The sequence below is a fragment of the Chiloscyllium plagiosum genome, unplaced genomic scaffold (genome assembly GCF_037043375.1).
Source record: "Chiloscyllium plagiosum isolate Xiang-an unplaced genomic scaffold, Cpla_swu_hap1 HiC_scaffold_44, whole genome shotgun sequence".
In the NCBI taxonomy this organism is placed as follows: domain Eukaryota; kingdom Metazoa; phylum Chordata; class Chondrichthyes; order Orectolobiformes; family Hemiscylliidae; genus Chiloscyllium; species Chiloscyllium plagiosum.
The window spans coordinates 32,082,152-32,370,509 of NW_028270182.1; the positions used below are offsets into that span (position 1 = coordinate 32,082,152).

The following is a 288,358-nucleotide window of genomic DNA, read 5'->3' on the forward strand; positions in this document are numbered from 1 at the left end:
AAGGGAAGTCAAGAAAGACAACTGTATCAATGAAGCAGAAAACGCAAAAAGGGATTATACTGTCAGGTTGCGTGAAATAGGAGTTGATGAGAAGAGTGAGGGCAGTAACAAATTAAAAAAAACTTTAAATATGAATGCACGAAGCATGATAAATAAGATGGATGAGATTGAGGCTCTTTTGAAAATTGGCAGATACCATATTCTGGTGATAACTGAGACGTGGCTTCAAGTGGACAGTGCTTGCAAAATGAATATTCAAGAACAGACTGACTGACAGAGGGGGTGGGATGGCCCTGTTGGTAAGAGGTGGTATTCAGTCCCTTGTGCGGGGGGAACCTAGAGTCAGGGGATGTAGAGTCAGTGTGGATAGAGCTGAGAAATTCTAAGCGTATAAAGACCCTCTTGGGGGTTATCTACAGCCCCCCAAACAGTAGTCTGGATGTCGGGTATAAGTGAAATCAGGAGCTGAAATTGGCCTGTCACAAAGATATTACTACAGTTGTTATTGGGGATTTCAACATGCAGGTAGACTGGGAGAATCAGGATTGTATTGGATCCAAGAAAGAGACTTTGTGGAGTGCCTCCGAGGTGGATTCTTAGAACAGCTGGTGCTGGAGCCGACCAGGGAGAAGGCAATGCTGGATCTGGTATTGTGCAACGAACCAGAATTGATCAGGGACCTCGAAGTGAAGGAGCCATTGGGAAGTAGTGACCATAATCCAATAAATTTCAATCTGCAATTTGAGAGGGAGAGGGTACAATCGGAAGTGACAATATTTCTGTTGAATAAGGGGAATAATGGAGCTATGAGGGAGGAGCTCACCAAAGTTCAATGATGCAATACCTTAGCAGGAATGACAGTGGAAGAACAATGGCAGATACGTCAGTGTATAATGCAGAAGATGCAGGATCAGTTCATTCCAAAAAGGAAGAAAGATCCTAGGAGGAGTCATGGGTGGTCGTGGCTGACGAGGGAAGTTAAGAAACATATAAAGTTAAAACAGAAAAAGTATAACACAGCAAAGATAAGTGGGAAAACTGAGGACTGGGAAGCTTTTAAAGAACAACAGAGGATTACTAAGAAGGAAACATGCAGAGAAAAAAAAATGAGGTACGAAGTTAACTGGCCAAAAATATAAAGGAGGATAGTAAAAGCTTTTTTAGGTATGTGAAAGGCAAAAAACGAAATGGTTAAGACTAAAATTGGACCATTGAAGACAGAAACAGGGGAATATATTACGGGGAACAAAGAAATAGCAGAAGATTTGAATTGGTACTTCGGATCTGTGTTCACTGGGCAAGACACAAACAATCCCTAAGGTAACAGTGGCTGAAGGACCTGAAATGAAGGGAATTTATATTTGCCAGGAATTGGTGTTGGAGAGACTGTTAGGTCTGAAGGTTGATAAGTCCCCGGGGCCTGATGGTCTAGAACCCGGGTACTGAAGGAGGTGGCTCGAGAAATCGTGGATGCGTTGGTAATTGTTTCCCAGAGTTCGATAGATTCGGGATCAGTTCCTGTGGATTGAAGGGTGACTAATGTTGGACCACTTTTTAAGAAAGGTGGGAGAGAGAAAGCAGGAAATTATAAACCAGTTAGTCTGGCATCAGTGGTGGGAAAGGTGCTGGAGTCGATTATAAAGGATGAAATTACGACACATCTGGATAGTAGTAACAGGATAGATTAGATTAGATTAGATTAGATTACATTACATTACAGTGTGGAAACAGGCCCTCCGGCCCAACAAGTCCACACCGCCCCGCCGAAGCGCAACCCACCCATACCCCTACCTTTACCCCTTACCTAACACTATGGGCAATTTAGCATGGCCAATTCACCTGGCCTGCACATCTTTGGACTGTGGGAGGAAACCGGAGCACCCGGAGGAAACCCACGCAGACACGGGGAGAATGTGCAGAGGTAGGTCAGAGTCAGCATGGATTTATGAAGGGGAAATCATGCTTGACTAATCTTCTGAACTTTTTTGAGGATGTAACTCTGAAGATGGACATGGGAGATCCAGTAGATGTAGTGTACCTGGACTTTCAGAAAGCTTTTGATGAAGTCCCACATAGGAGGTTAGTGAGCAAAATTAGGGCGCATGGTATTGGGGGCAAAGTAGTAACCTGGACTGAAAGTTGGTTGGATGACAGGAAACAAAGAGTAGTGATAAACAGCTCTATTTTGGAATGGCAGGCAGTGACCAGTGGGTATCGCAGGGATCAGTGCTGGGACCCAGCTTTTTACAATATATATTAATGATATAGAAGATGGTATTACTAAGAACATTAGCAAATTTGCTTAGATACTAAGCTGGGTGGCAGGGTGAAATGTGAGGAGGATGTTAGGAGATTACAGGGTGACCTGAACAGGTTAGTTGAGTGGGCAGATGCATGGCAGATGCAGTTTAATTTGGATAAATGTATGGTTATCCACTTTGGTGGCAAGAACAGGAAGGCAGACTACTACCTCAATGAAATCAATTTAGGTAAAGGGGCAGTACAAAGAGACCTGGGTGTTCATGTACACCAATCAATGAAGGTAAGCATGGAGGTACAGCAGGTAGTGAAGAAGGCTAATACATTGCTGGCCTTCATAACAAGAGGGATTGAGTATAAAAGCAAAGAGGTTCTTCTGCAGCTGTACAGGGCCCTGGTGAGACCACACCTGGAGTATTGTGTGCAGTTCTGGTCTCCAAATTTGAGGAAATACATTCCGGCTATTGAGGGAGTACAGCGTAGGTTCACAAGGTCAATTCCTGGAATGCGGGAATACCTTACGCTGAAAGACTGGAGCGACTGGGCTTGTATACTCTTGAGTTTAGAAGACTGAGAGGGGATCTGATTGAGACATGTAAGATTATTAGAGGATTGGACACTCTGGGGGCAGGACACAGCTTAAAAATATGGGATAGACCATTTAGGACAGAGATGAGGAGAAACGTCTTCACCCAGAGAGTGGTGGCTGTGTGAACTGCTCTGCCCCAGAGGGCAGTTGCGGGCCAGTCTCCAGATTCATTTAATAAAGAGTTGGATAGAGTTCTTACGGATAGTGGAATCAAGGGTTATGGAAATAAGGCAGGAGCAGGATACCGATTAAGGATGATCAACCATGATCATATTGAATGTTGGTGCAGGCTCGAAGGGCAGAATGGCCTACTCCTGCACCTATGGTCTATTGTCTACAGAGATCTTAATCATGGTCAGGGAGAGAAACCGAGGAAACACATTCACTTTCAACACAGAAGATGGCATTTCGCAAGGAAAAAGATTCAGCTGAATTAAACATTTGAATTAAACATTTAAATTAAGATCAGTTAAATGTTTTTGTGGAATGTGTCAGATTGGAAGCAAGACCCGGGGAGACAGACCCTCAGCAGAATGAGAGTTTGAAAATGGAAGTATTTCCACATCAGAAAGCAGGTTAGGTCACTGAGTGCAGGGCTGATGGGTGAATGGGTCTCTGAGAATTGGGGAACAGACAGCAGAATTGCATTGCAGATATTGCAGCTCGAAACTGCATGTTCATGTAGTGCTGTAAACCACAGCAGCAGGAGAAGCAGAACAGCATTCAACCACAACCTGTAACTTTTTGCCAGGGTAACACCTCAGTCTGTCATTACCATCAAATCCATCTATGGTTCGGTGACGAGTGTGGGTGAACATGTCAGAGTCAGAATCACATGAACCTTAACCTGATGCTAACTCATTAAAGCTACGGGACTTGACCAACAGATCTGAACGAAGCCCAGCAGTTCTGCCACAGTCAGTCATAAATGGTGATGGACAATTAAACAAATGACTGGAGGAGAGGGTTCCACAAACATCCCCATCCTAAATAATGGAACAGACCTGCACATCAGTGTAAAAGAGAAGAATGTTTTATCTTCACCATCCTCTGCCAGAAGTGTTAAGTCGATGATACACCTTACTCTCATCATGATGCCAACAAAATCACAGATGGCAGTCTTCAGCCAATTTGATTCGCTGCACGTGACATGAAGAAACAGCTGAACACAGTAGATACGACACAGACAATGGGTCCTGACCCCATTCCTGCAATGGGACTGAAGACTTGTGCTGCACAACAAGCCGTGTCCCTGGGGAAACTGTTTCATTCCAGCTCCAAACCTGACATCTCCCTGGCAATGTGGAAAATTATTCAGCTGTGTCCTGTCCACTAAGACGGGAAATATTACAAACTGACCAATTACTACACCCTCAGTCCCATCATAACAGCCACATTGGTGGGAGTTCTTTTTGACAGAGTGTCAAGCAGCACAGAAGTAACCTGTTCAGTATGGTTTCCGATAGATCCCCATTTGGATATGGTGCTGTGGAAATGTCACTGGATTATTAATCCAGACCAGGCTAATACTCTGGCAGCGGGTGGAAGTTAAAAGCAATTAATAAACTATCGAGATCTAAAATCTGGTGTCAGTAACAGTGACCTTGAAGCCAATATGGATACAGAATTTCCTTCTCCAATGTACTTTTAGGAAGTGAATCTCCCGTGATTTCCTGGGCTGGCCTAAAACTGACTCCAAAGACCCTGACATGTGATAAACATTTCAATGGTCTCTGAAACGGTCAATCAAGGCACTCATTTGTATCTAACTTCTCCGTGGTCTGAAAGGATGAAACCGGACAGAACACCCGGACTCAGCATCAGTGTCGGAAAAGGGAATGGGAACACAGTCCTGTCGACCCTGCAGATTTCCCCTTCCTAACATCTGAGAGCTTGTGACAACATTTACCGAGCTTTCCCACAGACTGCACAGAAACATCGGGAAAGGAGTAGATCATACAACACTTTGAGCCTCCCCATTCTAGTTCATGATAAAAATCTCCGCAATGCCCTTACCCCACACGATGTACATATCCGTTAATGTGAGTAACCTTGGGAAGCTATAATGTAGGAGGTGCAATAGTACGTTTGGTCCATCGAGTTTGCAACCCATTCAATGAAATGATGGTTGGCCCTTCATTTCCACACTGTACTCCTGCTCTCCCACCATCCCTTAACTGTCTCTAAATCCTTATTTATAATCAGTGTCTCGGTTTCCAGGTGCGAGCGATTTCCCCAGGTTCCCCAGTCAGTGAGTACAGGCATTTATTCTCATCTCAATGCAGAGTGACCTGCCTGTACCAGCCAGGGGAATTATCATTCCTGCTTCCAATCTGTCTCACCCTGTCAGAATTTTGTATATTTCACTGATTTCTCCACTCATTTTCCTAAACCCCATGGAATACTGGCTCAGTCACCACAAACTCTGCTCCCACAACAAGCTCGCCATCCCAGATATCAGTCTGGTCATTCTTCACTGCTCTCTGTCAATGTCAGGTTTGTCCTATATTAGATATGGAGATGAGAACTGCCCACAATACTGCACAATGTTTGTGATGATGTCTCCCCAAGTCCCTGTACAGCTACAGTAAGACACCATTTCTCCTGGACTCACATCCCCCTGAAATGAAGGTCAGCACACCATTTATCTTCTTTACTGCTTTCTTTCCTGCAATATTGCTTTCAGTGACTGGTGTACAAGGAGATCCAGATCCTTTTCAATGATATTGCTCCCCACTTGCTGGTTGTATATACACTGGGCAGCGTGCCAATGCCATGCCCAGTATTGACTTCTGGTTGCAGGACTCATTGCGCTGCAGGGACCTCAGAGGTTTATGCAGAAGGAAACAACAAAAAGGAGCATACGTCCCTTTGTAGATCAACATGTTTCAACCAATCCCTTTCAAATGGTAGGCTGCCAATTTATTGTTTCCATCAAAGGGCACACCGTCACCTCTATCCAAATTGTTCTCCATCTGTCACGTATTTACCCATTCACTCCACTTGTCTTAGTCTTCTCGGTGCTTTTTTACATCCTCCTCACCCACTCACAATCCCACATCCGTTAGTGCTGTCAGCAGGCTGGGATATATTGTATCTGATTCCAGTAACCAAATGTTTAATGGGCATTGTGAACAGCTGGGCCCCAAGCACCGATCCCTGCGACACCTCAGCAACCGTCCTCTGTTAATTTCTGTTTATTTATTTCATGAATCTGGGTGTGACTGGCTGGGCCAGCATTTATTGCCTGTCCCTAATTGCCCTTGAGAAGGTGGTGGTGAGCTGCCTTGTTGATCGCTGCAGTCCACCTGCTATTGTTGACCTCCAATGCCATTAGGGAGGGAATCTCAGGATTCTGACCCAGTGACAGTGAAGGAGCTGTGATATATTTCCAAGTCAGGATGCTGAATGGCTTGGAGGGGAACCTAAAGATGATTGTTATTTCCATACATCTGCAGCCCTTGTCCTTCTAGATAGACTTGGTCGTGTGTTGGGAAGATGGTCTCTGAGGATCTTTGGTGAATCATTTCACTGCAGCATGTAGATAGTAAAACACTGCTGCTGCTACTGAGCGTTGATGGTGAAGCATTGTGGGTGTAGGGACAATCAAACTGGCTGCTTTGTCCTGGATGGTAAAAGCTTCTTGAGTGTTGTTGGGGCTGCAGTCATCCAGGCAAATTGGGAGTCTTCTATCACACTTCTCACTTGTGCATTGTAGATGATGGACAGACTTTTGGAAATCAGGATCTGAGTTTCTCGCCACAGTATTCCCAGCTTCGGACCTGCTATTGTAGTTACTGTGTTTATGTGGCGAGACCAGTGAGTTTCTGAGCAATGATTACCCACCAGGACTTTGATTCTGGGGGATTCACTGATACTAACACCATTGAATAAGAAGGGGCAGGTTAGATTGTATTTTATTGGTGATGGTCATGGTTTAGCATTTGTGTGGCCTGAATATTACTTGCCACTTGTTAGCCTGGATACTGTCCAGATCTTGTTGCATTTGAACATGGACTGCTTCAGTATCTGAGAAGCCACAAATGTTGCAGAGCATTGTACAATCATTGGCGAACATGCCCACTTCTGACCTTAAAATGGAGGGAAGGTCATTGATGAAGCAGACCTGAAGACGTTTTTGGCCACTGCTCGAGGGACTCCTGCAGACTTGGAGCTGAGTTGACTGAGCTTCATCAACCATGACCACCTTCCTACGTGTCAGATATGATTCTAACCAGCGGGGAGTTTGCCTCTGATTCACATTGATTCCAGTTTTTTTAAGGCCCCTTGATACCATACTTGGTCGAAGGCAGCCTCGTTTTAAAGGAGTGTCACTCTCACCCCACCTCTGGAATTCAGCTCTTTTGTCCATGTTTGAACAACGGTACTGAGGTCAGGAGCTGAGTGGCCCTGGTGGAGCCCAAACTGGTCTTCATTGAGCAGGTTATTCCTGAGCAGGTTGCTGCTTAAAAGCACTAAGACCTTCCATCACTTTACTGATGATCGAGAGCAGACTGATGGAGTGGTAATTGGCCGGATTGGATTTGTTTTGCTTTTTATATACAGGAGATACTTGGGTAATTTTCTACATAATCTGGGAAAGCCATTGTTGCAACTGTGTTGAAAAAGTTTGGCTCGGGGAGTGGCACGTTCTGGAGCACAAGTATTCAGTACTATTGCCAGAATCTTGTCAGATTATGGACCCTTTGGAGTATCCAGTATCTCCAACCATTTCTGGATATCGCGTAGACTGAATCAAATTGGTTGATGACTGGTAATTGAATTGCTGAGGACCACTAGAGGAGGCTGAAATGGATCATCCACTCAGCACTTCTGACTGAAGATTGTTGCGAATGCATCAGCCTTATCTTATACATTGAAGTGCTGGGCTCTTCCATCATGGAGGAAGGGGTTATTTGTGGAATCTCTTCCTCCAGTGAATTGTTTAATTGTCTCCAACGTTTCTCGACTAGATGTGGAAGGACTGCAGAGCTTAGATCTGAACCGTTGCTTGTGGGATCACTTAGCTCTGTCTATCACTTACTGCTTATGCTGTTTGGCGCACAAGTCCTGTTTGGTGGCTTCACCAGGCTGACACCTCATTGTCAGCTATGCCTGGTGCTGCTCCTGCCATCCTGCACACTCCACTGAACCAATGTTGATTCTCTGGATTGATGCCAATTGTTGTGAGAGGGATATGCCAGGCCATGAGGCTATGTGGGACTACAATTCCACTGCTATTAATGACCCACAACACCTTATGGACATCCAGATTTGAGTTGCTAGATCTGTTCGAAGTCTGCCCTATTAAGCACCGTGATAGTACCACCCAAAATGGTGGAGGATATTCTCAATGTGCAATTGTCACTTTATCTCCACAATGACTATGCGGTGGTCACTCTTACCGATACTGTCATGGACAGATACTTCTGCAACTGGCAGATTAGTAAGGCTGTGGTCAAGTATGTATTTTCCTTTTGTTGGTTCCTTCACCGCCTGCCGCCAGTTATCTCCTTTAGGACCCGGCCAGCTCGATCAGTAATGCTGTAGCTGAGATACTGTTGGTGGTGAACATTGAAATCTCCCACCCAGAGTACATCTTGCGTACGTGCTACCCTCAGTGCTTGGTCAGCATGGAGGAGTACTGATTTATCAGTTGAGAGAGGCTGATACATGGTAATCAGCAGGAGGTTTCCTTTCCCATGTGCAAACTAATGCCATGAGACTTTATGGGATACGGAGTCACTGTTGAGGACTCCAAGAGCAATTCCTTCCAACGGTATCCCACTGTACCGCCACTTTTGCTGTGCCCGTCCTGCTGATGAGACAGGAGATATCTGGGGAAGGTAATGGGGAATCTGGGACATAGTCATACTCACAGAATCATACCTTTCAGAAAATGTCAGGCTATTACTTGACGAGTCTGTTTATTTCTATTCACTGTTTCCTGCCAGCTGTCCCATTCTAGAACCATGTCCATATATTAGCCCCAATCCACTCAGATTTGATTTTGCAAATTCGGCTTGGAGCTTTACCAACATTTTTCTAAAAATCAAAATGTTTTACATCCATTGCTTCTCTTTCATTTGTCTCCCAGTTTGTTTCTCAAACATAATTCCCATTTCATAAATCTATGTTAGTGTTGTCTATGACCATTACTTTCAGCCACAATAATTTCTGCTAAACCATTTACTTACTAAATGTTCCATGTACTCTACCATTTTCCCACACCAGACTCGGTTTTCCTTGTATTGTTAGAAAGTTTTGTGAAGACAGAACTGAAGTAGTGGCTTCATAGTTCTGCCATTTCCCTGTTCCCCATTTTACGTTCTCTGGTTTCAAACTGTAAGGAAACTGCACTTGTTTTCTCATATTTCTCACATTGACATAATTTAACAAGGTAATACAGTTCACTCTTATAACCCTTATGAATATAACTCTTCCGAAATCCATAAATTCCTGTCATAAACTGCTCAATAATTGACCTTCCACACCATACACTCACAGGAGCATAGACTATGTGCCAACAGAAATACAGCACGATCTATAATAGTCCCACTTTCCTACACCAGGCCTAGAGCCTGGAGTGTTCTCACTTCCAATTGCTCGTGCAAGTACTTTTTAACGATTGTGAGGTGATCATTCCCCTCTCAGGAAGTAATCCCAGATCCCCACACCTCGAGTGAAAAAATGTTTAAATCATCTCTGAACCTCAAACCCTTCACTTTAAAAGTGTGCTCCTTTGTTCTTGACCCTCTCACTAAAAGGAACAGCTGATGTCTATCCACCCTGTCCATGTCGCTTATAATCTTATCTTTCTGAATCACTGACTTCTCAGCTTTATCTGCTCCAAACTCAACAAACCGAGCTTATCCAGCCTCTCTCCATAGCTGATATTCTCCATCCCAGGGAGCATCCTGGTGAATCACCTCTGTACTCTCTCCAGTAAAATTACATTCTTCCTGGAATGTGGTTCCCGGAGCTACATGTCAGGAGGCATGGGATAGAGGGAAATTTGGCCAATTGGATAGAAAACTGGCTAACCTGTCGAAGTCAGAGAGTGGTGGTAGATGGCAAATATTCAGCCTGGAGCCCAGTTGCAAGTGGAGTTCTGCAGGGATCAGTTCTGGGTCCTCTGCTGTTTGTAATTTTTATTAACGACTTGTATGAGGGAGTCGAAGGGTGGGTCAGTAAATTTGCAGATGATACGAAGATTGGTGGAGTTGTGGATAGTGAGGAGGGCTGTTGTCGGCTGCAAAGGGACTTAGATATGATGCACAGCTGGGCTGAGTAGTGGCAGATGGAGTTCGACCCTGCCAAGTGTGAGTTGTCCATTTTGGAAAGACAAATAAGAATGCGGAATACAGGGTTAACTGTAGGGTTCTTAGTGAGGTGGAGGAACAGAGGGATCTTGGGGTCTATGTTCATAGATCTTTGAAAGTTGCCACTCAGGTGGATAGTGCTTGTAAGAAGGCCTATGGTGTATTAGCGTTCATTAGCAGAGGGGTTGAATTCAAGAGTCGTGAAGTGATGTTGCAACTGTACAGGACTTTGGTTAGGCCACATTTGGAGTACTGTGGGCAGTTCTGGTCGCCTCACTTTAGGAAAGATATGGAAGTTTTGGAGAGGGTGCAAAGAAGATTTACCAGGATGTTGCCTGGAATAGAGAATAGGTCGTACGAGGATAGGTTGAGAGTGCTAGGCCTTTTCTCGTTGGATCGGCGAAGGATGAGGGGTGACTTGATAGAGGTTGACTAAGATGATCAGAGGAATAGATAGAGTAGACAGTCAGAAACTTTTTCCCCCGGGTACAACAGAGTGTTGCAAGGGGAGATAAATTTAAGGTGAAGGGTGGAAGGTATAGGGGGGATGTCAGGGGTGGGTTCTTTACCCAGAGAGTGGTGGGGTATGGAATGTGCTGCCTGTGGGAGTGGTAGAGTCAGAATCTTTGGTGACCTTTAAGCGGCAATTGGATAGGTACATGGATGGGTGCTTAAGCTAGGACAAATGTTCGGCACAACATCGTGGTCCGAAGGGCCTGTTCTGTGCTGTATTGTTCTATGTTCTATGTTCTACATACAGTACTCCATTTTTAGCGAACCAAAGCCCTGCATTGCTCTTATAATCTACACCCTGATTAGGAAACGCTACACCCAAGGGCCAATTCTTAACTAGTCCTTTAACCTGTCCAGGAGAAAGTGAGAAATGCAGATGCTAGAGATCAGAGCTGAAAAGATGTGTTGCTGGAAACGCGCAGCAGGTCAGGCAGCATCAAAGGAGCAGGAGAATCAACGTTTCGGGCATAAGCCCTTCTTCAGGAATCTGCCCGAAACATCGATTCTCCTGCTCCTTTGATGCTGTCTGACCTGCTGCACTTTTCCAGTAACACATTTTTAAGCATTAACCTGTCCGGTCACATTCAAGGATGTGTGGAGAAGCAGAATCTGAGTTTCCCAGTGTGCTACCATTCACTGAGTCCTCCCCTGCCTGGTTCCATCTCTCAAAGTGCATCACCTCATATTTATCAGGGTTACATTCCATCTGCCATTGATGTGCCCATCTGACCATTCCATCTGCATCTTCCTGTAAACTTAAGGCCTTCCTCCTCACTGCGAACCACCTAGCCAATCTTTATGTCAAACGTACACTTACTTATCACACCTTCCCCACTCTCCACCTAGCTCCCTCCACATTCAGATTTATAATTTGTTATGAATAACACAAACAATAAGGGACACAACACTGATCTCTGTGGTACACCAGGGGACACTACTCTCCAGTCACACAAACAACCTTCTCCCACCACCCTCTGTCTCCTGCTACTCAGACAATTTTCGTTGTAACTTGTCAAGTTAGCCATCATATTGTGAGATCTTACTTTATTTTTCAGTTTCCCAGGTGGAAATTTGTCAAAGGCCTTCCTACAAAACTAAATAATCGATCTCCTCAAACTAATTCAATCAAATCCATTGGATGTGACTTCCTCCTGATAAAGTCGTGATGATTATCTCTGATCAAATCTTGCAACTCTGATTGGAGTTCGATTTTCTCCTTCCCTATTTTCTCCTGTAGTTTCCTTAACAGGGATCTAATACTCGCTCGTCTATAGTTCCCTGGTCGATCTCTCCCACCCTTACTCTGAAGTGGAATCGTATTAGCAGTTCTCCAGTTCTCTGGCACCTCCCCTATGGTCAGATTCTAATTAAAATATTCAGTCAGGGTCTTTCCTCCTTTGACCCCAACAACCGCCTGTGATGTAACTCATTCAGACATGGAGATTGGTCCAAATTTGTACAGAACAAAACCTCAAATCCCTGCTCGTATTTTACATCAATCTCTTCAAGAGCTTCCTAGTCCATCTTCTTGAATTCTGTACCTGCCTCGTCCTTGTCCCAAGTAAAATAGATGTGAAGGTCTCATGAAACAATCCATAAATGTTCTCCAGCTTGACACACAGATTGTCCCTTTGGTTTCTAATGGACACTAACGGTTTGCTGATTATTCTGTTCGACTTGTCCATTTAGAATATCGTGGGATTCTCCCTTATCTCGCCTACTTGTACTTCTTCATGTCCCTCTGTTATTCAGTCCTTTCGATATTTCTAAGATTTACTACAATCAACTCTCATGTTTTGAAACTCGAGATTACAGGCTGAGGTTCCCCAGCAGACAATCTTGCCATTTAACGGATTAATCTGGATAATACCTTTTGCAGTTCCTCTGTAGTCAATATGTTCTTTTTGAGATTGGGACACCGAATGATACACAATACTCTAAGTTTAGTCTCACCAACGCTCGATGCAACTGGTGCACGACATCCTCTATCTTCCAATTACATTCACATGAATGTAAACCTAATTTTTACTTTCCCATTTGCATATGTTCTTCCCATTACCTCTCGGTTTAACTGTTCTTATGAACTTACAGTGTGAGTTCTTTAGAAAAAGCTCATGAATATCCAACTATACGTTATCCAACGGTTCATCATTGCCTATGTCCACAAGAATCATCTTCAAACCATTCCAAAAATATGTTTGCCACTTCTGGTTTTCCTTCCATCGGTACATTCTCACACTCCCCAGTTATGTTATTACCTTCTATATATCTAGCAGCATGTTCTTTGTAATCGAGTCCAACAGATACCTGACTGCGGATGACAAGATAACTGGTCTGTAGTTCACCATTCTCCAAATTCATCCTTTCTTAAACTGTTGGATAATAGTTATAACCTTTGCCTTGTCCAGATTGGCAAAATGACTTTCGGGAATGTTTCTGAAAATAAAGTGAAAATCCTCGATGCAATCAACATGTCTATTGCTGCTTCTTCTGAAATTCTTGTATGATGTGCATCTCGTCTGTCAGATTAATAAATACTCAATCCAGCTTTCTTTTCAAAGATGACCTCAACATTGATAAGAATGATCTTAGGCTTTACTTACACAAGTCCCATTGTCACTTGGTATTTCTGGAAGAATTTCTGGACATTCTTCCATGAAGATAGACAAAAAGAAACTGTTTCTTTTCCCTGCGATTTCTCTGTTCTCTGCAATAAATTATCCTGAACGCGCAGCAACTGTTCCACATTTGACACTGTTTTTATTTTTTTTTCATACATTGATCGACGCTTTTTAGCAGTCTTTATGTTTTTCTTTCGTTTGCACGCTTTTTCTCTTTTTGATTTTCTTCTCAGTTTCTTGATCATCCTTTGCTGGGTCCTACATTTCTCTGAATCCACTGGCTTACTGCAACAGTTGTCATTTTTCTAAGCTGCCTCCTTTCCTCTAATAGGTAGATGAAGGTGGCGTTGAAAGTGATAGTCGGAGAGGAGGGTGGACCAGATTGATAGGGAGGAAGGTGGACACATAGGAACATTCAAAAGGGCTGTGCTGACTTTGAAGGTTGGAGTAGGATAAGGTGGGATTAGGGGAAATGGTGGAACCCACTATCACCCCCTGTGGTTGGAGGGTCCCAAGGCAGAAGAGGAGGCTTTCTTCCTCCAGGCTTCTGGTGGCTCGGGTTTGGTGATGGAGCAGGTCCAGAACCCTCATGTCCTTGGCAGAGTGGGAAGGGGAGGTAAAGTGCTCAGCCACAAGGCGATGGAGTTGTTCAATGTGGCTGTCCCAGAGATGTTCTCTGAAATGATCCACAAGTTGACCTCCTGCCTCGCCAATGTAGAGAAGACCACACTGGGTTTAATAGATGAGGCATTCTGTCTCCCTTCGTCACCTATCACTTTCAACCCCACCTTCATCTACCTACCGCAATCCCAGCTATCCTCCCCTGCCGCACCCCCTTCTCATTTATCTCTCAGCCCCCTTGGCCCAGAAGCTTCAATCCTGATAAAGGGCTTATGCCCGAAACATCGATTTATCTGCTGTTAGTATACTGCCAGACTGTGATTTTCCAGCACCACACTCTTCGACTCTGATCTCCAGCATCTATAGTCCCCACTTTCGCCTCACACTTTCATGGCTTGCATGACTCAGATTTTTCACGGTTACTTCAAATAAAACAAAAACTGCCGTGTACTCAAACAGCATAAAAGAAAACCAATACATTGTGGTCACTGTTCCCAAAAGGTCCTTTCCAGCAAAATTTCCAATTAGCTCTTCTGATCACTCAACACCAATTCCTAAATAACCTGATCTTGAGCTCAGTGCTTGACATAATGTTCATGTAAACCATCTCACACGTGGTCACGAAATCCATTTTTCCCAGCATCAGCATTCAATTGGGTTAACACAGTTTAGATATAATTTAAGCAGTACATTATTACTGAAGTACCCACCAATGTGTATATCTCATTTCCTGTTTAATAACACGCCCAACATTTGTATTGCAGCTTTCACTTTGATATATAACTCCCATCAATGTTTGCTCCTCCTTGCTATTTTTGCGCTCCACCTTACTAGATTCTGTGGAATCTGAACGACGTGGGCTCTGGGGAGATTAATGGCAGAGACCATTTCACCACATCATTTATGATCTTCTCAAACTTTAATTTCTCGAGATCTCCCGTTATACCGATGGAGAAGAGAAGGACAATGATCTTCCAACAATGCTCTGTATTCCCCCAGAGAGCTGAGACAGCTCTAACCTGGGTGGGAACTTGACAGCAGGCTGGTAAAGTGTTGCTGCTGCTGTACAGAGAGATCACATCTGGAGTAGTGTGTACAGAGTTAGCCTCTTCTGTGAAGATAGGATGTTGTTATATTGGAAGCAGCTCAGAGATGGTTCCCTCAACTGATTCCTGCAATGAAGGTGATAGCTTTTAACGAAAGGATGATCAGGTTGACCCAGTAGCCATTGGAGTTTACAAAAATCAAAGATGAACTTATTTGAACATAGATGACAGAAGGAGTTAACAAGTGAAGTGAATTACACAGATAGTGGAGGAATCTATTCCGTTCTCCAGCCTGTTACATAGGAACAACAGGAGGATATTCAGGCCTTCGACCCTGTTACACCAAAACAGGACGAGGCTCGTCAGTCCCTGGAGCCTGACATACATTTACAGAAGGAGGCCAATGAGCCACTCGAGCCTATAATAGTAGGCCATGCTGCACCAGTATCCTGTTAAACAGCAACAGGATCAGTCCATTCAGCCTCCTCAAGTCTGTAACATAGGAACTGGAAGAGGTCACACAGTGACTGGAGATTGTTACACTGGGATAACAGGAGGCCATTCAGACCCGCCGAGCCTATTGCAAGAGGGTTAGATAAGGATAAAAACTATCTGAGACATCTTTCATGAGAAAGGAAGAGGTAATTTAGACACGTGTCTGTTGTAGGGGAACAAGAGAAGACGTTCAGTATATCCACCTATTATGGAGAAGTATGAGAAGACCCATCAGCCCCTCAAAATGTTACCCAGCAACAGGAAGATTCCATAATCTCCCAATCCTCTAAAACAGCAACAGGAGGAGGTCATTCTGGCCTTGGAGATGGCAACATGGGAACACCAGAAAGACGTCAGCCCATCGATATTGTACACCAGCAGGATGATGAGTCCATTCAGCCACACATGGCTCTTACTCAATTGGAGCAGATCTCTTAAAGCCTTGTGCCCATTAAACAGGAATTCAAATAAAACGTGAAGGTTTTCGAAAGGGAATAACTTATAATAATGTTATACATCAGGGACTAAAGTGCAACTATAAATTATTGTAATTTAAGGCAAATTTTTAGAGTCCATTGTTCAGGACATTGGCAAACTCAAACCACAATTCGTCAGAATCAACATGGTTTTACGAAGGCTAAATCGTGTTTGAATTGTTTGCTTGAGTTATTTGAAGATGTCACAAACAAGGTGGTTAGTGGGAATCCTGGAGGTGGAACATACCTGGTCTTCCTGAAAGCATCGGATATGTCGCTTCTTCAAAGAGTAAATGGTAAGATCAGACAACATGGGTTTAGGAGTAATTTATTAGCTTGGATGGAGGATTGGTTATCCAACAAAATATAGTCAGGTGGAATAAATGTGTCATTTTCTTTTGGCAAATGCAGTTTGAGCCATTGATTTCAGTTCTCATGTTTCAAGCATTTGCAATCGATGGTATTACTGTACTCGGTTGACGGGAGAGAAAATACAATGCCACATTTTCAGATGACATTAACATCGGTGGGAAATTACTTCGGAATGATGATGCAAGAGATTTTAAAACATATGGATAGGTTGGATGAATGGTCCAACATTTAGCAAGGAAAATTAAAGTGAATAAATATGGGGCTATTCAAGTTGGCCAGAATAATAGAAAGACAAATTATTATCTAAATGGAGAGAAAGTTCAAAGTGCTTAGGTGCAGAGGGATCTAGGTGTCTGCCTGCATATCACGGAAAACCTGCCTGCAGGTACTGCAAATAATGAGAAATGTAAGCATAATTTAAGTGTTTATTTATAAAAGGATAGAGTAGAAAGATAGGGAGTGTTGGTGTAGCTATGCAAGGCATTAGTGAGGCTGCAACTGGAGTACAGTTTGGGTGTCCTGCAGAATGAGGTAATTCATTGGAGGAAATTCTGAAGAGGTTCATTAGATTGATTCCATATATGAAGTGTTTGTCTTATGAAGAGTAATTGAGCAGCTTAGGCCTATACTCTCGAGTTTATAAGAATGAAAGGAGATCTCATTGAGGTTTGACAAATGCTAAAAATAATTGAAAGTGTAGATGTGGAGTGGATTTTTTTTTCATGTGGCGCAATCTACAACAAGAGACTAGAGTTTTAGGATGGAGAGATGGCAGGAAAGTGGAACAGAGGCCACGGTGACATCAGCCTCATCGAGGGGTTGGGTACCTCACAGATGCTCCTTGTTCTTATTCAACTCTTCGACTGTGTTGCCCAGCAATGGGGGAGGACTGGATATCATACAGGAAGCAGGCACTCAGGATAAATCAGTTAGAGAGAACGTAGCTAGTAGGGTCACACAGTGACCAGCGCTGGGTTCTCAACTATCTCCAGTCTATATTAATGATCAGGAGGACGGAACAGATATGCAGCTGCTGAGTTTGGTGATGTCCATACGACCATAAGGCACAGGAGTGGAAGTAAGGCCATTCGGCCCATCGAGTCCACTCCGCCATTTAATCATGGCTGGTGGGCATTTCAACTCCACTTACCCGCATTCTCCCCGTAGCCCTTAATTCCTTGTGACATCAAGAATTTGTCAATCTCTGCCTTGAAGACATTTAGCGTCCAGGCCTCCACTGCACTGCGCGGCAATGAATTCCACAGGCCCACCACTCATTTGCTGAAGAAATGTCTCCGCATTTCTGTTCTGAATTGACCTCCTCTAATTCTATGGCTGTGCCCACAGGACCTAGTCTCCTCGTCTAATGGAAACAACTTCCTAGCATCCACTCGTTCCAATCCATGTATTATCTTCTAAGTTTCAATTAGATCTCCCCATAACCTTTTAAACTCTAATGAATACAATCCCAGGATCCTCAGCCGTTGCTCATATGTTAGCTCTTCCATTCCAGGGATCATCCGTGTGAATCTCCACTGGACACGCTCCAGTGCCAATATGTCCTTCCTGAGGTGTGGGGCCCAAAACTGGACACAGTACTCCAAATGGGGCCTAACCAGAGCTTTATAAAGTAGCACATCGGTGCTTTTATATTCCAACCCTCTTGAGATAAATGACAACATTGCATTCGCTTTCTTAATCACGGACTTAACCTGCATGTTTACCTTTAGAGAATCCTCGACTAGCACTCCCAGATCCCTCTGTACTTTGGCTTTATGAATTTTCTCACCGTTTAGAAAGTAGTCCATGCTTATATTCTTTTTTCCAAAGTGCAAGACCTCGCATTTGCTCACATTGAATTCCATCAGCCATTTCCTGGACCACTCCTCCAAACTGTCTAGATCCTTCTGCAGCCTCCCCACTTCCTCAGTACTACCTGCCTGTCCTCCTAACTTTGTATCATCGGCAAACGTCGCTAGAATGCCACCGGTCCCTTCATCCAGATCATTAATATATAACGTGAACAGCTGCGGACCCAACACTGAACTCTGCGGGACATCGCTTGTCACCGGCTGCCATTCCGAAAAAGAACCTTTTATCCCAATTCTATGCCTTCTGTCAGACAGCCAATCCTCAATCCATGCTAGTAGCTCACCTCTAACACCATGGGCCCTCACCGTATACAGCAGCCTCCCGTGTGGCACCTTATCAAAGGCCTTTTGGAAGTCTAGATAGACCACATCCGCTGGATTTCCCTGGTCTAACCTACTTGTCACCTCTTCAAATAATTGTTATATCGCTGTGATAAGCAAGAGATTAAATTATTAAGAGAGGGTGGAGAGTCTGCAAATAGATTGAGAGAGGCAAAGACAATAGATAATAGATTAGATTAGATTACTTACAGTGTGGAAACAGGCCCTTCGGCCCAACAAGTCCACACCGACCCGCCGAAGCGCAACCCACCCATACCCCTACATTTACCCCTTTAACCTAACACTACGGGCAATTTAGCATGGCCAATTCACCTGACCCGCACATCTTTGGACTGTGGGAGGAAACCGGAGCACCCGGAGGAAACCCACGCAGACACGCGGAGAATGTGCAAACTCCACACAGTCAGTCGCCTGAGTCGGGAATTGAACCCGGGTCTACAGGCGCTGTGAGACAGCAGTGCTAACCACTGGGCCACCGTGCCGCCCATAATAGTTTGGCAGGTGGAATTTAACATGATATAATCTGTCATTCCATTTATAGGAATAATGGAAGGCAGTATATTACTGAAATGGAGAGAGATTACAGGACTTAATGATACTGTGTACTGGGTGGGGTTCACTCAGATCCGTTCAGACATGGGAGGTTTTGCTCCATCCCTCATCGTCAGCTCCCAGACACTCCAAGTGACCCCATTGCTCTCCGTACACATGGAATACTTTGAATTGGTTGATTGGTGGTGGGGATGGTGTTGTGAAACGTGCATCAAGGGGACGGCCTTTATCCAAGATATATTCATTTCTTTCTACATGGAGACCCGATGATGATGAGAATGGCTGACTGCTTCTGAATGAAGAGGCCGTGACTGCTGCCAGGACAGGGGTATTCACCAACATGATGTACTGTGCATGGACACACTGTAACATTAATAGAGAGAGAGGTCCTTCAGTTCCTCTACCTCTCCCCATTGACATGGATACTCTGCAGATGCCATATACACCATCGGGAATCCCACTTTCCTAGATACACACGGCAGCTCCCTGCTGTGGGAGAAACAATCTATTTACCTCATCCACCACATATATCCTCCATCAGCAAATGGTGACATTGATGTTGAGATACTGGGAAATGATGGATATGTCACATTGTCCTGCCTGGAAAGTTCTGGATCCTGAGGGAAACAACGTCAACAGAGATCTCAAAGAAAAGCAGCTCGGTGTCATGTATTGAAACTTCCAACCCTTTTGGGATCCCCAGCAGCTTCTGAATGCTGCAGCTAAAAACAAAATGAGAAACCCTGGTCTGGGAGAGCTGGCAACTGCCCTTCCATCGTTACCACCGTTTTAATGAAACCTAAAGGCTTTCTCAGTTATTTACTTAAACTGTTTTCAGACAGCAGTTCTGCACCTCTGCCTTTAAACGCCTCTTCAAAAAAAAACCCAAGAGAAAATAACCTTTCTATAGTGATAGTATTCTCACAACTCCACCTTTAATAAAATAATCCATCAATATACAAAGGTGGATTCATTTTAGACCTCCCAATCTTCCTCTATTAGTAGACTGAAATGCATATACATTACATTGACTGTGAACATACTAATGTTCACAACTAGTTTCGATTTCAGTCATTTTACTCCTGCCACAGAATGCCTTTGTCTTTCTTCATCCAAGTCTCCACAACGTGTCAAAACGTAGGTTTACTTGCCTTGTCAATTGTATAATTTCAAACTGAATGGCCGCAATAATAAGCTCAATCGAAACAGACTGGTATTTTTCTTCCTAAACTTCTCCAAAAACTTTAAGGGGTTACGATCAGTGAAAAAAATTTGTCTCATGTATGTTATTCGCAATTTAAATGCTGAAATGTTGTAACGCCAACACCAAGCTCAAGGCCTCGTTCCCCATTGTGGAATAAATCTGTTGATGTTTCCACTGGACACTCCAACCACATGAAACATAATGGAGCACTCCTCATCTCTCCAATACACCCTCTGAATGACATAGCTCCTCATGTCTCAGCATAAAAGAATTATATAATTCTGTACCTCTTAATGCTCTAACCTCTTTACCTGCTACTCCTGCCCCATGCCAGTAAACCTTAAGAAGACGTCGCACATTCTTCTCCATCTCTAACAGAAACCAAACTTTCATTTCTGAACTCAATCATCATCATCAGCCATTTCAGCTTCAAATCTTGCCATTTTAACTCTGCTCTTCCACATGAGTTCTCACGCCTGCAGGAAGTGAATTGTTGAACTTCTCCAAAATAAGAATCTCTCTAAAAGTGTCATAGGTTTGCTCTGATTTAATACCCTTACCCACCTTTCAAAATTACTTTGTTTGATCCTTTCAAACTCAATGTGCGTTTATCCAGGGACCCTTTTTTAGATTCCTGTAACGCTGTCTGTCAGCTTCTGGCACAAGCTCATATGCACTTCAGATGGCTTTTTTCATCTCCTCATACTGGCCAGATACCTCCTCCGATAGGGATGCAAATACCTATCAGCTTTGTTTGGATCAACTAGATCCACATGGTCACTGGTGTCTGCATTTGTTTAGCCACTTTCTCAAATGAAATTCAAAAGGCTTCCCCATCCTTCTCATCAAATTTAGAGAACGGCTGGATGTATTTAAACAGAACCCCATCAGGCCATTGGTTACAATAGGGTTGCTCAACCTCACTAACCTCCTCATCCCACCGACATTCTACCTTCATCTCCGCCTTCTATGTCAACTTTCCTCTCTAATTGCTAACTTTTTAAGTTGAAACTCTCTGCTTTTCTTCTGTCCTTTTCTCTCTTTCTTCTTCATTCCCTTTCTTTTATTTCTACTTTTCATCATAATTCAAACTGTTTCAATTCCTTCTCATATTCATAGTGCCTCATTTGAAATTGAATTCCAGCCATTACCAAAGAGTCTGATGGTGGTTCCACCAAATATAATTGCCGAGCTATAGCTGTAATTATCTCATATTTTCTCACAGACAATCGCAGCCCGAACTCCAGCTTGTCTGTCAATTCCTACAGCTTTGCCTTCATACCTTTCGTAAAACCCCCAACTTCACTTTTCCACATCCAGATAAATCTTAGTGACTGAATCTTTATACACAAAACACTGTTTAAACCAAACGAACTCAACATCAGGAACAAAAGACAATAACAACTACCATACGTGACCTTTGAACCCAATAGCCTCCTGGTGCGTACTCTCCAGTGTCTGCGTGAGCTTATTCTGGATGCTTTGGTTTCCTCCCACAATCCAAAGATGTACATGTCAGGTGTATTGGCCATGATAAATTGTTCATAGTTTTCAGGGATGTGTGGGTTAGTTGACTTCGTCGGGGTAAATGTGTAGTAATAGGGTAGAGGAATGTTTCTGGGTAGGTTACTCCTCGGAGGGTTGGTGTGGACTTGTTGGGTCGAATGGCGTGTTTGCAAATTTTAAACCCAATTTAGTATTATCGATTTAGAACCGGACAAGAGTCCCCAGTTTGCTATAGACAAACCAGACTGCCTCAAACTAGTTTAAGAAGGTAGCTTGAATGCCAACGTTTCCTTATTTTAAAGATAGATGTGAGTTGGGAGTTCCAGATGTGATACTACTATTGAAACCACTCACCATTAAGCAAAACACAATATAATTAAACTCTGTAATGAAAATCCATACAAAATGAAGAGGAATTTAGAATAACTCAACTATTGGAAATCTTAACCGAATAATGGATACAGTACCTTCTACAAATGAACTGTCCCAATATACCAACACCCCATAAACACATTCTTTAGCAAAAAGGAACATTCAGACATGCATTATTGCATGCAGTTCTCCGATCCAGGAGGAAAAAGTATCAAGTGAGGTTCCAGAGAGTATAGCAGCTAGGGATAGTTTACTTAAACTTACAACGCTTCTGGGACCCCAAGCATCTGATGATTGTTATAGCTACAATAAAATAAAACTAGAAAGCCTGGTCTGTGCGAGCTGGCCATTGTTACTACTATTTATTAAAAACCCTAAAAGCCCCGTAAGTTATTTACTTGCGCCGTTTTCAGTAGGAAGTTTGACCTTTAAGACCTCTTACTAAAGCAAAAAGGAGAAAATAACCTTTTATTTAAGAAGTGGCAGCATTATCAGGCAATTTAGATGCATGGTCCTTTATTCAGTGGGCTTCCTCGTGTTACTGATCGCAAGGTCACCTGAGAGGGACAGCCACAGGAACAGACCAAGTTACAAGGATGTTTCTCATAACTTCTGAAACACGCCTGTCCATCACGTGGGACATACCAGGAAGTGAACAACAGCTTGACACACTCCATTTCATTATTTCTGAGCTACACAATGCCAGTAGTCGATATACTAGGGAGCCAAAACCCAAGGCCAGGGAAAGATACAGAGGGACAGAAAGATTCACATTAAAGACAGAAAGAGACAGTTAATTAACTGAAAAGATGTTGTGGAAATATGGGGAAAAAGACAGGGTAGAGGGACTAACTGGAGAAGTGAGATCTTCGAGAGTAAACTTACAAGAATGAGAACATTGAATAAAGGCAATGTCAGATCAGCTGGAATGGTTTGTTACATCAAATTCTCAATCTGCTTCACAGAACACCACAAACAACATAAACTGGCACAAGATGACGGCCCAGCATGGAGAGCTGTGCAGACCAAGCAAGTGTGTTGCTCAGTAAACTACACTATATGCCCAGCATGGAGAGTACTGCAAACTTTACTATCATATGCTAACTATACTCGCATCAGATTACTGCCTACAATGGGAAGGTTTGCTCTCTCTGTGTGTTCATCAGAGACTGAGAGAGAGTGTGTGTGTGTGCGCGATAGGCGTAGTTGAATGCAAAACTCATTGTTTGAGAAGGAACGCACATGGACAAAACAATTTTAAATACGAACAACTGTCAGGGTTTTTGTTAATCAATAGAGAGAACGAGGAAAGTTTCATGGACAGATGAGGTAAAGTGTTTGAGAATGTTAAAATAAAAGCATTGCCAGACAAAACAGCAATATACATCGGTGTGCACATGAATGACAGATGGATGGGAGTTTGGTGTGAGGTCGAATCTGATTTGCTTCGGCAGCTTTGAAGCCGGGAGCGTCAGCAGTAGATTATTGGCTTCATTAAGACTGTACATCATAGCTCAAGATTGAAACAGCAGATGGACTAAACCAGATATATTCTGGAGTGTTGAGAATTTCAAGTTAGAAATGTTCAGGGAATGGTGTCAAGAATCAGCTCATTGCCAAAGGGATCTCCCACAGTTGTGACTTGTTTGCTTCAGCTGCAGATATTGGCCAGGGATGGGATGGAAACAGTGGAAGGAAGTGGAGTTTGTAACCAGAACAGTAGACAGTGAGCTCCATGCTCTTCACAGCAAAGGCAATGATACGATGCATTATGATTCTCCCCTGAAACTGAATAGTTCAATATAGAGATCCGTGAGTAACACTGCCAGAGCAGAGAGCGATACAGTAATTGAACATCTTCATTGATGCAGTTAGCAGTGGTCTGTAGAGTGAATATCTGGATTGAGAGATTGGATTGGATTGGATTGGAACAATAATAGTGGCAGGAAGTGTAGACTATATGAAATACCAATAATACAGTCATAACTGGTTTATAGAAAACAAAATCTGGATAGTGGCACTCACCAGGAACACCAACGATAGCCAGGACGGGATAATAAAAGTATTCAATAATGGGAAGAGCTTAATAGATCTGCGATGATAATGACAACCAATCAAATGCATAAAGATACCAAACATAATCGGATAAGCTCCTGTCTATTGTTGGAATATTCCAGTATAATGTTCTCAGATTCTGATCCATTGTTGAAATATTCCAGTCTAATGTTCTCAAATTCTGATCCATTGTTGGAACATTCCAGTCTCATGTTCTCAGATTCTGATCTCTCCTCCCCTCTCTCTGGATCTGCTGATCCCTGTCAGTGCTGTCACTGCTGCTCCCACTCATGTTATGGGTTGACACATTGAAAGGAGCCCATTTATCATTAAAAGATGGAAACCCTCCACTGGAATAATTAGAATCCATGGAGATTGGCATTAATCGCAGTCACTGAACAAATAGGCTCAGTTAACCAGTTCAATACATCACTTTTCATTTACTGGTTTTGGATAGAATGGATGAGGGTTGCTGAGGGATGGGCCATAAATCTTTCAACATTTTTAATCTTTTTTTCCTTGTATATGAGAGTATTAACAGAACACTGCAGGTATTTATATATGTTCCATTCTTTTTATGAAAGGAGGCAGTTATACAATAACAGATTGGCTGCATAAAAAAATTCGGGTGGGCAAGTTTCTAGATACCTGAATACAAAGTACGGTACTTATTGACCAGTGTGAGTCTACTCCTGGTTTTAACGCCCTGTTGTCAAATCCTTTCATAACCTTGAGACAGAGCATTGAGACTGCTGCTCCGTAACAGGCCGAAGCAATTCTGTCCCTATGGGCCTCTTACAGAGGGATAGGAGAAGGCCATTCAGCCCATATTAGCCTGTTGCTACTTGAAAAGGTGGAAAGTTGGAATATTGGCACATTTTGTCAACAGAATCATTCAAAGGAATGTGTTGCTGCAGCTGTATGAGGTGTCACTGAGAGGGCACCTGGAGTACATTGTGTTGTTTGTGTTTATGTAACTGAGAAGGAATAGGTCTCCATTAGATACAGTTTACCGGCTGCTCGTAATCCACGGGTTGCTGTGTCTCGGATCTGTTACACAGGGACAGGAGGAGGCCATGCAGCCTCTCGAGTGTGTTATAGAAGAACTGGAGGAGGCCATTAAGTCTCTTGGGTCTATCACAGAGGGACAGCATTTCCAGTGTATTACAGAGGGACAGGAGGAGCTTATTCAGTCTCTCGAGCCCGTTATCAAAACGTGGTTTCAAAGTGTCCAGAGCCAACGTATTCCTATTAGTGAGATGGGCAAGGCTGGTCAGTGCAGGGAGTGCTGGATGGCTAGATATATTGATGCTCTGGTCAAGGTAAGGAAGGAGGCGTATGTCAGATAAACAGAGCTGAGATCAAGTGAATCCCGAGAGGTGTATAAGGGCAGCAAGTGTATCGTCTATGGGGAAATCGGGCCAGAAAAATGTGGATAAGAGATGGCTTTAGAAATTGGGTTAATGAGGCATTGAAGAAATTCTACAAATCCTTTCATGGCAAAAGATTAATTAGGGAGAGAATAGGGTCCCTTAAAGATCAGTAAGGCTACCTATGTATGGAACCACAACAGATTTGAGGGATACTAAACAAGTATTTCTCCTCAGTATTTAATGTGGAGGAGGTTACAAGAGCGAGAGAATGAAGAAATATGCAGTGATACCTTGAAAAGTGTCTATATTACAAGGAGGTGTTGGACATTTTAAAACACATAAAGGTGAACTAATCCCTGGGACCTGATCAGTTGTATCCCAGATGTGTGTGGGAAGCTAGGAAATAGATTGCTTATGCAATTTGCTGATATATTTGTAACGTTGATTTCCACAGGTGAAGTGTCAAAAGACTGGAAGACTGCTAACATAGTCTCATTATTTAAGAAAGTAAGGAAAAGCAGGTAACTATAGATTAGTGAGCATGACGTCAGTGGTGTCAAAATTGTTGGAGGGGATTTCGAGGAAAAGGATCGATATGCATTTGGAAAGACAAGGGCTGAAGAGGGATTTGTCCATTGGAGATCACGTCTCACTGACTCGGTGGATTTTTTTGAGGAAGTGATGAAAATGATTAATCAAGGCAGGATAGTGGATGTTGTCTTTATGGAATTCAGTAAGAAAACCAAAATGGTCTACATAGTAGACTGGTTAGCAAGGTTAGACTTCCTGGGATCCAGGGAGATGTCGCCATTAAGATCCAAAATTTTCTTGAATATTGGAGACAGGGCGTGACAGTGGGCATTTGTTCATTAAACTTTGAGACCTGTGACCAGTGGCGTGCTGCGAAGATCAATAGTGGGTCCACTGCCTTTTGTCACTTATACAAATCATTTGCATTTGAGTATATGAAGTATAGTCAGTAAGTTTGTAGATAATTCCAAATTTGTTGGTGTCAGCGACAGTGAAGAGTGATCTCTCAGACCATAATGGGACTTTGCTTAGGTGAACCGAGGAGTGGCAGATGGGGTTTATTTTAGATCAATGTGAGATGTAGCATTTTGGAAAGACAAATCAGGGCAAGACATATAGGTAGGGTCCTGTCGAAAGTTGCCAATCAAGGAGAACTCCATAGAAGTTATCGAATCCATACAGTGAGGAAACGGCCTATTCGGCCCATCGAGGCCACACCGAACCTCCAAACAGTATCCCACTGGACAGACCCCGACCCTATCACTCTGAGCCTGCATTTCCCATGGCTAATCCACCTCGCCTACACATCCCTGGGTACTATACACAATTTAGGATGGCCAATCTACCCCTATCTGTATATCTTTATACTGTCGGAGGAAAACATAACATCCGGAGGAAACTCATGCAGACACGGGGACAATGTGCAAACCCCACACAGGGAGACATTCAAGGATAGAATTATCCCAGATCGCTGCCCTCTGAAGCAGCAATGCTAGTCACTGAGCTACTGTGTCTCCTTGTGGTGCAGGTTCTCCGTTCCTTGAAAGTGCTGTCACAGGTAGACAGTGCAGTGAAGAAGGCACTTGGTGATCTTCCCTTTATTGGTGCGTGCTTTGAGTCTAAACATTTTCTTGACATGTTGCATCTGTACAGGACATTGGTTTGGTCACTTTTGTAATACTGCCTTTCATTCTGGTCTCCCTGCTGTCGGAAAGATGTTGTCATTCTTGAAAGGGTGCAGAAGAGATTTAAAAGAATGTTGCAGGTGTTGGAGGGTCAGAGCTACAGTGAGAGTTTGAATAGGCTGGGGCTATTTTCAAGTGTTGAGGCTGAGGGGGGACCATAAAGAGGTGTATAAAATCATGAGGGGAATAGATAAGATAAACAGTCAATGTCTTTTCCCAGGATAGGCGAGTCCAAAATTAGAAGACAAAGGTTTAAGGTGAGAGGGGAAAGATTTAAATAGGGACACGAGGGACAACATTTTCACACAGAGACTGCTGCGTGTATGGATTGAACAGCTAAAAGAAGTGGTGGAGGCAGGTACAGTTACACCAGTTAAAAGGCATTTGGATGAATACATGCATGGGAGATGTTTAGAGGGAAATGGGCCAGATGCTGGCAAGGGGAACGAGATTTATTTAGGATATTTGGTCGGCATAGACGACCGGACTGAAGGATCTTTTTCTTTACTGTACATCTCTGAGACTCTATTGCCTTTTGAGCGTATAACACAGGAACAGGAGGAGGCTACTCAGCTTCTGAATTCTGTCAGTCAGCTTGTTTGCTCAATTACTGAGAGTAAAATACAAAAATACATTATTCAGATTTTGATGGTGATTTACAGAATCAGGAGAATTGCTTTTAGTCTAGAGAAGCTGTAAGGAATGTGAAGAGGCTATTCAGTCCCTCAATTCCATTCCACAGGAGCAGGAGGTGAGCGCAGAGCTATTGGAGCCTGTTACACAGGAACAGGAGGAGGACATCCATTTTCACAGACTTGGGATCAGGAGGCAGTCATTCAACTGCTCGAGGTTGGGACACAGGAACAGGAGGCAGTCATTCAACTGCTCGAGGCTGGGATATAGGAACAGGAGGCAGTCATTCAACTGCTCGAGACTGGGTCACAGGAACAGGAGGCAGTCATTCAACTGCTTGAGACTGTGACACAGGAACAGAAGGCAGTCACGCAACTGCTCGAGACTGGGACACAGGGACAGGAGGGAGTCACTCAACTGCTTGAGACTGGGACACAGGAACTGGAGGGAGTCATTCAACTGCTTGAGACTGGGACATGGGAACAGGAACAGGAACAGGAGGCCGTCACTCAACTGTTCGAAACTGGGCCACAGGGAAATCTGTAGGCTAGTGAGGCCCCAGGATCCTGTTGCGCAGGAACAGGAGGAGGTGCCTCACTTCCCAGCAGTATGGGACATTGGGAGAGAAGAGGAGTTTGTTTGGAACAAACATAAATACATGCATTCGTGGTCCATTCGATTCTGCCCCACCATTCACGAAGACCACGGCTGATCTGACTGTGATTTCCTCATTCCATTTTACGGAGACTGTCCTCTCTGCAGCCTCTGCTCCATTGTTGGTCATGTTGCACACCCAGATGCTTTATCAAGTCACCATCACTCATCCAGAAGGTCGGGTCTAAGGATGAGTCAGGATTTGAAGGGTCCAATCACAAGAATGAAAACACAAAATCAAGGTATCGCCAGATGTTTAGTTCTCTCACATTCGCAATCAAACTCACATAAACAGCCCTTCCGTAATACATGCAGGGTGGAGCACTGTGTAGATATGGCTAGCGTACTGCTGAATGCAACCCAACAATACCCAGAATGGAACTCTGTGCAGCCCACACGAATACTTAATCTATAATCATGGGCGAAATGTCCAGCGTGGGGAGGTGTGCCGACCGCACTGATTCATTCATATATAAGCACAGGTTGTTCCAGTTTCCGGTAACACTGTGTTAGATCACTGCCCAGTGTGGGGAAACTTGCTGGAAGTGACAGGATGTGCAGCTCCCATCCAGTTACAGCGCCATATCTCCACTGTACCTTGACAAGTTTTGCTGCAGATGTGAAAATCATTGCAAGGGAGAGATGTAAATGGAAACACTTTAAATACCAATAGTTCTGATTAAGGCGAGTATCACACAAGTATTTAAAGATGAAATAACTGAGATAATATCCGATGAGGTTTTGTGAATGGTACAAGGAAGTAAGAGGGGGATGGTGATGTTATAGTGGTTGCACTATAAGCCTCCAAATCATCAATGGGAATCAGATGAACAAATAAGCAGGGAAACTGGTGAGAGTAGCAGGAGCATTAGGATTGTCATAATAGGTGATTTAAATTTTCCTAACATAGACTGGGACTATCCAGATGGTTAAGAACTTGGATGGAACGTAATTTCTTAAGCTTGTTCAGGAAAGTTTCCCCAGGCAGTATATAAAGGGTCCTACACAGGAAGGGACAAACTCGACCTACTGTTGGGAAATAGTGATGGATAGGTGACGGTGGTAAAGTGGGTGAGTATTTTTGGAAAAGTGACCATCTCTGTATTAATTTTAAAATAGTTATGGGAGGGACAAAAGTGGTCTCCAGATTCAAGTTCTAAATTGCAGCAAGGCATATTTTGTGGGAATTAGACAGGGGATTGCAGGGGTTAATTGGAGTTGTTTGTTTTCATGTAAAAGGATCTTGGGCACGAGGGAGACCTGCAAAAGTGAGATAGCTTGAGTTCAAGGTTTACATGTTCCTGTGAGGGGGAAGGGAAAGTGAGGCTGAAAAAGAAAACCCTGGATGACAAGCGAAATTGAGGCTCTGACCAGCAAAAATGAGGCGTGGTTCAGGTTCAGATAGCTGGGACCAAGGGAATCTCTGGAGGTACACAGGGGATACAGGAGTTTACTGAAGAAGGTGAATCCAAATTCAGTATAGTAAAGAAAAAGAACAACTAGAGAGAGTATAGGACGTCTTAAAGACCAAAATAGGCACGTATGTGTAAAACCACAAGAGATGGTTGAGGTCCTCAATTTCCCCTCTGTGTTTACCATGAAGAAAGACATGAAGACCTGTGACCTTTGGGGGTGGGTGGGGGGGGTGTTAATTGTCATATCTTGGTACTGTCCATATCACAGTACAGGTGCTGATGGACATATTAGAATGCACAAAGTCAGATAAATCTCTTGGTCCTGACCAGATATATCCAAGAGCACTGCAAGAGGCGTGAGAAGACAGTTCAGGGGCCAAGGTCCCGGATGACTGGGCGGTAACACATATAGTGCCCTTCTTCAAGAAGGGCTGCAAATAAATGCCTGGCAAATATAGACCAGTAAGCTTCTCATCTGTTTCCGGTATACTACTTGAGAAGGTTCTGAGATACAAGATATGCATGCATTTGGAAAGACGGAGTTTGGCTTGGAGCAGTCAGCATAGCTTTGTGCGTGGCAGATCATGCCTTACAAATTTTATTAGAGTTTTTTGAGGAAGTGACCAGGAAAGTTGTCGACGGCAGGGCGGTCGACATAATCTATATGGATTTCAGTAAGGCCTTTGGTAAGATTCCACATGAAAGGCCGCTCTAGAAGGTTAGATCGCACGGACTCCAAGGTAAGCTGGCAATTTGGCGACGCAATTGGTTTGACATTATAAAGCAAATGGCTATGGTGGAGGTATGCTTGTCGACCTGGAGGCCTGTGACTAGTGGAGTGCCTCAGGAGTCGGTATTGTCCCCATTGCTGTGTGTTATCTAGATCAATGATTTAGACGAGACTGCACAATGCAGATTAGTAAGTTTGCAGATGACTCTAAAATAGGTAGCATTGTTTACAGTGAGGAACGTTATCAGAAATTGAAGCACTACCTTGATCAGCTGGGGAAGTGGGCTGAAAAATAGCAAATGGAGTTTAATATAGATAAGTGTGACATCTTTCATTTTGGAAAGTCAAATTCAGGTGGGAGTTTAATGGTGAATGATAGTGCCTTAAGGAGTGTGGTGGAACAAAAGAATGTTGGAAATCAGGTGCACGGTTGTCTGAATTTGAGTCGCAGATATACAGAACAGTGAAGAAGGCTGCTGGCACACTGGCCTACATCAGGGCATTGAGTATAGACGTTGGGACGTTCTGTTGCCGTTGTACACGATGTTGGTAAGGCTGCAGTTGGAGTATTGTGCTCAGGTTGTTCACCTTGCCCGAGAAAGGATATTATTGAACTAGAAAGAATGTAGAAGAAATTTACAAAGATGCTTCCTGGGCTAAAGGGTCTGCGTTATAGGGAGAAGTTGGACAGGTTAGAACATATTTCATTACAGCGTAGAAAACTGAGGGGGTTCATATAGAAGTGTAGCTCTTATCAAGTCATGAGAACCATGCATAGGGTGAATATTTCAAATGTTTTTGCAAGGTTGGGGAACCAAGGACTAGAGGACATCTGTTAATGTTTGGAGAGGACAAAAATAAAAAGGAACCTGTGGGTCAACGTTTTTACACAGACTGTGTTTTGCATATGGACTGAGCTGCTAGTGGAAGTGTTAGAGGTGGGTACAATAACAACATTAAAAAGGTATTTGGATAAATACATGGATAGGAAAGGAGCAAGGGCAGGGAAATGGGGTGAGTGTGGATGCACATTTTGGTCAGCATGTACAAGCTGGGCCGAAGAGCCTGTTTCCATGCTTTAGAAACGTATGACTGTAAATATGTGTGTTTTGGGATAGAGATAGAGAGGGACAGACTGAGAAAAAATGTCATGGAAGGATATGTTCACAGGTTTCAGAATGCTGATATGAAGACATTTCGATAGTATTATGCAACACGGTTCAGTATTATGAAGAATAATGAGTGAATGGAATATTGCTGTGAGTTCAGGCGATGGAGAGTTTTGAATGAGCATTTGTTCTGCAGCTTTGTAACTGGGAGTGAGGACAGCAGAGTCTTTGGCTCATTGAACTATATAAAACAGCAATTTGTCTCAGTGTCATTTTCATTGAGTGTGACAGAGGGATTGTATGTACGAAGTTGCGCTAGTTTCCCGGTGCTATCTTATCGAACACATCTCATTAAATACCACCAACCTCACCCACCTCTCATTGAATTCCAGCCCGATTCTCCCACCCATTATGATTGGAGGTACTCATAATCGCCCGGATGTCCCTAGATATTCCGTGTTCCCTGGCACTGGTGCCATCTTTAAAAGGCCAAGGGGCACACGGCTGATCTTTCTCAGTTTGGAGCTGCCCTGTAAAGATTGCCCCGAGCATGGCAGATAAGGGGCAATTATACAACAGTTTGTTGACGGTGCATGGTGTGCATAATGGATGGGCTGGTGCAGAGCGGGACCATTGCCTTCCTAGAGGGGGCCATACCACCAGAACCACCGAGCATGGTCTGTGCTCACCACCGAACTTGGTGTAGTATCTGCGGCCTGAAGAAATGTCCAGCAAAACAGGACAAGCATCAATAACCTTCCCCGCTCTGTCAGGGTAATTGGTCACCGTATTCTCTCTGCTCCCTCACACTCACTGTATATCTGTTATAGCACGACAAAGGCTCATGCTCCACCACTCTCACTGCTGCATGCAAAAGTTTCACTCTCTCTCTCTCGCCTTTGCAATACCCCCCACACAGTCAAAGAATGTTCCGGAGAATACCAAATATGGAATGTTCCAGATAGTGTTCCAAATAATGCCCAGTTTCAGGAAAATGGCAGTGCCCCAGTGTGTAACCACATAAGAGGAAGGAGTAGAGATGCACGTTTTCCAAATCACACATATTTCAAACCATGTTGAGGCCATTCAGCCTTTCAAATGTGCTCTAGCATGTAATAAGTTCCCAGCTGATCTGATGCTTTTCTCAGATAAAGGAGCTTTCAGTCATTCAACCCTCTGCATTCCTGTCACTGTCCAGACGGTACTCAGGCACTTTTACCCCAATTTTCTTCAAGCGCCTGTTTGAGGGCATTTCCCATGGAATGCACTCTCCTAACAGTATATTCAATCAACTGTATACTTTCATGCAACAGCCAGCATGCTTTACACAGACCAAACAAAAATATACTCTTATTTTATGGTTATAGATATCCAATCACACTGTGTAGTTCTGGTTATTTCAGTTGACTCACCTTAATTATATTCAAACAAAAAAAGCTTCTAAACACGTCTTGTTATAAAATAAATTTCGAGCAGAAAATGTTTTTACCCTCAGCCGTTATCTTGACCGTTATCTGAATTGTACCACTTCCCTTGTTATGAATGTTTCTCTTGCCCTTTGTCTGTGACTATTTCTGTGTGTAACAGTTACACAGTCTCACACTCAGTTGGTTGGACGGCTGGTTTGTGATGCAGAGGGAGGCCAACAGCGCAGGGTCAGTTCCTCACACTGACAGAGGTTACCAAGAAGGGGACGCTCTCTCAACCTCACCCCATCACCCGAGGTGTGGTGACCCTCAGGATAAACTACCATGAGTGGTCTCTCGAATGAGAGTTCTTTGGGACTCTATTCTATCAATGTTAGCATTTTAATACTTTAAAAAATATCTTTATTGGAAAAGAGAATTTTAATATTATAATAAACCAATAACAACACAACTCAAGTAACTGATCAACATTGCACCCATGTGCATGTCCATGCAAATCAAGTTAAAAACACTAAACGGACAGAAGAAAAACAAAAATAAACAGTAAATAATCAATAAATAATGCAGCTCAGCGTAACAAAATGATAGCTCTCGTTCTTCATGAGCATTAACTGATATCCCTTTTTATGTTCTTCCTCTTTGGATATAAGATTCGTTAGAAAATATCGTCATGGCTGTATAAAAACCCTTCTGAGAGTGGCTGATAAGCCTGTATCACGGTAATTCAAAAAGGTCTGCCATGGTCTTTTATAAATCTCTGTTCTTGGTGCACTATTCTGGTGAGAAAGGCCAAAGGGATATTCTCCATGAAGAGCTTACGACGACCCAACAGACCCGGGCGGGGGGTGGGGCAGGGGGCTTGGGGGAGGGAGGGGTGATTCAGACATCCAACACAACAGAATGCTTTTCCTAGTGCAGTAAGTAAGGATATTTTTTCACTTGTGCATCTGTGTAAAGCACCCTGGGCAAACCCAGGAAAAGAGAAACCAGGTCCAACTCCAATTCAGTCCCCTCGACCCACTCTATCACACTTGACACAGTGCTCTAATCCATATGAAGCCTGCAGCAGGACCACAAGCAATGAGTAAGAGTGCCTGTAGTCATTCTGCATTTCGGACATGCTGAAGATAATCCCACTTTGAATTTTGGGAGATAATCTAGGGTCAGATAGACTCTATGAAGTATTTTCAACTGCATGGAATGCGTCCTATTACAGATCAAATTCTTCCAGCATTTTCACAAATATCCTCCCATGGCTCCGAAGTGTTCTGAACCCCCAACTCTCTCTCGCAGACATCACAAAGCTGCACAGTCTCGTCTGAGGGGACACTCTCCAACTAATGATAAAGGGTACTGACAGAGAGTGTATTCTAAGCAATAAGCACCCTCTTCTCTCTATCGGATCTGTAAGAGTCTGGTAAAAGTGTGTTTTTTTAAATCAAATCTCTGATCTGGAAAAGAAAGAGAAGAGGTCTCTACTAGCCAGTCCATACGTACGAGTTATTTGATCAAATGACATCATTGTTTCTCCCTCAAATAGCACGAGGTGGCTCAGTGGTGAGCATTGCTGCCTCACAGCACCAGGGTCCCGAATTTGGTTCCGGCCTTGGGTGCCTGGCTGTGTGGAGTTAACATATTCTCGCCGTGTCTGTGTGGGTTTCCTCCACAGTCCAAAGATCCTAAATAATGGAACAGTCCTGTACATCAGTGTAAATGTCAAGTATGTGGTGTTTGCACTATCCTCAGCCAGCCGTGTTGAGTGGATGATCCAACTTACCCTATCATGATGCCCACAGAATCACAGATGGCAGTCTTCAACCAATTCGATCCGATGCACGTGACATGAAGAAACAGCTGAACACAGTAGATACAACAAAGGCAATGGGCCCTGACCCCATTCCTGCAATGGGACTGAAGACTTCTGTTGCACAATAAGCCGTGTCACTGGGGAAGCTGTTTCATTCCAGCTCCAACTCTGACATCTCCCTGGCAATGTGGAAAATTACTCAGCTATGTCCAGTTTCCTAAGAGGGGAATAAATACAATCTGACCAATTACCACCCCATCAGTCCCATCATGAAAGTCAAATTGGTGGGAGTTCTATTTGACAGAGCTGTCAAGTAGCACAGAAGTAACCTGCTCAGTGTGGTTGCAGGTAGCTCTCCATGTGGAGATGGTGCTGTTGTGGAATTGTCATTGGATGACTAATACAGACCAGGCTCATGCTTGGGCAGCTGGTGGAAGATAAAAACAATTATTAACATATCAAGATCTAAAATCTGGTGTCAGTAACAGTGATCTTGAGTCCAATTTTGATTGCAAACATTGATCTACTTTCCAATGTACGTTCAGGAAGTGAATCTCCGTGCTCTCCGTGTGTCTGTCCTAAAAGTGACTCCAGACACACAGCCATGTGATAAACTCTTCAATAGTCTCTGAAACTGACAAGCAAGACATTCAATTGTATCAACTGCTCCGAGCTCTTAAAGGATATACACGGAGAGAACACCTGGCTCCAACCTTGGTGTCGGAAAAGGGAACGGGAAACATCGTCCTGTTGACCCTGCAGAGACCTCCTTCCTAACATCTGACGGTATGTGACAACATTTACTGAGCTTTCCCATACACTGTACAGGAACATCGGGAAATGAGGACGCCACACAACACATTGAGCTTTCTCTGTGCTAGTTAATGGTCGAACATCTCCTTAATGCAGTTTTACCCAACAATATTCATATCCCTTAATATGTTTAAACATTGTGAATTATAAAGTGAGAACTGTTGTAGTCCCTTCAGCCCATCAATTTTGCTCCTCCATTCAATATGCAGGCAGTTCTCAGATAACGCGTGTTGATTAAATACAATTTGGCTGCAATGTAATTCATGAACCTTTTCCCATAAAGTGAGTTCCCGTTCACTGTGACGCAGTTCCTTGCCGGGAACCAGCTGAACAGCAAAATCCAGCCTCAGGATCCTCTGTCTGCAAAATGTACAATCAATGTGTTCAAGTAAAACAGGAATGCAATCCGCTCTGGAAGCCTTGAAACTGAGCCTGAAACGGGGAATTGTAGTATCCATTTAGAAAGAACTTCATTTCAAAGTGCGGGGAGAATCCTGAGGAGAACTGGAATTTCCCCATCGGCATCACGTGGTCAGTCAGCCCCACGCGCTTTCTGGTTAAGAATGTGGTGAAAGGTACACTGCTGTAGTCAGTGACCTGTAGTTTGAAAGTTTTACATTTACAGCACTGTTTTATTACAATATGTGACTTAAAGATTTATTTTGACTGTGCTAATATGTGTGTTAGACTAAATTAAATTTTTGGCTTTACTAATATTTTTGGGGGTTCGCCCCTTACCCTCTTTTTCTCATAGACCCCATTATTAATATTGCACGATTTTGAATAACACGGTGTTGCACAGGAACACAGCTACTGAATTATTGGAGAACAACCTGGATTGATAGCTAATCTTCTATCTTCACACAATACTTCGCTCTCTCCCTATCCTTTTAATTTCCAGAAATCCTTATTTATATTCAGTGCCTAGGTTTCTAGAGCCTGAGCTGGGAGAGAGTACTCCTGGTTCGCCAGTCTCTGAGTGAAGACATTTATTCTCATCTCAATGCAAAGTGGCCTGTCTGTACTTAATGCTGTGGTCCCTTGTCTGAGGCATCCAAGCCAGCTTCCAATCTGTCTCGCCCTGTCAGAGTTTTATATATTTCACTGTGATCACCACTCATTTTCCTAAATCCCATGGAATACAGGTCCAGTCGCCCAAAACCATGCGCCCACAACAAGCCTGTCATCCCAGAGATTAGTCTGGTCATCCTTCGCTGCTCTCCCTCAATGTCAGGTTTGTCCTTTACTGGGTAAGGAGACCAAAACTGCACACAATACTGCACAATGTTCGAGATGGGGTCTCACCAAGGCCCTGTACAGCTGCAGTAGGATACTCTGACTCCTGCACTGAATTCACCTGAAATGAAGGTGAATACATCATTTATCTGTCTACCTGCTTTCTGCTCCTACAATATTGCTTTAGTGATTGGTGCACAAGGTGATCCTGATTCTTTTCAATGTTACTGCTCCCCACTTGCTGGGTCTATATACACTCGTCAGCGTGTCAATGCCATTCCCAGTATTGACTTCTGGCTTCAGACTCACTGTCCTGCACGTACTCAGATGGCTGCACAGAAATAAACGAAAATGCAGCTTAAGTTCCTTTATAGAACAACATTTTTCAACCACTCCCTTTTCAAATGAGCGGCTGCCTTTCTATTGTTCCCATCAAAGTACACAACATCTCATCTCTCCCATTGCTCTCCATCTGCCACGTATTTTCCCAGTAATTTCACTTGTCTCAGTCACTTTGGAGCTTTCTTACAACTTCCTCACCAACTCGCATGCTGATATCGTTTCGTGCTGTCATCGGACTTGGGAATATTGCATTTGAGCCCGTCAACCAAATATATGATGTGTATTGGGAGTAGCTGGGGCCCAAGAGACGATCCTTGCTATATCCTCCTAGCCTTCCATTTAAAAAAAAATGTTGTTTTATTCCTGCGCAGTGTTTCCTGCCATCTCTCCCATTCTAAAACCATGACCATATGTTAGACTCAGTTCCACAGGATTCGAATTCGCACAATAGGGTTGGGGCTTTATCAAAAATCTTTCTGAGATTCCACTCGTATTACATTGATACCTTCTCCATAATGTTGCTAAAAGCCACTTTCTCAAATATGATTCCCATTTCATAAATCTCTATTGACTTTGTCTATGTCCATTAATTTCATTCCGATACTTTCTCTAAACTGTTTAGTTGCTAATTTCATTATATTCTCTTTTTCTCACCAGACAAAAGATCCCTAGTATTGCGAGGAAGTTTCCTTTTTTATTTTGTTTTCCTCTGTGAAGCCATAACTGAAACTTTTGTTCCATAGTTTTACCATTTCCCGATCCCCAATTATCTGACATCAAACTGTAAGAAAGCTGCACATTTCTTACTCTTACTTTTGCCATAAACATAATTTCAGAAAATATCACAAGTTCTGTCTTATAAACTTTGTTAAGATATTCTTCAGAAACCTATCAATTCCTATTTTAAGGTACTCACTGATTGGCCTTCTACAGCCATACAATCACAGAAGCAAAGACTCTGTACTATCAGAAATACAGCATGGTCTACATAAGGCCCACTTTCCGACACAATACGCCCAGCCGTGAATCTTAAGGCATTTCAAGTACACAACCGTGTATTTTCTAATGGTTTTGAGTTTACCATGACATCTCCCCTCTCAAGAAGTGCACTGCAGACCCCAATACACACTGGCTGAAAAGCAATCCTCAAATCCTCACTAAACCACAAACCCTTCACTTTAAAAATGTGCCCCTTTGACTAAAAGGAACAGCTGCTGTCCATCCACCCTGTCCATGCTCCTCGTAATCCTATGCTTCTGAATACGTCCCCCTCAGCCTCCTCTCCTCCAAACTAAACAACTCAAGCTTATCCAGCGTCTCTCCATAGCTGAAATGCTCCATCCCAGGGAACATTCTGGTGAATCTCCTCTGCACCCCTCCCGTGCAGTCACATCATTCCTGTAATAAAGTTCCCAGAACTACACGCAGTATTCCATCTTGGCCTCACCAAAGTTCCGCATAGCTCTTATATTCTGAGCCTCAATGAATCAAGGTTATGTTTACAGTCCCTTATGCTTTCCCAAATTGTGTATGAACCTGTCTACTCACATTCAGGGATGTGTGGAGAAGCACCCACTGACCTTCCTAGTGTGGTCCCATTCATTGAGTCCTCTCCTGTCTGGTTCCTTCTTCCAAAGTGCATCACCTCATATTTATCAGGTTTACATTCCATCTGCCATTGATCTTCCGAACTGACGATTCCATCTGTATCTTCACGTAACTTAAGGCCAGCCAACCTCACTGCCAGCCAACGGCCAATCTGCGTATCAAACACAAACTTACTTACCACACTCCCCACCCCTCGTCCATATTCACAGCTACATCATTAATGAGTACCACAAATATTAAAGTTGAAAATCACACAACTTCAGGTTAGAGTCCAACAGGTTTATTCGGAGGCACTAGCTTTCGAAGCGTTACTTCTTCATCAGGTGATCGTGCGCTTTGATGAAGAAGCAGCACTTCGAAAGCAAGTGCCGCCGAATAAACCTGTTGGACTCTAACCTGGTGCTATGAGATTTACGGCATTGTTCAAACTGTCCAACACCAGCACCTCCGAATCACAAACAATAAGAGATACAGCACTGATCCTTGTGGTATACCATTGGGCATTGGCCTCCAGTCACACAAGCAGTCAACCACCACCTTGTGTCTTCCAGCACTAAACTTCATTTGGATGCAATTTGGCAAGTCACTAATGAGACCTACCTGTTCCCTGGTTATTCTGTTCCGCTGGACACACTTGTAGAATAATTGGGAATTCTCCCTAATCTTGCCCCGCCAGAAGGTTTCCATGCCCTTGTGTTAGTTAGTCCCCTACACGTGCAGAATTTCCTCCTTATTGCAGTCTTAAATGGTCTGTCCTTTATCCTGCCATTATTTCCCTTGAATGTGGATCAGGCAGACGGAGAAACATCCTGTTAATTTTCAACTTGTCACATGTTTTGTGAATTTTATACATTTCACAGTGACCCATCCTCGTTCTTTGAAACTCTAGAGAACACAGGTCGAGTTTCCTCATCACGTAATCTCGCCAATTGAGCGATTAATCTGGAGAATGTCCATTGAGCTTCCTCTGTGGTCAGTATATTCTTTCTCAGATTTTGTGACCAAAACTGTACTCAATATTCCAGGTACAGGACTGACCAACACGCTGTTAAACTGCTTCAACATGTCTTTACATCGATATACTGACCCCCTTAAAGCAAGGCAATCCAAACTTTAACTTACCACTTGCATATATTCCTCCAAATACCCTTCACATTCTTTGCATTTATGAACTCATTGTGTGAGTTCTTATAGAAAGCCCTCTGATAATCTAAAATATGCCACTTGTACTGGTTTCCCATTATCTATGTTGTAAGAAACAACTTCAAACAATTCCAAAGCTTGTCAAGTATGATTGCCCTTTCACAAATGCACACTGATTCTCTCCAATGTTGCTGTTAATTTCTAAATAACGAATATCACATCCTATATAATAGACTCCAACAGTTTCCCCACAAATGTCAAGTTAATTGGTCTGCAGTTCTCCACACTATCTCTTCTTCCCTTTGTAGATGCTTGGATCCCTACTATTCATCTATAGTGCTTGGATCACGTTTACTAATGTCCATTTATCTACAATGGCTTCCAGACTATGCAGAATGCACTGGGTAATAGAACACAGTCATCGACAGTGCAACTTATACTTGTATTCGTGGTTTATTTCTGAAGATTTTGGTATGAAGTACATCTGGTTTGTCAAGGTTAGCAATGCTCAATCCAGCTGCATGTTCAAGTAGAGCCTTGTTCCTGATATAAATTGACTTTATGTCTTTCGATCCACAAGTCTTATATAATGACGTTGTATTTCTGGGTGATTTTCTGGATCTTCCTCCATGAAGACAGATGGAAAGTAACTGGTTATTTGTTTGGCCATTTCCTTGTTATCCATAATAAGCTTGTCTCTCCTGATTGCAGATTTCCACATTTGACTATGCTTTTCTCTTTCCTTTGAAATATAGATCATAGATTTATGTAGTCTTTGTGTTCCTGTTTGTTTGCATGCATGTTCGCTTTTTGATTTCCTTACCCGTTATATGGCGCTCCATTTCTGGATCGTAAATTTCTGAGAATTCTCAGGATTCCACAATGTCTGGAATTCTTCTGAAGTTGCTTCCTGTGATTCATGTAATCTTTAATTTATTATGCTAATCATTGTTAACTCACTTTCTCACTCTTGGGTGTTTTACCTGAAATAAATAGACATATTTTTCATACTTTGTAGTATTTCTATAAATCTCCTGGTCCTGACCATATATACTCAGGAACACTGCAGGAAGTCAGGAAAGAAATAGCGGGGGCCCTGGCTTGTACTTTTGTATCATTGGTAGCCAATGGATGAGGTCCTGGAGGACTGGAGGATGGTGAATGCTGTGCTGTTATTCACGAAGGGCTACAAATAAAAACCGGGGATCTATAGACCAGTAAACCTAAAATCTGTAGCAGGTAAGTTATTTGACAAGATTCTGAGAGAGAAGATATACATGCATTTGGAAAGACAGGGCCTTGTGAATGGAGGATTATGGCTCACAAATGTGTTAGACTGCATTGATGAAGTGACCAGTAACTTTGGCAAGGGCATGGTTGTATATATAGTCTATATGGATTTCAGTAAGGCCCTCAATAAGGTTCCACATGGTATGCTGCTCTGGAAGGTTAGATCACATGGAATTGAGGGGCAGTTGGCAAATTAGGTCCAAAATTAGCTTGATGAAAGGAAGAAGAGGGTAATCCTGGAAGGATGCTTGTCAGACTGGAGGCCTGTGATGAGTGGAATGCCTCAGGGGTCGTGCTGGGACCATATATTCATATATTACACATATCTATGATTTAGATGAGAATGTACAGGCATTATTTATAAGTTTCAAGGTGATACTAAAATAGGTGGTATCGTGGACAGTGAGGAAGGTTATCAGAAATTTCAGAAATTACAACAGTGCCTTGATCAGGCGGAGAATTGGGCCGAGAAATGGCAAATTGAGTTTAATTCAGATAAGTGTAAGTTCTTGCATTTTAGAAAGTCAAATCAAGGCCGGAGTTTCATGGTGAATGGCAGGGCTTTAAAGAGTGCAGTGGAACAGAGTGACCTTGGAATTCAGGTGCACGGTTTTCTGTAAGTAGAGTCCCAGGTAGACAAGGCACTGAAAAAGGCTTTTGACTCACTGGCCTTCATCAGTTAGAGCACTGAGTATCGAAATTAGGGAGTTATGTTGCAGTTATACAAGATGTTGGCGAGTCCATACTTGTAGCGCCATGTTCAATTTTGTTCACTTTGCTCGTGGAAGGATGTTATTAAACTGGAAAGAGTGCAGAAGAAATTTACAAGGATGTTGCCAAGACTCAATGGTCTGAGTTATAGTGAGAGGTTGAACAAGCTACGAGTTTTTACTTTAGAATGTATGAGGCTGAGGGGGATCTGATCGTAGTGTATAAGGTCATGGGAGGCATGGATAGGGTCAATGCACTCAGTCTTTTTTTTTCCCCCAGGATTGGGCAATCACGGATTAGAGGGCATCAATTTAAGGTCAGACGGGAAAGAGTAAAAGGGAACCTGAGGGGCAATTTCTTTTACACACTGGGTGGTATGCATATAGGATGAGCTGCCAGCAGAAGTGGTTGAGGCGGGTACATTCACAAAATTTAAAATCCATTTGGACAAATACACAGGTAGGAAAGCATGAGAAAGATACAGGGAAATGGCAGGGAAATGAGGTTAGTGTGTATGGATATTTTGTTCGGAATTGACCAGTTTATGCCGAATGGCCTGTCTCCGTGCTGTAAGACTATATGGGTCTAACAACCATTGTTCCCCGACTGAATGTTATAATGTATTTTCCCAATTCACTGGAGCGAACTTGACCCTCTAGCCTCTGGGCTTCCATGATGTTTGACCAGAATGTTCAAACATTCCATATTGATTGAAGACGCCGTGTAAAATACACCATATTAATGTCACAATTCCTCCAAAGCTGCTTCAGAGCAAGGTTAGTAATTAGTCCTTCCGACCACACAATAGACAATAGACAATATGTGCAGGAGTAGGCCATTCTGCGCTTCGAGCCTGCACCACCATTCAATATGATCATGGCTGATCATCCTTAATCAGTATCACACAACACCAAATCCGAAATAATTTGCTCTCTAGTTTGGTTCATAACATACTCTTCAACCTACCTGATATACACTTATGGAATTTATTTTTCACAACATTAGCAGTAACTTAGTTAACTCAGTTTCAAATGTAACTTGACATCATGCATTATTACTGCAGAACCCACGAGTATTTGTTACTCATTCACAGGATGAGGGCTTAGCTGGATAACCAGCATTTACTGGCCATGCCAGACGGCAGTTAAGAGTCAACAGCGTTGTCTTGGATCTGGAGTGACATGCAGGCCAGACCAGATAAGAACAGCCGTTTCCTTCCCGAAAGGACATGAGTGAACCAGATGAGTTTTTCCAACAATCAGGAATGGATTCCTGATCATCATAAATCCTTGATTCCAGATACTTATTGAATTCAAATTCCACAGTCTTCCATAGCAGGATTTGAATCAATGTCCCCAGAACATTACCTGAGTCCCTGGGTTAAGAGCCCAGCGATAATATCAGTATGTCATAGTTTGTCTTTGCATATAGTTGCATATATAATTTCCAGAGCATATGATGCAAAATATTTGTGCGACAGTTTTGGTTCAGATATATAACACAACAAGTTTGTTTCTCCTTGCTATTTGTAGGACCCACCCAAACCCATTCTGTGGAATCTGAGAGAAAGAGCCTGTGTCGTTATTAGTGATAGACTTGGATAAGACATTCGGGGAGGCTCACCTCGATGCTGAGATGATCTGAAGACATGTCCAGCAATACAGGACAAGCATCAATATTCATTCCACTCTGTCAGGATAAGTGCCACTGTATATTCTCACTGCTCCCTCACACTCTCTGTATGTCTCTTATAGCACCTACCCTCGACCAAGGCTCACGCTCGATCTCCAATAAGGCTCAAGCACGACCACACTCGCTGTTGAATTCAGCACCTTCCCTCCCCCACATTTTCTGTCCTGATGCAATAGCCCCGCACACTAATAGCAATATATGGATACAACACTATGGACAGACTCCCTCTGGCCACCTCACCATGTCACACCTCACTTCGTCCTGCACGAACAGCAGGGCCATCCACTCCCACCCTTACTCATTCCCTCCCTTTCTCCAATTCCAGGAGAAACAGCCTGAAATAGGATAGAAAGGGCCAAGCCGGGTGGTGGAGGGCCGGATATCCGTTCCCTCATCCCTCTACCCTGACATGTGAGGAGGATCCTGGAGAGCTCCAGAAAGGACCAGGAGGCCTTGTATGGAGATTCTGAAACATCCACGTCCCACCAACCGAATAAGGAGCATTGTTCAGTAAAGAGCAATTCTCACTTCAAACCTACTGTCAGTTCCAACCTCATCTCTCTCACTCGCAGAAGAACAGATACCCTATTGCACAGAGATGCAGGCATTGAAATACACAGACGCATTGGTAAATACCCCAATATAATAACATGCACAATGCATGCAAGGAGATAAGCATGCACACAAGTAGAAGCACACAAAGACATAAAACGTCACACACAAATAGACACAAACAGAGATAGAAACACAATGGCTGATACAAAGACAGGACAGACATAGTCACACAAATACAAAAATAACAAGTACATGGACACACACACACACACACACACACACACACACACACACACACACACACACACAAATACACATTAAGACACAGACGCGGGTGCAATTAGGACACAAATAAATAGGTTTTTGATTTATGAGGAGATCAAGGATTCTAGGGAGAAGGTAGGAGAATGATGTTGAGGAACATACTAGAAATGACTGAATGGTATATGAGACTCGATAGGCCAAATGTTCTAATTCTGCTCCTTTTTTAATGCTCGTGTGGTGTTATGCTATCAGGTATTCTCTTCCTAAGACAGCAGCAGGAACATATTTGATTGGAAACAGTCAGTGGTAATGTGGGAAAAGATTGGAGGGCAGAATGGTTAATGGCTATTCCTAGTTATTGTACCATTATATCCGAAAAGGGGCAGTGATTTGATATGAGATTAACACAGTTTATAAAAAATGTGTCCCACAATGAAAGAATGATGTCCTTTTCCTTTACTGTTGTGCTATCTGTAGTGTCCTCATCCTCAGGGAGCAGTGAAGACTCGGTTAATTAAGGTATTTTAGTTTGAGCTTGACTGATCTTTGCCAGACAGGAGAGTCAATGTTTATTGGGAACAGACAGGAGACGGATGGTCAGACACACTCGGATCAGCTATGAGCATTCTGAAGGGTGCCACAAATGGCCAACTGCTGCCCCTTTCCAATGTGTTGTTCTGTCAATCCACCCTCCCGGCCGTTACAGGAATATACTGCTGCCCCTATCCCATGTGTTGTTCCCTCAATTCACGCTCCCGGCCGTTACAGAGATATACTGCTGCCCCTACCCCATGTGTTGGTCCCTCAATCCACACCTAGAGGCTGTTACAGGGATATACTGCTGTCCCTACCAGTTGTGTTGCGCCCTCAACCCACCTCTCGAGGCTGTTACCGAGGTATACTGTTGTCCCTACCCCTTGTGTTGTGCCCTCAATCCACCACTCGATGGCACCAGATGGCCTCCTTCTTAGAGACCGCAATTTCCCTTCCCACGTGGTTAAAGATGCCCTCCAACGCATCTCATCCACATCCCGCACCTCCGCCCTCAGACCCAACCCCTCCAACCGCAACAAGGCCAGAACGCCCCTGGTGCTCACCTTCCACCCTACCAACCTTCGCATAAACCAAATCATCCGCCGACATTTCCGCCACCTCCAAAAAGACCCCACCACCAGGGATATATTTCCCTCCCCACCCCTCTCCGCCTTCCGCAAAGACCGTTCCCTCCGTGACTACCTGGTCAGGTCCACGCCCCCCTACGACCCACCCTCCCATCCTGGCACTTTCCCCCGCCACCGCACGAACTGTAAAACCTGCGCCCACACCTCCTCCCTCACCTCCATCCAAGGCCCCAAAGGAGCTTTCCACATCCATCAAAGTTTTACCTGCACATCCACTAATATCATCTATTGTATCCGTTGCTCCCGATGCGGTCTCCTCTACATTGGGGAGACTGGACGCCTCCTAGCAGAGCGCTTTAGGGAACATCTCCGAGACACCCGCACCAATCAACCACATCGCCCAGTGGCTCAACATTTCAACTCCCCCTCCCACTCTGCCGAGGATATGGAGGTGCTGGGCCTCCTCCACCGCCGCTCCCTCACCACCAGACGCCTGGAGGAAGAACGCCTCATCTAGGTTCTTCATTCAGCGAGTCGTTAGTTCATGGAATGCCCTGCCAGTAACAGTGGTGGACTCTCCCTCTTTATGGGCATTTAAGAGGGCATTGGATAGGTATATGGAGGATAGTGGGTTAGTGTAGTTTAGGTGGGCTTGGATCGGCGCAACATCGAGGGCCCAAGGGCCTGTACTGCGCTGTATTCTTCTATGTTCTATGTTCTATGTTCTATGTTCCGCCTCGGAACACTTCAACCCCAGGGCATCAATGTGGATTTTAACAGTTTCCTCATTTCCCCTTCCCCCACCTCATCCTAGCTTCTAACCTCCAGAAACTCGATCCCCTGACCTGTCCGGACTTGTCCGACCTGCCCAGCTCCTTTTCCACCTATCCACTCCACCCTCTCCTCCCTGACCTATCACCTTCATCTCCTTCCCCACTGACCTATTGTACTCTATGCCACTCTCTCCCACCCCCACCCTCCTCTAGCTTATCTCTCCACGCTTCAGGCTCTCTGCCTTTATTCCTGATGAAGGGCTTTTGCCCGAAACGTCGATTTTGCCTGTCCTCGGATGCTGCCTGAATTGCTGTGCTCTTCCAGCACCACTGATCCAGAAGCTGTTCCAGAGATATACTGCTGCCCCTACCCCATGTGTTGGTCCCTCAATCCACCCCTCGAGGCTGTTACAGGGATATACTGCTGCCCCTACCCGTTGTGTTGCGCCCTCAATCCACCTCTCGAGTCTGTTACAGAGGTATATTGCTGTCCCTACCCGTTGTGTTGTGCCCTCAATCCACCCCTCGAGACTGTTCCAGAGATATACTGCTGTCCCTACCCCTTGTGTTGTGCCCTCAATCCACCTCTCGAGGCTCTTACAGAGATATACTGCTGCTCCTACCCCATGTATTGTTCCCTCAATGCACCCCTCGAGGCTGTTACAGAGATATACTGCTGCCCCTATCCCATGTGTTGTTCCCTTAATCCTCGCTCCCGGCTGTTCCAGAGATATACTGCTGCCCCTACCCCTTGTGTTGTTCCCTCAATCCAAACCTTGAACCTGTTCCAGAGATAATCTGCTGTCCCTACCCCTTGTGTTGTTCCCTCAATCCACCCTTTGAGGCTGTTACTGAGATATACTGCTGTCCCTACCCATTGTGTTGTTACCTCAATCCACCCCTCGAGGCTGTCACAGTGATATACTGCTGTCCCTATCCCATGTGTTGCTCTCTCAATCCACCCCTCGAGGCTGTTACAGAGATATGCTACTGCCCCTATCCCATGTGTTGTTCTCTCAATCCACCCCTCGAGGCTGTTACAGAGATATACTACTGTCCCTACCCCATGTGTTGTTCCCTCAATCCACCCCTCGAGGCTGTTACAGAGATATACTACTGCCCCTATCCCATGTGTTGTTCCCTCAATCCACACTCCCGGCTGTTCCAGAGATATACTGCTGCTCCTACCCCATGTGTTATTTCCTCAATCCGCCTCTCAATGCGATTTCAGGGTAGAGGACGATCCCATTCAGCCAGACTGGATCGTTACAATGAGACGGGAGGAGACCATTCTGCCCCTCCAAAGAATTACACGGGAATATAGAATGAAGTAATTCAGCTCGTTGTGTACATTACACAGCCCAGGACGAGGCCATTCAACCCGCCTGAACTGCTGTGCAGGAACAGGGATGCTGTCACTAACATGAAATAGACAGTAGAGATATATGATCTTTATAAACAAAACCTCAACTAGTTTTGACTCAGAGATCACTGTAGGGTCATCAATGATCGATAAACTATGTAAAATATCGGGATGAAGGGACTCAATGAATCAAAGCTGAATTACCTTGTACACCAAAATGATCATTCAATTGATGTTCAAATGGTGGTAGTGAATATGCATTATGATGTAGACAGGGAAGGTTAGTGAGCATACCCTCAGCAGAAATAATATAATGTGAGTTGTCTATTGCAGTCGGGAACAATTTAAATGGAGAGAGATTGCAGAACTCTGTGATGCAGATGTTTTTCATATTCTTGGTACATGAATCATATGAAGACTGTCTGCAGATGCAGCAAGTGATTCAGAAATTAAGTGGAATGATTCTGTTTGTGGCAACGGGTATTGGGTTTAATTAGGAATATTTCATTGTATCTGTACAGGGCATTGCTGAGACCACATCAGATACACTGGGTGCAGTTCTGATCCTCTAAATTAAAAAAAAAACAGATACAATTCCTTTCAAAGATGTTCAAAGATGTTTCCCTTTACTCATTCCTGAAATGAAGGCCTTCTGTTATCGGGGAATATCTGTTTAGACATTAGATGACAAATCTTATTGAACCATGATTTTCAGAGACGTCTTTCAGCTGGATGCATATTTTCTCTTGTTAAGGAGATTAAAGCTAGATAATAATATTTTGAATGAGATGCATTGGTATTAACACAAATATTATGAAGATATCAAGCCATTTTTAACAATTACGCAGATGCAAATAAGCATCTCTTCAAATCATAAAACGGGCACATTATTTTCTTTTGCTAATGAAATGCACTGTGCACAACAACAGCAATGATGCTGCATACAGCATACAGTCTATTATCATCCATTCCAGAGAATGTACATGGAGAGTGCACATGGTCCAGTTTGGTGTTCAGTTGACATTCTTGTATTTTTCCACACAGAGACGGAGAAAAATATTACTTGCTTCAGAAGCAGCAGCCAATTGGTCTCTCTCTCTCTTACTTTGTTCTGCCTGAAAACAAGGCGTGAGAGCAGAAAAATCCTGAGTCATCTTTACCATTCGTGGAAGATTCCTGACGAGGATTCATAGGAATCTCTGTACAGCTCGAAGCAAAGGGAATTCAGCCAAATCCAACTGTTCCGGGAAGAAATACGCAATCCCAGACATTTGTGTGAGCAGAATAACTTCAAAGTCAGAAAAATATTCGAGACACTCTATCATTTTACCATTTTTTCACAGTTCAACTTTCTGAGTCTCAGATTTTTCTAGAAAATTGCCCAGTCCGATACCGATATCATTGGACACAACACTCAACTTGTTACATTTAAAATTTGCTTTCACCAATAAAGGAGTGGGAAAAGACATGAGTAACCCTCCAACATTGGTTAGAACACAAACAAGAGATTCTCAAAGGGTTGTTTAGGTGTGAATTCCCTTCCACAGAGATTGTGATGACTCGATATTTCCATTTGTTCAAAATTGTCTATGTAAGACATTTGAAAGACAAATGAATGTAGGGAAATGGTACTGCCAGAAAAGTGCTGCTGAGACCTTAATCAGATCATAGTTCATGGTAGAGCAGTGACAAAGTGTCTGATGACCCACTCTTGCTCCACAGTCCCGTGTTACTATGATGCATTCAGCCTCACACAGCTCCTGCAAGGTGCAGATGGGGGCCACTTGCTCCAGATACCTGGTCCACAGTAACACAGGATTTAATTTAATCACTCACAGCTGTCACACTCAGATTGGTACAGATTGGAAAATGTCATTTGGAAATCCAGGCTGGTTTTCTGGTCTGTTTACAGAGTGCCCCCTCTCTGCAACTTGTGCTTCATTTGTTGGTCTTGGTCTAGACCAGGATTCGTTATGAATAAAGCTCCATACCTCACTCACAAAAATGCTTTGCTCTCTCTGATTACAACATACAATAACAGTACATCCAGGAAAATTACAGCCGTTTACTTTGAAATTACAGAAAATGAAAACATAAGGAACAGGGATAGGTAATTCGGACGGTCAAGCCATTGTGTACGATCATGGCTGATCTAGTGTTAGCATTAACTCCTCCTTAATGCCCAGTTCTTCACACTCCTCAGCTCTCTGACAGGTCAAAAATTCATGTTCCACCTCTTTAAATACTTTCAGTGATGTAGCTCCCCTAACTCTCTAGTCCAGATAATTCCTGACATTGATTACCCTCTGTGAGAGGAAAACACTCTCTACACATAAACCGTCACCTATTGATATGAACAAGAGGTGAACACAGGGGCTCAGGAAAGAGTGAATGGCCTTAATATCAAGGCAGTAGTTGACTGAGGATGTCATCGAGACCACCTACTTATTTGAGCTTAATGAGAATCAGGTCTAACCTCCTCACTGGTTGGGGTCTTTCAGAGCACAAAGGAAGATGTTTGTGGTCGGTGGCCTACAATCCTCTCAGTCCCGGCGCATCTCTTCAGGAGATCCTGAGATTAACTTCCTCAGCACAATCATCTTCAGCTTCTTCGTCAACGTCTCTGTGTCCCCATTCCCAGCGCTCCCCATCTATTCCAAGATCAGAAGCGGAGTGATTACTAAAGATCACACAATATTCAGAACATTTTGTCCCCACTCAGCTCCTGAACCGGTCTGTGTTTATATTCAGCAAGACCCAAACAACATTCACGTTTGTGCTGTTAAAGTGTCAGTAACATACATCTAACAGAACGGCCAGGCACTGCACATTTCCACAGTTAAAAGAGGAGTTCATTCAGCACCTCAAGCTTGTTCCACCCGGATATGTGGAAACTATTCAGCGCATCGAAATGACTGAACAAGAAGAGGGACAGCCCATTCAATCCTCCCGCCTGTTCCACAGGAAGAGGAGGCATCTGGTCAGTGCATTGAGCTGTTAAACAGGAACAGGCAGAGTCCAGTAAGACCCCTAAACCTGTTCTATGGAACCAGGAGGAGATCATTCACCCCTCGAGGCACTTACATAGGAATAGGAGGGTGTCATTGATGCTCCAACCTGGAAAACGAATGGAGCAGAGACTGCACTCATAGACTGCTCACAATGTTCCTCGTGGCTCCATTGCCTGTGGAACAAATGATTCTTTAACGTGTTTTGCCGGCAGTGAGGAAGGAAGCCAAATGTTTTTTGCCAAGCCTCAAGGAGGCATCTTCCATCTCCAAGAAGACAGACCCATGTTCTCCGTGGGGGTCAGAAGCTGGTGGGGATAGTTAACTGTTTTACAATGAAGGTATTGTAGCTCCTGTCGCGATGGTGGATAACGTGTAGTTCTATGTATGATCACACACCAAATGCACTGCATTAATGTTGGAACAGTTTAGTTAAAGACTGGCTCTCTCTCTCTCAATCGAAATGAGGAGTGGCGTGGAGTGAGAGGAACGTTCTCAGAGTATTTTAAGCCATCGAGAATCATGTACTCAAGTTAAAAAAAACCGTGGAATTTATCACCGTATTAGTTCTGTTTGGAATATAATGAGTGACTGTCCATCACCTTGAGTTTCAATTCTTCAAAACGCAACAGATTAATCCTCATGCACTCCTGATGGTACAATCATCCCAACAATTAGTCAGGCGAAACTCCTTTATACTCTTTCTGCCAAGAGGATTATTACTTATAAAGGAGAGAAAATCTGTGCATAATACTCCAAATACTGTCTCAACAACACTCTGGGTTGATCACAATAATTCTGTTCCCTCACTTAGCTGTCTCAGCTTCTTTCCGGTGGTATAAAAAGCCATTCCTTCTCTCTGCACTGCGAATGATGTGGAATTTTGAAGTTTCTTACATCTGTGCGTCAGTCATCACCAGAGGTGTCGATGGAGATGTATATCACGTTCAGAGGGAGACTCAATCAGAAAGAATTCATTTGAAACAGGGAATGGTCACCTACCTGAATGGAAATGACTTGCAGGAACATGGAAATCAGGCAGAGAAAGGGAGCTATCTTTCCTTTTGTTCTTCCCTCACGGGATGTGTGCAGCCCTGGTCGGGCCAGCATGTTATGCTGATCTTGAACTGAGTGGCAGATTCAGCTGTTGCACAGGATAATAAAGAGTAAACCACATTGCTGTGGGTTTGAAGTCACACAGAGACCTGAACATGAAAGGATAACCCATTGCCTTCTCCAAAAGGACATGAGGCAAACAGATAGGCTTCTGTGGAAAACTAGTGGTGATGATTTCATTTGCATTCCATCGACTTCCTTCATGAGACGCCAAAAGATTATTATTCTGTGCCGCTTGATTATGACTAAGTGTCTTGACCACCACGCACTGTTTGTCTATCTGACAGATTCTGTGGAGAGGACAAATTAACCATCTAAAGTGCAAATATTTTGTGACGTAAGCATAGTTTGAAGGGACTTGAAACGGTTATATCTGGATTTACCAAAGACACAAACGATGGATTATTCAGCAGCTGCATTGAGGCTGAGAAGGTGACTGAAATATCCTGATAGTGGTCTTGGGCAGGATTGGTGAGTGGGGAGAATATATAGAAATGAAACTATGAATGAAGAAAAAAGATAATGGAGATTAAGAACAGTCTGGTTTCTCCTCGTGTATTGTTGAGTAAGCTGTGAATAGTAATTTGCTAGTTATAATCAGTAAGGAATAAAATTTTTGACTGTATCTGAAAATGATGACTTCCAAATTTTAAAATTTGAATATGAACAGCAATTAAGTTCGACTCAGCTTAATGGTCAGATGGAATGACTTACCAGGAACACCAACTATTACGAGGATGGGATAGTAACCAACTTGTATAATCCAAAAGATATCTTCGATCCGTGATGCTAATTATATTCAAGGCTGAGAAAGGTAGTAAAGAACCCAGGATATACTCCTGTCTGTTATTGTAATATTACAGTTTAAGGTTCTCAGATTCTGATCCACTAATGGAACATTCCAGTCTAATGTTCTCAGATTCTGATCCATTAATGGAACATTCCAGTCTAATGTTCTCAGATTCTTATCTCTCCTCCCCTGTCTCTCGAGCTACTGATCCCTGTTAGTCCAGTCATTGATGCTCCCGCCCACACTGGGATAACACATTGAACCGAGTCCTTAATTAATAGAAGAGGCAAACCCTCCAGTGTCACATCTCGGATCCACGGAGACTGACATCAATCACAGCCACTGAACAATTAGCTCCAGCCAACGCCTTTCAATTCAATATTGTTTTATTCAAATTCAAAACAATGATTCAAACTGTCATTTTCTGGATGGGCTATGTGAGGGTGACTGATGGAACAAATCTTGAGGCCGGTAGATCAATTGAGTGTAACCATTAAATCCGTCTTGGATGCAGGAGTAATGCCATAAGTTTATCAGAACGTAAACGTGCATCTCTGATTATAAATAGAAACATACATCCTGGAACTATTGATCAAGCATCATAATTTCAATTAAACATTGAGACAATTTTTATAATTCATGACCTGAGACGAATGTGTGTCTGAGAAACGTGGGGTTGTAACAGACAAATGGCATGGATATGTTAACGGAGAATTGAACGTGACAAATGCAATTCAGATTGTTATTCCAGATTTAGAGAGAGGCAGATGAGGCCTGTGCTATTGATGTTAGTGAACTGTGATGAAGTGTCATTTACTGGACTTCAATTACAGTGTGATTATGGCATTGTGGAGGAGACAGAAAACAGAGAGAATCGTGGGACATGGCAGTTCAGACTGGAGGGAGGGACAATAATATTCCTCAGTCATCAGTATTGGAATGTTACTCTTTATAACTCATATGAAGAACAGATTCAAGGATACATCTATAGTGAGGAATGAGGAGTAAATTTGTTTATTGAACACAAAATACGGGGACAAAATGATTTTCTGTCCGTACTAAAGTACAAAGAAATAAGATACACTCATGATATTGAGCTACATAAATTGAAATGTGTGTTACAAAACCACAGAAGTTATGTGTAATCTTTATCAATCATTATTTGGCCCACAGCTGAGATGCTAATTCCCCCTCTGTCAATGTTCCACCTCATTGAGATTGTCTGGCGCAGTATCTCAGTATTGAGGGGGTTCTCGGTTCCAGCTGCTGTTCATCCAGTCTATTTAAATTAAATCACCTTCTCACTGTAGAGAAAAAAATCACTTGGCCTTTTGGACTCTGTTTAACTGTCAGCAACTCAGCTCTGTGATATTATTGGCAATAAATGCTCTGGGACCACAGCCAGTACCCGCACAGTGCTCATACGGTATGGCAATAGATAAAGACCTTACCGTCCGTGAGAATTTCTAAATAAAACATCCATTTTCTGTCCGTTCCTGTCTATCACCCCTCATGCTGTCTTGTGATCTATCCAACTCACCCTCGTTTAACATCCCTGTTTCCAAATTGTGCAGTTGTACAGCTTGATGTTGTGGCCATTTTGGAGAAATGGATAGAGCAGGGATAGGACTGATCTTTGTAGGGTCCGGGGTTTAGATTTTTCAATAAGAACAAGGAAGTTACTAAAAGTGTGTCGGGGGTGGGGGTTGGGGTGGGGGAGGGCGGGGTGGCATTGAAAATCAAAGACAGCATTACGTTGGTAGAAAAGATGCTTGATAAGGACTCATCGAGTGAGGTCGTATGGGAAGAGGTTAGAAACAAAAACGGAGAGGCCATTCTGTTGAAAGTTTTCTATTGCCGTCTGAAAAGGTCCAGAGATGTAGAGGAAAGGATTCCAAAGATGATACTGGATAGGAGCGAAAATAACAGAGTAGTTGTTATGGAAGAATTTAACTTTCCAAATATTGACTGGAAATGCTGCAGTTCAATTACTTCATATGGGTCAGTTTTTGCCCAATGTGTGCAGAATGGTTTCCTGACACAGTATGTAGTTAGGCCAACAAGGTACAAGGCCAAATTGGATTTGGTACTGAGTAATGAACCAGACCAGGTGTTAGATTTGGAGGTAGGTGAACACTTTGCTGATAGTGACCACAATTTAGTAATGTTTACATTAGCGATGGAAAGAGACAGGTGTATACCGCAGGACAAGAGTTATAGCTGGGAGAAAGGCAATTATGATGCGATTAGGAAAGGTTTTAGGATGCATAGTATGGGCAAGGAAACTACAGAGGATGGGTAAAGTTTAAGTGTGGAGCTTTTTCAAACAACAGCTACTGTGGTCCTTGACAAGTATATACCTCTCAGGAAAGGAGGAAGTGGTCGAGTGAGACTGCTGTGGTTTACTGAAGCAGTTGAAAGGAGGCTTATTTCAAGATGAAACGTGAAGGCTCAGTTTGGATGCTTGAGAGTTACAAGTTAGCCTGGAAGGACTTTAAAAAAGAGCTAAGAATAGCCAGGAGAGAGCATGAGAAGTCTTTGGCAAGTAGGATCGTGGAAAACCCTCAAGCTTTCTATCAGTTTTGTCACGAATAAAAGAATGACCAAATGAAGATTAATGGCAATTAAGGACAGTAGTGTTAAGTTCTGTGTGGAGTCTGAGGAGATAGTACAGGCTATAAATTAATATTTAAATCAGTATTCACAATGGAAAAAGAAAATGCTGTCAAGGCCAATACTGAGATTCAGGCTATTGGACAAACGGGATTGAAGTTCGTAACGTGGAGATGTTAGCAGTCCTGGAGAGTGTGAAAATAGATATGTCCCCTGGGCCAGATGGGATTTATCCTAGGATTCTGTGAGAAGCTAGGGAGGAGTTTATAAAGCCATCTGTTCGGATTTTTACATCGCCATTGTCTACAGTAATAGTGCCAGAAGACTGGAGGACAGCAAATGTTGTCCCTTTGTTCAAGAAATTGAGAAGAGACAACCCCAGTAATTATATACCTGTCTTACTTTGGTTGTGGATAAAGTGTTGGAAAGGATTATAAGATACAGGATTTGCTATCATCTAGAAAGGAATCATTTGATTAGGAATAGTCAACAAGGTTTTGTGAAGGGTATGTCATGCCTCACAAATCTTACCGAGTTCATTGAGAAGGTGACCAAACAGGTGGATGAGGGTAAAGTGAAGTATATCGATTTCAGTGAAGCGTTTGATAAGGTCCCTCATGGTCGGCTATTGAAGAAAATATGGAGAGTGTGGTGTAGGAAAAGAAGCGTCCAAGATGCATGCTAGTTGATGATTATCTTGTAAGCCCTTCATCAATAATCAGTTTTCTGGTCTGCAGCATCTGCAGTCTTCATTTTCTCCTCGTTCCTCGGATGTTGCCTGACCTGCTGTGCGTTTCCAGCGTCACACTCTCGACTCTGATCTCAAACATCTGCAGTCCTTACTTTCTCCCAGAAAATATGGAGATGTGGAATTGTGGGTGATTTAGCGTTTGGATCACAAATTGGCTAGCTGAAAGCAGAGAGAAGGTGGTAGTTGATGTGGAATGTTCATCCTTGAGTTTAGTTGCTGGTGGTATACTGTAAGGAACTGCTTTGGAGTGACTGTTCTTTGTCCTTTTGAAAATGACCTTAATGAGGGTATAGAAGGATGAGTTGTAAATTTACGGTTGGCCGTAAGGTCAATGGATCTGTCGGCAGTGCTGAAGGATGTTGTAGGTACTGAGCTGTAATGTTCTATGTGCATGGACCTACAATGGGCTAAATAGCTTCCTTCTGTGATGTAACGATTCTGAGGTACTCTGGCCCACAATAAAAGCTTTAGGTGCCTGGAGAGACAAGCTGGTCCAGTAAAGGACACACACTGCACAGTCATCCATCATCTCTTCCTGTTTTCTGATATACAGTTGCCTCAAAATATCAGTCCAAACAAAATAGATTGATTCAAATTCACGCAGTCAGGAGGACGTTCACCCGAGGGGATTGCCGTCAGAGGATTCAATGAATAATAAGAGTTCAGAATAACACACACAAAAAAAACAATATCACAGCAGCATAATAATTGGCAGCAGAGTAAAACTTACAGTTCCAGATATTTCCAGGTTCAGCATTGTGTTCAGTTTCGGTCACCTTCCTGTAGAAAGGATGATTTTAAACTGGAAATTTACAAGGTTGTTGCCAGGACTCAAGGGTCTGAGTCATAGAGAGAGGTTGGATAAGCTGGGACATTTCTCTTTAGAGCGCAAGAGACTGACCGGAGTGAAGTTCTTCGAGAAGCTAGTCATGGCCCACAGCAGTTCCAGTCTCCCAGCCTGCCTCGATCCCCTACAATTTTCATACCAGTGGAATGGGTCCATAGCGGGTGCCATATCCCTGGAACATCTGGACAACAAGGACACCCACGTCAGATTCCTGCTCATTGACTATAGGTTCACCTTTAACGCCATTATTCCCTTCAGAATAATCACAAAACTCCCTGACCTTAGTCTTGGCTCCGCCCTCTGAAATTCGATCCGCAGCTTTCTGACCTACAGTGCACAATCACTTAAAATAGGTAAGTGTGTCTCCTCCACAATATCATTCAACACTGAAATCACAAAAGATGTGTCCTCAGCCCCCAACTATACCCCTGTACATCCACGACTGTATTGCTAAATTTTGAACGAATGCCATCTACATGTTCACTGATGACACCATCATAGTAGGACAGGTATGTAATGATGGCAAGTCAAAATACAGAACGGAAATAGAGGACTTAGTGATGTGCTGCACTGAGACCATCCTCTCTTACAACTTCGGCAGAACTAACCAACTGATCAATGACTTCAGAAAGAAATGAGGAGAACATGCCCCCATCTGCATCAATGGAACTGAAGTTGAAAGAGTGGAAAGCATTAAGTTGCTTGGAGTGACGATAACCGATCTCCCATGTAGATGTGACAGCCGAGATGGCACAACAACGACCCTCCTTTCTCTGGAAGTTCAGGACATTTGACATGTCCACAAGGACCCTCACCAATGTCGACAAATGCACCATTGACAGCAAAGTATCTGCGTGCATAATGACCTGGTGTGGCCACAGCCCTGCCCAGGACAGTAAGAGAAATGACAGAAGTTTGTGTGCACAGCCCATGCCATCCATTGTCCTATCCACTGCCTCCATTTACACAGCTCACTGCCGCAGAAAGGCTGACAACATTATCAAAGACCAATCGCACCCTGGATCTCCTGCAATTTCTTCCATCATGCAGACAATACAGAAGATTGAACACACAAACCAGCGGCTCATGAACAGCATCTTCCCAGCCATTATTAAACTAAGGAATGGACTCTCTAACTTCAAATAATGTTGATCTTGCTCACATTGATGTTGCCTATAGCATGCCCTTTCTGGTGTAGCCTGTATGCCTCAGTCCAAGTTTTTCCTTTACCCTATGATCTGTATGTCCTTGCTTATTGTAGGAGCGAGATTCCCCAGCTAGGGACAAAGACTCCCTAGACTGGAGGCAGACAAGACACAGGCACGGAATGGACTTTAATTCAAGCAAAACCTAGTTAATGCTGGGAGAATACCAAAGGATCTTCCTCGAATCTGGCTTTGACGTGAGAAGACAATCCTTTACTTAATCTTGAGCTCAGAGCAGACGGCAAATCAATGACACACTTCGATTTTACAGTAAAAAGACAGTATTTTTACAGTAAAAAGACAGTATTTTTATAAGTTCTGTGTTGCAATATCGTACACAGCTTTGTCAGTGTGCCCTCCACCCCGCTTCTGCAGAACCAGTCTTGTAAAACAACTGATCAATGATGGACACTCGCATAGACAGCCCGAGCTTCTTATTTGTTTCGGATGTTTAACGATTGTGGTTATCTCGAGTCCTTGGGCTCTTTCTATAATGCATTCCAAAGTTCAGGGCTGTTTTCTTTTTAGTCATATCCCTCTGTGTCTATCTTGAAGGATTGCATAAATTCTATTCTCCATTGGGCAGGCTATCTCATATCAAATTCGGTGATCACATTTTACATTGAAAAGTTGATTCTGTTACAAAATTCGTAATATTTTTATTAAATCTACGGTTAATCTTTTTCTTAGCGAATTAGACAAGACATGCCAGGCATCTCTTTAAGGTTTTATAATTACATTGAAATCTGTGTCCATGATTATTTACCAAATATTTAACTAGAACTTATTACTATTGTAAATAGTTTCAAAGGCACAGCTAGCTCCTGAAAGATAACTTGAGTTGCTGTTTATGTGGATGAAAAGAATCCTTACTGAGATCAGAATAAGTTACATTTTGTAGTGATTCTTCAAATTTTTTGTGCTACAATTTCATTATTTCATCTGTGTTCTGTTACAAATCATCTTTTTTTTTAAAAAAAGAACCTGCTTTATCACTATGTTGGCATGTTTCAGAATCTTGCGAATCAGATTATCCTTTCTTTTGCCTTGGAATAATTCCCTTTTCAAAGGCCGTTTTTCACTAATGCTGAAGCAACCTATTTTAATTTCTGGCTATTTTGTGGCTCTTCAAAAACAGATAGCTGAAGTAGACTTTTAAATTTCGGCCACTCCATGTTCTAAAAAAAGGCAGCTCCAACTCTCACTATGATCTACCAGAACTGTGTATAAACAAAGAGTTTCACTCTACTTAGATACATGCGACAATGACTCCTATCAAATCAAATGAAACCAAATCTAATGATAGAGAGAGCGAAATTATCACAAGGTCAATACACCCAGATCGAACTTTGCAGCCTGCCACATCCGGCCAAAAATCGTGATAGACGATTAAACAACTAACTGATGGAGAGGGCTCCACAAATATTCCCATTCTATCAATGGATCAGCTCTGCACATCTGTGAAAACAACAAAGAAATAGCATCTGTACCATCCTAGCCAGGGGTGTTGAGTCGATGATTCATCATGATGCCCACAGAATCACAGATGCCAGTCTTCAAACAATTCGATTTGCTGCACGTGACATGAAGAAACAACTGAACACAGTAGATATGACAAAGGCAATGGGCCATGACTTTTGATAGAGCTGTCAAGCAGCACAGACGTAACTTGTTCTGTGTGGTTTCTGATAGGTAACCATGTCGATATGGTGCTGTTTTAGAAAAGTCACTGGATTAATAATCCAGACCAGGCTATCCAATTCAATATAATGATGGCTGATCCTTTATTTCTATACCCATACTCCTGCTGTCTCCCCCATCCTTTCGTTGTCTAGACATCCTTATTAGTCTTTAGTGCCTTGTCTTCCACAGCCTTATGTGAGAGAGAATTCCCAGGTTCACCAATCTCTGAGTGCAGACATTTATTCGTATCTAAATGCAACGTGACCTGTCTGTATCTAATAGTGTGGCCTCTTATTTTAGACGTCCCAGCCAGGGGAATTATCATCACTGCTTCTGATCTACCTAACCCTGTCAGTGTTTTATATATCTCACTGAGATATCCACTCATTTTCCTAAACCCCATGGAATACAGGCTGAGTCGCCCCAAACTCTGCTCCCACAAAAAGTCTGTCATCCCAGAGATCAGTCTGGTCATCCTTTGCTGCACTCCCTCAATGTCATGTTTGTCCTTTATTAGGTATGGAGACCAAAACTGCACACAACACTGCACAATGTTCGAGTTGAGGTCTCACCAAGAGCCTGTACAGCTGCACTGAGACACCATTACTCCTGGACTCAAGTCCCCCTGAAATGAGGCTCAACACCCCATTTATCTTCCTGACTGCTTTCTGCTCCTGCAGTCTTGCTTTAAGTGACTGGTGTACAGGGAGATCTCAGATCCTTTTCAATGTTACAGCTCCCCAATTGGTGGATCTGTGTAAAAAGGTCTGTGTGCCAATGTATTCCCAGTATTGGCTTCTGTCTTCAGAACTCACTGCCCTGCATGGGACTCAGATGTCTGTCCAAACAATAACAGAAGAAAAGTGCAGTTCCCTTCATAGATCAACATTTCTCAACCAATCCCTTTTCCAATGGTTGGCTGGTATTTTAGTGTTTCCCAAAAAAGTAGGCAACATCACATTTAGCCACAATGCTCTTCATCTGCCATATATTTAATAATTCACTCCATTTGTTTCAATCACCTTGAAGTTTTTTTCACATCCTCCTCACTTTCCAAAATCCTCGTTCCGTCAGCACTTGGAAACTTTCAATTTGACCCCCTCAACGAGATGTTTGAGATGTGTTGTGAATATCTGGTGCCCCAGCACCAATCGTTGCGATGCCTCATGAGCCTTCCAAACTGAAAACCATCCATTTATTCCGACTCATTGTTTCCTGTCAACACTCCCATTTTAACACCATGTTCATATATTACCCCCTATCCGATGTGCTTTTACTTTGCACCCGAGGCTTGGGACTCTATTAAAATTCTTGCTAAAAATCCAAGTTCAATGCCTCTATTGTTTTTTACTGTAATTAATCTACCAGTCAGTTTCTGAAATATGTTTCCTATTTCTTCAATGTGCGTTGATTTTTTTTCCTATGTCCATTATTTTCTGCTCCAATAATTACTCCAAATTAGTTTATTTACTAGATTAATTCTACATCATTTTCTCGTCAGACTCAGGTTTTCTCCTATTGCTGGGAAGGCTTTGTTTATGTCTTTTTCTGTGAAGACAGAAGTGAAGCAGTTGTGTCATGTTTCTCTGTTCTCCATTCTCCATTCCCTGGTTTCAGACTGAAAGGAAGCGGAAACTTTGACTAAAAAGAACAGCTGTTGTCTATTCACCCTGTCCATGACCCTTGTAATCTTAAATCTGAATTACCTACCCACTCAACTTCCTCTGCTCCAAAATAAATAACTCGAGCTTACCCAGCCTCTCTCCACATCTCATATGTTCCATCCCAGGGAACATCCTGGTGAATATCTTCTGCACCTCATCCAGTACAATCACATCCTTCCTGTAATGTGGTTCTCAGAACTGCACACAATATTTCATTTAGCTGACCAAAGTGCAATATAAAACTCGTATAATCTTTGTGTCAATGAATGAAGGCTTTATCTACAGTCATGCTGAACTCATCAATTATCATATCCAGTCACATTCAGGGATGTGTGGAGAAGCAGGCTCTGAGCTTCCTAGTGTGATGCCATTCATTGAGTACTCCCCTGTTTGGTTCCTTCTTCCAAAATGTATCACCTCATATTTACCAGGGTTACCTTCTATCTGCCATTGATCTGACCATCTGACCATTCCATCTGTATCTTCCTGTAACATAGGACCTTCCTCCTCACTGCCAACCATTCGGCCAATCTTTGTGTCAAACGCAAACTTACTTATCACACTCCCCCTACCCACGTCACTTTCACATCACTTATGAATACCACAAATAATAAGGGACACAGCACTGATCTCTGCAGTACACCAGAGGAAATTGGGCTTCAGTCACAAAAACACCCTTCTACCATGAAGTTGAGTTGGGATGCAACTTGACAGGTCTCTACTAGGTCCTACATGTTCCCTGGTTGTTCTGTTCCACTTGATATACTGAAGAATATCTGGGGATTCTCCTCAATCTTGCCCTACCTCTGTGTTAGTCAGTCCCCTCCAAGAGAAGAATTTCCTCCATATTGCGGTCTTAAATGGCATATCCCTTATCCTGTCATTATTTGCCTTAAATATAGAGTAGACAGCTAGAGAAACATCCTATTTATTTCCACATCATCACATGTATCATAGATTTTTGAAATTTAACTGCGATCACCTCTCATGCTTTGAAACTGGAGAGGTTGCAAGACAAATCTCCCCATCAGAAAATCTTGTCATCTGAGGGATTCATCTGGAGAATGTCCATTGCACGTCCTCTGTGATCAGTGTAATCTTTCTTAGATTAGGTCACCAACACTGCACTCAATACCTCAGGTACACTCTCACCAACACTCGATGCAACTGCTTCATGATGTCTTTACCTCTATATTCCGATTCCCTTAAACAAACTCCAACCTAACTTTAACTTTCCAATTACACGTATTCCTCCAAATACCATTTACACTAATTGCATTTACGAACTCACTGTGTGAGTTATACAGGCATAGAGATGTAAGCATGGAAACAGACCCTTCAGTCAATCCGTCCATGTCTAGCAGATATCCCAACCCAATCTAGTCCCACCTGCCCGCACCCGGCCCATATCCCTCCAAACCCTTCCTATTCATATACCCATCCAAATGCCTTTTAAATGCTGCAATTGTACCAGCCTCCACCACATCCTCTGGCAGCTCATTCCATACACGTACCACCGTCTGTGTGAAAAAGTTGCCCCACAGGTCTCTATTACGTTTATATTTCTTAAAGTATGGAAACAAGTCCATACCGACCCGCCGAAGCGCAACCCACCCAGACCTATTCCCCTACATTTATTCCTTAACCTAACACTACGGGCAATTTAGCATGACCAATTCAACTAACCTGCACAGTTTGGATTGTGGGAGGAAACCCACACAGACATGAGGATAATATGCAAACTCCACATAGACAGTCCACACAGCCTGAGGCAGGAATTAAACCCCAGTCTCTGGCGTTGTGAAGCAATATTGCTAACCACTGTGCCACAGTGCCACCCAATAACTTTTGCGTCTCACACTAAATCTATGCCATTTAGTTCTGGACTCCCCGGCCCCATGAAAAAGACTTTATCCATTTATTCTCTCCATGCCCTTCATAATTTTGTACATCTCTATAAGGTCACCGCTCAGACTACAATGCTCAAGGGAAAACAACCCCAGCCTGTTCAGCCTCTCCCTTTCCCTCAAATCCACCAACCCTGTCAACATCCTTGTAAATATTTCCTGAACCCTTTCAATTTGCACAACATATTTCCGGTAGAAAGGAGACCAGAATTCCACACAATATTCCAACAGTGGCCTAACCAGTGTCCCGTACAGCCGCAACATGACCTCCCAACTCCAATGCTCAATACTCTGACCAATAAATGAAAGCAAACCAAACGCCACTTTAACTGTCCTATCTACCTGCGACTCCATTTCCAAGGAGCTATGAACCTGCACCCCAAGGTCTCTTTGTTCAGCAAAACTCCCCACTGCCATTAAGTGTATAAGTCCTGCTAAAATTTGCTTTCCCGAAATGTAGTACCTCACATTTATCTGAATTAAACTCCATCTGCCACTTCTCAGCACATTGACCCATCTGGTCCAGATCCTGTTGTACTCTGAGGTAACCTTCTTCGCTGTCCACTACACCTCCAATTTTGGTGTCATCTGCAAACTTACTAACTGTACCTCTTACGCTTGCATCCAAATCATTTAAGTCAATGACAAAAAATTGAGAACCCAGCACTGATCCTTGTGGTACTCCACTGGTCACAGGCCTTCAGTCTGAAAAACAACCCTCCACCTCCACCCTCTGATTTCAATCTTTCAGCCAGTTCTGTGTCCAAATTGCTAGTTGTCGCTGTATTCCATGAGATCTAAACTTGCTAACCAATCTCCCATCGAGAATCTTGTCGAACGCGTTACTGAAGTCCATATAGATCACATTTACCGCTCTGCCCTCTTCGTTGCTTCTTCAAAATTCTCAATCAAGTTGTCAGATATGATTTCCCATGCACAAAGCCATGTTGACTATCCCTACTCAGTCCTTGTCTTTCCAAATGCATGTATATCCTGTCCTTCAGGATTCCGTTCAACAACTTGCCCACCACCGACGTCAGGCTCACTGGCCTATAGTTCACTGGCTTGTCCGCACCACCCTTCTTAAACAGTGGCACCACGTTTGCCATACCCCAGTCTTCTGTCACCTCTCCTGTGACTATCAACGGTACAAATGTCTCAGCAATAACTTCTCCGGCTTCTCACAGAGTTCTCGGGTACACCTGTTCAGGTCCTGGGAGTTTATCCACCTTTACCCGTTTGAAGACATCCAGTACCCAATCCTCTGTAATATGGACATTTTTCAACGTGTAACCATCTATTTCCTGACATGCTATATCTTCCATATCCGTTTCCACAGTAAATACTGATGCAGAATACTCGTTGATTATCTCCCCCATTTTCTGCGGCTCCACACAAAAGCTGCCTTGCTGATCTTTGAGGGGCTCTATTCTCTCCCTAGTTATGATTTTGTCATTAACGTATTTGTAAAAACCCTTTGGATTCTCCTTAATTCTACATGCTAAAGCTATCTCATGTCCACTTTTTGCCCTCCTGATTTCCCTCTTCCGTATGCTCCTACTGCCTTTATACTCTTCTCAGGATTCGCTCAATCTATCCTGTCTATACCTGACATATGCTTACTTCTTTTTATTCATCAAACCCTTTAGTTCGCTAGCATTCCCTATGCCTACCAGCTTTTCCTTTCATCCTAACGTGAACATACTTTCTCTGGATTCTTGTTAACTCATTTCTGAAGTCTTCCAATTTTCCAGCCGTCCGTTTACCTGTGAACATCTGCCCGCAATCAGCTTTTGAAAGTTCTTGCGAAATACGGTCAAAATTGGCCTTTCTCCAATTTAGAACTTCAACTTTTAGATCTGGTCTATCATTTTCCGTCATTATTTAAATCTAATAGAATTATTGTAGCTGGCCCCAAAGTGCACCTCCACTGACACCTCAGTCACCTGCCCTGCCTTATTCCCCCAGAGTGGGTCAAGTTTTGCAACTGCTCTAGTAGATTCATCCACATACTGAATCAGAACATTTTCTTGTTCACACTTAACATGAGCAGCAATTCAGTCCAACTGGCTCAATGACCAGATAGAATGACTTACCAGGAACACTAAATATCGCGAGGATGGGATAGTAACCAGCTTGAATAACCATCAATACATCATAGATCCGAAATGCTAATGAGATCCAAGGTTGACAAAGCCAGTAAAGACCCCGGGATAAAGTCCTGTCCATTGTTGGTACATTCCAGTCTAATGTTCTCAGATTCTGATCCATTGTTGGAACATTCCAGCCTAATGTTCTCAGATTCTAATTTTCTCTTTACTCATTCTTAGGGTGAAGGCATTCCGTTATGAAGAATTAACAGTTCAGCCTGAGAATGAGGGTTGTTGTGTTGACCATATAAGTTCTTGAGAAGAGTATAATTGGTGAATACCGGATGGGTATTTCTTCTTGTGTGGGAGAATAAAACTGGGGAAAGGCAAGGTCATTGTACTGAAAAATTGAACTCTGATTTCTCTTCATACATGCTGCAATACAGACTGAGCATTTCCAGTAATTTCTGTATTTGTTTTAGAATAAAACATATTCATCTTAACACAGATATTGTGAAGACATGAAACGCTTATTTTTACATTATGCAGACACATATTAACAGATCTTCAAAACAAGTAGGGCTATTTATTGTTAATGAATTGATTCTGTGTACGACAACAGCAATAAAGCACTGACCTGGAGTGGAGAATGTGATGGTGTCATATAGTTCGGACATCAGTTTGGGGTCTGATAACGTTATTGATTTACCTTAGAGATCGAAGAATGTAGCCTATCTGTGAAGGAACTGTCTATTGCTCCTTTTCTGTTTCCCTGTCGCTCATCACAGCAACATGTGGGAGTGAAAAAAAACAGTCCCCTTTCCAACTCATGGAGGATTCCTGATGACGATTCATTGGAATCTCCCCACTGCCTGAAGCAAAGCAATTCAGCCAAATCCAACTGTTTCAGGAAGAACTCCCATTGTCAGAAGGTTGTGCGAGCAGAATAACTTCAGAAGTAATTATTCAGACTCGATAGTGAGGGTGACAGACAAGAGATGCTGTGTCTGCAAATGGGAATCCGGGATGGTGTTTAGCCTTTCACGTGCCAGGGTCCAGGATGTCGCAGAGCGGCAGTCGAATGTTCTCACCAGGGTGGGGGAGCAGCCAGAAGTCATTGTGCACATTAGTACAAATGACACAGATCGACATAGTGATGAAGTCCAGAGTGATTATAGAGAGCTAAAAATAAGGGTAAAAGACAGGACCGCGACAATGGTAATATCCAGTTTACATCTCGTGCACCGTGCTCGTGAGGATAAGAACAGGAGGATATGGCAGATGAATGGGTTTTCAAAGAATTGGTGCAGGGGGCAGAGATTTAGATTTTTGGATCACTCGGATCTTTTGTGGGGCAGAGGTGATCTGTTCGGGAAGGACGGGTTGTACCTGAAGTGGAAGGGGAACAATATCCTGGCAGGCAGGTTTGCTGGTGTTGCAAAGAGGGTTTCAACGAGTTTGGCTGGGGTTGGGGAGGGGTGGGATCCTCAGCAGCAGGAAGGCAGGTGTGAGGCTGGAAAGAGATACAGTAATCAGAAACAGAAAAGTGAAGAGACAGGTTAGGCTGGAACACGACAGGGAGCAAGGAATGTCTGTTGGATTAAATTGCAACTGCTTCAATGCAGGATGGCTGACAGGTACGGCCGATGAACTCGGGGGTGTGAATAGATATGTGGGACTTGGATAGTATAGCCATTACAGAAACATGGCTAAGGGAGGGACAGGACTGGCAGCTTAATTTACCAGGGTACAGGTGCTTTATGCGGGACAGAGACGGAGGAAGGAGGGGAACGGGGAGTTTCATTTTTGATTCAGGCGAGTATCACAGCAGAAATCAAGATAAAATAATTGATTGATCATCCAATGAGGATTTGTGGGTGGAGCTAAGAAATAAGAAGGGAATAATGATAGTATTTGGATTGTTCTGGAGGCCCCCAAATAGTAAACGGGGAATTAGGAGAAAACAAATATGTAGAGATTGGGGAGACTTGCAGGGTCAATAGGATTGACATCGTAGGAGATTTTAATTTTCCTAACATAGACTGGGAATGATATAGAATTAAGGACGAGATGGGCTGTATCTATTGAGTGTGTTCAGAAAAAAATCCTCAAACAGTAAGTAGAGGTTGCAACTCGGAAAGGGACGAAACCTGACCTACTCTAAGGACTAGGGCAGGACAGGTGACTGTGCTAACAGTGGGGGAGCACCCTGGGACCAGTGACCATAGTTGTATTAATTTTAAAATAGTTATGGAGAAGGACAAAACTGGTCCACATGTTCAAATTCTAAATTGGGGCAAGGCCAATTTTGATGGAATTAGACAGGAGCTTGTAGGGGTTGGTTGGAGGAGTTTGTTTGCAGGCGAACGGACTTCTGGCAAGTGGGAGGACTTTAAAAGTGAAATGTCTACAGTTCAAGGTCTATATGTTCCTGAGAGGGTAAAAGGCAAGTTTGGGAGGAATAGGGAACCCTGGATGTCAGGATATATTGAGGCTTTGACCAGCAAAAAGGAAGCGTGGCTCAGGTCCAGGCAGCTGGGATCAAGGGAATCCGTGGCGGTGTGTAGGGGATATAGGAGTTTTCTGAAGATGGAAATCAGTAGGGCGAAAAGGGGGCACAAGATAGCCTTGGCTGAGAAGATTAGGATGAATCCAAAGACGTTATTTAAGTATATTAAAGTAAAATGAATAAGTAAATGAGAATATGACCCCTCACGGTCCAAAGTGGACATGCATGTCTGGAACCGTAGGAAATTTGCGAGATTCTCAATGAATATTTCTTCTCTGTCTTTACCGTGGATAAATACATGAAGACTTTGGAGGTTAACAAAGGTCGTGCTGTTATCTAGGGGTGAGTTATTATCACAGGACAGGATGTGTTGGCTCTATTAGAATGTATGAAGGTGCATAAATCTCCTCATCCTAAACAGATGCATCTAATAATACTGCAAAAGACTACAGAAGAAACTACGGGGACCTGGTTGATATTTTTGCGTCATCGTTAGCCACAGGTTAGGTTCCAGAAGATTGGAGGGTAGCAAGTATTCAGGAAGTGAAGCAAAGAAAAATCTGGGAACTATAGGCCAGGAAGTCTAACATCTGTGGTACATAGGTTACTTGAGAAGACTCTGATGGCTAAGATATACATGCATTTGAAAAGACAGCGTTTGATCAGAAATTGTTTTTTTTTCAGATTCTCCACAGAATGGAAACAGGCCATTTGGCCCAACAAGGCCATACCGACCCTCCAAACAGTTACCCACCCAGTCCCATTGCCCTACCCTTTATTTATCCCTCACGAATGCACATAACACTATGGGTAACTTAGCATGGTCAATTCACCTAACCTGTACATCTTTGGATTGTGGGAGGAAAATGGAGCACTCGGAGGAAACCAACACAAACACAGGGAGAATGTCCAAGCTCCACACAGAGAGTCACCCGAAGCTGGAATCAAGCCCAGATCCATGGCACCACGAGGCAGCAGTACTAACCACTGAGCCACCATGCCACCCTTGCTTGTTGGCAAAACAGTTCAATGACACAGGTACAAAATCTATCTGCCCTCACCCATGATGCAAGTTTATTCTCCACTGAAAATGTCATATTATTATTATTATTATTTATTGTTTGTTATTATTAAATTTAATAATTATTATTAATTGTTGTTTTTAGACTGAACAGATTGCATGGCTTTGTGAGTGGGAAATTTGCCTCACAAACTTGTTTGAGTTCATTGATGAAGTATTCAGTACTATTGATGAGGGCAGGGCGGTAGAAGAAGTCTGTATGGTTTTCAGTAAGGCCTTTGGAAAGGTTACAATTGATAGGCTGTTCTGAAGGTTGAATCGCATAGAATCCAGAGGGAACTGGCAAATTGGATACACAATTGGCTTGATGGTAGTAAGCAGAGCGTAATAGTGGAAGGATGCTCTTGGACTGGAGGCCTGAGACACATGACGTTCATCTGGGGTCAGTGCTGGGTCCATTGCTGTTTATTATCAATGTCAATGATATTATTGAGAATGTACAAGGCATGATTAGTAAATTTGAAGATGAGACTAAAATAAGTGGTATCGTGGATAGTGAGGAAGTATATCAGACGTTGCAGCAGGACCTTGATCAACTGGAGAAGTGGGCCGAGGAATATTTTTAGGAGAATGTGAAGACTGCAGATGCTGGAATCAGAGCTTAAAACTGTGTTCCTGGAAAAGCGCAGCATCAAAGGAGCAGGAGAATCAACTTTTCTGGCATAAGCCTAGGAACCCCACAACCACAGGGGTTAATGCAGATTTCTCCAGCTTCCTCATTTCCCCTCCCCCCACCTTTACTCAGTCCCAGCCCTCAGACTCAGCACCGCCTTCTTGACCTGCAATCTTCTTCCCGACCTCTCCGCCCCCACCCCCTCTCCGGCCTATCACCCTCACCTTAGCCTCCTTCCACCTATCGCATTGCCAATGCCCCTCCCCCAAGTCCCTCCTCCCCACATTTTATCTTAGCCTGCTTGGCACACCCTCCTCATTCCTGAAGAAGGGCATATGTCCGAAACGTCGATTCTACTGCTCCTTAGATGCTGCGCTTTTCCTGCAACATATTTTTAAGCAAGGAATATATTTGCAAAGTTAGATCAAAGTAGGAGTTTCATGGTGAATGGTAGAGCCTTAAGGAGTGCAATTGAGCAGAGGGACCATGACGTTCAGGTACACCGTTCTCTGAAATTGAAGTCACGGATGGAAATGGCAGTGAAGAAGGCTTTTGGCACACTGGCATTTATCAGTCAGCACATGGAGGAGAAAATTGGGAAGTTGTGTTGCAGTTATACAGGATGTCGGTGAGACTGCACTTGTAGTGTTGTGTTCAGTTTTGGTCACATTGCGATCAGAAGGATGTTTTTAAATTGGAATGTGTGCAGACGGAATTTACAAAGATGTTGCCAGAACTCAACAGTGTGACTTAGAGGGAGAGGTAGGACAAGCGAGAACTTTTTTCTTTAGAGTGTAGGAGACTGAGAGGAATCCAATAGAAGTGCACAAGATTATGACAGGCATGGATAGGGTGAATGGACTCAGCCTATTTTCCCCGAGTTGTGGAATTGAGGAAGTTAGGATATCAGTTTAAGGTGAGAGGGGAAAGAATAAAAGGGAAACTGATGGAAACTGTTTTACACAGTGAGTGGTACGCAAAGGGAATGAGCTGTCAGCTGAAGTGGTTGAAGCATTTATATTAATAATATTTAAACGGCATTTGGACAAGTACATGGGCAGGAAAGGAAGAGAATCTATGGGTCAAGTGCTGGGAAATGGGGTTAGTGTTCATGGACATTTGGGTCAGCATGGACCCGTTTGGGCCAAAGGGTCTTTCTCCATGCTGTCGGACTTGATTACTCTATAAATAGAACAGCATATGGGTGAAACTCTCGTTTTTCCTTTGGTCATGAGTTCGAATAATATTTGGACAAAGATCTTTCAAGTTAACTTTGCCGATATTTTGCCTTTCAGTTTGTAATTAAACGTGTGTGTGTGTGTGTGTGTGTGTGTGTGTGTGTGTGTGTGTGTGTGTGTGTGTGTGTGTGTGTGTGTGTGTGTGTGTGTGTGTGTGTGTGTGTGTGTGTGTGTGTGTGTGTTTATTCCACAGTATTTTTCAAAGAGAAATATTAATGTACATATTTGCAAATCCTCTCGTCATTCTTGTTTCCATCATAGTTAGAGTAATTTTGCTTTTGTCGTAAACGTGTTGTTTTAGCAGACAAAAGAAATCCATCTGACTTGTTCCTAACACTGATCCTGACACACTCTGAGAACTATATCCTTGGCCACATCACCATACTAGTTATATTTTTTTGTGGCCAGTGGAGGAGTGGGACTAGAAAAGGGAACAGCGGTCCAAAAGCACATGTAATTATAGACTCAGTGAGCCTAATGTCAGTGTAGAGGTGTTTGTTGGAGGGGTTTCTGAGGGATAGGACTTCCATCCATTTAGAAAGACAAGGACTGATTAGGGATAGTCAACAAGGCTTTATGTGATGAAAATCATGTCTCATTGATGTGTTTGAGTATTTTGAAGAGGTGACAAAGAAGACTGAAGAAGGCACTGTTGTATATATTGTTTACACAGACTTCAGAAAGGTGTTTAATAAGGTCCCCCATCGTAGACAGGTTCCTAAGGTTAGGTCACAAGGAATCCAGGGAAAGCTAATCAATTGGTATAAAATTTTCCTGCAGGTAACGGATTATTTTCCAGACTGGAGGCCTGTCGCCAGCGGTGTGCTGAAAGAATCAGTGCTGACATCACTGTTTTTCATCGTGGATATAAACGACTTGGATGGGAATATCGGAGGCATGGGAAGTAAGTTTACAGATAACATCAAAATCATGGTGCAGTAGATAGTGAAGAAGATTATCTCAGAGCACAACGGCACCGTTGACCATCAAAGGGCCAAGGACTGGCAGATAAAGTTTAATTTAGATATTTGTAAGGTTTTGCATTTTGGTAAGTTAAAGCAGGGTCGTGCCCTGGGTAATGTTGCTGAACAAAGTGACCTACGGGGGAAGGTTCATAGTCCCTTGCAAGTGTAATTGCAGGTATACAGGGTGGTGAACAATGCAGTTGGCATGCTTGCCTGAATCGGTCACAACATTGTGTATAGAAGTTGGGGTGGCATGTTGTGCTTGCATAGGGACGCTTGTGAGGCCACATTCAGTATACTGCGTACAATTTGTTTGGGCTCTGCTAAAGGATTGATGTTGTTCAGCTTGAGATGGTGCAGAAAAGATTTATAATGGTTTTCTGGAACCTGAAGGTTTCATCGACAGGGAGAGGATGAACAGGTTGAGGCTTTTCCCCCTGGACTGTCTGAGGCTAAGGGGTGACAAGAAAGTGGCTTATAAAATCATAAGCGGTATGGATTGCCTGAATGGCCAAGGTCTTTTCTCCAGGGCGGGGGAGTCCACAAGTAGAGTCATAGGTGGAAGGTGACGGGTTAAAAGTTTAGAAGGGACTTTAACTTTTTTTCATGCAGAAGGTGGTGCGTGTACGGAAAGTGCTGTCAGAGAAAGTGATGGAAGCGGGTACAGTTACATGTTTAAAAGTATCTGGACAGGTACATTAATAGGAATGGTTCAGAGCGATGTGAGATAAATACTGGCAAGTGGCACTAGATCAGATTGTGATATCTCGTCAGCACGGGAAAGCTGGAATGAAGGATCTATTTCCACGCTGTGTGACTCTCTGGTCGAATAAGAGGAATGAGGAAAAATTCTAAAAAGCGCCTTTCAAGTGAAAATTTTCTTCCCCAGATGTTTGAGGTGTCTGTCTGATTACAAGAATTCAAAGCTGAGTTAGTTAAATATTTGACAGAGAAGTGAGTCACGGATAATGTGATACAGACAGTAAAGTTGGGCTTACAACACAACCTGATCAGTGACAATCTTAGTGCCTGGTGGAAAAGCTCGAAGTATCACATGATCCACTCCTGCTCCTCAGTCCCATGTTTCCGTGTTCCATTCAGCCCCTCACACCTGCTAGACAGGAGCAGTTGGAGACCACTTGCTGTTATAAACTGGTGCCAGAAACAGAGGCTACCATTCAGTCCCACAATACTGTCACATACAGTTTAGGGTGATTTGGAAAACGTAATTGGAAATCCCAGGATGATTATGGAAGAGAACCCTCATCTCTCCTTACAGAGCTGCCCCTCTCTGCAACTTGTGTGTCATTTATTGGTCATGTTGTCGACCCAGGTTCATTGCGAATACAGCCCCCATACCTGAACCAGAGATGGCTCACAAAATTCTCTGGTCTCCCAGGCCACAACATTCAAACAGACCTTCCAGGAAAATATCACCCACTAACATTTCAATAACAGAATGTGAGAACATCAGAAACAAGAGCATGTTGTTCACCACCACGCCCCCCCCCACCCCCCCCCCCCGCCCCCAAGCCTGCTTTGCCTTTCACTAAGATCGTGGCTGATCTGCTCTTAGTCTCAAATCCTCTTTGAAGTTCAAATCTTCATAACTCTCAACTCTCTGACAGGTCAAAATCCAACTCCAGCCTCTACAAACACTTCCATCGAACGCAGGACATTGAACATTACAGCACAGTAGAGGCTCTCGACCCTTGATGTTGTGCCATCCGTTTGTCCTACTCTAATATCAGAATCACCTATATTCTTCCGTGCACTTTCTTCCATGTGCCTATCCAAGAGTCTCCCAAGTTTCCTTCACGTATTTGGCTCTACTCCCACCGCTAGTAATGCATTCCACACTGCCACCACATTCTGTGCGAAAAAAAACCAACCGCTGACATCTCGTCTAAACCTTCCTTTAATTATCTTAAAATTATGACCCCTGGTGATAGACATTTCTGCCCTGGTGAAAAGCCTCTGGCTATTCACTCTCTCTTTGCCTCTCTTCACATTTTATCCTCTATCAAGTCACCTCTCATTCTTCTTAACGCAAATGAGAAAAGCCCTAGCTCCCTCAACCTTTCTTCATAAGACCTGCCCTCCAGTCCAGACAGGATTTCTAAATATTCCTCATCCTTCCTATAATGGGTCACCAGAAGTGAACAAATACTCCAGGTGCGGTCTAACCAGGGCTCTACAGAGCTGCAGTATAACCACCCAGCTCTTAAAGTTAATCTCCCTTCTCATGAAGGCTCACACACCATTCGCTTCTTTAACAACCCTATCAATTTAGGTAGCAACTTTGAGGGATCTATGGACATGGACGCCAAAATCCCTCTGTTCTTCCACACTGCCAAGAACCCTGCTTACAACCCTGTATTCTGCAAATATGAGCTTTTAAAGGATATTACTTCACTCTTTTCCAGCTTGAATTCCATCTGCCACTTCTTAGCCCAGCTCTGCATTATGCCAATGTCCTGTTGCAATCTACAAAAGCCCTGCAAACACCCATGTACCACTTCACAAACCTACGTGTCATCAGCAAACTTGCTAACCCACCCTTCTACTTCCTCATCCAAGTCAGTTATAAAAATCATAAAGAGAAGAGTTCCTGGAAATGATCTCTGTGGGACACCACTGGTCACTTTCAATGATCTAGCTCCCCTACCTCTCTGTGTAAGAGAATTCTTGACATTCACTACCCTCTGTTTGAAGAAATCAATCTCTGCTTCTACACAATGACCTACTGATATGAACAAAAGACGGTACACGAGGGATTAGACAGAGAGACTGGCCCTGAATTCAAGGCAGTATTAGACTGAGGTTGACATAAAGGAGTCTGAGGAAAATCGCAATTATTGAGAATTGATAACGACCTCATCTACTGTTTAAGATCATTCACAGCACAAGAGAAGATGTTTATCATCAGTGGACATCAGTCACCTCAGTCGTAGGGCATCACTGCAGGAGATCCTCAGAGTAGCTCCCTCAGCCAAGGCATCCCCAGTTTGTCATCATAGAATCCTTTTCGTGTGGAAGGAGGCCATTCATCCCATTGAGTCCAAAGTGAGCAACATTGGGGATATTCACTGACGTTTACATAGTTTTCAGAACAAGGTGACCCTCCTCAGCTCTTGAAGCAGTCTGTGTCCATGTGTAACAAGAACTGGACACCGTTCAAATCGTGCTGTTAAAATCTGGGTAACATTCATGTAACAGCACTGCGAGACACTCTACATTTCCACAGTAAAAGTTGCAGCTCATTCGGCACCTCAATCTGTGTTCACAAGAATATGTGGACGTCATTCAACCCATCAAAGTATTGGACAAGATGTGTGATAGCTCATTCAGTCCCTCCTGCCAAATACACAGTAAGAGAAGGAATATGCTCATTCACTCACTTACAAGGGATCAGAAAGAGAGTGTTTTGCACCTAGAGTTACTTACTGAGGGACAGAAAGCGGTCATTCAGCTTCTCAAGTCACTAACCCAGGAACAGGAAAGTGTCAGAGATGTTCCAACGTCACAAACAACTGGAGCAGGGACTAAACAGATAGACTGCACCATCTTGTTCCTCGTGGCTTAATTGCTCATAGTACATATTTGTAAATTTAACATGGTTTTCTGGCAGTAGGAATGAAACTAACTTTTTGAACCATTCACCAAGGTGTCTTGCATCTCCATGATAGTAGACCCATGGTCTCCATATAAGTCAGAAGGTGGTGCGGAATTGTCAACACTTTCAGAATGATGGTATTGTGACTGCTGACAGGATTGTGTCCAAAGTGGCATTCAATTTAGTATCACACAGTAACTGTGTATTAAAATGTCAGGGACAATTAAAGTGTCAAGCATACGAGTGTCGCACCTTCATCAGGTGATAGTGGAGGGCTCGATCCTAACACACAGAACTTAGAGCAAAAATTTACAGTGTGATGTAACTGAAATTATAAAATTGAAAAATTGACTGTCTGTTAAGCCTTTCATCTGTTAGACTACCGTGATAGCTTCACTTCTTTCATGTGTAAATCACAAAACCTTTTTTTAAAAAAATGCATTCTCGATTTAGCTGTTAACAAGGGTGATAGCTAGACAATATGTTGAAGCTGTTGGCCCCCTGTGTTCTCTGTCTATGCCATGATGTTTAGGGGGTCACCATATGTTTGGGTCTCCCTGAATGGACCCAGCAGCTGATAACACAAACCCGACAAAAGCGTCAATAGAGCCTCTCTTTACTCTGTAACGACAGGAGCAAGTCAAATCCCCACACACACGGTGCACTCATTTAGTGTTGAAAACGTTTCTCTTCTTAGCGGAAAAAAGCCGTTACATCTCTGCACAGTCCCACACTTACAGATCCTCTCTCCAAAGAAGCAGTTGACAATGTAACTTTCCCTTTCTCTGTATCTCAGCAACTATAATGGCAGCACTTGTATTGCGGATGGAGTAGATCACAACATTTAGAGAAGAAGGACGAAAGGAATATAACTCAATTTAAACAGGGACACATTAAAATTAACATGATATTCAGGAATATGGGTAAACTGGAAATTTTAGAATTAGCTCCTACTTTATTTTCCTTCTGGTTCATCAGCAGCAGTTCCTTTGTTCGCTTTTCATTCTCGTGCTCTCTCTCTCTCTCTCTCTCTCTCTCGGTCTCTGTCTGGACATTCCTCCATCCATTCAACTAACCTCCCGATCACTCATCCGGCCGTCCCTGATAGAAATAATATTATTTCCTAGTTGCTTTCAGTTGTGATATAGGGTCACTAGATTCGACACTTTATCTGTTTTTCTCCTGACAGACGCTGCCATACTTGCTGAGATTCTCCAAAATTTTCAGACACTGGAGAATTTTATTTCATATCTCCATCATCCACGGTTCCTTGATTTTTTTCACCTTTAATAGTGTTGTTTCACAGGATGTCAGCATCACTGGCAACGGCAGCATTTGTTATCCGTCACTAATTGCCGTTGACTGCGAGACCATTTGTGCAGACAATATGGAGTTGATATTTTTTTTTGTCACACTTAGTTTCTTTACCAAATGCAATCAGTGAATTAATAAAAGAAATCCTGATTGTTTATGGTTGCCGGTGTAAAATGAGGTTTCATTTCAATTGTTCCCATTCAAATTTAAGTTCTAACATCGGCTGTAGTAGGATTTGAAACAACGCTTTTAAAGTCATAACTTGTGCCTGTAAATTGCATCTGAATTACACGGCCAGTGACATTATTACTCTGATATGAGATCCCTATTATGAAATAACTGGAGAGACAAGAAAAAGTTTGTGGTCAAAATATTTGTAACTGGAAAAGTTGTCAGAAAAGAACTGGAGCCATAAAATATGAAATTATGAAGGAGGCAGATGATGGCTTATTCAGCAACAGCACTGAGGCAGAGTTGGATACTGGGGATATTATAAAGGTAGGTGTAGGCAGGTTTGATGACAGGGAGAATACAAAGACATAAAACAGTTCAGGGCAAAAGGGAAACTCAAGGGTCTGAACAGTCTTGTTCCTTCTTGGATGTTTATGAATGAGGAGTCTGATATTGATGAAAATGAAGTGGAGTTAGTGACTGAAACTGAAGATAACAGTTTATGCATTTTTAAAATGTAAATAAATGAAATAGCAATAACCTTCACCATTGTTTATAGAATGGGCAGAGATTGGCTTACCAGGAATACCAATAATAGCGAGGATGGGATAATAACCCGCTTGAATAATCATCAGTACAGCTCGTATCTGCAAGTCGAACCATGGCCAATCCCGAGAAAGCAAGTATAGTCCCAAAGATAAACTCCTGTCCATTGTTGGAATATTCCAGTCTAAACCATGCAGATTTTGATCCATTGTTGGAGCATTCCAGTGTAATGTTCTCAGATTCTGATTCATTGTTGGAACATTCCAGTCTGTTGTTCTAAGATTGTCTTCCGCTTCCTTTCTCTGCAGCTGCTGATCAAATAGTCTTGAGGATGAGACTGCCGCTGATGCTATGAGATAACACGTTGAAAAAAGTCCCTTATGAATAGAAAAGGAAAGCCTCCGGGGACACACTCAGGATCCATGAAGACTGGCATCAATCACAGTCGCCGAACAAACAGCTCAATTTAACCCCTTTCACAACAACCATGACAAATGACAATAATACGTGGTCTTCCTGAGATGTTGACATCGCTGACTATCGGGCTAATGGCACATCACGAATGTAAAGTTAGAGGTGAGGCAGAGAGATGATGCTTTCTCTTTACTAGCTCAGTGATTCGCCTCTGTTTTGGCAAGGCAGGAATTGCTGGGCTCCTGAGGCTGTGTCTGATTACTAGGCCTGCTGCATCCTTTGGCTTTATTTATTTCTATTTAACTTTGACATTTATCTTACCAACATTGCATGGCTTAGGTGGGTTTAAGCATTTTTGAGAGACCCACTTCAGTTGTATGGACGGTTAGATACAGTCCACTCCGTGTTGTCCTTGCAGCCGCGGCCTGGTCCTGTAGAGTGATGGTCAAACTCTCAAAGAACCAGGATTCTTAGTTTGACCTTTCACCATTTATTGCTGAGGTCTCAGCAGGGCTGCAAGGCAGTAAATCTCTCCCTGCTGCTACACACTCTAGATTTCTCTCAGAATTGGATTTTGATGTTCATTCCACCTGGATTGGAGAGCTGCACGTCAGACAATATGTTTCCTCAATTGGTTTTTGGACAAGTATGCGTTTCCAGGATGTTAACATATTGGAGCAGTTACTGTTTAGTAATTAAATAACCTATTAATCTGTTAAGTTTTCCAATAAATTAAATTATTCCAAGTTCCTCTTGCTTTTGTTGTATTTTGTCTACAGTGTTGGAGTAAATTGCGTTTTGCTTAATGTCAAATATTTTGACCAAACGAATTGCATCTGAAACACAGCACTTCACAATTACGTTAAAATAAGAAAACGTTGGGGTGGAGACGACCTTCTTCATATATTATGAGAGGAGTCTGTTCGGATCCATAACAAGAAGGACATATATTCATGTTTTAATTGGACGGGGTTTGACAGCGGAATCCGCCGAGCTGGATGAGTGATAACTCTAATCAGGAATTATATTAGATACACAATACACCCCACAGTTCCAGCCCAGATACGTATCAGCCCAGATGAGATATCTGCTCAGCACGGAGCACTGTGCAGACCAGGCTCAGTACAATTCAGCAATCTGTCCAGGAGGGAATTCTGTGCAGCTCTCTGTAATCCACTAGCTATCTGTCCAACATGGGGAGCAGTACAGACCAAACCAGTGCATTGATTAATAAGCCTGGACGAAACGGTCTGTCCAGCATGGGTGATATGTGGAGTCTTGCTCTATAAACGTAGACAAGGTATCATGTTCAGTGTGGGAGCTGTGTTGTGAATAATAGTGAATTCATCTGTTACTCTCCCACCATGCAGAGCTGTGTACACCACCCCCGTGCATTGTTCAGTAACTCTGGGTTAGATCATTGCCCAGCGTGGAGAAACTAGCAGCCTATGCTGGAAGTGACAGGATATGCAGCTCCCATCCATTTACAGCTCCATATCTCCGTTGTGCAATGACAAGGGGTGCTGTGGGTGTGTAAATCACTGCCAGAGAGTGATGACAGGGGAATCAGTTAAAATAACTACAAACAAAAACATTTTGTGAAAAAAGGGAAAGGAAGATTGAGAGACAACTTCATGAAAGATCACAGGTTTCAGAATGCTTAAATGAAGATATTTCGAGAGCAGCCTACAAGATGGGCCATTATTATCAGGAATGATGGATGAATGTGCTATTGGTGTCAGTTCAGATGATGGAGAATTCCGGATAAGCATTTGTTCTGCAGCTTTGTAACTGTGAGTAGGGTCAGCAGAGTGTATGACACATTGGGCTGAATCTAACAATAGTTTGTCTCAGTGCCATTTTCATTGAGTGTGATAGAGGGATTGTCTGTACGAGGTTGAGCTAGTTTCCTGGTACTATCTTTTCGAGCTCACCTCATTAAGTACCCACCCCACCCCACCCGATGGTGTCCCTCTCATTCAATACCAGCCTGATTCTCCCAGCCATCATGGCTGGAAGTACTCACCATCGCCCGGATATCCCTGGATATTCCGTGATCACTGGCACTGGTGCCATCTTTAAAAGGCCAATGGGCACATGGTTGAGCTTTCTCAGTTTGGAGCTGCCCTGCACAATTTACCACGAGCATGGCAGATAAGGGGCAATTATACCACGGTTTGTCGACAGGGGAACGGAGGTCCTGGTGAATAGGCTAGTACAGAGAGGGGCCAATCTCTTCCCAGAGGAGGCCACAGCATCAGACCCACCGAGCATAATCTGAGCTTACCACCCGGCTCAGCGCAATATCTGCGATCTGATGAAATGTCCACCAATACAGGAAAAAACATCAATAACATTCCCTGCTCTGTCAGGATAAGGGTCACCGTATTCTCTCTGCTCCCTCACACTTACGGTATATCTGTTATAGCACCTATCCCCGAACAAGGCTCATGCTCCACCACTCCCTCTATTGCATGCAGCACATTCCCTCTCTCTCTCTCTGTCTCTCTCTCTGTCTCTCTTCCCAACCCCCCTCCCCTCACCTTTGCAATACCCCCACACGGCAATGGAATGTCCTGGAGAATGACAATTATGGAATGTTCCAGACAACGTTCCAAGTAATTCCAATTTACAGAAAAATGTCAGTGCCCCAGTATGTAATACGTCAGGGGAAGGAGTAGCGATGTATGTTTTAAAATCAAATAGCATTCAAATCCACCATGAGGCATTTCAACGATTTTAAACGTGCTCTAGTATTAATAAGATCGGGGGTGATCTGATTGTGCACTGAGCTCCACGTTCGAGGAACTTTCAAACATTCAGCCCCCTGGGTTTATGTCACTGACAAGACGACATTCAAGCACTTTTACCCCGGTTTTCATCAAGCACCTGTTTGAGGTCATTTCCCATGGGGGACGGACTCTCCTAACAATATATTACACCAGCTTTATACGTCTATGTATTGGTAAGCACATTTTACACAGATATTTCATGGTTATCAATATCAAATTACAATTAATAATTCTGGTTAATTCACTTGTCTCCTCTTATTGTATTCAGCTAAAGACAGCTTCAAAATACTTTTCTCATTATAAAATACAAATTATAGCAAAGAACATTTTTATCCTCAGCCATTATCTTGACCGTTCTCTGAATTTTACCTTTTTCCTTGTTATGAAAATTTCTATTGCCCTCTTTCTGTGACTTTTTCTGAATGTAGCAGTTACACAGTCTCCTACGCAGTTGGCTGGACGGCTGGTTTGTGGTGCACAGGGAAGCCAACAGCCCAGGTTCAATTCCCCACCCTAACTAGAGGTTACCATGAAGGGGACGCTCTCTCATCCTCACCCCAGCACCGAGGTGTGGTAACCCTCAGCGTAACCCACCACAAGTGGTCTCTCACTCTATTGACAGAGCAGCCCCATGATCCTTTGGAACTGTATTCTATCCCTGTTAACTTTTTAAAATGTTATCCATGTCATCATTTCGTTTTGCCTAATATTCCTGGATGTTGTGGAGCAGTGTTATTTTGAACCACTGTCAGCATTACCCACATATTGTACATTCCTGCCCATTCCCCCAAAATACATAACTCTGTCGTTATTTATGAACCTTGCGGTCTGTGTCTCAAAACAATTCAATATCTCTGCCTCCAATTATCTGCAAAAAAATTAACAAATTATCAAAAACAAAATTAACGTCATATCTGTGTGTCAGAATTATTTTTGTGTCCTTACCTTAGAAAGGATATAATTACATTGGAAGCAGTTCAGAGATGTTTCACTTCACTGCGATGAAGAGCTTACATTATGGAGACTTTACCAGGTTTCTCTTGGAATGAGACGTGATGTGATTTAAACACACAAAACCTTGAGGACAGTGGATCAGGTAAATACACACTGGGAGTTTTTATAGTCCAAACTTGTGTCATTTTCGTGGAACTTCGACAATGTTGAAGCACGACCTTCTGCCCATCGAGTCCACACTAACCCACTGAAAAGCATCCCAGACAGCCCTTCCCCCACCACGTAACCCAGCTTTTCCCATGAATAACCCACCTAACCTACACGTCTCTGGGCACTATGGGCAATCTGGCATGTTGCACATCTGTAGATTGTGGGGGGAAACTGGAGCACTGGGAAGAAACCCACACAGACTCGGAGTGAATGTTTAAACTCCACATAGAGGGTTGCCTAAAGTTGGAATTAAGGTCAGCTGCTTGGTGATGTGAGGCAGCAGTGCTGAACACAGATCCACCATGCTCCTTGTGGACCAAAAAAAAACAAACTGTCTGACTGTTCCTGTCACTGAACCTGACGCAGTCTGAGACCTTTATCATCGGCCATATCACCAACCTGGTTACATTTAAAGTTTGTTGTGAGTAATGGAGGAGCGGGACTAGAAAGGGAAACTGTTGACACCCTCCAACCTCAGTCAGAACCAGAGTGAGGAGAAATTCAGAAAGTGCGAATTCACTCAAGTGGGAATTCTCTTTCCCAGAAGTTTGGAATGGCTGAATCTTTATATTATATCGATGCTGGATTCGTCGGCTTTTCCATTGACAAGTGAATCAGGGATAATTTTGCATGGAGAGGAAAGAGCAGCTGGGGACACAATGAGATAAGCCATGTCCTTATTTAATGGTGGAGTAGTGTCAAAGGGCCGAAAGGCCCAATCGTGTCTGTCAGCCCTATGTTCAGATGTTCCATTCAGCCCTTCGAACCTGCTATAGAGGCAGATTGAGGCCATTTCGGTGGTTAGGTGTAGTTTCAGAAATGTACTTGGAAAATCCAGTCTGAGTCAGAAAGTGACCCCCACCCACCAATCCCTCTTTCCAGGCCTCCCCTCTCTGTATCTTCTGCTCCCCACTTGGGTTATGTTTCAGACCCAGATTCGTTGTAGATACAGCCCCCACACCCTATCCAGAGTTTACTCAAACAAATCCTCTACTCTCCCTGAATGCAACATTGTGCAACACGACCTCCAGCAAAATAACCAGTTACTTTCCAAAAGCATAACATAAGAACGAAAGAAATAGGAACAGGAGCGGTCTGTTCGGCCCCTCAAGCCTACACTGTCATTCAATAAGTACATGGCTTATCTACTCCAGGGTTCAACTCCACTTTCCTGCTAACCCCTTGTATCCTTCAACTCGCTGATATGTCAAAAACCATTCCACTCCGTCTGTAAATACATTCAGTGTCCCAGCCCCCACAACTCTCTGCGTTAGGGTATTCCAGATATTCACGACCTTCAGAAATAATGCATTTTTTGCATCTCAGTTTGAATTCGGTATCCCTTATTCTGAACCGATAATCCCCGAATTCAAGACTCTGGCCAAGAGTGGACCCATATTCTCTACATTTACCTTTCAGCCTTCTCTGTATTTTGTAAGGTTCATTAATATCACCCTCATTAATTTCAGGCACAATAAACAATCGCCTCACCAATTTAGATGTACTCAATAATTCAACCTTTTCATCCCAGGAACCTACCTAATGAACCAATCTAGTTACTTGCTTCATCAGCATGCTGACGTTATGTTTTATACACAGAAACACTCCAATCCCTTTGAACTGCTGTTTTTTTGGGAGTCATTTTCATTAAATAACAGCCTGTCCTTTGGTTCTCAGTGTCATCCACAAACTCGGATGTATACTGCACTCAGCTTCCACCGTCAGGCTATCAGTATTGATGGTCAATACCTCATGCCATTTGTGGTACTCCACTTGATACATTTTATCATAAAGTTCTATTAATCCTTACTCTCCAATTTCTATGTGTTAACCAATCGTCACTCCATGCAAATATATTATCCGTCATATTATGAGCTCCTGTATTATCTAAGAATTTTTATTTTGTGATACCTTATGGAAAATCTCTGGAAAGCCTCATTTCTACCAGTTCCCTTTCATCAAGTCCGCTTGTTACATTCTCAGGGGTATCCAGATAAACTTTGCATGATTTTTTTTTTAGAATCCCTTTCATAAAACAATACTGACTCGGCTTGAAGCATTTCTAAATACCCTGCAACTCCCTCCTTAACAACAGACTCTCGCAGATTCCTAGCAATAATGGTGAAGCTAGATGGTTCCTGCTTTCAGTCTCGCTCCTTTCTTGAAGACAGGCGCCACATTGGAGGGTCTCCAGTTGGCTGGAACACTCTTGTAATCCAGAGAGTTATGGAATATATTACACAGTGCCACCAGTCACTCTGTAACCACTTCCTATAAAAGCAGCTGTGAACTTCTGCTGACCTGTCCACCCCTTACACTTCTCTATTTGTTTAAAATCAAACCTTGTTGCTTTTGTTCGAACTTCCCTACTAATACCATTTTGTTTACAGCATTGAAATATTTACAGTGCTTCACCTTGTGACGACCAATGTAAAATATTGGTGTAAATTACCTGAAAATTCCCTCTGGGCAATTCCCCCGTCACACCCTCCAAATGTCTTCCATATACTTTCCTGACTTCATTTCCACAAAAAGTCACGCACTCATCCTGAAGATTTTTTTGTTATAAACACAGAAAAGCTCATGCTGCTTGTTGTTATATTTCTTGCCAATTTACTTACCTCATATCTTTTATTTCTTTTCCCTCACTTTCTAGATTCATCCAGCCATATCACCCACACACAGACCCTTTTGACAAATTGTCCATTCTGACCAGGTTTTCCAAACTAAACTAGTCCCACCTGCTTGTACCTGGCCCAAATGCGTCTGTACGTTTCCCATTAATATGTTTGTCCAACTGTCTTTTCAATACTGTAGCTGTATCTACCACTTCTCTTCTGGCAGCTCATTCCATGCACACGTCACCCTCTTCATGAAAAAGTTGCTTCTTCATCCCTTTTAAATCTTCCCCTTTCACCTTAAAGCTATGTCCTCCATTTATGAAATTCGCCATCCTGTTGAAAAGACGTTGGCTATGCAACCTATCCATGTCTCTCATGGTTTTATACACTTCTTTCATTTCACACCTCAACCCCCTACACTCCATCTGATATTAACTTCAAGACCAAGCATTTTAAAAAATCACTGCGAAGTTGAACAATATTAAAGGCGAATGGTAAACAACACTCAGCCCAAAACTTCATACCGTGATTTGTTTTTCTCCATATTACATTACAAAGACAGCATGAAACTCTTACTAGTGCCAATAAGAAGTCAAGCACCTGAATTTCTTTGTCTGAAGAGGGCGAACATCTCTACAGTGATAACGTATCTCTGCCCAAATCTATGTAATACCACAGAGTCAACATTCTTCGTCCTGGTCTCCCTATGTGGTTGTGCCCTCCTTTAGCTTGCACCAAATATAGAGAACTCCTTTCCCCAACTCACATCTGAATTTATACACATTTTACATCATCTTCTCGCTCACCACTGAAAAAACCCGATTTATCTTTTGCCACACCCTCTTTACACGGTCATCCATCCGCCACCTCTGACAAGGGATTAAAAAGCCAATTTTCCAATCATTTGCAAGTCTGAACAAGCGTCACACTGGACTTGAAACGCTAACTCTGTGTCTATGTCTCTCCAAATGCTGCCAGACCTGCTGAGTTTCTCCAGAATAGGCACAGCACAAATTTTCAATTAAACAAATAACGATGGATATTGGAAATAAAAATACAAAAATTTCTGGAGGATCTGGGAGCTTTGTAGAAGGGACACTTAGCCGAAAGATTAACTCTGCAGTCACTCCTGAATATTCTGCCAAACCTGCATATTCTGTGGTCCCTTGTTTTAGACATCCCAGTCAGGGGAATTACTATCCCTGCTTCCAATCTGTCTCGCCCTGTCAGAGTTTTATATACTTCTCTGAGATCTCCACTCATTTTCCTAAAGCCCATTGAATACAGTCCCAGTCGCTCCAAACTCTGCTCCCACAACAAGACTGTCATCCCAGAGATCAGTCAGGTCATCCTTCGCTGCTCTCCTTCAATGTCAGGTTCGTCTTTTATTAAGTAAGGAGACCAAAACTGCACAAAAATACTGCACAATATTCAAGATAGGGTCTCACCAAGAGCCTGTACAGCTGCAGTAAGACACCCTTACTCCTGGACTCAAATCCCCCTGGAATGAAGGTCAACACACCATTTATCTTCCTAACTGCTTTCTGTTCCTGCAATAATGCTTTCAGTGAATGGTGTGGAGGGAGATCCAAACCCTTTTCAATGTTACAGGTCCCCACTTGGTGGCTCTATTTATCACTGGTCAGCGTAGCGAAGCCATATCCAGTATTGACTGCTTGCTTCAGAATGCACTGCCTCGGAGGTCTACCCAGAACGAAACAAAAATGCAGCATAAGTTCCTTTATAAATCAATATGTTTTCAACCAATCCCTTTTCAAATTGTAGGTTGCCGTGCTGTTTTCCCACCAAAGGGCACGACGTGACATCTACCCCCATTGCTCTCCATTTGCCACGTATTAACCCCAGTTCCATAAGATTTGAATTTGTATGGTTGGCTTGGAGCTTTAATATCTATTTTCCTAAAAATCCAGTCATATTGTATTGATTGCCTCCCCATAAGTTTGCTCAGTCAGTTTCTCAAATATGATTCCCTTTTCATAAATCTCTATTGACTTTGTCTCTGCCTATTACTTTTGGTTCCAATACTTCCTCTAAAACTGTTTAGTTGCCAATTCCATTCTATTTCCTTTCTTTCTCAGCAGATTAAAGTTTCCTCGTATTGCTAGGAAGATTGCTTTTTGATTTGATTTCTTCTGTGAAGACATAACTGAAATATTTGCTTCATAGTTCTGCCATTACCCTGTCTTCAATTCTCTGGTTTCAGCCTGTCAGGAAACTGCACCGTTTTTCCCTTACTTTTGCCACGTACATGTTTTTAGAACCAATTATAAATTCACTTTTATAGCCCTTGTTAATATACTTTGCAGAAACTCATCAATTCCTTTCTTAAGGTGCTGAATGACTGACATTCCACAGCCATACAATCAGAGGAGCATAGACTCTGTCACCGTCACAAATACAGCACGGTCGGCATTAGTCCCACTTTTTGACCCACGACCCGTAACCGGGAATGTTATGGCATTTCGACTGCGCAACCTTGAATCATTTTTTAACGGTTGTGAGGTTACCCGTGACAACTCCCCTCTCAGGAAGTGCATCATAGGACCCACCACCGGCTGGGTTAAAACAAATCCTCAAATTCTCACTAAACCTCAAACCCTCCACTTAAAAGTGCGCTCTCCTGTTCTTGACCCTTTGACTAAAAGGAACAACTGCTGTCTATCCACTCTCTCCATGCCCCTAGTAATCTTATCCTCCTGAATCACCTCCCCCTCAGCCTTCTCTGATCCAAAGTAAGCAACCCGAGCTAATCCAGCCTCTCCCCATAGCTGCTATGGTCCATCCCAAGGAACATCCTGGTGAATCTCCTCTGTACTCCCTCCTGATCAATCACAAGCTTCCTGTAATGTGGATCCCAGAACTACGCAAATTATTCCATCTTGGATTAACTAACGTTCTGCATAGCTCTTATAATCTATGCCTCGATGAAAAAAGACCATGTTTACAGTCGATATGATTTATCAACTTGTGTGTTACCCTGTCCATACCCATTCAGGGATGTGTGGAGAAGCACCCGCTGAGCTTCCTAGTGTGCTGCCACTCATTTAGTACTACCCTTAATCATCGCCTTTATTAGGGTTACAATCCGTCTGTCATTGATTTGCCCATCTGACCGTTCCATTTACATTTTCCTGTAAACTTAGAACTTCCTCCTTATTTCCAACCAACTGGTTAATCGTTTTTAAGGTTACAAAATCACACCACGTTATAGTCCAACAGTTGTATTCAGAGACACTAGCTTTAGAAGCGCTGCTTCTTCATCAGGTGATGATGCGCTTCGAATGCTGCTGCCTCCAAATAAACCTGCTGGACTATGATCTAGTGTTCTCTGACTTCTAACTTTGTCCACCCCAGTCCAACATTGGCACATCCGAATTACAAGTAACAAGGGCACAGCACCGATCCCTGTGGTGGACTTTTGGACATCAATCTCCAGTTACACAAACAGCCTTCTAACACCATACTAACACTAAGTTGATTTGGATACGATTTGGCAAGTCGTTGATGAGTGCGAATTGTTCCCTTTTTTTATAAGACTAGATTCCCTACAGTGTGGAAACAGGCCCTTCGGCCCAACCAGTCCACAAAGAGTAATCCATCCAGACGCCTTTCACTCTGACGAATGCACCTAACGCTATAGGCAATTTAGCACGGCCAATTCACCTGACCTGCACATCTTTGGACTGTGGGAGGAAACAGGAGCACCCGGAGGAAACCCACGCAGACACAGGGAGAACTGGCAAACTCCATACAAACAGTGCGAATTGAATCTGGGACCGTGGTGCTGTTAGGCAGTAGTACTAGCCACTGAGCCACTCTGCCGCTTGATGTGCCAGCAGAATACCTGGGGATTCTCCCTAATCTCACCCTGCCAGCAAGTTTCCATGCCCCTGTTTTAGTTAGTCCCCTTCAAGTGATGGATTTGCTTCTTCTTTCTTTTTTAAATGGCCTATCCCTTATCCTGCCATTATTTGACTTAAAAGTAGATTAGACATCCAGAGAAACAGTTTGTTTATTTCCAACTTGTCATATGTTCAGTGAATTTTCTAAATTTCATTGCAGTCACCTCTCAATCTCGCCATCTGAGGGATTAATCTGGAGAATGCCCATTGCACTTCCTCTGCGGTCAGTATATTATTTCTCAGATTGAGTCACCAAAACTGTACACAATACTCCGAATACAGTCTCACCAACACGCTGTGAAACTGCTTTAACGTGTCCTTCCATCTATATTCTGATTCCCTTAAATGAAGGCGAACATAACTTTAACTTTCCACTTACATATATTCCTCAAAATGCCTTTCACATTTTTTTACGAACTCACTGCGTGAGTTCTTATTGAAAGACTTCTGAAAATCCAACTATGCCAATTCTACTGGTTCCCCATTATCAATGCTATAAGAAACAATTTCAAATAATTCTGAAGTTTGTCAAATATGATTTCTCTGTCAGAAACACATGCTGATACTCTCAAATGTTGCTGTTAATTTCTAAATATCGAACATCACGTGGTATGTAGTAGATTCCAACGGTTTTCTTACAGATGTCAAGTTAATTGGTCTGCAGTTCTCCACCCTGTCTCCTCTTCCGTTTCAGATGCTCGGATCCATTCCATTTACCGACAATTCTTGGAACACGTTTACTTCCTTCCATTTATCTACAATGGCTTCCGGCCTCTGCACAAGGTGCAGGAAAATAAAACACAGTCATTGACAGCACAGTTAATACTTCTTTTGCTGATTTATTGCTAATATTTTGATGTGATGTACATCTGGTTTGTCAGACTTAGAAATGCGCAATCCAGCTACAGGTTCACGTACTACCTTGTTACTGACATAAATTGGCTTTATGTATTTAGTGTCAAACGTTCCATATGATCATTTGGCATTTCTGGGTGATTTTCTGGCTCTTTCTCCATGAAGACAGATGCAAAGTAACTGCTTGATATCTCGGCCATTTCCGTTTCCAACAATATATTCTCCTCTCCCGATTACACAATTTCCTATTTGACCTTACTTTATTTTGTTTTCTTTGAAATACAGATTGTAGATTTATGCAGATTTTGTGCTCTGAGCATGCTAACATTGTGAAAAAGGCCTTTGGGCCCAGCAGTTTCACACTGCCACTTCGAAGAAGAATCCACGCAGACCCATTTCCATACGATTCTACGTTTACCCGCCAGACTAATGCACCTAATGTACACATCCCTGAACACTATGAAGCAATTTAGCAAGACCAATTCACCTAACCTGCGGATCTTTGGATTGTGGGAGGAATCTAGAGCACCCAGAGGAAACCAACTGAGACAGTGGGAGCATTGGAAACTCCACACAGGCAATTTTCTGAGTATTCTCACGTTTTCACAATGTCTGAAATTCTCCTGCAGTCACTTCCTATGATTAATATAATTTTAAATTTGCTAGGTTACCCATAATTAAGTCACCTCCCCTTTCTTTGGGAATTGTACCTTAAAAATAGACGTATTTATCAGATTGTGCAATATTTCTAAAGATCTCTTGGTCCTGACCAGATATATCCAATAACACAGCAATCAGGGAGAGAAGAAATTGCGGGAGCTCTGGCTGATAATCTTGCATCATCGTTAGCCACGGGTGAAGTCGCCGAAGGCTGGTGGGGAGCGAATGTTGTGCCTTTATTCATGAAGAGCTGCAACGAAGAACATGGGAACTATAAACCTGTTAGCTTCACAACTGTGATAGGGATGTTACTTGAGAAGACTCTGTGATAAGATACACAAACATTTGGGAAGACACGGTGCAGTCAGCACGGCTTTGTGCATGGGAGATCACAACTTACTAACTTTTAGAGTTCATTGATGAACTGACCAGGAATGTTGACGAGAGTAGGGTGACAAGTGGAGTCTACATAAATTTCAGAAAGGCCTTTAGATTAGATTAGATTAGATTAGATTAGATTAGATTAGATTAGATTAGATTAGATTAGATTCCCTACAATGTGGGAACGGGTCCTCCGGCTCAGGTCTACACCACACCTCCGAAGAGCAACCCAACCTGACTAAAGCACCTAACACTACGGGCAATTTAGCATGACCAATTCACCTAACCTGCACATCTTTGGACTGTGGGAGGAAACCGGAACACCCGGAGGAAACCTACACAGACACGGGGGGATATGCAAACCCCAACCAGTCAGTTACCTGAGGCGGGAATTGAATCCAGCTCCCTGGCGCTGTGAGGTAGCAGTGCTAACTACGCAGTCACCGTGGTTCCACATGATAGGCTGCTCTGAAATGTTAGATCACATGGAATCCAGAGGGAGCTGGAAAATGCAACACAATTGGCTTGATGCTATGTAGCAAAGGGTACTATTGGAAGGATGCTTGTAGGACTGGAGACCAGTGGCAAGTAGAGTGCCTCAGGGGTTGGTGCTGGGATCATTGCTGTTATCTCTATCAATGATTTTGTTGAGAATGTACAAGGCATGCTTAGTAAGTTTGCTGATAACATTAAAATAGGCGGTTTCGTGGACAGTGAGGAAGGTAATCAGAAATTGCAGCAGGACCTTGATCAGTTGGGGTAGTTGGTTGAGAAACGGCAAATGGAGTTTAATATAGATTAATGTGACGTCTTGCATTTTGGAAAATCAAATCAAGGTAGGTGTTTCATGGTGAATGGTTAGGCCCTAAGGAGTGCAATGGGACAAAGGGTCCTTGGAATTCAGGTGCACGGTTCTTTCATAGTAGAGTCATCGGTAGAAGACAGTGAAGAATGCTTTTGGAACACTGGCCTTCATTAGTCAGGGAATTGATAAACAAATTTGCGGAGTTACGTTGCAGTTACACAGGATGATGGTGAGGCTGCGCTTGGAGTACTGTGTTCGGTTTTGTTCAAGTTGCTCCATGAAGTATGTGATGAAATTGGAAAGAGTGCAGAAGAAATTCACACGGATATCGCCAGTACTCAATAGCTGAGATATAGGGAGAGTTTGGACAGGCTAGATCATTTTTCTTTCAAGTGTACAAGACTGAGATGATATATTACAGAAATATATAAGATCATGAGAGATATGGATAGGGCGAATGCACTCAATCTTTTTTCCAGTGTTGTGAATCATAGACTAAAGGGCATCAGTTTAAGGTCAGAGGGGAAAAAATTAAAGGGAACCTGAGGGGCAACTTTTTTTACACAGAAGCTGGGACACACATGGAATGAACTGTTGAGGGGAGAGGTTCATTAACACATTTAAAAGGAATTTGGATAAATACATGGATAGGACATGATTAGATGGAAATGGGGCAATGGCAGAGAGATGGGGTTAGTGTGAATGAACATTTTGGTCGCAATGGACCGGTTTGGAACAATGGGTCTGTCTCTATGCTTTAGGACTCTATGACTCTAACAACCATTGCTTGTCTCCCACTGAATGTCATGTTGTACTTTCCCAATTCACTGGAGCGAACTTGACCCTCCAGCCTCCAGGCTTCCATGATGTTTGACCATCATGTTCAACATTCGATACTATAAGCAGATGCCGTGTAAAATGCAACATATTTCCCTCAGAACTAGGTCATCAATTAGTCCTTCTGAGCACACATCACCAAATACAAACTAACCTTGTCTCTAGTTTGGATCACAACATACTCTTCAAGCTACCTGATACACACTTCTGGAATTTACTTTTCACAGCATTGGCATTCACTTAGTTTACGCAGTTTAGATGTAACTTGAGATAGTTCAGTATTACTGCAACACCAACAATACCAATTTCACACAGCATAAGATATTAAAAATTTGCACGACAATTTTGCACGGCAGAACACACCAATGTTTGTTTCTCATTACTAAGATCCTCCCAAACTGATTCTTTGGGATCTGAGGGACAGGGTCGGTGGCATTACTGGTGACAGACTTAGAGAAGACGTTCATTGAGGCTCATCTCGACGCTGAGATGATCTGAAGAAAAGTCCAGCAATACAGGACATTCTGTATCCTCGTTCCACCAGGATAAGTGTCACCGTATTCTCTCTGCTCGCGCACACTCACTGTATATCTGTTGTAGCACCTGCCAACGAACAAGGCTCACGCTCTATCTCCAAATAAAGTTCATGTACTGCCACTCTCACTGTTGAATTCAACACCTTCCTTTCATCATTTTGTCTGTCGCCTATGCAATACCCCCACACCAATAACACCTTATGGATTCTGCACTCTAGACTGACTCCTTCTCGACACTCACCAGTCAGCAACCCTCTCCCCCACCACCACCTGCGACAGTACGTACAGCTCATTCCCTGCTTCCCTTTCTCCCATTCCAGGATAAACACCCTGGAACAAGACAGAAAGGGCCAAGCCGGGTGGTGGCATGTCCGATATCCGTTCCCTTTCCCCCCTCTCCCCGCCATGTTGGCAGCACTCTAGCATGAGCCGCAGGGGACCGTGTGAATCATATGGAGATTCTGTGATATCCATGTCCTACCAACTGAGTAAGGAGCAATGTTCTGTGGAGGGCAATACTCACTTTAACCGCTCTGTCTGTTCTGCTACTTCTTTCCTTCCCAAAACAACAAATGTCTCATTGCAGAAAGATGCAGACACAGAAATACGTGGAGAGATATTTAAACACCACAATTTACTAACACTCACAGCACATGCATTGAGATGGACCCGCACACATGTCGAAGCATACAGAGACATACACAGTCACACACTAACCGACTTAACAGATAAAACGCAGAGGCGAATAGACGGAAGAACAAATGTATACACACAAATATACAAACACACAAACACATGAACAAACGAACGCATGCAGACACACAGAAACACAAGAACTTGTATCTGTAAGCCAGCGAAAGATAGGTTTTTGATGAATAAAGGTACCAAGGATTACAGAGAGAAGTCAGGAGAATGATGTTGAGAAACCTCGAAGACATTATTAAATGGCATTCAGACTCGATGGGCCGAATGGCCTAATTCTGCTCCTTTTTAAAATGCTCGTGTGGTGTTATGCTATCTGGTACTCTCTTCCTGGGACAGGAGCGGGGAATGAGTTAAATACATATTTGATTGGAAAGAGTAAGTTGTAATTTTGGACAGGTTTAGAGGGCTATGTAGTCTATGTCTAATACTAATTAATCTGTCCTTATGTTTCAAAAAAGGTAGCAATATGATATTAGGTGAACACAGTTTTAAAATAATGGGTCCTGAAATGAAATAAGGACGTTCCTTTCCCTTTATTGTTGTGCTATCTGTGGTGCCCTTTTCCTCAAAGAGCAGTAAAGACGCGGTTATTGAAGATATTCAAGGCTGAGCTCCAGTGATCTTGCTGGGCAGGAGTGTCAATGTTTATTGGGAACAGACCGGAGATCGGTGGTCAGACACACTCGGATCAACCATGAGCATTCTGAATGGTGCAGCCAATGGACAACTGCTGCTCCTGTCCATGAAGTTAGCCTTCAGATGTAGCAAGTGGTTTGAAATGATGTTGTATCTGGGTAAGGATATCGGGTTTAATCGTAGCAATGTTTTTCTGCATCTGGACAGCGAGACTGCGGATGCTGGAGGTCAGAGTCGAAAAGTGTCGCACTGGAAACGCACAGCAGGTCAGGCAGCATCAGAGGAGCAGGAAAGTCAATGTTTCGGGCATAAGCCTTCCTCAGGAATGTGCCCGAAACATGACTCTCCAGCTCCCTGTGCACACGTTCCTGTGAGGTCTTTTGAATGAAGCATTATCAGTTTAGGTATTGGATGCAAAATCTTTTTAAACCATACACGATTTTGAGAAAAATTAGCTGGATACATATTTTCTCATGTTAGGGTGTTTAAAACTACAGAAAAGATTTTAAGAATAAAATGTATTGATTGTTATGAATGCATTGCCGGGTACTGTACCTTTTAAAGAGAGTGAAAGTTGGCAAGGGCTTAACAAGCACAGAGTGTGCAGCAAAGTGTTTAAAATGTAACATTTGGCTGAAACAAACAACTGAGTTGATTGCTAATGAAGTTGAATTTTAATGATATAAAACAATGAGACAATTTGATGTTTTGTGGTATAAAATCGGGCATTTTGAACAGTTGGCCAGAGCAGCAAAGAGCACGAACAAATGCAGACTACCTGCAGAATCGCTCTCTGAAAAGTACCTGTTTCTATGAAATCTGTGCAGCAGAAAACCAAAGAAAAGACCCAGGAAAACCTACAGAGGAAGATGCACAGGAAAATCGACGTAACTCGCTGGGGGTTTTGAAATTCATTTTTTTTTGTAAGTCTTAATTGGGTGGTTTTATCGAATCAGTATATTGCTGTAGAGAGGGAAGGAAATAAATTGATCAGACCAGGATAATTACACTGTAAAAGTTGTTGTTTAATGTTCTTTTTTTTCTTGGAGTTAAAGAATAAAATGGTATTGCTTTCTATAAATAGTGGGATTTGGTCGTTCTTTGTCACTCACACTTTTACAGACTATGTTTGCGAGGTGATTGTTTTCTTTGTGTCTGGTTTAAATTAGCAGAAGGGCTTCACACTCTATCGTAACATTGATTTTAACGCAGATGTAATGAAGACATCAACCGATTTCTTAAAATTATGCAGATACATGTAAACTTGCCATCAAATTATACAGCTGAGATTTTGTTTTTTTTTGTTGCTAAGGAAAGGCACTATGTACAATAGCAGTAATGATGCATTTGTATAGAACACCATATCATCAATTCCAGAGAATGTTCAAGAAAATCATACATGGTCCTTTTTGGTGTTCAATTGGCATTATTGCATACTTTAGCACAGGGAGGGAGAAAAAATGTTACCTGTCTCAGAAGCAGCAGCGTAGTGCCCCCCCTCTCTCTCTCATTTTGTTCCGCCTGACAAGAGAAAAAAATCCTGTGTCTTCTTTACCAATCGTGGAGGTTTTCCTGATGAAAGATTCTTTGGCATCTTTCCACTATCTGACGCAAAGCGAATTGAACCAAATCCAACTGTTCCGGGGAGATATCCCATTACAAGCAGACTGTGTGAGCGGAAGAACTTCAGAGGACAGAATAACATTTGGGACATTCTGTTATCTTTCCATTCGTTAAGAGTTCAGGCATTATGAAACTCTGGAAAGCTTTCATTTTCCTGTTTTGTCTTAAAATGTGTGTATGTGTTCATGTGTGCATGCAGCTGCACGTTTGAGTGTTTATGGCATGTTTCTAGAAGATGAGCCAGGTTGACACTTATATTATTGGCCTTATCACTAAACTTTGACATTTGTTGTAACCAGTGGAGGAGTGTGACGGCAAAAGGAATCAGTGACCCTGTAACATTGGTTGGAAAACGAATGAGAAATTCTGAAAGAGCTGTACAAGTGGGAATTCCCTTTCCCAGAAGTGTGTGATGTCTTGGTGTTTGCATTGAACAGAGAAATGAATAAAGAAAAAAAGGTGCATACAGAAAAGTGCTTCTAAGACAGCAACCAGATCAGCCACGAAGTTAGTGCCTGGTACAGCAGTGGCAAAGTGACTAATGACCCACTCCTGCTCCTCACTAAAATGTTCCCATGTTCTATTCAGCCCCGCAAAGGAGCAGATGGAGGCCACTTGCTCCAAATACCTGGTCCACAGGAACATAGGATATCATTCAATCCCTCCAGCCTGATATACACAGTTTGGTGTGGGTTGGAAAATGTTATTGGGAAACACAATCTGGGTTCGAAAGACGTCTTTGGTCTCTTTACAGAGTGTTTCCGCACTGCAACTTGTGGTTCATTTGTTTGTCATGTAGTGGACCCCGATTCACTGTGAATACAGCCCACAGAAATCGCTCAGAGATGATACACAAAATACACTATCCTCTGTGAGAAGAAAACACGTCCCACACAGACACAATAACCTATGGATATGTTCAAAAGAGGTGAACACAGGAGTCCAGCTAAGAGTGACACACCCTGACATCCAGGCAGGACTTGGCTCAGGATTGTGTCAAGAAACGCTGACAAAATTAAATTTAGTGGGCATCAGCCACACTATCTCCTCTGGTTGGGGTCATCCATAGCACAACGGAAGATATGCGTGATTTGTGGACATCAATTCTTTCAGTCCCAGGACATCACTTCCTGATATCCTCGGGAGTTTCCTTAGCACAAACATCTCCAGCTGCTGCCTCAATCTTTTCCTCCATCATAAGATCAGAAGTTGTGATGGTCACTGAAGATCAGACAATTTTCAAAGCATTTTGTCCACTGTCAGCCCCTGAGCCAGTCGATGTCCATATGCAGCAAGACCCGGAAAACATTCAGGCTTGTGCTGTTAAAGTGTCGGTAACATTCACGTAACAGCACGGCCAGATACTGCACATTTCCACAGTTAAAAGAGGATCTCATTCAGCATCTCAAGATGGTTGCACATTGGTATGGGGGAGTCATTCAGTCCATCAAAACGAATGAACAAGAAGAGGGACAAAGCATTTAAATCTTCTGCCTGTTCCACAGGAAAAGAAACAGTCTGGTCAGTGCATCTAACTGCTAAACAGGAACGTGCTAAGTCTAATCAGACCCTTGAACGTGTTCCATGCGACCAGGGCGAGATGGTGTATGCAGGAATAGGAGGATGTAATTGATGCTCCAACGTGACAAACCAATGAAGCAGAGACTGCACTCAGAGACGGCTCCATGATGTTCCTCGTGTCCCTATTGCATGTGGAACGTGTGCTATTTTAACATGGGGTCCTTGTAGTGAGAAGAGAAGCCAAATATTTTGTGCAAAGTCTCAAGGAGGTACCTTCTACCTCCAAGAAGACAGACCCGTGTTCTCCATCGAGGACTGAAGCTGTTGGGAATAGTTAACTGTTCTAGAGAGAAGGTATTGTGGCTGCTGTCGGGGTTGTGGATAGCATGCCTTTCAGTGCAGAATCACACACCGAATGCACTGTATTAATGTGGGGAGACTGTATGCAAAGCCTGAACCAGTCTCTGTCAATCGACATGGAGAGTGGGGCTGAAGTAGGGGAAACGTTCTCAGAGGCACTTAAACTATCGAGAATTATAATCCGAGTCAAAAACCAAACAATGGAATTTATCACTTTCTTAGTGTCTGTTTTGAACATAATGAGTGATCGTCCATTTCCCTCAAGTTTCAATCCAATCACCTCTTATTCTCTCACAGCGCTACAGATTAATCTTCACTCACTCCTCATGGTACCATGATCCTAGTGATTGGTCTGTTGACACTCTTTCACACTCTCTGTGACGAGGGGATCATTCCTTATAAAGGAGAGAAAATCTGCCAACAATACCCTAAAGACTGCCTCAACAACACTCTCAGAGATTATCACAATAATTCGATTCCCTCAGTTTGCCGTCTCTGTTTCTTTCCTGTGGTGTGAAAAAGCCATTCCTTGTCTATGCCCTGAGACCGACGTGAAATGTACAAGTTCCTTACGTCTCTACATTAACATCAACACCAAACATGGAGATGAACATCACTCTTGTGAAGAACCTCAAGGATATAGAATACACCTAAAACAAGGAATGGTCACCTAACTGAATGGAAATGAGCTGTCGGAATATGGTAAACAGGCAGAGGAACGAGCTATCTTTCCTTTGTTCTTCCCGAACGGGATGTGTGCAGCCCTGGGCAAGCCGGCATGTTATAGCGATCTAAAACTGAGTGGCTGATTCAGCTGTTCCACAGGACAGTAAAAAGTAAACTACATTGCTGTGGGATTGCAGTCACACGGAGACCTGACCAGGCATGGATGACTCATTGCCTTCTAAAAAGGACATGAGGCAAGCAGATGGGCTTTTTCTCACAAATGATAATGGTTTCATTTTAATTATATCAACTTCCTTCATGAAATATCAATGGAGTATTATTTGATGGCAGTAGGTTAAGAGTCAATGACTTGAGGACTATACACTGTCTTACATCTGACAGATTCTGTGCAGAAAGCAAGTTAACCATCTCAAGTGCAATTATTTTGTAATGGACACGTGGCTTGAAGAGACTTGAATAAACAGCTGTATGGGATTTAACAAGAGCACAAACGGTGGTTCATTCAGGAATGCACTGAGGCGAAGGAGGTGACTGGGATATCATAATGGTGATATTAGACAGGATTGGTGGGTGGGAAGGATATGGAAATGCAAAATTGTGCAGGACAGAAAGGATTATGGAGTTTGAGAACAGTCTGGATCCTTCTCGCATATCAGTGAGCAATTTATAAATAGTAATTTGTTTTATATATTTTATAAGGAAAGGACTATTTGATTGGAACCGAAGACATTGATTTCCATTTTCTAAAATTTACATATCATGAGCAGAAATTCAATTCAACCCAGTTTAACAGTCAAAGAGAATGACTTGCTAAAATGGGATAGTAACCACCTTGAATAATCCAAAGGATTTCCTGGATCCGCCATGCTAATGATATCCAAGGCTGAGAAATAAAGTAAAGACCCAAGGATAAACTCCTGTCCATTATTAGAACATCCATGTCTAATGTTCTCAGATTCTGATCCATTGTTGGAACATTCGAGTGTCATGTTCTCAGATTCTGATCTCTCCTCCCTTCCCTTTGGAGCTGTTGATCCCTGTTAGTGCTATCAGAGATGCTCCCTCTCACACTATGGGATAATTCATTGACAGAACCCATTTATCGTTTAACAATGGAAACCCTCCACTGGGATAATTAGAATCCACAGAGATTGACAATAATCACAGTCAGAGAATAAATAGCTCCAGTTAACCCCTTTCAATTCAATATTAATTTTATTAAAATTCAAAATAACGTTTAAAATTTACACATTCAGCATGGGATATGTGGGAGTGACTGAGGGAAGGGATGTTGGAGATGCCAGATTGTTTGTCATCATTCAATCTGCCTTGGATATGAGAGTAATGACAGAGGATTGTTGGAACATAAACCAGAATCTCCATTTATAAATGGAAACATATAGCCTGAAATTATTGATCAGTAAATATATTGATGAGTAAACTTTTATAGTCCATAATCTGATGGAAAAATGTGCTGAAGAAAACATGGATTATAACAGGCAAACTGCATGGATATGTTAACAGAGAATTGTACGTGACAAATACAATTCAGATTGTTATTCAAGGATCAGAAGGTGCAAGTGAGTGTCATGCTGTTAATGTTATTGATGTCAATGAACTATGATGAAGTATCATTTATTGGACTTCAATTACTGTGTGATTATGACATGGTGTGGAGACAGAAATCAGAGAGAATTGGAGGAAATAGCTGCTGCGACTGAGGGAGAGATAATGATATTGCCAGTCATCGGTATTAGAACGTGTCAGAAAGGTCAGAAAGCATAAGGTCAGATTCAGGACGCATCTCTAGTGAGGGATGAGGACAGCCAGAATTAACCATAAGACCAGAAGACATAGGAGCAGAAATTTGGCCTTTCAGCCCATTGAGTCTGCTCCGCCATTTGATCATAGCTGTTAAGCTTCTCAACATCACTCTCCCGCTTTCTCCCCATAACACTTGATCCCCTTGACAATCAAGAACCTATCTCAGTCTTTTTCTTTTTTTATAGATATTTTTATTAGAAATGTAATATTTTTACAAGTTTACAAAAATAAACAAAACTCTCAGATTTAAACATTGATATACAATTAGCTCAAATATACAATAGCCAAAATTAAACAAAAAAAACTGAAAAAGAAGAAAAACAAACAAACAAAACTGAACTATCTACTAATCTAACCTATAACTAACCAGAGTGTATATTTAAGTCTTTTACATGCCCGGAATGAGTTAACATCAGATGTAATAAAACCCGTATTCATGCGGGATTCCTCCCCCGAGGGGCCCCGGACCAGCCAGGTTTGTAATCTCAATTAAATAAAAGCCCTTATTAGGATAGCCGAAATATCTGTATTTATGTAATTCAAGAAGGGCTGCCATATATTATAAAATAATTCGCTCTTTCGGTGCACCATATTTGTAAGCAAGTCAAGGGGAATACATTCCATAATTAATCTGTGCCAATTTGAAAGTCCAAAGGGGCCCTCAGCCACCCAGTTCACCAAAATATTTTTCCTTGCACAGAAAGAAAGAATAGAAAATAGTCTCTTCCCGTACGTGTCCAGGGAGGGAAAGTTCGAAAAGCCCAAGGGGGTCCACTTTAATTTACGTTCCTAAAATTTCTGTCAGGGTACTTGCTACTTTCGTCCAATATCTACGGATCTTATGACAGGTCCATAGGCAATTTACAAGAGTGCCCACCTCTATTTTGCATTTAGGACACATTGGAGATGCTCCTGCCTTAAATTTTGCCAATCGAACCGGTGCTATATGTGCCCTACGAAGTATCTTCAGCTGGATAGCCTGGGTTCTGTTACAGATAGTAATTCTTCTAGCATTTTCCCAAATATTATTCCACGTTTCTATAGAGATTTCTAGTCCCAAATCCTGATCCCATGTTTTAAGCAGACTATCCATATCTCCCGATACTTCATCATGTAGTAAATGATAAATAGTACTGACGGAAGATACCCCCACTGGTCGTAGGACACTACATTCTCTATCTGATATATAAAGACTATCTAATAACGTAGTCTTCTTCTGTACATAATCTCGAATTTGGAAGTATCGAAAGAGGTCTCCATTAGGTAATCCGAATTTCTGACGCAGCTGTTCAAAAGACATCAGGACCCCATCTTTAAATAGATCCCCTAAACATGAGATACCCCTGGATCTCCAGAATTTAAAAGTGGCATCTATTAACCCCGGTTGGAATCCCCATGCTCCCACTATTGGTGCATAGGGGGATGTTTTATGTGAATTGCCCTCATTTTGCCGCATTATATTCCAAGCCTTGATTGTATTTAGTATTGTAGGGTTTTTACAGTGATCTGTAATGATTTTCCTCTTGTCTGAGAATAAAAGGTTAATAAGTGGGTATTTTACTTGAAGGCCTCGATGTCCAACCAGATTGATTGTGGATCAGACAAGACCCAATCAGCTATGTAACTTAATAGGGAACTTAACTGATATTTCCCAAAGTCTGGGAAGTCCAATCCACCCCTTGCCTGTGGAAGCTGTAGCTTATTCAGCTTAATGAAGGGCCGCCTATGATCCAGATAAAGGAACCCAGCCAGCCATATAATTTACATAAAGCCGTCCTCGGCAGCATCACCGGAAGCATTCTCATAGGATATAGGAGACGGGGCAGGACATTCATTTTGATTAGTGCTATTCTACCCAACCAGGAAATTGGTAGGTCTCCCCATCGCTGGAGGTCCTGTCTTATCCTTTCCAGTAAATACACAAAATTAGCCTTATACAACTGACCAAATACTGGAGTAATAAAAATGCCTAAAAATAAGAAGCCCTCCAGGGACCAACGAAAGGGAAAAAAGTGATCCGTCCGCTAAGGGGGGTATCATAGCAAGACCACCCATTGGCATAGCCTCCGATTTTGATAAATTAATTTTATAGCCTGAGAATGCACTAAATGTATTGATAACTTGGATTAGGTGAGCTATGGACATCAGAGGGTTACTGAGGAATAGAAGAACATCATCTGCATAAAGGGTAATTTTATGTTTACCTGTACCAATCCTTGGGGCCACTTTTTTAGATCAGCTCGTATAGCTTCTGCTAGTGGTTCAATTATTAGCATAAATAACAATGGCGAGATGGGACATCCCTGACGGCAGCCCCTACCTATACTGAAGCTATCCGAACCTAATCCATTGGTAACCACAACTACTTTGGGATCACTATACAATATTGAGACCCATTTGGTAAACACCCGTCCAACGCCAAAGCTTTCCAATGTGTAAAACAAATATGACCATTAGACCATATCAAATGCCTTTTTCCACGTCTAATGAAACCACTACTCCTGGTATCTTTCCCTGATGACAGGCTTGAATCATATTCAGAGCCCTTCTAATATTATTGGATGATCTACGGCCCTTAATAAACCCCGTCTGATCCTCCTTTATAATATGTGGCAGTATCGTTTCTAGTCTCAGTGCTAACGTTTTAGAAAGGATTTTAAAATCTACATTTAGCAAGGATATTGGTCTGTATGATGTACAATCTTCTGGATCCTTTCCTTTTTTAAGGATAAGAGAGATATTTGCCTCTTTCAGCGAAGGCGGGACACAGCCCTTACTATATGCATAGTTATACATGTCCATGAGTGGACCAGCCAATATTTCTGTAAATTCTTCATAGAATTCAGCTTGAAAACCATCTGGGCCCGGCGCCTTACCATTCTGAAGTTGCCTAATTGCATCAAGTATTTCTTGGAGTGTAAGAGGAGCATTTAGGACCGATATTTGTCCCGGAATTAGGCCTGGAAAAGTCAAATTTTCAAAAAATGACTGCATCCTCCTCGTCCTATCTTCACAATCCTGCGATTTATATAACTCAGAATAAAATTCTCTAAAGATCGCATTTATCTTTTTATAATCATGAGTCAAAATACCCGTACATTCCTTGATAGATGTAATAGTCTGAGGGGCTTTTTTTTCTTTGCAAGAAATGCTAAGTATCTACCCGGTTTTTTCGCCATATTCATATAACCTTTGTTTTGCAAATAATATTTCCCTCTTAGCCGTTTGAGTAAGACTAGTGTTTAGAGCTGTCCTAAGAGCTGTAATCCTTTGCAATTTAATAATAGAAGGTCTATCAGTGTACGCTGTTTCAGCCGCTTTTAAGCGGGCTTCAAGCAGACGCTGTTGTTCTCCCTTCAATTTCTTCTGGGTCGCTGAGTAGGAGATGATCAAACCTCGCGTGTAAGCTTTGATGGTCTCCCACATCATTGACGGGTTGCTAACTGTACCTGAATTAATTTCTAAAAAAGTTTAAAATTCTTGAGAGAAGTACTTTACAAATTTACTATCTTTCATTAGGAAGGGGTCCAGACGCCAATGCCGAGGGGATGTCCCATTGTTCCTCGCCTTAGTTTCCATATATACAGCAGCGTGGTCGGAAATTGCTATACTACCTATTTTACAGGATGATATGGAATTTAACAACGTCGAGGGGGCAAAAAACATATCAATTCTGGTATGACATTTATGTGGATTGGAGTAGAAAGAAAAATCTCTGCCCTGTGGATGAAGACATCTCCATACATCTACAAATCCTAATTCTTTGTTCAGATCCATCAATTGTCTAGATCTGGAAGATACTCCTGCAGTACTCTTGGGAATCCATCTATTTCCGGATCCATAATACAATTAAAGTCTGCCCCTATAATTATATGACAGGCATCAAAAGCCATCAATTTTGAAAAGGCTTCCGTTATAAATGTAAAGGGGTGTGCCGGGGGCAGTACAAATTTAAAATCCCATATTCCTCTCCATTTATGAGGGCATTAATCAAGATATATCGTCCAGATTCGTCTTTTATCTGCTTTAGGATTTTGAAAGGGAAATTCTTCCGAACAAGAATAACAACTCCCCTGCTTTTTGAGCTAAAAGAAGAAAAAAAGGCCTGATCAAATCCCCCCTGTCGTAATTTCAAGTGTTCTTTATCCGACAGGTGTGTCTTCTGTAGGAGAGCTATATCAACTCTTTCCTTCTTAAGATTTGATAATATTTTCTTCCTTTTAACTGGCGAATTACTCCCCTTGACATTCCAGGTGCACCACTTAACCAACTGATCAACCATAATCCTCTGGGCCAATCCGAGACCCATCGGGAGGGGGAACCCTATCCAGAACATCCAGAGCGTAGAACATATAAAATTTACAAAAATAAAACCTCTTTAATACACCCACAACAATACAATAAAAAACTATTTCTAAATAAAAAAAATATAAAACGTATCTAAGTGGAGATTTTCCCCCTTGTTCCCAGGGGGTGTCACTTCCTCTCCAAACGTCCATCATATCCTCTCCCAACCAATGCCCCACCCTTGACCCAGGCACTGCTCAATAAAATGAGGAGAATTCAAATATAATACAAAGCTAGAGTTAACAATGAGCACCCTACCCCCACCCATACCAACACCTGGATATATTTGGTAATGTTAATACCATATATAAACATATAACTATAAAATTACCACGTCAACAAATAATAATTAAAGATAATAATACAAAATAACAAGGGAAAACAACCCCGCTCCTAAAGACAGAGGTAAAATTGAATAAGGTAACCACCTCCCCCCACCAACATTAACCAACCCCCCCAGCTTTTATATATATATATATATATATATATATATATATAAAGCACACACATATACATACATCCCTCATATATACATAAAATAATAACAGAAAACAACCCCGGGGGGGGGGGGGGGGGGGGGGAGAAAGTCAAATCCCTCTCCCCACCCCCCATGATAATATTAAACAGTAAGGTAAGAGAAAAAAAGGTGGGGATATAAACCAAAGCGGGGGGAAAGGCAAACCAACATCCATTATGTCTTACAGTTTATCTAAGAGAGTCCAAGAATTCCTTAGCCTTTTCTGGTGATCCAAAGTTATATACGGATCTTCATGGTTAAAGCGTAACGTCGCTGGGTCACGTAAGGAATACTGAATATTTAAGTCCCTTAAACGCTTCTTTGCCTCGTGAATGCCTTCCTCTTTCAAACCAGAGCCGGGGAAAAGTCCTGAAATAGCATGATCTTGGATTCTTTATAGATCATAGCTTGGGGGTCTTTTCCGAGATTTCTAGAGGCTTCTAGGAGTATCTTCCTCTCCTTGTAGCTCTGCCGCCGGAACAGGACCGGGCGTGGGCGCTGGTTCGAGCCGGGTCAGCGTATTGCGACCCGGTAGGCCCATTCCACCCTTACCTGGCCTGATCCAGCTTGCAGATTTAAAAGCTGTGGCAGCCACTGCTCCAGGAATGCTGTAAGCTGGCCTTCCTCTTCCCGTTCGGGAAGGCCCAGCAAACGAATATTTTTTCGTCGACCTCGATTATCGAGGTCGTCAATATGATTTTCCAAGGTCCGAACTCGCTGCTCGAAAGTCCGGACCTGATCCACAGCCGATTGCGCTGTAGTTTCAGAGGTCGCGGCCTTTAACTCCGCCCCTCCGACTCGGCGCTCGATTTCTTGGATTTCTCGGTGGTGCTTCTGCAGTGCGCCCGACAGCGAGTCCCAAAGATCTCTGGATTCTGCAATAAAGGCATCGATCTTCGAATCCAGCTTGGTAATCATTTCTGCAAGGCTTGTCATTGTCGGTAAGTCTCCCGGGGCGGCTGTGGACGCCTCTGGTGCAGCTGGAGAGGGTGGGGGAGGGGTTCCTGCTTGCTGAGAGCTGCGGGCTCCCTTCCCTTTAGTCATTTTTACTTAGGATTAAATTGTTTAAATATAATATTACACAACTATTATAAATGATTTGGTGAGCGTGGTAGTGGGTGGGTGACCCACTGTACCCAAGTCTTGGGAGGAGCACTAGAGGCTCAGTCTTGCTGGGTAGCCGCCATCTTGGATCCCCCATCTCAGTCTTAAATATACTTAGTGACCTGGTCTCTACAGCTTCCATAAATCCCGACTATCTGGCTGAAGAAGTTTCTCCTTATCTCTGTTCTAAAAGGTCTTCCCTTTATGCTGGGCCCTCAAGTCCTAGTCTCTCCTATCAATAGAAACATCTTTCAAACATCCTCTCTGTCCACGTCATTCAGTATTTGGTAAGTTTCAATTAGATGCCCCAGATCATTCCAAACTCCATCAAATATTGACACAGCGTCCTCAAATGTTCCACATATGTTAAGCTTTTCATTCCTGGAACCGTTTCTATGAATCTTCTCTGAACACCCTCCAGTGCCAGTGCATCCGTTAATGAGATACCGAGCACAAAACTGCACAAAATACTCCAAATGTAGTCTGACCAGAGCCTTATACAGCCTCAGAAGCATATCCATGTTTTTATATTCTAACCCTTTTGAAATGAATGGCATCATTGTATTGGCCTTCCTTACTACTGACAAACTGAAAGTCTACCTTGAGAGACTCCTGTACTAGAACTCCAAAGTCTCTTTGCACTTCAGACTTCTGATTTTACTCTTAATGTTGAAAATAGTCCATGCCTCTTGTCATTCTGTCAAAGAGGACGACCACTCACTTTCGCACACTGTACCCTATCGACCAGTTCTTTACCCAATCTCCCAAACTGCCCACATTCTTCTGCAGATAAGGGTGAGAACTGCAGTTGCAAGAGATCACAGTCCAAACGTGTGGTGCTAGAAAAACACAGCCGGTAAGGCAGCATCCGAGGAGCAGGAGGTGCAACATTTCAGGCATAAGCTCTTCGTCAGGATAGAGGAGGGTGGGCTGAAGGGGGATGAAAGATAAATAGGAGAGGGTAAGGCTGGGGTGGGGGTGTGGTAGCGTGGAAGGCGATAGTTAGACGAAGGTGAATTGTGATCGTGAATGTCAGAGAGGATGGACGGATTGGACAGTTCACAGGGGCAGTGCGAAGTTGGAGTTTTAGATCTCAGATAAGGTGGGGGAAGGTGAGATGAGGAAACTGGTGAAATTGACATTGACACCGTGTGGTTGCACGGTCCCTCGGTGGAAGATTAGATGTTGTTCCTCCAGGTGTTGGGTGACTTGGGTTTGGCAGTGGAGCAGCCCCAGACCTGGCATGTCCTTGACTGATTGGGAGGGAGAGTTGAAGTATTTGGCCATAGGGTGGTGGGGTCGTTGTGTGTGTGTGTGAGTGTGTATGTGTGTGTGCGTGAGTGTGTGTGCGTGTGTGTGTGTGTGTGCCCCAGAGATGTTCCCTGAAACATTCCAAAAGTTGACATCCTGTCTCCTCAATGTATAGGAGCAATGGACACCGTACAATGTCTACGGGGTGCGGAAGGATCCTTTGGGCCTGAGATGGAGGTGAGGGGGGAGGTGTAGGCGTGTTTTGCACAACTTGGGATGGCAAGTGGAGGTGCCAGGAGTGGATGATGGCTTGGTGGAGTTGGGGGCGTGGACCTAATGAGGGAGTGGGGGAGGGAATGGTCCCCGCAGAATGCTGATAGGGGTGGGGAGGGAAATATATCTCTGGTGGTGGGGTCTGACTGGAGGTGACAGAAATAGTGGAGGATGATGACTTGTATTTGGAGGTTGGTGGGATGGAAGTTGAAGACCACGGCGGTCGATCCTTGTTGTGGTAGGAAGGGTGGGGTTCAAGCACAGAGGCTTGGGAAGTTGAGGAGAATCGGTGGAGCACCTTTCTGCAAGCTCTCCACCTCTTCGATGCTACCTGACCCTCTTCATATCTTAGTTTTGTCTGTACATCAGTCTGCCGGTGGCACGGTGGTTTAGTGGTTAGTACAGTACCAGGGACCCAGGTACGTTTCCCACTTCGGCTGACTGCCAGTTTGGAATTTGCACATTCTCTCCATATCTGCATGTATTCCCTGTGGGTGTTCTGGTTTCCGCCTGCAGTCCAACCATTTGCAGATTAGATGAAATAAGCATGCTAAATTTCCCAGATAATACGTTATTTTTCAGCAGAAAATGGGTCTGCTTGGATTACTCTTCGGAGGGTTGGTGTAGGACTTATTTTGCCAAAAGATCTGTTTCCACACTCTGGTGATTCTAATACTAAAATTAGCCAAAGTGCCCTCAGTTCCTTCATCTCGATCGTTAGCTGTATAATGTGAAATTTGGTTCTCCCAACACTGAGTCTTGTGGAACAATGCTTGTCACTGACTGCCATCGTGAGAAGGCACATTTTACCTTTACTCTCTGCTAGCTTAAATCGATGCTAGCACGTTGCCACTGACACCATGAGTCCCCTTTCTAAATAACCTCCAGTGTAGCAATTTGTCAAAGGACGTCTTGAGGTGCAATAAAATAATATCCATTGGCTCTCCTAATTTGCTCAGTACATCCTCAAAACATTTCAGTATGTTTATCAGGCATGACCGCCCCTTGATGAAACCATGCTAACTCTGTCCTATTTTACCACCTACATCCAAATATTCAGAAATCGCATTCTTCATGATGGATTTCAGAATCTTACCCACAACTGAGGTTAGGTTAATCAGTCTGTAATTTTCTGCCATCTGCCTTAATCCCTTGTTAAACGGGGTGTCAAGTTAGCGATTTTCCAGTCCACTTTGCCCTTCCTGATTCTAGTTGAAACTTTATTGCTGGAACAGCGCAGCAGGTCAGGCAGCATCCAGGGAACAGGAGATTCGACGTTTCGGGCACAGGCCCTTCTTCAGGATTCCTGAAGAAGGGCCTGTGCCCGAAACGTCGAATCTCCTGTTCCCTGGATGCTGCCTGACCTGCTGCGCTGTTCCAGCAATAAAGTTTCAACTTTGATCTCCAGCATCTGCAGACCTCACTTTCTCCTTCCTGATTCTAGTCAATCCTGAAAGATCACAACTAACGCTTGCACTACACCTTCAGCTATCTCACTTACAAGGCTTGGGTGTAGTGCCTCTGGTCCAGATGATTTATCTGCATTCTGGCCATTCAGTTTTCTAAACCGTTCTCTTTGGTGATGACCACCATACTCCATTCTTCCCCGCACTCTGTTGATTTTTCCGGAAATTAATCGTGTCTTACACTGTGAAGACTGATGCAAAGTTCCTCAGCCATTCCTTTGTTCCCCACCACGACCTCTCTGGCATAATTTCCATTATCTACTTTTGCCTCTCTTTTGTACTTTATATATCCAAGTGGCTAGCTTACCCCCTTATTTAATTTTCTCCCTCCTGAAACACTTGTGTTGGTCTTTATAAGCTTCCCAATACTCTGGTTTCACCCTGTCCTTCACCATATTATATACTTCTCTTCTTTGTTTTGATGCTATCCCTGACCTCCCTTGGCAGCCATGGTTGCCTCATCCTCCCTGTACCATGCCTCTTTATCCTTGCAATGTATCTCTGCTGTGTCTCCTAAATTACTCTTAGAGCCTCCTGCCATTGCTGTTCTACTATCTTTTCTGCTAGGCTACTGTCCCCGTCAATTCTACCCAGCTTCTCCCTTATGCCTCTGCAGTTGCCTTTATTCAGCTGAAGTACTGTTGCATCTTATTCCATCTTCTGCCTCTCGAATTGCAGTATAAATTCAACCATGTTATGATCGCTGCTTACGACCGCTTCCTTCAATTTAAGATCCCTTATCTAGTCTGCCTCTTCGCACACCACTAAATCCAGTATTGCCTGTTCCCTCGTGGATTGCACCACAAGCTACTCAAAAAAAATCTTGTAGACATTTCATGAATTTCTTTTCTTACAATCCACTACCAATCTGATTTTCCCAGTCCCCCTGAATATTGACATCGCCAATGATCACTGTAACCTTGCTTTTCCTACACATCTTTTCTATATCCTGATATATCTGATGGCCCAGCTCCTCACTACTGTTTGGAGGCTTGTATAAGACTCCAATTATGGTTGCTTTAACACTGTGCTTCCTCAATTTTACCCATGCAAATGCTACACCATCTGACCCTATGTTATTTCTTGCTATTGATTTAATTTCATTTCTTACTGATAAGGCAACTCCACCTCGTCAGCCCACCATCGTATCTTTTGGATAGGGTGCATATCCTTGAATGTTTAGCTCCCAATCCTGATCCACTTGCAGCCATGTATCCATGATGCCCATCACGTCATATCTGCCAATTTCGATCTGGGTCACGAATTCAATTACCCTATTCTTCATACTGCATGCATTCAGGTATAACTCTGTCAGTCCTGTATTAACTTTATATATCCAAGTGGCTAGCTTACCCCCTTATTTAATTTTCTCCCTCCTGAAACACTTGTGTTGGTCTTTATAAGCTTCCAAATACTCTGGTTTCACCCTGTCCTTCACCACATTATATACTTCTCTCCTTTGTTTTGATGCTATCCCCGACCTCCCTTGGCAGCCATCCCTACTCTCAATGTCATTCGTTCTCCAGTGTGATTGAAGTTTGTTTGTTAATCACTTCTAAATACTCTATCCTATTTATGTCTGTGATGGAAATTTTAATAATCCATCCTGAATTCTGCACTCTTACCTCCTCTTTTAATTCAGGTTTCTAATTACCCCTATAACTGATTCACGTTCCCCAATACCCACCACAACTCCTATTCCATTTACATCCCTGGCTACCGCCCTAGTTATGCATTTCATTCGGACTCTGGTCCCAGCATGGATCCGATAAAGGCTGTCCCATCAGAACAGGTCCTTTCTTCCCCAGAAATGAAATGCATTTATTCAACAAAAAATACGGGGTCAAATTGATTTTCTCGCAAACCAAAATATGAAATGTACAAAGAGATAAGATTGGTAAAACACACTCATGATATCGAGCTATATGAAGTGAAATGTGGATTACTAAACCATGGAAGTGGTGTGCAAACTTTTTCAGTCATTACTTGACCCACAGATGAGATGCTGATTTCCCCTCTGACAGTGATCCCCCTCATTGAGATTCTCTGGCCCAGTCTCTCGCACAGCGTCTCAGGGGGCTATCAGTTCCTGCTATTATTGACACAGTGTATTTAAATTAATCCACCTTCTCTCTGGAGTCGGTCAATTGGTCTATTGTATTCTGTTTAGCTGTCATCCACTCAACTCTGTAATATTATTGGAGATAAATGATCTAGGATCACAACCAGTGTCAGCATGGCGCTCAGAGGGCATGGCTCCCAAACAAAGGGCTTGCAGTTCAGGGGAAATGTTTATATAAAATTTACATCTTCTGTCTGTTTCTCCTCATGCTGTCTCCTGATCTATCTCATTTCATCCCCGATTCACATCTCTTCATTTCTCACTCACTCTGTCATTTCGTTTTCTCTCCTCTCTGTTTATCTCCTTTCACATTCTTTCTCTCTATTTCATTCTCTCTCTCTCTCTCTCTCTCTCTCTCTCTCTCTCTCTCTCTCTCTCTCTCTCTCTCTCTCTCACTCACTCTCTCACTCTCTCTCTCTCTCTCTGTCTATCTCCAATAACTCTCTCTGCTTTCAGACAGCATAGTTGGAGAGCTCGTGGGTGTACAAAAGACTGAATGGCTTCCATCTGTGCTCTATTAATTCTGAGGTTCTCTGACCCACAATAAAAATGTTATGTGCCTGTAGAGACAAGCTGATTCAGCGAAGGACACAATAAACAGTTGCCACACACAAAATGTGGATTTGCCTGGTAGCTACTCCTCGCAATTAACACTCCCTAGCTCCTGCCTGATACTGACATAACTTGCCTCACTCCAATTCCATAGCTTCTCAAAAGATCCTGACTTATCCATGTTCTTCGCTATCTTCAAACTGAAGGAGTTTCCAAAATGATTCCACAATGCTGTCCCCATGCAATGTCAGTCACCTGTCCAGGCTCATTAGCCAACACGAGGTCCAGCATGACCCTTCTGTAGTGGACAATGCACATACCGTTTCAAGTAACCCGCTTGGATGCACCAAACAAATTCTGCCCCATCTCAGCCATTGCTCTAAGGGAGTCCTAGTCAATATTGGGGATGTTGAAGTCACTCACTGTGACATCTCTGTTTTTATTACACCTTTCCATAACTGGCCCACACATTTGTTCTCAAAGTCTCGGTGGCTGTTGAAAGGACTATAGTATAATCCGAACACAGTAATTGCATCAATCTTATTTTTGTGCTCTACTCATATTGCCTCAGTGGATGAGCCCTCCAGTACGACCTCTCTGAGTGCAAATGCAACATGATCCCTGATTATTAATACAGCTCCTCCACCTCTTTTACCTTCCTTTCTATCTCATCTTTCACAACAAAACCCTGGAAAGTTGAACGCCCAGTCCTGTCCCTCTCCAAATTAAGTGCCTGTAATGGCTGCAACATAATGTTCCCATGTATTGAATCAGGATATAAGCTCATCTGCCTTACCCATACTAATCATTGCGTTCACATAAACACACTTCGGCCCAATGCCATCAGATCCTGAGTCGATAGGATATACACAACATGGACGGGATGGACCTTAATTGACAGCAATCTCCGATATGTGGATCATTGGGATTTGCAGGTCGGTAGGATGTTCGCAAGAAGAACGGGATGGACCTGAACTGGAGGCAATCTCCTGGCAGGCAGGTTTGCTGTTGTCAAACAGAAGGCTTTAAACTCGTGTGGTCGTTGGGGGGAGGGGTGAACAGTGGGAACCAGAGCAGTCGGTCCACAAGTACACGACTGAGGCGGGGTTGGTGACGAATCCCAGTACAGCTAAGACCAACAACAAACAGACAGAGGTTACTGAACACAATGGGCCTGGCAGTCTGAAGTGCGCTGATTATAATGTGAGGAGTATGACAGGCAAGAGGGATGAACTTGGAGCTTGGGTGAGTATATATAACTGTGATGTTAATATTATAGAGATTTGATTGAGAGAGGGACTCGGGAATTCCAATGATACACATATCGGAAGTGTTGCCTCCTCTACCAGTTCTTTGCCCATGTATTTAACTCTACTACCATCCTCTTCCTAACCTCTTTGGAACATTGAAGAGTCTTGTTGCATGAAATTTTAAATGTCATTTCAGCACAACTCCGGCAATTACTTTTTTCTTAAAAATGGACAGACTCAACAATAAATACTTAAGAGTGAGTTCATTAACTGGGAAAGAGGAGTCCTCTGAATCAGTCCAGTGATGACAGGATCTGTTATCTATCACCTCCACCAAACCTACTTGACAACGAACTCTATTTTTCCAGAGCGGCGAGGAGAGAATGAGGAGTGAAGTTAGGGCTGCCGGGAAGTTTAGGGCTTAATTTATATTTGGACAGTGGCTATACCAAGATACTACATGTATATCTCCCTAACGACCGCCCCCCCCCCCCCTCCCCCCCCCCCGCCAACTAACTGGAAGAAAAAGATCCTGTAAGGTAAGGCTTTTATTTCTTATCCATCTTTTTCATTTATTTAAGCGTATTGTTTGGTTTTAGTTAGTTTGTATAAAGTTAAGCTTACAATGGCAGGGGCCTCAAACCGGTGGCATGTGACTACTGCTTGATGTGAGACCTTAGGAACGTGTCTGACGTTCCTGACTCTTACACTTGTAAGAAATGTATCCAGCTGCAGCTGTTGTTTGACCGCATGACGGCTCTGGAGCTAAGGATTGACTCACTGTGGAGCATCTGCGATGCTGAGGAGGTAGTGGATAGCACGTTCAGTGAACTCGTCACAACGCAGGTTAGGATTGCTGAGCGAGACAAGTGAATGCCTCCAGCTACCACATGATGCAGAAACAACACATGCCCACACCCGCCATCGTTATTGTATTTAGCTAGTGCTGAATTTGTTTTTTTTATTAATTTAACTGTTTTTATATCTCTGCTTATGCAACTTATAAACAATAGATGAACAAAATTCAGAAGTCATGCTGACTCAGCCCTAATTTACGATGCACCTCCAAGTACTGCATTACAAGGGCCCAGTTCTTCAGCGAAATATCCCAGGCCAAGCCATCTCCAGCTGCTTCATCAATACTCTTCCCTCCATCATAAGTTCAAAAGTGGGAATATTCAATGACAATTGTGCAATTAACACCACCCACAATTCCTCAGTTGAAATTTAACATAGCACAATCAATTAGAGATTGGGCTACTTTAGATTTAGTCCTATACAATGAGAAAGTCTAATTAATAACGTTACTACAATGGACCCTGTGAGATCTGACAGTACCGTAGTTCATTCTGAAACTAGAAATTGGAATCTGAACAAAGGAAACTAAGAGGGTATGAATGGCAAGTTGGCTGAGTTGGCAAGTTGGTGTCTTTGGCTAATCACTAAAAGCATTGCCAGGAGACAGGCAATAGCTATAATTTGAAAAGATGCATCATTAATAACATTATATATTCATCAACTGCCTAAAAACCTAATTGAAGAGATAAATCAACCATGGCTAATGAGGCTGGAACAATTGCAACATTTAAAATGCATCAGGATGGGTATATGATTAAAAAGGGTTTAAAGGGATATGGGCTGGATGCTGGCAAATGGGACGATATGAGATTGGGATATCTGGTTCAGCATGGACGAGATGGACCAAAGAGTCTGTTTCCGTGCTGTACATCTCTATGACTCTACTCTGCGGCCTCATTGTTAATAGTGGGCTCGAAAACCCGATTAGTGACCGATGTCAGGCTAACTGCCTTATGATTTCTTGTCTTTTGCCTCCCTTCTTTCCTTGCACAGAGATTTTACATTCCGATTTTCCAGTTCTCTGCGACGCTCCCTGAGGACATTTATTTCTGAAAATCCACCACCACTGCCTCCACAATTTTCTCCCCTATTTCCTTCAGAATATTGGGTTGTTAGCCTTCCAGTCTGTGTGATTTATCCATCTTCAAAGATTGCAGCTTCCACTGCACACTTCATCAGCACCGACCACTACACTAATCTCTCGCCCTTGACTGTCTGGAATGCTGTTAGTTGTCAACAATTGTGAGGACTGATGCAAAGCACCTATTCATTTCATCCTGCAATTCTTTGTCCTCCATTTCTCTGTAGCTGGCCTCGTTTTCAAGTTGTCCAATGTTCAGTTTTGCATCTCTTCCTGTTATAGATCTTAACTAAACTCTTGCAGTCTCTTTTCATATGGGGAGCTGGCTTATACGTTCCATATTTTCCACGGTATTGTTTATTTTAAATTATCCTCTGCTACTATAGAAAGGCTTCCCAGTCTTATCGGGACTGAGGGAGAGTATTCCAGGGAATTGACTGCAGAAGGCAATATGCAACTACACTAATCCTGTTAGCCATCGTTGGGTAGCTTGGTGACATAGCTCTGCTGCCTCACGGTGCCAGGGACTCGGGTTCAATTCCAATCTCTGGAGCATATCTGTGTGGCCTTTGTACAATCTCCCCATGTTTGCATTAGGAGCATTAACTCCTTTCATCTCTCCACTGTCTATCTCCGTGTTTATGCCATCGGCAGTATTTCTGTTTCAGGTCGATGAAGAAATGCGGCAAATTCAACCGATTTTCGTAAAAGCGACCCTGGTGTTCAGGATGCCCTGGGTGTTCAGGATACTTGCCTGGACACTTGTGTGAGTGCAATGTCACTGGTTCCCAAGCTATTCCTCTCAGTCCCTCGGTCCATCCATTACTGCGTGCAGCCTTTCGTCGAGCCACTCCTGAGACTCCTTAGAACTCATCGCTTGGCACTGGATGCTCCCTAAGCAGGGCTGTGGACACAAAGACACTGGGCACTTTGTGACCCACTAGGGTTGCTGTGTAAAGACCCTGCTATTGAAAGGAACAGAATAACTACAATCCAATTGATTCGCAAAGCAGAGTAAACGGACTGATTGGCATCCAATGGCGTGGTCTTCATCCAAACCATGCTGGACCAGAGTACTAGGGGATCGCACATCCAGGCCTGGAGACAGGGCTTTAAACTAAATAGGGCGAGTGTGGGCACGGTCAGATATTGGCGGAATTAGAAAACCCGAGTTATAGAGGATGTAAGAGTGCTGAACTCAGGAGAAGTTATTAAAATCTCCAACACAGACATAAATATGACAGAGTGTATGGAGAGTGTTAGCAATCAAACTTCAAGCACACTGGACAAACGAATGACAACGTGAAGAAGAACGATTAATACAGGACTGAAGGTGTTATACCTGAATGTATGCAGTGGAAGGAATAGAGTAAATGAGCTAGTGACGCAGATCAGAATTGGCAGGTATGACGTGGCGGGCATCACGGAGACATGGCTGCAAGGGTATCAGGAATTTGAGCTGGATATTCAAGGATATACATCTTAATGAAAAGATAGGCAGATGGGCGGAGATGTATGGTTGCCGTCAGATGATGGGGAATCTGTGTGGGTAGAATTGAGGTATCGAAATGGTGGAAAAAAAACATAATTGGAGACTTGTACAGGCCTCCAAACAGTAGTCAGGAGCTGGGGCACAAGATTCACCAGAAGACAGCAAAGATGTGTAGGAAAGGCAAAGTTAGAGTGATCATGGGGATGTTAAAAAGAAAGTTTGTTGAGAGTGAGGACGGGCTCAGCCCGTTGGAGGATGGTGGTGGTGTTTGGGTGCAGTTAAGGCCTTCGTTCCAGGAAGAGCAGAGAGTCCTGAGACCATCATAATGAGGGTAGGGGTTGGGGAGGGATGTTGGTGGATGTGTAATGGGATGGTACGACCATGGGAAAGAGGAGGTCGATGGAACCTGCAAAATGGAAATTCTGAAAGTGGTATAAAGTGTTAGATGAATCACGGATGTAGATGGGCAAAGACTGGACCAGGAGGGATTATCGAGTCAAAGTAGGAAGAAATGAGTTGTTTGTAGCAGGTGCAGACTGAAGCAATGTGGCTGCCTGGGCCACCCTGTTTGTGGATATATGGAGGAGATGGAAACGAACTGTGCTATCAGAGGTCCATCAGCTTGGGGCCATTGGCTGGGGTTGGGAGGGCAGTGTGGGGGTGGGGGAGGGCATCACCAGGAGAAATTAGATCAGTTATCGCAGTTGATACAATGTGCCATGGTGGGGAGCATGGTCTAAGAAAAGACTTGTTGTACGTTTTTTCTATCACTTGATTCTTGTTAAGATTGTGCAGCTATCCTGAATTTCTGTATTTCCATCAAGTGCAGACGACATCTTTTTTCTCGCCTAGTGCAGTGCCTCAACACTTCTTTTTTTTTGCAATATGTGCAACAATCGACGTTTGTTCCAATAATTTGCTTCCAATTCAAGGAAAACGTGAGAATATGATTTGAACTCGGAAAGTCTGTCCATTAGGTGCAATTTAATTGAATCTTTACCCTCATCACATTCACTCTTTCAAACAAAAAATGAATGAATCCGTAAATTCCGCAGATATATTTTCAGCTCTGACGATCGTTGGGAATGTTACAAAGGACATACTTCAGTGTCACGGAAAATACAAATGTTCCAGTGCAAAGTGCCAAATCCTGGTCCATCCTAAATTATTCACAAGCTTTATAAATAAAATATGCAGAGGTGGCAAAGCGTACGTAAAAGGAGAGTTCAGCGCTGTGTTCAAAATGCTATTTCTCGCTCCCTCATATAAGACCTGAACTATATCACTGTAAATTCCCCAAAATAAGAACAGCAAGAGACTGTCCCACTATTTCCATCGCTGTGAGCATCGTGTGGTTAGGAATACAAGTTCCAAGGTCACATAGCATCCTGGCTTGAATCAATATCATTGTCCATTTACTGTGACTTGTTCATAATCCTGTGGCTCTCTTGGAAACATAACAGTTAATTTCCCTGCACCACGAGGATCACTGGGGCTCACTATTCGGAATGGAAATTAGACATAGGCAATAAATGCTGGTCTTGCTAACGTAATTCACCTTACAAGAGCAACTGACAGGAATCTGCTCTATTAAAGGCATCCATTCTAACCTATCTGATTTCTAACGCAGTTTTAATGAGGCTTTAACTTTGACCTAAGCATCTGATCTTTCTGTAACTCCATGATACTTCCACAAGTGTTTTCACAGTGCTGATTAAAAATCACAAGTTGTGCTCATCATCGTGAAAAGGAGAGCCTTTGTCCGCTCGAGAATGCGTTCATTATTTGTCAGTATCTAAAGGCAATAGCAACGTAGAAACTAAGATCAGGAGTAGGTGATTGGACAAACCGAACTAAGTCTGCCATGTGATAAGATCATGGATGCTCTGACTGTGGCCAGAAACACACATTCTTTCTATGCCCTATAACTTTAATTCATAATTTATAGCCGATAAACTGTCTGACTGTGTCTTAAGAATATTCAATGTCTTGCCTTGCATCCCTCTCTGGGAGGGAAGTTTCCACAGATGCAGATCACTCTGAGATGGTTAACACAATCACCAACTCCTTCACTGTGATATTCTCCAGTTTCCAGGAGTCCATCCATTTCTGGAAATCACTCGCACAAATTGAAATATTGTTTCAGCATTCACCTTGAATAGACTACTCAGAATATTATGGGTTCAAATGGGATCATGCGTCATTTGCCTAAACCCCAACTGATCCAAGGCCAATCTGACAATGTTTCCTCCAAAGATAAATGCTCCTCACAGGAATCAGTTGAGTGAATCTTCTCTGGACTGCTTTTCATGTCATTGGGCCCTCAGCTCTCCTGACGTAGTCTCACCGTACCCTGCAAAACTGTAGGAAATCTTCCCTACTCCTGAATGTATTGTCTTAAAAAGGTTTGAAGATTTATATTGCCTCCCTATGATGTGCACGCAATGTGTTGTTTTTTGTGATCCAGTTGCCTGATTCCTCTGTGCCTCAGCTTTGCAATCTCTCCATTGGATTAATACACTGTTTTTCCATTCAAACCTCCAATCTATTCAAACACAGACACATATTTCCTGCTATGCCCCATATACCAATATATCATTCACTTTACCCACTTTGAACTCTATATAATATTATGAAGTGGAGGCCAACGTCCACCTGATAATTAAAAGCAATGCACCCAGCGAAGATCTCTCGCTTTATAATATGGTAAGAGAGTGTGACAAGTGATGTAACCCACCTCCGTTTTGACACCCAGTTTGTTATAAAGAAGTGGTTCAATGAAATTGAATCCTTTCACGCTTTCTTTTAATAACAATTACTATTTTCCTGTCTAGGGGTGAAACCGTGGCTCAGGGTCTAGCACTGCTGCCTAACAACGCTAAAGACCCAGGGTCGATTCCAGCCTCTATGTGGAGTTATCACATTCTACTCGTGTCTGGGTGGGCTTCTAACACGTGCTCCTGTTTCCTCTCACAATCCAAAGATGTGCAGGTTACTTGAATTGGGCATGCTAAGTTGCCAATAGTGTTCACGGATATGTAAGTTAGGTGCATTAGTCAGGGGTAAATATAGCTAACCTATAGTTAATAGGGTAGAGGAGTGCATCTGAGTGGTTTACTCTTTGGGAGGTCAGTGTGGTCCTTGTTCGTCTGAAAGGCCTGTTTCTCTACTCTAGGGATTCTATGATTCTAACTTTAACAGTGAACAAACCACCAACCAACTGAACAGTCTCTCTGTAACTAATTACTTATTCTGGAATAAAAAAAGATTTTCCTGATATGCGATTTCACTAATGCGGATTCCACTCATAAATCCATTATTAGTAAGAACAAAATTAAACTTAGTTTCTCAACGTTTATCCAGAATGGACTCTCTTGATATTTCTGTATCTTATTCCCTCGTCTTTCTCTGTCTGAAATGCCTTCTCAGTTGTTTTCTAGTTTCAAGAATATTTGCTCAGCGTGTTGTGCATCTTTATTGATGGATAGAGCTTTATAGGCAGAGCATGGAGATTTTTTCTGAAACCCCAATATTTCTTTCACAGATGTCACGTCCCTGATATCATTTTTCAGAGAGCAGTGGACTCTCCCCCTCTGTCCAATTGCCTCTTTGTTATATATATATATATATCTCCTTGACACAATAACTTCTTATTATATGATTGATTTCATATTGTTAATACTAAAACGGATCCTTAATCTCCAAGTGCCGTTTTAAGTTAATTGGCAGCATTTGAACTGTTGCCTGGGTAAAAATGCTGTTTGGGCCTGCTAACTGAACGGGTTTGATCCATTCTGTCAATTTGGGCACCTGCAAACTGCTGACCCACAGACATTCGTTCTTCTGTTTAATCACCGAAAAATACTTCCCTTTTCAAAGGTCATCATGATATTGCCCAAAATTTTGCAAGTTCGCCGTTTTTATGCACCAATTGACTAATATGCACACTGATACCTCCACCTCTATAATAATAGTCCGATCAAAAAATCCTAATTACGATTTTAAAATAAATCTTATTTCAAAACCAGCCAGCTGTCGATTCTTCTCCATATTCCTGTCTTCTTTTCTTATTCTTGGGGATTCTGCTTCCCAGGTCTTTGGCTGATAAAGGTACCTATAAGAGAGCAGATCTTTCTGCTGCCAGGCTGGACTTGTTGGCGGCTTGCTGCACTTTGCCGCTCTGGCAAACTGTTAAAAATGTTTGATATTTATACCCCAAAAGATTGGATTGTTTCATTGGTGTTAATATTGTCAAAACACTACAAACTTGATTAGCATTTGGCATTTTGACACATTATTTAAACTGATTGGCTGAATTTGAATTTGAATTTTTCTCATAGCAATCCAGATACAGCTAGCTGTTTAATCAAACATTACATTTTTAATTTTTCCAGTACTCTGGGCAGCCTTTCAACTCTCTTGAAGGTACGGTACACTTTAAAAATCATAACACTGTCCACCCTATCTAACCCTCTGATTATCTTATATAGATCAATTCAAACAGCTCTCAACCTTCTTCGCTCAAATGAAAACAGCGGCAACTACCTCAGACTTTCCTTCTAAGACCTTCCCTCCAAATCAGGCAACATCCTCGTAAATCTCTTTTGAACCCTTTCCAAACGCTCCACTTATCTGCAGCAAGCAGAAACATACGCAGTACTCCAAGTGTGGTCACACCGGAGTTTTGTGCACCTGCAGTATGATCGTGTGTCTCCAAAATTCTACCCCTCCTCCAATAAAAGCTAGCAGACTGTACGCCTTCTTAACAAGCCTATTAACCAGATTGGCATATTTCAGTGCTCTACGTACCTTGACACAGATATCTCTCTGCTCATCGATACTGCCAAGAATTTTACCATTGTCCCAGTACTCTTTATTCCTTTTGCTCCTTCCAAAGTGAATCACCTCACACTCTTGTACGTTAAACTCAATTTGCCACCTGTTAGCCCAGCTCTGCAGCTTATCTATGTCCCTCTGTAACCTGCAACATCCTTCAGCACTATCCACACTTCATCAACCTTAGTATCACCATTGAATCTACTAACACATCATCTTATTCCCTCATCTAGGTAATTTATAAAACTGACAAACAGCAGTAATCCCAACAAGTTCCTCTGTAGGAACTACAGTTTGTGGTGTAGTCGGTGAAAACAGAAAGCATTACTTTTGTGCCTCTGCCATTTCTGAGTTTTTCATCGTTACCTTGTCGGTTTCATCCTGCACTTAGTTTCACTCTGCGCTTCTTTTTTATGTACCAGTGAAAGATACTGGTATCGGTATTTATGTTTCCGTTCATTTCCTGTCATAGCTTCTTCTAATGTTGTGTGTTAGCCATTTGCTGCTTGTTTTTATTCATTTTCATTAATTCACAGGAAGACGGCATCGCTGCGTAGGCCAGAATTTATTGCCCATCCTTGATTTCCCAGAGGGCAGTTAGGGGTTATCTACATTGCGGTGGGTCTGGAGTCACATATCGGTCAGACAAGGTAAGGATGGCAGTTTCCTTCCCCATTTACCTTAGTGAAACAGGTGAGCTTCTCCTGACAATCTACTCATGTTCACCATCAGTTTGTTAATCCCAAATTTGAATTCAAATTCCACCACCTGCCATGGCAGGATTCGAATGCAGCTGCCCAGAACATTATCTGGGTCTCTCGATGAACAGTTCAGCTATAATGCACTAGGCCACTGCCTTACCCAATCCCGCGGAGTCTGACTAACGTGTGCACTATGATTTGCCCTAGTTTTTTTTTCCCTTATGCTGTCATTGAATTCCTTATCTAGACATGGAATTGTTTTCTCTGTCATGCAATTCAACTTATCTCACGAATATACTTTAAATGAGAGATATTTAGTATCCCCTTGCGTCTTTGCCAAATTTATTCATCTGTCCTGCCTTTGACTGTTCCCCCACCCCCCACCAACACCTTCCTTAGGCCACTGTAGGTATTATTAACCAATACTAAGGCTCTCGTATGCGACTCTGTATTCACTCTTTGAATCTAAATTTGAAACTAAAGTATGTTGTGGTCATTCTTTCCAAGAGGATCCTTTCCTGCAAGATCGTTTTTCATTCATTCCTTACATCAAATCTAAAGTACCCTGCTCTCTGGGTGGCTCCCTGACATGTGTTCTCAGAAACAATCTTTCATATACTCTACAATTTGTACTTGGAGCCTACCCTTTGCCAAGTTGATTAATTGATTCAATATGCATGTTTAGAACATAGAACATAGAACATAGAACAATACAGCACAGAACAGGCCCTTCGGCCCACGATGTTGTGCAGAACTTCTAACCGAGATTAAGTACCCATCCATGTACCTATCCAAATGCCGCTTAAAGGTCGCCAATGATTCCGACTCCACCACTCCCACGGGCAGCGCATTCCATGCCCCCACCACTCTCTGGGTAAAGAACCCACCCCTGACATCTCCCCTATACCTTCCACCCTTCACCTTAAATTTATGTCCCCTTGTAACACTCGGTTGTACCTGGGGAAAAAGTTTCTGACTGTCTACTCTATCTATTCCTCTGATCATCTTATAAACCTCTATCAAGTCACCCCTCATCCTTCGCCGTTCCAACGAGAAAAGGCCGAGAACTCTCAACCTATCCTCGTACGACTTCCTCTCCATTCCAGGCAACATCCTGGTAAATCTTCTCTGCACCCTCTCCAAAGCTTCCACATCTTTCCTATAGTGAGGCGACCAGAACTGCACACAGTACTCCAACTGTGGCCTAACCAAAGTCCTGTACAGCTGCAACATCACTTCACGACTCTTGAATTCAATCCCTCTGCTAATAAACGATAATACTCCATAGGCCTTCTTACAAACTCTATCCACCTGAGTGGCAACCTTCAAAGATCTATGTACATAGACCCCAAGATCCCTCTGTTCCTCCACCTGACTAAGAACCCTACCATTAACCCTGTATTCCGCATTCTTATTTGTTCTTCCAAAATGGACAACCTCACACTTGGCAGGGTTGAACTCCATCTGCCACTCCTCAGCCCAGCTCTGCATCATATCTAAGTCCCTCTGCAGCCGACAACAGCCCTCCTCACTGTCCACAACTCCACCTATCTTCGTATCATCTGCAAATTTACTGACCCACCCTTCGACTCCCTCATCTAAGTCATTAATAAAAATTACAAACAGCAGAGGACCCAGAACTGATCCCTGCGGAACTCCACTTGTAACTGGGCTCCAGGCTGAGTATTTACCATCTACCACCACTCTCTGCCTTCGACCGGTTAGCCAGTTTTCTATTTAATTGGCCAAATTTCCCTCTATCCCATGCCTCCTGACTTTCCGCATAAGCCTACCATGGGGAACCTTATCAAATGCCTTACTGAAATCCATGTACACTACATCCACTGCTCTTCCCTCATCCACATGCTTGGTCACCTCCTCGAAGAATTCAATAAGACTTGTAAGGCAAGACCTACCCTTCACAAATCCGTGCTGGCTGTCCCTAATCAAGCAGTGTCTTTCCAGATACTCATAAATCCTATCCCTCAGTACCCTTTCCATTACTTTGCCTACCACAGAAGTAAGACTAACAGGCCTGTAATTCCCGGGGTTATCCCTATTCCCTTTTTTGAACAGGGGCACAACATTCGCTACTCTCCAGTCCCCTGGTACCACCCCGTTTGCCAGTGAAGACGAGAAGATCATTGCCAACGGTACTGCAATTTCCTCTCTTGCTTCCCACATAATCCTAGGATATATCCCGTCAGGCCCGGGGGACTTGTCTATCGTCAAGTTGTTCAAAATGTCCAACACATCTTCCTTTCTAACAGGTATCTCTTCTAGCTTACCAGTCCATTTCACACTCTCCTCTTCTACAATACGGTCCCTCTCGTTCGTAAATACTGAAGAGAAGTACTTGTTCAAGACCTCTCCTATCTCTTCCGACTCAATACACAGTCTCCCACTACTGTCCTTGATCGGACCTACCCTCGTTCTCGTCATTCTCTGGTTTCTCACATACGCATAAAATGCCTTGGGGTTATCCTTGATCCTATCCGCCAACGATTTTTCATGCCCTCTCTTAGCTCTCCTAATCCCTTTCTTCAGGTCCCTTCTGGCTATCCTGTATCCCTCCACTGCTCTGTCTGAATCCTGTTTCCTCAACCTTATGTAAGCCTCCTTCTTCCTCTTTACCAGACATTCAACCTCTCTCGTCAACCAAGGCTCCCTCACACGACCATTTCTTTCCTGCCTGATAGGTACATACATATCATGGACACGTCGTATCTGCTCTTTGAAAAAGTTCCACATTTCCACCACATCCTTCCCTGACAGCCTATGCTCCCAACGTATGCTCCTCAAATCCTGCCTTACAGCATCGTAATTTCCCTTCCCCCAATTATAAAATCTACCTTGTTGTGCGCACCTATCTCTCTCCATAACCAAGGTGAAAGTCACAGAATTGTGGTCACCATCACCAAAATGTTCACCCACTAACAAGCCCACCACTTGTCCCGGTTCATTACCGAGTACCAAATCCAATATGGCCTCCCCTCTGGTTGGACAATCTACATACTGCGTTAGAAAAGCTTCCTGGACACACTGCACAAACACCGCCCCATCCAATCTACTTGATCTAAAGAGCTTCCAATCAATATTTGGGAAGTTGAAGTCGCCCATGACTACGACCCTGTGGCTTCTGCACCATTCCAATATCTGTTTCCCAATCTGTTTCTCCACATCTCTGCTGCTATTGGGGGGCCTATAGTAAACACCCAACAAGGTGACTGCACCTTTCCTATTTCTGACTTCAGCCCATACTACCTCCAGAGGCAGATCCCCCTCAAACTTCCTTTCTGCAGCCGTTATACCATTTCTAATTAGCAATGCCACCCCCCCTCCTTTTTTCCCACCCTCCCTAATCTTACTGAAACACCTGTAACCAGGAACCTCCAACAACCATTCCTGTCCCTCTTCTCTCCACGTTTCCGTGATGGCCACAACATGTTTATCCCACCGTTGTTAGCTTGTCATGAACCCTCATTATTTCCGACCTCAGAAGTACTTTGGGGAGACGGTGGCTGATAATTACTCTTCCAAAGAGGTTTCTTCAGTTGCTTTTTATTTGCACCTGGACTGATTTTCATTTTGTTCCCTCGTGCCAATTTCATTTCTTAATATAGCCTTGATATCATCATTAACCAATACACCAATTCCACCTCCTTTACCTTCATGTCTATCCTTTCGGAATATCGAGTAACCATGGACAGTTCACTGTCCAGTCCTAATCTGCCTGTAACCATGTTTCAATCATCCTTACCAGGTCATACCCATTTATCTCTGTATCTATTGCCAGCTCATCAATTTTATTCCAAATGCTTTGTGGTTTTAGGTGTCAGGTTTTTAAATAAGTTTTTTTATTTGTTTTTCCCCTGTGATATTTTCTTGAGTACGAGCTTCCTGATCTCACACACGTCACTCCTTCACGAACCCCACACATTCCATCTTCATTTGTTAATCTCTGACACACATCTCTATCATTTATTTCAACCTCCAACTCACATTTTGGACTGAGTTGATGCCTTCTCGCAGCATGGTCATGAGTCTGATTTCCTACTCACCTCTACCTTCTGCTCAGTTCTTGACCTGCTGTTTTGTTTCCCTGCCTCGTGGTTTATTACATTAAATCCACCAAATCTGCACGAGAAAACGTCTCCACTAGGATATTGGTGCTCGTCCAGTTAAGATGCAAACTCTCCATTTCTTAAAGCCACCACCTGTCCTGGAAGAGGGCCCACTGATCCAGAAATCTGAAACTGTCGCCCCTGAACTAGCGAAATTAAAGGGCAACAGTGACAGATGTGGCAAATGGGAGGAGTGGGAGACATTTCACAAGCTGATGCATACATAGTGGGCAAATAGCCTCCTTGTGTACATTAAAGTTCGTACACTATCATGTACAGATGCAAGTCAAAGCCAGTATCAGAATATTTCCAGTTGTAAATGTTAGCAAAGATCTGATCAATTTGCTGCAGCATAACAAATTAAAATGCAAGCATTGCAAGGTCAGCTTGATGATGAAGTCTAATTAGTACTCAGCACACGAATATTTTAAATCATGTACCCCTACAAATAAAACATTTTTTTTTTCCTTTGCTTTGCCACAAAACTCTTTGAAAATGCCTCATTGTTCAATCACACGGATGTGTGTTCATCGTTCTTTTTCGTATTTCACATTAAATACCATTCATTCTAAAAATTGCAAGGTTTCAAATTATTGTTCACTTCAATTTAAGAACACAAATCATTTATTCAAACTAATATTCTCTGTTCATGTTGAATTATTGTCATTTTTCAATTGTTTGTAATTAGCTGAAGTTTGCACATTTAGTGAGAAATTAAGCTGATTGATGATATATAAATTTGTAAGAACGCTATTTCTATGTGATGGTTCAATCGTTTTCTCACTTTAAAAATGCAATCATTCAGAAGCCAACGACTTTCCAAATGTTGGAGCGACGATGTATTATTTTGAATAGTGACTATGAGTATGTAATTGTAGCGAGTTTTAAGAATATTTGTAGCTCAGGTTGAGGTTTTCGATGTAGGCTTGCTCGTTGAGCTTGGTGGTTCATTTTCAGACTTTTTACCATCTTCGTCTCAGTGAGCCTCAGGCGAACCAACTCTGAAAATTCCTGCTTTCTATTTATATGTTTGGGTTCCTTTGGATTGGTGATGTCATTTCCTGTGGTTATGTTACTTCCTGTTGAGAAGTCACGTCCTGTTCCTTATCTCAGGGGTGGTATTTGAGGTCTAATTCGATGAGTTTGTTGATAGAGTTCTTGTTGGAATGCCATGCTACTATGGATTCTCGTGCATAACTGTATTTGGTTTGTTCTCGGATGGATGTGTTGTCCCAGTCGAAGTGGTGTCCTTCCTCATCCATATGTGAGGATACCAGTGAGAGAGGATGATGTCCTTTTGTGGTTAGTTGGTGTTCATGTATCCAAAAATATGTAATTGCGATCAGCATTACAGTCAGATAACATGTTCTTTGTTCGATATTAAATAAAATATACATTTTTTTATTTTTGTTAAATAAAATGTTGCCAGGAAAGTATATTTTAGTTCCATAAATATAATATCAACCTAACTGTTTTCAGAGATGATGCAATTATTGTTTGCTTGAATTATGATAATTCACATTTTTGTGAATCACAATTCACAAACATAGCAAATATCTGATTTTTTTAGATCAGCTTGCAATCATAACCTACATTGAAAAAAATATTTTGAAATATTTGAATTCAGTCACAGCTGTCAGTGATACTGGATAATACATTGTTCTGCTCTTAAATCAATCCAGAGAGCTTCCACCTGGGTCAGGACAGTCATTCAATCATTATTTCACAACAAATTATTTCGACTCCATCTTCGATCTGAGCCTTGCTCGGGGGCAGATGAATGGACCTGGAGTGTCAGAATCACATCGCACAATTTACTTATGGTGATAGCATCTGGCCTGCTTCCCAGACTCCAAACATCTGATACCTCGACCAGGCACTGGGCGAAGACGTTAACAAGTTGACAGTATTCTGCAGCACTTTGTGTCTCGCAAAGAAACCTCTAAATCCGTGCTCAATAAATGTCACCTTCACATTCACCAGTATCAAAATAAAATTGTACATCTCTATAGATGGACAAAAGTTAATACATGGGTCACCCAACAGAATCTATCTGAAGAAAACAGCAGCAAATGGCAAGTCCAGCATCAGGTTAATAACTGAACTTGACGTATTCTGTCTGGTGTAGGTCGTCACACACATGTTGTACTGGTACTCAGGTGACTGTAAGAATGCACACCATAAGTGGACGTCTTGGCCTAACGCACCTACAAAGCTTCCTGATCTCACACATATCACTCCCTCCCACATTCAACAATTGGTAAGAATCCTCAAGCTATTTGAAGCATGAAACACAGAAAAGTACAGCACAGTGCAGACATTTCGGCCCTTGACGTCCAGCCAACCTTTTAGCCTACTCTAAGGTCAGACTAGCCTACACGCCCTTCATTATGCTATCTTTCATTTGCCTATCCAATAGTCGCTTAATATATCCTCAATGCAGCTGACTCTACTGCAGTTGCCAGCCGAACATTCCACCCATCCACCATTCTCTGTCTAAGGAACCTAACTCTGATATCTCCACTAAACCTTTCTCCAATTACATTAAAGTTTTTCGCCCTCGTGATAGATATTTCCACCATGGGAAATAGTCTCTTGCTATCCACTCTATCTTTGACTCTCATCATTTTGTACACATCTGTCAAGTCATCTCTCATCCTTCTTTGCTCCAATGAGAAAAGCTCGGAAAACTTCTTTGTTACCATCCTGATAAATCTCCTCAGCACCCTCATTAAAGGTTTCACATCCTTCCTACAATGGCGCGAAGAGAACAGATCACAATATTCTAAGTGTGATCTCACCAGGGTTCCATAGAGCTGCAGCATAACCTCGTAGCTCTTAAACTCTATCCCCCTGCAAATGAAAACATCATACGCCTTCTGAACAACCTTATCAAACTGGGTGGCAACTCTGAGGGAGCTATGACATGGACGACAAGATCGCCCTGTTCCTCCACAATGCGAGGGTCCTGCATTTTTTCTGCATTAAAATTCGACCTTCCAAAATGAATTGCTTCACACATTTCCGTTTGAACTCCATCTGCCACTTATCAGGCCCGTTCTGCATCCTGTCAATGTCCCATTGCAAACTACAACTGCCCTCCACACAATCCACAACTTCAACAATCTTTGTTACATCGACAGACTTACTAACCTAACCTTCCACTTCCGCATCCAAGTCAGTCATAAAAATAATAAACATCAAAGGTCTCAGAACTGATCCTAATGGAACACCACTGATCATTGAGCTCCAGACTGTATACTTCCCATTTACCACCAATTTCTGTCTTCTATGTGCCAGCCAGTTCTGTATCAAAACAGACCAGTTTCCTTGTATCCCATCTCTCCTTCCTTTCTGAATGAACCTGTCTTGAGGAATATCATCAAATGCTTTGTTAAAATCCATGCACTCTACATCCATTGCTCCACCTTCTTCAATGTGTTTGATCCCATCCTAAAAGATTTTAATAAGTTTTGTGAGGCATGATCTGCCCCTCTCAAAGCCATGCTGACTATTTCTAATCAAACTATGATTTTTCAAGTAATCATAAATTAAGTCTCTCAGAAACCTCTCCAATACTTTGCCCAATACGGGTTTAAGTCTGACTGGTCTGTATATCCTAGGATAATCCCTAGTACTTTCCTTGAACATGGAGTAACATTTACCGCCCTCCAATCATATAGCACTACTCCAGTTGACAGTGAGGATGTAAAGATCATCGCTAAAGGCGCAGGAATCTCTTCCCTGTCTTCCTGTAGTAAACTCGGGTTTTGTCCGTCGGGCCCAAGGGCTTTATCAATTCTTGTTTTTGTACTTGAATCAATCAGTACTTCACCTCAAAATGTCTACGCCCTCTCCAAACAAATGATTGACCGCTTTCCATATCCGGACTATATACAGTGCTGCCTTCTGGAACACGTATGATTCCCAATATCCTGTCAGTCATGAAATGAAAAACATGGGAAGGCATCAATGCCTTCCTGATGATGGGCTGATGCCCAAATCTTTGACTCTCCTGTTCCCCAGATGCTGCCCAACTGGTTGTGCTTTACCAGAGCCACACGTTTCGATTCTGATCCCTCGTACCTGCAGATCTCACTTTCTCCATTAATTAGAGCTGTCCCATCTGCACACTGGACAGGGAATTAATCAGCAGACACTCATTGCATGTGGAGCTGACTGGTTAGTTCTGGAATGTTGCATTTGATGAATATATTTATTAAAAGAGAAATTACAATTCAACAAATATTCATTCATTCCCAGATTAACAGTTTTGTTCGTGAATGGTGCACCTTGAGAACAAACAATGAATGACTGAAGAACTCCGTATTATAGAGTATTCCAGGTTTTATATTACAGGCTGGATGTCCTTTACCTCAATGCTGGGAATATTGTCCGACAGACAGATATGATAAGGGAACAAGGTGAAATGGGGAAGTGTGACATTTTTGCCATCACAGGGATGTGTTTGAGGGAGCTCAGGGCTGACACCTCAATATCCAGTGGCACAAGATCTATAGGCACGACAGGAGAGGTGGTAAAATCGGAAGTGTTTTAGCATTATTATTTATGGAGTCAGTTACTGCAGTAAGAAGGATCTTATATTGAGGCTTGGTGGTTAGACTCAGGATCAGAACCATGACAGAAACACCGCTGGAGATATATTGTAGACTCCCAGATAAAATAAAGTACAGGAACTGATATAAAACCAATTTCCTGAGGTTTGTCAATAGGATCATTAACAATAGGATCATTATATTCAGGCATTTTGATTTCAAACATTCATTCGGGCAGTGATAAATTTTTAGAGGGGACGGATGCCATGAAAATTATTCCACAGAGCTTCTTATATCAATTGGGAGAGCATGAAAGGACCACTGGCCATGACTCGTATGTATTGAGTTTGCTAAGGAAAAGACACAAAAATGTTTGAAAAATAAGAGCTTTTTAGATTTGGGAGACCGATTTTATGAAAAAATATGACAGGATCTGACCAAAGTGCAGTTGCTTCTGTGTGAAACTGTAGCAGAACAGCGTGGGGCGGGGGGTTGGGGGATCACTTGGTCAAAATGGAATTGACGACAGTGTCGGACCAGCATGTTACACCCCAGATAAAATTTAGGAAAACAAGCCAAGAGAACCTGGAGATGTCGACGCAAATTTCGAACGGAATGAAAATGGATAGAGAAGCCGAAAGCTGTTACAAAGTGAGCAGGTCAATGCAGGTCCGAAAAGAACATAAAAGGGGAGGGTAAATTAAAAAGTCAGTAGAAGAGCAGAAGTGGAGGCGGGGAATTAAAACATTGGAGGGTAAGATTAGCAAGAATTTAAAGACATTCTTTCGGTTTATTAAGGGGAAGAGTAACGTGGGAGAGACAGGGGAGTGTTAGGAACCAAGGGGCCCTAATACACGGAGCCAGAGAATATGTTAAACACGGACTTTCTTTCGGTCTTTAGATTGAAGAAAGAGTTCCTGAATTCAGAGACGGTGTGATCCTTGAGTGAATTGATACAGAAGCTGACGAAGAATTGTAAGTTTAAGCGGGATAGAGAGTGGGCACATTCACAGATCTGGATGAGCTGTACCTTAGGCTGACGCGAATGATGAGTGAGGAGATTACAGTCTCTTAACCTTTCATTTTTGTTTTGCCTCTGGCCAGAGAGAAGGTGTGATAGGACAGGATAATACCTAATATTGGTACAACCTTCAGAGGGCTAAGAATACCGTATGGAGTTAAATACCACCATGTCTAACATCAGTGAGAGGGGAAAAATGCAGAAAATTCTGTGGGCTGTTGAGGCTGGCTCATTAAATATATTCAGGGTAGAGGCAGACTGATTTTTATACAAGGTTTATGGGGAAAATGCAGATAAGTGGAATGGGGGAATTCCAAAATAGATCTCACCTAATTGAGTGGAAAAAACAGATTCAGTGAGTGCACCGACATACTATTGTTTCTATGTAGAATTGTATCATTTTTACAATAGCCTTGTATTCACTGGAACATCAACCTCTCTCGCTATGTAGTGAGACAGAGTTTGGAATGCAGTCGACAGATTCATGGAATTCAAAAATGCAGTACTATTAGACAAAAAGTACCAAGGAACTGTGACAATGCGAATGGCTGTCGGGATGAAGATTAGCATCAGCGCAGTCAGCACTACCAAAAGGAAGACCTCAGTAAGACACAGTCCAGGGCCAAGCAGTGACCTTGGCTGAAGAGCAGGTAGTCAGTGGCCAGGTGTTAAGGAGTGCCTAATGACGAAGTGCTACATCACTGCAGTGTCTCCCTCCTTCTCTAACCAAAACTAAATGTGAAGGGGTAGAGAGAGACACATGCTATTGGTAGCAGAGTAAGTAGTAATGTTTGGCTCAAGAGGCTTTGGAAATCGGAAGCTCAGCAAAAACTACAGGTAAGCTCAAATAAAGTCCTTTCAACTTTAGTTTTGCAGCAGTGGTGATAGCAATTAGGACAGTTGCACGTTCCTCCTACGGAATGTGGGACCTCAGGTAAATTTCCACTGTCCCTGAAGACTACACGTGTGGAAAGTGAACCCAGCTGCAACTCCTGGGAGACCGTGTTCGGGAGCTGGAGCTGAATGCATTCAGGATCATCCGAGATGCTGAGAACTTCATAATTAAGAGCTTTCTTGTTGTGGTCACACCCGAGAACCGCAAAAATCATGACTGAAATATCCCAGTCCCACGTTAAGATCCATGCCATGAGTTCATCAGGTTTTCCTGTCAGTCCTGTTGCATTTCAATTAAGAAACATTAATCCAACAGGAAGTCCTTGCTTCCTGCTGTTTTCAAGACAGAAATGAGGTGGGCGACGACCTGGAATGGCGAATGGAGTAGGCAGAGAGTGCAGGAATCCCCTGTGGCCATTCCCGTCAAAAACAAATACACCGTTTTGAATACTGTTCAGTGGAATGACGGTTCAGGGAAAAGCAGCAGTAGTCAGGCGAGAATTCTTTCAATGTCTCAGATCAGTTCCTATCCCGAGAACATCAGCGTCAATGTCCCGTCCTCTACTCGGTCCGACAGTTCACACTTCTTCATTCTCCTCTGATTCCATTTGCCAAACAGTTTCTCAAGATTTACAAAGCTGGAGCTTAAATTATATGGTTTGCTTCCCAAACATTTTTCCAACTGTCAACTGACAATATTTTCACAGTATCTCTTCACAATCCATTGGCTTGCACCATGTCCAGGGATGAGAAGTCCCGTTTGGTGGAGAGATTCCCGAGGCTGGTGAGTTTCATTTTGGAACAAAGATGGTTAAGTGGCAATTTCCTGCGGTTGTTTGTAATGATGGGAGAGGGAGCGGTGGGGAATGAGCACTTTGACGAGCAGGAGGAAGTGTTGCCACTCACCAGAGTCAGAGACAGGGATGAAAGGAATCTAATGAAAAGCAGCACTTCTGCTCAGGACGTCCAATAACAACTGCAGAAACCCGATGTGTCGAGCAGTGTAGCTGGAAAGAGAAACAGAGATAATGTTTTAAATATGGAACATTTCTGATGAAGAACTCGAGTTTCCCAAGTCTAATCAAATTACAGGCCTGGTTTGCAAAATAGGTTTTCTGAACTTTGAGCACAAAATTGCACCAGCAGGAAAGCATTCATAACGACGGTAGCAGGATTCGAATCGACGTGGGGAAACCCCAATGGATGCCTGCGACATCGCCTTAACCACCCGGCCATGAGTACAGACCGCCGTTCGTGCTTGAGCATTGACCAAATCAGCCGTGATCTCATTGAAAGCTGCCGTTGACTTGATGAGCTAAATGCTTCCATCTCCTTTCATACCTTTGCTGTCATTTGTAAGATGTGAGACACCAATGTAAAAGAAGAAAAGCACAAAGGTAGGAAAAGATATTTGCAGCCAAATTGAGTCAAAATTATTTATTGAAAGGAAAATCACATTGGCAATTTGCCATATCTCTTTGCGAACATGACCAGCAGAGGTAAGCAAGGGAGCTATTGGTCTGAGTATTCTTGGACCTGAAACAAACAAAGGTTAGTGACATATCATTTCTTTTTCTGGCGAACGAAATGGTCTTTCCTGATGGTTACAATGAAAGAGATGGTTCCCAATAAAAGACAGAGATTAATTCGCATCTAGATATATTTCAATGTGACACAATTCATTTTCAGTCCCTAATTACCCCAGAGATGGAGGGGGTGAGTTACTTTTCTTCACTCTTCAACTCCTCCGCACGGAGGTACAAACATGAAACCGCTAGAGATGGAGTTCTTGAATTGGGAACCAGAGACACTGAAGAAACTAGGCAAAAGTGAGGGCTGTAGATGCTGGAAACCTGACTTTAGATCAGAGTGATGCTGGAAAAGCACAGTAGGTCAGGCAGCATCCGAGGAGCAGGAAAGTCGACGTTTCTGTTGCCAGTCATGCTCCGTGGCACAAACAATTTTCGTTTTTGGCTCAGATTTCCAGCACCTGCAGCTATTTATTTTATGTTAACCTTCATAATGTTTTGGACAAAACCAATGACCTGCCAGCATCGGAAAATCGGCAGAAGTACTGGTACACCGATATGTTTGCTGAACAATACAGCCATTCCATGAGCGGGAATACGATCCGGGCCACGGTGCTGAGAATCCTCACAAGTAAATAACAAGACAATGCGATAGATACTATCGTATTTGGTGTAAATAAAACACCCTTTCTGAATATTTTCGTTGAAGATTTTTTTCAACTTGTCTTCAAAGATTTCCAAAGTGGGAAAAGGCCATTCCGCCCGTGTGCATTGCGACTAATTGGAGAGCCATCTATTCTAGTCGCAGTTTCGAACTTTGGCCCAAAGTCTCGTGTGTTCTAATGTTTCGAGGTCAAATGTCAATGAGGTCATCCTATGTTCTTACATGGCACAACAATGGGGCAGAAGTATGACACTTCCAGAACGAAATGTAACTCTTTTGAGGAAGTCATGCACATTTTCACCCACAGAGGGAGACACACCAGAAGATACCCCCAAAATGTCGAAGGTGTCCATTGTGGAGAGCTGGAATTTGAAATGGGCAACAGGACAAATGCAAGCTTTACATGCGGAAGCACAGAGGCGACGTCCCGAGAGCGTCAACGAAGACCACGGTTAAAGCAAAACATTCCCCTCGAGCCAGGTAGGACTCGAACCTACAATCTTCTGATCCGAAGTCAGACGCGTTATCCATTACGCCACTGGCCCAAGAGACCAGCCAAGCGTTGGCAGAATGTCGATATGTAATTCCATGGACTTTCACGGAATCAGAATTAAAAAGGTGAACAAGCACCGAAGATAATCACCAACAGTGCTTCACTTCGAAGTTTCCAATTTGTGAAGCAGTGCCTTTCACTGGCAAAGGAGAAACATTTGTCCTCAGCTGCCTGCTTCAAAATCGCCTCCTTCTCTGCTGGAAGTTTCCATCGTTTTATTCACAGTCACGACGCGATTTCATGATCCACTCCAGTGAAAAAGTGTCATGTTGTCGTCCAAGCAAGACCTTGCAGATACTCAGCGAGAAACCTCTGGTCATTTCGAGCTCAGGATGTGGAATTAGACGAGATGCGTGACACCTTTTATTGGCGCCGCCACTTCACTGCAAATTAGCGGCTCATAACGAGCCGTTGTTAGCATCAGCTTGATTTGTACCTTCCTGCAGTGCATTTGCTAAACAGCATCAGATAGCTCCCATCCGGCCCAGCTGACTTATCCATTTTCACACTCTGCAGTATTTCTAATATCTCTTCCTTGTGAACCTCAATCTCTTCTCGTCTAGACGCAAGAAGCTCTGCATCTTCCCCGCCAACATTTTCATTTTCTATAGCGAACACTGTCGAAAAATATTTATTTAGTGCTTCCCCTATCTCCTCTGACTCCACACACAACTTCCCACTATTATCCTTGATTGTCCCAAATTTAACTCTCGTCATTCTTTTATTCCTGACATACCTATGGAAAGCCTTAGGGTTAACCATGAACCTATGTGCCAACAACTTCTCATGTCTCCTCCTGGCACTTCTCGGCTCTCTTTTTAGGTCTTTCCTGATATCGTTGGAACCCTCCAGCGCTCTAACTGAGTTTTCACATTTTGTCCTAACATAAGACTTCTTATTCTTCTTGACCAGGGATTCCAATTCCTTAGTAAACCACGGCCCACGCGTTCTCTATCTTCCTCCCTGCCTGACAGGTGCATACTTATCTAGGACAGACAGGAGCTTTTCCTTGAATAAGCACCACATTTTAATGTGCTCACACCCTGCAGTTTCCTACCCCATTCTACGCTTTCTAAATCTTACCTCATTGCATCGTAATTTCTCTTCCACCAGCTGTAACTCTTGCTCCGTGGAGTACTCCTATCCCTTTCAATCACGAAAATAAACCTGAGAGAATTGTGATCGCTGTCTCCAAAATGCTCACCTACTTCCGAATCTAAAACCTGGCCATGCTCGTTACCCAGTACAAAATCGAAAGTGGCTTCGTCCCTTGAAGGCATGTCTCCGTACTGTGTCAGGAAGCCCTCCTGCATACACTGGGCAAAAACTGACCCATCCATAGTACTCGTACTGTAGTGATCCCAGTCAATATTTGGATATTGTCTTGAGTGTTCCAGAGCTTTTCATTGTCACAGAGTCCAGATGAAGTTTGCATTCCTCACGTACGTGAGCGAGAATTCTTTCAATGTCTCAGATCAGTTCCTGTCCCGAGAACATCAGAGTCAATGTCCAGTCCTCTACTCGGTTCTACAGTTCACACTTCTTCATCCTCCTCTGATTCAATTTCCCAAAGAGTTTATCAAGATTTCCAAGGCTGGAGCCTATATTATATGGTTTGCTTCCTAAACATTTTTTCAAACTGCCAACTGACAATATTTTCACAGTATCTCTTCACAATCCTCTGGCTTGCACCATGTCCAGGGATGAGAAGTCCCGTTTGGTGGAGAGATTCCCGAGGCTGGTGAGTTTCATTTTGGAACAAAGATGGTTAAGTGGCAATTTCCTGCGGTTGTTTGTAATGATGGGAGAGGGAGCGGTGGGGAATGAGCACTTTGACGAGCAGGAGGAAGTGTTGCCACTCACCAGAGTCAGAGAACAGTGGACAGGGAGGAAAGGAATCTAATGAAAAGCAGCACTTCTGCTCAGGACGTCCAATAACAACTGCAGAAACCCGATGTGTCGAGCAGTGTATCTGAAAAGAAAAACAGAGATAATGTTTTAAATATGGAACATTTCTGATGAAGAACTCGAGTTTCCCAAGTCTAATCAAATTACAGGCCTGGTTTGCAAAATAGGTTTTCTGAACTTTGAGCGCAAAATTGTACCAGCACGAAAGCATTCATAACGTAGTCAGCAGGATTCAAAACTACGTGGGGAAACCGCAATGGATTTCTAATCCATCGCCTTAACCACTCGGGCATGACTACAGACAGCTCAGGCGCGTTGAGCATTGACCAAATCAGCCGTGATCTCATTGAAAGCTGCCGTTGACTTGATGAGCTAAATGCTTCCATCTCCTTTCATACCTTTGCTGTCATTTGTAAGGTACGAGGCACCAATGTAAAAGAAGAAAAGGACTAAGGTAGGAAAAGATATTTGCACCCAAATTGAGTCAAAATTATTTATTGAAAGAAAAATCACACTTGGCAATTTGTTAGATCTCTTTGCGAACATGATCAGCAGAGGTAAGTAAGGGAGCTATTGATCTGAGTATTCTTGGACCTGAAGCAAACAAAGGTTAGTGACATATTCATTTCTTTTTCTGGCGAACGAAATGGTCTTTCCTGATAGTTACAATGAAAGAGACGGTTCCCAATAAAAGACAGAGATTAATTCGCATCTGGATATCTTTCAATGTGACACGATTCATTTTCAGTCCCTAATTACTCCAGAGATGTAGGGGGTGAGTTACTTTTCTTCACTCTTCAACTCCTCAGCACGGAGGTACAAACATGAAACCGCTAGAGATGGAGTTCTTGAATTGGGAACCAGAGACACTGAAGAAACTAGGCAAAAGTGAGGACTGTCGATGCTGGAAACCTGACTTTAGATCAGAGTGATGCTGGAAAAGCACAGCAGGTCAGGCAGCATCCGAGGAGCAGGAAAGTCGACGTGTCTCTTGCCTGTCTTGCTCCGTTGCACAAACAATTTTCGTTTTAACAGAGATAATGTTTTAAGTATGGAACTTTTCTGATGAAGAACTCGAGTTCCAAAGTGTAATTAAATTACCGTCCTCGTTTGCAAAATAGGTTTTATGACATTTGAGCGAAAATTCGCTCAGCAGCAAATCATTCATAACGTAGTCAGCAGGATTCGGACGTACGCGGGGAAACCCCAATGGATTTTTAACCTATCACCTTAACCACTCGGCCATGAGTACTGACTAAAAGGCAGAGTTGAGCATTAACCAAATCAGCCGTGATCTCATTGAAAGCTGTTGCTGACTTGATGGGCTAAATGCTTCCATCTCCTCTCCCACATCTGCTGTCAATTGTAAGGTGCGAGACACCAATGTAAAAGAAAAAAAGCACAAAGTTAGGAAAAGATATTTGCAGCCAAACTGAGTCAAAATTATTGATTGAAAGGAAAATAACACTTGGCAATTTGCTCGATCTCTTTGCAAACATGACTAGCAGAGGCAATCAAGGGAGCTATTGATCTGAGTGTTCTTGGACATGAAACAATCAAAGGTTAGTGACATATTCATTTCTTTTTCTGGCGAAGGAACTGGTCTTTCCAGATGCTCACAATGAAAGAGATTTTTCCCAATAAAAGACGGCAAATAAATCCCATCTAACGCTGACACCATCGTGAGCGCTGCTGTTTCACAATGCCACAGAGTCAGGATCAATTCCCGCCTCAAGCAACTGAATGTGTGGAGTTTGCACATTCTCCCCGTGGCTACATGCACCTGCTCTGGTTTTCTCCCACAGTCCAAAAATGTACCTGTTAGGTGAAATGGCCATGCTAAATTGACGGGGTGAATGGAGAGGAATGCATTTGGGCTGGGTCGGGTCGGCATTGCTGGGCCAAAGGCCCTGTTTCCACATTGTGAGTATTCTAATCTACAGTAATCAATGGCCAAGGTACGGCGCATGTTGTTCGATGGGGCATATATGACTTTTCGATTGTTTTTCTTCAAAGTTTCTTTACAATTCAAACGGGAGTGGAAGAAGGGGAATTAATCTCTCCCATAATTTTTGCCTTCTTTTATCATTCACAGGCGGTATTTTTCCTGTTCGTTTTTTTTTACAATGTGGTTAATGTTAGTGTTCTTGTAAGCTACACCGGCTGGTTTCCTCTTTCCTCAATGTTCCTCATCTCTACCCAAACACATTTTCCATCCTTATCTCCTGAATCAAAGTAATCTCTAACCATTGCATAATTGCCACGGAAACTGGGCTTTTTACACGCCTGTGTATGTCATGTTCCAATATTAATTGATCGTTTACTGTGTTGCAATTGCGCATGAGAAGAAGAAAACAGAAGAGAGGCAGGTGGTCCTGAGTTTCAAACGCACGTAATTGCAGCTAAAACGCAGATTAATGAACACGATGCGATCACGAAACCATGCACCGAACCGTCAGGAAGCACACAATAAGTACAATGCTGGATATCATGTCAGGAACAGGACTAGAAACACAACAGAAATACGTCTCTTGGATACTATTTTGGACGTATTTCTCAATGAGCTATCGTGTTTTACATATGTTCCATCGAGAGTTACCTCGCACAAGGAAGTAACCAGTGCTGCAGTCATATAATCCGAGTCCCAAGTCCCGGAGTCAGAGACACTCAGTGCCCTGTGTGTACCTACAAGGAACAGCTGTACATGGGGTTTACAGGGTAACTGAACTGCATGAATGCAGCTCGATGGTCGTCTGTCTGCTTCTCCTCTATGGTTTTCTGTGCAGTCCCTGTGTGCAATCTTGTCAACTACGTTTGTCTGGCACAAGATGGGCATTGGTCACTTGTCTCTGAGAGAGGCTGTTGGTTTATGTGTTGTCATAATTCCGTGTGTAAGGAGGAATCTGGTTGTCAGTTCCCAGAAACTTACTTTAATAAATAGAAGCGTGCTTTGTAACTTGCCGCGTGGCATATCCTCGTTGCGAAGTTCGTATACTGCGATTCACGTTGCGGGACTATCCAATTTTGGCAAAGAATTTGTGTGGCAGTCACGAGTTGCCTCGACCAGCTATCCCTAGTTGCAACACGGACAAATGACAAGAACTAGAAATTCGATTAGAGCAGCAAAGGTTTAATGTGACAGGGCAAACAGATGGCAGCCAGATGATTTCTAGGTGTAGGGCAATCACCCAAGAAACTTTTTCATGTGAATATCTGTGCATCAGTCGTATCTGGGACCCAAGTAGTCTATGTTGGTTATTCATATTCCAGACAAGTTGTGTTGTTCCCCGTTTACTCTGAAAGTGAATAGACATAGTTATTTCACCGTTATTTCTAAAGAAGATCCTGCATTGAATCTGTTCGCTGTATTTTTGATGCTGTGGCGAAAAGGTGGGCAATCGCGATGTGAAACGTTGCTATACTTTCATTTCCATCATTACTGTCCTGGTGAGGGAGATAGGTGATTGGCTCTCTCGATCAGATGGGGGCACCAGGGCATTGATAGCCTAATTTAATCACGGATATAATTGGAAATGTTCACTTTTAATGGTTCGTTGTTGTTCTGTTTTGTTTTATGATACTTGAGTACTTTCTGGGACTTGGCAATAAACTAAATCTCCAGTAGGTTTGGAATTGCCTCGCGCGTTATTTGTGTGAGCAGTTTATATCAGAGACGATTCACAGTGCATCACAGATAGCACTTAAGCTTCGGTGTGTCTGATCATGGTACTGCCTTTTCAGTTCTGACTCTGTTCCACATTAAGAGCTGTCAGTTTTTGGATTCGCTGGAGAGCAAAGTGGGTAATGCGATATGGGAGGTATTTTTCTTTCGCCAAAATCTTTGATGGCAAACTTGGGAAAGTGTCAAGAAGAATGGTCATTGGAAGCAAATATCCGGAAAACCTTCATCTCTGGATCGGTTGGGCCCATCCACCCTCCAAACAAAATAGCCAAACTCGCTGACTGAGTAACAAACATCATACGTTTTTTGCAAATGGTGTATTCAAACCGTTGCCGGTGACTGGAGCATCTCAAAGTTGTCGAGCATGGAAACAAATCCCGCGATCCAACTTGCCATTGCTGAATAGATAACCGAAATTAATCCATACATATCTGCCAAATTTGTGCCGTATCTCTCCGAGGTCTTCCTGTCTTTTCACCCATTCAGATGCCTTTGAAATATTGTGTGTGCACCAGACTTTGCCACTAAATGTGGCAATTCATTCCACCCACACAAATGTTCTGTGTGAAAAACATGTGTCCTTCACATCCCTTTTAAATTTTTTCATCTCTCACATTAAACGTTTGTTATGTAGATTTGAACTCACGTGTCTTCTGAAAAAGTGCTCCCTGACTATTTCCTCTGTCTGTCTTCCTCATTATTTTATCTGCTTCTGTGAGGCCATATCTAAGCCCTGAAGCTCCTGGGAATCGGACGAAGCTTATTCAGTTTCGTCCTCATGTCCAAGCAGTGCAAACCTTGCAAATCCTTGGAACGATTTTCTAAACTTACACTTGCAAGAAGTGTGTACAGCTGCAGCACTTGTTTGACCGCGTGGTCACTCTGGAGCTGCGGGTGGATTCACTGTGGAGCATCAGCAATTCTGGAGAGTTATGTTGCCTCCCAGGTGCTCAAGTCAGGGATGTCGCCCATCGGCTGAAGAGCATTCGAAAAGGGGATCGTGAACAGCCAGTTGTCTTGGTGCATACAGGCACCAACGAAAAAAAAACGAGACGAGAACCTTCAGGGAAAATTCAGGGAGCTCGGAGAGAAATTAAAGAGGAGGACCTCAAGAGCAGTAATCTCATGATTACTTCCGGTGCCATGTGACGACCAGCGTAGAAATGAATAATAAAAGGCACGATGAACACGTGACTTTAGGAATTGTGCTGCAGGGCGGGTTTCAGATTTGTTGGATTTTGCGAACAGGTCTGGGGAATGTGGGACTATAAGAAAATTGACGATCTACATCTGAACCAGACGGGAACAAATGTATTTTCGGGAGGTTTTGCTACTGCTGTTGGGGACGTTTAATACTAATGTGGCAGGGGGCTGGGAACCACAACATTAAACAAGTCGGCAGTGTGGTGGAAACTGGAAACGCTCAGAATCTGGAAGATAACATTAAAAAAGGGAAGGGTAAGCAGAGAGCAGATGAATGCAAAAGAACTGGTGGCCTGAAATGCATCTACTTTAATGCATGGAGTATAGACAGATGAACTTCGGGCATAGGTTGGTGCCTGGGAATATGACGTTATTGCGATCACAGAGATTTAGTTGAAGGAAGGGCATGGTTGGCAACCAATTGTTCTAGGATATAGACGCTTCAGACGGGACAGGGAGGGAAGTAAAAGGGGAAGGAGTTGCATTGCTGGTCAGGGATGATATCATGGCTGTGCGAAAGGAGGACACCATGTAGGGCTTGGGTCGTGAGACACTATGGATGGAGCAGTGAAATAAGAAGTGTGAGGTTAGATTTTTGGGGCTGTAATACAGTTAATAGTTAAACAGACCATGGAAAGACGTAGAGGCAATAATTTAGTGTTGATTGGAGTTTTCCCAACATTGACCGGGATACTCTTATCGTTAGAGGTCTGGATGGGGATACCATTTGTAAGAAGCCTCTAGGTGAGTTTTCTGGAGCGGCATATCAATAGTCCGATGAGGGAATAGGCCATATTGGAACTGATATTGGGCAATAAGCCAGGGCTGGTGATAGCAGTTGCCGTGGGTGATTTCTTTGGGAAGTGTCCAATATTCTGTAAGTTTTAGAATACTCATTGACAAAGATGAGAGTGGTCCTGAGGAAAGAGTACTAAACTGGGCCAAAGCTAAATATATCAAAATTATGCAGGAGGTCGGAAATGTGGATTGGGCACAGCTATTTGTAGGAAAGTCCACAGTTCATATGTGGCAGGCTTTCAAAGATAGGTTAAATATAGTGCAGGATAGGCTTATCCCGTTGAAGGCAAAGGAGTTGGAAGGCAATATTCGTGGACAGTTGATGACAGGACAATTGTACGACTCGCCAAGAGGAACAGGGAAGCATACATAACGCCTCGGCAGCCAAGAACATAATGGTATCTGGAGGAACATGGGAAGAGTAGGACAAGTCTTAAACGAGGAATCAAGGGGGTTAAAAGGGGTCATGAAACAACTTCGCGTGGGCACAATTAAGGAGAATCCTAAAGCCTATTATTCATATATAAGAAGCAAGCGGGTAACCAGAGAAAGGATTGGCCCACTAAAGGAAAATGAAGGAAGGCTGTATGTCGAATCTGAGAGAGTGGGTATGATTCTGAATGATTATTTTGCATCAGTGTTCACCGAGGAGAGGAACATGATGAATGTTGAGTCTAGAGTAAAACATTTGATTAGTCTGGATCATGTTGCCATAAGTAGGGAAGCTGTGTTGGGCAGGCTAGGGGTAATTAATGTGGACAAGTCCCCAGGAACGGATGGGATCTATCCCTGGTTCCTGAGTGAGGTGAGAGAGGAAATAGCTGGGGCCCTGACAAATATCTTCGAGGCATCCTTCATCACAGGTGAGGTTCTGGCCGACTGGAACGTTACTCATATTGTCCCCTGTACAAGAAGGATAGTAGGGATATTCCGGATAACTACAGAACAATGGGCCTAACATCAGTTTTGGGAAAGTTGCTGGAGAAGGTACTGAGGGATAGGATCTATTCATATTTAGAAAATAACGTGCATATCAGTGAGAGGCACAGAGATTTTCGGGGAAGTGCCCAAGTTGATAGATGAAGGAAAGGCTGTTGATGTCATATACATGCACTACAGTATGGAGTTAGATAAGGTTCCCCATGATAACCAAATACAGAACGTAAAGTAACATGGTGTGCAGGGTGTTCTAGACAGGTGGATAAAGAATTAGTTGAGCAATAGGAGACAGAGAATGGCAGTTGAATGGAGTTTCTGGAAATGGAGAAAGATGACCAGTAGTGCTCCACAGGGGTCAGTGTTGTGGCCACTGTTGTTTGTGATATACACAAATGATCTGGAAGAGACCACTGTTGGAATGATCAGAAAGTTTGTAGATGACACGGAGATTTCTGGACGAGCAGAAAGTATAAGTGACTGTTAAAGAATACAGGAGCATATAGATATACTGGAAAGTTGGGCGGAAAAGTGGCAGCTGGAGTTCAAAACAGACAAATATGAGGTGACGCATTTCGGTCAGTCTAATTATAGATGAGGTTAAACAATGAACGGAAGAGCTTTGGGAAAAAAAGTTGATGGACAGAGAGATCTGTGAGTGCACGTCCATTATACACTGAAGGTTGCTGCACAGGTGGATAGAGTGGTCAAGCAGGCATATAGTATGCTTGGCTTCATTGGATGGGGTATTGAATATATTAGCTGGCAAGTCATGATAATATTGAACAATACATTGGTCTGGCCACACTTAGAATACTGTGTAAATTTCTGGTCGCCACATTACCAAAAGGATGTGGACGCTTTGGAGAGGGCGTGTAAAAGGTTTAAGTGGATGTAGCCTCGTATGGAAGGTGCAATCTAGGAAGAGAGGTTGAGTAGGTTAGGTTTGTTTTCATTAGAAAAAAAGAGTTTGAGGAGGACCTTTTTGAGGTTTACAAAATCATGAAGGGTACAGACAGGGTAGAGAGAGAAAAGTTTTATTTCCCAGGTTGAATGATTAAATAACGAGAGGTCACGCTTTCAAGGTGAGAGGTGAAAAGTTTAAGGGGGATACACGTGGCAACTATTTGACACAGCTGGTGATGGGTGACTGGAACGCGTTCCCAGCAGAGACGGGAGAGGTAATCACGGTAGATACATTTAAGATGCGTCTGGACAGATGCATGAGTAGATGGGGAGCAGAGGGATACAGATGCTTAGGAATTGGGTGACAGGTTTAAACAGTAGATTTGGATCGGCTCAGGCTTGAATGGATGAAGGGCCTGTTCCTTGTCTGTACATTTTCTTTGGTCTTTCTTCTTAAATTACGCCAATTTCATTACAAAATTTGCGAGGTAAGTGCCTGAAGTGAATCGATGCGGAAAGACTAGTCATAACAAATCTGAGTTTGTGGTAGCGTGGTCGAGCGGTCTAATATGCTGGATTTTAAGCTTCAGTTTCTATCGAATCGTGGCTTCAAATACCAGCATCGTAAGTGTGCTCCTATGTGGCGATGTATGTGAGAGAACTGCGCATGTGTGGATGCCTTTTAATTTGAGTGTTTGCAGCTCCTCAGTGAGCTTACCCTCTCGGTGATAAAATCAGCGACTATCTCTGAAAACAATGCAAGTTCCGGCTGTCCGACGTATCCTCATATCCCGTCGATAACTTTGCTTTTGGATATCTGCGTTGCCAGTTTCTGTATCTCAAATGGTCGGCACAATTGGCTGAAATGTTGGTGGTTCGAGCCCACCCAGGGAATAAGCCTCAAATATTTCAGCACAAGCATTTACCCCAACCATGTATTGACATTGGAACCGGGAAAACTTATCCATGATTCACCCCATGTCCGCATGGAGTGAGACGTTTACACACAGCAGAACACGACATCACTTTCTCCAAGCTCCCGATGCCAACAGAAAGCGGCGACTGCAGCTTCAATCAGCGACTTTCTGCCAAGCCATGGGAAACAACTCGTGGAAACTCCTTCCTTAGTAACAGCTCTTTCCGTGTGAAAGGAGCAAAACTTTCACTTTAAATTGGAAAGGGCTTCAGGACATTGGAATGTTGCTCCAGTTCTTGGAACATGTTATAAACAAAACCCCTGACTTGAAAATAAGAAGTGGTAAAGGTTTTAGGAAGAAAGAACAAATAAAGTGTTGATTGAGACGACTCTGTCTCGTCAGCAGATGGGAAATGCCCAATACTGTAAACGGAAATGATTGGGTTTCCTTAGGTAATTTCCCGACTGATTTACTGTCTGTCAGAGTGATTGGAAATTACATCAGTAACATAAAGCTGAGGGTAAAAATATGAAGATATTAAGGTTGTACCTTAAATCCCGGGACAAGTGCTGAATAGATTGTAATGCTTTGAAGGAATAACTGAAGTGAAAGGTGTGAATGATATTTTTGTGATTAGGAGGAATGAACTGGATCCTAACAAATTGCTGATGAATTATGCTCGCAATGTAATAGCAAAACTAATCCACAGTGCACCGTGCTTGGTTAGCTCAGTCGGTGCAGTGTGAGATGCTTAATCTGAGGGTGGTGGGTGCAAGCCTCACAATGGGCGCTTTCACTGCTTAATACAATTCCGGCTCTTCATTCCAAGTGCAGTATTGCAACCCATCGCAGGGGAATGTGCTTGCTGCTTTCATTGTCCACCTGCTTTTGATCACACGTCGGTTTCTGAGTGAACACTGTTTCCACTTTACTGGAGGCGCCAGAGACAACTTTATCAGTGCAGCCGAAAATACAATGAATGATGTCCGTTTCAAAACGTGAGGTTCCAAACCAACCGTGCACCACCCAAAGTTTTCAAAGGCATGGAAAGCGAATGGCCACTTGCTAGGGGTCTGACAGAGACGGATCAATATCGCATGGGTCCTGAACGAATTTTCAGTGATTCAGATTGTTCTGATGGAAACCGAAGGGAACTCTCCCTCAACGTTTTGCAATTGTTCTTCTTGTGTTTAACGTAATGAACAGTATATTGTCAGTAACGAGGGTCGAAGTGCGGCAGGATCGTGAGGTTTCAGTGTGGGACATAGACACAGTAAGTCAAATATCCCCAGAGCACGGGAGAGCTGTTTGGTGCAGGATCACTGCCATCTTCTGTTTCTAAACCAACAAATTAAATTACTGGAAAATCTCAGCAGGTCTGGTAGCATCTTGGAAATATAAATCGATTTAAGATTTCGGGACTAGTGACACTTCTTTTCCATGTCTATCTCCACCTGCTTTTGCACACTCTTCCTTTTTATTGAATGTATCCTGACTTCCAACTTTATATTCAGCTTCTCTTTTATTACTTCCTCTCCAACCATTTTCCCAGTCTCCAATTTTGTATCAGAACTGTTCCATCTTTCACATTGCCCAGGACTTCGAACTGAACAAATAACTCTGTTTCTATTTCCTTAGATTGTAGATGGCCAGAGACTGGAAGGCAGTGTTGTTCCGAAAACGCATCCATGATTCACCCCGAGTCCACAGGGAGCAAGACGTGTACACGCAGCAGAATACGACACCATGTTCTCCAATCCCCCGATGCCAACTGAAAGCTGCCACTGCAGCTTCAATCAGGGCTTCCTGCCAAACCCTGGGACACAGCTCGTGGAAACTCCTTTCTCATTAACTGCTCTTCCCGTGGGAAAGGAACAAAGCTTCCATTTTAAATTGGAAACGGATTCAGGAGATTGGAAGGTTGTTACCGTTCTTGGAACGTGTTATAAACAAAACTCCTGTCTTGAAAATAAGAAGTGGTAACGTTTTAGGCAGGAAGAACAAAGAAAATGTTGGTTTTGAGTACTCTGTCTCGTCAGCGGAAATTCCCAATACTGTAAACAGAAATGATTGGGTTTCCTAAGGTAATTTTCCGACTGATTTACTGTCTGCCAGAGTGACTGGAAATCACTTCATATGAAAATATTCGGGTTGAATCTTAAATGCCGGGACCAGTGTTAAATAGATTGTAATGTTTTGAAGAAATAACAAAAGTGAAAGATGTGAATTATGTTATTTGTGATTGGGAGGAATGAGCTGGATCTTTGCAAATTGCTGTGCCAGGTGAATTATGCTCAGAATGAAATAGCAATCTAATTCATCGTGTCCCAACCCTGGATATCTCAGTTCGGTGCAATGTGAGTTGTTTAATCAGAGAGTCGTGCGTCCAAGCCCCATAATAGTCGTTTTCACTGTTTAATAGAGTTCCAGCTCTTCGTTCCACATGCGGAATTGCAAGCTAACGCTGGTGGAGCATTCTTGTTGCTTTCGCTGATACATATGTCCTCCTGCTTTGATCACATGTCAGTTACTGAGTGAAAACTGCCTGCACTTTACTGGAAGCGCCAGATACAACTTTATCAGTGCAGCTGAAAATACAATGAATGATGCCCATTTCAAAACATGAGATTCCACTACATCCGTGCACCAACCAAAGTGTTCAAAGACACAGAACGCGAATGGCCATTTGTTCGTGGTCTGACAGAGATGGCTTAATGTCTCATGGGTCCTGAACAAAAATTAACTGATTCAGAATGTGCTGATGGAACAGAACGGAGCTCCCGCTGTACATTTTGCAATTGTTCTTGTTGTGTGCTCATGTAAGTTTATGTAATGAACAGTTTAGTGCCAATAACGAGGATGGGGGTGGGGAAGGATTCTGAGGTTTCAGTGTGGGACAGACGTGATCTGTTCGAACGGGTAAGTCAAATATTCCAAGAACATGGGAGAGCTGATTGGTCCAGGATCACTCCCATCTTCTGTTTCAGAATCAACAAATGAAATTGCTGGAAAATCTCAGCAGGTCCGGTTGCATCTTGAAAATAAAAACCGAATGAGATTTCGGGACTGGTGACACTTCTTTTTCCATCTTCATGTCCCTCTGCCTTTCTACAAACTTCCTTTTTATTGAATATGTCCTGACTTCAAACTTTATATTCAGCTTCACTTCTATTGCTTCCTCTCCAAACATTTTCCCAGTCTCTAAAATTGTATCATGCTTGTTCTATCTCTCACTTTGCCCAGGACTTCCAACTGAACAAATAACTCTGTTTCTATTTCCTTAGATACCAGATGGCCAGAGATTGGAAGACATAGGAGCGGTTAGCACTTTCAGAATATCTTGTCTGCTTCGCCATTCGATCTTGGCTAATATCGTTCTTAACCCCATTCTCCAGTCCTCTACCTGAACACTTACTCCCCAGTCTTAGGATCCAGTCTTTTTCCCAGAGTGGGTCCTAATCCGTCCCAAAACCCTCCACATGTGTTGGCAGCTGTTACACCGTGTCTACGTGTCATCAATCTCAGTTTCCGTGATTCTCAGCAAACACGAACTGTTCTGAGCAGCTCGATCGGGTCTCTGGCCCCACTGTGATCCTGCGGGGGAGCAGTTGTCATCTTCATCTCCTACGGAAAGGATCGGCGCTTCAAAAAAAAGGACAGAAAGAAAGATAGGCTTATTGTGTCAAGATATGTGGAGGTAATTGCTTTCTGACCTGGTCAGTAAACCTTACTCTGTATATCCCCGCAAATTCTCGCTGACGTGGTGAAAGGGAATACAAGTCCAATTAATTGCCATCTACGCTTTTATTCGATATGTATTCTTCCTTGTTCTGAATATGCAGGGATGTTTCCAGCACTGATGGTCACCACTTCTAAGAGTGCATGCCGCAGGCCCTGATCTTTTCTGGAGAGTAGCTGTATCAGTTTGTGCGAAAGTGGCCCAGTACAAAGCTTAGAAGAAATATTGTTGTTCCCTCTTTCCGGACGACAGTCTTTCATATCATGATCGATGGGGTTTTATTGCATTCTCATCAGCAAACCTTGTTTTGAATTTACTCGCCCAATACTACTGTAGCGGTGAAAATAATATAATTCCGAATACCTGCTGCGTGAAATTCATTTTCAAATTTCTATTCGCAGTGGTCCTTCATATGTGGTGATATCTATATCACTGCTGGCCATCCTGTTTAAGAGTGCCGTTACATATGTTCCTCTGTCTTGGCGCTGCAGGGAAAATTGTCTGCGCCTTTTCAACCAATATTTCCTGGATATTTCAACATGGTATTCTTTATTTTTCCAATCATGTCCTCTTTAAGGACACAGTTACCGGGCACTGATCCTTTCTGTAACAACAGCACCACATTTGCTTGACATGCGAATGTGGCCTGCATCAGTAACAAGGAGAGCATTCATTTCCTTCTGTCACAGCGAACACTGGATTCATGATGTTAGTCTCTGTCAAATGCATCCGAAAATGTCCTCTGAAAGCTTCATTTGAACGCTGTCTGGCGTTTCTCAACGTGTGTCAACCAAAACCAGAAATCCTCAATCATAGTTTGGAGCAGTTCACATATCCGAGTTTCGAAGCAGCAGACACGGATACAGTTCATTCAGTCAACAACAGGAATGAAAAGATTTACAGGCACAGATGAACGATCGACTCTTGTTCTCATACTGTTACTAATATTACCGTGTGGCCTGAAGTCTAAGCCATGTTGTAACTGAAAACGAGGAAATCACATTCAGGCTGCCGAATGACACAATATGTATTGTGTTTTCTTGTTCTCACAGAGTTCCAGGAAAGTATGACAGCGAGGGAAAGGAATGCAAGTCAAGTGCAGCTCTGGTGAAACACCTTCTGTCTGATTCAGTCATCAACAAGAAACGTGAATGCGACTAAAGCGGGAAACTTTTTCACAACTCGAACAAAGAGCAATCACGAACAGTGACCACCTCTTTGACATTTCAGATCGCCTTTGACCTTCCCTGAATATGTATAGAAACTAATTTTTGTACAACTCAAAGTGAGAAGTGTTTGATTTACCGACAATAAGTGAGTCGCATGTCCTTGATTGCCACATAGGTTTCCAACTCAGCTTGCAGCCAGGTGGCAGTTTCTCATGGCTCTGCTGGATAATGCACTATTATGGAGAAAGAAAAGTAAAGTTGGAATTCTTATTGGCTCTGGGTTTCGAATAATCTTGCTACGTGTTCTGCCATTCTCGGATTCCAGTGCTAAACCAGTTTTTCAGTTCATCCGAGATGCAGGAGAGTCGGCATTTCTGGCAGGAGCAGAATTCATAATCTCCAGTGATCACTTTATCTGAGGAGAGAAAATGAACAAAGTTTCACACAGCGGTAATCGGAATTGCATTCCGTTTCAGCATGTTAGCAGGTATGGGCTAGCAAATTCAAAGCCAGATTTGCTGATGAGAACAACAAGCACGACCGCTCAGAGAGAGCAATTCCTTCCCACCGCTTATTCTGCAGAACTGGTGCAGTTGCTGTGAGTATGCTGCAGGGTATCATCACGTACATGCTCTTGGGTTTCCGGATTTGGCCTGTATGCTCGCGTGGCTGAGCAACCTGAGACTCTGATTTCAGATTCCACTTCTTAAGAAGGCTTGTGTTTGCATCCCTGCGCGGCCACGTGTGCTAATGGATTAAGCTGGCAACGTTTTGCAGGGATGAGTTTTGTTAAAGTTGAACAGAAAAAAAAAAACAGTCATTTCTTCTAACCCGGCTGTGATGTGGCACAGCAGAAAACAACCAACATGTTAGTGCCCGTGTTTTACCCTTCTGCTGCAGTTGTCACGTTCCCCTCCAGCTCGAAAGGCCACCAGCATAATATGCGACTCAAAAACAGGCTGCGCCAATCTTTCATATTCCAGACAATTTGCATTTTTCACCGTTTCTCTGAAAGTGAATGGAGATATTATTTCCCTGTTTATGTGAATTTAGGTTCTACATTGACTATGCTCGCAGTTTTTTGTTGTTGTTGCGAAAAGGACGGAAATTGCGATATAAAACTTGGTTACATTTCCCTAATTTCCTTAATTTCTGTCCTGATGAGAGAGGCTAGTGATTGGTCCTCTCGATCCGGTGGAGACATCAGCCCAATTGTTAACCTCATCTAATCGAGACTGTAACTGGTAAGCTTCACTTTTCATGGTTCATTGTTAGTCAGTTCTGAATCATGTTACTTGAGCACTTTCCTGGAGGTATTGGTGCACTAAGGCGCCAGTACGTTGAAAGCACCATTTGAAATTGCCTCGCTGCAATTTGTGTGAGCAGCTCATGACCCAGACGACTCGCTCTGCCTCACAGACAGCATTCATGAGTCGGTGTGTCTGAAAATAGGTTCTCTTTGTCAGTTCTGCTTATGTTCATGAGATGTCAGGTTTTGGTTTCGCTGGAGAGCTGCCCGGGCAACATGATTTGTGAGGTATTTTCCGCAGCCAAAACCTCCCACTGAGAAGTTGGGAATGTGTCAAGAAGAATTGTCATTGGCAGCCTAAGACCAGAAAAAATGATTCGTTGCTGGTTTTAACCGAAGCAGCCTGTGGGAGTTATCTCAAATGGGAGAGTACTCGCTTTGCATGCGAGAGATTGCGGAGTTGCGAGCTGCGTTCTCCATCCCCTTTTAGGGCGGCACCGCGGCTCAGTGGTTAGCACTGCTGCCTCACAGCACAAGTGTTCCACGTTTGATTCCTGTGCATAGTTTGCACATTCTCCCTGCGTCTGTTTGGGTTTCTTCCCACACTCCAACGACGTGCAGGGCAGGTGAATTTGACATGCTAATTTGCCCATAATGATCAGTGCTTTAGTTCGAGGGAAATTGGTCTGGGTGGGTTACTCTTTGGAGGGTCGGTGTGGACTAGTTGCGCTGAAGGGCCTGTTCCATACTGTAGGGAACCTAATCTAACCATCCTCAAGAAAACTAGCCGAACGCACTGACCAAGTGATGAGTGCCTAGTCAAACTGGTGATCGCCACTGCAGCATCTCAGAGGGGCTGAGCCCGTAAACAAACGCTCTATTTGCCAAATTTTCACGTTTATTCTTTTACAACTTTCCTGTCTGTATACAGATCCATATGCCTTTGAAATGTTGAGAGTATACCAGACTCCACCACTAAATCTGACAATTCATTCCAAACACGCAAACCTTTCTGTGTGAAAAAAAAACAATGTCCTTCAGATCCCTTTTAAATTTTACCACTCTCCCCTTAAAACATTCTTCCCTTGTTTTGAACTTGCCTGCCTTGGGAAGAAATATTCATTGACCATTTACTCTACCGTCTCCTTCATATTGATATAAACCTCTGTAAGCCCATCCCTCAGCCCTCAAGCTCCAGGGAAAATTTTCACATCCTATTCAGCTTTACGCTATAGTCCAAACATTGCATGCCTTGCAACATCCTCATAAATATTATCAAACTTACGCCAAGTTCGCCATTGAAAGTGCGTGTGGGTAAGTGCCTGAAGTGAGGCGATCCTGAAACACTAATCATGAAAAACGTGGTTGCGGGGGTTTGTGTGGCAGCGTGGCAGAGGTGTCGAAGGAGCTGTCTTTAAACTATAACCTCGATCCAGTCATTGATTTGAATTCCCACCACGACCAGAACCACAGGTCAACTCTCTTTTTTATGAAAGACCTATAAACAGTGAGATGTCAGGATTTGATCCCATATTCGGCTGTTTTTTCACAGGAACTTTCACTAACTAAGGCTGAGGGACTGCCCAAGCTCAACGATTCAAAACTATGCGTGCATTTACTTGACTATTCGAACACAGGAACTCGGACTCATTTTTTGTGTGTTTCACAGGTACTCGGTGTAAATTTAAAACAGCCTCTGGTTATGCAGAAGAGTTCAAAGCTGGATATTCTCCACTGAAAATGCACCGGAAGAGGCAATCTCTTATTGCTTTTGTTGTAAACTGATAACTTAGACTGATTAAACTGACAGGATAACGCGGATCCATCCATCCTCTTGGGCACCTTTAACCGCGTTAATATCCGCAAAGGTAAACTCACACTAAGAGGAATGGGCACATTGTGGTGAATTGTTAAGGAGTGGTGTGTGAATCAGAGTGAATAGTGGTCAGTAAATACTGACACTGACATTGAATGTTGCAACACCAGCTCCTCACTCACTTTATGTCTCATGCCTCCCTGTCATCATTGCCTTTCACATTTTCCTCTCGTCCGTTCCACTTCTCAATTTATTCCCGACCGTTTGCAAGTGTTCCCTTAGAAACTGCAGCTTTAGGAAACGTATTACTGGGATAAAGTCATTACTCAATGTGATGGGATGCACCGTCAATTCCTAATTACTCGAGAGTTTGCGATTTTGAGTTACTCCGCATAACCCTGGATGGCCTCAGTAGCGGGGTACAGGCATGATGCCATGAGGCAAGGATTTAGATCTAGTGACATTGAAGGAACAGCGAAATATTTTCAACTGGGAAGCGCGAGAACCTTGGAGAGGTAATTGCAGTGATAGCTTTCGCTTGTATTTGCTGCCATTGTCCTTCCAGACAGATGCTGATCGATCACTGAATTGTTCTGGCAGGATCTGTGTGTGTGTGTTCTGTGTGCAGCCAGGACTTAGTTTTCATTCGGATAATTCACAAGAAGAGAATTAACTGGGAATTAAAGCCTGTTCTGGGAAATGCAAACTCAGACTCGAATGCAGGGATGTCCATTGATACTGCAGTAGCCTTTGGTGTACAAACTCTAGTGCCTGCTCTTCACGTCATTATCGTCTTCGCCAGCAGTGTTTCTCTCTCCAAGTTTCCAAGTCGGTTCATATTATCACCCTTGGTTTCAATGTGAAGAAGGCAACGCTGTGATAATCTGATGTTGTTCAGCAGATATACTGCAGCAAGTTAAGTAAAGACTGATGCTAACACGAGCTCGTTTTGCGCTGCGCTGATGTGTTGGCAGTAAGAAAGGCATCGTTCAACTCGCCTCATTCCGGATGACGGGATCGAAATGACCAGTGGTTTCTCGCTGAATTAGTTCAGGCTCTGGAATGTAATAAACTTCAAATATGAAAGTACAATGAAAGGAAATGGTTCACAGAGTGCGGAATTCCAAGTGAAACAGTGACGATGATTATGTTTGCTGATTTTTCACCTTGCGAATGCTATTTCCCTGATGTGGACGTTTATATTACCGAGAGATAAACTGTCACAGCCAAACCTGGTCTTTGGGTCAGTGACGGAATTGGTAACACGCCTGACGTCGAGTTAGGGGATTGTCGGTTCGCATTTAAAATCACGAGGATGCAGCGTGCTAGTCCATTCCTGTTGTCTGTCAGGAACGGAAGGAAATGGGTTTTCGAATTTACAGTTTCTTTCGTCCACTTCAAATCTAGCTCAGAGCAACGTCTCTCATTGTCTGTAGAACTGGCTTTGGTTTAACCAAAAGCTGCCTTTTGGCAGTTGAACTTGCATGTTGGAGCGGACAGCTGAACTGAAGCACAAGGAGCTGATCAAATCCTGAGAACTCTGCCACTCTCGGGGAATGTGTCTCTTTCTGTGGGAGACACGACGTGGGTAATAACACAGTGTGACTATGTCAAACTTCAATCCCATTGTGGTGTCATCTAAGATCAAAGCGAGAACCTCACTGCCATTTGCACTGGAAACATCATTACACATAAGGTTATGGACCAAAGGTGAAAACTGAGAATAGAATAGATGAATGTCTTTAAACCAGACTGCACCATGGGCCAAATGGGCTTTTCCATTCTGCAAAACTTGAAGACGAGTAGAAAACAATCTGCAGTGAAACTGATCAGAAATGAAAGGGAAAAGCCATTTCATTGAGAATAAGTGCAAGAGCTTCTGTCTTCATTTCGTGTAATCTCGTAGTTAGGATTTGGAACTCGAACTGCCATGGCATTAGTTCTATTTTCGGACAGGGAATGAATGTTTTATTGTGCAAGTATATCGTAGTAGCAGTATTTCTGACCACTGGTCCGAACCTGGTAATGCTTGGTTTTGTGCCAGGTTATCAAAAATCAAAAAGATGCAGGTTTTGGAAATCTGAACTAAAAACGAGAATTGATAGAGAAACCCGCTACACCTGGCAACATCTGTGGAGAGAAACAGATTTATTTTTAGACGGACAGGAAACAGGTTAGTTATAGATTTGTAGATTATACTGTTTGGGAAATGATAATTTTACCTGTCGAATCAGGATATTTATGAAAATCACTCTTGAGCTAACAAACGTCGAATTTACAATCTTAAAAGGGTTTAATCAGCTGTCATGCTACTTTCATTTTCCTGTGCTGGTAGAAGGCTATGTTTTAATGGTTACATTTCCTTTTGCTTTCTGTTATTTCGCAGTCACGCCGAATGGGGAATTGTTTCTTTTAGTGTCTGCCTCAATATGTGTCTTTGTTTTTTCTACATTTGTCTCTGTACCCTCCTGGGCCTTTTTCAAATTCTCCGAATCTCTGGATGTCCATATCCCTCATCTCCCATTTCTGCTCTTGAAAATGCCTGACATTCAGAGACAGCTTGAGATTCGAACTGCTGAGAGGCTTTCTGACGCCTGGCTGGAGTCGGTCGAAGTAGTCTCACATTCTTTGGATAATGGGTCTGTCACTTCGACCTGAGGCAAGGAGATATTTCTTCCTCAAAATCTAAAGACCCTTTCGAAGTTAAAGTTGAATTCCTTATCCAACAGAAAAAGAAAGTAATTACATGATAGCTGAAGAAGAACAAGGATGCATTTACTGTTGGTGTACAACAAATGAATGGTGACAGCAGAGAATGAGGGTGATCATGTCGTGGTGTCAGTGCCATCACCACAACATTCCCCGGGAATGCTGCTGTGTCTCCTGCCTCACCACTTAATTTCCACAAAACTGGGAATGAAGGAATGAGAATAAGAGGATGAGAAGCAGAAGTGCTTGTGGAACTGCGGGAAGAATCTCCAGGTTAAAATAGTAGTTAAAAAGAGCAACATACACTACTGGATTTAAACCTGGAAAATGAAGCCGGAACGAGAAATCAGGATATACAGCAATTCAAACAGGACACTGAGTTCCTCGATCAGCAACACAATACTTGCGAGAAATAACGAGATTTCAATACAATGAGCAGGCACCAGTGTGATGGGAGCTGCTTTCACCAGCTCATCCACGGCGCCAAGTTAAAAGCCAGATTTGTCGTCCATATGTGCAATGTCTGAACCACTTGATCACAAGAATTCAAAAACGCGTTTTCTGTATTAGAGTTTCTCAGTATGAATGGCAATCAAACTCTGCTTGTGCAAAAACAGACATTTCAATGCTGAGCATGCCCCACTGAAAAGGCACAGAAAAAGACAGTATCCTCTTGCATTGGCACCCAACAGATATTTTCACCTGTTGAAACTGACAGAATAAACAGGATGTGCTCATCTCCTCTCGCGTCCCATTAACCACGTTAATACACACGCAGGGATTTTCAAACCAAGATGAACAGGCTCATTGTTGTGAATTGACAGCAGTGGTGTGTGAGCCATTGCGAACAGTGAGAAATAAATGCTGAACCAATAGCAGTGACACTGAGCTTTGCACCATCTGCTCCACACTCACATCTTGTGTCATGTCTTCTCGGCATCAGTGCATTTGACTTTAATTATTCTACCCTGCACCTCTCCTCAAATTATTCCCGACCGCTTGCAGTGTCGAATTAGTACATGCAATTATTAGAAATGCATTTCTGGGACACAGTTGTCTTTCAATGACATAAGATTCACCTCCCATCGCGAAATGTCCCAAAGATGTAGGGGACGAGTTACTTCTGTTAATTCCTCAAATCCTTAGTATGGAGGTACTGACAAGAATGTAACTCAACGAGGAAATTATGGCCTGACCGCACTCTGTTAATGTAACTCACCCAGGGAAGAGTAGACTGACGCCACTCTGTCAATGTTAGTCATCCAGGGAAGAGCAGACTGACCCAACACTTAATATGTAACTCACCCAGCAAATGGCAGACTGACACCACTCAGTCAGTATAATTTCCCCAAGAAAGAGCAGACTGATGCCACTCTGTCAACGTAACTCACTCAGAGAAGAGCAGGCTGTACCCAATTTCTCTCTGTCACTCATCCAGGAAAGAGCAGGCTAATCTGATTCTGTCAATGAAACACAAGCAGTGAGACGAGCCTGACCCCACTCTGTCAAAGTAACTCACTCAGAGAAGAGAAGACTTATTCCATTCTGTCTATGTGAATCATCCAGCGAAGACAGTAATGAAACCATACTTGCTGTTAAACTCAGACAGAGAAGAGCAGACTGTCACGACTCTGAGAAAGTAACACGCCCGTGGAGGAGCAGACTGACACCAATCTCTTAACGTAGCTCACCCAGGGAAGAACGGACTGAGTGCACTCTGTGATATTACTCACTCAGAAAGGAGCAGACTGACCCCATTCTGTTAATATGACTCTCCCAGGGAAGAGCAGATAAGCCCAATCTGTCAATGTGACTCAATCAGGGAAGAGCACTCTGACCTCACGCCATCACTTTAACACATCTTGGAAATTGCAGACTGACCGCATTCTGTCATTGCAACTCACCCAGGAAAGAGCAGACTGACGCCAATCTGTCAATACAACTCACCCAGGGAAGAGCAGACTGATCCCACACTGTCCAAATAACTCACTCCGTGAAAAGCAGACTGACGCCACTCTGCCAATGTAACTCGCACAGGAAAGAGTAGACTGACGTCACTCTGTCAATGTAACTCACTGAGGGAAGAGCAAACTGACGCCACTCAGTCAGTGTTACTCACCCAGGGAAAGGCAGAATGACCCCACACTCTCAGCGTAACTCAGCAGACTGATACCACACGGTCAAAAGAAGTCATTCACTGAAGAGCAGTCTGACCCCACTCTATAAATGTAATTCACTCAGGGAAGAGCAGACTGATCCCATTCTGTCTATGGCACTCATCCAATGAATAACCACTAACCCCACTCTACCAATGTAACTCGCCAGGGAAGAGCAGACGGAAGCCAGACTGTCAACATAAATTATCTAGGGAAGAGAATACTGAACCCGCTCTTTCTGTTTCACTCAGGCAGGGAAGAGCAGACTGTCAAAACTCTGTGAAAGAAATTCGCCCAGGGAAGGGCAGATTGACCCTACTGTATCTGCGTGACTGACACAGGTAGGAGCAACTAACCAAACTCTGTCAATGTATCTCCCTCAGGGAAGAATACCCTGACCCCTCTCTGTCCATGTAGCACACCCAGGAAACAGCAGACTAACCCCACTCTGTCTATTTAAGTTCAGAAAAATCCTCTGAAGTACGTCCTATCCAGACACTCTCCACATCATTGTCTCTGTAGCCGTATGCGTTCAATGGCGATTCCAAATAACATGCAAATGTTTAGAATGTGGCAGCAAACCAGAGCGACCACACAGAAATTGGGCGAATGTGCAAACTTCCATCAGGCAGTCATCTAAGCCTGTAATGGAAACCAAACCCGACAGCAGTCGTGATTATAAAATGGCAGAACAGAAACTTAGCAAAACAAATTGCGTCCCTGTGTGTTGCAACGATGCTGAGTATTAATTAAGCCCCCTCCATGTCGTTAAGTTCCATTTTCATCACTGCCAACCTTCTTCAAAGCAAAGCACGCACTTGCTTTTTTCAGACTTCCTATATCCCGCTTTCATCCCGCTTTTTACCTAATCATATTTCTGACTTTACAAACTACGTCATAACAGGTTGACAACTGCAGGATGAGCTTTGTTCCGTTCTCCACTGATGCTGATGGTAGTAATCCGGCATATTCGAGTAGGACTTGAGGCACTTGCGGGTGGTGTATTCGCGGCATTTTGGCTTCTTTTTTTTCATTTTCGGTCTACTATTTCGAGTTCATTGCGCAGATTTCTGAAGAAGACTTTTTGGAGTCGAAATGGTAACTGTGTTTTCTCTCGAAAGACAGACGTAGCTTTATTTCTGTTCTCTTATAAATTGATCTTCTTTTGATCTTTGCAAGAGAAATGGGGTGCATTACTATTAGTCGGTTTTAGTTTCAAAATCAAGAGGAACGTGAAGGAGAGAATATCAAAGAACACAAAGTTCTGAGTCGTTAACATAATTTTTGCAGCAATGGTGGACATGAAGGTCATATTAAGATAACGGTTCTAGAACATTTGGTCTGTGGAATTGGTCTGTGACTTTAGTTCGAAATATATGTTTCCTTTTTTGGATGACATCTTTTTGACTCCCAGAAAGCATTGATTGTTTTATGTATTCACTTTGTTTCGCGACATCTGTCTTCTGGTTGACCAGGGACAACGTGAATTTGCGTCTGCATTGAATAAGATTTCGCTCTTTCTTTCGAGAAGGAAACCTGTGCATTATGTACCACTGACCATGCTGATGGCTAAGAAGTTCAAAATGAATTATGGTTTATAGATCGTGAGCAAGAATGAAGTGATCCACTTGCAAAAAGATGTCACCACGCCCTATTCCTACATCCGATGAACGGTCCATTGGCAGAGTCTGCAGACAGGAAATGTCGAAGTGACTAGTCCTTTGTTCAGTTTGATTTGATACCAATGGTAGTGCTGTTTTGGTGCAGAAATGTGTCAACAACTCTGACGTTAGAGTCAATATTTAAGTCACATCTACTCCATGGTGTGTCTTCTCATATCGGAACGTGCTGACATGAAATCATCTAACTCTGATAGCAAAGGTTTTTTCATTAAACTGGGAGTATGTTTAACTAAGCAATTCAGACAGCCAGGATGAATAACCGGCATTTGGTTCTTCAAGCTGAGCTCTCCACACCAACTGCTCCAACGAAGGCCGTGGATAAGATCCCCATCGATTATTTTGGTCATTTTAGCCTCAACAACAACCAATTGTTCTGAACAACGCTAAACCACAAGCAGAGGGCTAAGTCTGATTTTCATCGTTAATTTTCAATTTCAGTTCTTCATGCACAGTTTCTGACGAATGTGGACAGCAGAAGACCGTTAACATTCCATTTCTAATATTTCCAGAAAATTCTACTCTGTTGATATCGCCTTGCCTTTTCACATCGCAAGCCAGGAACCTGGATCAGTCGAGTTCCTTTCCACACATGCAGTTGTTTTTTTCTAATTCATTGACTGCTGATATCATAGATTATTGACCTTGAGAGTCAGCTGTAAATTAGGTTGAACTTTCTCAGCTTGACTTTCAACGGATCCTAAAAAAAAATTCATCACCTGCAGGGAAATGTATTGCATTGCTTCTTGTTTTGCTGAATTCCACCCCCCGAACATCCAAATTTCACGATAGTTCGACAAATGTGTTGAAACTGATTCGTGTTGGACGTGGGTGGCTTTTTGTGTCTCGACATATAATTTATTCAATTAGATGACTGGGTCAGTCTTGAAATTACTTCGGATTCTTCACAGTTGAAAATTTACTTTCGATTGAATGCAAAGCTCAAGCTCCACGAAATCCAAACCCTGCAAAAGAATTAATGACTTTTAAAAGATTCTGCGCTGTGAACAGGATTCGAAGCTGCGCAGGGAGACCCCATTGGATTTCAAATCCAACACTTCAATCTCTCGGCCATTACAGGTGCGGCAACCTTGTCAATTTTCATAGTAAAAAAGCTGAATTCATTTGTTGGAAGAACAAATTGTCAAGACCCAAAGATTACGCCAAATACTTTGCAGAGACCCAGACGAACGTTCCCTTAGCAGATTGACAGGCTTTCACCGCAACCTTGATTCTGACACAGCTGAAGTTGTGGGAATGATTCTTCGTCGAATTATAGAGTCACTGGTGTACACCACACGAAGAGATGATCATTGTCCCACTGCGTCCGATCGATTTTGACTCAATTGCTCATCATCTGGTGCCAAAGTAGATATGCTGTTGTTTTTTAATATTCATCGAAATGTGGTATTAGAAATATTGATTCTAAGTCCATAAACACTAGCTACATTCGTAAAATAAATGTCGGAATTAGAAAGAATGCAGAACCAATTTACAGGAATGGATCCAGCAACTAATCCGTAAGATCTGACATCAAGTAATGAACTTGTGAGCACAAGAGAGGAAGTTTGACCGAAGATTTGGAACTTGAAATCGTCTTGACGGAATTATTTGCAAAGTTTTTGCGGTTGTTCTAGAGTCATCAAGTCCTTGAACAATACAACACGGAAATTTGCTCTTCTTTCCAACTTGACCATGGTGGACAGTTATCTTATATTAATAGGTCCCATTGGCCAACATTTGGCCCACATCCCTCTAAACCTTGTTACTCTATATCCATCCAGATGCCATTCAATGTTACAGTTGTACCAGTCTCCAACAACTTCTCTGGCAGCTCATTCTGGACACGACTGAAAAAGTTGGCCCTGACGTCCTTTTTAAATCCTTACCCATTAATTTTAAACCGATGTTTTCTAAATTTTGACTTCCTCACCAGCCGGAAAACAACTTGACGAGTCAACCTATCCATGTCCCTTATGATTTAATAAATAGCAACGATTTGACGTTATCATACTTGTCAGGAGGGAAATGTGTGGAGATTATTTGTAGAAGGTTTGAAGTAGAAAGTTTGATGTACAGATTCTTAGAAATGCATCTTGGAGAAGTTTTTAATAAGTCATTGCAGTCTAGTAGCAGTTGTAGAAATCTGTCTTGAAAGCTGCAGAAGGATTTCAGAGCACGAGAACGAAGCATTATTTCCAATGTATGGTGGCTCAGTTCGACCGTACTTGGACTACTGTATGAAGAATTATAATCCTCAATTGAGGAAAGATACTAATGTCATATGAGGAATACCACGAATGGTGATTAGCCTTGATATCATGATTGAACGTTGGTCCTGTGAATTGAAATTGGGCAAATCCGGCCTTAAGAGTTTCAAAACAAGCGAGGTAATCTCATTGAGAGTTGCAAAATATTTGAAGAGATAAACAGGGTGGTGCAATTAAATTTTGTTCCCTCATTGGTGAATCTAGATGCAGGAGAGAACAATATTACAATGAAGCATTGTGATTTATGACCAGGATGAGAACTATTGATTTTTGTCTTAACCTTGAGAAGTATCACTATTCAGCACTACAGTGAGCCTCGGATATTTGGTCTTTGAATGCATCACTATCAACCTGACCCGCCGACACTTACTGCATCACTATAGACCTGACCCCTTACACTTACCGCCTTAATATCAGCGTGAACCCCTCAAATTTACTGCATCACTATCCATCTGGCGCCCTCACATTTTCAGCGCTACTTTCACTTCGAGACCCTCATTTTGACTGCGTCACTATCAGCCTGACTGCCAAGCACTTACTTTGTCACTATCAGTCACGCCCTTACACTTCCTATGTTACTATCACCCTGACTCCTTACACTTACTGTGTCACTATCAGCCTGACTCCATCACACTTATTATGTAAGTATCGGACTGACGCCTCACACATACTGTGTCACGACAACACTGCCTCCTCAAACTTCCTCTGTCACTATCACCTTGACCCTCTCACATTTACTGCGTCACAATCACACTGACCACCTCACAACTACTGCTTCACTATGAGCTTGAACACTCACACTTATAGCGCCACTATCAGCCTGACTCACTCACACTTATCACCTGACAATCAGCATTACTCTCTCATATTTATTTCAGCATTACTAGGCTGAGGCACTCACACTGAGAGCGTCACTAACGGCCTGACCCCTTCATGCTTTCTGCGTTGGTATCTCTCTGATCCCCTCAGAATTACTGCGTCACAATCACTCTGACCCCCTCATACTTAATGTGTCACTATCTCTCTGGCACCCTCATACTTCCTGCATCACTCACATCCTGACACATGCGCAGCTACTGCATCCCTATCAGCAAAACCCCACTCACTAACGGCGTCACACTCTCTCTAACCTGCTCACACTTAATGCGTCACCATCACCTTGACATTCTCTCACTTAGTGCATCAATATCAGCCTGACCCCTTCACGCTTAATGCATCACTACCAAACTGATCCCTTCAAATGTACTGTGTCACGATCAGACTGACCCACTCATACTTACAGCATCACTATCACCTTGACCCCCCAAACTTAGTGCGTCCAGATCACCCTGAACCTTTCACTCTTCTTGCGTCACCTTCAGCCAGACCCTGCACACTATCACTCTGACCTCCTCATACTTGCTGCATCACTATAACTCTATCCCACTCACACCGTGAGTGCCACTATCACCCTGACAACTCATACTCACTGCACCACTATTATCCTGACCCCATCACAATTAGTATATCATTATCAGCCTGACCCCTTACACTTACTGTGTCACAATCAAACTGTCCCCTCACATTTCCTGTGTCACTCTCAATCTGACACCTTCAAAGTGTCTGCGTCACACGTCACACTTATCGCATTGGTGTCTACCTGAAACCTCACACTTATTGCGTCACTATCATCCTGAGCGGCTCACACTTACTGCGTCACTAGCACACCAACACTCTCACCTTTACTGCGTCACTATTGGCCTGACACCTCACACGTACTGCATCACTATTAGCCTGACCCGCTCACACGTTTTGCGACACTACTACCCTGACCTCCTCACATTTTCTGTGTCGCTATCAGCCTGAGCCCCTCACTATCACGATGACCAAGCTCACAATTACAGCATTACTGTCAACCTGACCCCCTCACACTTTTCTCTGTCATTATCACCCTGACCTTCTCACACGTAATGCGTCACTGTCACACTGAGACACTCACATTTTCTGCATCGTTATCAGCCAGACCCGCCGGCACACAGCATCACTATCAACCTGCCCCCTCACACTTGCATGCCTCAATATCAGCGTGAACCCCTCACACTTACTGCATCACTGTCCATCTGCCATCCTCACACTTACTGCACCAGTTTCACCTTGACATCCTCATTTTTACTGCGTCACTATCAGCCTGACAGCCACACAAATATTGTGTTACTATCAGTGACGCCCTTGCACTTCCTATGTTAATATCACCCTCACTCCTAAAACCTACTGCATCACTATCAGCCTGCCTCTATCACACTTTTTGTGTCAGTATCAGACTGACGCCTCACGCTTACCATGTTACTAAAACTCTGCCCCATCACACTGACTGCGCCACTATCAGCCTGACCCCTCAGACGTACTGTGTCACTATCACCCTGACCCACTCACACTTTTTGTATCAGTTTCAGTGTGACGCCTCGCACTTACTGTGTAACTAAAACTCTCCCCCTCACACTGACTGGGTCACTATCAGCCTGACCCCTTCATACTTACTGCGTCAATATCAGCCTGACCCCTCAGACTTACTGCGTCACTCTCACTCTGATCCTCTCTCATTTAATGCGTCACTCTCACCCTGACCTCCTCACATTTACTCTGTCACTATCACCCTGACCAACTCACACAGTCTTTGACATTTTCACCTTGCCGGCCTTTGTTTTACTGCGTCACCATGAGCCTAACCGCCACACATTAATGCGTCACTTTCAGTCACGCCCTCAGACTTACCATGTTACTATCACCCTGAATCCTTACACTTATTGTGTCACTATCAGTCTGACCCCTCACACTTACTGTGTCAATATCAGCCTGACTCCATCACATTTATTGTGTCATTATCAGACTGACGCCGAACTCTTATCTTGTCACTAGAACACTGCCCAGTCACATTGACTGTGTCACTATCAGCCTGACCCCCTCACACTTACTGCTTCACTATCGCAATGCCCCTCTCTCACTTACGACGTCATTTACACCCTGACACCCCACACTTGCTGCGGCACTATCACACTGAGGGCCATACACTTAGTGCCACTGTCATCCCGACCCTTATACTTACTGCGTCACTATCACACTGGTATTTCACACCCACTGTGTCACTATTATCCTGAGCCACTTACACCTATTGCGTCACTATCACTTTGACCCCAACACACTAACTGCACCAATATCAGCCTGACCATCTCACACATACTGCGTCACTACCAGGCTGACTCCCTCACATATACTGCGTCACTATGAGACTGACCCACTCATGCTTACTGCGTCACTATCACCCTGACACCCCACTCTTACTGCATCAAGATCATTGTGCTCCCATACACTTACAGCGTAACTATCATCCTGACAACATCACACTTACTGCGTCAAGAGCAGCATGATCCCCTCAAACTTAATGCGTCACTATCAGCTTCAACACTCACATTTACTGCGTCACTTCGAGCACTACCCCTGCACACTTACTACATCCCTATCCGCCTTAGCATCTCGCATTTACTTCATCACTATCAGCCTGAGACACTCACACTTACAGCTTTACTACAACCTGGCCGTGTGAGTGCATCTACATCACTGTCACCCAGACCCTTGCCCATACGGCGTCACTATAAGCCTGGCCCCTCAAATGTTCTGCGTCACTATCACACTGACATCTCACACTCACTGCGTCACTGTCACCCTGACCCCATCACACCTGCCATGTCACCATCACAATGACACATTCACACAGTCTGCTTCTCTGTCATCCTGACACCTCACACTCACTGGATCACTACCATCCTCCCCCTCATACTGACATGTCACTATCATCCAGAGCCGCTCACACTTATTGCGTTCCTATCATCTGCTCCCAACACACTTACTGCGTCACTATCAGCCTGACACTCGCACACTTCCCGCATCACTATCAGCCTGACCCCTCACAATTTCACCGTGTCTATCAGTCTGACTCCTCACATTTCCTGCATCACTATCACCCTGTCACTTAACACTTACTGGCCAGTATTAGCCTGACGCCCTCAACTTACTGCATCAATAACAGCCTGAACACTCACACTTACTCCGTCACCATCACGCTGACCCCCTCACACTCACTGCGTCACGATCACCCTGTCCCCTCTCACTTCCTGCATTAGGATCACTCTGACTCACGGACACATAATGCATCACTATCAGCCTGACCCCTCACACAAACTGTGACACTATCAGCCTGACCCCACCACACTTGCTGCGTCTCTATCCGCCTGACCCCCTCACACCTACTGCTTCACTATCAGGCTGACCCCTCACACTTACCGCATCCCTAACAGCCTGACACCTCACACTTACTGCGTCACTATTCCCCTAAAGCTCACTTTTATTGGCCACTATCAGCCTGACGCTCTCAACTTACTGTGTCACTTCCAGCCTGAACGCACAAACTTACTCACTCACTATCACCCTGACTGTCTCACACTCACTGCGTCAGTCTCTGCCTGACGCCATCACACTTACTGCGTCACTATCATCCTGTCCCGTCCCACTTTATGCGTCGAAATCAGCCTGACACAGTAACACTTACTGCATCAGTATCAGCCTGATCTCCTTCCAATTACTGCGTCACTATCAGCCTGATAACTCACTCTTACTGCGTCACTGTCACACTGACCCCTCACACGAAGTGCTTCACTATCACCCTGACCACCTCACACTTACTGCGTCACTATTGGTCTGATCCCACAGACTTACTGCATCACTATCACTCTGACCCCCCTCACTGCGCAACTATCGGCCTGATCCACTCACACAGTCTGCGTCACTACCACGCTGACACCTCACCCTCATTGTGTCACTATCATCCTCACTCCATCACACTTATTGAGTCACTGTCAGCCTGATCCCCTGTAATGGAAAATTATCATTTATTGTGAAATCTGTGAAAGCATGGTTGAAACAAAGAAGTATGGACCTAATTTGCAAAAAGACAGAAAAAATGTAAAGTTCAACATATTTTACAGCTGGCTCTCAAGGCCAATAATCTACTATATCAGCAGTCAATTAATTAGAAAAAGCAACTCCATGTGTGGAAAGGAACTCGACTGATCCAGGTTTCTGGCTTGAGGTGTGATAAGGCAAGGCGATATATAGTATAAAGGGAAGATGTAAAAACCGTCAGGCGTCCATTTTATGAGGCGTCTTGCAAATGTGTCGGGTACACTCTGCAAATTTCAAAAATAAACTTTTTCTTTGCTCTTGGTAGCATTTGCGTTGAGTCGATTGAAATTCCACGGCAGTAAACTAGGGGGCTCGCCTGGGACCCTGCGACTGGGTAAGATTTTGAAGATTCCCAGGAGGTGTACGCGCCACTGCCTTGAATGTCTTTCACTTGATCTCCAGCGCTGAATTGGCCCCTTTGCATGAGAGGACTGGGGATACGTGGATCGCCCCAGAGTCGCGTTCCGACTCGAATAGGGTCGGGTTAAGAGTTGTGGCTAAAGTAATCCGACATAGAGACTTGTTCGAAGAGAATAAATGAACCAGGAAGAGGGACCAGTGAACTCTCGCGCGGTATTCGAGTAAAGCTCAAGGGAAAGGATTGCCGTCTCTCGAGAGTTTAAGAGATAGCAAGATTAACGGTGGTTTGACACTTGGAGCCACCATGGGCAGCGTTGGAGTCGCCAAAGCTGTACCGGTTACGTGGGTTCTTGGTTTGTGAAAACTAAGGCAATGAGGCGGTCGCGCCCAATGAGAGGGGACCTCCGGAGGTAAAAGCAAGTTATATTTGCGAAGAGAAGATTATGGCATCGTGTGAGAGAGAGGGAGAGAGAGAGAGAGAGATAGACAGATATACAGGCAGAGAGACAGACAGAGAGAGATGAACACTTTTCCAATATCCATGAAAATCGGCTCCAGCAAGAGCGAACAAAAAGAGGGTCGACAGACAACTCGGAACGGTCAAGAAAAATACAATATATGCTAAATAATTATGGCCCAGTTTCTGTAAAGCAGTTGAAAATGTAAATCAAGGAATGTGTTTTTCTGGAGGAAGAAAGTTTTAGGAACATGCAGTTGCAAATGTTGAGGTCACCGTTGGAGGAGAGAGAGAGAAGGAGAAACGGAAGGGTAAAATAGAACCTGTGAATTGGAGTGCTTATAACATGTTGAAGGCTGAGCCTGATTTCAGGGAAAGGACATCTCGAATAAAAGATAGATCAAGTACACGTACAAACACCAGCGCACATGCACACACACACGGAAAACAACCTAATGAAGCTGTACAGTGTCTTAAGACTGGATCAGATCCTGACCTTAATGGGTGCCCTCGAAGAGCTACAGCCCCCCTACGAGATCCACTTCGCGAAGATTCCAAGTCAACAGTCGCCGCCTCAGGGTCTGCTGAATCATCAATAGCATATCGTACCCACAATCAATTGAAAAGAATCCCGAAAGAAGTCGAGACAATGTCCCAGTACCTTAAGCACCTCACGAAAGTCGATAACGTCTATTGTGGACTGATACCACCCAAGGACATAGCGACGGCAGAGATCACACCGTATCAGGCACACCTGAGGAGCAGCTTCATCAATGGAATGAAGTACGAAACAACAAAATAGGTAACAATATACGTGTATTACTTGGGACACGGGAAAGCAGAATTAGATAGAACAATACGTGATACATCCTGAAAAATTGCTGGCTCAAGAGAACAATAACCGGAAATTAAAGATGGAACAGCAATCACATAAACCTCAGCTTATTATGATGCAAATGGTCGTTCAGTCGTTGGAGGGAGGAACTGCGGGAAAAGAGAGAGGCACAGGTGGAGTTCGCAAAAGAGGAAGAGATCATGGAAGTGCGCTTGCAGAGATAGATCTGGCTGGTGCTTTGTTTGCGGAGCAATGGACCACTGGTCGAGACAGTGCCCGCACAGACAGCCTCAATCTGTCCTGGAGGCTGGACAGCATGGTGACTGACAAGGGACGACTGAGGTTGAGGTGGGCAGGCCACAAGGTACAGGTAAACCTCTTTCCTTTATACTTGGCAAAGAAGAATCTCTTAGGCTAATCACTTCTACTAACCTAACGGGCACTGAGATGTGTCCCACCTCTATATTGAACATTGAGATTGCGAAGTGTGGACAATATGATCAATATAACAATGATGCGTATATGTCGATGCCTACCTCTATGTTATATGTGGAAGGTACACCAGTTACCTTTTTGGTAGATACATGGCCAGCACATTCACTCCTCAAATCAAGACGGTTCAGAGAGTAGACGCCAATAAAGATGAGTGGAATGTTCCTGAAATCAATGGAGGCATCAGGCGTCGTGATATGAGAGAGTTTTCCCGCACACATATTGTGTGAAATCAGTAATGTGTAAAAATTCGAATTCTCAATTTTGTTAGCGGAATTCTGTCCTTTACATTTGATGGCTTGGGATCTCATAGTGAGACTGGGGTTGTATTTGCTCAGTTCTCCGACGGGTTTGCAGGTAATTCAAAGGGAAGATTCGCAAGTGTAAACTGCAAAATACAACCCACGACCCCTGGTGTATGTCTATGATTGGCAATTAAGCCAGAGAGCAATGAGTTCATTGAGCAATTCACTCACCCTGGAAGCAGGTAACCATATTAATCCTATTAACACCGATTTTTTTTTTGCGGGAATATGCTGCACTGCACAGCACACTTACACCACGATGGCCGTGAGGAACCGTAAGAGAAGTATTAGTTCAGGAGATTGGTTAAACCAGGTCAGTTGTTATTGTGCGAATTTTATTGAAGGGATGGCAGATGTGCAGTCAGTGTGAACTGATGTCAAGTAACTGTGACGGCAAGTAAACTCTATATTTTTGATGTGGAAGGCTACGCTTCTCGCGTGTTACTGGCGAAGGTGTCCAGTGACTGGTGGTAGGATTTGGGGCCATGGGTACTAAAGGCATAAAGAACAAATGTTGGGTGTTCTGGGACGATGTGGGGATGTGGTTTAATGCAGATGTGCGGATATATAGGAATAAATTAATTTGTCCAACTCAGGCAATAGAACAGTCGAGGTAACCCCCGCGAGCCCTGAAGAGCCGAGAAGGCTGGCCTGGCGTTTCCCTAAGATAAACTTCTCAGACCCAAGGTTAATAACGGTCCCTACTGAATTATGCGTAAAAGGAAAACATGATTTGGGGATTATACGAGGTTGTGAACCAATACGAGTAACCACAAAGTCGGAGTATCGCCCTTGCAGGGCACAATACCAGTTAAAACCCGAGGCCTTAAAGGTAGTTACTAGAGTCTTTCAATCCTTCCCAAAGGCTGGAGAGGTACTCCCCTATGTAAACTCACCGGTGAGAACTCCCATTTTTCTGATCAAAAAGGCAAAAATTCCAAGTGAACCGGAGGAATGCAGGTTTGTTCAAGACCAACAGGCAGTCAATAACAGTGTTGTCCCGCGCGCATCAAATGTTCCCAAACCCTATACTGTATTAGTTCAATTTAGACCGGACAGTAAATGGTTCCCTGCTGTGGATTTAGCAAATACATTCTTTAGTTTAATGCATCCAGATAGTCAATTCTGGTTCGCTTTTTCATTCAAAGGGAATTCTTATGAGTTCACACCACTTTGTCAATGTTACTGTGAGTCACCCACCACATATAATGAGGCTCTAGCAGGAGTCTGGAGACTCTTGTTTTGACCCCTGGGTCTGCGCTTCTGCAATCGGCAGACGATTGCTTAATAGTAGCACCGACAGAGGAACAATGTGAGAAGGATTCATTTGCATTGCACGAGGGAAGGGCACAAAGCCAGTCTCGCAAAGCTTCGATTTATGCAATAACAGGTGACGTTCTTCAGTCAATTAATATCTGAACAAGGGAAGGCCATTGGTCAAGACAGAGTGCAAGTAATTCAGCAAATTCCAAGGCCTCACATGAAGAAACAATTGCTATCCTTTTTGGGCATACACTCCTACTGAAGAACGTTTATCCCACATTACACAAATCTTGAGGCGCCCTGAAGTGACATGGCCCATGGAAAAGGATAGCAGAACCAAGGTCCGTTGCAATGGATCCCAGCGGCCGAGTTGAATTGAAAAAGACGTTTCAAAGTATACCTACACTGGGGATTCCGAATCCAAACAAGCCTTCTGTCAGACGGTAGATGAGAAACATGGCTGCATGACATCTGTGTTGTTGCAGGATCATGGGGGAAAATTCAGGCTGGCAGCTTATTTTTCGGCGAAGCTAGACCTCGTAGCGGCAGGATTGCGTAAATACCTGCGAGCTGTGGTTGCAGCTGAAAAGGCTGTTGCAGTGTCCAGGGATATAATCTGCTATGGCGACTTAACCAAACTGATCGCACATGCAGTATCCTTACTGCTTTCCGAGCAAAAGACAGCACATACGTCGGCAGCGCATTGACTCAGATACAATACTGTGTTTATGGAAAAGCCTAACATTGCAATAAAACGATGTAACGTCCTTAATGCTGCAAATCCTCTCACGAGAGAAGAAGACGGAGACCCACATGATTGTATCGCTGTAATTAATGAAATGTGCTGCCTAGACAAGACTTTCAGAATTCACCACTTCAGAATCTAAATATAGCGTTCTTTGTGTGGATGGGTCAGCATTCAGGAGCAAGGAGATAGGCCAGAATTTTATTGGGCATGCTGTAGTAACTACCCATGAGGTATTCAAAGCGGAATCACTCGCTTCTCAACTGTCAGCGCAAGCAGCGGAGCTGATTGCCTTGACTGAGGCATGTAAATTGGCTAAGGGAAATACAGCGAATATTTAACTGATAGCAGATACGCATTCGGAGTTGCACATGATGTTGGAACCCTGTGGAAATACAGGAACTTCTTGACCTTCACCGGAAAGCCCATCACACACCGTGATCAGATTTCTGATCTCTTGGAAGTGGTCGTATTGCCTAAGTCAATCGCTGTGTGTAAATATGATGCCCAAGCGAAAAATAACGATTCCGTTTCTCAAGGAAATGCAAGGGCAGACTCAACAGCAAGGACGGCAGCCAAGCAGCCGGTAAATTATCAGTTTGACATGGGAATGACAAAAATCTTTACCCAAACAGCAGACATATGGGGGTCACAGTCGAAGTCCAGGCTTGAAGACACGTTTGAGTGGGAAAAAGCAGAGTGCAGTTTGAGGTAAGGGGTATGGTGTGGCCCCAATGTTAAACCTTTTCTACCATGATCATTATTTCCATTCTATGCCAAACTAACACACGGTAAGGAACATGTGTCAAAAGAGGGGAGATATGACAGCATTTCAGCACAGTGGTACACTGAGGAATTTACTCATTAGTTCCAGAAATATTGTGAACGATGTGTTATCTGTACCACAATAATGTGGGGAGGGGAATACAGATGAGTCATATAGCACTTCCGAAACCCCAAAACCAATTTGAACATTTACAACTGCATTTTACCGAACTAACACCCTGCGAAGGAAAAAAGGTATTGTCTGGTAATAGTTGATATGTTTTCCAAATGTGTGCAAGCGTTCCCCACGGCAAAACAGAATGCCAGTGCCGTAACCAAAGTTTTCCTAACTCAAATATTTCCGAGATGGAGCATCCCTGAGAGGCTTAGTAGTCCCAAGGTTTGTGAAGGTTTATAGCTCCGGTTGATGCTTAGGGTGTAGGTTTGCTCGCTGAGCTGTACGTTTGTTATCCAGACGTTTCATGACCTGGCTAGGTAACATCATCAGTGGCGACCTCCAAGAGAAGCGAAGATGTTGTATCCTGCTTTGTATTTATATGTATGTCCTGGATGGGATTCCTGGGGTTTGTTGTGATGTCATTTCCTATTCGTTTTCTGAGGGGTTGACAGATGGTAAATCGATCTATGTGTTTGCTTATGGCGTTGTGATTGGAGTGCGAGGCCTCTCGGAATTCTCTGGTGTGTCTGCATATACAGCAAACCGACAAATACTGACCAAATACTTACCTGTTCCAGCAACCATCCCAACACGCAAAAGGGAAGCTGTATCAGAACACTATTCCAACGAACCGCCACACATTTCAGCACAGCCGTACTTTGGAAAACAGAGGAGAACCACCTATAAAACGTATTCAAGAAGAACGGATACTTAAAAAATGCAGTCCACAGATTTCTCAGGAACAAACCACGACAAGTAGACCTAACACAGCCAGAAACCCTATCGACCTTTCCATACATCAATGAAGTCTCAGAAGTGGCAGCCAGACTACTAAGACTCCTCGGAATCCAACCAACAGTGTCAAACAAAACGAACAAATTTAAAAGACCCAGTACAACCCATGGACAAAACCAACGTCATCTATAAAATTCCATGCAAGGACTGCCACAAACACTACGGAGGACAAACAGGAAGAAAGTTAGCCACCAGGATACAGAACACCAGGTAGCCACAAAAAGACACGAACCTCTCTCCCTCGTAGCTCTTCACACGGATGAAAGAAAAACACCATTTTGACTGGGACAACACATCTGTCCTGGAACAGGCTAAGCAAAGACATGCTAGAGAATTCCTTGTGGCCTAGCACTCCAACCTCAACGCCATAAAAAAGACATATCTAGATAGCATCTATCAACCCCTCAGAAAACGAACATGAAATGGCATCACCACAAACCCCAGGAACCCCATCCTGGACAAACATATTACTAGAAAGCAGGAGACAACAGCTTCTCTTCACTTGCAGTTCGTCACTGATGATGTTACCTAGAACATAAAACATAGAAAAATACAGCGCAGTACAGGCCCTTTGGCCCTCGATGTTGCGCCGATCCAAGCCCACCTAACCTACACTAGCCCACTAACCCCCATATGGCAGGTAATGAAACGTCTGGACACCAAACCTACAGCTCAGCGAGCAAACCTACACTCTCGGCGTAGTAGTGACAGTGGGACACCATTTGTCCATAATGCCCTCTCGCAGATTAGTGAGTATTTGGGAATAAACATGAGATAACACTGTGCCTACCACTAAACGAGGGGTAGGGCAGTGGAAAGAGAAAATTCTACCATAAAAAATAAATTGAAAAAATGCTGTGAGGATCTAGGGATGACATGGACAAAGGCACTTCCAATTGTACTAATGTGTATGAGATCTAGGAGGAGAGGGAGAGCTAATCTTAGCCCCTTTGAGATTTTTTTTGTTAGGCCGCCAATCACAGGAATTGTCCCGAGACGTAAGGGAAGCCAGATGACAGGCCCCTGTGAGGATGAGATGTTGTGTGACTGCATGAAACTCTCTACACTTCTTTCCCAAATACAGAATCAAGTGAAGACAGCACTACCCTAATCATCAGAAGGAAAGATGTACGATCTATAACCTAGATCCTGAATAGTGGAGAAAGACTTCAGGAGGGAAAACAGGAAGGTGAGGAGGTGGCTGGGACCGTTTCAAGTACGCCTTACAGCACAGATAGCTGTTAAGATCGCCGGAACAGCCACGTGGATACACGCCAGCCATTACAAACTTGCAGCTGGGACTGACGAGACATCGCACAACACCAAAACCAATTTAGAGCAAGTATTTATTAGAAGACTTAAGCAAATGTGGGGCTGCCCCAGTTCACAGTGTTGGCAAGCGCACTGGTAGGACTATTCATAAGGGCAGGGGCATCTGGGATGCAGCAGCTGACGGTAATCTTAACTGATAGGACGAAGTGGATCTTTACATGCGACCCATAGCCGTTCAGTAACAAGGACGACGAAAATTCGATAATTAAGATTTATGCAGGAATCCATGCCACACCGGTGACTGGTACTTAGGAGTAGCCACCACGGCAAAAGGGGCACCTGATATGGGAAATCGATATTCTATGATCATAGTAAGACTCAGAAGAGCAATGAGGGAGGCTCGTGGTGTGGAATAGATAGATCCTTCTCCGACATCTGGAGACAGGTGAATATACTGGTTTAGTCGCCCCACCCCCGCCCTCCGAGATGCAGTGCAGAATGTACTGCAGGCGACAGGAGCACTGGGGCATGGCAACCAATCAAACCAGATCATGGACCTAACCCCAAGCCGGGCAAAGGTCATTAATGACACACCCGAACTCGAAGGGAGACGGCCGTGGCTAGAGAGCGAATTTAAAGCAGGAGGGGAATTTGCCTGCTGGAGCTCAATGGTGTAAATGCGACGCCAGTAAGTTGGGAGCTGCGAAGGGCCATTACTAGATGTGAAGGGAACAGAGCATGTGCTTTGGTCATAAGACAAAACGTGAGATTACAGATTGGCTACACTTGTTGGATATGTTTGCACACAGCCCAAAGGTAGTCTGCCCAGCAAATTACTGAGAGCCTGGCGAGAAATGCCAGCTGTCTGCTTCCACGTGAGTCGACTAGCCTGACCCTGACAGTGGGGGGCAATTTGGGCAAGTCTCGTGTCACCACCCGGACTCCAGGCTAACTACAGCCCCAAGCCTGACACGCTACCGACCACAGCATTCCAGATAGTGGATTGCAGGGGAGAAACGTGTATTTGCACCAATCGGGGGAGACTCCTTTTGGCTTTCTCCCAGTGTATCTTGATGCTGTACTTGAACAATGACTCTTATACAGCAACATACACAAATGATACGACCATAAACATTGCTTGCTCCTTTATCAATGGTCAGACCATGAGCGGCATGGTGGCACAGTGGTTAGCATTGCTGCCTCACAGCGCCAGAGACCCCGGTTTAATTCCCGCCTCAGGTGACTGACAGTGTGCAGTTTGCACATTCTCCCTGTGTCTGCGTGAGTTTCCTCCCACGGTCACCAAGATGTGCAGGTCGGGTGAATGGGCCATGCTAAATTGCCTGTCGTGTTAGGTGTTAGGTAAATGTATGAGTGGGTTGCGCTTCGGCTGGTGTGTGTAGACTTGTTGGGCGGAAAAGCCTGTTTCCACACTGTAAGTAATCTAATCTAATCGAATCATGATGGCAGGTATAATATGGGCAGGTGTCGAGAAAGAGTACCACTACTCCCCCGGGGAGAAAGGGGTGCTGCTACACCGCGATACTGTCCACCCAACACAACAGTGTTCGCCCGAAAAGGCAGCAGTTGCCGAACTCGAAGGGGCATCCCTCTGCATTGGAATGGGTACACACTCGCAGAACATCCTCGCATATGGTGTATTCGCAAATGAGACGGAGGAAGGCCTAGCCCTCATTAACACGGAATTAATGGCGGTTAGGTAGCAGTGACACAAAATCGATTAGTACTCGACATCCTGACGGCCGAGACAGGGGGCGTCTGCAAAACGTTAGGTACCTCGTGCTGTATTAATGTTCCTGATGAGTCCCAAAATATTACTGGTTTAATAAATGGTATGAACGCAGCTAAATGACCGCCTCCACGAGCAGATGACTCCTGCTCCCGATGGCTCACGTCCCTTATGGAGGATGGGGGTAATGGACCCATATCGTTCTACTAGTTGTAGGACTGGTCTTACTCATTCTGCTTTGAATAAGCCCCTAGTTGTGTAACTGCCTACACACTTGCTTATGAATGCAGTAGGATACGAAATGTTAAACTATCAGTGGCCCCAAAGAAGGAAGATCCGATTGCTTGTCCGCACCCTACAGCGACGTTGACGAATGTGATGTGTGAAGATGGGCTGTGTATCGGGCAAACCAGGGAAATGGAAAAACTACCACAAAGCTTTGTTAGAGTAAGGTGGTGTCTGAGGAAATGCCTGGTGTTCATAAATTATTTTTGATATATAGCTATCTGGCTTTTTTTTTTGGTTGTTGTCCTTGTTGTAAAATGACAAAAATTTGGAAAATGCAATGGAAAATTAACAAAATTAACATTTACTGTGAATTCTGTCAAAGAATGATTTGCAAAATTTAATACTTCGCTGAAATATGCAAATACTTTGCTGAATTCTGCGTCGAGGAGTCAGCTTGTCTTGGTGGAACTTTGTAAACATTTCACCTGGCCTTGCGAGCAGCCGAGTTCAGAAAAAAGCTTCGGAAAACATAAAGACAATTATGTCCAAGGCATGGGAATGAGAAAATATGAGCTCGAATGTTACCCAACATTTGTCCTTCAGCATGTGATCAGAATAGTTTAAAACGAACATAAGGCACTTTTGCCAATTATATTGGCCGCCCTGCATGCAGAGGTTGAAAAATAAAGCCTTTCCTTTGATCTTGCTAGCAGTTGATTCGAGTCGATTAAATTTCCACGTCAGGCGTCAGGGTGTCAGGGTGACAGGGTGTCAGGCAGTGGGCGAATTGTTGGATATCAGTAAATGGGAGAATTGTTGGACAATGCCATTACATTGGAAAATTAGTACAAATTGCCTATTCATTAAAGAATTTGAGCAGAAAACCTCTAATTGGAAGAATAGGGGAATGGAATCATTGAGAAGGAAAATTTTGCAAGCAGCAGTAAAGTCTCGATTCGAGTCCGCCCACCAAGAAATGAAAAAAAAAACTTTGGAGTAGGGAATCCATACGTGGAGGAAGTGTATCAGGAAACAACACAATGGGACAATTGACGCAGGGCATCAATAATGGGAGATTTGGTGCCGATGTCACGAAAGTACAGAATTGGTGGAAGACGTGGGAGAACTGGTGCTGAATAATATTAAATGTGGTGAAGGTGCAGTTGCTGACGAAAAGAAGATTCGTGCAGGATTCGAAAATGATAGAATGGTGCACGGATATGAAGCTGTATTTGGGACAATTGTTGCACGAACCACAAAATGGAAAAATTGCACAGTGGAAATTTAACAGCGAATTGGGATATGGCACCACTAACTCAGAGAGTCAGATTGGCGTTCCCTACACTGGGAGAATTTGGTTTGGGCATCAATGAACATGAGAATTGTTTCAGGGCAATATTTAATTCGAGAATTCGTGTGGGGTGCTTAAAGCATGCAGATTTGGAACAGAGAATATTTAAATGGGAGAACACGGGCAGGAATCAGGAAGTCGGAGAAATGTTGTAACGTGCAGGAAAGTGGCCATTCGATGCAGGGCGACATTAATGAAAAAACTTTGAGCAGTAAACCATTATGTGGAAGATGTATGTCAGGAAAACAGCAAAACAGGAGAGTTGGGGCAAGGCAATACTCAATGGGAGAGTTTCTTCAGATCATGACGAAAGGGTGGATTAGTGCAGGATTGGCAAGTTGAGAACTTGATGCAGTAAACGCCAAAATTGGAGAATTACAGTAGTGGACCACGACATGGGAGAATCATTGCAGCTAAATAGTTAATGGAAGAAGTGGTGCGGAGTGGACCGAAATTAGATATTTGGTGCAAGTCACCATGAAAACATAGAATTAGATTAGGGCACTCTTAAATGCGAGATTTGAACTTGGGTATCCGAAAATGAGAGAATCATACTGGGATATGAGGAAATGGCAGAATTAGTATCATTATATGAAAAAGCAGGAGAATTTCGTGTCGGAGTATGTGGAAATGGGAGAATAAGTATAGGGGTATGAGTAAATGGGATAATCCGTAAGTGGGAGATGACAAAATTGGTGGGAGTGCCAAAATATCAGAGAATTAGAGTGACCACGTCTAAGTAGGTGAATCGGGGCAGGGAATCAGTGTAAAGGAGAAATGTTGGAAGCAACAGCAAAATAGGTATTCGGGTCAGAGCACCACGAAATTAAAATAAAAACTGAGCAGGGCACCCATACGTGCAAGAGGTGTACAGGGAATAACCGAAGGGAATGAATTGATACAGAGCATCAAAAATTGGAGAATTCACGCAGGTGCTGTTAAATTCGAAGTGGGAGAACTGGGTCTGGATAATATTAAATGGAAGAGTTGATGCTTTTCCAGAATTTGTGCAGGATTGATAAATGGGAGAACGTGTGCAGCGTAGTGAAACACTGAATATAATGATGGAGAATCGCTGCATAGAAACAGACACTCTGTCCAACTTGTGAATCCCTAATATTTATGAATTTAACAGTGCACCAATGAATGGAACAATAATTGCAAGGAATGACGAAATGGAACCATAGCCAAGTGTTTATCTCAGTAAGAACATTTGGAACAGGGGGTCAGATAATGGGGGAAACGGTTCGGTACAGCAGCGAATGGGAGATTTGATTCAGGGCAGGAGTAAATCGGAGATTTGGTGCAGTGCAGCAGTAAATGGAGCAGGATATACTGCATGGGAGAATTAAAAGAGGGAACCCATAAATGGGAGAATGCAACTAGGGCACTCCACCGGTTCTCAGATAATATCACAGCTCTGAATGATTTGGAGATGCCAGTGTTGGACTGGGGTGAACAAAGTTAAAAATCACACAACACCAGGTTATAGTCCAATAGGATTAATTGGAAGCACACTAGCTTTCCGAACGTCGCGATTTTTAACACAGCTCTGAATGTTTGACAAGTCACTCGCTCAGGACTCAATCGCAGACAATACGGCACGTCCTCATCACTGACCCTCCTAAAACGAAGCATTGCCCCGCTCCAAACCTCCAAGCATCTCAGAATACTTCAGTACTGCTCCCCCGAACTGCAGTGAAAAGAGCCACTGGCTGTGTCTTAACTCTTTGTTAATAGTTCAGTTCCGCAGTTGCAAAGTGCAACAAGACCAGAAACTAGGGATTTCATACTATTGGAGGGTGAGATCAGAGGAAGTACAAAAGCGCCGTCAAACGGCCAGTATCGTGTGAGTAGGCCCGCGCTTTCAGATGGCCAGAACTGAGGAAGTGCACTATTCCATCAGAATGTCAGCCTGTGGCAGTGCCTCACGATCAAAGATCGGCCTGAGACAACGCAGCACCGCCAGAGGGTCAGCGTAAGGCAGTGCCACACGGTCAGATGGTCAGCATGAGGCAGTGCCTCTTTGTCAGAGGGTGGGACTGAGAGGGCCTCAACGTCAGATGAAGTGCCTCAGTGGCAAAGGGGCAGTGTAGCATTAAACGGGAACATTGGTGCAGTGTAGCACTGAATGGGAGACTTGGGCAGTGCAGCACTAAATGGGAGAATGTGGGTAGTGTAGCTCTGAACGGGAGAATTGGAGAACTGTCACTCGAAATGGGAAAACACGGCGAGCTCAAAACCAAAAGGGAGAAATGGGGCAGAGAATGTTGAATAAGAGAATTGGACTGGGGCACCAGTAAATGTGAAAATTGTACAGGGCAATATTGAGTGGAGAACCCCTTCCAGATATCAGGAAATGGGAGAAATGCTATTGTACAACACTGAACTGGAGAATTAGTGCAGGGCATCATGTAAATGACCGAATTGGTGCAAGACACTAATATCTTCGAGACTTGCAGCAAATTGATGAACAGAGGCACCGAATCAGGAAATCGGATAAATGCTAAGGGTTATGATGGAGATTAACTAAAGGAAAAAACGGACCGTCTGGATTCAATTTTAATAAGTTTAAAATCACACAACACCAGGTTATAGTCCAACAGGTTTACTTGGAAGCACGCTAGTTTTCGGACCGACGCTCCTTCATCAGGTGATTGTGGAGGGCTCGATCGTAACACAGAATTTAAAGCAAAAATTTGCAGTATGATGTAACTGAAATTATACATTGAAGAATTGATTGTCTGTTAAGCCTTTCATCTGTTGGAATACAGTGATAATTTGAATTCTTTCATGTGTAAATCACAAAACCCTTTTTTTAAAGTTGCATTCTCGGGTTAGCTGTTAACAATCGTGATAGCTAGACAATATTAGAGAATTGGTGCAGGAAGTGGGAGAAATGGTGCTGGATCATACTCAATGCAGCTGGAGTGCAGTTGCTGACAGAAAGAAGATTTCTGCAGGATTCGAAAACGGGACAATGGTGCACGGAAGTGACGCTGTATTTGGGAAAATTGTTGTACGAACCACGAGAATGGAAAAACTGTGCAGTGGAAGGTTTACAGCGAATTGGAGTATGGCACCACTAACTCAGCGAGTCACAGTACAGCACCACTCGCTAGGAGAATTTCGTTTGATTATCAATGCATATGATAATTGTTTCGAGTAACATTGAATGGGAGAATTGGTGTGGGGTACTCACAGCATAGAGTATGGGAACAGAGCATGTGTAATGGGAGAACACGGGCAGGGAATAAGTAGGTCAGAGATATGTTATAAAGAGCAGGAAAGTGGAGATTCGATTCTGGCAACACTAAATGAATAGAATTTGAGCATGGCATGATTATGTGGAAGATGTATATAAGGAAGTAACCAAATGGGAGACTTGGGACAAGACAGTACTCAATGGGAGAGTTTGTGCAGTTCATCATTAAAGTCAGGATTTGTTCAAGTTTGCCAATTTGGAGATTTTATGCAGAAAAAAAAAACAAAATTGGAGAACTCTGGCAGTGGACCACCACATGGAAGAATCATTGCAGAGAAATAGTTAATGAAAAAAATGGTGCAGAGTGGAACTAAGTCAGAAAATTCGTGAAAGGCACATTTAAATGCAAACATGAGCGTAGGGCACCCTTAAGAGGGATATCTGGACGAGGGCAACAGGAAGTTAGATTATTTGTATCGGGATATGAGGAAATGGGAGAATTATTATTGGCGGTTTTAGGAAGTGGGAGACATAGTGTTGGGGTGTGAGGAAGTGGGATGATTAGTGTAGGGATATGCATAAATGTATGAATTGGTGGGCATCAGTAAATAGGGAGATTAGAACATTGGTGGGAGTGCCAATACGTGAGAGAAATGGAGCAGAGCACATCAAAATGCAAAATCGGTACCGGGATTCAGTGAAAAATAGGGCTGTCTCTATGACTCTCTATGACTCTCAGTTTCTTGAAACTCTATCTTTGTGACGCTGTTCCAATTCTTCTCTCCAAGTAGTGCAGTATGGGCAGATAGGGAGAACCTGTTTGCGTATCAAAAAGGAAACTTAATGAGTGGGTATTGATCCAAAGTGATGAATAAGTGAAGCAAGAATGATGTGACTTTTCACACAGTGTGGAGTTTGCACATTCTCCCTGTGTCTGCGTGCGTTTTCTCCGGGTGCTCCGGTTTCCTCCCACAGTCCAAAGATGTGCAGGTCAGGTGAGTTGGCCATGCTAAATTGCCCGCAGTGTTCGGTAAGGGGTAAATGTAGGGGTATGGGTGGATTGCGCTTCGGCGGGTCAGTGTGGACTTGTTGGGCCCAAGGGCCTGTTTCCACACTGTAATCTAATCTAATCGTTTTCATCGGATTAGGGAATTGAGGAGTACAGCGCATCAGAATATGGTTAGAGGGGAAAAAATAAAAGGGAACCCGAGGGACAACTTTTTTTCATAGAGGGTGGTGCGCATATGGAATGAGCTGACAGCAGTAGTATTTGATTACAGATAAATTAACAGTATTTAAAAGGCATTTGGACAAATACGTGGATAGGAAAGGATTACAAGGATATGGGCCAAGTGCAGGGAAATGGGGTTGGTGTGGACAGACATTTGGACCAGTTTGAAAAATAGAAACCCTGAAAGCATCAGTAAAATAGTGCACGACGAAATGAAAACAAAAATGAGCAGAGCACCCCGATGTGGAAAAGAACAATTAAATGGAATGAACTGATACAGGAGGTCAATAATTGGAGAATTGAGGCTGTTGCTACTGAATTTTAAATGGGAGAACTGGGACATGTTAATACACAATGGGATAGTTGATGCAGCTTCAAGATTTGTGTAGGATTGATAAATGGGAGAGTTGTTTCAGGGCAGTGAAACCCTCAATAGAATCAGAGAAATGTGCTGCACAGAAACAGACCATTCGATCCACCTTATCCATGCCTACATTTAAGAAATCAACAGAGCAGCAAGGAATTACACAGTCATTGCAAAGAATGATGAAATGGAGGAAATGGGCAAGTGTTTATCTCAGTAAGAGCATTTGGAACAGTGCATCAGATATTGTGGTAATTGGTGCAGTATAGCAGTAACTGGGAGAAATTGTACATTGTATCATTAAATAGATGAGAGAATTAGAGGAGCGCACCCTCAAGTGGGAGAATGGGGCAAGGGCACTCTCTCACTTCTCAGATAATCCCACAGCACTGACCTTGTGACAACCCGCTGGCTCATGAGTGAAATTTTATTAAATACCTTAGTACTGCTCCCCGCGAGTACATTCCAAATAGCCACTGGCTGAATATTCACCCTTTGTTACTAATGCATTCCCCCAGTGCCTCATTGCAATGAGGCCAGAACCGAGGGCTGCCACACGACTGGAGGTTGAGGACAGCGGTAGTACAGAAGCTCTGTCCGAAGACCAGAACCGACTGACTAACACCCTCCTGGCAGATGGGCAGAACCGAGGAAGTGCCCCATGCCTGGAGATCTTGTCTGGCATTACATAATTAAAGTAGGCCCTCACGATGAGAGGATCAGCACTGTGGGTATTGCAGCTCGATGATTAGCGCACTCCTGACCGAGCACTGCAATTTTAGTCCTGAAGCAATGACCCACTGTCAGATGGTCAGCCTGAGGTTGTGTCTCACCGTAAAGGGTCAGCCTGAGGCAGTGACTTACCATCAGAGGGTAAGCCAGAGGTAGTGCCTCACCGTCAGAGGTTCAGCCTGAGGCAGTACTGCACCATCAAATGAGGTATGTCAATGTCAAATGGGCAGTGGTTCATCAAATGCGAATATTGGACCATGCAGAACTAAATAGGAGAATTTGGGCAGTATAGCTCGAAAGGGCGAAATTGGACAGTGTTTCAAAAATTGGGAGAGTTGGCACAGTGTAGAATTAAACGGGAGACTGAGGGCAGAGAAGAACTAAATGGGACAATCGGGGCAGTGCAGCAATAATTGGGATATTTGAGGCAGTGTGGCACTAAATGGGAGTTTTGGGGCAGAGTAGCAGTAAACGGGAGATTTGTGGCGATGTACATCTTAAAGGGAGATTTGGAGATGCGTCACACTCAATTGGAGATACGGGATAGTGTTGCACGAAATGGGGGAGATTTGGGGGAGTATAGATCTGAAAGGGAGAGCTGGGACGGTGAAGCTCTAAATAGGAGAATTGGGATAGTGCAGTACTAATCGGGGAACTGTAGCAGTGTAGAACAATGGTAGATTTGGGGCAGTGCAGTGCTAAATGGGGGAGTTGGAGACGTGTAGTACTAAGTGGGAGAATTGATGCAATGTCGTACAAAGAAATCTTCGTACAAGTGCAGATTCATAGCACATTAGAAATGGAGTTGCAGGTACCTAGAACAGTGAGAAGGTGATCAATGCTTGCCTCCATTGTTCAGTCCATTGTGCTTCGAAGTTCGGCGGTCATTGCGGCTGTACAATACATTGATGCGGCCAGTTTTCGAATACTGCGTGCATTTCCGTTGACCCTGCAACCTATCGGATGTTGTGAATATTGAAATTTCTCATGTAAGCTTTACAAGGATGGCGCACCGACTGGAGGATGTTAGCTAGAGGTAGGGGCTGAATAGATTCAGGCAATTTCCCCGAAAAATGTGATGCTGAGAGGTGATCTTGTGGAAGTTTTTGAAGTCATGTGGGATTGGTAGGATAATGAGAGAAGGTCTTTTCTCAGACTTGGGGGAGTCCAAGACTTCAGGGCATATGTGTACTTTGATATGGGAAAGATTTAAAAGGGACATAAGGAACGTTTTCACACAGATGGAGATGCGTGCATGGAATAAGCTGTCAGAGAATGTGTTCACGAGAGCTGGATGTACCTAGCTTGCCTATTGCCCCTCCCCCCGTTTATATTTTACAGCTCTTCTGTGATATAAAGGAATGATGATGGATGCAATGTCATTCGGCAGCCTGTCTGTCATTTCCTCAGTTTCATTTCCAACATGGCTGAGATTTCAGAGCACACATTAGTATCAGTGAGTATATGAGGCCACGAGTCCAGAGGTTCATCTGATTGTACAAATCCATTCATTCAGGTTGTTGACTGAATGAGCCAGACATTCTCACAGTGCTTAGACACTTGAAAATGTGAACTGCTCCAAAACATGTTTGAGGAGTTTTGATTCTTATTCCGGTATAGAAACGACATACAGCATCCCAATGAGGCCTGTCAGAGGCTACTTTGCGATATATTTCGCAGAGGGCGTAGAGAAGCAATTCGATGTTCACTGTGATACCAGTAAATGAGGGATCTCCTTAACACTGAATCGGTCCGCCTTCACACAGAATGCAAATGCGGTCCTACTTTTACAGAAAGGATAGGTGCACGGTCACTGCACTCTCAAACAGGATGGTCATCAGTGCTTTACACATTGGCGGATGTTGAGGACCAGGGAGGAGAGAACCTTCGAGCACTTCACGGAAATTCTATTCCTTTCACCACTTCAGCAGATATGGGCGAGCAAGTTCAAAGTAGATCATGTTGTCCAGGGTTATTGATATTAATGAAAAACAAAGAAAATCACTTGAAATTGCTGAGGAAATATTTACAAGGATGTTGATATGTTTGCGGGAGTTGGACTGTATGTTGAGGCTGAATACGCTGCAACACGTTTCCCTGGAACTTCGAGGCAGAGGAAAGTTCGTAACTACACTCTGGAATAGGATGCCCATCGGTGCGGCAGACATCAGCACTTCTTCAGAACCAGATAGGACGGAAATTATTATATATATATATATATATATATATATATATATATATATATATATATATATATATATATATATATATATTCACAGAGCAATTAATTGGAACTGTATTTCGTTTCAACACGACAGCAGTTTCGAGGGGCAAAATTTAAAAAAAAAGTTTGCTTATTGGTACTACAAGAAAGCCCCAGGCACGAAGAACCTTAATCTGTCGCAAGTAATAAGGGAAAAGAAATGTTTCTGCCTGAATCTGACACGGGCCGCTTTTGCATAGAAGGCAAACTGATAAATCTCCTCTGCAGAGAAAAAGCGGCATTGCCGACTTCACTCTTAAAAATAATGAATGCAGGTTTTGGAAACATGCTTGCATATGCAGGATGAAGAAAATGGGAAATCTGACAAAATCGCTCACAGCAATTGAGCGAATTTGCATTCTCTCTCGCGCCAACAGTCGACATGTTCGGGAACATCGTGAGAAAGGTTTGCTGACAAGAACTGAAAGCAATAAGCTCAGCCACGTTAAAACTCGTTTTGTCTCAACGGCTATTTGAAGCAGCGATCCATTCCGTGGGAGCTGAACATGATAATCACGACTCCATACAAACACAGTGGGGCCACAGCCTCGATCGAGGTGTCCCCCAGCAGGGATGACTTTGCTAAGGAGGGATCGGAATGTCATTGCGGGACTGAAATGGAACTGGGTCAAACACAGAAATGGTGTAACAGTTGTACGTATTGTGGATGGAGCCGGATTCAGATAGTTGCTGTGAAAGAGATGGATCACGTGTTACGGTGAGAATACTGGACAATGGGTTTGAGAACCACATGGTCCATTGACAGAGCAAGGTACAGGGGCTGAAAGATCTAACCATGCGACGATATCTTACTGTCTGTGGCCTCTGCTATTTCGAGAGATACAAACAGAGTTAATTGTTTGACTCAATGTCCTCCAGTCAGAACTTGGCAGTTTGACAGATGGCACAAGTCTGAAACAAATCTAGACACTGGGATAGTGGCAGGAGCGGAAATAATAAAAGAGAAGCTGAGGATGAAGGTGGAGGAAAGGACAGATTCAAATAAAAGAGTGGGGTACAGAAAGGCAGGTGGAGATGGACCTGGTAAAACAATAGCGTCACTGGCACTGCAAAATTAACTCTGCTCTCATTCCCAGATGCTGCAGTCCTTCTGAAAGTTTCCAGGAATTTGTCTTTACGTTACAGAAGCAGGACATGTGATTCTTGATCAGTCTCACCTCTGAAAATGTTTGTCTTCCCGTTAGCCCAGATCACTTCTGTCCAGAAATGAAACCTTACAATTCTACTGAACCCCCAACCCCACTACCGATTTCAGACAGTTCGTTGTGTAAACACGCATCGGCACACAAGAAAATAATTTTCCGAGTGAATTGGGAAACGTTCAGGCAGAATTCCTTTCGGTTTCCATCAGAACCTTCTGAATCATTTAGTTCTTGTTCAAATTCATTTGACATGAATCCTTTACTGACCCTAGAAAAAATTCATTTTCATATCGTTCCTCTGAGCAGTTTAATTGTTGCATGGTTGGATTGGAACCGTACGCGTTCAAAGGGAACTCATTCATGTATATTTGGCTGCAGCGACAACCTTGTCTCTGGCACTCCCTGTAAAGTGGAGACATTTTTCGCTAAGAAATGGAGTGTGTACAAATGCAGTATGGAAGAGAAAGGTTGCGGTAGCAATGGGATTCAAACCCACAAAACCTGGATAAAGACTGAAACTTAATTCCAGTTCAAAGTTTTGTACCTCGGGTGGACTGTACAAAACACTACATAGGACAAACAGGAAGACAGCTAACGTTCCACATCCATGAACACCAACTAGCCACGAAACGACATGACCAGCTATCCTTAGTAGCCACACACTCAGATGACAAGCAACGTGAGTTCGACTGGGACAACACTACTATTATAGGACAAGCCAAACAGAGAACAGCCAGGTTATTCCTAAAGGCATGGCACTCATCCACAGATTCAATCAATAAGCACCTTGACCTGGACCCAATATACCGGCCACTGCAGCGGACAGGTGGAACTGACAACCGGACGCAGCAGGTACAAATCACTATAAATGCCGGAGGAAATATCACAGAAACGCTTCACAGGAGGCTCCCAAGCACTGAGGATGTCACCGAGACAGGGGACGAAACGTCTGCAACACAAATTCCCAGCTCGGCGAACAGAACCACAACAATTTAATTCTAGTGCTTTAGTCCACTCGGCCACGCTGCTAAACAAATCTAGTGCTCTACATTTTCCATGACTATTGAAGTGTGTGCTGCAAGATATGTTGGTTTTGGACTGTTGCGTCAAACTGAACAAGCTGGGAGAATTTCACTGGAGCTTCAGGGCTGAGGAATGCCAAGGTGTATGTTTTTCACAAGGCAGACGAACTCAAAACTAGAGAGGGAAGGTTTAAAGTGAGCGTGGTAAGATTTAAGTGGGATCTGAGGTACAATGTATTCGCACAGCCAGTTTTGCGTGTTTGGAATGAATTACCTGATGTAATGACGGAATCTGACCCTCTCACATTTCAAATGCATCTGGAACGGTATATAAGAGACAAATGTTGGCAAATACGGCTAGATTAAAATCGGATATCAGTTCAGCAGGCAGGCATTGGATCAGGGGTCTGTTTCAGTGCTCGGCCTCTCTGAGACGCTCCAGTGATTCACACCCGTGTAATAGACCATTTCCAAAGATTATGGCGCTAATTACTTGGTCAGCGCGTTTGGCTAGTTTTCTGGAAATACATGTTTCGAAACCACCCACGAATGAAGTCTGACCCAACTTTCTATGCAACTGACATTTCTCCTTGATCCATTCCCGAGTTCTCCGTGAAAGAATTTGGCTGCAGAACAATGCCTCCCAAATGGTCTTAGCACCTCAATTCTGCAGCAAAACCAAAAACGGACAGCTTTTAACATGGTGCAGAAGCAAATCTTAAAAGGAGAACCAATTTTCAGGCACACTAAAGCATGAAGGCTGTTTGTGTGGCACTGCCAGTCGTCTGGGTCACGAACTGCTTCCTCAAAAGGCAGCGAGGCAATTCCAAATGGTGCTTCCAAATAAAGTGGAACCTTAGTGCATCTCCATTTCCTGAAAAGTGCTCAAGTGACTTAAAATAGAATCGGACAACAATGGAACAGAAGAAAGTGAAGATTATCAATGAGAGTCTCCATTAGATTCGGTCAACAATGCTCTCGACATTCCACCGGATCGTGAGGGCCAATGACCAGCCTCCTTCAACAAATAGAGGAAATGTGAAAAAATGTGATTGAGTATTTCTGATTTTGGTTCACACAGGTTAAGAAACGGCAGGAAGCGTCCAAATGAGTCATTTCAGACCCTACTTTGGGAAACATTTGACAGAGATCGTGCATCAGAACCCAGTGTTCGTTGTGACACCAGCAAATGAGAGCTCTCCTTGACACTGAACCAGGCCGCCTTCAAGTGGTAAGCAATTCTGGTATGACTGTTGCAGAAACGATCAGTGCCCGGTAATGGCGCCCTTACACAGCACAGCCACTGAAGGTGTACAATTCGATGCATAAACCGAAACTAGGAGGAGAGAACTTTAGTTGAGAGTGCCCTGTTGGAAAAGCACAGCAGTTCGAGCAGCATCAGAGCGGCAGGAGAATAATTGATTCTGGCATAAACCCTCCATCATCACCCATCCTCAATTTCTCCGTGGAGAATGAATAACAACAAACTTTCACACAGCAAATAATCTGAATTGTGCTCCTTTTCACCACGGCAACAGATATGGTGGCAAAAATTCAGTTCCAGATTTGCTGATGAGAACAACAAGCACGGATGAGGTCGCGTGGACTGAGTTTAGAAACAGGAGAGGAGAGGTCACACTGCTTGGATTTTTTATATGCCTCCACAGTGTTCCGGAGAGGTGGAAGGAAGGATTGGCAAAATAATTCTGGGTAGGACTCAAAGGAAAAAGGTGGTCATTATGGGGGATTTTAACTTCCCCAAAAATGACTGGAAATGTTGTCGCTTTAGTACGTCGGACGGAACAGTTTTATTCAATGTATACAGGTGGTATTCCTGACACAATATGTCGAAATTCCGACAAGTGGCGAGGCCACACTGGATCTGGTGCGTGGAAATGAACCAGGCCAGGTGTTTGATTTAGTTGCTGGTGAGCACTTTGGAGAGAGTTACCATAATGCAGTAACGTTTAGATGAGCGATGGAAAGGGATAGGTACATGCCACAGGTCAAGATTAATCGACGGGGTAAGGGCAATTATAATGTGATAAATCAAGAATTATGTTGGATAGAACAGGGTAGCAAAATGCAGGGGATGCAGACAATGGAAATGCGGAGATGGTTTAAGGAACAGATATTGCGTGTCCTTGACAAGAATGTCCCTGTCAGGCAGAAAGGAAGTGATAATATAAGGGGACTATGGTTTACTAGAGAAATTGCATCTGTTGTAAAACAGAAGAAAGAGGCTGATGTGTTGTTAAGGCAACATGGTGCAGATGAGGCGATGACGAGTTACAGATCAACGAGGAAGGATTTAAATATATAGTTAATTAGAGTAAAGAGAGGACACGAGCATTCTTTAGCAAATAGAATAAAGGAGAACCCTAAAGCTTTCGATAGATATGAGAGTGATAATACGTTGACGAGGTTAGTAAAGACAAAAGTGGCAAATTGTATGTGGACATTATGGAGTTTGGAGATGTGCTGAACAAACAGTTCTCATCGGTTTTCACTCAGGAAAAAGAGACTATTGTAGAGGATAAGAATGAGGTTTGAGATATTAGACTAGAAGGGATAAAGGTTAGTTATGAACTGGTGTTATCAGACTTGAAGGTGTGAAAGTACACAAATACCCTGGCCCGGATTGGATTTTTTCGAGGATTCTCTGTGAAGGTCGGGCAGAGATAGCAGAGCCTTCTGCATTGATATTTGAGTCGTCATTGCCTACAGGTTTAGTACCAGAAGACTGGAGGATTGCAAATGCTGTGCCATTATTCAGGACAGGCAGTAGGGATGATCCAGGTAATTATAGACCAGTTAGCCCTACATCTATTCAAGGAAAGGTTTTGAAATAATTATAAGACATAAGATTTATACTCATCTGGCAAGCAACAATTTAAGTTTGATAATAAACATGGTTTCGTCGATGGTAGGCCGTGTCTCACAAACCTCATTGAGTTTTTTGAGAAGGTACGCAAGCATGTAGATGATGGTAGGGCTGTTGATGTAGTATACATGGACTTCAGGAAAGGCTTTAGTAAGATTCCACATGGTAGGATGTTGGCTAAAATGCAGAGGCATGGAATTGAGGGCGAAATAGCAGTTTGGATTAGATAATGGAGTTCAATTCAGCTAAATGTGTGGTGATGCGCTTTGGGAAGAATACCAGGAAGGCAGATACTGCGTAAATAGAAAGATTCTTGGTAGTGTGGATGTACAGAAGGATCTTGGAGTCCATGTACATAGATCTATGAAAACTTCCACTCAGGTTGATAGTGCTGGTAATAAGGCATATGGTGTGTTAGGTATCATTCGTAGAGGGATTGAGTTCTGGAGCCGTAATATCATGCTTCAAATATACAAAACGCCAGTGCGGCCACAATTGGAATATTGTGTACAGTTCTGGTCGCCATATTTCGGAAAGAATGTGGACGCATTGGAAAAGGTGCAGAGAAGATTTACCAAGATGTTGCCCGGTCTGGAGGGAAGGTCTTATGAAGAAGGTTGAGAAATTAGCGTCTGTTCTCATTGGAAAGAAGAAGGCTAATGGGGGATTTGATAGAGACGTTCAAGATGATCAGAGGATTATATACGGTAGACAGTGAAAGGCTTTTCCCCCCGGGTAGATGACGTCATCTTATACAAAGGGGCATAATTACAAAGTGATGGGTGATAGATTTAAGGCAGATGTCAGAAGCAGGTTATTAACGCAGAGACTGATAATGGCGTGGAATGCCCTACCTGCCAATGTAGTCAACTCAGCCAAATGAGGGAAATTTAAACCATCCTTGGTTAAGAACATGGATGATGCTGGGATATTGTAGGGGAATGATCTGAGACTAGTTTACTGGTCGGTGCAACATCGAGGGCCGAAGGGTCTGTTCTGCGATATCTTGCTCTATGTTCTATGTTCTATGACTGCTCCGTTCACATCAATCCAGAAGGCTACCGCCTGTAAGAATGGAACACGATTGTTTCTGCCAGGCTTTGAAGCAGGGATGTTTTGTGTGATGTGAACGCCGGCTGGGACAATTTTCTCTGGGGTACCGAGACTCAGTGAAATTCGTAACTTTAGTCTTAAACAGGATGGCCACAGTATGGCAGACTTCGGCATATATTCAGGACCAATGCAGCCGAGAAATTTGAAAACAATATTGTGCAATGGTTATTTGGAAATGTACTCTTTTTCACCACTAGAGTAGTGATTGGCGAGTAATTTCAAAACGAGGTTTGCTGAAGACACTGCAATAAATCCCCATCCACCACATTTCAGAAAGATTGTTGCCCGTAAAGAGGGAGTAACAATGTTTCTGCTCAGCTCTGAAGCGGGCCACTTTTGCAATAACTGATACTTCTTCTCAACAGAGAGTATCAGTGTCGGCTGACTGCACTCTTAAAACTGGTTAACATCTGTGTGGAAACATCCACGCCTATTCAGAACAACGAAGAAAACATCAAAATAAATCGTACACAGAAATTAATTAGACTTATATTCACGTTCAGCACAACAGCAGGAATAGGCATAAGGTTTACTGGCAAGATCAGTAAGCAATAAGGTAAATTTGTATACCGCAAAGGCTCACAAGACCATTTTCTGTGTGAACTGGGAAACGGTCACGGAGTTTTCTCCAATCTTTCCATCAAAACCTTTCGATTCAGTTAATTTTTGTTCAGCACCATTTGACATTCAGCCGTCACAGACTGCCTCCCCAGCAACTGGTCATTTTTGTGAGACGACTCTGAACATTTTGATTGGTGCAGAACGCACATCTTTGAAAGTGACATCACGTATTGCATATTCGCCCACACTGATAAACATGTCTCTACCACTTCCAGTGAAATGAAGACAAATTACCCTCAGAAGTTGACATGTGAACGAAAACAAGATGCAAGAGTAACTTTGAAATGTAGTTCGGTGATACAATTATGAAATGAAAGTGATCAGTGTGTGGACCTAACCCCTGGCTCTGAAGATAAGAATCACACACTCTACCGACTGAGCTAACTGGTTGGCAAAGGAGCTCCTCATTTCATACTGAGAATGATTCACCTGCAACCTCAATTTGCAAGGAGACAGTTCATTTCTCCCAATCACAAATAACATCATTTAAACCTTCCAATTCACAGCTGTTTTTCCTTCGCGCATTTTCCAAGATTTCAAATTCTATGTCACTATTTTAATATTTTTACTTTATCTATTATGCGGCCGATCTGACAGACAGTGAATCAATTGGGCAATAACTTCACTTAACCCAGTCTTTTCTGTTACAGACTATAGGGAATCCCATCTGTCTGACGAGATACAACCTATACTATCAACATTTTGTTTGTTCTGCCTGCTCACAAATTTTTACAGTCCTCTCTTTCGAGACAGAAGTTTTGTTTAAAAAACGCTCCAAGAACAGGATTAAACCTCCACAGCCGTTACCAAATTAAACAGAAATGTTTTGACCCTTTCGCACTGTCAGAGCCGCTCCCGAGCAAGGCGTTTCTTTGACTTGTGTCGCAAGGCTGCGCTGGAAGCCACTGTCTGAAGCTACAATTGACGTATTCTACAGGTATTGTAGAGTGGGACTGCATCCTGCTGCAGTCCCTGTCTTCCTGTGTGCGGATTCGGGGTGAAACATGGATAGGTCTTCGTGGGTGGAGTTTCGTTACATGGTCGGTCTCATTGCATGATCTGAAATATTACAGGCTGTGTCTGGGTTAGGACTACCAATATTTCAGAGAAACGCTCTGACCAATTGAGACACAAAAGCGAGAACAAGCATTGAACATGTAAACAGATATAAAGCAGGTTTGGTTGATGAGGTGGTTGCATGTGCTGGAAAATCTCTTCTGGATGTGAAGTGTGTGGACTTCCACGCGAGGAGCATTCGAAATAACGTGGGTGAACTGGGAGCGTGGGTTGGTACTTGGCACTTCGATGTTGTGGCCATTACGGAGACATGGATAGAGCAGGGTCAGGAATGGCTGCTGCAGGTTCCGGAATTCAGCTGTTTCATTAAGAACAGAGAAGATGGTCAAAGAGGGGGAGCTGTGGCATTGTTGATCAGGGACAATATTACAGTTGTAGAAAGGATGCTTGGGCACTCCATACTGAGGTAGTATGGGCTGAGGTTAGAAACAGGAAAGGAGAAGTCACCATGCTGGGAATTTTCTATAGGCCTCCGAATAAACCCAGAGGAAAGGATAGCAAACATGACTCTCGATAGGAGTGAGACAGGGAGGGTAGTTGTCATTGGGGACCTCACCTATTCAAATATTGACTGGGATCATTACAGTACGAGTAATATAGATGGGTCAGTTTTTGTCCACTGCGTGCAGGAGGGATTCCTGACACAGTATGTAGACAGGCCTACAAGGGGCGAAGGCACTTTAGATTTAGTACTGGGTAACGAGCCTGGCCAGGTTTTAGATTTGGAAGTAGGTGAGCACTTTGGAGGCAGCGATCACAATTCTGTCAGGGTTACTTTATTGATGGAAAGGGGTAGGTGTACTCCACCGAGCAAGAGTTACAGCTGGGTGAAGGGAATTTACGATGCAATTAGGAAAGATATAGGGAGCGAAGAATGGTGAAGGAAACTCTAGGGGATGCGCACATTAAAAACGTAGAACTTATTCAAGGAAAAGCTCCTTTGTGTCCTGGATAAGTATATACCTATCAGGCAGGGAAGAAGATATAGAACGTGTGAGCCGTGGTTTACTAAGGAAGGGGAATCCCTGGTCAAGAAGAAGAAGAAGGCTTGTATTAGGACAAACGGGGAAAACTCAGTTAGGACGCTTGAGGGTTACAAGGAAGTCAGGAAAGTCCTAAAGAGAGAGCCAGAAGAGCCAGGAGGAGACAGGAGAAGTTGTGGGCGGATAGGATCAGGGTTAACCCTAACGCTTTCCATAGGTATGTCAGGAATAAAAGAATGACAAGAGTTAAATTAGGGCTAATCAAGGATAATAGTGGGAAGTTGTGTGCCGAGTCAGAGGAGATAGCGGAATCACTAATTCAATATTTTTCGAAAGTGTTCACTATAGAAAATGAAAATGTTGGCGAGGAAGATACAGAGATACTTGCAACTAGACTAGAAGACATTGAGGTTCACAAGGAAGAGGTATTAGAAATACTGCAGAGTGTGAAAATAGACAAGTCCCCTGGGCCGAATGGGTTCTATCCTAGGATCCTCTGGGAAGCAAGGGAAGAGATCTCCAAATCATCATTGTCGACAGGAATAGTGCCTGGGAACTGGAGAATAGCAAATGTGGTTCCCTTGTTCAAAAAAGCTAGTAGAGACAACCCTGGTAATTACAGACCAGTGACCAAACTGATAGATGAGAGTAAACCGGTTGATGTGTTGTATATGTATTTCAGGAAGGCGTTCGATAAGGTTCCCCACATTCGGCTATTATACAAAATGCAGAGGAATGGGATTGTGGATCTGTAATTGCCTTGCTGAAAGAAAACAGAGGGTTGTAGTTGATGGGGCATGTTCATCTTGGTCTCTCGTTCCTAGCGGCGTTCTGCAAGGATCGATGTTGTGTCCACTGCTGTTCGTCATTTTTATAAATGACCTGGATGAGGGCTGAGAAGGGTGGGTTAGTAAATTTGCGGACGACACTAAGGTCGGTGGAGTTCTGGATAGTGAGGAAGGATGTAGTAGGTTGCAGAGGCATAGATAGGATGCAGAGCTGGGCTGAGATGTGGCAAATTAAGTTTAATGTGTACAAGTGTGAAGTGATACACTTTGGCTGGTGTAATTGGAATGCAAAGTACTAGGCGCATGGTAAGATTCTTGGGAGTGCAGATCAATAGAGAGATTTCGGTGTCCATGTAGACAGATCCCTGAAAGTTGCCGCCAGATTGACAGGGTTGTTAAGAAGGCAGAGAGTGTTTTGACCTTTATAAATAGAGTGATTGAGTTCCGGAACCAGGAGGCTATGCTGCAGCTGTACAAAGCTCTGGTACGGCCACACTTGGAGTATTGTGTACAGTTCTGGTCACCGCATTATAAGAAAGATTTGGAAGCTTTAGAAAGGGTGCAGAGAAGTTTTACTAGGATGTTGCCTGGGATGGAAGGAATGTCCTACGAGGAAAGGCTGAGGGCCTTGAGGCTGTTCTCGTTAAAGAGAAGAAGGTTGAGAGGTGACTTAATACAGGCATACACGATAATCAGAGGGTTAGATAGGATGGATAGGGAGAGCCTTTTTCCAAGTATGGGAACGGCCAACACGAGGGGACAAAACATTAAAGTGAGGGGAGATAGGTATAAGACAGATATCAGAGATAGTTCCTTTACTCAGCGAGTAGTAAGGGCAAGGAATGCTTTGCCTGCAACGGTAGTAGATACGCCAATGTTAATTGCATTTAAGTCGTCATTGGACAGGGATATGGACGTGTAGGTAGGATGGGTTTCAGATTAGTTTAGCAGGGCGGCGCAACATCGAAGGCCGAAGGACCTGTACTGCGCTGTCATGTTCTATGATCATTTGGGACTGTAGAGAGAGGTCAGGCGGTTGTTGTTACGGTGAAGGATTTTCGCCTCTTGCGCTGGCAAGGGAAGACCAGCTTTCAGCCTTCTATTCTCCAAGGAGAACTGGTCCAACTTTCCAATCTACCTTCACAGCTGACAGTGTACATACTCTGCTCCATTTACATTTCCCTGTTCAGCGCTGTCTAAAAATCACGTATTTTCCCCACTTCCTGAAGTTTCACGAGCGGAATTAAGCAATAATGCCGCTGGTGGTTTCATTCAGAGTCAGATTGACGAAGTGATCCGCCCGAAATACGCTTTCACTTTTAAAACGTGCTTCGCTTTGTCGTGTTTGCTGCAACATTAGCTCTTCCCATCCCGACTTCAGGCCGTCCGACATAATTTACAGGAACTAGTTTTTGAGAAGATCAATTGATCATTTTTGCGTAAGTGGAGAAAGGACATATGGGTCCGTCGTGAATTTGAACCACAAAATCACTGAGAGCCCAAAAGGACAACAAAATGATATTCAAGGAGCAGTGCGATACAGACTGGTCCGTGTTATACACTGTGCCAGCGGCTGACTATGTCTCTAGTTGAAATTCATTCCTCATCGCCCCTGACATTTAGAGTAGCAATGTGTTTTCAAGTATCTGCTTCCCATTCTGTCTAACTGTTCACTGACGTTGCTGTTTGTTCCTCATTAAGGAACCAGACAGTCTCCATTGGCGGACAATGAAACCATTTTGTTTCAACTTGCAAGCTGGGATGGGAGAGGGCACAGCCCGTTCGCTTTTCTGCTCAGTGTCAATACGGTGGGTAGAATCAGTTACACGGTAGTAAATGAGCAACGTTGATTGTGGATTTTTCCAAATCTCTTTTTTTCCGAGAAACAGAAAGGTGTAGAACTTTTGGGAATGGAAAAAATGGACACTGCAGGTTCTTCCTCCAGGTAAATGAATGCGTTATCTTGCTTCCAGCTTGTTTGGTGTTCAGAGTTCGGCTTTATATATAAATCCTGCAGAAAGTCTCATGCAACACGGGCGTCTGTTGCTTTTCTGCGATCGGGCAAGCAGTTAACATCTGAGACCAAATTTTCCCAAATGTAGCGAACTGAAGAGAAACGCTCCCTGAGTGACAGTCATCTGCAGAGTCCAACGCTGCAGTGAGTGTTGAAAATTAGCTATTGTTTCTTCATCTGCCCCGAGACAGGGAGAGGGATGGCATAATCACGTGGTGTCATTCCCACGCAGACTGAAGCCATAAGGCCATCCAGTCCACGACGACTCTCTGTCACTTGTATCTCTTTGAGTTGGTTCCCAAACGGTGCTACATGTCCAAACACTGAGAAAATGTATCTGCGTGGTAATGCTGTCTTCCAACTGCTGATAATCGTGCCATTCATGTCGGAGCCAGTCATGAATAACTCTCCTGATTACGCGTCGGGATAGTGAAGCTTCGACTCCTAACTGGCTCAAAAACAATGTTGGTTTTTTTGCACTGACAAACCAATCGTCCTATTTCTTCTGAAGGCGAACTGACGTTGAATTTCCTGACCTGCAGGAACCTTCAAACAATGTCCACGATAACATCAGAAATAATGTCCTGACATGATCACAGGAGGGGATCTCAAATTGTCCCACAAGCGCTTTATGGGCACCTTTCCATTTCCATTACTCACTCACCCAATCACTGCGATTCGTGGGAATGCAAGGAAACAACATGAACAGACAAGTCGCAGCTTCGAGAATCTTTCAAAACTCTTTCTGTAGTGGAATCAAGAAGAAGGAACGTTGGACTGTTCGACTGAGCAGGGATGATCGAGGCACCATCCGCTTCTTTGACAATATAGAACATTGTCTTTTTTTTTCTTCTTGGGCAGAAATCGATTCGAGGCATTGAAAGTACTCCCGTCACAAATGTTCTATTTTCAACCGTGGGTTACTGCTGTTTAAGAAAAATAACATCTTTTATTTCCTGACTGGGAATTGAGCCCGGGCCGCAGCGGTGAAAGCGCTGCAGCCTCACCACTGAACCACCATTGAAGCCGACAGCAAACTGCCGAAGCGCAACCCACCCATACTCCTACATTTACCCCTTACCTAACACTACGGGCAATTTTAGCATGGCAAATTCAACTGACCCGCACATCTTGGACTGTTCGAGGGAACCGGAGCACCCGGAGGAAAGCCACGCAGACACGGGGAGAACGTGCAAACTCCACACAATCAGTCACCTGAGGCGGGAATTGAACCCAGGTCTCTGGCACTATGAGGCAGCAGAGCTAACCAATGTGCCACTGTGCCACCATGCCGCCCACAAATGGTATTTTTGTTCATACCATTTTTCATTCTTTGGCCTTGTCATCACAAAATCAATCCTGAATGCCTCTGAAGGTTATGTGGGCTTCTGCTACTCCAACTCTGACAGGCATGGGCTCCAGCTTCAAACACCTGCTAGATGATTAGATTTTATTGCGTAAATCTTCAACTCTATCTGCCTTTAAACCTAAATCTGTGCTCCACCGTGATCGATCAAGATCTTTTAGTCTACCCGATCCATATCCTTCATTATTTTGTATTTCAATCACGTCTTTTCAAAATCTCCTCTACTGTAAGAAACATAAAACCTGTCTGTCCAATATTTCTCCACAAATGAAACTCTTCAACAAGCCAATATCCTGTTAAATATCTTCGGCACCGTTTCCAGTGATCTGATATCCCTGCTGTAAATTGATTTGCAGAACTGCACACAATACTCTGGCTCGACCAGATTAAACAAATGAAATAAATGACGCAGAAAGCCACACAAACTGTCCTTTTCCAATAAATTCCCATTTGCTAAATACTGCGCTCTGTCCTTTTCCTGAGCATGATACTCCAATAATGTCTGGTCTATATCAGTAAACCTGCTGTATGAGGGTTAATCTCACAGCCAAGCATCTTAATCGATGGACTGTTTGGTAGTTCCCGACGGTGGGATTTGGGCGCATTCACCCAGCAGCAGTGAACGCAACAGCGCAGACTGAATGCTGTTAATGTGAGTTTTAGATTGTACAATGTCTCAGTGAAATTGGAGGAGTGATGCAAAGGTTGTTTACTGATCGTGGAAGGGAGAGAAATCTCCGAGAAAGGTTTCGTTTGAATCCTATTGCATGAAACGCTGTGATATGTGAAAACGCGTACTTAAAGGCAACAAATCATCACCTCGAAGAGTATTTTCATGTAAAATATGATTGAGTCATACCCGCGTTTGCTATGCACATATTACTTGGCATAAAATGGAAAGATGCCCATTGCTATGACTCAGATTGGAACAGAACTTGCGGCAGCCACAACACAAAGGAAGACGCGAAAAGCAATGACGGTCGTATTAGAGGATGCTTTGGTTACATCCCCAAACGCACAACACAGTTGTCAAACGGTTACTGAGATGTGGTTGGTCAGAGAGGGCTGAATCTTTAAATTAGTGTTTGCTGAAAGCTGATATCGATAGATTTCAACAAAACATTAAAAGGTTAGGGGTTTTGCAGGATATTGTTGAAACGTATTCCCAATAACAATGTAGCTTCACATTGGTTATTTCACCAATTTGCTCACAAAAGCAACGAACCACTGCTGCTATATATCATATAATTCCAGTTCACAAGCCCAGAATCCGGGAAGCTGGGTAGTTCAGCCTGGAAGACTCAATTGGAAATGAGGTTGGGGAAGTGCAGGCATGTGGCTCCAGTGATACAATAGATGTGCGCAAAATCCATCTAAGACGGTTCAGATGGGCGCAAAATGTCGCGGCTGGCTCCAACCTGACCTGTAGTAGCTTCTGTTGACATGAAGCAACGGGGAGTATTGGATATTAGTTTGGAAGCTCCTAAATCAACTGTACCAGTTACATTGACATGGAGAAGGGTGTATTGGACATCAGGCTGGGAGCTCCAACCTCACCCAAAGCAGCTTCTATTGATACGGAGAAGGGTGCACTTGGACATCAGGCTGAGGGAAAGATTTTAATGTGAGGTGAAATAATTTCTGGCAGGACACATTTTCGCGGATTGAGGGAATATCTGCCTGAGGGAAATGTCTCGGTTATAAAGAATAATCCTGCAAAGATTCAAATCTTTCAGGAGCTCAGTGGTTCTCACTGAAGTCTCAGAGTGCGAGGATCTGGGATCGATTCTAGCCTCGGCTGACCGTCCGTGTGGAGATTGCACGTTCTCATTCTGCTTGCATGGGTTTCCTCCTGGTTCTCTGGTTTCCTTCTCCAATCCATAAATTATCAGATGGTTTGGCCTGGCTGGATTGCCAGAGGTTTAGGCGCTTTAGTCAGAGGGAAATGTGCCTGGTGGTTTACCCTTTGGAAGTTCGATGTGCACGTGTTGAGCCAAATGTCCTGTTTCCAAACTGTGAAGAATCTATTCGGTATAAAGTGGAACGGAGAAAATGTTTTCTCTCTTTACTAAATTTCTGGAAGGGATTTTTAATCTCTTTCGTATTTTTTAGTTTCCTACGATTTCGTTCAGTTGGTTAAAGTAATGAACACAACAAAAATTAACGGAATTATCCAATGTTGTGATTCAGCTCGGGATTTCTTCGCGGTGTTGGGGAAAATGCAGGAAATGGAAATGAGTGATTTTCAGATTAGTAATGTTCCCATTCAATGGCTGAGCAGACCACGGGTGAATGGAAGCTTCATGTGTAGCGACAAGTTATCTTTGCAAATCTTGCCAATTCACATCGTGGGTGCAATTGTAGTGAAGCAGCAAAATAGGTTATCTTGACAGATCGTTCATATTGTGGACATGGCTGCTATTGCGCATGTCCATGTGAACATCACAACTCTGTGGCATGCAACGACAAAGCACCCACGAGGACAGTGATGCAATGGATATTGTGTCTGATTCCGGATTAGGAAATTGTAGGTATGATTCGCAAATGGGGCGACAGCAAGACTGGCAAGCTTCACACACGAAAAGTTGTTCTGAAGCTAGGAGGAGGTTTGAATTCCTAATATGCAGGAGTGGGAATCTCTTCAGTAGATGACTCTGAAAAGAACGCAGTCATTTTCCTCCCTCCATCATCGAAGTGCCATGTTGATGTGGGTGCATATTTAGACAGTGATGGATTTGCAAGTACACTGATCGCTGGAGAATTTACAAAGTAACATTTGTTTTAGAATAAACAAAACTCACTGAGTTGGTAAGAGATAAAAACGCAAAATCGAATTCTGCAATTCACTTAAAGTATACCTCGAAAAATATTAAACTCAAATCCTAATTGTGTTGAGTTATATAGAAAACCTTAAAAGCAAATGACACAATCTGTCACTTTGGGCATAAAAGCCTGGGGCAAAATTGAACAGTTAGGAGGAAAACTACCAAGAACAGCATAGAAATACATCGCTTGAAAAATGTCTCTTTTAAAAGGTACCTTTTCGACCGGTAACCTAGGATGCAGAAATTCCTAAGAAGAAGATAAAAAGATGCAGGATTATCCAAATGGAAGCAGGAAAGCTGCCTGCTTTCGTGATAAGAAGATTGGTTTTGTAAATGTTAATTGGGACTTTCATCAGACGAGCAATATAGAATGAAGGTATAAGATAGGCTTCAGGAAGAATTTGTAAATCGCGGTTAATTAATTATTCTGTTACACTTTGAGAAATAAAGTTGTTAATTTTAATATTAAATAGTTCTTGACTACTCGGATTTTTTTACGGATGACTGCAAGGGATAAATCTATTCATTGTAGCTGGTTTTAAATTAAGCAGGAGTGCTTACCCGTGCCGAAAGAGAAGAGGAAGATGAAATGGTTCGACAAGCAACTCGTGGGCACCTTACCTTTACCAAAACCAAATATCCAATTGCTGCGGCTTACGGAAATATGAAGGAAACAAAAAAAAATCTGTCTTAGCTTTCAAAATCTTCAGACATTCATTTGAAGCGGAAACAGAGGATAATGAAGCGTGAAGTGTCCGGTTGAGGAGGGACTATCGAGGCACCTTCACCTCCTTGAAGAACCTTGGAAATTGACTATGATGTTCTTGGCGACATTAGTTGATTCGGGACATTGAAAGGACTCCTGTCACAGATGCTCTATATTCGTTTTTGTCTGTGTCAGGAACGAAAAAGCCGTCATTGCCCGATGGGGAAATCGAAACTGGAACGCGGAGCTGAAGACACGGAATCTTAAATCTTAGACCACCAGTGATGAATGTCGGAGTGCGATGCCCAGGTTGGTCGACAGCCTTCATACTCCTTAAAACAATCCTTATCGCATTTTCCATCACCTGGCCTGTATGCCTGAGCATCACAAATTCACATCTGAATACTTCTGAAGGTTATGTGCGTTTCTGCCTCTGCGATCCATTTCAGTGGTTTCCCAATTCAACCACCCTCTGTTTAGTAATGTTTTTGTCTGTCTATTGCATGTCAGGGACAAAGAAGCCTGTGTTTTCGGAGCGGGAAAGGAACTCAGGCTGCTGTGCCACCGGGGATGACTGCTGGGATCCTTGCATCGTTTCTTACTGACACAGTTTTTGGCTTTTGTTTTTCACTGGAGATTCCTGTCACTCTGTCGTTTATACTGACTGAACTCTCTCATCATGTGAAATAGGTACATTTGTTACGTCAGCTGCTTCCTGTCCTTCTGAATGATCTTCCACAATTTCTTGTGAAGACAAGCAGGAATGGGGTACTTTAAGACAATTTTAAGTTTGCAAGGCCAGTGTTCTAACCACTGAGCTACAGAACCAGTGAGAGAGATGATCTCATGCGTGATAAACTGCAAAGTAATACATGGATCGATAACCGATGTGTCATAGACCAAGCAAATGTAACAAAACCAAGACAGTGTCGAAGGAATCGAACGAAAAACGGGAGAATACAATGCTAATTTAGATAATATACAAGATGATATTCCCGGACAATCCGTTCTTTAGAATTCAGTGCTTTCACTGCTACGGTCTATTAATAGTTAGCATTTATAATAATCAATAGCAAATACCCCCTGATCTTACGAAGACGAATTATGCTGTGGACCCATCAGGATCACCTTCCTGCATGTGACAGTCCGACAACAGCAATGTCGGCTGCTATTGCCACGTGCACTCGGCTTAAAACATGAACAGATAGGATGGCAGAACAAGGGATGGTCAGTGGTCGGTTGTGAGAGGTGAGTGTGGACCTCGTGGAGCCAAGCTCAGTGTGAATGCTGAAGGCGGGTTATCCTGCTTACCCTGTTACACTGATCATACGGATCAATAACCCAAAATGGCTGTACTTTGTTTCACGTCCTTTGTACATCTCACCTCGGTTAAACTTGGCAAAATTTAGCGAAGTCAGTTTTGCAGATTCATATTTTTACACAATTAATTTTAGAGGCAGAAAGAGAACATTCAGCCCAAGTCTGTTCCGCGATTTGGCGAACTCATATCGGAACTGATAATACTGAAATGCACATTCATGCATTTCTTCATAACCCTTCATAACTTTACTGAGTAAAAATGTGTCGCTCTCAGCCTTGAATATACGTTATGAGCCAGACCCTACAGCCCATGCTGTACAGAATTCGACGGAAAGTGAGGATGGTACAGAAATCGGATGTCCATCTGCCAGATTAGAAAGAACAGCGAGTCCCACTCCAGTAAGTGGAGGAACGAGAGGACATGGGACAGACAATGCAACAAGTTAAGATAAGCAAGGGAAGGCGTGGAAGTGCGTTCACAGTCACACTATTATTCGGCGCTTCTCACATTCCAGTCACTTAATCTGTATAATTTACACCATTTCGCTCGCAACAGACCAACCTGTTCCTCACGATTGCATAAACACTGCATCCTCCATACTTCACATCACACTTGACATCAAACTTCACATGTGATGAAGCGTCATCTAGACTAAAAACATGAACTTGCTTTCTCTCCGTGTATGCTGGCTAACCCGTTGTGATTTCTAGCATTTATTGTATTCAATATGGATAGCAGCATCTGCAGGAATTTTCTCCTGAATTCTTTCTCATCTCTGTCTGAAATGTGCAACCACCATTCTGATTTAAACACTCTAGTAGTAGGCTGCCCTACAAGTGACCCAACTTTTCTGCATTCAAGAAGTTAAATCTTCAACAAACTTGGATGTTTCAATACAAAGTTTGTTTTGTTTGTTGTAGTACTGTGTATGTGCAGGGCAAGTCAATGGATACCAGCCTTTCCACCATTGGCGTTCATCTCTGTTGTGAAACTCTCACTGACTCCGGCAGAACCTTCCCTCTACTGTCTTTAATTACAGGAATTCATGTTTATTTTTCAGATTTTGTGCAGGAAAAATTGATTCTCATTCGCTAACTCTGAATTAAAACCAGAAAATAGCAGTGAGAGTGCCGAATCCTAACAACTGGAGTACCGGTGAAGGCTTGTGCAATGCTTGCAACTTCTTGACACTGTTATTGCCTTCTTGTTCAAATGCAAATTGATGACGAATCACTGAGTTTTATGAGCAATCGGACAATCTCTTTGGCGTATTGTATCAGTGCCAGTCATCTAAAATCACACTTCTGAACACAGATTTCAGCACTTGACCTTGTGTGTTCTAACGTTGTATTGCTCATCTAAATAGGTATTCCATAACTTGAGGGAAACCATGGGACGAACACAATTCACTTAATCACTGAATGGAAACGTTGCTGTTTGTTGGAACATGAACACTAAATTTTCCTCCTTGAAGATATTTCTGAAAATCAAACTCTTTCTCGGAGTAGTTTTCCATTTTTCCTAATGATGCCATCAGTTTTGGATTAAATTCGCCAGGCTACTACGAATGACTCGCCGTTGCATTCCCTCTGCTCATCCATCGTATACTGTCCCTCAAAGTAAACAACTAGCAGTTGTCTGTCTCTCATCAAAGTCCAGAAATGAAATGGTGACTTTATCGTTAAATGTGAGGCTCACTGTCAGAATTTGTGATATTATAGCCCTGTAGAACACAAAAGACATTTTATTCCCTATTACATGCATTATGTAGGTCAATTATGTTCGTCGTCGATAAATAGAATAATTCGTTGTATTTGTAATAACAATAAATTGAGTTTCTACAATGGTGGCTCATAACCCAGCACAGCGATTCAATGATTAGCACCAAATAAAAATCAAATAAAGAGTCAATGCGGCAAATTGGAAATAAAATCTCAAGATGTGGTAAAGACACAGCAGGCCTGTAAGTATTTATAAAGAGAAATCAGCGTCAATGTTTCCGTTTCGCTGAACTATGGAAGCAAAATGTTGACTCAGAGTTTTCTTCACAGATGCAACCGGACCTGCTGAGAAATCGACGGAATTCATCTTCTAGTGCTGTGCTCTGCTACGTGTGAAAGCATTACATGGCGGTTTGGCTGATGTGATGCATCTAATGTGAATCTGAATCAATATCCATCTATTGCTCCGTTTCATCTCTGCTGTCCTTGATCAACTCTCTGTGAAGATCTTTCTTCCATTATCTCCGAGCATGCGTTCAACTGTCTTAGATATTTTATTATTCAATCCATTGACTCTCTGGATTATTTTTTTTTTACAGCTGAACGTAGTAGCCATAATGTAAGTAGTTATTCACCAAGAAATGGAGAAGGGCCTGCGATTTGTGTCCAAATCAATAAAAATTAAATGACATCATTATGATTCTATAAAACAAATTTCCACACCAATCAAATTATGAGATAATAGGGAGTTTACAAAATATTGTCTGGCCAAAGATGTAGTTTTCAAAACATATTTTACAGTGCAAATCTGAGGTTGAGACAGAGGGAAAGTTAGTGAACATGTGTCACAACTCATGGCCTTCATCGCCGAAGGTTTAAGGCACCAAATGTGCAACAGTTAAAATCGACAACTCTCAGGAAGTTAGAATTCCGTGTAACGCAGATAAATGAAAGGGCTTTTGTGAAAAGAAATCAATATCGGAATGTGCGAATCGCTGGTTGCGTTAGCAATTATTGACCTGGTCTCATTGCACTTGAGAGGGCTGGAAGCCCGAGGATATTACAGGTCTGGGTCGAGAGCAAATGACGAAGAGATTTGAATAGAAGGAAGTGAAGTTAAAATGCATCTGTCCGAATACGAGTTGGTGGGTAAACCGGAAGTGATGCGAATCCTGACAGAGGAGCAGAGTTTTGGATGATGTGTAAGTTTTGGATGAGTGAATAACCTGTGAGTGAATACACCATTGTTGGACTTCCAGTGTACAGATAAAGCTGGTAAAAATGAGAATCGACATTGGTTGAAACCTCATTCAGATGCAGAAAACGGAAGGAACAATGAAACATTAAACAGAACTCATGTAAACTCATTAATAGAGGCAGCGAAAATCACACAAGTGCCGAGAGGGAATGTGCGAGGACGGCTCTCAGTGTTTAGAGGTTAGGTCCACGGAGAACAAAAGAATTCATGAGAGTTTCAGCAGCAGATGAACAGAACATAGGTGGATTTGGGTTGTGTAACTTAGGTGGGCAGTCTTGGTGGCAATGGTGATATGTGGTTGTAAACTCATTTCAGGGTGAAGCATTTCACCATGGTTATGACGCGTGTTTTTCACAGTCAAATATTTGCCAGGGAGAGAGATGGATACAACATCGCGGCATTAGCATTTGTGTTGGAGTCTGAAGAAAGGCCACAATTTTGCCAGAGAGTCATAGTTTCATAGAGATGCACAGCATGGAAACAGACACTTCGGTCCATCTGTCAACGCCGACCAGGTATCCCAACCCAATCCAGTCCTACCTGCCAGCACCCGGCCCATAGCCCTCCAAACACTTCCTTTTCAATTAACCGTGCAAATGTCTCGCAAATGTTGCAATTGTACCAGCCTTCACCACATCCTCTGGCACGTCACTCCATTCACGTACCACCCTCTGCATGATAAAGTTGCCCCTTAGATCTCTTTTATATTTTTCCCTCTCACCCTAAACCTATGCCCTCTAGTTCTGGACTCCCCGATCCCAGGGAGAAAAGTTTGTCGATTTATCCTATCCATGCCCCTCATAATTTTGTAAACCTTTGTAAGGTCATCCCTCAGCCTCCAACGCTTCAGAAAAACTGCCCCAGCCTGTTCAGCCTCTCCCCATACCTCAAACCTCCAACCCTGGAAACATACTTATATATCTTTTCTGAACCCTGTCAAATTTCACAACACCTTTCCGATAGGAAGGAGACACTAATTGCACGCAATATTTCAACAGTGGCCTAAGCAATGTCCTGTACAGCCGCAACATGACCTCCCAACTCCTGTACTCAATACTATGTTCAATATAGGAAAGCGTACCAAACGCCTTCTTCACGATCTTATCTACCTGCGACTCCACTTTCAAGGCGCTATGAACCTGCACTCCAAGATAGCTTTGTTGAGGAGTTTTTTACTCGACCAGGTGTGGACGTCTGACAAGTCAGGATGGTGTGCAAACTGGAGAGAAATATGCAGATCACTAGGCGGCACGGTTGCTCAGTGGTTAATGCTGATGCCTCACTGCAGTCGAAGCCCAGATGCGATTTCAGCCTCAAGTGTCTGTCTGTGGGCAGTTTGCAGATTTTCTCCCTGTCTGTGTGGCTTTTCTCCAGGTGCTCCGGTTTGCTCCAACAGTGCAGAAATGTGCAATCCGGTTAATTGCTCATAGTTTAATATGCATAAGTGAGATGCAAATGGGCCTTGGTGGGTTATTCTTTGGAGGGTGGGTCTGAAATTGGTGTGCTGAAGTGCGTGCTTCCACACTTTAGGGAATGTCACCTGACCGAATCAAACTAAAAGTGATGGTGTTCACATCAATCTGCTGCGCTGCTATTTCTCGGCGGTGGGGACGGAGTGTTTGGAAGCTTCTGACGACGCTCAGGTCAAGTTTTCGGTGTTTGTATTCCATCTCTTTCAGTCGCTACCTTCACATAGAAGACAGAGTCTTAAGAGACATTATCTCTCAGTCTCTTGTTCTTTTGTTTGACATTAATTTCACGGGATATTAGAAGGGAAAGACTAACAAAACATAATATGATGGGGTTGTCAATTTCATCAAAAATGATATGTGATCAGATATTGAACATGGAAGGAAACATCCAATTTATAGTGGGACAGAAACCGTATGCGTGTTGTGTGTTTGGGCAAAGCTTTAGCCAATCATCAAAGCCACAAATGCAGTTACTCTCGGGAGGAAACTGTGCAACTGAAGGGATTGTGGGGAAAGATTCATTTTCGCAAATGAACTGGAACCTCATTGATGGAGTCACATCTGTCCAGTGTGTGGGAAGGTATCCACTCAGTCATCTCACATGCCGCATCAGCAGCTCGTTCACACTGACACAAACCATTCGAATACGCAGAGTGCATGCTGAGAAGAGACCTTTCAAATGCTAAGACAGTGGGAAGTCCTTTAGAAAGTCTGTGCAACAGAAGTCCCATCAACGTGTTCACACAGAGGAGAGATTTTCTCAAAGCTCTGACGACGGGAATCATGGTACAATTTACTGGGAACTGTTTTGTCATCAACGTGTTCGCATTGATGATAAACCTTGCAAATGTCTAGTCTGTACGAAGTGCTATTCAAGTTCTCTGGAACTAATAACTAACATATTCACATGTTAAACTCAACGTGGCATGTCGTTGTAAGGATGTGTTCACAGAGTAAATGAAGCGATGCAGTGCTTCATAAAATCTGGTAGAATTCTTTGAGGAGTCGAAGAGTAAGTGTAACAAAGCAGAGCCACTGGATGTAAGTTGTTTGTATTTCCAAAACGCATTTCACAATGTGTATTTTGGGAAGCTGTAAAATAAGAAAACATTGTGTCAGTGGCAAGGTACTGGTATGGACTGAGGAGTGGCTGACTGGCAGAAAACATGGAGTAGGGATAGCGGGGTTCTTTCAGGATGGCAGGCGGTGACTCGTGGAGTTCCTCAGGTGTTTGTGTTGAAACCATAACTGTTCAAGTTATGCATGAATGATCTGGTTAAAGGAATAGAGGGCGTTATTATTACGTTTTCAGATGAGACAATGATACGGGGACGGATAATTCGTACTTAGAAGGGGGAAGGCTGCAGAATGACCTGGACAATCGCGGAGAGTGTATAACGATTTTGCATGTTGAATACTCTATGAAACAGTGCGTGGTCATAGAGTAGAGACATAGCATATTTTCTGAAAGGGAAAAGGCTTCCAAAATCGGACATGCTGAAACATTTGTGAGATTTCGTTCAGTATTCTCTTAATGTTGACATATAGGTTATTTGAGAGTTGATGTGAGATACCTTTGCTCAATCACGATAATCAAAAGAGATTCTACAAGGGCATTACAAGCAAAAGAATAATTAACGCCTTTTGATGGTGTAAATACTTATCTTTGTGTGGAATCGCAGTGAAAGAGATACAAAATGACTGTCTGGCAGTTTTTACTTTTCACAATTCTAAAGAGGAAAATCTGGATTTCTTTGAAAATAAACGTTTGGATATTTGTCTGGAATCAGACTTAGTGTATCCCAGGACTTCGTGGGAGGCTGTGAGCAAAATATGGGGCCCCTTTTAGAAATAATCTATCATCCATAACCACAGGTGAAGTGCCAAATACCTGAGGATTACCCAATGTTGTGCATTTATTTAAGAAAGGTTGCACATAGAAACCCGTGAACTACAGGACTGTGAGTCTAGCTTTGATGGTGGGTAAGTTATCGGAAGTGATTCTAAAAGGCAGGACCTTTTCGCATTCTGAGTTTAAAAAAATTATGTTCAGCGTGGTTTTGGGTGAGGGAAATTGAGTCTCAGAAACATGATTGTATTTATGAGAAAATAATTGAGAAGATTTATGAGGGCAGAGCCGTAAGACATTTTTCACTTGGACATTGGTAATTCCTTTAACAAGGTTCCACATGGTAGTTTTATGCTTCCAATTATGTCACATGTGAATCAGGGTAAGCTTTCCAGTTGGATATAAAATTGTTAAAATAGCATGAGACAGATACGGAATGTGACGGTTGATTCTTTTTCAGAATGGAGGATTGTTCGCAACAGTCAGTGACAGGGATCGGTGCTGGGTCCACTTCTGCTCGTCCGTTTTATATAAGTTATTTAAATGAAAATATGCCAAGCACGGGAAGTAATTTTGTAGATGCCAGCAAAATTGGTGGCAGAGTCGACTGTGAAGAAAGTTGTCTGAGATTACAAAGATCAATATGTGACTCGACGAAGGATCAGCAGGCTGTGTTTAATTAGGATAAATGCGATGATCAATACTTAGACAATTCATAGTGTGCATTTGGGTGATGTTGTCCAATAGAATACCAAGTGGTTCAGGCGCATAATTATTTGAAGTTTGCATGACATGTCGATCGGGAGGTAAAGGAGATGTTTATGATGCTCAGTCCGTTTAGAATAGGAGTTGGTACGTCATCTTGTGGTTGCACAGGGCGTTGGTGAGGCATTGCCTTGAGTCGTATTCTTGAGGAAGAATATTATTAAGCTGGGGAAGGTGCAGTAAAGATATGTCAGGTTTTTGTTGGGAATGGAGATTTTGTATTTGATGGAGCAGCTGGAAAGACTGGGACTCGTTTTCAGTGGGGTGTACGAGATTGAGCAGTGACCTTAGAGCAGTTTATAAAGTGTTAAACGGTATAGGCAACGTAAATGGCAGATTCATTTTACCTTGGATGACGGATTTCAAAATTAGTGAATAAACTTTTAATGTGAGAGGAGGAAGATTTAAATAGACTTGAGAAGGCTCAATAGATGTTTGTCATGCAGTTAAGTTATGTTCCCCAATTGATTGTAACCTTTTCCTCCTTCTGCCATCGATTTACTCTATTCAGATTTTATCCCCTCGACTCAGAATCAACTCTGTCAATCTCTATCTTAATGAATAGTTCTATCATTGCATACTTCAATCTCCCACAAGAGCGCTCTGACAGCTAAATTGCCAATTATTCCCTTTTCATTACACAAATAAAGTTATCTAATTAAATTTCCGGAGCCCCAGAGACAATGGGACAACTGCCTCACTTGTGAGACAGAGACGACTGATGGTGCTTTACCCTAAGAGTCATCGAGCTTCAAGCAAGGGCAAGCATAAGAAGCTGAGACTTTCAGGGCGACCTTAGCTGGTGCGGGGACTGAATGCGTGGTATTCGTGTTACTCTGAAAAATAAATCAACCGTCCACACAATTGAGCTAACCCACTTCCAAACAACATGCATTACTGGGGGGAGGGGGTGTGGGGGATCAGGATGCTGAAATACTAGTCATGACATATTTGGTGGGCTTCTTTAAAGGGGAAGCGTGGCCCAGCGGTCTGTGGCGCTGGATCTAAGCACGAGTCTCTTTCGAGCTGTGGGTTTAAACCTCACTGCTGTCGATATCACAACTCCACTACTGTCCGCACTTGTATACAAAAGGGCTACGCGTGTTCTGGCGGTTTTAATTTGAGTGTTTGCGACTGTTGATCTCTGGGTCGTTGCACAATGTGTGCTTTCATTTTCGTACTGCATCCCAGCTCGACATTCAACTTTCACTGTGGGCACTCTCATTCCTTCGTTGACACGTCCGTTTCTGAGGGAAAAGTCTCTTCAATTCACTGCAAGTTGCCAAGACAAGTCGATCAGTGTAGGTAAATGTACGATGCATGATGTCCTTTTTAGAGGTGTAGGTTCCACTCCACCGTGCATTAAAATGGCCACTTGCTGTGGGGAATGTCAGTGATGGCTCCATTTCAAATGGTGCTGAAATGAAATTAACTGATTCAGAAGGTTCTGATGGAAAACATAGGAAACTTTCACTGAATGTTTCACAACCCACATGGAAAATGATCTTCTTGTGTGCCCATGCGGGTTGACGCACCAAACAGCTTATTCTTGGTAAATGGTATGGGATTGGAGTTGAGCAATGTTGTGAGTATTCAGTGCTGGACGAAAGTGATCTGTGGGAGCGAGTCAGTCAAACATTCCAAGAGCAGGAAGAGCTGATTGGGCGAGGATAACTCTCCCATTTTCTGTTTCTGTTACAAACATAGAATTTGCCCTAAAATATCAGCAGGTCTGTCTGCATCTTTTTCATGTTCATCTCCCTCTGCCTTTCTGCCCCCTCCCTTTCTATTGAATATCTCCTGACTTCCAACTTTATCCTTAGCTTCTCTTTTATTATTTACTCTATGGCCATTTTGACAGTCTCAAGATTTGTTACAGATATATCCCATCTCAACATGTTTAGTAGTTCTGACGGGAGGTCCTGGAACTGAATACATAACTCTGTTTCTGTCTCCTTCCGTACCTGATAGCCAGAGACCAGAAGGTAGAGGAGGCCGCATAGGCCTTTCAGTCCAAGTCGTCTGTTCCACCTTGTGATTATGGCAGATGTGACTCTCAACACCAATCTACAGTATTCTCCCTGCAATGCTTACTCTACCTGCTTTTAGGATCCAATGTGGTTTCCAACGTGGGTCTGAACCCGGCCCCCACCATATGTATTGGTGCAAGGTCTCTATGTGTGACCGAGTTTGGTATGATGCCAGCGCAGCAATCACGATTGCTCGTGAGAAAAACAATTACCGCTTGGGTTGTGGGGGGGGGGGGGCGGGGGCAGTTAAATCGGGGCACTGCCCCCGCTGTGTTTCTGTGGGGGAGCGGTTATCACGTTCTCCTCCAAACTGAAGTATCCCTGTTTCCAGTTGTCGAGCACAAAAAAATGATAGGCTTGTTTCTGAACATGGGTGGATCTTATTGCTTGCTGGTCTTGCAAGTAAACTTTCCATTGAATGTCCCAGCCCATTCCTCCGCTGTTGTGAAAGCGAATACAAGTCCAATTAATTGTTGTCTACGATTTTATTCGATATCTATTATTCCTTGTTCTGAATATGCACGGAATTTTCCACCACGGACGGTAAGTATTTATAAGAGAGCAGTCGGCGAGCCCTGATGCTTTCTCTTGAGAAGAAGTATCAGCTTCTGCGAAAGTGGCCGTGTTCAGAGACGGGCAGAAACATTGCTGTTCCTTCCTTATGGGCGACAGGCTTCCAGATTGTGATGGATGGGGATTGATTGCAGTCTCTTCAGCAAACCTCGTTTTGAATTTAGTCGCCCAACACTACTTTAATGGCGAAAAGGAATACAATTCCAACTAATTGCTGCATGAACCTCTTTTTTCAAATTTGTCTCTGCAGCTGTCCTGAATATGCGCTGGTGTCTTCAGTACTTGTGGCTATCCTGTTTAAGTGGGAAGTTACGTGCTTTCTGTCGCCTCGGTGCTCCCGAGGAAATTTTCCCAACGGAAATTCACATAAGACACGGGACATCCCCGGTTCAAAACGAGGCAGAATTATTCTTGTTCCATTGTTACAGGCGGTAGCCTTTTGGATTGACGTGAACAGAGCATCAGTGTTTGATGTTCACATAAGCAAAACTGTCTTTGAATTTGCTCATCCATATCTGTTGCCTTGGTAAAAAGGAATGTAATTATTCCGGATTAATTACTATGTGAAACGTTGTTATGTTGCCTTCTCCCCGTGGAAAGAGTATTCGCGATGATGAAGGGCTTAAGCCAGAATCGTCAATTCTCCTGCTGCTCCGACTTACTGTGCTTGTCCAGCACCACTTTGTCTTCTAAGTTTCTGTCCTCCTTGTTCCGAAATATAAGTCGAATTGTACACCTCCGATGGCTGTGCTGTGTAAGGCCAATTAACGGGCATTGATCCTTTCTGTACCAGTCATACCGCATTTGTTTTACATGCGAAGGTGGCCCAGTTCAGTGTGAAGGGGAACTCTCAATTGCTGATGTCTTAGCAAACACTTGATACTGATGTATGGTCTCCGTCAACTGAATTCAAATCTAGAGTAAGAAATGCCTGATTTGGACGTTGTCTGCCGTTTCGCAGCCTTTGTGAATCAAAACGAGAAATCCTTAATCATGATTTGCACAAATTCACATTTTCGAGTTTTTCAACACAGGGCACATTTGCCGTCTTATTCGGTCAGCAACAGGAATGAAAATATCTACTTCCTCAGATGAACTGCTTGACTCACACTCTTATATCTTCGCTCAGAAATCTAAGCCATGTTGGAACAGAAAATGAGGAAATACTAGACTTCCTTACAAATGACTTCGTATCAATTTTATTTCCTTCATGACAGCAACGTTTAAACAGGGAGGAATAGGAAACGGAGGCACATGCAGCTCCGGTGAAACACTTCTTTGATTCAGTCATCAACAAGAGGAGTTAGACGACTCAGGAGTGAGAGAGAGAGAGAGAGAGAGAGCAAAGAACGAAAAAAAACACGTTTTTCTTCACCTCGAACAAAGAAAAGAATGAATACAAAGCAGGAATCAGCAACAGCCCTTCGCTGGAAGGCCCAATGAAGATGTTACCTCGTTAGTTGAAGAAACGTCAGGAAATGAACATTCCAGCTCAGTGAGCAAACCTACATCCAGATAAATAGGCGAATGGGTGTGTGAGGCTATAGTGAGTGGTGCACCCCGAAGATCCAGCTGGAAATGGGGATGGAAAAGACCACTAGGGATGTGATCGATGAGGGCAAGTTCCTTCTCTGACGGTACAGATGTGCGTGGAATGCTGAGACTGGAATCTCCAACCTCTCCCAGAGCACCTTCAATTGTTGTAGAGCAGGGAGAATTGTGACATTAGGCGGGGGGATGGAACCGCACCTGGACCAACTTTTTGACATGGAGCAGCAGGAATTATTGAAATATCAGGCTGGGAGCTCCAACGTCACTTGCTGCAGTTTTATTGATATTGAGAAGGAAGCACTGGGACGTCAGGCTGTTAGCTCCAACCTCACCAAGTGCAGTTCTTTTTGGCATGGAGCAGGGAACATTTGGACATCATGTTTGGAGATTCAAACACACCTGAAGCAATTTCTATTGACATGAAGCAGGAAGCATTGGGACACAGGGCTGAGGGAAAGGATGCTCAGCTATTTTAATCTGAAGTGAAATAGATTTTAGCAGAACACATATTTGCGGACTGAGGGGATATGCTTCCAAAGGTAAATGTCTCAATTATATAGAGAAATCCTGCAAAGGTTCTACTCGTGGAGGAGTTCAGTGGTTATCTCTGCACTCTCAAAGCGCTATTGTTCGGGTTCGATTCCAGCACTGGGCGACTGTCTCTGTGGAGATTGAACATGCTCCTTGAATATTTGCGGGTTTCCTCCGGGTTCTCTGGTTTCATCTCACAATATAAAATGGTCAGTTGCAATGACCATGTTAAATTGCCGATACTGTTAGATGCATTACTCAGAGGGGAATGAATCTTGTGGGTCCCTCTTTGAACAGTCAGTGTGCACTTATTTGTCCAAATGGCCTATTTCCAGTTTGTAGGGAACCAAATCTGTGCAGAGAGAAACAGGGGCATTTTTTTACGCTCCGTGACCTTTCTCATTGGCTGCCTCTGCACTGAGTTCAATTTACAGAAGCGAGTTTTAGCTTGTTTCATATTATTGAATTTCCTGCGAAGTCGCACAGATCGTTAAAGTAACCTAAAGCTAAGAAAATTAACGGGAACATCCATTGTGATTACACTCGAGTTTACCTCGATTTATGGACGAAAAGCAGGGAACTAGAGTTGAAATCTATCAGATTAACAGTGATCGCATTGAATGCTAGCGCAGATATCTGATGAATGTCAGCTTCATGGCGGCAGGCGTATTTTCTTTGCGTCTGTTGCTTCAAAAAGTGTGGGCCATTGATGTGAAGCAGTGACGGTGATTATCTTTGCTGGTTATTCAACTTGTGAACATGAACGTTGTTGTTAATATTCGTGTTAACAACACTGCTTTGCAGCCTGGATACATGCCGTAATGTCCTGGCCAGTGGCGCAATGGGTAATGCAACGGTCTACGGGTCAGGGGTTTGTAGGTTGGAATCCTGTTTGGCTCGACAGCAAGGCCTTTCGGCTTTACCAAACTGATGACGAGTTGCTGTGAGGCAAAGATGTGGATTTAATTCCTGATATGCAAGTGCAAGAATCCCTTCCATAAATCCCTTGAGTATACCACGGTCACCACAGAAGTGGAATCTGAAATAGTTTGTTCTTAGTACTTTGTATTTACCAAACCCAGCTGCTCAGTTGCTGCAGCTCCAAGGGATGGCAAGGAAACGAAACAAATACCCAATCTCAAGTTTCAAAATCCTCAGAAACTCCTTTGGAAACGGAACTGATGGAGAACAAAGGCTGAAATGACCGACAGAGAAGGGACTATCCAGGCATCTTCTCCTTCTGTCAGAATCCGACACATTGACATTCATGTTCTTGGGGTGATTAATTGAACCGAGGCTTCGAAAGGAATCCTGTTACAGATGCCGTCACCACTTTGTGACGTGGTCAGTTTCATTGGCAAAGAAAACACATTTGTCTACATGAAGCTTCCTTTCACCCTCAGTCTGCCCAGATATTGAATTTGATTACGGCCGATCTGATAAATTCCACTTCTCCTCTCCTGTTGTTCCTCCATTATTCGAGGGAAACTCAAGCCGAATCACAACATCATATATCTCCTTTAATGTTCGGACTTTTAGATTACTTTAATGACCTGAACAAGCTTGCAGGAAATTGAATAGTCTGAAAAAAATGATTTTAAAACCCTTCCAGAAAGGACTGACTGTTGAGTCAGACATATAAGAAATGTCATAGAGCGACATCATGAAATCATTTCTCTCATTGTACATGTGCTCAATCTTTGCAAAATGTTTATTTACAATTGAGACAATTCCCTGGGGCAAATCCTCTCTCAATCCACAATCATGTGTGCTGCCAGGAACTATTTCAATTCTGATTAAAATAGTTCAGGATCCTACCCCCACCCCCCCCCACCCCTCCCCCAACCCAGTGCTCCCTGCGCCATGTCAATTCAAGCATCTCCAGGTGATATTAGACCTCCCAGCCCGATGTCCCAATGCTCCCTTCTCCATGTGAACAGTAGTTGCTCCAGCTGAGGTTGAAGCTTCCAGCCTCAGCGTTTTATCGGCTCTATGCTTTCATAGAAATACTGCGTTCTCACGTATTTCATCACCGGACAACAGAGTAGAAACAAGCATTCATTCCACTCCCCATTTCCGATTAGATCGTCGCCTCTGCGCCACTCAGTTTCTCTGATTCCAAACCTGGGAACCGGTGTGATGTGAGTGTGAACAATATTTACTTCCTTGTATCGTGGAACTGATAAAATAACGATGTGAAACTTCGGTGTTACTGAAAACTACATTTCGACCATACCGTGAATTATCGTCTGTGCATTTAATCTTTTATAGGAACTTATAGGATTCAGTCTTCAACATTCTCAATGATCGAATATCCACAGTCTCTGGGGATATCAAAGAAAAGGTTTCAACTCAATCTCAGTATCTACACCTCAGTCCAAGTATGTGAAAAGATTTCCTGTTGTTCATGCGGTGCTGTTCCTCACCTACCTCTGCCATTGCATTTTTTGCTTTTTATATCGCGTTGTTTTTCACATGGTCATATAATGGTTCATACTCTGTGTTGTGACTGCAGCAAACTCAGCTCATTTCCGAGTAATGGCATGGCACATTTGTTCCATGTTATGCGACGTAACCTGTGTGGAACAAACACTGAAATGAATCAATCCATTTTTAACGGGAAAATCATCTCCAAGGTGATGATTTTATTCCTTCAGTATGCTCTCTGACGTCATTGCGATTCATATATCAGGATTCCAATTCACCCAATATTGGAGACTTCGCTCTCTTTCACAAACACTATCCCCCCTTTCTGTCAGTCCTACCATGTCACTGATGCATTCCACCGTCTAACATTCACTTTCACGTTGACACCATTAAGTCACTGTTGCTCGGTGAACGTGCCCCAATATCATCATCAGGACCTACAAACCACTTAATGCACTCAAATAAGGTGGTTGCATGATCAATCCTCACGTATAGTGATTTATTTGAATGGACCAGAGAGTATTGGAGCATCAGGTTCACGAAAAAGGCTCTGAACCGAATCGAAGTGAAGAGACTTTATTGGAAAAGACCAATTTTGGTGGTTTCTGCACATTTGTTTCATATCATCATTCAGTTGTCGCTAGGATATTGATTACAATTCTGCAATTCACATGATAGAAGCGATATGACAGCTATCAAAACAGTGCAGAAGTGATTTGTCAAGATATTGTCTGGACTGAAGAAGCGCAGCTATTGAAGTGTTTCAACAGACTGGGATTATTTTCCTGAGAGCAGGGAAGATTGACAGGAGACATAATTGATATGTAGAAAATAATGAGGGGTATGAATTGGGCACATTGAGCGAAATGTTTCCCTGTGATGGAGGTGTCAATCACCAGTGAACCGGAGATTTAAGGTAAGATGCAAGAACGTTTGAGTAGATGTATATAAAACTTAATCAGACAGCGAGTGTTTGGAATCTGGAACTCGCTGTCTCCAAGCGTCAGAGCGGCAGAAACCCTAATAACCTTCTGAGGTGTTCACTTGTGAATTTGTAATGCTGACGGCACACAAGGCCAAATGATGGAAAATGGGATGAGGAGAGTCAACCAGTTATTTTTAACAAGGTTACGAACAAGGAGCTGGGAGCTTGGCTAGCTCTGACCTTCTCCGTAGTATGATATTTACTATCCTCACCTGTCACGTGGGTTTCCAGAGTTCATTTCCTTGCTGCCACGGCCCGAACTGTTTTGGGGTTTCAAGGTTTGTGTAAAGATTTGTAATTCTACTGCAGGGTGCAGTTGTGGGTAAATTTGGCAGTTTTGGGATGTTGGTTTGCAGCCGTTTCCTCCCCTTTCTCGGCGACATCTTCAGGGGTGCTGAGACTCCTGTGAAGCGTGACTGTCCTGTGGCATTTGGAATTGATTTGAGTTCGTTTGCACTGCTTTCGTTTGTTGGTTCTGTTATTTCGTTGCAGGTCCCAGTATTTTGGGTTTAGCTCAACGTGCTTGTTAATGGAGTTCATGGATGAGTGTGGTCCTTCTAGAAATTCTCTGGCCGCCCTCTATTTGGCTTCTCCTATTATTTTTGTGTTGACCCAGTCCAACTTGTTTTTCCAGTCGACTGTGTGTATTGCGACGAGGGGCAGCTAGCCTTTGTTTTCACTGGCTACTCCAGAAATGCTTTGCCAACAATAGATATTCCTGCAGAATCCTTACCGAGAAACAACGTTCGGAGGACATGCAATGACCCGATATACTGAGCACTCTACCTTATATATGAAGAGAATATCTCAGAACTGACAGCCAAACTCGTCTCACCATTCGGATTTATGAGAGAACATAAATCGAAAGCTAGGTTCAGCCAACAACTCACCAGAACAAATGACCAATACCCAGCATGTGCTGGACACATGTGGACAAACAACACTCCACGTAACGAGTGCAGAAAACATTGTAAAGGACCAAGAGGAAGGCAAATCGAGACCCACATTCATGAAGTACAACTTGCCCCAAACGCCACCGCGAGGTGTCTCCAGTAGGTGTTCTCAGGGCACTCAGACTCTCTGATTCCGTCCCTAGGAACTTGGATATACGGCAGCCTGTCGCAGTGGAGAGTTTGGTGCTGGAAAAGGATAGCATGTAAAGCAGCATCCAAGAAGCAGGAGAATCGACGTTTTGGATATGAATACTTCATCAGGCTTATGCCCAATACGTCGACTTTCCTGCTCTTCGGATGCTGCTTGACCAGCTATTCTTTCCAGTACCACACTCTCGACTCTGATCTCCAGCACATGTAGTCCTCACTTTCACTTCCGTCTTCAGCAGTGGTTAGTTCTTTGTTTTAGGGAACTGTTGATGTCACCAGTGTAACATTTGATTGCTAATTGAGAAACGCAGCCAGGTCCCTCGCAGAAACGGGCATTTTTGTGGTTTTTCAGGTGCTATGTCTAACACGGCCTCTGGCAGTGTACTTATATGGAGTTTCCTAACGTTTCGATATGTGCTTCTGTGATCGTACAGTTGTCAGTACTCTGAGATGTGGCTGCAGTCATCTGCGTTTGTAACCCAGTATCGATTGCTGCTGTTTTGCGTTGTTCTTCAGGTGTGTATTAGTAACACAGTGATGGATCAATTGATATTGTAAACAGCCAGACAGTTGTGGGAAACGTCGAGGTTTTAATGACATTTGTACAATGTTTAGACGTTACCTAGATTCAGGAGTTAAGATCATTGAATTCTTTTGTGGATTGACGAGAAAAAGTGAGGGAAATAAGTCACCAGAGCGTGTAGTTTACAAGTTCACTCACAGGAACCACAATGCGAAACAAAACGTCCAAAATTGAAGAAGACAGATAAAGGATGGCAGTAATCATAGATCTCCTTACTTCCACTCCCCAGCTCCCACAATTCCAACTCCCGACTCCATTATAAATAAAGTTCACTGAACCATACACATCAACGTTGGCCAATACAACGGCACAAGTCTTTTCTTGGTCTTCGTTTATAGTTTCGATTTATAGTTTTTTTTCGGGAAAACATCATTCATTGCAACCTTTCGGAAACGAGGTCATACGGTTTTGTCCGAAAACTAATTACACAAAACTTTGTTTCCGTCAGGCACAAGAACTCCGAGATTCTTCTGTGCTTCAAGTTTTTTTCTATTTTCCCTCTATTTTAATAGTGCTCTGCCTTTTGACTCTTCCAACCTGACTCTATCAACATGAATCTTCATCTGCAAAGTGTTTCCCCCACTCACTCAAACTATTTATACGCCTTTGCAGATTCCCACGTCCTCACCACAACATGCTCTCCAATTATTGTCTATCGTCAGCAAACTTGGACACATTTCACAATGCCACTTGCTCCATGCTATTAACAGAGAGATAAGTAATTGAAGCCGTAAATGTACCCAATATTGACAGACATCTCTGTTGAAAGTAATTACACGTATTTGCTCCCCTGAGAATGTGACAACAGCCTCCTTATCAGTGTCTTAATTGGGTAAACGCTTCTCCTTTTTTAGGACCTCCAGTCCTATACTATCCCGGATAGCAATCAGAGCAGAACAGACACTTAATGTAAGGCATAAACTCACTTGCGTCTCCAGTGTCAGTTCTAAGTATTTGTAGCAGTTTCTTTTTAACTTCTGGTTGAACAAACTGCCCGGATTGGCACATTAGATTTGAAAACGACACATCTGCTTCAATTTTTCTTCAGTGCCTGGGACACAGATAGTGATATTAAGGCGCTTTAAAATACTATGACATCTTCATTTCTCGATCCATTACGTTATTACTCATCTCTCTGGTCATAAAAATGCATCTTCCCAAGCACTCTATCTCTCATCATTATGTGTCGTTCAATCCAATTTCCTATCAGCCTCTTCTATTCTAATCACTTACTGGGGGACCAAAAATTTTGGAGTCATTGCGCAGACAGAACAAACCGAATAGTGTACTCACGTTTTCTCTTGGAAACACCAATTTAAATATTAAAAGCATCTCAGGGTAATAGTTGTGGCTGACTGGGTAAGGCGATGTATTAGATATCTATTAGGGGTTCCCTGCGCAGGTTTCAATCACAACTCGATTCCTTCACTGTTGATTTTAAATGACTTTCCGGTGGATACGTAATCCCTCAAACTACAGGAAACACGTCTCAATAACCCTACATTTTGTCAGGTCTGCTCATTTGTTGACATACAGGAAACTTGGATTGTGAACCGGAAATGGACCTGACTCAAAACGTTCGCTCTGTTCCTCCAATCACAGATAATGCCAGACCTGTGTAGTTTATTTAGAATTCGCAAAGTTTATTCGACACAAATGCTGTTTTCAATTAAATGTCCTCAATCCCAGTCATCTGGGGAGTTGAACTGGTCAGAGGCAAATGTTCCTCCTGATCATCAACTCTCCCATCCCCATTGTTCCCTCCAACATCGTTTTAAACATCCTCAAGATATTTCCCATTAATTTTATTTGCTTCAAAGAGACCGTTCGCAGAGACGGGAATTTCTCCACAAAAGACGATTTCCTCATCTCTTGACCTGGTGCAAAGCAGGGGATTGTGAAAAAGATGCTGGGAAAATGTTGCGAAGTGGAATGTGGAAAAATCATCAAACATAAATTCCATTCTCCTGCTTTATGAATCTTTAGACATCCTTGGGTAGCGTATTCAGAGGAGAATGAAGGGTGAACTGTCCGACAGAGCAGAGACAGTCCCGACACCTTCCCATGCTTGAAGAGACCGATACATTGACTCTGATATTTTCTGGATTAGAACTAATCTGAAACAGTGAATGAACTCCCGTGTTTGCACATCAGAAATTCAAAAGTCATCTCAAATCCGGGACAATGAGAAAACATGGGAACAGAAAAAGCACTGAAATTTTCAAAAGAAGACGGTCCCAGTTGTAGGACAGCTGGTTCCCAGTGACATGGAGTTGCCTTCAGAGTGTGGGATCAGACTGTTCTCTAGTTTCCAAAATTAATGTTCCAGACTTTAGAATGGAAAAGCAAAACTGATAGATGGCAATTGTTATTCTGCGAAAGCCATGCAAAAGCTTGGATCCACTAACCGCTAGCTTTATGAGATGCTACAAGAAGCTTATTCCCCAGTCTTGGTGGTGCCATGGGTTAGCGCGTTCGGCAGTTAATCGAGAGGGTGTTGGTTTGCACCCACTCATGTATGGAATGGCCGCTGTACTTACTCCATCTTTTTCCTTTGCTGCATAGTTTTGTGTTCTTAATGTGGTCAGGGATATGTTCCCCAAACGGACACCTTACCCAGTGAGGAACCATAAAAGCGTTTCTGTATTGTTTTTGTGGCTACCAAGGGGCTGTGGATGCCCTGAATCAGATACAAATGCAGAAACTGCTGCAGAAACTCAGCCGGTTTGCAGTAACTGACGGAGAAAACAGAGGTGTAACAAACCTCTGAAGAAGTTCTGAATCGTTGTCTCAGTTTCTAATTCCACAGATGCTGCCAGACGTGTTTGGTTTCTGTGATATATCTGCTTTTGATTTTAACTTGATATTCATTCCAACTATCGGGATGGATCACACAGACCAAAGCTTCACGACATTTAACACTGTCGAAGCTGTACTGATTGAATGGAAACAAACCTAACAATGGTTCACTGCCCCTCAGCTCCACAGGGAGAGAGAACTGGCAAACCAGTTCAGTCGTGTGCTTCTGCAGTTGCTACCAAGTGGGTAAGGTGATGAGTTTCAATACAATATGGTTTTCTCGTGCAGTTTCACATCTTGCTGACTGTAATTGAGAGCCGCGACTAAACTGGAAGAGAGTGTGTTCTTTGCTTTCATGTTTGAGATTCGAAACACTGAATCGATAAAAACGCACATAACCCAGATTAGGAATGTTGGGAATCTGGAACCATCGCTTTTCAAGGTTGAACAAGCAGAATCTTTCAGAAGAAGTGAGACCCATTTAATTGTACACTTCCATTACTGACTTCATTTGCACCTCTGCGCCAAGTGCTGCAAAACGAGATAAGAACAGTGAGGAGATTACGTGGAACTGGAGCTGTCCTGGTGGGTCAAAGCACATTTTCTGTGCTAGTGATCACCATGACCATTTGTGGGGACCTCCGTTTGTGAAGAAACAGGAAATTGTTTGCAAAATGTCCCGGAGCGCTGAAGGGTTTGAACAACTCTCTCCTGATCTGTCTGTCAGTCACGGCATCCATCGGGAAATTTTCATTGGTAATAACTGGTATGGTGCACATTCCTGGAATCAGTTCACAGGATAATCAAGAAGATAACATCGTTGTGTCACATCTTCCAGCAGTTCAAGCCCTTGTGTCTTATGTTTCCTGGTTCTGCTTTCGAGATAATGATTGCCTTATTATCTGTCTCTGTTTGTACCAAGCAGCTCATTGAGCACGGAGTTGGATGTTCAGAGGAAGTTGGAAGTGTGGCAGGGACAAAAACAGGAAGAGACGAGACTTGAAAGTGCTTCGAATTTGCCTGTGTTGGTTGTTTTTAGTGGTACATTTCTGCTGAACGATATCCTGTCAGATCCCAGGAGTCGCAGGGACTGTTTGGGTGGAACTTGGAAATTTAAAGTTACACACGAGCAGTGCTTTGGACTATTTCAACTCAGTTTCCATTTCATACCCCAGCTCACAGCAACGGTTCACATTTTCTGTGGAATTGGCTAGTTTTGCACGTGAAGCTTTCTTTTCAAGAGAAACTTGCAGACTTGAAACACATACCGCTGAGGCTTCAGTCTCTGTCCGGAATGTGCTGGTGTGTCTGCCTGTGCGAGTGAACAGGAGAATAAGTTCCTCAACGGGGTTACAACGCAGTATGACCATGTCAATTTTCAGTCCCATTGTTGTGTCATTTGAGATCACAGAAAGAATATCATTGACATTTGCCCTGGAAACATCAAAACATGTCCGCTTATGGGCCAAATGCTACAAACAGGGACGAGAATTTATGGACGTCTGATGACTTGCGCTGCACGGTGGACGAATGATCCTTTTCTCCCACGCTTTTAAATTTCGAAGACAGCGAGAAACTGATCTGACGAGAAACCCTTTTTTTAAAATCTGACATGACCTTTTGTACTGTCCACTCTACTACCAACCCTGATGTCATCTGAAAACTCACTGATCATGTTTTCTGTATTTTCATCTAAATCATTTGTATGAATGTAAAACGGAAGTAGGCTCAGCATTTATCCCTGTGGAACGCAGCTGGTCAAAGTCTTCCAGTCTGAGAACGACCCTCCACCGCCGTTCCCATTCAACTACCATTAAATTAATTTTATATCTTATCTGAAAGCTCACCTTGAATTCGCTGTGATCTAACTTTAAAAAAATAATCGACCATGTGGAACCTTTTAAAAGGATTTATTAAAGTCCAACTGAACAATGCCGACAACTCAGTCGTCATCAATATTATTGGTTACGTCCTCAAAACAACCAACCATGTTTATGAGACACAAATTACATCGCACAAAACCATACGGATTATTCCTATTCATTACTCATCTCTCAAAATGCTTATAAATCCTATCATTCGGAATTGCTACCAACAACTTTGCCACGAGCTTAGCCAGCCTCACAGGTCTATGGTTTTCAGTTTTCTCCATTCATCCCTTCCTCAACAAAACCGCCCCCAAATTATTCGGCACATCACTTGCAGTAATCGATGATGCAAATATTTCTCACAAGGGCCCAACAGTTTAGTTTCCTGATTTCCCACAAATCCCTGGTTGCACGAGATCAGATCCCAGAGAAATATCCAACTTTATATTTTTCAAGTCCTCCAGAACTTCCTCTTATCAATGTGAACTACATTTAAAACATCAATGTTTGTAGCCAACATTTTTCTCTCCATGGTATAAACTAATGCGAAATGAACTTTTAATATCTCTCCCATCTGCTGACGTCCAAGACAAATGTGAGATCTTACATCTTTCAGGGATCCTATTTGGTCTCCAGCTCTGAATGTAATTATAAAATCTCTTTCGATCGTCCTTAACTTTGTGCGCTAAAGCGATCTAATATGCTCACATTGTCTTCATGATTTCCTTTGAAGAACGCTACTCCACGCCTTATATTGATCAAGAGATTGACTTGAGACCGCATGTTTACATGGATACTGTGATTTCTTTAAAAAAATAAGTTCTGAGGCGACAAGTCCTTCATCCCTGAAATCAACGTTGTTCTAATAGAATCCCGACAATGTAGGAACAGACAATTCAGCCAAAGAAGAAGACATGAACCATGCGAAGATCATTTTACTCAAACTCACAACTCTACCCGATTCCTGTAACTCTGCATTTCCCATGGCCAAATGACGTCATATCGATCCTATGTTGAGGAAACCCAGGCAGACATGGAAAGAATGTGCAAGTGCAGACAGTCGCCCAAAGATGAAATTGAACCAATGTACGCTGAGGCTGGAAGACAGCAGTGCTCACCACTGAGTCAGCCACTGTAAACCTCCTATCCACCACTCATAATATATCTTCCCTTAGACATGGGTCCAAAAGCTACTCCCGATTAGCCAAATACGTCTGACGAGAGCCTCTTATCGTGTCTGTTGCAAACCTCTGTGGTTGGTTTTTTAACTCGCATGAATGAATGCTGACATTGCATTTACCCTCCTAACAGCCAACAGAACCTGCATGTTAAACATAAGAGAAACATCTCCTCGATCTCTCAAGTGCCTTTAAACTATAGATCTCTGAAGCCTTTCCCCACCACAAAATGGTCGAGGCCTCTAATCATTCAATCACTTTATGACCTCACTCTTTTTCACGCAATGTTCTAACTGCAACATTTTTTATCCAAGCACTCAGCCCGGCCACGTCATTCTGAAGCCTGTCCGCCTCCTCAATACGATCTGTCCTTCCACCTGTCATTGTATTCTGCAAATGGACCAACAATTCTGGAAAAAGTCCCCTTCACCCAACTGTCTGCCTTCCGCCTGTCAACCAAAACTCAAGCCACGCCAGTACTTTGCCCCTAATACTAGAGACACTTATTTCGCATCTTCCGATACTGCACCTTGACAAATGCCTGCTGGAAATTCAAGCTGATCACATTCACAGAATAGATGTTTTCTCACTTACTCATTATTGCCTCATAAAATTCGAATACATTTATCCTTGAGAACCTATTCTGATGCTTCAAGTACTACGTAAACCCATCCTTACATTGACCTCTCATGCGTTATTACATCCAAAATTGATGTGTTTGACATTTATCTAAAATACTAAAACTTTGCTTTCAGTCCTGAATGTCATGAACAACAAAGTCCATTCGCAGTTGAGATGTGTGAACTTGCGCTGTCTCAGCAGGCTCGATGAGAGAGTGAATTCCTTCCCCCAGTGGATCTCTCTGCTCTCTCAGCTAACAGTCTTTCTCAAATGAAGCAGGTAAATATGTTCTGCCCAGTGCAAACACGCTGGTGTACTGAGAGTTGAGATAATCGCCTGAACGTCGTCCTACAATGAAAACTGTTGAAGTGTCTCTCATCTTGTGAAAACATCGATGGAAGTTCAGTCCTGCAGAGACTGGGAGCACATCCCACACATTAGATATTTCTTAGGTCTCTCCTCAATTTGAAGACGTTCGTGATAAAACTACCCCAAGGACCTTGTATAGTGATTTCCACAGTCTGAGCATTGAAAAGGTCTCTTTTTGTGAACACGTTGATGTCACGCCAGCCCCAGGAACATTTGCAGCACTTCCCACTCTGGGCGTTGAGAACACCTCTTAATAATGTTGATGGGACTTCACGTCGCTCGGACATTTGCAGTACGTTCTACAGTTGTGGAATTGAAGATATCTATCCTCCGGGTGAGCACGTGGATCGGACGTCAGGTCCCCAGAAGTTTTAAAGGACTTTCATTCGGCGAGCACATTTCCCATGCATTAACTGCACAGAGGTATGATAATATTTTCCAAAGTCTAGACTGATAAAGGGTTTGTCAGTAGTATGAGCATTGTGTTGGATAATCCAAGCAACGGACGTTTTAAAGCATTTTACGCAATCCAGACATTGAGATGATTTCTCCTCATTGTGATCGAGCAGGGGTCGCAGCAGGTCAGAGAATGAGTGTTTGCCTTCACACACAGAGAGCTTGTACCTGATATAATTGCTTTCATGGGGTTGAAGCTCAGATGGAGAAATGAATCCTCACATGGCTATAGTCTCACCTAAATATCTCTGCAGTTGTAGTTTGTGAGCTCTGATGATAGCAGAAACCTTGTCCACACACACAACAAGTGAACGATTCTTTCCCACTGTAAACGGAGCCTTTTCATTCCATGTTCTATCTCTGATCAAGTTCTATTTGGATTAAAATGCGCGATTTGATCAGATCATGGTGGAGTAATAGTTTTTTCTTTAAATCTTCTCCTTCTAATTTGCTCCGAAATTAATGTTGTATATTTTTAAAAATCAAAACAATGAGAAAGTGTCTCTCACAGACTCTGGATTGTGCATGAAGATAGGGATTGAAGTTAAGGGGTTTAGACATCAACAAAGTGAGTAGAATTCTGCCAGAATCTTTCATAAACACACTCTCCACGACTGAGAAGGAGCAGGTCAACAGGTGGATGTGAACACCATCAACTCCCTGTTCACTCGAGCTCAAACACTGTCCGGAGTTGTCTGACATCCTGTCCGTTGGAGCTGACATTTTCTCCAATTGAACCATGGAAAGTGAGGCCTCTGTCTTCAATCCCCAACACAAATCCACTGCCTCACCACTGAGTAGAGAGTGTGGTCTTGGTAAAGCACAGCAGGACAGCCAGCATCCGAGGTGCAGGGGAATCGACGTTGTAAGCAAGAGACCATCATTTGAAATGAGGCTTGTGATCCAAGGCGGTAGAGAGACAAATAGGAGGAAGCATGGTAGCTAAGAGTGTGATAGGTGGGTTGAAGTGGTGTTAATGGAGATAGGTCGGAGAGCAGGGTGGAGCGGATCGGCGAGAAGGAAGCTGGACTGACAGGAAAGATCATGAGATCGGTGACAACTTGGAACATAAGAACTGGGATGAGATGGGAGGAGGGAAATGAGAAATATATTGAAGTCCACCTTGGTGCCGTGTGGTTGGAGGGTCCCTATGTGAAAGATGAGGCCTTCTTCCTCCTGGCGTCGGGTGGTAAAGGTGGAGCGATGGTGGATGCCCAGGACCTGCATGTACTTGTCTGAGTGGGAGGGAGAGTTGAAGTGTTCGGCCACAGGGCAGATATGTCATTTGGTGTGGGTGCACCGGAGATGTTCTCTGAAGCGCTCTGCAATTAGACACTCTGTCTCCCAAATGTAGGGGCGACTGCATTGGGAGCAATGGATAGAGTAAATGTCATGTGTGGAAATGCAGGAAAACCTCTGATGGATGTGGAAGAATCCTTTGAGTCTTTGGACGGAGTTGAAGGCGGAGATGTGGGTGGAATTTGCAATTCCTGTGATGGAATGGGAAGGTGCCTCGAGGGGAGGGTGGTTTGGTGGGTGACGTGGACCTGACAAGGGAGTCACGGAAGGAATGTTATTCACAGAAAGCGACCAGAGGCGGGGAGGGAAATACATCTCTGCTGATTGCGTCCGTTTGAAAATTGGGAAATGGCGGAGGATGATATGATGTCAACGGAGTTTGGTGGGGTGGAAGTTGATGACCGGGAGATTCTGCATTTTTCATAGATGGTGGGGTGGGTCTTGAGTACGAAGTTGCTGGTAGTGGATGAGATGCACTGGAGCGCAGAATCGGCCACATTGGTGGAGAAATTGCCTCACCAGTGACTCAATCTTCTCCTTGATAATTGTCAGAGTCTGAACCAGTTACGTCATGACTATGGAGACATACTTCACCTCATTAACATCGTGCGGCTCTTCGACATCTCAGCTCATCTGCAGCTGAAACTCTTTTCTATCCCTTTGGACTAAACTATCGTAATGCACTTCCATCCGTCCTGTCACATTCCCTCTCTACTCTGGTCAAACTTCCTCTGCCTCAATTCATGCGTGTACTTGATCTTTGTTCAGTGTTTTAATGTAACTTATTTGAATGAGGTTTTTACCACCGCCCATTTTCCCAAACATGTGCTGCTGCCTTCGCAGCTTTATCTTTCCACACGGGCTCTCACATGGTGGAAGAGAAGGTGTTGTCGGTTGTTCACCCAATGTTGCAATCCTGAGGTTTTTGAACAACTCTGTTGCACGTAGGGGTATTCGCAACAGGGGTTCTTCACCGATCACTGCTCTGCTACTTATCAAAGTTTTCGTCATTTTATTCAAAGTTTTAAACTGTCTCCGCTCAATCTATCGTTGTAATGTCCTACAGGCCAATCAAGAACAATTAGAGATGGTCAATAAATGCCAACCCAGCCAGTGAGCCATACCAAAAATCTATTTCTTTAAAAAAAAACTCTCTCAGATATCTACTTTCTCTCGAATTCCAACCTTTTGATCATGGTCGATTTTAACCGTTTCATGCCTGGTGCCCGAAATTTCATGTATCAAGGCCATAAAACATGTAATCACTTCACTCAGGAAACCGCAGAATGCCGTTAGAAAAGGAGTTCCTCACCAAGTGATGTAGAAAATCTGTGGTACGAGTTGAAATCAACGGCAGTAAATTGTATCAATACTGCATCATGCCTTTCATATATGGAAACTTCAAAGCTTTACCTCTGAAAGGAGTTTAAGCAATTTTTATTGCAGTCGCATAACGAGATATTGGGAAGCTGACGAAGTGTTATAAGAAACAAGTGATCAAGCAAGGAGAAGTCAAGCGGATATTTTTACACTTTTGCTCAGAATGGTAGGGGAGAGAGAATACCATTATCTTTGGAGACTTCACAGTTAGGGGAATAGATTGCAGATTCAGTGGGTATGGGACACACGTTTGGTGTGTTGCCTCCCAGCTCACACAGTTTGTGATGTCTCGCACCATGTTTTTGCTATTCTTAAGAGGGAGGGGGAACAGTCCCAAGTCACGGTCCACATATGCACCAACAACATAGATAAGAAAAGGTATGTGGATGTAAGGCAGAAATTCAGGGAGCGAGAGTGACATCTTCGATCCAGATCTAACAATTGTTCTCTCTGATCTGTTACCTCTGACACATCCTACAGAGATAAAGAATACACACAGAGCTTTTAAAAATGTGGCTACTGGGATGTTGCGGGGGGACGGATTCGGACACCTGGACAATTTTGTCTGTTTCTGGAGGAGGTGGTAGCTCTACAAATAGGATGGTTTTCACCTGAACCACAGGAGAACCAATATCCGTCGGGGTGGGGGCGGGGATAATTTGCTAATGCTCTTTAGGAAACGAATTCAGCAGCCGAATGGGAACCTGAATTGTAGCTCGATTGTACACGAGGTTTTGAGTTGTGAGGACATAATTATGTTTTCAGGTTTGCAAGAGTGTACTGGCAAGGATGAAGATGGTTTGAAGGGTGTTTATTTCAACGCCAGGAGCATCTGGAATAATGTAGGATAACTTATAGCATGGGTTGTTAACTGGAATTTCGAAGTTGTGGCCATCTCAGAGGCATGAATAGAGCAGTGAAAGGACTGGGTGTTCCTGGTGGCGCAGTCTCGATTTTTCAGTAAGAGCAAACAAGGTGGTGAAAGAAGGTGAAGTGCGGCATGATTAGCCAAGGACAGTATTACAGTAGCAGTAAGGATATTTGATGAGCACTCTACAGAGTCTACTGAGCGAGAATGGTCTGATATCAGACTCAGTAAAGGAGATATCCCTGCGAATGGAGTTTTCAATGGCCCACTGAAACGTTCCAGAGATATAGATTAAAAGATTGCAAAGATGATTCTGGATAGGTGCGAAAATATCGGGGCAGTTGTTCTGGGGATCTTTAACTGTCCAAATATTGATTGGAAAATTTATAGTTTGAGTAAATCTGATCGGTGAAATTTTGTCCAATGTGTGCAGGAGGGTTTCCTGACACAGCATATAGACAGGCCAACAAAAAGCAAAGCCACATTGGATTTGGTACTGGGTAATGATGCAAGCCATGTGTTCGATTTGAAGGGAAGTGAGCACTTTTGTGATAGGAACAGGTTTATATTGTAGGGTAAGAGATATTGATGGGAGAAAGGTGATTAGGCAAGAGTTAGGATGCATTGGATTGAGAAATTAGCTGCAGGTGTTGGGTATAGCTGAAATCTGGAGCTTACTCATGGAGGAGCGACTGCGTGCCCTTGATAAGTATGTACGCGTCATGCAGGGAATATGTGGTCGTGTCAGGAAGCTGTGTCTACTGAAAATTTTGAATCTCTTGTCAAGAGGGAGAAGGAGGATGATGTAAAGATGAGACGTTCAGGCTCAGATCGGGTGCATGAGAATTAGAAATGAGCCAGGAAGGACCCAAAGAGAGAGCTAAGTCGATCTAAGAGGGGACACGAGAAGTCTTTGGCTGGCAGGATGGAGGAAAACCCTGAAGCTTTTTGTTGGCATTTCAGGAACAAATGAATGTCTGGCATACGATTAGAACCTGTCCGGAATTGTAGTGGGAGGTTGTCCGTGCAGACCGAGGAAAGGTAAGGCGCTGTGAACTTTGTGTCGTCTTTGTCTATGTGATTAGCGCGAGAAGACTCAAGTTTAGCAAATATTGTCCCCTTCTACAACATGAGGAGTAGAGAAAACTCTGGTAATTGTAAAACAATGAGTCTTTTTTTCGGTGAAGGCAAAGTTTTGGAAAAGATTATGAGAGATAGGATTTATGATTACCTAATAAGGAAGAAGTGGATTCGGGATAGTCAATTCGATTTTGTGAAGAGTAGTTTGTGCTTCACAAACCTTATGGAGCTCATTGAGAATTTGAGCAAATAGCTGGATGAGGGTGAAGCGATTGAAATGATGGATATAGTTTTCACGAAGGCATTGATAATATTCCCCACGGTAGGCTATTGCATAAGTTACGCAGGCATAGGATTGATAGCTATTTAGCTGTTTGGATCAAAACATGGCCACCTGAGAGAGGATAGAGTGGTTAGTTGATGGGAAACCTTCGCCCTGGAGTTCAGAGACTAATGGTATACCAGAAGCTTTTTCGTTGCTCTACTGCAGTTGACATTTGTATAAATAACCTGGATTAGGGCATAGAATGATGGGTCAGTAAATTAGCCAATGGCTTGAAGCTTGATGGAGTTGTCAACTGTGTCAAATGCTGCTGCAGGTTGCAGTGCGACATGTACAATGTGCAGAGCTGGGCTCAGAGGTCGCAAACACAGATTAATGTGGGAACATTCACTTTGGAAGGAACAACAAGAAGAACAATTCTGGGCTAAAAGTCATATTCTTGGAAGTTTCGGTGAGCAGAGAGATTTAGGTGCTAATGTGCATAAAACACTGAAAACTACCACCCATGTTGATAGGTTTGTTGGGAAGGAGCACGTTATGTTAGATTTATTGGGAGAAGGATTGAGTTTCACAGCCATGAGGTCATGTTGCACTCCAGAAATTCTCTGGCGTGGCTGCACTTGTGAAGTTGCGTACAGTTCCGGTCGCCACATCATAGGACGGATGTGCAAGCATTTGAAAGGGTGCAAAGGAGATTTACTACAATGCTGTCTTGTATGGAGGGAACGTCTTACGAGGAAAGACTGAGTGACTTGAGGTTGTTTATGAGAGAGATACGAAGTTTGGGAAGTGATTTAATAGATACATACAAGATGATCAGAGGTTTGGTTAAGCTGGACAGTGAAGGACTTTATTCTTCAAATGGTAATGGTTGGCAGAAGGGCACACAGCTTAAAGTTGAGACTGATAGATGGCGAGGTCGGTTCTTTTCTCAGTGAGTAGAAAGGGTGCAGAACGCCTTGCATTCAACAGTCGTAGACTCGTCAACTTTCAGGGCTTTTAAATGATCAAGGGATAATCTTTTGAGTTACAATGATGAAATGTCGTTAAGCTGGACTTCTGATTAATATCGCGGGTTGCTTCCAACATCAAGGGCCAAAGACCATTTATTGCACAGTAATATTTGGTCCTCGAACTGTTCTTCAGCCTGATGTTGCAATCATCCCTGGTCACTATCAGTGAAATGACCGCCTGGCGAGGATCAATCTCGCAATTTCGGCAGCTCACACACTTCTAATCTGTTATAGAAGCACGGCAACCTGATCAATCTTCTCACGGGAGCTGACAAAAGAGGACGACCAACGGCTCCTGATCTTGCTACTGATGCCATAAATCCAATTACTCAATTTTTTTGCTGTGGATCTGAAATGAAAATCAGCTTATAGTTGATTGTAATGAGAATGGATCATCGATCATGTCGCATCAGGTTCAGGAAAAAGACAGAGAAAACTGGTGAAGAACAGATGTTACTGAATATAAGTTTACCGTGCCTTCCTGCGTTGATCACGGACAATTTTACATCGCCACTGTCATTGGATTTTCCTTCCATCAGTTTCAGCTCGTCACAGAATTCGATTCACTGACACTTCTCCAAATTCCTTGGACAGTTCATACGACACAGTGACCCACATTGCACAAGACGTCAACAATCTTCAGCATTACTACATCCAAGGCCACGTGGCATGGTTTGTATAAATAGTAGAGATGGAGCAACGTTATGCAGGGGCAAATTGAATTTCAGTTTAGATTAGATTACATTCCCTACATTGCGAAAACAGGCTCATCGGCCCAACCAGTCCACACCTCCGAAGAGTAACCCGCCCAGACCCATTTCCCTTTGACTGATGCATCTAACACTGCGGGTAATTTTGCATGACCAATTAACATGACCTGCTCATTTTTGGATTGCGGGGGGAAACCGGAGTACCCAGACCAAACCAACGCAGACACGGGGAGAACGTGCAAACTCCACCGAGACAGTACCCAAGTTTGGAATCGAATCTGGAGCACTGTTGCTCTGTGGCACCAGTACTAATCACTGAGCCACCGTGCCACTGATGATGTAGATTCACACTGTCCTCATTATGTTAGTGTTTAAAAACCTGGGCCAGAAACAGCACAGACAGGAAGGAACATGAGGAGGCCACGCCTCCCGGCCCGGCCATTCAAATTCATCATGGCTGAGCCAGCATATTAATGTCTTTTTTCAGCCTATCAACATCATCGTGTTGCCTATTGGCTGACAGATATTTATCGAGCTCTACCTTCAACAGACATTGAAATTGTTCATTTGTGAAAAGTAGATTTTTCCCGTTTCAAGACAGTTGGGATTCTGCACGCATAATACCGGTTTTTCAGAGGAGCAGCCGAGTCTGGTCTGATCACGTTTCAAACTAAACTCGACTCTGGTGGAATTCGAACACACGGCCTTTTTACAAAAGCTTCAATAACCACATAAAACGCCAAGGTGCTTACCATTGCGCCACATAGCCGCACGGGCTGATGCGCCTCAGAACACAGGGTTACCTTTGACTCGGGACTCCCAATCCACGTATCTCTGCCTTCGTCACAATTTCCAGTACCTGCTGCTTATCCAAGTGTGCTCTGGGTATTCAAATGTTTGGCTATATACTGGTGAAATGTTCTGCTGACACTTAGCTTTACCACATTTTCATATAGTGAATTCCAGATCAATAACACTGTCTGGGTGAAAACATTTATTCTAAATCTCCTCTTAATCCCTTGTCTCCTGCTTTTCATCTGTGCCACTGGTTATTATTACTTCCCAAAAACAAGCTCATTTCTGTCCCACATATCTATCCTCTTCATAATATGTGCATGTTTATCAGTTTCTCACACAGCCGTCTCTGCACTTACATAATCAGCCCCAGCTTGGCTTGTCTACTTTCATAACGGGAATGGTACAGCCATTGTCATTCTTATCATCTCCCATGAACACCGTCTCCTGCAATCAGACGCTTCCTGCAGCCTACAGTGGAAGAACGTTACCTGAAGAAAAGCCAAAACATATGAACAAAATCATTCGCTTTTGGAAATCTGTGGAGAGAAAGGAGAGTTAATGTTTCGAGTCCAATGATCCGTCTTTGGAACTAATGGGACGTGTGGGTGGGGAAAGAATCTGGAAGAAGGCGGACGGGTTCTGAAATGATTGAACTCGCTGCTGGGTCCTGAAGACTACATAGTCTGTCAGTAGAAAATGAGGTGCGATTCTTCCAGCTTGAGCTGTGCCTTCAAGTATCACTGCAGCAGACCGGAGTCTGAAATCGTGCCTTTGGAACACAGTGCAACATTCAAGTGACAGGAGACTGGAAGATCAGGATAATCTTTGGTTTTTCCATACAGAACGTAGGCGATCCCAGCTTTGTCACTGACTCTGTTTTACACTCCCCATTGTGGAGAGATAACATTCTGAGGAGGAAGTACAGTTGCCTGGACTGAATGAAGTGCAGACAAAGCACTGAAAGGTGTCTCTGGAAAGTTACACAGTGAGGAGAGATATCGTAACCCAGCAGATCTTATTGCTTAGAAGCTAGAACATTACAGTGCAGTGCAGGCCCTTCGGCCTTCGATCTTTCACTGACCTGTGAATAAAAATGTGATGCCCAACTAACCTTATTATCCATATGTATGTCCAACGCACATTGAAATGCCCATATACTCAGCGAATCTACGACTGTTGCAGGCAGGCAGGCTAATCCACGCCCATACAGTTATCTGTCCTAAATCAATCGCCATTCAATTTAATGCTATGCCTCTTCGTGTTGGCCTTCGCCGTCTGAGGAAAAAAGGATCTCACTTTCAATTCTATCTAACCTTTTGATAATCATATAAGTCTCAATTAATTCACCTGTCAACCTTCTTCTCTCCGACGAAAACAACCTCAGGCTCCTCAGACTTTGCTCGTAAGACCTTCGATCCACACCAGTCAACATCCCAGTAAATCTCCTTTGAACCCTTTCCAAAACTTTCACATCTTTCCAAAATTCAGTGACTAGAATTGCATGCAAAACTCCAGATGGAGCCCTACCAGGTGGTCAAGCCACACCTTCTGTGATTTTATGGAATGGTACTGTATGGGCTGTTGCTTGGATGCAAGGAATTCTGGACCGGGGGTCACGAGAGAAAATGTCCTGCAATGTGGTGGCAAGGTGTGGAGACCAGTGTGATTGGATATTGGTGAAAGTGGAACAGAATGTATACCTTCCACCGCTTCCTGCTTCCAGTAAGCATTTCAATTTGGAACATATCTATCAAATGGCTAGCATTTCAACACGGGCACAGGGTACGGTTTCCAGAACAAACGTGTTTTCACTTTCACTGACACTGTGTCTCTCCGGGAGCTGCATTCCTTTCCCACCCTGACTCATACAGCACCGTCCTTCCTGAAACATATCATATTGATCATGGAAGCAGATATATAAGTAACCCCTGTCTGGGAATGAAATGAACAATTTCCAATTCCTAAACTTGTTTCATTTGTTCATTTGGCTAAAGCTAGAATCTTGTGTGAAGATCTGCAAGTCACATTTTCGGATGGGTGTTAAAAAAATGAAGAAAAAATATACAAACGACAAAACCTCGGAGGGAAAGAACTGATAGAATCCCTTCACTGCAGACAAAGACCTTTCGGCCCATTGAATCTGCACATTTAATCTGTGAGATACAGAACTCACGCATAAATCAGCCTGCTTGACCCTCTATATTCATTCGAGTCTAAGCCTTAAGTATGCTACATTCTACAAGAATTCCGCGACCGTTTGTATAATATCCCACCCCCGCAACACCCCCCCCCCCCACCACATGCGGAATCTACATTTCTAACCTCCCACAATTTCCCCTTTTTGCTTTTTTAAGAACTGTTGTTTCTTCACTTATTCAGTCTCCTTTCATCCGTTTTCTTCTTTTCTGCCCTCTTACGCCTTTTGGCGATGAGGTTCACAATCTAACATTTTACATTTTTGTTGTTCGTCCCTCGAACTCTAGAAGCATTCTTTGACTTTCACTTTGTTGCATATCACCTGCTGATTGTAAAAGCATCTGATGATTTATTTGGGTTCCTTCCCCAAGGGATGTCATCAGTCGGCTCATGACCCATTTTAGGACATTGAACCCTACCACCAGACCCACTAATATCAACAATCCATAGATAGCCAGATTGACTAACCACCTTCCCCAATTAGTGTATAGGTACCACATTTCTCTGCCAGAATATAATCTAGAGCCATCCTGTTCTGAAGAGTCGTTGGCCTAGTGGTAATCATTTCGGTCGTTATGGCTGTTACTTGGGACTGGGTTTCGGCCAACGCATCAGCAGTATTGTTGGTCAACTCCTCCAAGGGAGCCGCTAACTTTTGTATTTCTGCTCCTGCTCGAGCAGTCCCATACATAGGTATCAAAGTCCAGAGGAGGCGATCTCTTTCGGTTACTTTCCGGGTTACTCACCTTCCTCCCTGTTTATTCCGAGTTATGTTTGGGGCTCCCTATAACAGCCTCAAGTGGGGAATTATATCGGCAAGGTAGTAGCAGCCACACCAGACTTTCTGGTTTTGAGGAAGTGTCTGAACTGATTGATCCCAGCACCCATTCCCGTTACATCCGCCACTCCAAATTTACTTCTCGCCGGGGATAAATGTGCAGGCCTTTAAGCAACCCCCCCCCCCCCCCCCAATATTTCCCATTCAACACTTGGGGACTGGTTGTGGCAGTGGCTTGGCTGGTGTAGACACAAGATGATTTTCCTAATCGGAAGGGTGTGGCATCATTTTGATTACAGAAACAAGTGGTTATTACTGCTCCTTTCGGGGGTGAAACTCTCAGGCCATCGATAGTACCCAGAGTTTTCGGGGCTGGTCGACGGAACCATCCTTCAAAGTTTTAAATACACCTGTCAGATCTCCATTTTGCATTGTTTGAGCCGAGTCACATTGTTGTGCATCGTACACTTATTCTATTTTAAATGGTACTACCGTGAGAGGAATTCCGGATTCACCATGGTGTGGGATCTCCGCACATTCCCAACAGTCGGTATGCCCCTTGGTTTAGCATAATTCTGACATAAAGTGGTAAAATGATTTTTCCCACCCCCTTTGGCAGCTAGTGCCAATATTATCGTGACAATATAAAACTGACCACTCATTTCAGCTCACAACCCTATCTGTCTATTCCCTAACCCTTTGTATGCCAGGGAGGAGTGAGTCCATGCAACACTTACAATTGTTTTGGGAGATAGTTCTTTTTAACTATCTCAGTCCATTCTTTTTGCTCAGCTTGACTTTCAGAGAGTTGTCTGTAGGATGAGCATGCCACTCTGCCAAAGGGCAAGGAGCGTCCACAGGACCCTGAACACGAGTGTGATGACTCCACCCTTTTTCAGAAGTTCAGATGGCTGTTTCGGTAGTCAGGGGGGTTACGAACGTTCCCGCCCAGCTTGTGTGCAGTTTGGTATCTTTCCAGGTTTTGATCAGGACTCAATCATCCGGTTATATTCGATGTACGGCGAACTCAAGTGGAGGTGTCTGAGTAAAAAGACCCTTCTTCCGAAGGACAGACAAAGAAGTGCCGAGTGCCACAATATAGTTCTTTAAAAACTTATCATTGAACTCTGCAGTTGGTAATTCCCCTCTTCCACACAAGAAAGGTAATCCAAACATCATCTCATAAGGAGAGAGGCCTATATCACGCCTCGGCGCAGTCCTAATGCGTAGCAACGCGATAGGTAAACATTTTGTCCATGGTTCTGGATTAGTGGTGCTGGAAGAGCACAGCAGTTCAGGCACCATCCAAGAAGCAGCGAAATCGACGTTTCGGGCAAAGGCCCTTCATCAGGATGAAGGGCTTTTGCCCGAAACGTCGATTTCGCTGCTCCTTGGATGCTGCCTGAACTGCTGTGCTCTTCCAGCACCATTATTCCAGAATCTGGTTTCCAGCATCTGCAGTCATTGTTTTTCCCATTCTGTCCATGGTAAATGAGTCTCTAGGACTAGCTTAGACAATTGCTTCTTTGAGGTTTGATTCATTCGTTTCACCCATCCAGAGGAAGGCAGGTGCCAAGGAGTGTGGAATTCCTAAGAGATTTCTAATCCCGCCATTACTCCTTGTAGGATCTCAGAGGTAAAATGGCTACCTTCGTCTGAATCTATACATTCCCCCATTCCATCTTGTGGAATTATATGTTCTAAAGGAGTTTTCACTATCCCTTCCAGGTAGCTGAGCACATTGGAAATGCCTCCACCCACCCAGTTAGGTGATCCATTAGGACTAATAAGTACTTTTGTTTCCCTACTGGTAATTCTGTGTAATGCACCTGTATTCTTTGAAAAGGTCTTACCCTAGGTTTTCTTCCACCTCTTACCCCCACCACGTTACTTTCTTATTAATCTTTTGGCAAGTCGGGCATCCTGCGCATACCTGCTTGGCTAATGTGTATATCCCGTTACGTCCGTACTTCCTTAACACTATGTCACACATAGCTTGTGGGCCCCAATGGCTGCCTTGATGCAAGATGGTCAGGATGTTTCTCATGACTGGTTTACTTAATAACTCCCTTCCATCTAGTAGGACCTATCTTCCTTGGGATGTCTTAGCCATCGTTACAGTTAATGCACTATCCTCCACCCCAACCTTTAAGCCCAGCAATATAATCAAATCCCTACCTAATAGATTACTTCCAATGTCAAGAATATATAATAATTATCCTATCACTTCCTCATCATTTCTTCTCATTAGGGTTGGTTCAAAAATAGACACCAAGAACTCCTCGCCTTTTACTCCGGAAACCCTGAGATTCTTGTTAGTCAGCGTAATACCGGTAGGTCTCAAACTTAGGGATGATCGTGCCGCTCCCATGTCCACCAAAAATACTGCCTCCTCCCCTTCAGGTTCCACCTTTAAATTTATCAAGAGTTCCCAGTGGGTCTCAGCAGCAAGGAACTCCTGACTTCCCTAATCTTCATCTAAGGTTATTACGGAAACGGCTTCCATTTCTCGTGCTAATTCCGTAAATTCCCGTTTAAAATGCCCCACTTTCCCGCAATGATAACACCCTGCCTGTTGCCTCCTTCCCCAGATGCCCGACCTTTGTCTTTCGTGTCCTCCCCTATCCTTCCTATTGTCCATTGATCCCAGTCTCCTTTTTGTTATTTCTTCTACTGCCTCCACCATCATTTTGGATTTCCTTTTCTGCTTCTCGTCTCCCCTTTTGACATACACTTTCTGTGCCTCACGTAACAGTTCTTCCATCTGTTTCTTTCACTCCATCCATTTATGTCCGGCCATGATTTAGTTACAAACTGGACCTTTAAGAGTCCCTGTGCTATCGGATTATTGGGATCCATTCCCGAATACTTCCTTGCGGCCTCCTTGAACCTTTTAAGAAATGCAAAAGCGGTTTCATCCTTCTCTTGTCGTACTTCAAAGGCATTAACAAAGATTTGTGATCGAGGTGCCAGCTCTTTAATTCCTAATGTTCCCATTTCTCATAGATCCCGCATTGACTCTCTATCTTCTCTGACATTGTTTTCCTAACGAGGGTCCACATTTGGGAATTTCTGTTCTGCTGGAGCCCCTTCTTCCCCAACTGGGTGCTTCTTTTCCCATTCCTATAAAGCCACTCTCCTAATCATAGGTCGTTCTTCCCCTGAAAATAACCTTCCTAAAATTGCCATCAGTCCTCCCCAGCTATATAAATTAGGTTCTAGAAATTGATCTAATTGTTCGGCTAGTCCAACCTGATCCTCTGTTAAACTTTTCAGTTCCTTTTGAAAGACCCTTACTTTGCTGGGCGTTTACATATCCGATTGTACATTCCCCAATTGGAACCTCTCTTAAGGGACATAATTTTGCATTTTCCATTATATCTGCCCCTCCTTTACGTGTGGTGGATCGAGTGATTCTGTGCCCCCTAGGATCTGTGACTTTTAGTTCAGAGTCCATTCCCCTTTCTGTGTCTGGACTCGGTTCTACTTCGGGATCTGTCGGCTCGTTCCGGGGTGTAGTATATGGGGGCGACAAACACGTTAAGGGATCCCATTGTGGCTTTCCTTGTTCATTCTTTTTCTGTACTTTCCCTGATTCCTCCGTGTTCATGGGACATAATTTATTCCCGCGCTCCCTACCCAACAAGCCGCATAATCGGACCTTTTTGACTGTACGGTTCTTTTCAATTGACATATATATTAAGATGTTGACACAGCCAATCCTCATCGGACCCATATTTGGCCCAAAAATATACCAGGTGCCTTAATACTTTCTCTCGTCCAAATGAAACAACAATAGTTTAACATTGTAGCCTTATCTTTCTCCCGTATCCGGGCGTTGTGTTCCCAATTACTCAACATTCTCCCCAAAGAACTGTCGGGCGGGATATATCCCCTTTAACGTTACTTACAAATCGATCGTTACACAGGCAACTCCCCGAGCCTCCCATTGTTGCTAATTTAATTAATCTTAACGAGGTCCGGTGTCACTTTCTTCCACACCCCCTTCAGTGTCCTGACTAGACATCTTACTCGTCCGATTAATCTGACCAATTATATGTTTTTTTAAACTTCAACTGTTCTCCATAAATCACTTCTACGCAAGGACAAAAGTGATTAGTTAGAAACTGATAGCAAGGCAGTCATGAACTCTAAAAATAACAGGAGTTTACATTTTATTTCATAATCTTTAAAATCCTTAACCTTAAAAGAAATCATATTAAAATTTCCATAGTAGAAATCAGATTCAAAATAGTCCCGGACCTGAAGCTCCAAGGAACAAAGCACAAGCATTCAATCACCAACAAACAAATGTGCATTCAAGCCGAATCACAAAGGGTTAAACTTTCTCCTAGCTGTACAGATCTTTATCTCTCATGCACACAGACACACACAGACACCGTGTCTCACTTTGAGCTTCCCGCAACAACTCCTCGAGATTTTGAATATTTTTCTGGACGTCTGGCCATAAGTTAGTTACGAAGTGCACCCTCAGTAGCCCTTCAGCTACTTGCCCTTCTGACATGGTTTGCTTTCCATTGACATATGCTTTATTTTATATATCGCCAATTCCCTGTACTTTCGTACGTCCCGACCACCAAGGCCATACTTTCAGGTCTCTTTTCTTACCATCGTCTGTGCACAGAGTTACTTGGGCGTTTTGGTGTGCCCGGTCCCGCGGCAATTCCTGCAGCAAATACCTCTGTCCTCGGTCGCCCGGTTATACCCTTTAAGACCTTTCCCTACCCGGGTCTTGTGCACAGGAGTTGCCCGAATGAACCGGCCGCGTCTGCCGCCTTGTTTTCAGCTTCTCTAAGTCCGGATCATACTCACCCGAACCGCGAACGACAAGCAAGGGAGTCGGAGATCACCGAAATCGGCGAGGTGCACCTCCCCCGTCGTCCCAAGAGTCGAATTTTTGGATCCCGGAACGAGGTCCCCAACTGTGAGAAACAGAACTCACTCATAAATCAGCCTGAGACAACGCCTTGGAAACAAGAACAATTTATTATAGCCTTGCAAGTACCGGAGGCTTCTGCAATCAAGCAGAAATGCGTGCGGAAACAGAGCATGTTAGCGTTCTTATTCAGTTTACAAGTTGTGGAATCACACCTCCATTTTCCCTTCCTATCATAAGCCGATTAGCTCACTTGTTTTTTTTTTCTCTCTCGTTATTTTATTATCTGGCCGTCCTGTTGTCCTTATATGATTGCATTTTTTGTTCCTTGTTTGTACAACTTGTTCTTTTATCCAGTTTCTCTTATCATACTATATGCTTTATTGTGAAGTGCCCCCGCTGCTTCTTTTTGTGGTCAACTACAACACTTTAAAGTTATTTCCTAGCCTAAAACTATTTTCTTTAATAGACTTAGCCTTAAGTATGCTACATGCTACATGCTACAAAAATTCCACGACCGTTTGTATAATGTCCTACCCGCGCAACACCCCACCCACCACGTGCAGAAACTACATTTCTGATCTCCCACAAATCCTAAGAGCTTACCACTCCGCGACCTTTTCTTTCCAACCCCGCACTTACCAAGCAACTGCAAAAATAGAATTTACTAGAAATTCTCAGTCGATCTGACATCATCAGTGGAGACAAATTAGAGTTAAAGCTTCAGTTAAGAACTGTTCTGAGGGAGGTTCACTCGAGTCGAAATGTTAACTCCGAATTCTCTGATGCTTTAATTCCTATTTTTGTCTCTGATTTACAGTACTTTCATCTCTTTCGCGTTTTATTCACCATCTTCCTAACGTGCTCATCACTGGGTACTGTGAAGTAATCTAAGCAGCCAAAGGAAACCCATGCGGAATAATGTGCAAACTCCACATTATCAATCACTCCAGGTTAATATAGAAAAAACTGGTTTCCTGGCGCCGAGAGAGAACAGTGTTAACCACAGAGTTGCCTGAAAAGGCAACCACTTTTCTCGATGGGTAACTCAACCTCGGATTGGCGCGGTGACAGGCAGACTTACTACCCAGGGCGAATGTGAAAAAGGGAGCACCCTCAGCTTCTATGTCGGCACTGGGCAATAACAACTATTTCACTATCCTAATCCCTTTAAAACCACTGACACCATAGCCATGTGATGGCTTCAGAAATTCACACCTGAATAGTTCTTCAAGTGATGAGGGTTTCTGACCCTTACTGCGAGTTCAAGATTCCAAACACGCGATGGCTGAAAAGGAGTTTTTTTTTTCAAAAACACATACTCAAATCTTTCTGCCTCTTAAATCTCTGCAGCCCTGGCGATTGGCCACTTCATCAAGGGGAATTGTTTCTTTAACTTTAACCTTTCCATATCCGTCGTTACTTTATACATCTCAATCTTGTCTCCTTTCAATTCCTCTGCTATAAGAAAAAATAAACAGCCCACACTCTCTTTATAACTGAAACTCCTCAGCCCAGACAATATCCTGATAAATCTATTCTGAATCGTCTCTTAAGCGATCACATCTCCTTTGTTAAGTGAATTGCAGACTGCACACAATAGTCCAGCTAGAGCCAAATGAACAAATCAAATAAATGATCAGAAAGTCACATACACTTTTCCAGCAAACTCTCCTTTGCTCAAAAATATCTTGTGTCCTTTTCATAGAATCATGGAACTTGTACAGTGTAGAAACAGGCCGTTTAGTTCAACAAGTCCACACTGACCCTCCGAAGAGTAACTCAACTAGATCTATTCTCCTGACCTTTTATTGTATATTTACCACTAACTAATGCGCCTAACTTACACATGCCTGAACAGAATGCGAAATTTAGCATGTCCAATTAACCTAAATCTTCTCGTCTCCTGATACTCGTGCTCCAAGAATCTCTGGTTCATGCCAGTTAAAGTTGCTACATGACCTTTGTTGGAACAACCACGTCGTCTAACAGGATCCATTAGTTTGAAGTTGCCAAAGTTGAGATTGGAGCATGTGCACCCAGCAACAATGACTGCAGCACCACAGATTGAATGGGGTCAATGTGAAATTAAGTGTTAGATTGCGCAGTGCCTGAGGGAATTGAAGAGGATATTGAGAGGAGGGTCAATAAGTGTGGGAGAAAGACAAAAATATCCGACAATGGGTGGTTTCGATTCCTTATATATAACAGGCCGAGATGTGAGAGAGCATGTTCTGAAGAAAGAAAAACATCACCTTGGATAATATTTTCATGTGAAAACAACTGATTCCATGCTGTGCTGATTTAGTACATGTCACATAGAGTAAAAGGGGGAAAATATTACGTACCATGACTCGAATTCTAAACGTACTGATGCGGCCATAAACCAAGGTATTGACCACTGAATACTAACGCGGCATCACAAAAACTAACACACTTAAAGAAAAACACTTACAGTGGCAGAGGATATATCAGAAACAACAACACAAACATAAGAAGGCCACTTAGCGAAGTCTCGACTGAGATGTTGGAACTCAGAATGGGTTGAAACTTCAACTTCGATATTTCCAGAGGCTGTGGAGTTTCCATCATTGGATGTGAATGACGATTGAGATTAACTGTTTTTCACAGAATATAAAAGGCTGAGAGGATAGCCTGGGATATAGTTGAAATGCATGTTTCAATAGTCATGTAGTTTAACATCATTTACTTCAGACTTTACCTCACAAGTGGAAGTAATCACTGCTGACAACGATCACATATATTTAATTACCATTCAGAGAAACTGAGTGCTACGGCCGCGAAACTCACAAATTAATGAGAATACTCGACATTTTTATTCAGCTCAACTTAACCTCGAGATATCGAGGAAAAGCACGAAAGTAGACTTAGAATTTTTAAGATCAGCGGTACTTCCATTGAATGGCTGTGCAGACATAGGGTGAATGAAAGCTTTATGAGATCAAGTGTGTTTTCTTTGCGAAATTGTCCGCTTCACAATGTGGGAACTATTGCAGTTAGTGGTGAAGTTGATTATATTTACTAGTCGTTCACCTGAGACGGTTAAAATTGTTTCTCCTGTCCCTGATATCATCACAGACCTGCAGCAAGCGCACTTGAATCAGTGGCTTCATGATTTGCTTGTTGCAAATCTGGGGGTTGTTCATTCGACTCTTCAATTTCACAAGAACACTGCCGCATTTTATTACACTTGCAAACTCATTGTCCCGAAGTCGAGATGTGCTTTGAGTTCCTTATCTGCAGGAAGAAGAATTTTTCCTCAACAACAATGCACCACTTCCTTATCTACAAGAATGTTTGAAATGCTGGGATGTCTGACCTATTGATATGAAGCTTTGCCCAACTTCAATCTATTTTCGACTTATAAGTATTGTCGGCTGCCAAGACTTACTGTTGGCAATGTTTCAATCGATTATACCGCAATTCTTTGTCTAACAGATTCGCTTTTAAACAGAGGCTCAGTGTGGTAATAGAAAGTACTAACATGATGAACACAATTCCACCGAATCATTCAAAAGAATTGACGTCTTCATTAGAAGCATCTTGCAAAGTGAATGGTTTATCTTCTTAAACTTGATTTTCCTGAATATCTCTCTAAACTGTGCAGTTTCTGAGTACTTTGTAGTTAGAACTTTTGAAAGAATTTCATTGTGTTTGGACTTAATTGTGGCAATTCTTAATATACCGATTAATGTCTCCAATCGATGAATGTAACCGAGAACATCAGAGTCAACCTAAAGGCGCTGTCAGAAGAGGGAAAGATGGAATAGTCTCGCACGCTGCTCTTTTGCACATTATCAATTTCAACCCAACCCAATCTCTGCAATCCCTGGGAGCGTAAAGGAAACAATTAAACAGAGCCCCGTTTCAAATCTGTGAATCTTTAGAAACTCTGTTGGAGGGGAATGAAGGGTGACCTGACCGACTGAGCAGAGACTGTCAAGGTGCATTCCCCTTCTGGAAGGAACAGGGGCAATAACTCTGATGTTCTCGAGGCATGAACTGATCTGAAACATTGAAAGGATCCCCATCTGTGCTGCTCGCCTCTCGCTGTTGTCACGGTCAGCAACAATGAAACCTGATTCCCTAACCAGGCACCCAACTTTGGCTGCGGTGAAGAAAACACCGACTCTTAACCATTCCACCACACAGTGCTGCCTCATGAGTTGTTGGACAGCTTCTCAATGTCAAAGCGTATGGTGTTTTATTTATCAGGACATAAGTTTGAACAAGTCATCGACTGTTTACTGAACGGAAAGAGATCCAACATCCAAGTTTTCAGCACTTGGCCTCTCCCCTTGTGTTCTCAGATTTTGCAAGCTCTCGTCAAATGCTATTATCCAATCACGTTTTACAATGAATGTGACTGAAGGTTAAGATGGACAACCTGTGTTCATAACCCCTCGGTGAGGTGAACCCCATTTCCAATACAGAGGGAAACACACAGACACGTTCTGGCGGAGTGACTGAGAGCTCAGGAGAGATCAACCAGAAGGAAGGATTTCGCCCAATTGGCTTATTTCGTCTCATTTCAGATTTCAACACCAGAGTCTGGTGACAGCAAAGAAAGGAAACATTCAGCCATTCCCGTGTCTGTGTTCCTCCCCTATCAAAGCATTGAGCGACGGAGACAGTCTGCTCTGAGAGAAGGATTCTCATTCATTAGAAACTGCAACATAATAGATGATTGGATAGCCTGTGCATTAGAAACCAGTCTCCGTGCTCTCACAGCCATGGCCTGCAAATCGTTAGCATTTATAGTTACCAATATGAAATGTTGCCTTCACCTTAAAGTTAAATTATGAACCTGAACATACGCACATTAATGGGAAATTGATAAAAATTGATCTGATATTTTAATTCCATATTTGGTCAGAAAGAGCAACATGCAAACTCTTAGATTATTATTAAAATCCAATATTAAAGCCAGTTAGAGTTTTCACTAAACTACAAAAGCAGAGGAGGAGTCTACTGCTCCTGCTTTCGACCCACAACTTGTCATTCCTTTCTTCCCAAGAACAAGTGCAGAAGCAAAGTACTGGCAATCTGATATATATGAAAAATACAGAAAACGCTGGAAATATTCAACTTGTCTGGCAGCTTCTGAAAGTGTGGTCGAGGTCAACGCCATCACAACCTGATTGTCTTTACTTTGTATTCATGTGTATACTTTGTGACTAATACCCAAGTCACAACTCATTCAGACACGTTTCCTCGTCTTTACAAGGACTGCACGCATTTAGTTTGCCATGAGAAACGTTTTGTCAATTAATTCGGTACTGAAAGGACAACCGTTTCAAGCTGTATTAAACGTGTTGCAAACGGTCAAACCAGTCAAAATGAGGTAGCTCGTGAAGAAATATGTGTTTCTGTCAGGAGAGCTAAAATAGAATTGTTGATAGAAGATTGTGGTGAACTGTCTGCCGATGTTTTTGATGAGGTAGGCAGACGTCTTGATGATGATAATCCAAAACGATCAGATAAATGTAGATTGGGGGAAAACTGGCAAAAGGTCTGTGAGCCCGCTGTTCATGAAACCTGGGGATGAAGGAATATAAGGTAAAGTAGCAATATTGATCATAAATTGGCTGCATGATAGGTTACTGATGAAGGCTGCCTGCCTGAAATTCAATTTTCATGCTCCTCGGATGCTGCGTGACTTGCTGTGTGTTTTGAGCACCACTCCGATGCTGAATCTGATCTCCAGCATCTGATGTCCTCATTTTCGCATGCAGGAAAGGAAACAGAGTCATCATTAACAATTGTCTTTTGAACTGGAAGAATCTTTCAAGCGAAGTTTGGTTGAGAGTTGAGGTGTGGAAGTTCTGCTTAGCTTAATTTAGCCCAACAGCATTCTCTGATTTATCAGGGCTCCCAGCGCGCACAAGGGTTTCTCTGATTGGTTGGAGGACCAGTGCCTCCAGCTTGGTCCTGTAGGGCCGCCTCCTCTTCGCAGTTGGCCATTATACGTCAGCAGTAGCATGCGTAGTGTTAACTTGAACTGTGAGCATGCTCGCGGCGAGTGATCATTGGACCGAAATGTTGTTGTCTCCAATCGACAGTCGGTGAGTGAGGGTTAAAGGGGAGGGAAGCGCCAGGTGCTAAATCCCAGTTAGAGGTTTCATGTTTGGTCATTGTGTGATTCTGGAACCAAACATACTGTATCTGGGGCCGCGATTTAAGCCACAGAGAGCCTGAGCTTCTTCCCAGAAACAGGCCCGCTATTATTGGCTCAGTTTTATTTTATTTTGTTTTTAATTTATCAGGTCACTGTTAGTTTATCTATCTTTAGTGTGAATAGAGCTGAAAATAAATGATATAGTTTTAACTCATTGCTGTGGTCCATGATTATTTAATTTTTTTTGGAGACGCATATGTGCGTATTAGTGACTGAGATGGATGGGTATGTGTGCCCCATGAATATCTCTACCCCTTAACTTGCTGTAAATGTGACAGAGACGGAAAGAATGGAGCAGGAAGTGGAGGGACAGGACGCCTGAGCTGGCTAACGGGTCGCGGGGTATTTGTAATTTGGGGTCATTCGTTGCCATTCCCAACACCAAAAAAGGACCCATTGTTTTACTCACTGTTCCTCTTTCCCACCCTATGTTACAACTCCCTCCACCCAGTATCAGCAACGTTTTAAAGACGTTTATTTATTTCATACATAATATTTGGCTTTTGTCAAAGCATTCAGTAATTTGTGAACTGGATTGAAATTGAGAGAGAGAACAGCCAGTGTATGAACATCAAAAATCATTTTGCACCTCCTGGAACTGCTGAAGTTCTGTGCTAAAACTGCTCACCAATTGCTGTTTGGTAAGGCTTTACAGGATTTTTTGTAATCTAGATAATGTGTTTCTGATATCTGTGTCAGTTCAAGACAATTGGTTTTTATATCCCACGTTTAACAGAATGGGAATTTTAAAAAATCAGAACAGGACTGGCTTATTGTGATGTTTGATCCTTTTCGATAATTCAATATGATCTTGGCTGGTCATTTCGCACAGTAACCTGCTACCTCTCTAGAACTGTACCCTTTGATCGTTTGTACACTCAAAATTATGGACATTTTCATCTTGTAAACATTCCAAGTTCTGGATTTTATTGCTTTATGTGGCAGCAAATTCCACTGAGTAACCAGTCTTTGATTAAAAAATAATATCCTCACCTCAGTCTTAAATGAACTAACCCAAATTCTTAGAAGTGACGCCACTTTTCCACCCTCTACGTTATGGACGTCCTGGTCATTGACAGCATCCTTCCTGCATTTACCTTGTTCATACCTTTTAGGATTTTGTTCGTTTCTGTGACATCCTACTTCTTCATTCTAAACTTGATTGATTTTCATCCTCACGAATCCATTCTTTCCTCATCCGTCAGTCCTGCCACCCTATGAATCAGTCTGGTAAACCTTTGTTGTGCAGTCTCCGTATGGAGAACATCTTTGTCATGACAGGATTACAAAACTGCACACAACATTCTAGGTTGTGATTATCAACAAGACCCTGTACAATTTCAGCAAGTCATCCCTACTCCTGTGTTCAAATCCTCTCAGTACAAAGGCTAAAACATCGTTTGTCTTCCTCAATTGCTGCTGCGCTGGTATGCTTACGTGAAATGATTTGTATACAAGAAGACGAGATCTGTTTTCCTATTTTAGTTCCATAAATTTTGATGGTTCTGTCCAATTCAGTTACTGTTTTCCAGTGTTAGGCTAACTTCTCTGTAATTCCATGTTTTCTCACTACTTCCTTTTATAAATAGTCAGGTCAGATTAACTGACCTCCTATTCATAGATAATGTTTCAGAGTCGATAAAATATCGAAATAAGAAAATTAATTTGCTCTACGTATACTCCACACTCTAGTTACACAAGGCATTCACTGCAATTAGGGTGACTTTAAGTACGTGGTTGTTTGATTCGCAGTTGGTGGAATTTATTGTCTTTAATCGCATCAATTTCCACAACAACATCTTCCTGATAATACTGATTTCCTTCAGTTCCTTCCTTTCTTTTTCTTCCCAGTAACTTAGGAATATTACTTGTGTCATCATTTGTAATGGCAGAACCAATATACATGTTTGTTTGGTATGCCATATATTTCTCCCACATTATAACGTCCTCTGTTTCTCATTGTAAGGGATTTGTTTTCAATAATCGGTTTTTCTCCCTTCATATACCTTCAGGAGCTTTAACAATTCAGTATGAGATTCTCTGAAGCTTACATTTAAACGTAATTTTTCGCTCTGCATTAATTCTTGGATCATTATGTTGTCAAAATTTACGGGAGGCTCCCGGGAAGGATGTCTTTATTTACAGGGAGGCGATCCCTGGACAGTGTCAGTATTCACAGGGGAGTCCTGGGAAGTGTGTTGGTGTTTTGACGAGACGTGAAAGGGAGTGTGTCAGGTTCGGCATGTTGAGTCCCGAGGAGTGGATATGTATTTACAATGGGGTCCTGGACAAGTATCGGTATATACAGTGTGGTACCGTGGCATGTTTCAGTATTGACAGCTGGGTCCCGGGTATTTACAGTGAGGTACCAGGGAATGTGACAGTATTTACAGAATGGTCACTAGGAGTTTGTCAGTGTTTAAAGGGTTGTTTTGAGGTGTGCATCAGTGTTGACTTGGTGGTCTCAGGAAGTTTTTCAGTATTTACAAACCATCCCATGGAGTGTGTATCAGTATTTATAGGCTGGATCTGAGGAATGTGTTGGTATTTATATGGGGGTCCTGGGGAGTTTTCGGTACATACCGGGAGGGGGGTGGGAGTTCCTGGGCAGTATGCCAGTATTTTCCGGGGGTTCTTGGGATTGTGTCAGTATTTACAGGGATGTTTCATGGAGTGGGTCGAAATTTATACCGCGTTCCCAGAGAGTGTGTCGGTATGTACAGGAGGTGTTCTGGGAGTGTGTAGATAATTTCAAAGTGGGGGACACGAGCAGAATGTCGGTATTAACAGGAGGGGTTCTAGGGAGTGTGTTGTTATTTATAGCGAGGAAATTCGGGAGTGTGTTGGTATTTTTAGGGGGGATGTCATGAGCATAAGATCGGTATTGACAGGTAGGTTCCAAGGGGAGTGTGTCGGTATGCATGGGTGTGTGCCAGGGAAAGTGTTGGAATTTTCAGGGTGGATTTCTGTAGAGTGTGTCAGTATTTTGAAAGCAGGGGTCACAGGCTTAACGCAGGTAGTAAAGAGGGGGTTCTGGGGAATGTGTTGTTATTTGCAGCGAGGGAACCCGGTAGTCTGTTGGTATTTCCAGTGTGGTGTCATGGGCAGAACGTCGGTATCAACAGCGGAATCCTGATGCGTTTGTCAGTATTTACATGGCTGTCCCGGTGAGTGCATTGTTATTATCGGGTGGGGTTTGGGCTCCTGAGGACTGCATCAGTGTGTTAAAATGCTGGGGCACTGAAAAAAACATGGTATTAGCAAGGGATTTCCAGTGAGTGTGTCGTTATTTCTAAGGGCTACCCGACAGTGTGTTGGTATTTCCGGGGGAAGAGTGTCACTAGAAAAACGTGTTGAGAGGGGCTGTCCACGGGTCTGTGCCAGTGTTTGCAGTTGTGTGTTCAGTAAGTGCGTCGTTATTTATAGTTGTTTCCAGGGTAGTGTGTCGGTGTTCAAGATGGTTGTTCCGGGGATTGTGCTGGCATTCACAAAATGTCCCATGGAGAGTGTCAGTATTGACAGGGAGGATACCTTGCAGTGTGTCAGTATTCACAGGGGGTCCCAGGGATTGAACCAGTGTTTACAGGGGATCTGGAAAGTGTTTTGCTGTTTACCGGGTATTCTGGGAGGCTGTCAGTATTTACAGTAATTTCCAGAAGGTTTGTCTGTATTTACCAGGGGCTCCTGGGATTGCGTTGGTGTTTACAAGGGTTGTCCTGGGATTGGTTTAGATATTGATAGGCGTGTTCTGGGGAGCGTGTTAGTATTTACAATGCTTTTCCGAGGACTGTATCAGTATTCAGGAGTGGGCCCCGGGGAGTGGGTCAATATTGCTAGGGGGCTCCCGAGCAGTGTGTCGGTATTGACAGCGGGCTCCTGTGGAGTGTGTCCATATTAACATGGTGGTCCTGGAGATGTGTCTTTATTTATAGGCGGGTCCCATGGAGTGTATCATTATTTCAGGATTAGCCCCATCGCGTGTGTTGGTATTTATAAGAACGTTCCAGGGAATTGTACCATTATTTTCAAAAGTGTGCCGGGCAGGGTGTCATTAGTTACAGGGTTAGTCCTGGGGAGTGGTTTGGTATTTACAACTGTGACCCAGGTGTGTTTCGGTATGTACAGGGAGTACTGGGGACTGTGTCAGCATTTACGAGGGTTCCCTTGGAGTATTTCAGTCTTTACTGGAGTGTTCCTGGAGTGTGTATCGGTATTTTAAAGAGTGCCCGTATTCTCAAGGTGTCCCATGGAGTGTGTCAGTATTCACAGGGCGGATGCCAGAAAGGGTGTCGGAATGTACAGGGGGGAACCAGGTTATGTGTCAGTATTCATAGAGGGTTCCCAGGGAGTGTGTTGATATTTACAAGGTGCACTGGGGATGGTGTCGTTATTTGTAAGGATGCCCCGGGATTGTGTTGGTATTTGCAATATGCTCTTGGGGAAGGTGTCATTATTTACAATGGTGCGCCGAGGTGGATATCATTATTTACAAGGGTGCCCCAGGTAGGGTGTCATTATTTACAAGGGTGCCCCGGGGAGCTTGTCATTCTTTTCAGAGGATTCCCAGTATCATTATTTAGAAGTGTGTCCCAGGGCGTTTGTCTGTCTTTACAGGCGTCAACCGGAGAGTGTGTCTGTATTTACGGGTGTCCCTGAGTGTGTCAGAATTTAGAGGGTGCTGCTGAGGAATTTGTCAGTAATGTCAGTAAATACTGGGGGGTTGGAATTCCCGTGGATTGTGTCAGTATTTACGGGGTGTCCCAGGGAGTGTGCAGATACTGCAAAGCGGTCCCGTTGAGTATATGCGTTTGCAGGGCAGTTGTCCAGGAAGTGTGTCGGTATTTATTTACAACATGGGCGAGGAGAGTGTGTCAGTATCGACAGGGATTTCGCGGGGATTGTGTCGGTATTTACAGGGAGTCCCTGTTAAGTGTGTTCGTAATAATAAGGTGTTTATTGGGGAGTGTGTTGGTATTTACAGAAAGTGTTCTGTCGAATGTGTTGGTACTTATGGAGTGCCACAGGTGTGTGTCGGTATTTGTACTGATTCCGGGGAGTGTGTTGGTACTTACAGAGGGTGTTCCGTGGCCTATGTCGGTAATTGCAGGGTATTTAGGGGAGTGTCTCGGTGTTTGCTTGGATTCCATGGAGTATGTTGGTGTTTACAAGGTTCCCAGGGATTGTGTTGGTACTTACAGGGGGAATCCCATGAGGTGGGTTGGCTTTTACAGAGTATCCCACAGAGTGTTTAGGTATTTGCACGGATTCTGGGGAGCTTGTCTGTATTTTCTAGGTGGTTACGGATTGTGTGTCAGTATTTACAGGGTCGTCACAGTGAGTATCACCGTATTCACACTGAAGGTCCCAAGGATGTTTTGATATTTACACGATGACCCTGGGAGTGTCAATATTTACAGGGGCTCCCGAAGAGTGAGTTGGTATTTGCTGGGTGGTCCCAAGGAGTGTGTCCGTATTTGCAAGGTCGTCCGGGAGAGCATGTCTGTGTTTACAAGATGTGTGTCAGCATTTACAGGGCTGTCCTGTCGAGTGTGTAAGTGTTATTTACATCTTGTGAATAATGACACCCTCCCTCATTTACAAGGATGCGCCTGGTGGGTGTCAGTATTTACAAGATGTTCCCGGGGGGGGGGGTTTATTATTTACAAGTGTGTCGCAGATGTTTATCAGTATTTGCAAGGGTGTACCAGGAAATGTGTCAGCATTTTCATGGAGTCCTGGGGAATTTGACAGTATTTACAGGGGCTTTAAGGAGATGTGTCAATATTTATATGGGGTTCACAGGGTTCTGCGGCGGTACTTACAAAGGTGCCACGGGGAGGGTGTCATTGTTTACAGGGGATTCCCAGGGTCTGTGTCAATTTTTAAACGAATATCCCGTGGTGTATCTCTGTATTTACAGGGGGGTCCTGCAGAGTGTGTTTGTATTAAAGTGGGGTCCTGGGTTGTGTGTCAGTATTGACAGAGTGTTGTTGGGAAGTTTTCCAGGAAATATAGGTAAGGGGGAATGTCCTGGGGATTTTGTCAGTATTTACAGGGGAGTCCCAGGTAGTGTGTCAGTATTTACAGGGGTGCCCTGGTGAGTGTCTGTATTTGCAAGGGTGGGAGTACGGGGAGTGTGTCAGTATTTGCAGCAGGGTCTATGGGAGTGTGTCAGTTTCGATAGGGAATACGTACAGAATGTGTCGATATTTACTGGGTGGTCCTGGGAAGCGTGTCGGTACTCATCAGGTGTTTACCAGGGAGTGTGTTGGTATTTACAGATTTGTCGCGGAGAGTCTGTCTTCATTTACAGGAGCGGTCACTGGGATTGTGTCAGTATTCACAGGTTAGTCCCGTGGAGTGTGCAAGTATTTGCAAGGGGTTCCTGTGGAATGTGTCAGTATTTGTGGAGCAGTTCTAAAAAGTGTGCTGTTATATACAGGCAGTTTACCGGGGAGTGTGTTAGTATATACACGGAGTTTACCGGCGATTGTATCAGTATTTATCGGGGATCCCGTGGAGTGTGTCAGTATTTACTGGGTTGTCCCAACGACTGGTTTGTTATTTACAAGGATGTCCTGGGGTGTGTATCGGTATTGACAGGACAGTGCTAGTGAATGTGTCATTATTTGCAATGGGGTCTTGTGACGTGTGTCGGTATTTACAGGCGGGTCCCGGGGAGTGTGTCTGCATTTACAGGGGTGTCCCAGCGCTTCTGTCACTATTTACACGTACGTCCGGGGCAGTGTGTCAGGATTTACAGGTGGATCCATCGCGTTTTATTTGCTTTGTGCAGGGGCGTCCTGGAGAAGGTTTTGCGATTTACAGGGGGTCCCAGGGAGTGTGTCGCTATTTATAGCAGCGTCCTAGTGGTTGTGTCAGAATGTGCTGGGGTGCATTCGTGAGTATGTGCATATTAACATGAAAGTCCTGGGGAGCACGTCAGTATTTTCATAGTCAGTAGAGCTTGTGTCTGGAAAAGACTAGATGAACTGAAGCTGTTCCCACTTGCATATGGGTCTCAACCACTGTTGGGGTGTGCAGATTTCAAAAATGGGAATGTCTGAGAGAACAGCAGGGAAGATACAGCTCCCTAAACTGGGAATATCGACGAGAGTAGGTGGGATGATAAAGTTCCCTAAACTGCGAATTTCAGTTTGATCAGCCGGGATTGCGTAGTTCTCTAAACTTGGAATATCGGTGTGAACAACGGGATGATACAGTTCCCTAAACTGGGAATCTGATTGTAAACAGCTGGGATGATCCAACTCTCTAAACTGGAAATCTCGGTGTGAACAGTCGGAATGGTTTTAATCTCGAAACTGTCAATCCCCGTGTGAACATTTGGAATGGTTCTACTCTCTCAACTGGGATTCTCAGTGTGAAAAGGTGGGAAGGTTCATCTCTCTAAATTGGGAATATCAGTGTGAACAACCATGATGTTCCAGCTCTTTTAAATTGGAAACTTAGTGTGGACAGTGGAATGATCTAGCTCCTTAAACTTGAAATCTCGGTGTGAACAGGTGGGATGGTCAGGCTCCCTGAACTGGGAATCTCAGTGCGATCAGCTATGACAGTCCATGTTTCGAAATTAGGAATCTCATTGTTTGCACTGGGATTGTCCAGTTCCCTAAACTGAGAATCTCAGTGTGATCAGCCGCGAAGACCTACTCTCTAAACTTGGAATCTCGTTGCGAACAGCTGGATGATCCAGCTGCATAAACTGGGAATTTCAGTGTGAACACCCGAGATGATCCCGCTCTCTAAACTGAGAATTTCCTTCTGAGCAACTAGGATGGTCCAGTTCCCTCAACCTGAAATCTCACTGTGAACAGCTGGTATGGTCCAGCTCTCTAAACTAGGCTTCTGAGTGTGAACAGCTGGGATGGTCCAGTTCTCTAAACTGGAAATCTCGGCGTTAACAGCTGAGAAGACTGTGTTCACTAAATTGGGATTCTCAGTGTGAACAGCTGGAATTTTCCACCTCTCTAAACTGGGATGCTCATTGTGAACAGCCAAGATGGACCAGCTCTCTAAACTGGGATGCTCAGTGTTAAAAAGGGGGACGATCAAGCTCCCTAAACTGGGATTCTCAGTGTGAACAGCTGGAATTGTCCAGCTGTCTAAAGTGGGCTTCTCAGTGTGAACAAAGGGATGGTTTGGCTCTCTAAACTGGAAATCTCAATGTGAACAGCCATGGTGGTCTACCTCCCTAAACCGGAAATCTCAGTGTTAACAGCCATTATAGTCCAGCTCCCCAAACTGGGAATCTCAGTGTGAATGGCCGGCATGGTCCCGTTCCCTCAACCAGGAATCTCGTTGTGAGCAGCCAGTTTGGTCTATCTCCCTAAATTGGGAAACTTGTTGTGAACAATGGGATTATCCAGCTCCATGAACTGGGAATCTCAGTGTGAACAGACAGGTGCTCACGCTCTCGAAAATGTGAATCTCGTTGTGAGCAGCTGGAATGGTCCAGCTCCCTGTACTGGGGATCAGTATGAACTGCCGGGATCTCTGAAAACTCGACAGAGGCGTGGATAGTGGGATAAATGGATTGTGGGTGAGGGCTTATCGTGGAATATGCTTATATAGTAGAACGCATGAATTGTTGCAAGCAGGTGGCAACTGATGGAGGTAGATGACAGGGAAGGTGTAGTTGATGGATTGAACAGAATGTTGGATGATGGACATGTTGGAGGGACGGGGCTGATAAATTGCCCACAGAAATCAGGGATGTGTAGGTTAGGTGCATTAGTCGGGGTAAAATGAAGAGTGATAGGGAAGGGGAATGGGTCTGGATGGGTTGCTCTTTGGATGATCGATGTGGACTAGTTAGGCAGAAGGGCAGGTTTCCACAATGTAGAGATTCAATAAAAAGTGAGAAGTTGTGCTCTCAACACTGAGCCTTGCAGAACACCACATGTCACCGGCTGCCAGACCGAGAAAAACTCTTTTATCCCCACTCCCTGTTTTCTGCCAAACAGCCAAAAGTTTCTCCATACCTCTGACAACATGGACCCTTACTCAGTAGCTTCCTGTGTGACATCTCGTGAAAGACCTTCTTAAAGCCAAGGCAGATAAAATCCATTCGCTCTCCTCAGTCTTACCTGTTCGTTTCTTCTTCAAATAAATCGAGCAGATTGGTCAGGCATGAACTTCCCTGAATGAAACTATGTTGACTTTGCCATGTTTTACCATGCAATTCCAAGTATTCAGAAATTTCATTCTTCACAATAGATGCCAGGACCCGCATCTGAGATTAGGGTAATTGTCCAGTAATTTTCTGTCTTTTGCCTTACTCCCATTTTAAACGGGAATATCGTTTTGGTGATTTTCCAGTCCTCTCAGAACTTCCCTGATTCTACAATTTCCTGAAAGATTGCCAACAACTCCAAGACTGTCACTTCAGGTATCTCCCATAGAACCCTGGGGTGTAGTCCAGCTGGAACAGGGGTTTATCCAACCTCGGGCCATTCCGTTTTTCTAGCATCTTCTCCTTCGTGATGACCACCATACCCAGTTCTGTCTCCTCACTCTATTGCCGAGAAGTGTAGACCAACAACTAGGAATGTATGGCTGCATGGCATGCAGGTACTGCCAAGGAAAGTTACCCAGTTCATATCCCAGATCAGGCTGCCTATCAGGGCTGCTCCCTTGCTACATGAGCATTCATTTCCCTGCCTCCAAGCATGCCCACAGCATGCTTTACCATGCCCTGTCAGCGCCTTGTGATGGCAGTTGGCACAGACACACAACCAGGCTACTGGCTGTACTGTGTCATTGTCCTCAGTCAGGGACATTTGCACCTGTTATATATCACTGTTCCATGTCATTCTAACCCTTATACCACATGGCAAGAGTGATCGTACCAAACACACTCCATCTGCAACAAAGACTCTGATACGTCTGATCGTCTCAGGGGAACGGACTGCAGGGAAATGCATGGGGCACCTTCAGCCGGTGGCTGGGGTTTCTAACTTGGTTTTCAATGGATTGTTGTTTCATTGATCATTTTGAATGATTTATAGACTCGTACAGTCAGAGATGTATAGCATGGAAACAGACTCTTTGCTCTATATCCCTCTAAACCATTCCTATTCATATACTCATACAGATGGCTTTTAAATGGTACAATCATACTAGCCTCCACCACTTCCTCTAGCAGCTCATTCCATACACGGACCACCCTCTGTCTGAAGAAGTTGATCCTCAGGTCTCTTTTATATCTTTCCTCTCTCACGCTAAACTGATGTCCTTTAATTCTCGACTCTCCCTCTCCAGGGAAGAGACTTTGTCTATTCATCCTATCCACGCCCTTTAAGATTTTATGAACCACAACAAGGTCACCCCTCAGCTCCTGACACTCCAGGGAGAACAACCCTTACCTATTCAACCTCTCCCTAAAGCTCAAATCTTCCGACCCTGGCAACATCATTGTAAGTCTTTTTTGAGACCTTTCAAGTTTCACGACATCTTTCCGATAGGAAGGAGACCAGAATTGCACGCAATATTCTAAAATTGGCCCAACCAATATCCTGTACATCCGCAACATCATCCCCAACTCCTATACTCAATGCTCTGACCAATAATGGAAAGCATACCAAACATTTTCTTCATTATGCTATCTATCCGTGACTCCAGTTTCAAGGAGCTATGAACTACAGTCCAAGGTCTGTTTGTTCAGCATTACACTGGAGGACCTTACCAATAAGTGTATAAGTTGTGGTAAGATTTGCTTTCCCAAAAATGCAGAACCTCGCATTTATCTAAGTTATACTCCATATGCCAGTTTTCAGGCTATAGGCCCATCTGATCAAGTTCCCGTTGTAATCTGAGGTACCCTTCTTCGCTGTCCACTACACCTCCGATTTTGGTGTCATCTGCAAACTTACTAACTGTACCTCTTATGCTGACATCCGAATCATTCATATAAATGACGAAAAGTAGTAGGCCCACCACCGATCCTTGTGGCACTCCACTAGTCACAGGTCTCCAATCTGAAAAACATCCTTCCACAGCCACCTATGTCTTCTACCTTTGAACCAGTTCTGTATCCAAGTAGCTAGTTCTCACTGTATTCGGTGAGATCTAAACTGGGTAAACAGTCGAATCTTGTCGAACAACTTACTGAAGTTCATATCGAAGACGTCCACTGCTGTGCCCTCATCAATCCTCTTTGTTACTTCTATAAAAAAAAACCCCATCAAGTTTGTGAGACATGGTTTCCCACGCACAAAGCCGTGTGACTATTCCTAATCAGTCCTTGCTTTTCCTCATCCATTTCCATCCTGTCCTTCAGGACTCCTTGACAAGTTTCTCAATCTTCATTTACAGTCAAACATTTTAGTCTGTTTATCCAATCTTGGTCAGTTCTCTCCTCATGCCGTGTAATTGGCTTTGTTTTGATTTTGGAGTTTTGCGTGTGTTTAGAACGATCATTCATTTTAACATTTATATTCATTTGTTGGTCATGTTGCAGACCCAGATCCATCATGATAAAATTAAACAACAGTCTAGTACAAGAACAGGCCCTTCAGCCCAGCAAGCCCGCACTAACACATGATGTCATTCCAAAGTTAAAACAAAAGTATTTGCTCCAATACCTTCTATGTCATTCTATTCCTTACTAACTCATACTCGTGCCAAGATCCTTCTGAAACCTTGCTATATTGGCTTCTTCCCCTCTAACAGTGCATTCCAGGCACTTTCACATTCTGTCTGGAACAGCAAAAAAAAACACTTACCTATCACATCTCCTGAACTTTCTCCATCTTACATAAAATCTCGGGTCCTGAGTAATTGATACTTCGACTCTGGGGGGAAAAGCCTCTAAATGTCCTTCTATCTATGCCTCTGATAACTTTATAAATATCTATCAGGTAGCCCCATAGCCAATGATGCCCAGGTGCAAACAAACCATGTATGTTCAATTTCTCCTTCTGGCTAATACCCTCCAAACCAGACAACATGCTGGTAAAGCTTTTCCATACCCTCTCCAACATTTCAACATCGTGTGGCAACCAATAGTGTACACAGTATTCTAGATCAATGGTGCTGGAAAAGCACAGCAGTTCAGGCAGCATCAGGGGAGCTTCAGCAAAATCGACGTTTCGGGCAAAATCCCTTCATCAGGAATAAAGGCAGAGAGCCTGAATCGTGGAGAGATAAGCTAGGGGAGGATGGGGGTGGGGAGAGAGTAGCATAGAGTACAATGTGTGAGTGGGGGAGGAGATGAAGGTGATAGGTCAGGGAGGAGAGGGTGGAGTGGATAGGTGGAAAAGGAGCTGGGCAGGTCTGACAAGTCCGGACAAGTCAAGGGGACAATTTTGCTGGAGGTTAGAAACTAGGATGAGGTGGGGGAAGGGGAAATGAGAAAGCTGTTGAAGTCCACATCGATGCCCTGGGGTTGAAGTGTTCCGAGGCAGAAGATGAGACGTTCTTCCTCCAGGCGTCTGGCGGTGAGGAAGCGGCGGCCCAGGGCCTCCATGTCCTCGGCAGAGTGGGACGGGGAGTTGAAATGTTTGGCCACGGGGCGGTTTGGTTGATTGGTGCGGGTGTCTCGGAGATGTTCCCTAAAACGCTCTGCTAGGAGGCGCCCAGTCTCCCCAATGTAGTGGAGACCGCATCGGGAGCAACGGATACAATAAATGATATTAGTGGATGTGCAGGTAAAATTTTGATGGATATGGAAGGCTCCTTTAGGGCCTTGATAGAGGTGAGGAAGGAGGTGTGGGCACAGGTTTTACAGTTCCTGCGGTGGCAGGGGAAAGTGCCAGGATGGGAGGGTGATTCGTAGGGGGGCGTGGACCTGACCAGCTCGTCACGGAGGGAACGGTCTTTGCGGAAGGCGGAAAGGGGTGGGGAGGGAAATATATCCCTGGTGGTGGGGTCTTTTTGGAGGTGGCGCAAATGTCGGCGGATGATTTCGTTTATGCAGAGGTTTGTAGGGTGGAAGGTGAGCACGATGGGCGTTCTGTCCTTGTTACGGTTGGAGGGGTGGGGTCTGAGGGCGGAGGTGCGGGATGTGGACGAGATGCGTTTGAGGGCATCTTTAACCACGTGGGAAGGGAAATTGCAATATCTGAAGAAGGAGGCCATCTGGTGTGTTCTATGGTGGAACTGGTCCTCCTGGGAGCAGATACGGCGGAGGCGGATGAATTGGGAATACGGGATGGCATTTTTGCAAGAGATAGGGTGGGAAGAGGTGTAATCCAGGTAGCTGTGGGAGTCGATGTGTTTGGAAAAAATGTCAGTGTCAAGTCGGTCGTCACTAATGGAGATGGAGAGGTCCAGGAAGGGGAGGGAGGTGTCAGAGATGGTCCAGGTAAATTTAAGGTCAGGGTGGAATGTGTTGGTGCAGTTGATGAATTGCTCAACCTCCTCGCGGGAGCACAAGGTGGCGCCAATGCAGTCATCAATGTAGTGGAGGACGAGGTCGGGAGTGTTGCCGGTGTAATTACGGAAGATCAACTGTTCTACGTAGCCAACAAGAGACAGGCATACAGTCTACCCTGCCTCAGCTGAGGGCCACACTCTCTCAGAATTGCAAAGGACCCACTCTGTACTACATCCTCAGGAGAATCTATACTCTCAACAAACAGTATTTCAATTCCATCTCAAACATCAAAAACTGTAAGTACAACAAACTTTTATCCACCCACCTCCATAACCAGCGCTCCTCAAACATTCCAGAAGATTCCCCTGGCCTCGGAAACGCCATTAGCCATGCGGCTGATGCAGCTACCACCCCCACGCTGATTGATGATGTCACTTTCGCACCCATCATGGCCACTCCCACAGCCACTTCCAGCCCTCACATCATTGCCGATGCCACATGCTCAGTGACTTCCGCCACCCATACTGCCCCTCCCCCACTCACACCTTGTTCTCTCTGCTACTCTCTCCCCACCCCCATCCTCCCCTAGCTTATCTCTCCACGCTTCAGGCTCTCTGCCTTTATTCCTAATGCAGGGATTTTGCCCGAAACGTCGATTTTGCTGAAACTCCTCGGATGCTGCCTGAACTGCTGTGCTCTTCCAGCACCATTGATCCAGAATCTGGTTTCCAGCATCTGCAGTCATTGTTTTTACCTACACAGTATTCTAAATGCACCTCGAACTAAGTTTCTCTACAGCTGCAATATGACCTGTTATTATTCATATTGCATGCTCCGAAGCATGTCTGCAAGTTTTCCGTCAGTCTTCTTGATCACCCTATCCACCGTGTTGCCACTTTCAGGGAACTGTGGAGCTGTACACCAAGATGCCTTCAGATATTGATGAGATCAGTAGTTTTTCCATCCACTTTATACTTCTCTCCTGCATTAGTCCTTCCAAAATGCATCACGTCACAATTGTCCAAATAAAGTTACATCTGTGTTTTCTCCATCCAAGTCTGCAGCTGACCTATATCCGGCTGTATTCTCTGGCAATCATCATCACAATCTGCAACTCTGCCAATCAATTTACAGATCTCTCGTCACAAAATCACTGTTCCGCCACTACTCTGTCTTCTATGGCCAAGTAGTTCTCTATCCATCTTGCTAACTGACCGCTGATCCCGTTTCACATCACATTCTGTATCAGCCTGCCATAAGGAACCATATCAAAGGCCTTCCTAAGGTCAAAACCGCCAACATCCAGTCCCATGCCCTCATCAATCAATTTTGTCACTTCCTCAATATAATCAATCAATTTTGTGAGACATGATCCTCCCCACACAAATGTGTTGCCTGTTGCTAGGAGGAGAAAGTGAGGTATGCAGGTGCTGGAGATCAGAGCTGAAAATGTGTGCTGGAAAAGCGTAGCAGGTCAGGCAGCATCCAGGGAACACGAGAATCGACGTTTCGGGCATAAGCCCTTCTTCAGGAATCTTCAGGAATGCCTGTTGGTAGTCCATTCTAGAGTACTGTTGGAGCTGCACGCATTCAGCCAAGTGATTATTGCATCATAATCCTGACTTGAACTTTGGAGAGTAGATTGCATTCCTTACAGTGTCGAAACAGGCCCTTCGGTCTAACCAGTCCACATCAACCCTCCGAAGAGTAACCCACCCAGATCCATTTCCCTCTGACTAAAACACTTGACAATCCAGTATGGCCAATTCATCTGGCCTGCACATCTTTGGACTGTGGGAGGAAACTCACGCAGACACAGTGCGGGGGGTGGGGAATATGCAAACTCCAAACAGAGTGTCGCCAAAGGCCAGAATCGAACATAGGACCTTGGCGCTGTGAGGTAGCGGTGCTAAACACTGAGCCACCGTGCCTCTCTTAATTGTGCCTGTAGAGTGGGAGATACGTCGGGCCGTGACGGTTACTGTACAGTGGGAGGTATGCCGGGCCGTGATGGTTACTGTCCAGTGGGAGGTATGTCAGGCCGTGATGGTTACTGTACAGTGGGAGGTATGTCAGGCCGTGATGGTTACTGTACAGTGGGGCCTATGTCGGGCCGTGATGGTTACTGTACAGTGGGAGGTATGTCAAGCTGTGATGGTTACTATACAGTGGGAAGTATGTCAGGCCGTGATAGTTACTGTACAGTGGGAGGCATGTCTGACTGTGAGGTTACTGTGCAGTGGTAGGTATGTCGGTCCGTGATGGTTTCTGTACAGTGGGAGGTATGTCGGGCCGTGATGGTTACTGTACAGTAGGAGGTATGTCGGGCCATGTGGGGAGTCGGTCTGGCTGTGAAGTTGCAGACTGTATGAGCTGTACAGAGTATGATTCTGCTGATGCCGATGGCCCTCTGAACCTCATGGCTGCATCATCATTGGTTATTCAATCTTTGTAAAGTCTGTTCCATTCAGTACTCATGGAGCTACATATCATGGTGTGGAGGGTCTGCAAAATGCGAAGGTAGCCCTTGCTCCCCATTGTGCAGTGACCATTCTTCCTGACGTATGAAATGGAGAGGTGTATCTGCAGCAGGCAGATCAGTGATGATGAGGTCAGTTTTATGTTGCCCTTTTATTGATTCCACCATAACCTGCCACAGAGCAGTCTAGCAGCCACAGGATCCAGCATCAATGCTGAGTACTATCATTAGATTAGATTCCCTACAGGATGGGAACAGGCCCTTCGGCCCAACCAGTCCACACCGACCCTCAGAAGAGCAATACACGCCTCTCTGAACACTATGGGCAGTTTAACATGGCCAATTCGCTTGAGCTGCACATCTTTGGACTGTGGGAGGAAATCCACGCAGGCACAGAGAGAATGTGCAAATGCCGCACAGGCAGTTGCCAGAGGCTGGAATCAAACCTGGGACCCTGGTGCTATAAGGCAGCAGTGCTAACTATTGAGCCACCATGACAACCTATGTTGACTGTATACCAAGGAGCTGTCCCCCTCTGCCTGTCTGTGTCCTGTCAGTGGGATAGAACCGAACAGAGAGGGTGGTGATGTTGCCTGGGACATAGTCCTGTTCACAGAATCCTGCTTTACAGACAATATCTGACTGTTACTTGATTAGTCCATGGGAAATATATACCTGGTCACTTTCACATTTTCTGTAATGAAGAGTTAATATCACTTTATTTCTTACATATTTTTAAATAAACCAAACATCATTGTTTTTCAGTTGAACACAATTGAAATGTACAATAATTGAACTACCAGAGCGTACACCTAACTAATACACAATTAAGTGACTGGAGTAAACAGCCGCTTCATTTTCAGATCAGTGCACCATCTTGCAGGCAGCAAAACTATTGAAAATGACTTTGAGGAAAAGCCTGAATTTAGATACAAGTATTACTAGCCCTCACTACGACCTCCAAAACACTGACCATCTCCAAAATGTGTCCAAAGAGCTTCCAAACTGGAGCTGGGCAGTTACTCACACAATCCCTCACAATAGACTGGCGAGAGACATACCTGAACAATAGGGAGATGTATGTGGGGCAGACTGGTCAATGGACTAGCACATGGCGCTGGTCCAGACGCAGTTCAATACAAACAACCTGTAAACAGCCATGTCTTGCAAATATATCTCTTCTTGTGTGCCACCTAAACTCTGTAATTTTGAACCTTGGCCCTGATCCTGAATGAAGGTGTTAAAAAGGTGATGGACTCCCGCAGCATTTGGTATCTTACATTGAATCCGTCATAAACCATATCCAGTGTGTATTAGCCCCACAATACTAGTATCCAAACAGAATTGTGCAGCTCCATTAATGGCCAGTATGATCCCAGCCCAACGAGCTTGTGTGTGACTTGAGCTGGAAATCTCTGTGTAAATGTTTGCAGCATTTTTCTAACCGTTAACAGCCATTAAGTACTGTCTCTTTACTGAAGGTCCGATATCCTTTCGTAATACCAACTTTTAGATTGTCCAAAAAGCACAAAATCACCCATTTATTCAGTACACTGTTATAACAACAATATGATGAAAACTCACAGTAATTAGCATAGAAATTGTGAGTCTTATTGCCACACCCAAGACCAAATTATTATTCAGTACAAGGACTTTAAAAATATACAATTATTTTCCCTTGTATTAATACTGTTAACTAGTAGTCGATTCTCCTGCTCCTCAGATGCTGCCTGAACGTCTGAGTTTTTTTTCAGAACCACATTTTTTGACTCTGATCTCCAGCATCTGCAGTCCTCACTTTCTCCCTGCTAATAATCATAATCATTTTCATGGCAACAATGTCACTGTGTGTTTAAACATGCCCCAGTCAGATATGAGTACATTTTCAATTGCTTCTGTCTATCTTAGAGCTCAGTAATGTGAGATGAGAATGCCAGTGTCTGGGATGCTCGGTATGTAGGCCATGCCTTTGAGAGACTGACAGATTGTTTCAAACATCATATCCCTTCAGCTGTTCACAACAAGCAGGGAACTGCCTGGACCAACCACCCTGAGTTCACAAAACCCAAAACCGTGTCCAGCATTGAACAGTTCTAGACAATATTCTTTATGTTAATTTATTCATGCAATGTGATTGGGACGGCATTTATTGATAGATAGGGAACTTGAAACAGTGACACTGAAGGAATGGCAATATACTTCCCAATCAGGATGGTAGATGGCTTGGAACAGAACGCGAACATGGTGGGGGTCCCGTGTATCTGCTTCCCTTGTCCTTATTGATGTTCGGGGGATCAGAGGTTCGTTGTAAGGAGCCTTGGTAAATTTCTGCAGAGCATCAAATAGATGGCAGGTATTGCTGCTACTGAGCATCAGTGGATGAGGGGTGAAGTTGCACTCACACAGGCAAATGGAAGTATTTAATCACACACATTCAACATGTGTCTTAGCAATAGGGGACAGGCTTTCGGAAATTTTGAGGTGAGTTATTACTGCAGAATTTCTAGCCTCTGACATATTCTTGTAGCCAATGAATTTATATGCGTCAAAAAGCTGTAAAAGCAAAACAGGTCAGGCAGCATCTGAGGTACAGGAGGTTCAATGTTTTAGCATAAGCCCTTCACAGGAATGGGTAAGTGAATCATATGGTAGGTCCAGTTCACGTTAACGGTAATCCCCGCGATATTGCTTGGTATGTGTTCAGTTATGGTGGTGGCATTGACCGTTAGAGGATTTCGTTTAATTTTCCATTGTTAGAAGTAATCGTTGTCTGGCACATGTGTAATGGAAATGGTATTGTCACTGTGAAGCACACACTTACATATTTCCAGGTCCTGGTACATTTGGACAAGGACTGCTTCAGTATCTGAGTAAATCACGAATGGTGTTAAACATTGTCCAATCATTGGCAAACATCCCCAGTTGTGACTTAACAATGTAGGGATTATCATTTATGAAGCAGCTGAAAATTATTGGGCCGAGGCCAGAGAGCACTCTGACAGCTCACTGATGCTGTCCCTCACTCTGAGCTCGGAAGCTGGCTTCTAGTTCCACCTCCTCCAGAGGTATCTAACAACATATCTGAAAACAATAATGTTACAGTAGCTTCCCCAAATCACTGAGTGAGGACTTGGCTACCTCAATCAGTTGGACTGCCGGTTTGTAATGCAGATTAATGCCGACAGTGTGGGTTCAATTCTGCACTGACTGAGGTGACTGAAAAGGGAGAACTCAACCTCTCCCTTATTTGAGGCATGATGACTGTCCAGTTAAACTGCCACCAGTCGTCTCTGTCCAAAGCGAGAGCAGCCCCATCATCCTGTCGGGGTATGGTGCCTTACCTTTCCACTTCTGATCTACAGGTTTACCCAGAAACCCCTCCCCTGGGGAACTGTTGCAGAGCTGTCCTGGAGCTGAGATGGATGTTCTCCTCCAACCCCAGCCACCTTCCTTTCAGGTATAACTTCAACCAGTGCAAACGGTTCCTATTTGCTCCAGTTTTGTCATTAATCCTTGATAGGAAACTTGGTCAAATGCAGATATGATGATGTTAAGCTCGCTCACTGTTGTCTCACCTCTAGAATTCAGCTGCATGGTCTCTTGTACATCATTAAAGCTTCAATGAGCCCAAGGGATGAGAGCCCAAACTGAGCTTCAGTGAGCAGTTTGGTGCTGAGGAAGTGCTGCTTGATCCCACTGTGAGTGACATCTTCCATCCCTTTATTAATGATAGAGATGAGAGCAATGGGGTAGACATGGATTGTCTGATGGTTTGTCTGTGTATGTACAGGACACACCGGATAGTTTCCCACATTGACAGGTCGATGCTCGTGCTGTATCCCAGCAGGAACAGCTTGAATGGAATGTTATCAGGGCCCACAGCCTTTGTATTCCCCATTTCTCCAGTCGTTTGGAATTACCACACACAGTGAATCGAATTCGCTGAAGACTGCCGTCTGGAGGAGACCAACATAGATCCTCCTATCGATATTTCTGTCTGAACTTTGTTGTGGTCGTTTCAGACTGAGCTTTTCTGTTGTTGTGTTGGGCCATTCCATCATTGAGGAAGATGTTATGTGGGGATCCTCCTCAGCCAGAGTTGTTTGATTGACACCACCATTCGACCTGACTGCATATGACAGGATTGTAGCGATTAGATGGAATTGTTAGTTAGATCTGTCTGTCACTGGCTGTTTATGCTATTTGGTGAGTAAGTGGTCCTGTTCAGTAATGTCACCTCATTTTGAGGTGTACCTGGTGCTGCTCCTGGCCAGCCCTCCTGTATTCTCCATAGAACAAGAGTTTATCCCCTGGCCTGATGGTCAGGGTAAAGTGGAGCATATGCCAGACACTGACAATGAAAATTGTGCGAGAGTACAATTCTGCTGCTGATGACTCGAATCACCTCACACAGGCCAGTGCTGAGTTCTAGATCTCTTTGAAATCTGTCCCGTTAAGCTCGGGACATGTGTATCTCACATTTGCGCTGATGCGTGTGCACACTTATGCACACACGCACGTGCACACACATACGCACAGGCACACAAAGTAAAAGTATATTTGTCTCCAGATATACTGTGTGCGGTATACACTGTTCCCAAAGTGCTAATCGATTAATGTCTCTGCAGCCGATAGGATGGTGAGGATGAGGTCAAGTATGTTTCTTCCTGTCAATCGTTCCCTTTCCACCCGGTGCCGAAACAGTCTCGCAGCTATGTTCGTTTGGACCCGACCATCTCGATCAGCAATGCTGCTGCTGTGCCCCTCTGGGTGGTGGTTTTGAAATGTCCCACCCAGTATACATTCTCCAGCTCATTCACTCTGTCAGTGAGTCCTCCAAGTGTTGTTCAATGTAGAGGGGCACTGATTCATCAACTTATTTCTGCAATATTTTCTCTATTAAGACATTGCACAATTCCTTTTTTAAACTATCTATGTTAATCTCTATCTTTCCCTATCATGTCCTCCAGCCACTACATCCATATGTATCTCAGTAACCTTCCGTATCACTACAATATTTATCTCATACTCCAGCCCCATCTATCACTGTAAATTCCGCCAGCCCCCACAACCCTCCGCATCTCTCTAACCTCCAGATGCTTCACCGTTCTACACATCCTGTGAATTAATTTAAAAGTATCTCACTAATCTATTGTAGCATGCACAGGCCACGCTGTCTCTGTAATATTCCTAGCCTTGCTTTCCTGTCTCTGCAACATCTCCAGCCTTGCTTCTATATCTCTGTAACATTTCCAGCCTAGCTTTCCCATCTCTGTAACGTCTCCAGCCATCCTTTCCTATCTCTGTAAAATCTCCAGCCTTGCCTTCTCTCTATCTGTAACCTCTCCAGCCTTGCTTTTCTATCTCTCTCTAACATCTCCAGCCAGGCTTTTCTCTCTCTCTAACATCTCTAACCTTGCTTTCCTCTCTCTGTAACATTTCCAGCCTTGCTTTCCTATCTCTGTAACATCTCCAGCCAGTCTTTTTTATAACTGTGATATCACCAGCAATGCTTTCCTTTCTCTGTAACATCTCCAGCCTTGCTTTCCTTCACACCTCAGTGAAATGGTTTTTATACACCTCAGTGAATTGGTTATATATCTGCTCCTGTATTTTCATCTTTCTGGGGCTCTATAAAATATCTCCAGCAATGTGTCTGTCATTGTTTGGACCCTCACCTTGACCGATAAAGCCTCATTTGTAGACACGTCCAAGATATCGTCCCTCCTTACTACAGTAACTGTTCCTTAATTAATAATGCAACATTACCTCCTCTTTAACACCATCTCCTGTCCTGCCTATAGTTCCAGTAAAAGAGACTATTGAGGTTTAGCCCTGACCTCTCTCAAACACGTCTCTGAGATGGCAAAATGTTCCATCTCTACATGTCAACTCATGCCATTATCACATCAGTCTGTCTGATAATACTCCCAGCATTAACATAAGCTGGAATATAACACCTGGGATATTCTGTGCCTCAGAGCTCTTCAATCATTAACTATTTGTTATCAGGCTACCCAAACCATGAAGCAAAAATGTAACTCTGGGACTGAACGAATATTTATTGAATTGTAACTTCTTCTAAAAAAATGAATTCAACAAGTGCAACTTTCCAGATCTGAACAGTCAGCTCCACATACAATGAGTTTCTGGTGGTTAATTCCCCGTTCAGTGTGCAGTGGGGACAGCCCTCAGTAATGGAGAAAGTGAGGACTGCAGTTGATGGAGGTCAGAGTCGAAAAGTGGGGTACTGGAAACGCACAGCAGGTCAGGCAGCATCCGACGAGCAGGAGAGTCAATAGTTCGGGCATGTGCTCTTTATCATGAAGGCATTGGGGAACTTTTTTTGCTTCCGTTATTCGCAGGACGTTGGGAACTGTACTTACTCAGGAAGGCAGCACTGCATATAGCACTGAAGATGAAAGCAGTCAATCAATTGGTTGGACAGGGTTAGACAAGTTGAGGGGAAGTACAGTCTGATTTAAGTACAAACATATGGATAGATAAACCCCCTGGGCTAAATGGGGTATACACGAGGTTACCCCAGGAAGTATTGAAAGAGATTGATGTGCCTTTGGTAATGATATTTGTGTCCTCACTGTCTACTAGAGTAGTACCAGATGATTGGAGGGTGGCAAATTTTATTCCCTTGTTCAGGGAAGGGAATAGGGATAACCCTGGGAATGATAGAACAGTAAGTCTTACATCAGCAGTAGGCAAAGTATTGGAGACGATTCTGAGAGAAAGGATTTGCAATTATTTAGAAAACGATAGTTTGATTAGAGATGGTCAGCATGGCTTTGTAAGGGGCAGGTCATCCCTCAGAAACCTTAGTGAATTCTTTAAAGGTGTGAAAAAACATGTTGATGAAGGTAGACCAGTAGATGTGGTGAACATGAATTATAGAAAGGTGTTTGATAAGGTTCCCCATTGTAGGCTCATTCATAAAGTAAGGAAGCACGGGATGCAGGGAAATGTGGCTGTCTGGATATGGACTTGGCTCGCCCATAGAAGGCAGAAGATGTTAGCAGATGGAAAGTATTCAGCCTGGAGCTCAGTGACCAGCGGTGTTCGCCGGGGATTTGCTCTGGGACCTGTGCTCTTTGTGATTTTTATCAATGACTTTGATAGGAAGTGGAATGGTGGGTTAGTAATGTGATGATGACATGAAGGTTGATGGAGTTGTGGATAGTGTGGAGGGCTGTTGTAGATTGCAACAGGACACTGACAGGATGCAGAGCTGGACTGATAAGTGGCAGAGTTCAACCTTAAAAAGTGTGAAGTGATTTATTTTGGAATTTTGCGTTTGCATACAGAATATAGGGTTAAAGGCAGAATTCTTGGCAAAGGGAAGGAACAGAGGGAAATTGGTGTCCATGTCCATAGATCCCGCAAAGTTACCAACCAAGCTGACAGGGTTGTTAAGAGGATGTATGGTATGTTGGCCTTCATTACCAGGGGGATTGAATTTAAGAATACCGAAGTTAATGATTATCTCTATAAAGTTGTTGTTCAACAATGCTTGGAATATTGTGTTCAGTTGTGGTTGCCTCATTAGAGGAAACATGTGGAAGGCTCAGAGAATGTGCAGAGGAGATTTACCAGGATGCTGTCTGGACTGAAGGACATGTCTTAGTAAGAAAATTTGAGTGAGCTAGGGCTTTTCTCCCGGGAGTGAAGAAGAATGACAGCTGACTTGATAGAGGTGTACAAGATGTTGAGAGACAAAGATTAGATAGCCAGAGTCTTTTCAACAAGGGGAATAATTTTAAAATGATTGGAGGAAGGTTTAGGGGAGATGTCAGAGGTAGGTTCATAACAGAGAGAGTGGTGGGAGCGGAATGCACCGCCAGCGGTGGTAGTAGAATCAGATACATTAGGGAAATTTAAGAAGACTCTTGGATGAGCACATGGAAGTTAGTACGTTGAAGGTTATGAAGGTTAGCCTGATCTTGGATTAGGATTAAAAAGCAGGCAAAACATTGAGAGCTGAAGGGATCTGACTGCGCTGTACTTTTCTATGTTCCAGGATTCATCCACCTTGTGGATTCTCATCAGTTGGTAAATGTGTGAGGGAGTGAGGTGTGTGAGGGCAGGAAGCTGGGAGGGGCGTTAGGCCTAGATTTCCAGTTATGGTATGTATGGTTACTGTCATCTGAGTGTCAGCACAATATGTGTGGTTCCCTAGACCAAACAAAATCCACTAAGTTCAGTTACTAATGCGATTTTTGGCTTGCTGTTTGCTCCTGGTTGCTTCAGATACATTCTGTTGGGTGACCCATATATTAATATCTGACCATCCACAGACGTGTACAATTTTATTTTGATACTTGCGAATGTGAAGGTACATTTATTGTATAATGTTTCAAAGGGTCATTATGAGACACAAGATACTGCAGAAGACTATCAAAGTGTGAATGTTTTCACCCAGTGTCTGGTCTAGGGTGCAGGTTTATGGTGTCCTGGGGCCATGCCAGATGTCATCACCACAAGGAACTTGTGCGGTTTGATTCTGACCCTCCATGTCCATAAATCTGCTCCCTGGGCCAGGCTTTGACTGAAGATAAATTTGTAAGACCTGGCTCCTGTTCAGTCATTGGTATCTAATTTAGACAACATTTGTACCTGCAGTGACAGCAGTGACAGCCTGTTGGCTATTTTCCTCCTGCTAAAGGTGGATTCCAAATGGTTCACTGTGAGGGAATATTTGAATGACTGCCCTGACCCAGGTTGGAAACTCTCTGGACAGATTCAGCAGCAGGCCAGTGTCTCACTCAGTGTCACAGGCAGCTGTGAGGTCCAGTTGCACTGTCCCCGAATTCAGATCTTTTGCAATTCACTTTTAATGTCGGTCATGATGCAAAGTGATGGGTTTACTGACCTGAACAATGATCAGGAGTTTGCCATGTTTGTGAATTGGGCAATAATAAGTATGATTTACCATTATTCAACTGAACAATAACTGCATCATCTCTGAAAACATTTAATTCGAAATTTATGGAAGTAACATATAAACACCGAAGAACCTTTTATGATACAAAAGTAAAGAATGCATATTTTATTTTGTTTTGTTCCAAAAAAGAACATGTTTTCGTACTGTTTTCGTGATCATAATTACATATTGAATCTCAGTATTCAAATACACACATTGTCGCTCTATCATTTGCAAAGTGGTTGACCTCTGATTGCATATTCAGAGAGAACAAATGATTGAACAATCAAATAGACTTATAACTCTTTACATATTTAAGTATAATCGATTAATTTAATTTCTCACTTGAAATGTGTGAGCTTCAGCTATTTGCCAACAATTCTATTAGTTTTAAAATAATGATGGAGAAGGATAGACGAGATCAAAAAGTTGAAATTCTAAATTGGAAAAAGGCCAATTTTGATGGTATTCGGAAAGAACTTTCAAAAACTGATCGGGGGCAGATGTTCGCAGGTAAAGGGATGGCTGGAAAATGAAAAGCCTTAAGAAATCAGATAGACAGAGAGCAGAGAGAGTATAGGGTGAAAGGAAAGGCTGGTAGATATAGAGAGTGCTGAACGACTAAAGAAATTGAGGGTCTTGTTAAGTAAAAGAAGGAAGCATATGACAGGTACAGGCAGGGTAGACCGAGTGAATCTTTAGAAGAGTATAAAGGGAGTATGAGTATACTAAAGAGGGAAATCTGGAGGGCAAAAAGGGGACATGAGATAGCTTTGACAAATAGAATGATGGAGAATCCAAAAGGTCTTCACAAATACATTGAGGACAAACTGGTAAATAGAGAGAGAACAGAGCCCTCAAATATCAGCAAGGCGGCCTTTGTGTGGAGCCGCAGAAGATAGGGATATACTAAAAGAGTATTTTGTATCAGCGTTTACTCAGGAGAAGGACCTGGGAGATGTAGGCATACAGAGAAATAGATGGTGACATCTTGAAAAATGTTCATATTACAGAGAAGGAAGTGCTGGGTGTCTTGAAACGCATAAAAGTGGATAAATCCCCCTGAACTGATCGATCAGGTGTACACAAGAATTCTGTGTGAAGCTAGGGAAGTGATTGCTGGGCCTCTTACCAGATACTTGTACCATTGATAGTCACAGGTGAGGTGCCAGAACATGGTGCCACTGTTTAAGAAAGGTGTTAAGGACAAGCCAGGAAACTATAGACCAGTGAGCCTGACGTCACTGGAGAGCATGTTGTTGCAGGGAATCCTGAGGGACAGGATGTACATGTATTTGGAAAAGCAAGGAGTGATTTGGGAAAGTGAACATGGTTTTGTGCGTGGGAAAACATGTCTCACAAACCTGATTGAGTTTTTTCCAGAAGTAACAAAGATGATTGATGAGGGCAGAGCAGTGGACGTGATCAATAAGGACTTCAGTTAGGCATTTGTTAAGGTTCCTTATGGGAGACTGATTAGCAAGGTTAGATCTCATGGAATACAGGGAGAACGAGCCATTTTGATACAGAACTGGCTAAAGGTAGAAGACAGAGGGTGGAGGTGGTGGAGAGTTGTTTTTCAGATTGTTGGCGTGTGACCAGTGGAGTGTCACAAGGATCGCTGCTGGTTCCACTACTTTTAGTCATTGATATAAATGATTTGCATGTGAGTATAAGAGGTACAGTTAGTAATTTTGCTGATGACACCCAAATTTGAGGTGTGGTGGACAGCAAAGAAGGTTACCACAGATTACAACGGGATTTTGATCAGATGGGCCAATGGGCTGAGGAGTGGTTGATGGAGTTTAATTTAGGTAAATGCGAGATGCTGCATTTTGGGAAAGCAAATCTTAGCAGAGGTTATACTCTTAATGGTGAGGTTAAAGGGAGTGTTGCTGAGCAAAGAGAACTTGGAGTGCCGGTTCATTGTTCATTGAAAGTAGAGTCACAGATAGATAAGACAGTGAAGAAGGCATTTGGTATGCTTTTCTTAATTGGTCAGAGCATTGAGAACAGTGGTTGGAAGGTCGTGTTGCGGCTGTACGGGAAGTTGGTTAGGCCAATTTTGGAATATTGTGTGCAATTCTGGTCTCCTTCCTATCGGTAGGATGTTGTGAAACTTGAAAGGCTTCTGAACAGATTTACAAGGATGTTGCCAAGTTTGTAGGGTTTGAGCTATAGGTGGAGGTTGAATAGGCTGGGGATATTTTGGCTGGAACATTGCAGGCTGAGGGGTGACCTTATAGAGGTTTATAAAATCATAAGGGGCATGAATGTGGAAATAAACAAGGTATTTTCCCTGGTGTTGGGGAGTCCAGAACGAGAGGGCATAAGTTTTGGTTGGGAAGGAAAAATACAAAAGTGACTTAAGGGGCAACGTTTTCACACACAGGGTGGTACGTGAATGGAATGAACTGCCACAGGAAGTGGTAAAGGTTGGTACAATTGCAACATTTTGATGGCGTCTGGATGGGTGTATGAATAGAAAGTGTTTCAAGGATATGGGCTGAGTGCTGGCAGGTGGGACTAGATTGAGTTGAGATATCTGGTCGGCATGGACGAGTTGGATGGAAGCGTCTGTTTCCATGTTGTACATCTGTATGACTCTGTGACTGTAATTTAGCAATGACAATAATTTGATATGCACTGTCAAATAAATAAATGTTTTATATTATTAAATTGTAGCATACAATAAGCTGGAAACTTGCAATTTTTAGAATGAATGATAAAGCACAAAGAGTATTCCAACACAGGAACAGACCCTTCAGCCCTCCAAGCCTGTGCTGATCCAGATCCCCTATTTTCTAAACCTGCCACCTATTTTCTAAGAGCCGGTATCATTCTGCTCCCTGCCGATTCATGTAGCTGGCAGATTCATCGTAGATGACACTATTGTTCCTGCCCCTACCACCTCCGCTGGCAGCACGTTCCAGGCTGCAACGACCCTATATGTAAAGAGCTTCCCACATATATCCCTCAGGCCCTAAACCTTTCCTGCTCACTTTGTGACTCAATTACTAGGGGGTCATGAGAACACAATTTGGGGTAAAGCTTCTTGGTATCCACTCTGTCTATATCTCTCTTGATTTTGTAGACCTCAATCAGATCCCCCCTCAACGTTTGTCTTTATAAGTAAAATAGACCTAATCTACCCAACCTCTTTCCATAACCAGCATCCTCCATCCCAGGCAACACCTTGGTGAACCTACTCTGCACTCTATTCAAGCATCCACATCCTTTTGGTAATGAGGTGATTAGAACTATATGCAGTATTCCAAATGCGGCCAAACCAAAGTCCGATGCAACTGTAACATATACCTGCCAACGCTTGTATTCAACACCTGATCCAATGCAGGAAAGCATGCCGGATGCCTTATTGAGCACTTTACTGAACTGCGTTGCCACCTTCAGGAAACAATGAACCTGAACACCCAGATCTCTCTGTACGTCAATGTTCCCCACGACTTTTCCATTTAATGCATAGTTTGCACTCGAATTGGTTCCTCCAAAATGCATCACCTCGCATTTGCACAGATTGAACTCCATCTGCCATATCTGTGCCCATTTCTCCAATCCAAATATATTCTGCTGTATTCTCTGACAACCCTCTTCAGTATCTGCTACTCCAACAATCTTGGTGTCATCTGCAAACTTTCTAATCAGGCAAACGATACCTTCTTCCAAATCATTAATATATATCACTAACAACAGTGATCCCAGCACGAATCGCTGTTGCACACCACTGGTCATAGGTCTCCATTTTGAGAAATCCCTTTTTACTACTACTCTCTGTCTCATGTTGCCCAGCCAGTTCTCTATCCATCTAAATAGAACACCCTGAACCTACTCCATCAGCCTCCTATGGGGAACTTAATAAAACACCTTACTCAAGTCCATCAGTAGCTCCTCCAGCAGCTTCCCGACCATGATGTCAGGCTCGCAGGTCTACAATTACATGGTAAATCCTCGCTACCCTTCTTAAACAAGGGGCCAACATTAGCAATTCTCCAGTCCTCCGGGACCTCACCAATGTTCAAAGATCCTGCAAAGATACAAGTTAAAGCCCCACTTATTTCCTCTCTCAATTCCCTTAGTAACGTGTGGTAGATCCCATCCAGTCCTGGGGGCTTGTCTATATTAATACTTTTTACAATATCCAAAACCTCCTCTTTATGTCGACTTGATCCAGAGTACTCAAAGATCTATCCTTAACCTCAACATCCATCATGCCCCTCTCCTTACTGAATACAGATGCAAAGTACTCGTTAAGAATCTCACCCATTTTCTCTGACTCCATGCATAACTTTCTTGTGTGGGCCAAACAGTTCTCTAGTTACCCGCTTGCTCCTTATATATGAAAATAAAGTTTTTGGTATTTTCCTCATTCCTATTTGCTAAAGATATCTCATGACCACTTTTAGCCCCCTTAATTCTCGATATTTACTGTGAAATGTGGTTAGTGAAAAGAAAATAAACACTTGTTCGTGTGAGTGGGTACTCAGACCTTTTCAAAGCGTTTTGTGCCAAAACATATTTGAAATCCGTCTCAGTGCAAATAAAAAACATTGGAAGAAAACCCTTGGGAAGCGTAATTTTCAGCCACTGTCCCCGCTAAGTACTTCTGAGGTTGAAAAGACTGACGACTTGTAACAAGGGCAAAACGGTAACTATGGGTGGTTTGAACATGCAAATTGACTCAATTAATCATCTCGACAATGATATCTTCGAATAAAGATTCATTAAGTGTATGAGAGATTATTTCTGCGAGCAGAATGTTATAGAACCCACCAGAGAATGGCCTAATTTAGATTTGATATTATGTAACAAGGAAGGATTGTTGGATGAGCTTGGCCTTGGAAGGAGTAACCACAAATATGCTGGAGTTTCACATTCAGATTGAAAGAGTGAAGACTGAGTCATACATGAGAGTTTTAGTGTTAGGCGATAATAATTATACTGTGCTAAGGAAGGATTTGGCCTGGGTGGAATGGGGGAGAAAAGAACAATCAAAGGCAGGACAGCTGAAGAAATTTGGCAAATAATTAGGGAGATTCTAATAACCGAAGAGGAATTGCATAACGGAGAAAAATCATTCATATCTTGATAAGGAAGTCAAAGATAACATGAAGGCAAATCACAGGGCTTATAATGCTGCACAGGTTAGCCACACTGTCGATGATTGGGCAAGTTAATGGCCTCGTGGTGTTATCAGTGAATTCTTATGAGATGAACACAGATAATGTTCTGGTGAGCTGGGTTCAAATCCTGCCACAGCAAATCGCGGAGCTTGACTTCAAATCTGGAATTAAGGGACGGATGGTGGGTATGAATCGATTGCCAAGACAAACTCACCTGGTTCACTAATGTCCTTTAGGGAAGGAAACTGCTATTCGCCCATAGATTCGCCACTCTCAGACTGAAGGCATTTCTATTTATCTCCGGTCTAAAAGATCTTCTCTTGAATCTCAGGCTATGTCCTTGAGTTCTTTCTCTCCAAGCAGTGGAAACATCTTCCCAACATCTATTCTGACCAGGCAACCAGCATTCTGGAGACTTCAATGAGATCCACCTTCATCCTTATAAACTCCAGCAAGTATAGACCCAGAGACCTCATATGTTAAGCTTTTCATTCCAGGGACCATTCTTGAAAACCTCGTCTAAGCATGCTCTAGGGGCGGTACATCCTTCCTTAAATATGGGGCACAAAACGGTACAAAATACTCCAATGTGGTCTGACCAGAGTCTTATCGTGCCTCAGAAATCCATCCCTGCTTTAATATTCAAGTCCTCTCAAAATAAATGCCATCACTGTATTTGCCTTTCTGACGGCGTGGGCCACCTGAAAAAATAATCGTATGATGGGCAATAATAAATTAACCATGGAGTTACAAAAATGAACAATGATTAATGCATGCTGGGAAATGGATCCCAGCCTTGACTAAAGTCTCTGTGATAATCCACATGCTGCAGAATCCAGACAGGCTGAAGCTACCCACAGATGGTTTGCAAACAAACCTGACAGCTCCAGACTCTGTAATACTCACCTGAAGGTGGACCTGAATGGGACAATGGAGTGTTGCCCTTGAACCAACCCATGGTTGAGTCTGATTAATCAGGGTAAATGAACCTGATCATTCCATTGACAGATCCTCCTTACCTTCCCAAAAGGATGTGAAGCTTTGGAAGGATAAGATTCACCACAAAACCCCACACAGTTCAGTAACCCGAGAATAACCAGGGAAAGAGAAGACACGTCCAAGATCATCAGAACAAGAAGACATCACCAATTCGAGCCCGGTCAACGTTTAGTGGGATGGTTTGTGACCATCCAAAGTTAGGTTAAAGCATACGATAATTTGTAGCGTTTATCATTGCGTTGTAATGCGTTTTATTGTTCTAATATTAATTGTGTTCAATAAACAAATATTGTTTGTAAGAGTTAACTCAGTTCTTTTGCTGAATATAAGATTTCAAACACACTGTGCACCAAATACAACACCTTCCTAATTGCTGATTTAACCTGCAAGTTGATCTAGAGACAATCCTGGACTGGAACCCGCAACTCTCTTTGCACTTCAGACTTCTGATATTTCTCTCCACTTATAAAGTCGTCCATGCCTGTCTTCTTCATACTAATGTGCATCAACTCGCACTTTCCCAAGTTGTACTTCACCTGCCACACTTTTGCCCACACTCTTAATAATTATTCAGTTTCTCATCTATTATTTGTTCCACACGACTATCTCTCCAGCGTCATTTTCCAGTGCTCCAATATCCACTTTTGCTTCTCTTTTGCCCTTTATATGTCGAAAGAAACTCTTACAGTTGTCCTTTACTTCACTGGATAGCTTAACCTCATATTTCATCTTCTCCGGCCTTATTTCTTATTTTGTTGTCATCTGTTCGTCTTTGAAAGCTTCCAAATCTTCTGGTTTCCCACTGCTATTTGCGATGTTATCTGCTTTCTATGTTTCTTTTACCCTAGCCATGACTGTCCCAGTCATCCATGGTTGCCTCGTCCTCGCTGTACAATGCATCTTTTACCTTGGGATAAATCTCTGCTGTGACTCCTAAATTGTTCCGAGAAACTCCCGCCATTATTGTTCACCTGCCTTTCCTGCTCGGCTCCCCCCCCAGTCAATTCTACTCAGCTCCTCCCTTGTGTCTTTGAAGGTGCCTTTGTTCAGCTGTAATATTAACTGCGAATTTACTTTCTCCCTCTCAAATTGAGGAGTAGGTTCAATCATATTATGATCACTGTCTCCGACGTTTCCTTCACCTTAAGCTTCCTTATCAAGTCTGCCTCACTGCACAGCTCTATATCCAGTATTGCCAGTATCCTGCACCATAAGCTGCTCCAAAAAGCCATCTCGTAGTCATTCCACAAATTCCTTTCCTTGCAAACCACTACCACTGACTTTCCCAGACCACCTGCATATTGTAATCCCACCAGTCACTGTAATTTTGCCTTTCCTACATATCGTTTCTATCTCTTCGTCTATCATGCGCCCCAGATTCTGACTACGCTTTGTTGACCTGTATATAACTCCAACTACGGTTTTTCACTTTTACGGTACCTCAATTCTACCCACACACATTCCACACCATCTGACTCTATTTTAAGTAATGGAACTGAGTGATGTGACTGCATTACACTTGAGCATTGTCTCAAATTTATAGTTAAGACATGGAGTAGGAATATTTCATTGTCAATTACTTTGCAATATGACCACAATGTATTTCTTTGGCCAAATATTCTGTCTGTATTACGGAAGAATACAAACTTGAAACTGTTCGAGAAGGAAGATTTGAAGAGGACATGAGTCAATAAGGAGATGAAGGTGGGTCAAGTGAGCAGCCAAATATTGGTGTATGGAACATAGTAGGAAAATGTGTCTGTGCTAAAAGATATTGGCAGGTTGAATGGAAGCGTAGTTTATTATTTCAGTGGAGAGATTGGCTTTAGGCACGGAGGAAACGAGCACCTGGATAACGAAATAAAAACTTTACGTGTACATCAATTTTTTTGGGAGGTGAGACAAATGTTGAAACTTTCTGAAACAGAATACATTTAAATGGAGGGACAATTTTCTACAGATTTACAATGTAGCGGTGTAACCACATCGAGAGAGCGATGGCCATAATGATATGAAATGCTGTCCAGAGATTATTCACTCAGCTAACTCCTGGGAGGAGTGTTTATTTCAGGAGGAAATCTTGAAATGACTGGCTCTGGATCTGCTGGGGTTTAGGCGAACAACATGTGACCTTGTTTAACCTCAGAATATCCCAAGTAGTCTTTTCAAGTTGAATTCTAAAACAATATTACAGCTTGTGTGAGAGATTACCATGAGTGGATGGACTATAAAAATGAAAAACGTCTCTGTTAAGAAGATGGTGATTTGGTGTCATCCTCTCAGGTTGTTGTGTCTTTGTATAATTCTCTTCCCAGAGAGCGGTGGAGGATAAGACATTGAATATTCCTAAGGCAGAGGCAGGCAGATTCTTGACTAAGCATGACGTACGAACGTTGTCAGGGCAAAGGAGTAATGTGTGATTGAGGTCACAATCAGATCATCACGATCTTATCGCATGATGGAGCTGTTTTGATTCCTTACTCCTAATGCTAGGCTCTACATTTCTGTTGTCTTTAGATACTGAAAAAAAATGACACGGTTCTCATGAACATGAAGACTTTTCCTTTCAAATTATTGGGCACAGCTTTCCATATGTGACTTTTAGATAGCACTGGAAAAACACTCAGGAAAGGTTCATGATGTTGTCAAGAGGTCAGGAGCATAGGGCAAAGGGAAAGCCACGCTTGAAACTGCTTTAGAAATCAGATTGGGTCGAATGGATAACTTTAACAATGCAGATTCCTTTCATTTTTTCTTGTGAGGTGCGTTTCATTAGCAAGGCCAGCATTCAGTTGCCTGTTTGTAATTTCTATTTAAATATGGCTATAAACCCCAGGGGTTCTTGTAATGCAGGACCACTAACAGGTATGTTACAAAGAGAGAAAAGGGGTTATTAACAAGTTGATAGTGAAGGGAGAATGATATAACTTCAAATCCTGTATGCCTTTGGAGATTGTATTCCTCCCCAGTTGATGCTCAAAATTTATGGAAATAGCGAGACCACATTCTCTGTTTCCAACAATTAAACTGATAGAGTCATACAGCATGCAAACCAACCCGCCAGCCCAATCCAACTACATCAGCCAGAAAAACACAAACTACATTATCCCCAGATACGTGAAGACCTATAGCCTACTATTCCCTGGCATTTTGCGTTTAAATACTGCGTTACCGTGTATCTGTGAGCTGAGCTTTTTTGTTCTTCCAAAATACGCATGAAATGGTTTCACGGAAATAGATCACACAACTTCAAAGACAGCGACAAGCTCATCAGATCAACAAAATGTCCTTATTGTTTAAAATTATCAGAAAATCGGATTGTCGTTTTAGTTCATTTGGGACTTTAAAGGAGCTAGACCAGCATTAATTGCCCTTGAGAAGTTCTAGTCCAGTTTGTGTTGGTCCATCCAAGTGGCTGTTGAGTGAGAGTGCCAGCTGTGCATCTCTTGTGCCGGTTTAACTGGGAATAAATATTACTGGTGGTGGATGGAGTGTTACACAATCCGCCACGCTGTGATGAACAGCTTGCAGGATAACAGACTCTTTGTCAATACGAATATATGGGAAGGAACTTATTAGTCTTCGGAGAAATAACAACCTTACACGAGAATTCTATATAATAATGAAACGAAGTCTGATTCTATGTTATTGGTGAACTTAAAATAATGGCGTCAAACAGCTGGAATAATGTTGTTGCTGTTGTTGGACGTTTCTTGCACTGAGCATGTGAATTATCCTGGATGATTTCAGAGATGGATGGGCTGTCCTAGATTGAGTCTCGTCACTTACTGAGCACAGTTCGATTTAACAAACCAACAAGTCCAATTGGCTGCTGCTTCAGAATATATGAGAGCTTTCATGGCTGTCACCACATGGAATCATGTAATAAACACAAGGCCCATCGAGTCTGCACCACCCAGTGCTGATATAAGAGCTTTGTAATGTTTGTGAGGTTACCTTCCTGAACTACCCTCCCAGGCAATGTATTTTTGACACATATCATGCTCTGGGTTCGAAACAGATTTCACAAATCCTCTCTTAGTATCTTATCTTTCACTTCAAATGAATTTCTCTTGTTTTTGACCCTTTGACTAAGAGGAATAGCTGTTGTCTGTTCACTCGTCCCATACCTCTCATGCTATAATACACTTCTGTCAGGTTCACCCCTCACTCTACTCTGCTCCAAAAGCAAATAGAACATAGAACATAGAACATAGAACATAGAAGAATACAGCGCAGTACAGGCCCTTCGGCCCTCGATGTTGCGCCGATCCAAGCCCACCTGACCTACACTAGCCCACTATCCTCCATATGCCTATCCAATGCCCGCTTAAATGCCCATAATGAGGGAGAGTCCACCACTGCTACTGGCAGGGCATTCCATGAACTCACAACTCGCTGAGTAAAGAACCTACCCCTAACATCTGTCCTTTACCTACCCCCCCTTAATTTAAAGCTATGCCCCCTTGGAATAGCTGACTCCATACGTGGAAAAAGATTCTCACTGTCGACACTATCTAAACCCCTAATCATCTTGTACACCTCTATCAAGTCACCCCAAAACCTTCTTTTCTCCAATGAAAACAACCCCAAGTGCCTCAGCCTTTCCTCATACGATCTTTCTACCATACCAGGCAACATCCTGGTAAACCTCCTCTGCACCCGTTCCAGTGCCTCCACATCCTTCCTATAGTATGGCGACCAAAACTGCACACAATACTCCATATGCGGCCGCACCAGAGTCTTATACAACTGCAACATGACCTCAGTATTCCGGAACTCAATTCCTCTACCAATAAAAGCCAGTACGCCCTTTGCCTTCTTCACTGCACTATTTACCTGGGTGGCAACTTTCAACTATTTTTGTACATGGACACCAAGATCCCTCTGCTCATCCACACTACCAAGTATCCGACCATTAGCCCAGTACCCCATCTTTTTATTACTCTTACCAAAGTGAATCACCTCACACTTAGCTACATTGAACTCCATTTGCCACCTTTCTGCCCAGTTCTGCAACTTATCTATATCCCGCTGTAACCTGCCACATCCTTCCGCACTGTCTACAACTCCTCCAACTTTCGTATCATCCGCAAACTTGCTCACCCAACCTTCTAACCCCTCCTCCAGGCCATTTATAAAAATGACAAACAGCAATGGTCCCAATACAGATCCTTGCGGAACACCGCGAGTGACGGCACTCCAAGATGAACCTTTGCCATCAACTACTACCCTCTGTCTTCTTCCAGCCAGCCAACTCCTAATCCAAACCTCCAACTCACCCTCAATGCCATACCTCCGTATGTTTCGCAGTAGTCTACCATGGGGAACCTTATCAAACGCCTTACTAAAATCCATATACACCACATCTACCGCTTTACCCTCGTCCACCTCCTTAGTCACCTTCTCAAAGAATTCAATAAGGTTTGTGAGGCACGACCTGCCCTTCACAAAACTATGCTGACTATCCTTGATCACATTATTCCTATCCACATGTTCATAAATCCGATCCCTTACAATTCTCTCTAAGATTTTGCCCACAACAGAAGTGAGACTCACCGGTCTATAGTTACTAGGGTTGTCCCTACTCCCCTTCTTGAACAATGGAACCACATTTGCTAGCCTCCAATCTTCTGGCACTACTCCTGTAGACAACGAGGACATACAAATCAAGGCCAATGGCTCTGCAATCTCCTCTCTTGCTTCCCAGAGAATCCTAGGATAAATGCCATCAGGCCCAGGGGACTTATCTATTTTCCAGAATTTCCAACACCTCTTCTCTTCATCACTCAAAGCCATCCATTCTACTTAATTGTGACTCAGTACTCACATTGACAACAATGTCCTGTTCCTGATTGAATACTGACGAAAAGTATTCATTCAGTGTCTCCCCAATCTCTTCAGCCTCCACACGCAACTTCCCACTACTATTCTTGACTGGACCTATTCCTACCATAGTCATTCTTTTATTCCTGACATACCTATAGAAAGCCTTAGGGTTTTCCCTAATCCTACCAACTAAGGACATTTCATGTCCCCTCCTTGCTGCTCTTAGCTCTCTCTTCAGGTCCTTCCTGGCTACCTTATAACTCTCAATCGCCCCAATTGAACCTTCACGCCTCATCTTTACATAGGCCGCCCTCTTCCATTTAACAAGGGATTCCAATTCCTTATTAAACCACGGCTCCCTCACACGACCCTTTCCTCCCTGCCTGACGGGTACATACTTATCAAGGACACTCAATAGTTGCTCCTTGAACAAGCTCCACATATCAATTATGCCCTTTCCTTGAAGCTTAGTTTTCCAAGCCACACATCCTAAGTCATGCTTCACCGCATCATAATTTCCCTGCCCCCAGCTGTAACTCTTGCCCTGTAGTGCACACTTATCCCTCTCCATCACTAGAGTAAAAGTCACCGAATTGTGGTCACTGTCCCCAAAGTGCTCACCTACCTCTAATTCTAACACCTGGCCTTGTTCGTTACCCAGAACCAAATCCAGTATGGCCTCACCTCTTGTTGGCCTATCTACATATTGTGTCAGGAAACCCTCCTGCACACATTGGACAAACACTGACCCATCTAACGAACTTGAGCTATAGCTTTCCCAATCAATATCAGGAAAGTTAAAGTCCCCCATAACAACCACCCTATGACTTTCACACTTCTCTTGAATCATCCTCGCAATCCTTTCTTCTACGTTTCTGGGACTATTAGTAGGCCTGTAAAAAACTCCTAACAGGGTGAGCTCACCTTTCCTATTCCTAACCTCAGCCCAAACTACCTCAGATGGCGAGTCGTCTTCCATCGTCCTTTCCACAGCTGTAATACTATCTTTGACAAGCAATGCCACACCTCCCCCTCTTTTACCCACACCTCTGACCCTACGAAAACATTTAAACCCTGGAACCTGCAACAGCCAATCCTGTCCTTGTTCTGCCCATGTCTCCGTAATAGCCACAACATCGAAGTCCCAGGTACCAACCCACGCTGCACGTTCACCTACCTTATTTCGTATACTTCTTGCATTGAAGTATACACACTTCAACGTATCTTCATGGTTTGAGTTTTCTCTTGTCTTGTTACATCTTCCAAAATGCAGCAGCTCACGTATTTCAGTGTTACCGTTTATCAGTCATTGATCGGACCATCTGACAATCTGTTTGTATCCTCTTGCAACCAACACGTTCTTGCTCACTGTGACCCAGCCGGCTAATCATTGTGTCATCTACAACATAGTTTATCATCCTCCAATACCCCCTACATATCCCACATTCTTCTCATCAACATTTATGAATTTCAGAAACAAACCTTGATTTTCTTCCTGTTCTGCGGATGTTGTTGCAGAATTGGGAATTCCAGTCTCTTGTTTTTCCTATTTTGGTTAATTTACAGCGTGAACGGGTTGTCGTCTTTTCTGAAGAAGCCACAAATATTATTTTGGACATGGAGCTGAATTCTGCTTTATACTCCGCCCCTCTGCATGTATTATTCATAATGCTTGGACATCTTTAACCTTGGATTAACTTTTGGCACCTTGCCCTGCAACATTTCGATTTTATGTGGGCCTGCAGAAAATCCTTTACAACATTCACTGCAATAGTCAGAACTGAAAGAACTTTCTAATCTGCAGGATGGACACAGGCTCATTTATTAATTTTGGTTGAAAGTGCTAGAGCAATGATGACAAAGATTGAATCAAATTCTGGATTATAAACACACTATAGAAGATCAATTCACGTTCTCATTTCTACACTGAATTGGAAGCAAATTAAAAGAGCAAATATCCACCGTTCTGAATATTGTTTAAAAAGTGATGTCATGTTGAAATAATGCATGCAGGAAGACTATGCATCAATTTTCTTTTGAATATTGCGACGACATTGTTCAAACAAGCAGTGTTCTTGTGTTTTGCTCCTTATTTTTTCAACTGATCTTCCCGTGTAATTTGAGGTGAGATCAGAGCGACTTCCCTT

At 43.3% G+C, this 288,358-nt stretch overlaps 1 non-coding gene across 1 annotated transcript; it reads right to left on the reverse strand.

The window, feature by feature from the left end:
- Positions 1 to 135,171: 135,171 nt before the first annotated feature.
- trnar-ucg (transfer RNA arginine (anticodon UCG)) lies at positions 135,172 to 135,244 on the reverse strand. Its single transcript has one exon. It is a non-coding gene; the product is annotated as a tRNA-Arg (tRNA).
- Between the last annotated feature and the right edge of the window lie 153,114 nt (positions 135,245 to 288,358).